Genomic DNA, 288358 nt, shown 5'->3' on the forward strand with positions numbered 1-288358 from the left:
AAAGTAGAAAGGTCTAATAGGCACAGATCAAGACCATATAAGATGATGGCCTCTACCTTTTTTGAATAAAATTCAAACAGAGGCACTAACGAGCAATTGCTTTTTGCCAAAAGGTGGCAGATGAATTGTTTGCTAAGTTATACCCAAGATAGGTCGTCTGTGTGACGATTTGAAGGTAGTTGGAATCTATATGCCAGCGAAATTTGCGCACCTTTTTTTTAGAGGAGAGTACAAGAATGTTTGATTTGGAAGAGTTTATGGTCAAGTTATTTTCTCTACAAAACAAATAGAATACTTCTAATTTGTTCTGAAGCCCAGAATGAGTGCTATCAAATAAAAGCACGTCGTCGGCATATGCCAGCCAGGATAATTGAAGCTTACCAAGCCGAACCACATTGGATTTTGAAGAGTCCCAAATACCTTCAATGTCTGATAAGTATAAATTAAATAGAACTGCTGCAAGATTGCAGCACTGCTTTACACCAGTTGCTGTAGGAATAGACTGGGTCAAAAGGCCTTTGCTGGAAATGCGTACTCTAAAAGAAGTGTTATGATGTAAAAGCGCAATAAGCGCCACCAAACCAGGCGAAAAATTAAGTTTTAACATTTTGTTCCAAAGTCTACTGCGAATTACACAATCAAATCCAGAAGATAAATCCAGTGAGGCAATGAAGATAGGACCATGTGCAGGACCATGAGCTTCAGCAATTAAATGCGCCAGAATAGTGGCATTCAATTGAGTCCCCATGTTTTTTCCAAAACCTGTCTGGACTTTATTAAGTATATTCATTTCTGTGATGTGTTTCTCAACATCTTTGAGTAGAAGTAAAGCAAAGATCTTGGCAGCAACATCAATAAGAGCAATTGTTCTAAAATTGCGAGGATCATTTAAAGGTCCTTTAAAGGAATTTAAAGGAATGATAATGGAGCTAACCCACGATGAGATTTAGTGCTGAAGATTGATTGAAAAATCCTCAAGAGCACATTAGCCCAAAATAAAGGGTAATCTTTTATAACGCACGGGGGCAGACCATCAGGGCCTGCACACTTTGAAGAATTAAACTTTGCAATTGCGAGCAGGATGTCATCTACGTCCCAAGGGCAAATCGCTGGAATATGTACAACTAAATCAAGGATGTTCACTTGATTAAATCTCCCCAGTAATAGATACTTTTGTTAAAAAAAAATAAACCATGAGGTACCATCTATTGCAGATTCCAAGTGAGGCTGAGGAGAGTTGTTCGAAGCCCTAAGAATTTTCCAGACATCCCGAATGTTGTGATTGCAAATTAAGCGTACCATGTTCTGATTGCCAATTAAATGAAACGCAGCACGAGCTGCTTTTATCTTGTTTTTATGTTATCTTTGAAGAATGTTTTTGGCTGTCACGAAGCTGGTACAGTCCATGGTGTAGAATTTCCTCCTCAAAATTCGTAATTCGGATTTTTTTTCCTTTTTTAGTTTAGCGAGCAAAGTTGTTAAGATAATAGATGGTTGTGAGGTATTATGCTGCCTGAGCGAAGATTCTGCTATGGCCATAAGATGACGTTGTATCATTTGGATATTCCAAGATAGGATGACCTGGGGAGAGTTATCATCAATGTAGGAATCAGGCCACCAATCCCGATTGACTAAAAAAGTCAGTCGTCGACATGTTGACATATTCCAACAAATTGAAAGAAACGGTCTGTCAGTCTGAGCTAAGGCCAGCACTTGTACCCTATCAAATGATTCTGTTCTTGCTGTCAGAGTACCCACTAGAATGGCATAATCTCTATACACAGGAAAGAAAGGAATAATCGAAGATAGAAAACCTGACAGTTATTTTGAGGCAACTATGTAATCGATGGTAGAATATGCGTTCCCCCTATGCCATGTAAAAGAGGACTTAGAACACTGGGTTTTAATTACATAGAGATCCCAACTGGCAAAAAAATGAGCCCATCTTACGCCATTTGCATAAGCATTTTTGAAATGGTGCGATGATTCATTTGGGGGGAAACATTAGAGGATGCATATAAGTATGCATTAAAATCGCCGCCAATCAATATCTCTGCAGGGGGTTGTTTGTAGAGGGTATCCATAATAGTGTCATTTAGCATATTCATGGCCTCAACAATTGGAAGGGTCGCAGGATTCCAATAAATTGATATGAGCACCACTCTCTTCGTCCCAAAAATGTTAATGTTAACATCAATCAATAACAACAATTGAGTAGAAACTCTGTAATTTATTACAAAGCTAAGGTCATTATTAAGTAATATGGTAATGCCACCAACTGGGCGACCAGCTAGTGGTTGTGATGCTACATTATGAATGGCTGTAAAGCCATCGAGTTGAAAGTCATGGGAACACATAGTTTCTTATAAAAAGAAAATAGATGGCGGGCTTACTATAACCTTATTTGAGAACCAAGTTAAAAGGTTATTAAATCCACAAGAATTCCAGGATTGAAAATTAAGATTTTTACATTATGAATTTGAGCAGGGATAGGGATTGTGGGAGCCAATTGGGCAGGAGGATTTGCTATATGCAAAATCCCCAAAAGACCATTTAGTGCAGAAGTCAGGGAAGCAAGTTGTGCTAGAATTTTTGCATTCTCTGATGGATCGGTCAATGAGTCCTTCATGGCATTATTGCTTTTTGTCAACAAAGGAGGTATGAATTCCAAAAATTGCATCGGCTTTTCAAGGGATGAGAAGGCCTGCAGTTCCAATTACAATTTCCTTGTCTCTCATTTCAGACTGAATCTCCAGTTTTCTAAATTCAAGCTGAATTTTCATTTTCTCTATCTCTAAAACCAGCTCAGCTGACATGTTAGACATAGGTGTGGGTGAGTTCAGTGGATTGGAAGGGGTCAAGAATCACATTAACATCCATATCATCATTTGCCTCACTTTCTGGAAGTTGAGGGCTAAGGGTTGAACTTTGGCCATCATTATTTTCCAGATCAATTCTGGGAGTAGGGGTTAAAGGCCTACTCACAGTTTGGTAATCTAACAATTTTTGGATTAACTCAGCTTTCTTTTGTTTTGTACTAAGACATTTATCCTTACACATTTCTTTCAGTTTTTCAACAGTAAGAGATGTAAGAGCTTCTGCCTTATAGTTTTCAATAATGGACATGGTTTAGTACTTTACAGTATAGTATCCTTGAGGATGGATTCTTTGAAATACAATACAACCAGCAGTCAATGTGCACAGAGTGCTGACGAGTGTGGTTTTCGTGGTGGAGTTCTGGACTGTCTGAGGAGGCGGAGACCTGATCTGCAGTCTGTATTTACAGACACTGTAGCGCGATAGTGCTGTGCGGAGTGCTGACGAGTGTGGTTTTCGTGGTGGAGTTCTGGACCTAAAGTCTTTCCTTTCTAGCTGTCTGAGGAGTCAGAGACCTGATCTGAAGTCTGTTTTATAGATACTGTAGCGCGATAGCGCTGCGCAGATTGCTGATGAGTGTGGTTTTCGTGGTTCACGATGGTGCATGTTGGACCCCCACTATGCTGCTCTGAAACCGTGGAACTTGACTTCAGCCCTTGCACAACGGTAAGTATCTGTTCTTATATTGCCTCACTGAAGCCAAAGCTACGGAGATAACACATGGTTCTTGATTCGCAGCCATTTGCATAATTGTCGGTGACTTTCGCCAGTCTGGCCTTTGAGCTGCCTATTAGTGCACTGTGTGCCGTGCAACGTAGTACTTTCTAACTCCACCTTGCTTGACCATTGATTTTCTCTGAGCCCTCTTACTGTAAGCGGTGACTGCTGACGGTTTTTCTTTGAGCTGCTTACAGTTCTCTTCCAAATCTCTCTGGCGTGGTTATAGCACTGCCTAAAGCCAGCTACCTCCGTTAACTATACCCGCCAAGATGAATTTGCGTAACAGACAAAAGGCAAATGTTATGAAAAAAGAGAGTGTAAAGATGTTGCCAGTACCTGCACTGAGACCTTGTCGCTACCGAAAACTGAAATTTCTATGAATAAAATTACTGACTTTTACAGAGGCCTGAGCGCTGAAATTGAAATCGATTCTGCACCTGAGTCTAATGAAATCCCAACAAGTGAAGTAGCATGTACAACTGCAGAGTTGACAGTAATAACTCCCAGTTGAACCTATGCTATAGCCTTGAGGGACAAATCACCAATTTGGAACGGGATGCTGTAACTAAGGAGTTGTTATCTAATAACAACGAGCCTGAAATCTTGGGAAGTGATCCAAATGATACCTTAGCAGCTCCCATTACTGTTCCCCGGCACAATTATCTTACTCATCACGGCTTGCATGGCTCTTGAACAAACCACCAAAATTACTGATGACAGACAAGACCCCAGTATAACATCAGACCACCATGACAGCTCTGAAAGCATTTATAGTGAGAAATTCAAAGAACTTGATGCACGCTATATGGCTACAAGATTTGCTCTAAAAATACGGTTGAAATTATCACATCATTTCTCCTGTCAGGTACAAATAAAAGTGAGATTATTGACAGATTTCTTGAGTCTGAAGCAAGTAGATACTAAAGAGTACTGCAGCACCGATAAATGACTTACAAAGGGTCACTAATCCCGAAAATCTCGAGTCCACAAAAGTTGAGATCTTGATTGGGAGTAATTATGAAGATGAGGACTGCCATCTATCTAAAAGAGAAAGAAGAAGGAAGAAGACATTGAAGGCTAATAATGGAAAAAAACTACTGACAGAAGAAGAGGTAAAGGAGCAAGGGGAAAGCGAACAATCTGATAATGTGCAACGTTCATCCAACGTTCATCCAAACGAGCAAGAAAAAAAGCGGTACGAAGAGCAAAGAGAATTGCCCAAACGTCTGGCAACCTAACTTACTGGTTGATTGGCTCTATGGAGCACAAAGCTAAAGCTAAATTGGTACCCCAAGCTACGGAAGAAGAATCGGATGTGAGTTATTTGGACTGCTCTAACTCTACACTTGACATTAGTGTATAATCTACTGAGTCAAATGTAAATGCGAAAGTCCTGGAAAGCAAACGGGCATCTGATGTGCCTAACCCAATGAAGAAAACTGCTAAGCTAAATGAGAAGAAAAAACCTCTTGTTTAAAAGGAATGCACAATACAATTTCGAGTGTAGCGAGGGGGAAAACAGCCCATAAACAGAAGCACACTCCTTGAAATCTTCAATCATCTTCTCCCGATACGGATAATTAAATGTAGTGACTTCAAATTTGTGGAGCAATGCTACAATTGTGTAGCCAATGTCCACTGTATGTCAAATGATGCTGTCTGCTTAATTAGGGCTAATGCTTCCGATCTGGGCAGAAGGGGCTATGAATTGGACTGTGATTGGGCCAACAATGATTTGAATAAAGTGAGATCGACTGTAGACAAGGGAGACAGCAAGAAGCCTTCAAATAGGGGGCAAAAAGTAAAAATAAATTCTGATGCCATAAGAGATACTAATATAAAATCCCACTGGGAGTGGCTCTGTTCATTCTTATCCCCAATTACAACAAGAACCTGATATAATATTGAACTTATGGCTTGTAATACTAGAGGACATAAACATCCTTTTAGCCATGAATCTCTAGTAAACTATTCAACACAGCAGAAGTAATATTTCTGCAAGAAACCTTGCTCTTAGGTACGGCCCGATTTGATGGCTATACTACATATTTCCAACATGCGGCCAGAGGTTTAAAGGGCGGCCATATCTTGGCTTGGCTATCCTTGTCGCTAATGGTGTTAAATTTAAAGAATTTTAGGAAGTTGAGAGCGACCATAATGTATTATAGGTTGAAATCCAACTAGATCCCAAGCAGAAATGTTTACTAGTAAATGTATATGACCCTCTGGGTGAGTATTTCACATTGGGAATACAGCAGAAGATATTCAAACAGGTTGGAATTAAATATGCTGATGACCCAAATGTGAACCTTATAGATGGGGATCTAAATGCTAGCCGTCTCTCTGATGTTGAAATAACTATTACAAACACTCAGGAATTTATGAAAAACCGTGAACAATATGAGAAATCTATGAGATGGAAAACCTTCTTTGAAGAGTTAGATCTAAAGATCATTAATGGCAATGTAAATAGTGATACACCTCCTGGGCCCACATGGCATAATAGTATGCCTTCTTCTACGCTGGATTATATCTATGTTAGTGAACAAAAATACCCCTTGATGTTAGACATAAAAGCGTGTTTTAATGAATTTAGTGACCATGCCATACTCTCGCTCAGATATCGCCTCCCTACTAACAAGCTTTCCTATTGGGATAAAACCGGTGCTTGCAGGTAAATCAAAGTGGGCACAGATTGGGATAGAAGCTTGGAAAAAGCTAAAGAATGGTCTAAGGAAGTAAGAGATGAATATAAGTATTTGGAAACTGCTGACAAGATTGTGTCATGGCTTTCTGCTTGCATGTACAGCTTTATGCCAATGGGTAGATTTATGTCCGTGAAACAGGGATCCAAACATGAGAGACCATACGATAAAGCCCTATGTATCATTAAAAAAGAATGTGCCATGAACTTAGAGCTATTGATCATATGAATGTTTTGAGTGTTGAACTGGCGCTAGAAAGCGTAAAATAAAAAATGAATACATGAATTGGCTAAAAAGATGTAGGATATCTGAGAACAATGTAGCGTGACAAAGTATGGTTAGGATAATGCTGGATGGGGACACAAAAAAACTTTCGTCAACATAGAAATTGATGACTAGTAAGGGTGAAGAAGAGTTACTAATATTGATGAGGTAAGCTGGGAAGAGTACCTCTTGAATACATTCTCTGGTAATAAAATAATCATGGACCTAAAAATTGATCGTGATGACCTGACATTAATAATTAAGACGCTTAAATCCTCCAGAGCCCCTGGGTCTGACGGGTTATGCAACTTAATCATTAAGGATAACCCCATCCTCTGGATAGACATCCTCATGACCCTTTTAAAAAAAACAATAAGTATGGGTTTGATCCCAGAATCTTGGAAGATTTCCCATATCATACCCGCTTTCAAAAAAGGGTCAAGACTGTTACCTGAAAATTACAGTCTCTTAGCCTTGACTGATGTTCCCAGTAAAACTTTCTGCACTTTAATCTTGAAAGAAATCAATCATTGGCTAGGAAAGGATAACATCCTTAGTATGTTCCAGACAGGCTTCATAAAAGTTTCTTCTACTAATATGAACATCTTTGTTATAAATACTCTTCTTGAAGAGGCAAAACTTAAGGACTCTTTTCCTCTGTATCTTCTGTTTGTAGAGTTTTTGTCTGCATTTGATACCGTAGACCGAGTTAAATTATGGGACAAACTTGAAATAATGGGCATGCTGGAGCACCTTTTATATGCTTGCAAGTTGATCTATGAAAATAACACTGCTAGAGTTAGATTTAATAACAAAGGTGAGTTATCTAAAAAGATACCTATAAGAAGGGGAGTGAGACAGGGCTGTGCGCTTGCGCCTGTCCTGTTTAACCTGTTCTTGGGCGTCTTTGTTAGTGCATTTCTTGAAAAGCTTAATCCATTCCCTAACGTAGGTAGACATAAAGTGGGTTGGATCGGCTATGCTGATAATCATGGATAAAACCTTCATGGGAATCTACCACAGTGTCAGGCTGTCCTGAAGTATGCAGAATTAAAATGGATTAAAAGTAAATCGGAAAAAGACGCAATTTATGGCTGTAGGTAGAAAACGATCAGGCAGGTTTAGTATTGCGAGTTCACCGGGAGTCATGAAAAGGGTAACTTGCTATGTATATCTGGGATATGATTTACCTCTGAAATAAAGAAAAATGAAATACTTCTACAGAATAAGAGAGCTAAAGCCCTATCTACCATGTCTGCATTATCAATCTTTTTTTTTTAAAAAAATAGCTGGTTATAGCTTAATGGGAATTCTCAATGTATATAAGCAGAAATTATTTGTAGCATTTCTAGATGCTCTGGAAACGTCCTTTGATGAATGGGGTAACTAGGCAGACCGTCTAGGGGGATGCATATGGAGAAGGATTATGGACCTTACAAATTATACCCCCATTGAAGCTATCAGACTCAAATTGGGCTTGATATCACTGGCAACTCTTATTGAAATAAACAGAAGTAAACTATATATAAAGATCAATTTTGCTAAACCTAATTCCTTACTGGGCATTGTAAAGTCTGCATTGGATGAAAACAAATGTGTGGCATTGCAGAAATTTAAACTGAAAAACAAGATGCTCTTTAATAAGATAGGATGGAAACCTCATTGGGAGTATGGAGAAGGTTCTGTCTTAAAAGAACTAAAGAATAGTGCAGCGAAATGGGACTGGGTTGCCAGCCATGACAAACGTGCCTGCTGTGAGATCTCAAAGTACATATGCTAGGATGTATTTTGCATATAAACAGCCACAAATGAATCTAAAGCTCCTCCCTTCTCCTATAACACAGACAATGTTTATGAACCTACGATTTAATAGAATGGAGGTGGTGGAATTAAGGGATGCATGACTTGGCCTACCTAAGGACAAACAGATATGTAGAATCTGTAATGATACTCAACAGATAGAATCAGCCAGGCATGTCCTTACCTCCTGCCCTAAAATGAAAGAGCACTACTTGCGATATCTGAGTAAATAAGTTGAGAACCTGAATGATACTACTCAAGAGGTATTTCGGCTAAGATGTGTATTGGGATACGTTCGTGGCCTCACAATTGCAATAACGCAGGTCTGGAAATGTGTCAGAATACATCTATTGTGTGAAACTGTTGGTTAATTTGTAGACCTAGCCAGTGTGATATGTGAATTTGATTGTGTTCCTAACCTATATCCCTTTCCTATGTTAATTCATATTGTTGTCTAGCCTTTATTTTGATGCTGATAATGATATTTATTTATTTTGTATTTTTTCTGAACTGTAAAGAAATTAATTGAATTATTTTTATTTGTACTTTTATGTCTTTTGTGTAAAGGTTTGATTGAAATATTGTATCTGTGTTATCCCGATGATGGGGATCATTTACTCTTTGCAAACCTAGTACCGCCCTGATTTGAAAAAGGCAGTGTGGGCCATCAAAACACGCGCCATCATAAAGGGCATTTTTTCGTACAATACAATACTTATCAACACAAAAAATCGAGTTGAGTTTTTCTTCTTTTTTTTGTTTTTTGGCGCATGAACACAACAAGTGTAACAAAACCCGATACAATGTTCTTCAGAACACAGTTGAGGAACCATTGAATACTCCGGTGTTACCAGTTTCATGCGACACAATTACCAGTTTACATTTACCTACAAAAGGACTCTGAGGTCCTATTGTTCTAGTGTCCACTGTGAAAAGGTCCTCACCATTTATTACTGTTTTGATTGAAATATATACAAAATAAAAAATAAAAGAATATAATCCAACCTACACAAATCCCACCAGCCGTAACACCAGTGTTATGGGAGTTTTGGCGGTAAGACTTTAGTAAGCTATCCCAGTGGTTTGTAGATCCCCAACTCTTAGTATCAGTCTGTACTACTCAAGGACCTTGGTAAAGTGGCAGAGCAGTTAGGCTTCTTTTAAGAGGAATATGTGAGTTGTAGGTAAGTAAACTGAACCTAGTTAGTAATGCACATCAAAGAAACACTTACACATGTCACTGTGCTCAGAGAGGCAAAGCTTCACCTCACTGATGAGGCCCAACAAGGCTGAAACACGTGTATGGGGTTGCTTTTGGTACTCTTGTTCAGAGAGGAATTGCCATAGCATTTTGGTGCTGGACTGCCAATGTGGGCGGGACAAAGACTGATATTTAAATGGATATTTCCCATCTGTGAAAGGCACAGTGAGCAAAAAGCGTGTGCTGCAAACTCTCACCTCAGAACAGGTTATCATGCCATGTTCTTTCTGGAGAGGAGCGCCAGCTACCTTTTTTGAAAAACTTACACATAAATGTATATTAAAATAGATGTAGTATATTAATACAAGTGTTGCTGTTAAATAATTAGCACAATAAACCAACACACATAGGTATACTTTACAATACTTTCAAAAGGCCACTTCTTAGTTGGTAGTTACTGAACGCGCACAATTGTTACAGGAGTTTGACATTTCTACCGTACTATCGGTAATAACGTGCACCTACAAAGTAATATGGTAATTGCATTTAGTCAGCATACACACATAAGATAGTGATTTTTGGGAAGGAAAACAGTTGGTTAGTATTGTCCTAGCAGAGCTTCAGGTTCTAGAGGCAGTTTCCCTGCACTGCAAGTCTTTTAAAGTCCAAAATGCAACTCTAGCTAAAAGGCAGTTCAAAGAGGTTTAAAGTCTTGAAAAGCAGCAGAAGCCAAATATTCTTGTGGATACTTTCTAGTCTCTAGGAAGAAAAATACAAGAAGACTTAACCAACTTTGGAGACCCTGTTCAAAGGACTCACATAAGGGACGCAAGCAGCGGCTTGAGTCAGAGGTAAGAGGGGGTTGCCCTGGACACCTCTATGCGCACGTCAATGCTCTGGATTGACTTTCTGAAATATGGTTAGCAATACCCTTTTCCCCACATAATAATAAATGTTCATGGTTGATGCTCTGCAATATTGCAGCTCTGGACCCAACCTCTGGATTCCTTCATCTGATGACGAAAGGCAGGAAAATGGACGGGATCTTTCTGCAGCAGTCTCGAGGGAGGACCACTGGCACGGCTTTCAGCAACTTCTCTAGTTATTCTGTGTTTTTTTGTGCCTTTTCGGCAGCACCAACAAAGGGCACGATTTGCCTGGTCAATCTTCTTCGGTTCCTGCAGCTCCACACTCGATGAGGAGGTCAGGTTGAGTTGGAGTGTGTCTCTGGAGTGTCCTTGAGGGTTCAGCAAATACTTAGATGGATTCAGCCTTTCCACGACGCTGCACTCGAAATGGGTAACAGAGCAAGTCTCCTGGTATTGGGGTTCCGGAGCTCTGAAAACTCAAAGGACCTCGGGAGATGGCTCCAAACAAAGTTCGCCTTGGGACTGATTGTTATCACCAGTCAAAGGCCTGTCTCTGGTCGTCCTCTTCGGAGTTCCTCTGTTGCACAGAAAATGGGGTCAGGACAACAGTGGTTGCTTCGTGGTCTGCAGGCGTCTCTGGCCGTCTCCTTCTTCAGTTACTTCAGCTTCCAGTGGCCAACTTGCTTTTCACTCCAGGAGCCTCAGCGTTTATACAGTTCCAGCACTCACTCCTCTGTAATCTTCCTCAGCAGTTTACAGAAAGGGGCTTTTGGCTGTCCAATCAGTACAGCCAGACCCCCAGTGGGAGCTGGTCCCATTCAGGAACTCTGGCAGACAAAGGACAGGAAGGGTAGAATACTCTTCCCCCACTTCCTGCCTGCCAAGACACTCTGGAGCCTAGGCAGAGACTCCCAAGGGTTCCTGCCAAAGGCAAAACACACACACACAGGCCTCCCCCTCCCAAAATGGTAGAAGAAGGGCTGCCAAAGAACAACCACGCTAGTGAGCATATGGCCCTTTGGATATCGTGCATGCAATGGATGAGGATGCAGAATAACTCTGACACCAAATAATCAAACCGACTCAGGAAAATGGCAAAAGTTGCTGTTTTAATATCAATTATCTAAAACAGGGAGCTACAACGGACATCAAAGGATGTTCTCTCAAGCTCTCAATGCATTTCACATAAAAACAACCTTTTCTACAAAAAATACATCAGACGTGACATCATACTACGTGGCAAATGAGAAAAACCTATGAGGGGTTGTGATAGGCTCAAGGGGAACATCTAAGTATACTTTCTATAAGGTGTGGGATTGTGAGTGGACATCTACTGTCAGGCGGACGACTTATGCCTACCTCTAAAACATATCATCTTCAACACTATTAAGTACACGGTATATCATTGGTCTTCAAACTATAAGGCCCTCCGTTATACGGCCCTCTACAATTGGTTGGCACGCTTGTGTCATGTCTGGAACATCCGGTCACTTAGCAGCAAGTAAGCTCAAACCCAGGTGGCAGGAGGTGGACTTGACTTTACTCCCCACCCAATTAGCCCAATGTCTCTCATCACCCATGCCTTCTGCCATGAAGATTGTCTTTGAACTTGACCTTGCAGAGTATTCTTGTCTCTAGGAATATAAGGGAGTGCGAGCACGCACTGTCGTTGTTCTAGGACTCTAAGCTCAACTCTATTTCCATCCTTGGCTCACTTGACAGGAGACCACGATTTGGTCAATTTTGCAGCATTTAAATGTCTTAAATTTATAAACCCTGGCACGCTTTGTGTTCTTTCTTCACACCTTAACAAGGGATGATTCAGCTTCTCACATTCATTGCATTTGAGAATAGATAACCAGCCTTGGCTGCTTTGACTTTGATACCAGGCCAAACAGCTTTGCCATTCATTTCCAGGATCTCAGCTTATTCGTGCTGTGACACAGTTCTCAGCCTTTCCTCTCCACGAGTCCGGGCTTTCTAAAATTCATGACACCGACGTCCAGCTTCTATACAATGGCGGCTTCGCCTGCAGTCTATTCACTACATATAGCCAGTTTATAAGATTACTTAATCTACTTGCGTTGCTGCATCTGTACAGTTATTGAACGGATTGCATTTTATACAGTGTTTCGCACATGTGCTATCTTCTCTTTGCATATGCAATATTACTCGATTCTTAACTTCCTCATCAGTTTCTATAAGGTCCATGCATTCTCTTCAGTCAGTATTCTCAGTGAATCACGCTTGTCTCTTGTGACATCACCAGCTCCTCTTTCACTCGTTTTCATATTCCTTCAGGGAGTTCCTCCCTCAGATTATCGTCTCTTCAGGAATACATTTGATAGGGTTTTAGCAGTGTGTATCTTCGCCGTGGTATGGTCACAACTGCTGGTGTCAAGCATGGCACAATCTCAGGTTTCCAACATACAGGAGGTACGGGGGCGGGTTTTCCTACAGAGGCATATAACTGCTCCTCTTCATTCCCACCTCTGTTCGAGTCATCAACCACCTCTCCAATGGTCTCCACATCTTGGTATTTTCTCTTGAAGAAGTGCTTCTTTGAAGTCCAGATCTTCATCACCCCCTTCAGGGTGCAAGCTGATTTGACATGTTCATCTAGACTCCAGGTGACGTAGCTGTACTGTCCATTCGGATTACAATAGACCCATCGTCCCACATACTTCTTATGATTCTTCGGATACAGGAACTTTGTTCTGTCAGATGCTACAATGCTGGCCTCTATATATTTTCTTCTTCATCAGTCAATTTTTTGGGTCCAAACCCTGATTCGACATGAATCATGATCTTCACTCCTACTGATTTCTTTGCTGTCTTCTTACACTGTGTAATTATTTTCTTGATCACACAGAATCCAAACATCACCTTCACCAATTTGCCATCCATTGCGGAATCCATGAGAATATGGAAGCAAACCAACTGTCATCTATGATGGCTTGTGTCTCGTCTTCCATCTGGTTATGCAGGCTTGTTAGCAACGTTATGGCCTCTGTAAAGGTCCCATTCTCGTCATCGTGAGAAGGTATGAATGTGCAACATGATGGCCTGATTTTGGCGCAAACTCCTTCCATTGCTCTCATCATGTCAAGGACATATCTATTCTGTAGGGTCATTAGTCGTAATGCCCTCAGCTCTTCCTTGATAGCATTGAATCCCTTTATGATGGTGTTGATTGTCTGCAGAAGCTCCCATCTAGTAATTTTCAACCCGTTGGCATTGGCCATCGTCTGGATCCTAGGAATGAATATAGTCGTAAATATTGAAGCAGTCTTGCTGAACAACCTATGCTCATAAGGAATGGAATGATATGCTTCTATTGATTTAGCTGAGAAGTAATTCTCTCTTCTAGTTCAATTGAGAAATTCAAGCGGTCTTCTAAAATGGGCATCTACTTTTGGAAATTCTCCAATGTTCAGGTCACTCTCATGAATCACTAATGTTGGAACATGGATGAGCGCCAAGGAGCATGTCACTCCCCAATCCTTGGGTAGCTTCATGTAGGCCCTAGGCCCACAATCCCAATATCGATCCATCAGGACGGCTGTCCCTGCTCCCATTCTGGAAATATCAACTGTAGTTTTGAAGCCTATTTTTTCTCGCACATGCTTCCTTCCTTCTCTTAGGAAACACAATGTTGCATTCGCCAATGGGATCACAACCATTGGACCCGATTCATCTTCTACCCATGTCAGTAGCTTGGCATGCGTAGCCCATGACTTCAAACGCCAATTGTTTACTCTCTGTACCTTTTGCACATATTCTGACTTTAGTAGATGAGATGCACAGGACATCAGTCCTCCTTGCCATTCTTTCTTGGACTTCACTCGCCCATACACTAAGACTTGAGTTTGTTTCCAACATCCAGGTGATCCAGCTATCTCTGTTTTTGCAGGACATTACATTATCTTCATATATTTCATAACTACCTCTTCCTCTCCTTCTGCAGGATACACAAGCACCTTGCTCTCCCATCCAGGTTCCTTTTCCATTTGTGAAGTCTTGATATAATCATGCTGGAATGGAAACAACCATTTTGATCTCCATCGTAAAGTGGCCCAACTTCCCTGGAATTTTCCTCTGGTCATACATGCTGCAAGATGAACGAGGAACCTGGCATTGTGTTCTGGGACTTCTCTGGAGATGAAAGTTTGCACTGTATTCAAGACATAGGGTATGAGAGCGTAGACGTAGCAACTCTCCTTAGATGTCTTTTCCCCTACTTCCCTCATGTGTTGATACCACATGTTATTACCCAAGTGTGCTGCATTGTCTAGATAGCTATTTATCCCCTCATTATCTTCCTCTGCACTTCTCTTCTGTTTTCCAAATGTAAAGGTTGTGTAATACTCATGAAGCAAGTCAAAAACAGTTCTCTCAGTGGAGGGGGAAGGGGGGACCATAGGAGCCTCTACCTCAGTGGAAGTAAGCAGATCAAAATCAGTTTTCGTAGTGGGGAGAACCATAGAGGCCTCTGCCTCAGTGGGAGCACTAGTATGATAGACACCGTGAAAAATAAGGAATAGAAAGACAAAGGGCCTCATCACGAGTTGGGCGGTAGCCCTTAAATGCAGTGGTAATGCTATTACCGCCACATTTAAGGGTCTGCCCAAACATAACTCTAAGCTGGGGGTAAATGCACTGGGAAAATGCCAATTTTTGTCGCAATTACTGCACAGTAATATCACCGGCAGTAATTGCGCTGAACATTCCCCATTGGGTCCAATGGGGAATGGGGATTTATAGTTACCACCCAACCTATGATCCAGCGGTAATACCACCGGACGGTTGTGCGGTAGCGCAAATACAGTTGGGCCGCCCAATTAGTGATGAGGCCCACAGAGTCTAATCATGCAGGCATATAGTATGCACCAAAGCATTGGCATTCCCCTTTTACGCCATCTTGGTACTCGTTACACTTATTCAGTCTCTAGAACTGTGCCAGCTTCCAAATTTCTATTTTTTCTTTTTTTTTTAAACTTCTTTTTATTTAGCTTGGCAGCACAGGTACAGGCAGGTAACAAACAGGGCATGTATAATCAAAGCAAAACAGGCATTACAGATACATAGAGCAAGTACAAAGGTCAGTTTATACACACGGGGGACACATACAAGGTGAGAGCTGGGTTGAAGGGGAGGCTATTCAGGAAGTAGAAGGGGAGAGGTGAGAGGAGAGGGCTGGAGATGCAGGGTCTGAGTCTGCATCAGCGGGAGACTTGAACGAGCAGAACTTTAACCAGATATCTCTAGATCTGGAGTGGGCGGGCTGTTGTATCGCCCAGGATTCCTCGTTGTCCGAAGCCCATGTGACCGCCCTGAGCCACTGTGCATGAGTAGGTGCGGTAGGCCGGAGCCAACAAAGTAGGATAGAGCATGCTGCTAGTAGCATACAGAGGCTAGCCAGCTTACTGGAGTCTCGGTGGAGTTCTGGGAAGTCATGAAAAAGACACTTCATCAGGGATGGGGTGATAGGGTGATCAAGGATATCTGACATCGTAGAGGATACTGCACCCCAGAATTGAGTAAGGCGGGGACAGGACCAGAGCATTTGGATATAGCCAGCATCGTCGCAGCCACACCTGGGGCAACTCAGAGAGAGGTCATTCGAAATACGGTGCAGTCTGGTCGGGGTGTAGTGGTACCTGTGGAGCAACTTAAATTGGATCAGTTTGAAGCGGGAGTTGAAGAAGAACCCATGAATGCATGCGCACATATGGGCCCACCGTTCGTCGCTCATTTCCAGTCCGAGGTCAGCTTCCCAAGTATGTCTTAGTTTGGAAAGTGTGGGGGGCGAACTGGTCTGCACCAAGGTGTAAAGTCTGGAGACTTTGCCTCTCATGGGGGAGGGTGAGGAGAGTTCCGTGATTGCAGACTCATCAGGTGGTATTGCCAGGAAGCTCGGGTATTTGTGTTTAAGGATTTTCCGGAGGGATGAATATTGAAGCCAAACGGAAGGTCTCCGCCTAAGGGACAGCGGGAGGTCAGGCCACTCTATGAAATTGCCCTGTTCGAAAATGTCCCGGAGCAGTTCATATCCCGCCTCAGCCCATCGGCGAACAATAAAGGGAGGTACTTGTGGAACCTCTGGAAGGGAATTCCAAAGTGGTAGATTACCATGAAAGGGATCGGTGATTCCCAATAGTTGCCACGTTTTGGATTGGGCCAGTGACGTGCAGGTCGCCGGGTCAAGTGAGTCAAATACCATCGGCATAGGTGTAATCACCAGGGAACAGATGTCACGGTCGTTTACTGATAGCTTCTCGAGCCTGTAATGGGGTGGGGGGTCTGATGTATTGAACCAATATGCGGTGTATTGGAGTTGCGCCACCAGCCAGTACTTAAGGAAGTCGGGAGCCCCGAAGCCACCAACCTCCATCGGGGCAGCTAGGGTCTTGAGTTTAAGCCGGACTGCGCCCGAGTGCCAGAGGAAGGTGTTGAGGGTATGGGTCAACGCCTGAAAGAACCCGCTACTCGGCCACTGTGGAATGTTGGCGAACCTGTACAGAAGCTGGGGTAGTACTACCATCTTCAGTATCCCTATCCTGCCCACTAGTGAGAGCGGATGTTTGCTCCAGCCCAGTGACTTTACTGTAAGATTTGTGAGATATGTTTGGTAATTTTCTTCAAAGATCCGTTCAGTTTGACGTGACACTACAATGTCTAGGTAGGTAAAGACTGATTGGGCCCATGTGAATCCTAGGGTATCAGCAGGGGGGGGGTGCTGGCAGTGAGGGGAAACAGAGTGGATTTAGAACAATTCACTTTGAGACCGGAGATCTGACCAAAGAGGTTGACATCTTCCAAAATCAGGGCCAGATTAGTATCGGGGGAACGGATGAAGAGAAGGGCGTCATCGACATATAGGGAAACTATATCCGAGGAACCGGCGGTGCGCAGGCCCATGTGTGCATGGCATTGGTGAAGCATGTCCGCAAATGGCTCCATCGCTACAGCAGAGATTAGGGGGGAAAAGGGACAGCCCTGTCTCGTGCCCCTAGCTATTTGAAAGAGGGGGGAGCATCGGTCTTCAGTGCGAACTCTGGCTACAGTGTTGGAGTAGAGCAACCTGACCCAGGAGAGGAAGGTGGGGCCGAATTTACATTTGTCAAGCACCCGCCAAAGATACTTCCATGAGACGGAGTCGAAAGCTTTTTGCATGTCGAGTGTCGCTGCTACCGCGTGGACATGTGGGCTCACCCTGCTTATAATGTTGAAGCGGCACCTCAGATTCAAGGAGGTGGAGCATCCCGGAATAAATCCCGCTTGATCAGGGTGAATGATGTGAGGCATGTAGGGCGCGAGACGTAAGGCAAGTAATTTGACATAGATCTTGACATCGCAGTTGATGAGTGAAAGTGGACGGTAGGAGCCACATTGAGTGGGGGGTTTACCGCGTTTTAGTAACACGGTTATTATGGCTTTACGAAGCGAGGTGGCAATTGGCCCACTTCCGCTGACTTTTCGCAAAGGGCCATCAGGCGAGGGAGAAGGAGTGATTTAAAATGTTTGTAAAATTCAACAGGAATTACGTCTGATCCTGGGGATTTACCCGGAGAGAGCGAATCCACAGCCTCCGAGAACTCCTCTGGGGTGAATGGATTCTCGCGAGAGCCGATGGTCTCAGGGGGAAAGGATCGAGAGGGGGACGTTATCTAAGTAAGCATCAATTTCCGATGTCGTAGCGCTGTCCGCTTGGGCATATAGGGATTCGTAGAAGGAGAGAAATTCAGAATTAATATCTTGGGGTGAAGTGGCCAGGGTTCCATCAGGTCTTTCTATTCCGGGGATGGGTGGGGTGCCAAACTCTCGGCGGAGAAGTCTAGCCAGGAGGCAGCTTGGGCGTTCGCCCTCGCTGTATTTCCTTGCAAGGCCCGGGCTGTCCAAAAATCTCAGTTCGCGGTCCGCAAGGGAGCGGAAGGTATCTAGTTCTGTACCGATTGACGCCAGGATTTCAGGGGTTTGGTGTAACGTGCATTGGGCTTCCAGTGCAGCCAGCGTAGCCTCGCTTATGGCAATTTCCCTTCAAATAGTTTTAAGGATGCTGTTTTCCTTAGAAAGGGCAATACCTCTGATATAGGCTTTGAAGGACTCCCAAAGGGTGGCCTGCGAGGACAACGTGTCGGTGTTGATCTCAAAGAACTCCTCAATCGCTGACTCCAACTCGGAGCTGAAAACAGGGTCGAGGAGAGAGTGTGGCTTCATTCTCCAGTGCCTGGTTCGATCATGGTCTGGGCCCCAACACAGGGTGATAGTCACTGGTGAATGGTCAGAGAGAGTTGTAGGTAGGATCACTAGGCCAGATACACTGCCTATGAGTATATCAGATACCAGCCATCTGTCGATTCGGGAGTAGGAATCGTGTACCGAGGAGTAGAAGGAGTAAGCACGAGAGTGAGGATAGAGAAGCCTCCATGCATCAACAAGGGCCAGGCGGGGGAGAGACGAGAGTGTAGTGTAAGCAGCTTTGGAAAGCTGACGGGGTCTGGAGCCCGATCTGTCCAGGTCTACATCGAATATTGTGTTGAAATCACCTCCCCAGAGGATTGGTAACAGCGGGAAACTATCAACGAGAGACGTGAGGTGTGAGTAGAATTCGGGATCGTCGATGTTGGGACCGTAAAAGTTTAACAAGACCACCTCCTTATTTTGCAGGATACCATGGAGTAGACATATCTACCCTGGGGGTCGATCTGTGCAGCTATGGGTTTAAACTTAAGGCTCCTGTGAATTAGGGTCAACACCCCACAGCTTTGGGTAGAATAGTCGGTATAATGCCTTTGAGAACCCCATGTTTTGGCAAACTTTTCACAATACTCAGTTCGAGCATGTGTCTCTTGTAGTAGCAGGACTTTAACCCCGTGGCGCTCGGCTTGGAGTTGTAGTAGCCTCATTTTCTTATAGTTTCCCAGCGCCCGCACATTCCAACTCATGAATGTCAAGGTGTCCTCACTCACCGGACATGGCGTAGTCATTGGAAGTTGCGAATAAATGGAGCGGTGCCCCCCATGGTCGGTGCACAGCATAGTTAGGTCTGCAATACCGTCTGCTCCATGATGCCTCATACTCTACCTAGTCCGTGGATACCCAGCCTTTTTTAACATAGAACCCAATTCCTCCCAATCCCTCCCCCAACCAGAGGGATGATAACCCCATAACCAAACAACCAAATCCAAACCAATGGCATCAACACCTGGGGGGCCTGTGAACTGGCCTGGCGGCGATGCTCCGATCCAGGAGGCAATGTGAGGGTAAATATGGTGCCTAGTGGAGTTATCAGGTGCCACCCAGGAGGGAAGCTTTCCGGGTAGGCAAGGCACGGTCGCATAATAGAGAAACAGTTTGCACAAACTCGGGATGAATGGTTTCTCAATGGGATCATACCAGTGTGTGGGTTCAACAACACATATTAAAGGGATATTATAGTAGTGGATGAGCACTAGGAGGGTCCCCAGCAACATCCACTCGACAGTCGGTCTATGTTGTAATAAATCAATGTCTCAATTTGTGAACAAAAATAACAGGGAACAAAACATTAGCAATGTATGTTGTGAATGTGATTCAGCCAGGGAAGTGTTCATCCATGAACCTGGAGCCCTCCTCAGGAATAGCGAAAAAGTACACCCGGTTTGCATGTTCAATTCTCAATTTGGATGGATATAGCATGACATATTTAACCTGCAGATCTCACAGCCTCCTCTTCACCGCCAGTAAGGTTTTGCGCTCCCGCTGGACCGCCACCAAGAAGTCCGGGTATAGGTGGATCCTGGCCGCGCCCAACAGAAGTCTCCATTGGCTCTCGCCGCCCTAAGGAGGGTATCACGGTTGCGGAAATTTAGGACTCTGGCTATAATAGGTCGTGGTGGTGCACCCGGTCTGGGCTTTGGCGTGAGCGCACGGTGGGCTCTCTCAATTGCAAATTGTGGGGAGAGTTTTGGGGAATCCAGCAATTGTAGTAGCATGCCCTCTACATAATCCTCCATGGGTTCCCGTATGCCATCCTCCGGTACCCCGATAATGCGGAGGTTGTTGCGCCTCGAGCGAGATTCGAGGTCCTCATTTTTCTTTTTGACTTCGGTGACTCGGGCAGAGAGTGTAGAGACCTCTGCTCGGAGGGACCCCAAGTCATCCTCGGTGGTGCTCACTCGTGTCTCGATTTCGGCAACCAGACCGTCGGTCCTTTCCATATGCGCCTTGATGGAGGATATCGTGCCATTCATGTCGTCCAGTTTGCTATGGAGTGTGGTGAACCCCTCCCGGATGTATTCCATAATTTTTTGGGAACTGGGCGGTTCTGACGTTGATGGATTGGATGGTTCCTGTCCTGATGTCTCCACCGCCGGTCCAACAGGGGTCTTTGTAAACATGTTGATCGAGGATTGTTTCTTTCTCGTTCCCTTTGTCATGATGCCAATGTAGGGTGGGCTTAAGGCCCAGGAGGCGGCCGGGGCCGGCAGGGGAGAGGCCAGACCACAGCGGAAGGTCGATCAGGGCTGTCCGGGGTGCTGTGCACGCACAGGAGGCCTCGATATCAGGTAGAATGCAGTGTCGCAGGTTAGAGGGGGTCCGGACGCTGACGACCAACAGATCAAGGACCGGGGGGGACACCTCGGCCAGCCAGAGCATGTGGGAGCAAGTGGTCAGTGAATGAGCCTGCCAGTGCAGCCGGCGCCAATAATCCTGGGCGGAGGCCCCAGGGATCAGTGTTCCGCAGCCGAGATGGAAGAAGTAGAGGCTACAGGCACTAATGCAGTTAAATGGGTTGAAGGTACACTCCCTGTGTCGAGCAATGCAGGATCCGCTGGTGGATGAAGGTACTGGGGACAGTGGGCGCAACGCTGCAGTGGAGGCCTCCCGCTAGTATTGTATAGAAGGTAGCAAGATCCGTGGCTGGGGGCAAGCACTGGGTATGGCACACCGGCACCCAGGGGGTGCGAGAAAGGAGGGGGCCCAACACCCAAAAAGATCCGGTCGACCCAGCAGTGTCTGTAGACCACGTTGGGGACAGGGGCCCAGTATAACTGGCAGAGTCTGAAGGCCTCCGCTGTGAACTCTGGTGTGAGGGGGCCCAGAGTCGCTTGAGTCCTCCGGGAGAGAGGCGGTGCAAGCCCAGAGCAATGTCACTGCAAGGCGGGTGGGGAAGTGCCCGGGGGGCCCTGACTGACTCACCACGGCAGCCCAAAGCGGAGACGTCCAAGGGGCAGGTCTCCAGGCGAAGTCCTCGGAGGTTGCAAGAGACAGCACACCACCCAGAGGGGGCGGCGGAGCAGGCAGCTCTCGACTCCGGTGATGGCTCCTGGGTCCCAATCAGGGGGCTGAGGTTGCAGCGCGAGTCGCTGCGGTCCCGCGTCAGGCAGGGGAGGGCAGCACAGCGCGGCACAGCGCCCCTCCCCCACAGCAGGCCCCAAAGCCATTGGTCTCAGGCACGCTCCCCTGGAACTGAGAGACGGGCCGGAGCAGCGCCAGCTCCCGGCCCGATTTCAGTGGGTTGTAGCTCCGCAGCGGGGGCGATCCGAAGGACAGCACTCAGACAGCACACGCCCGAGACCCCCAGCATCAGAACGGGCGTTCGGGCTCAGGTTTAAGCAGGCACCAAGGTAGGATTATGGAAGGAAGGTGCCTCATGGAGCAGAGCACGACATCAGGCGGCCATCTTCTTCGAGCACAACAGCGCATGTTTCAAATTTCTGATTAAGGACTGACGTTTAGGCATAACATTGATCTGCAATATGTTTCTAAAGTAAATTTTTGGCATAGTAAAATTCTCAGCAAGTCTTTGCACTCCTGCTAAAGTATCTATAAGGAGTTTCCTCCGAATTTTAGTCCAAGCTAAATCTGTCTCATCCACTGGTTGTTGCATTATCATCCTTCTTCTTCGTCATCAATCGAGTCTGCAAATGCTGAAATTCTTCTTCTTGCCTTGCTTCTGGATCGGTAATGGTGGGATGCAGGGTCTCACCTTTATAGGCCTCTACATCGCCCAAGTGAAGCCAAGCTTGTCTTCCTCAGACCTTTACAGGTGAAGGGGTTATATTTTCAACGCAAAAGGGGCCATTAAAATGTGGCTCATGCCACTCTCTAGTAAAATTCTTGTTCAGGGTTAAGTTGCCAACATATAGCTTGGGTGCTGATAGTATTGTCGGTTGTTGAATTGTCTTCATCTGTGTTCTGAGACCGACCCCCCCTGATGCCTGATTTGGTCTGAAATGAGAGAAATGCTAGAGGTCATACATGTCAAATAGTCATGCAATTCATCACCTAAAGTTTTAGCTGCACTCTGGGTATCACTTCTACTCCTAGATGGAGGTTTAAGAGGCATTCTCATTCGCCGCCCTGTCACTAGTTCGAGAGGGGTGACGTGATTGTCTGATTCTGGCTGATTCTGAAGGGCATATAACGCTAGCGGTAGGCAATATAGTTATCCCTTGTTCAAAGTCAATTTAATCTTGGCAATCCTTTCTTTAAGAAGGCCGTTGAGTCTCTCACATATTCTGTTAGCTTGCAGTGATAAGCAGAAGAAAACGTGTGTTTAATGTTCAACAGAAGCCCTATTTGTTCAAATAGCTCATTAACAAAATATGTCCCATTGTCGGATCTCCACACTTTAAACACTCCCATCTCGGGAAGACTTTGCGTACTAAAAACGCAGCTGTGCAAGTGGCATCAGGGTGTGCCCACAGACCTTCCTCAATCAACATGGAGAAGGGACACACCACCACTAATAGATACCTATATCCATTACATACTTGCAGCATAGTCGATATGTAAATGCTAAATGCTAAAACGGACCATTCGGTCAAGGTATTACCCCTCTAATTGTTCTCAGTGTATGCTCAGAAGTAAACTTTTGACATACAATGCAGTTTACCATAAATAGTGCAACATGCTGCAACACATTTAGAATGAACCAGTCTTCTGCAATTGTAGCAGCAAGACTCTCCCTAGTTACATGCGTGGGATAATACAGCTGTTCAAGCGGGACCTTTAATAATCCTACCGGCATCACCGGCTTTCCAGTGCTATTCCAGTGCTATCTTGTCACCATAATGCTTCTGTGGGGGATAAAGAACACCCCCTTTATTTCCATAATTCCTGCTCTTCCTGTGGTGCACTCCCTTGACTCTCCATTAGTTGTGTTATCGATAATTTATTAAACCCTTCTTATATTAACATAGTTGTGACTACATTTTCTTTAACATTCTCAATATCAAAACTCGAAATATCTGGGGAATTTGCTACTCTTTTGGCTTCTTCGACTGCAGCTTTGTTCCCGCAAGAAATAAAATCTGTTTGCTTAGTGTGTGCTGTGCATTTAACTACCGCTATGGCTACTGGGAGTTGTAGTACCTTAATAAGCATGTCCAATAAGGATGCGTGCTGCACTGGATTGCCGTCCACATGAAGGTAGCCCCTCCTTTTCCAATGTGCTAGCCCTGCGTCTATGTTTGATGTCGCATAGGCGGAGTCACTGTACTCGTCACTTCCTGCCCTTCGTGTTTCTCGAGCATGACAATAAGCGTATCTAATTCTGCTTCTTGCGCTCAAAAGTGAGACGGTAATCTTGCACTTGCTACAATGTCAAATTCGCCATTTAATCTTTGTCTCACTACTGCTTTGACTGAATGCCTTTCCCCACTAGTCTAATCAATTTTCGAAGAACCAACAATAAAGAGTATTTCCCCTCCCGCCGAAGAATTCTCCTTTACTCTGGGTATATCATCAGAAAATTCAACATAATTAGCACAGTCATGCACATGATCACCTTCTTCTACTGGCTCAGCTACAAACATGGCAGAATTTACTATTTTACATTTTACAATCTTAATCGTCAGATTAGAAATCATTACCCAATAAGCTGAAGCTCTTTGGGATGTCAATGTGCCTTTGGGTTTCTCTAAAATGGCAAACAGAGCATGCTCCGCAAAGAGAGTCATAGAGCAGCCCATGACAATACTTGTAGACTTCTCAATTGCGAATGCAGCGGCTGCCAATGATTGTTCGTAAGGAAAGTGTCCTCTCATAACTGGGTCTAAAATCCCACTGTAATACGCTAAAGGCTTGTAACCCAGTGTGGTTCTCTGTGTAAGCATTGCTGTCATGACTGTCCCAATTGTGTGTGAAAATAAATACAATTCCTCAGCATAATTGGAAATTCCCAAAACAAGGGCTGTACATATTGTATTGTATTGTATTGTATTTTGTCATTTATATAGTGCTCTTTCCCCACTTGTGTGGCCTCAATGTGCTTTTTCCTTGGTTGAACGCCCTTGGTAACCGTAGTCGATGTGGTTGGAACATTCTAGGGAGTTTAGAATAGGAGATGCATGTGTGCATGTTTGCCCTTGTAGGATTTAGGTGGCTGGCAAAGCTCGACTAAGCAGCCCAAGAGAGGTCAGACATGTGGGTGGGTGCTGTTGGGGTTTAGAGATAGATTTCTATTGTTGAGAGAGTCTATGTGAGGCCAGCTATACCGGTTCCTTTCGGGCAGTGGTCGCTGAATGCTAGTGGCAGAGGTGTTGAGTTACATCAGGTGTTTCAGTTTGGACGGCTATGTGTGTACTAGGCCAGATGTGCTTAGGAATTGCTGTGTTCTATCGTGTATGGATGCTTGGCCGTGCCTGCAGCCTGTGTCCTCACTAGTGATGTGAAGACATACGTACCATAGGCAGCGAGATTGCTCGGCTGGGGCCAAAGGTGTCCATGTCTTGAATTCAGAGTACTATAGCAATGGGCCTAGCTTTTCATATTGTAGCGGGTGTCCGCATATATTAAGCTGAGATGGAGGCTAAACCCAGTCTTGAGGATCCTGTATAGTGTGCAGCAAGCCCAGGTCTCAAATGCAGTAGGTCTCATCATCAAATTGCTTTTTTCAACTCCTCAAACCCTTCCTCCATTTCTTCAGTCCATTCTATTTTTACTTAAGCCACTTGGGCCTTGTTTAAAGCTTGCAAAAAGGGGTCTTGTGTATGTACTGTAATCAAACACCCAGGCTCTAACATAGTTGCATAACCCCAAAAATGGTTGTATCTGTTTCACTGAATTTGGCTTTGAGGTTTTCATAATCGCCTCAGCTCTTTCAGGTATCACCTTCTTTCCTTCAATCAACTGCCCTAAGTATAACACCTTTTCTTGATAGTATTGTAACTTCCCCTTGTCTACCTTATATACCTTGTCTACTAGAACAGTCATTAACTGAATAGAATCTTGCCTGCACTCCTCTTCCGTGGTGCTGCAAGGTAAAATGTCATCAATGTATTGTATCACCACACTCTTAAGATCAATATTGCCTAAATCCATCTGTAGAACTCTGTTAAAGATCGATGGGGACTCACAGTACCCCTGAGGAAAACAAGTGTGTTTCAGTCGAGTTTGGCAGAACGTAAAGGAAGTCAAGCCTTGTGAGTCTTCGTGCAACGGGATCGAGATTTTTTTTTTTTCAAATCGATGAACATGAAATATGAAGCTTCAACTGGGATACTACATAGTATCATTGCCTGGTTAGGAACTAAAGGAAACTCTGCTTCTACAATCTGTTTAATCGGTCTCATATCTTGTATAAATTGCCACAACCCTACTTTAGAATTTTTGATTGGATACACTGTGGTATTACACGACTATTCCGATGGCACCAGAATCCCTTGTTTCATCAGTGCTGAAATAGTCTGGAATATACCCCGATCAGCTTCTCGATGGGGTACTGTCTTGCTTGAGGTAAAATCGCTCCTGGCTTCAGCTTTATTTTAACTTCCCCTATTCCCTTTAATAAACCTACGTCATAAGGGCCTGTGGTCCAAAGGACGCTCAGCACCTTCTTCAAGTCTTCCTGAAAATATGCTGGATGCAGCTGCATTATCGCCATTCGCCGTGGGACTTCCCTCTTTTCTATACTTATCCAGTATGTGATGCTCATAAAGAACACCACTTCATCATCTGTTTGGTCTTCCCTAAACATGTCGTCATCAGTGATGTCAGTCAATCTGTACCCTTACTGGAGCGCTATTACTGTTCTCCATGGTCTACCCTCCTCATTTACTCCTTTGAGCATTGCCATTTCCGTCATACTATGGCTGCTTCTAATTCTTTAGGGATAGTCTGTCCCCCCCTCTTCGTCCATAGGTATTCGCGGTTTAAACAAAAACTCATCAGGTATCCTCACAATTTTTCCCACTAAGCCAGGTAGCCATGTCAATAGAATGCTCATTGCATACAGAAAAATCTCTACTGGAACGCCTCGCAGAGCCACTTGCCCTGTGAACGCCAGTATAAATTAACCCACGTTTAAACGTGTATTCCTGGAGTGGAGCACTCTATTCCCTGATCAGTGAATGAAATCATCATGTTTAGTTTTGTCATCAAATCTCTTCCCAAAATATTAACCAGTGTCTGTCATAAATATGACAAAGGGACAGACATGTCACACTCTCCTATAGAGACTGGTAATTTGTCAGTAAAAGGAACTCGACTCGTAGCTCCAGAGAACCCTTGAGCATTCATGGCAATTCCCGACATTGGATATTTTCCCTCTTGTATACATGAACGAGTCGCCCCAGTCAGTATCTACTGGAAAAGCAAAGGATTTGCCTCCTATTGTCACATCGACCCTTGGTTTCTCTTGGGGGTCTGGTGTCACAGATATTACTGAACACATCAAGTCACACTGTGAGCTGTCCTATTGTGGTTACAGGCTCATCCCCGTCTCTGTGAAAGGAGTTCCTCCTACCACAGCGACACCTCCTATTCTGGGTGTCAGCACTTGTCCTGTGTTTGCATACTGCTGTGTCTGCATGGGGGCTTGTTGCGACTGCCCTTGTGGTGGATTCATTTGCACTCGCTCTGGTTGCTGTACCTGCTGTACTTGTGTGATCTTGGGCAATCTTGGGCGAACCCTTCCCTAGTTTGTGTGCTATATGATGGAGGATAAGCTGTCCCCCTATTGTAAATTGACCATTCTGTACATTCCCTAGGCTCCCACATATGCGTGCAATGTGCCCTGTCATCCCACACGTCCAACATACTGGGGGCGCCCATCTGACAAGTCGCCCTTGGTTAAATCCTCCCTGGAAACCCTGATTCTCATTCTGTGAATTCTGAAACCCACCTTGATTATTTTGGAATCCTACTCCTCTTCCTATATAGTCCATGCCTCTGCCTCGTGGGACAAACCCGTATCCACCTTGGTCTATCGGCCGCTGATTACTCGCCTGCGATACACCCATTGCTTCCTGCATTCCCAATCCTTCACCACTTGTCAATACCGCCCCTTCTATGGCAAATGTAGACCCTTTTTTCTGAACTAACTTGATTTCCACACTTTTCCTAGTCTCATCTTTCTAAGATTACTTAATCTACTTGCGTTGCTGGATCTGTACAGTTTTTTAACGGCTTGCATTTTTTACATTGCTTCATACACGTGCTATCGTCTCTTCACATATGAAAGTTTCCTTGATTCTTACCTTCGTCATCAGTTTCTATAAGGTACATGCATTCTCTTCAACCAGTATTCTCAGTGCATCACTCTCGTCTCTCGTGACGTCACCAGCTCCTCTTTCACTCATTTCCACACTAGTAATGGCAAAAAAAGAAGAGAGACCCCAAATTGGCACTTGGGTGCCCCTGGTGTGCATTACCGAGACTATGGGCATGGCCTGCATTTTAAAAATCACACAATAGTTGGTAGAACACATCCACTGCCACCAGCCATAACTAGGAGATCGTCTAAAAAGTCACAGGAGCAGAGAGAAGGGGCGATACTAAGTATCCCCTTGGCACTACACATAGGGTGGTGTGTGCCAGGCTCTCAGAATATAATGTTTTAGGAGAGATACTAAGTATCTAGCCTGAAGAAATGTAGTTGCTCAAGGATAAAGACAAGAATCTCAAAGGAGGACCCTAAGGACCCCCAGCAACATTGCCCGTAAGCAGTTGTGTGCTGCAATAGTAAATTACAGATGCCTTTAAGTGTTATGGAGTAAAATAGACTCCATTGGAAGGGTAAAAATGCAAAGAATAGAGTTCCAAAAGACAAAGCCCATAGAATGAATTAGTTGAAAAAGGCTCTACCCATTCAGGATTTTAGAAAAAAGGTCCAGAAGTCCAGCAAAAAGTGCTCAGGGTCTCACTAGGAGAGGGGACGAAGCAAACAAATGATAATTCTCCCTAACAGGGATGACCTAAAAAGAACTTCCACTTCAGAAGGGTGTGCTGCTCTCATCCTCCCGGATCTATCAGCAGCCTTTGATACCATCGACCACTCAATAATCAGGAACAGGCTCCTCACCCTCGGCATCAAAGACACCCCCCTTAATTGGATCACCTATTTTATTTCCAAATGCTCGTAAATCATTCTCCTCCGCCCCTTGCCCGGTCACAAAAGGGGTGCCACAAGAAGCCTCCCTTTCTCCTTTCCTCTTCAACCTCTACCCAAGTCTGCTGTCAACTCTCATCCACTCCCACAACCTTAGCTGCTACAAGTATGCAGATGACACCCAGATCATTTCAAAATCACCAAGATTCCAGCCTCCCCACTTCCCGGCCTCGCCACTTGCCTCTCGGATATCGACCTCTGGATGACAACCAACCACCTAATCCTTAACCGGGGCAAATCCAAAATCATGATATGCGGCAAAACATGCGCTAATCCCCCAAACTTTACCATGGCCAATTGCCATGGGAACCCCAACTGGGGCCTCCACCTCACTTAAAAATCTTGGATGCACCAGGAACGCAGACCTATCTCTCTTCAAACGCATCAACTATGTACCCAGAGCCTACCACTTCCACCTTTGCATCCTAAAACTAATCTTTCCCTACCTCTCCTATCGCCAAAGATCACCATCTGCTGCCTAGGCTAGGAAATTTCAACGAATCCAAAACACAGCAGCCAGACTGCTCCTTGCCTCTTTCCCATGCAACACATCACCCCGCACTTAGAAATTTGCACTGGCACCCTGGTAGCCTAAGAACTATCTCCAAAGCCATGCGCATCACAAACTGAGGCCTCCATAATACAGGACCTGATTTCCTTCAGAACAAAATCATCCACTACCAACCCCACAGAGCCCTCTGATTGGGCTCAGATCTCTTCCTCGTTATTCCCCCTTACCATTCCACCAGAATTGGTGGCTTGGCTTTCTCTATCCTAGCTCCCACCATCTGGAACACTCTTCCTCTGCACAACCCCTGCACCGCCGTACCGAAAACTACCTTTCCTTCAAAAAAGTCCTAAAAACCTAGCTATTTGCTGCATTATCCTGAAACCCCTCCCTTCAAACGTTCAATTCCCAATTCAAACTTAGAAACACTCAGCACCTGGTGGAGCCGGCCGCTTTCAAAGCAGACCGGACCACACACACCATCTTACACCAACCTTGACCCTGGCTTCCCCCAAGCACCACGAGCTGAATCATAGCCCTTCATATATGAAATGTCACAGGATTGATGAATCACTGCACCTGGCATGTACGGTAAAACAGGCAAATTTCACTTACAGTGGTTGTAATAGAATCACTGCCATCGCAATCGGGCAGATTGGGATGCACTGCAGGGAATTGTCAGGGGAGGACGTGTGACATGGGCATGTCCCGCACAAGTAGGCCAGGCAGGGCTCCCGCGTGCAATACTTCCAGGGTGGCAATCAAGAACCAGCCCCGTAATCACTGGGTTTGGGCAGGTTTTGAGCATGTTTGAACTATAGGCTGACCACTCATGGTAAAGGTAACAACTGAAAAGGTTCAGTAAGTGCTCGATATCTGGGTAGACTCGCCACATTATCCTCCTAGAAGAACCTGTATGTACAAACTGTGCTCCTCTTGTTGCAAATAGTTGGAGCAAAGACTGGCGCTAGCCATTTTACCGCAGCCGCAAGAATCGACAGAAGAAGCCATTTACCTGAGCTGGTGCACAAACAACAAATCACCGAATTCTGACAAGTACATATAACGTACCACTCTGGTGGACACTAAACGCAGTAATGGCCACCCGCACACATCAGAATACAGCAAGGATTATGACAAAATGTGGTTGTGCTGTTCACATAACTCTGCCTACTCACACCAGACTACGCCTCAACACATCTGACATCAGAATGCAGCACAGAACTATGACACATTCGGGCACGTTTGACACATGGCGAGTCCATAGCACTCACGCCATCTTCTGACTCCTCTGAGCACCCACTCAAATGCCTGTTCCAAATGGGTTGCTCTGTACCGGAGCCTGGCCAGCCCTGCTAAGCCTTACTTGGAAAAAGTGCACATGCATCCTAATTTTACCCATTGAGCTCCAACACTCCGGACTTCGGTCTTCCGAGGGCATTCCCACTAACAGCGCATTGAGACTGTAATAATGGTAAAAGGCGCTGTATAAATGACAAGTACAATACAATAAATCAGGCAGACTCCACAGGGATCATTTGGACACGTGTGTAAAGAACAAGTTACTTCTTACCTTGTAACGTTCTTTCGATGGGATGTTCCTCCGACGTATTCCTTATCTTAGATATCTCTTTCCAGCTTTGCTGGCCTCGGAAACTTTTTTCTCTAGAGGGCGCTGCGCGTCGACGTCCGCCGAGTCGATGTCCCTCGACAGCCGCCGTATCGACGTCGACGTCATCCTGCCTATAAAGGCCGCGCGCAGCGTCCGTTGCTCAGTTCCGTTTTGTAGCCCACAATAATTCTTTCTGGACTAGACTAATCACCCTGAAGGAGCGTAAGCTGTAACAACAAGGGAAGTAGTACTGCGGGGATGGATGGGAGGGTCGATAAGGAATACGTCAGAGGAACATCCCATCGAAAGAACGTTACAAGGTAAGAAGTAACTTGTTCTTCGAAGGGATTGTGTCCTCCGACGTATTCCTTATCTTAGATAGGCTCCCATAACAGTATTCTGTTATTGGAGGTGGGAGTACCGACTTCATGCTTCCTCTTATTGATGAATAGAGTGCAATAGTGCCCTTCCAAACCTAGTCTCTTGACTGGAGGAGGAATCCAAGTTGTAAAACCGAGTAAAGGTATGGACGGACGACCATGTGGCAGCCGCACATATGTCATCTCTAACCGGCACTTCTCTTTTGAGGGCCGATGAAGCTGTAATACCTCTGGTCGAATGAGCCCTAAGATTTTGAGGGGGCTCTTTTCCAGCCAGTTTATAACATTCCAAAATGGCTAAAATGATCCATCTGGAAATGGTCTGCTTAGTTATCGGTAACCCCAGCTTGTGACCTGCGTAGCCTACAAACAGCTGGTCTGCTTGTTCCTATCCTAGCCAGTCTACTAATGTAAAAACTTAAAGCCCTTCTTGGGTCCAGCCTGTGTAACCTCTTTTCCTCTTTCCCCGGATGAGGAGGAGGATAGAAAGATGGAAGGGTAATCTTCTGAGTGATATGAAATTCAGAAACCACCTTTGGGAGGAAATTAGGCTTCACTTGCAGAACAACTTTGTCTTTGTGAAAGATTGTATGAGGGGGTTTACAAGAAAGAGCTTGTAACTCGCTTACCCTTCTAGCAGATGTAAGTGCTATTAATAAAACAGTCTTAAGGGTAAGAAATCTTAACGAACAAGAGTGGAGTGGTTCGAAAGGTGTGCCCATCAGGAAAGTTAGGACTAAGTTTAAATCCCATGGGGGAACCTGGAATGGTCTTGGGGGATAAACGTTAGTTAACCCCTTTAGAAACTGTATTACCAAGGGTAACTTGAAATAGGATGGTTCTTCCGCAGTGCGCTTAAAGATGGATAGCGCTGCGAGATAGCCCTTGATGGTGCCAACTTGAAGGCCTGAATTTGCTAAATAAAGTAGGAAGGACAAAACCATTGGTGTACCACATGAAAAGGGATCGATATTCTTTTCTCTACACCAGCTGCAAAATCTGTTCCAACGGCAGCGGTATAAAGATTTTGTCGCTGGCCTTCTTGCCGAAAGCAACACCTCCATAACATCATCAGAGAGGTCCCAATCCTTGTACCTCAGCCTTTCAGAAGCCAAGCATGAAGGTTGAGGGTTTTGATGTCTGGATGGAGAACCTGACCTCCCTTCTGTGAGAGCAGATTCTCTCTGAGTGGAAGTTGAATTGGAGGGCAGATGGACAAGTCTAGAAGGTCCGGGTACCACGTTCTCCTGGCCCAATCCGGGGCAATTATGATCATGGTTTTCCAGAATCTGCTCAACCTCCTGATCATTTGAGGAATGACAGGGACCGGTGGAAACGCGTACAGAAGCGGAAACTCCCAGTCCACTATGAACGCGTCTCCCAGAGCTCCTCTCGGGGGAAATTCCCTTGAACAGAACAGATCGCACTTCCTGTTGACACTGGTGGCGAACAGATCCACCTGAGGGGTTCCCCAAAGGGCGAAGATCTCTTGAAGGACTTCCTGAGCTAGTTCCCACTCGTGGGAGACTGTGCTCTGCCTGCTCAGAGCGTCCGCTGTCAAGTTCTTCTCTCCGGCTAGGTGAACTGCCGATAGAGAGATTCCTTCTTGGATTACCCAAAACCAGAGCTGCATCGCCTCTCTGCACAGAGGTAGTGATCCTACGCCTCCTCTTTTGTTGAGGTAATGCATGGCCACTGTGTTGTCCGTCATTATCAGGACAGTCTTTCCTTGTACAGATGGCAGAAAAGCCTTCAGCGCAAGTCTGATGGCCCTCAGCTCTAACAGGTTGATATGTAGTCTGGACTCCGTTGGAGACCAACGACCGCTGATGGTCAAGTCGTTGGCGTGGGCTCCCCAACCCGTGAGTGAGGCATCCGTGACTACTGTTATCTCCGGCCAGGGTTGCCAAAACTGCTCTCCTTTCAGAATGTTCTCCTGACAGGCCCACCACTGAAGGTCTCGAGCCACCCTGTCGGGAACCTGAAGAAGATCTGTCATTCTCCCTGAGAATTGTAACCACTGAGTTCTCAGTGCCCACTGGAGGGTTCTCATTCTCAGGCGTGCCTCTGGCACTAGGAAAATGCAGGATGCCATGAGGCCTAGCAACCTCAAAAAGTCGAAGGCTGGGAGACGTTGGGCATTTTGAAACTTGGTAACCATCTGTAGAATATCTTGAGCCCTCACCTCTGGTGGCGAGGCTTTTCCCAGGGAAGTGTCCAGGATCGCTCCGATGAACTGGAGTCTCTGCGATGGTATCATTTGTGACTTCTTTAAATTGAGGGAGAAGCCCAGTCTGTGAAGGGAGTGGCAAACATGATCTAGCTGGATCTGAGCTTGTACAGCTCTGATCAACCAATCGTCCAGGTAGGGGTAGACGTGAATCCCTTCCCTCCTTAGACTTGCAGCCACTACCGACATTAACTTGGTGAAGACCCTCAGGGCGGAGGTCAGCCCAAATGGCAGCACTCGAAATTGATAATGAGAGTTGCCAATTGCGAACCTCTGGTACTTCCTGTGTTTGAGATGGATTGGCACATGGAAATAAGCGTCCTGAAGGTCCAGAGATACCAACCAGTCCTGGAACTGAAGGGCCTGAAGGATCTGAGAAAGAGTTACCATCTTGAATTTGTCTTTCCTGAGGAATTTGTTCAATTCTCGCAAATCCAAGATGGGTCTCAGTCCTCCGTCTTTCTTTGGAATGAGAAAGTAAGGGGAGTACCAGCCCCTGTTCCTCTCCACTACAGGTACCGGTTCTATGGCACCTTTCTCTAGCAGGTCTAAAATTTCCTGCAAGAGGAGCGGATCTGGAGCTTTTTGAGAGCTGATCCCCGGTGGATGACTCTGAGGTATGCGTAGGAGAGGCAGGCAGTAACCTTGTGCAACTGTCTCCAATGCCCAAGCATCTGACGTGATAGCCTGCCATTCCGCCAGATGTTGAGTTAACCTGCCTCCTACCGGTGTCTTGTGAGGGAAGTCCTCAGAGTGGTTTTGGGGCGGCTGATGCAGATGCCGATGGTAAAGAGGCACCTGCTGTTGCTGCGGCTTTTGAATATCTACCCCGTCCACCTCGGGTAGTTTTTCTTTGTCCCCTTTGAGCCGGTCGTCCTCTACCTCTTCCGAATGCAGAGTAGAAGCGAAAGGACTTGCCTCTCGCAGAGGTTCCTGTGGGACGAAAAGGTGTCTGACGGATTGCAGCGCCTAGGGATTTTGCTGCTGCCTTTGATGTTTGCAGTTTTTCTAAACTGTCATCCGCCTTTTTCCCAAACAAAGAAGAGCCATCAAATGGCATGTTCAAGAGCCTGGCTTGCACATCTGGGGCAAAACCAGACTTTCTCAACCAAGCAAATCTCCTGGTTGTTGTACTTGCCGCCATTGCTCTGCTGATACTGTCAGCCGAATCAATGCCCGTCTGGAGGGATTTGCACATAGCGTCTTTACCGTCCTGTATGATATTTAGGAACGCCTCCCTTTCTTCTCCCTCCGGGATGCAGTCAGCCGCTGTAGAAGCACACTCCCAAAGTGTATGGCTAAATCTAGCAAGGGTGCAAGTAGCATTAATAGATTTTAACGCCATGCTACATGCCGAAAAGACTTTCTTAGCCATAGCATCGTATTTTTTATCGTCCCTGTCCTGTGGGACGGTAGGGTAAGCAGTCTTGATGTCAGTAGAAGATGCTGCCTGTACCACCAGAGTTTCTGGGGATGGGTGTTTGGACAAAAACTCCGGGTCTGCAGAAGATACCCTGTATTTAGTAGACAGTTTTTTATTTACTGCCGGGACGACATCTGGGGTTTCCCAGTTCGTCATGATTTTTCTTTGAAGAGCTTTATGAAAAGGTACTACAGGATCCTCCTGTGGACCTTTATCAAGAATATCCGTGAGGTCATCTTGTTGGAAAGCCTGTGAAGGTGTTGACCACCCCATAAATTCTGTGATCCTGGCCATTAAGGCTCTATAGGGGGTTTCAGCATGCTCCCCCGGGTCTGGCCTAGCGAACTCCACCTCAGGGGAAGTGTCTAAACCACTTGCCTCATGTAAGGAATCATGGAGTTCCTTTAATCTGCGTTCCTCTGAGGATAACTCCTCTTGAACTGGGGTTGCAGATCCCTGCAACTCAAATGTCTCTTCTTGGTCAGATAGTTCTCCCTCTTCCATAATTGAGGACATTGTTCTCAATTGGTCTGAACTCACAAAGGGTGTGAAACCCATCTCCAAGGCAGAGGGTGCCAAAATTGTTGTAATAGGCCTCGAAAACGTCGATGTCGTCGACGCCGGCGTCGAAGGCTTCGAACGTGGCGTCGAAAACAAAGGTGGAGGCCTCGAGGTCCTCGATAGAATTGGAATTCTGCTCGAGGATGTCGACAATATCGACGACATCGTTATCGAAGACCTGGGAATAGCCACTGGGTGCGCCGCAACCGTGACTTTCCTTGGCGTCGACACCGGTGTCGAGGATGGCGTTGAGTCGACAGACCCGTGTGTCGAAGGTCCCTTCGACAACGGCGTCGAAGACACCGACCTCGATGTCGACGGAACCTTCGTCGACGGCCTTGACGGAACCTTCGAAGAAGGATTCGAGGTCTTTGCTTTACTTGAGGGTTCGTGACGCGCTCGAGAAGCTTCCTTTGCCGGGTACTGCGACTCGCAGCGTTTTATACCTTCGGGTCCTTCGACCAGAGCATCGCTCTCGGCAGTCTTCGAGGGGGTCGAGGCCGCTTTTCTCGAAGACGCTCATCATATTTTTCGGAATTCCTCCCATTCAGCCCGGGAACTATGTTTCGTGGGGCAAGGGATTCTCTTAGGTGAAACAGAGGAAGAGGAGGACGAAGAAGGGGATCTTCGGCGTCTCCTTTTCGAGTGCTTCGATCTCGAGGAGTGATGGGACCGCTTCGAGACCTGGAGCGCGAATGGTGACGAGGAGACGAATGTCTCGACTTCGTCGAGGAAGAAGAAGCTTTAGAAGTCTTAGCTTTTTCCAGCTTCCCCCTACGCTCCTTCAGGGCCTTAGCTGTCATGGACATACAGTCCTCGCACTCCGAACAATGGTGTTCAGCTCCCAAACACCACAGACAAACCCTGTGAGGGTCAGTCAGCGACATCTTTTTTCCACAGTCTCTGCATTTTTTAAAGCCGGACCGAGGGGTCGTCGGTTCCGACAAGGAAGCCATCGAGTATGGATCGAATATCTTGAGGAAATTGGATTAATTCTCTACGAAAACTGAGCAACGATATTCCGAGGCACTGAGTAAGCGCGGAAAAACGGAACTGAGCAACGGACGCTGCGTGCGGCCTTTATAGGCAGGATGACGTCGACGTCGATACGGCGGCTGTCGAGGGACATCAACTCGGCGGACGTCGACACGCAGCGCCCTATAGAGAAAAAAATTTCCGAGGCCAGCAAAGCTGGAAAGAGATATCTAAGATAAGGAATACGTCGGAGGACACAATCCCTTCGAAATTACAATTAAACCCTGCCTGACATGCTAACAAGCAGTGTAAACAATTTAAATCAAAATGTGCCTGACATGCACGCATGGCAAGCGGTGCTCACAATGAAAAGTAAAGGCTTCCTGGCATGCGAGCATGGCAGACAGTGTTTACTCACTTTGCACTGCGCGTGCAAATGTGAAGGGCACAAGGCAGCATATGCCCCGACTTCTGCATGGATAGTGTACTTAAGCCAAATTCTTGTAGACCTCTATCACGCAGAACAGCTAGGTCACAGTGCCACACAGTAGTTAAGATTCCTTTCAGTAAACTGTGCATGTATACTGCATATTATTGATAACTGTACATTATTTGATTAGTATCACCAGCCTTGATGATTTTACCTCATACCCACACCATGGGTAGTGCACAAGCCAAATGTTGGGCTCAGGCTGAGGAAATAAAACAGAAATCTGTTTCGTCATTTGTGGGTACCAGGGAACATGACAACAGATGGTATCTCATGGTAGACAGGATCTTTGGAACCTGTCACTGGCAGGATTAGGAGCTTGGAAAAGACACCCTGTAATGATGAAGGTTTCCTATGTTATGGTTTGGTCAGAGAGAATTCCAAGGACTGTACCACCGGAGGGGGAACATCTACAGTGAGTTACCATGTTTGTGCTATCCTTGACCAATGTTACACCCCTATCAGCTCCCACCAAAGTCCAAGCCAAAGTTACCCTGAACCTCCAGTCCGACTGGCGCAGGGATAGGGATATCAGGCTGATGATTGCCACAGTAGTTGCTGATGCCTTTACAGTGGTGAAATGAGAAGCTATATTCATGCCATCAGAATATGGCCCATATCTCCACCAGTGACCATTCTCTGGGGAAAAACCTACCCCAAAGGTGAGGATGAATTCCGATATCGTTCTTTCTCGATCTTAGATCAAGAAAATTGATGCTAAGTAATTGAGAGCCGCAGAGAGCTGGTGTTTAAGGTGATTCAATGCCTCGCCAAAGATAAAGGCACATTCAGAACCGCAATGAGCAGTGCCAAATTGATGTTGACGTTTTATGCAACACACGTTGGGCCTGTGGAAAACAGTGCAGGATACCTGACCAAGAATGAGAATCTGTTACAACTCCCCTGCCAGTAGAAGGTGATTGAAACGCTCAATCTAACCACACCAGCATCCAACGAGTTCTGCATCGTGCAAGGTTTGCACAACTAACGCTGCTCCATCTGTGATTGAAAGAACTCTGGCTGTTGGCATCCGCGTCTCAAGAGCTAATGCGTGAAGTGCATAGCATGGAAAGTGAATTTAAAGCGGCTATCCCGGACTATCAGTCCTCACAGATGTCAAAGCCAACTGCCGAGCCATCAACAGGATTGCAAAAGAAGGCGAAGGAGCAGCGAGAGGTGATTCCCGGTGTGGCGCTGCCCGATGACGGGGCGCGCACGCGGCGGCGTGATGTTGCACGCCGCCGCGTGCAGCATAAATAAACGGGGCGTTTCCCGGCCACGTCAGAGCGACCGGGAAGCCCGAACCGAGAGGACGTGTGTGAGTGAGTCCTTTGGGGTCCGGGGCTTACGGACATCGCCGGGGGTCACAAGGAACCCCCAACAGTGGCGACGAGTGGGGGAGACGATGCCTGGGCCCGGCGGTGAACATTTCTGCAATTTCTTTCACTGAAAGTCCTGCTAAGACTTTGTTTCAGGCTGCAGGCCGTACGTCACCCACGCGGCTGGCGGCCATTTTACCTATCAGGCCATGGAACTTCTCGGAGCTCCGGTTCAGGCTCTGAAGTGCATCCAGACCTAATTTTTGGAAATCCTGTCAGCAGGCAGCTATACCTGCATACACATGTGCCCAATTTGTGATTTTTTTCATTTTCTTGGGTCTCCTACGTCGAGTGAAAGCAAGGAGGAGGGCTACAATGGCTGGGCCTGCATAGCCCATTATTCTTTCTTGTCTCAATTTTTGGAACAGTGGAAGGCTGGGGCCTTCTTCATCCTCTTCATCATCAGACTGGTGGACCTACTGTTCTTCATCGTCTTCATCATCACAGAGGTGTGTTGCAGTGTTCTTCTTCAGTTTGCAGGCTGGTGGCCCTACTGTTTTTCATCCTCTTCATCATCAAAGAGGTGTGTTGCAGTGACTGTTCTTCTGCCTGGAGGTGGCTCAGAGTTTGAGTTGCGGCCCCCATTTTCCACACTGGGGGTGCCTGTGCGCTCGAGCTCATGAGTGATACTGAGGATGAAGACGGTGCTCAACCAGCAGCGGTGCAGCAGCCTCCACGTGCTGAAGTGGTGCTTCCAGGCCCATTGCCTCCAGTGCAGCCCGTGCAGCAGCCTCCAGCTGTTCAAGCAGGTCCTCCAGGTACTCTGCCTCCCGTGCAGCCGGCGGTAGTACCGGCTGTCCAGTCAATTCCTCCTGCGATGGCCCAGGCACGTGCACTTGCGGCCCCAGAGCCCGTCCCGGAGTTTGATATCTCAGGCCCATCTTCCAGCTTGGGGCCCAGATGGAAGAGGTGGGTCGACCGCGTGGACATGTACTTTCGTGCCGCCCAGGTGGTTGATGATGACACCAGGCTGGCAACCATGTTATACTCGGCAGGGTCCTCTGTTCAGGAGATTTTTGAATCACTTCCGCCGGGGGATGGATCCTACGGTCAGGCGAAGGCCGCCATTCAAGCTCATTTCCTGCCTCTTGCCAACGCGGACTATGAACGCTTCGTGATGCTGTCCGCCAAACAGAAAGAGGATGAGACTTTGGACACTTTCTATGGGCGCTTGGGGCGCTTGAGGCGCCTGTCGCTGGCCTGTGCTTGGGGTGATGCAGAAGATATGATCAGGACTGTGCTCATCCAGGCGTGTTTCTCAGGCAAGCTTAGGCGCCAAGTATTAAGGGAGCCCGGAATCACACTCCCACTCCCACGCATCCTTGAACTGGGGAGGTTCCATTGAGGTGTCCGAGGCGAGGGCAGCTAGAATGGAGGCTGGGTCGTGCTCCATCAAGACCGAGAAGGTATGTGCGATGTGGCGCGGTGGCAGGGGCACCAGAAGACCTGGCGGCGGTCCCCGGGATAGAGCTGGGAGGGCAGGGGAGGCATGCCAAAAGTGTGGGTATGACCTGCCCCACCCAACGGAATGCCCCGCGGCCGGAACGACTTGTGGACGGTGTGAGCTGCCAGACCACTTCTCGAGAGTGTGCAAGGCGGCGATGCATGTGTTGGTGCCACGAGGCCCAGCCCGGCCGGTTTTCATTCACCAGGGTCGACCGCCCAACATCGCTCAACTGAGGAGGATGCCCAGGTGGAAGAAGTAGAGGAAGAGGAGGAGGAGAACATTTTCTTTGTCTCGAGTGTGGAGGTCCTGAGAGGAAAGAACAGGAGACAGCCAAGGTGTGTGGTGGAGATAAACCAATCTCCAGTCCCGGTCCTGGTGGACACGGGGACGTCCATCAATGTAATGGCCCGTGGACACTATGATCCTATGGACCGGCCTCCCAAGCTGGTCGCACGCAAAGCCCGCATTTTCGCATTTGGTAGTCTGGACCCTATCCCATTGGACGGTGTTTTTGTGGCAAAGGTGGAGCATGATAGATCCCAAATCACTGCACGTTTCTATGTGACACCGGTGAGCACCAATACATTGCTGAGCTGTGCAGCGGCGGAGGCCCTCGGCATCGTCAGTTTTGCATACTCTGTCTATCTTGAAGACATCAATGATTTGCTTGAGAAGTATGCCGCACTATTCAAGGGGATCGGACAGATGGCTGGTGACCCAGTGAGGTTACATATTGACAAATCTATGCAGCCCATCACCCTGAAGCATCGCAGGGTACCTTTTCACCTTCGTGAACATGTTGACAAGGAGCTGGACAACTTGGTCGATCTCGACATCATAGAGAAGGTGGAAGGTCCGACCCCCTGGGTGTCCCCAATTGTGGTGGCACGGAAGCCTAAACAACCGGATGCTGTCAGAATCTGTGTTGACATGAGGTTGCCGAACAAAGCAATTAAAAGAGAGAGACACCTCACCCCGACGATAGACGATATCATTGCCGAGGTACAGGGCGCTCGCTTCTATTGAAAGCTGGACCTCCGAGCGGGATATCACCAAGTTGTCCTCCACCCCGAGACGAGGTATATCACCACCTTTACTACCACCGAGGGCTGTACCGTTACAAGAGACTGAGTTTCGGTGTGTCCTCGGCGGCAGAGGTGTTCCAAAACATCATCCTGGGCGCCCTACCAGATCTGGAGGGCATCCTAAACATCAGTGATGATATCCTGGTGTTTGCCAGAACGAAGGTAGACCACCTGAGACGGCTGGCGAAAACGTTTCAGAGGCTGCAGTCCATGGGCCTCACCCTCCACAAGGAGAAATGCAAATTTCTGCGACCATCGATAGAGTTCTTTGGCTTTGTATTCAAAGAAGGGGGGTGTCAACTGACCCCAAGAAGGTCCAGGACATTAAAAGGGCGCGGCCTCCAGAATCTGTGTCTGATGTGCAGAGCTTTCTGGGTATGGTTACGTACTGTGGACGGTTCATCCAGAATCTTGCCTCCAGGTCGGAACCGCTCAGAGCACTGACCAGGAAAGATACCACCTGGAAATGGGGCCCGCTTGAACAAGCGGCTTTTGACGACATCAGGGGCGCCCTGGTAGCAGAGGACACCATGGCATTTTTTGATCCTGCCTTACCATCAGAGATCATTGTCGACGCCAGCCCGTTTGGCCTGGGCGCCGTGCTGACACAGATTGGCCGTGATGGCGGTGTCCGCCCGGTGGCCGATGCCAGCAAGGCGCTGTCGGAGGCGGAGCAACGGTACTCGCAGATTGAGCGCGAGGCGTTGGTCATGCTCTGGGGCTGCACGCACTTCCGGCTCTACGTCCTTGGATGCCCGGTGACGGTGGTGACGGACCACAAGCTGCTGCTTCCCATCCTGGCGGGGTCGTCATCCAAGCCGCCAGCAAGAATCGAGAGGTGGATGCTCGCCCTCCTGGAATACGGAGTCACCTTGGTGTACCGGCCGGGGACGAATAACGCGGCAGACTATCTCTCCGGACACCCTGGAGCGCCAGGAGTGGAAGACCATGATACCTGTGCGGAGGAGGCCGAAGAGCATGTCCGGGTGGCGGTGGAGGCGGCCACGCCGAATGCCATGCCCTTAGGGGAGCTTGAGATAGCTGCAGCGGACAATGAGTGCTTCGAAATCTTAAGGCACTCCAAGCAACAGGGATCCTGGAAGTCGGTGCTGGAGGCCCTGGCGAGGCGTACTCAGGAGGCCAGAACTGGACTTGAGCAGCTATGGAAGGTCTGGGAGGAACTATCATTTTCAACATCCGGCCTTCTGCTCTGGGGAGATCGAATTGTTGTGCCCCAGTCGAAGGTAGGGGACGTGATTGCCCTTGCCCACCGTGGTCACCAGGGCGCCGCCAAGACCAAGGCCCGCTTAAGGCTGAAAGTGTGGTTCCCGGAACTGGAGCGGAAGGTGGACGACTTCGTGGCGGCCTGTGTTTGGTGTCAGGCGGCGTCTCCCCTGCAGCGTGAGCCCGTCATAGAAGCGATGCCTCGGGGGACGCGTCCGTGGGAAGTCGTTCATGGGGACTTTGGATGGGCACCCAATTCCTTGTGCTGGTTGACGAATACTCAAGGTACCCCGAAGTGGAGTTTGTGGAGTCAGTGGCGTTTGAGCATGTCGTGGTGGCCGTGGAAAAGGTGTTTCCGGCCCATGGTTTCCCATACACGCTGTGCTCGGACAACGGAGTGCCGTTCCAGAGTGAACGGTTCTCGGAACTGATGGAGAGCTACGGGGTGGTGCACAGGAAGATCACGCCTCTCTGGCCAAGGGCAAACGGCGAAGCTGAAAGACTGATGAGGACTCTAAATAAGACCTTTAGGATCGCCAAGGGCCAGTGGCAGTCCCTCCAGAGAGCCCTTTATCAGTTCCTGAGGGTGTACCGTACCACGCCGCATGCATTCACCGGAGTGGCCCCGGCAGAAGCGTTATTCAAACGGTGCCCTCGAGGGCTGTTACCGGAGGTGGGAGAGAAAGAACCAGGGGTGATCGACAACCAACAAGTTGAGATAGACCGGCGAACAAGGATTGAGCAGGAGAACATCCAGAGGGGGCTTTGCCCGCAGCGGCTGGAGCTGGGTGATGAGGTCCTCATTCGGAATAGACACCCCCATGGAAAGCTCTCCCTACCATACGAGCCGGAGCCGCTGGACGTCGTTGCAGTCAAGGGATCCATGGTGACTGCATCGGACGGCCGCTCTGCGGTAACTCGCAACGTGAGCTTCTTTAAGAAGCTATGGGATCCAAGGACTGATCCGCCCCCTGATCCGGACTTAGAGGTGGTCCCTGAGGACGAAGGAGAAACACTATGTCTGCATGAGTCCCCGGGCCGGGGAATGCCTATGGACAGATCACCCATGCCGGAGGTGAGTAGGAGGTACCCCCAGAGGGCTGGGCAAGGGAAACCTGCTCACCTCAGCGACTACGTCTTGGGACATTTGTCTGATCATCCTGACGATGAGAACTGTTAAATAAGGGGACCCGGGTGGATGTTATTAAAGGGGTATTTCAGAACGGGGCATTTGAAATTTTATAGGTGTAGTATGTTTTGGTTTGCAGTGTGTAGCTTTTGAGTGTTTGTTGTTTGTCCTCCCGAAAAAGGAGGAGTATGGCGCTGCCCGATGACGGGGCGCGCACGCAGCTGCGTGACGTTGCACGCCGTCGCATGCAGCCTAAATAAACGGGGCTTTTCCCGGCCGCGTCAGAGCGACCGGGAAGCCCGAACTGAAAGGACGTGTGTGAGTGAGTCCTTTGGGGTCCGGGGCTTACGGACAGCGCTGGGGGTCGCAAGGAACCCCCAACACCCGGCATGCAACTGCAGATGTCTTGAGCCATAGCATCTTCAAATGCACGTGATTGGACTGCTCAAGAACCGCGAGAGTTTCAGCGAAGTGCAGGCCCTTGAAGAGCATGGGGATTCTGCTACCATTGTCGACAGGTAGGGTGACCAGGTTTCCAAAATGAAAAACCGGGACGACCAACAACATAAAAGAGGGACTATCCCATCGCAGGCCACCAATTATCGCCCCACCCCAACACGCCCCAACCATATTTCTAGCACTTCTCCTTTATATAAACTGTACACATCTCAGTTGTGCAGTTTTGTCTGTTAATCTTGGCATGTTAATTCAAAACAAGCGTTAGCCAGTGCTTTAAGTGGGGTAAGAAATTGAGGGGGGCCCCGTTTGGGGGCGTGGCTTTCATTGTGGGCGTGGCATAAAAGTGCACAAATCTTAGTAAGGTGCGCAAACAAATATATAAATGTATGTGAGCATTTATATGATTGTATGCTTACTACTATGGCTTGTGTACTTTTCAAGCCATCTTTTATAAACGTAGCAATGTTACATATTTCTATGTTTATAAAAGATGGCTTGACACGTAAACAATTCAAGGCATCTTTTATAAAGCGTTGATGACCGACAATCCGTTAAAGCGTTGATGACCGACAATCCGTCGACAAAGCTTTATAAAAGATGCCTTGAAATGTGCACGTTTCAAGCCGTCTTTTATAAACATAGAAAGTTTTCTACGTTTATAAAAGATGGCTTGAAACGTACACAATTCAAGGCATCTTTTATAAAGCTTTGCCAACGTAGATAGACGCCTCGGGCTCTGTGATCTCTACTCAGAGCACATAGATCACAGAGCCCGAGGCGTCTTTCACCCTCTGCAAACCTGCGGGCTCCGTGATTTAATCTGCATATTAGATCATGGAGCCTGTGGGTTCGAGAGAGTCAGTGACCTGGGGAGGGCAAACAAAGGGACAGTAACTTCCTCTGATGACCCTGATGACGGGTCATCAGAGGAAGTTACACTGACTGACAGAAGTGCCACCAGCCTCAGCCGCTGTGGCTGGCTGGCACTTCTGTCAGCTTGCCCGACATAATGACGGGCGCATCTCCCGTCGCGGCTGCAGCGGGATAATGCGTCCCGCCAATGTTGTGTGGGACTGGGGGCACCGGCTCAGCCCCACTTTCTGGAGACTGCCGGGGGCAGGCCCTGGCCCACTTAAAGCACTGCCGTTAGCTCTGATTGATATTTTTCTTTCAGGTATAAGTCACATCACTTACACCTGAAAGGTTGGGGGTTCGAGCCAAACCTCCAACTTCAAATAAGCGCTGCGAAATATAATTACGATTTTAATTACAATAGCCACCCAACCATGCAAACACCGGGCGGGGTTTCTAAAATGAAAAAACTCCCGGGACCCCGGGACGGAGACGTCTGGTCACCCTATCAACAGGGGTGGTCAGATATTCAGAACATGAGTTAAGCCAGAGTGGCTTCAAGTTTTTATGCCCTCAAACAGCAGGCCTGAGCAATGCTGAGAAATGCCAGCAAGGTTCTGCCAGATTCTCACCAAACGTGAGCTCCCCCACGCTGAAAAAGGTCAATAATAACAAAAACCCAGAGACCGAGGTGCTAGCAAAAATGGATTACACCTACTAAATTGTCCCATCTGTAAGACCCCAGTCACAGGCCAACCCTCAGTCAGTTACAGTAAAACACTGCTATGCCCAAAATGCGCAACATACAAATAACCTGGGGTATCGCTGAAGGAATTTTCGTAGAAGGAAAACAAAGGCATGACTTGACAGCCGCTCTCAGGTTACCATAATGTATGAGCCATTTTACCTGCAGCTTTTACACCACCTGAAGATGGAACCGTTGTCAAGACTTGACTTGCCTGGAGTGACACCCCATGTAAATACCCAGTGCAGAATCGGGCAGAGGGGGGGAGCCAGGAGGTACGCAGGGAGTGGCCGCACGTCCTGGCTCTCCCCTGGGGCCCGGTACATCCCCTTCATGTGGCCTGCAGGGCTGGCGCTCATTCAGGACTAGCACTAACTGAGCGCCAGTCCTGATTGAAAAGAAATTGTGTACAGCGCAGCACACCGCACCACACACAGGGTTGTCTTGGTAACCACATTGCTGTACGCGTGGTGCCGGTTTGTCCTGGGGATTCCAGTCCTTCCAGGGTGCGCTGGCGCCGCACGCCTGCTTTTGCCTCACCGTGCCCCAGGCCCCCTGAATAGAAGACTCAAGGTAAGTGTGTAAGTGTGTGTTTGTGTGTGTGTTTGTATGTATGCATGCTATGTATTCATGTAATGTGACAAATCAAGGAAACTAGGGATTAGGAGGTGAACCTGCTAAGTTTAACACACCCTAGGGGACAGGGCAAGCAGGCTCCCACTGGGGGAGACTCCCCTTAGAGGACAGGCAATCCCTACATAGGAATTTATATGATCCCCGTTGTCCCAAGAAACAAACAGCTTTATTGGTTATATGGGAGTTAACCTTTATGATAACTGGCAACTGTATACACGAATGGCTGGTGTGATTTCCGACCCCTTTCTGGCACCATCTACATATTTATTTATTTAAGCATTTGTTAAGCACACTAAACCGAAGGGCATCAAGGCGTTGGTTACAGACAATAGTTTCAAGTGGCACATGACAGGAATTGTAAAGTTCAAACAGTGTGAGGCTTGGGAGTGCAGAGTAAGGTCTTAAAGTGTTTCCTGAAGGACCGGTAGTTTTGTTCAGATCTTAATGAAACAGGCAAGAAGTTCCAGTTCTTAACGGCAATGACTGAGAAGCAGATACTTCCCAATCTCTTTCTCCTGAATCTTGGGATGGACAGGTGGTGGAAGTTGAGGGAGCGGGTGGGTCTGGATGCATGCGCTTCAGTGAATTTTTGCAAGAGATATCTAGGTGCAGAGTTATGGATGCATTTGTGTGAGATGGCTTGAAGAGGATGTGCCCATGGATGGGTTGCCAGTGCGCACTTCTTCCGGCTACAGATATGTGCTCCTGCTTAGGTATGTTCAAAGCAGCTCTGAGGGAGTTTTGGATAATTTGAAGTTTCTTGATTTTGCTTGCGGATGTTCCTGCAAATAAGGTGTTACATGTTGGTGGGTATGAGGGAGAATTCTCTCTTTAGGCTGAATTTCCTAACCTAGTGAGTCCCCCAGCAGCTTTGCTGGATTTCTGGAGTTTGTTTTTTTCTCCCGCCAAGAGTGAGACTCTTTTTCTCCCACTCTTGGACATGATTTATGGTGTTCCTTTCACTGTTTATGTGTTTTATGGGCTATGGGGTCCTTTACTCCATAGGGTCTCATGTGTTTTTACTATGTGTGTTACACAGCACCCTCCGTGCAGTAACACAGGGGTGTCATAGTGACACCCCACCATAGACTCCATACCCTGGGACTGACTACTGTCTCCCAGGGCATGTAAAGTCACCATTGGCTTTACTAGTCCCAAATTATGAACAGAAACCAGTACAAACCATCATATTGTGGACGTACTGGTCGGGGCAATTCGATTCCCCCGGGGTCTGTTAGTCGAGGGGGCACGTCTCCGTCCCCCTGATCGAGTTTTGGCTGGTGGCATTGGAAACTACTTTTTATATTCGACCGCGAATATATCCCTATGGAATTTTCCCATTGTTCGAGGCTAACAACTTTAATTATTTAATTCTCATAACCTCGAACATACCGCCGGTTTATTTATTTAATATTAATTCGCTGGTTGGTATGTCTTGCCAGGACTCGATTCTAAAATGACGTTTGTGTTCTCTTCTGTGACTCCAACCCAAGTCGAGCCCTTTGTTCCACTTTTTGGCGGGCTTCTCCACAGAAGCCTCCAAAAGTGGTGCCACTCTGTCTGGGAACCACAGGGGGTGTGGGAGGGGGTTTAGGCACCCTGGACTGAGTTACCTTGGTAACTCAAGTCGCACTCTTGTGTGATTGGCCCAAGTGGTGAGCGGGCCAGCTCACCACTTAGCATGTTTGATTGACAGCTAGGCTGAGTGAATGGGGGTGGGCTGCATAAAAGCAGGGCTTTGGGGACTGGAACTTCAGAAGTCGCCACAGGACCTGAGAATCCAAGGAGGGAGAAGCTGAGCCGACCTACCATGACGACACCACCGGTGGAGCCCTGCGGAACCGACTCACCACTTCCCGACGACAGAGTAGATCTCCCGGCTGGAGAGGCTTCTTCCCCTGACTGGTGGGCACAACCAGTTTACCTTCTTCCCTTCGCATCCCAGGCCGTCTTGTGGTCGAATTGCTCGTGCCAAGCACCCCGGCAACCGGATAGCCACTTACCACTGGACCGCAAATAAACAGACCGCTCCTTTTACCTGAGAACTCCGCGGCTGGTTTCTTCCATGGCAGTGCAACGGACTCCTGTCTTCCTCCCCGACGAGATCCTCTCTTACCCCGGACAAAGCACCGATTTGCATCCGATACGAGGAACAACTGCCCCCGCTGGAGTATTCTCACCACTTTAAGGTAGCGTGTCCGCCAGGCCTCCCTTTCCAAAGATTGCTACAAGGTAATAATAACCCCTTAACCTTCTGGACTGGGCTGGCCGCCTTGACCTTCTAACTGGTCCCTTTCTTTTTGAACCTTTGCAAGACTCTTGTGCACTGCAACCGTGTGACCTTGGACACATTTCGTTTTGATCCTCTTAAAGTGGATCCGGCCTTCTGAACTCTAACTTCACGGTTTTACTTTGCCTTCCTCTCTTGTTGTGTTCTTAAAAAAGTGTTGGGACCTGTTTCAATTTATACTCTGCTTTTCTCTCCCTTTTAAAACAAATTATTAGAGTGCCATCTGCGTCAAGTGCTCACCGCTGTCTGAAAATAAGTGGGGCTTTACTAAAGAATTGTCTAATATTCTTTTAAGGGAGTGTATATCTTTTAGTGACCGTGTTTTTGAATTGCTTACTATTAGTGCCTGTGTGTTTTTCTAGATGTGGTTTTAAATAAATAATTATATCTCTTTTACACCAAGCTCTGGTCAGTGTTTACTTGTTCTACTGTGTCCTTTTGACCTATTGTGAATACTCTGTATACTGCCTAACTCTTCTTGAGGGAAGTCTGACTGCTCAGCCACAGCTACCAAGTGAATCTGTGTGGTACAGACTGCTATCAAGTGGGTTTACTGCCAAACACCTGTAGTCTTAAATCTTTTTCAGTGGTCCCAGAGGGCACTGCACAGGTTTCTGCCTAACAAACACTTGTGTACAGCGGTTGGACTAGTATTGAGTATACACTTTAGAGTGCTTTTTGAACACTTTAGGACAATTAACCACAGAGCTTAGCACTAAAAAAGCTGATTTTCTAACTATGGGCCTCATTACGACCCTGGCGGAAATCGTGGTGCAAAATGCACCATGGAGCACGGCGGAAAGCTGCCGATAGCGCCATGGGGGTTGGCGGATTTACCGCCCCATTCCGACCTTGGCGGGGCGGTAAATCCCCATTCCCCATTTTACCCTTCCCCATTCCCATTTTTGCCCCATAGGGTATAATGGGAGTGGGGAAGGCGTTAATTACGCCACCGTAAAATACGGTGGCGTAATTAACAACAAGGTCCCGTAGCGCCATGGATTTCTCCGCCCGGAAAAACCAGGCGGAAAGCGCTCCATGGCGCTACGGGAACTCGTAGTAGGGCGGACGGGTCCGCCGCGAATACCGCTGGCGTAAACCCACTCCGCCAGGGTCGTAATGAGGCCCTATGTCTGCTATGGAGAGTTATACCCTAGAATCATTGCCTGCCAAAACTGCTGATTGCTTAAAAGTATTGTGTAGACATAAGAATCTCTCTGAGAAAGGCAAGAAAATGAAACTTATAGAAAGGTTGTTAGAAAACCAAAGTCTGGGTGGTACAGAGGAATCTACCCCCCCAGCAAATGTAGAAAACAGTGATGGTATTGATCTGAATCGAAGTCTTGATAATGAGTCAGAAGAGGAAAGTGAACCTAATGAAGTTAGCCACTCTGAGCCTCTGTCTGCCTTACCTACTGTACCTACTGGGCCTATACCAGGTCCTACATGTAACCCTGTTTATTTTGAACTTGAAAAAATGAAGCTTGAATTAGAGTACAAACGTTTTATTGCTCAATCTGAAAGAAACCAAGAGCTAGAGTTCAGAAGAATGAATGCCCAGGCTGAGCAGAAGCAAGCTGAGTTAAGACTCAGAGAAATAGAGCTTAATCATGCACTAGAAATGAAGAAGTTGTATGTGGAAAATGCTTCTCTCTCCTCTGGTTCCTCTAGGAGTTCCAGTCCCAAAAGACCCCAGATGCCTAAGGAATTAGTGGATATGTATGAACCTAAGTTGGATGTGTTGGATTAGTTAAAAATGTTTGAGTATAATCATGGGCTCCAGGACATCACAGGGAATGAGTTACTTCCCTGGTTGTTCTCTAGGATTCCCCCTGTTGCAACTGATGTGGTAATGGAGTTGGGGGAGGTGGATAAGAAGGATTATGAATGTGTGAAACTAGCTTTGATAGCTAGATTTGGGAAGACCCCTTCCCAGTACCTTAAGAAGTTTAGGACCCTCAAAAAGCATGATGGTACCCCTTGGGCTACCTGGGTGAGTGAACGTTTGAAAAACTTAGAGAGATGGATTAAGGGTTACAGAGTTAACACTTATGAAGGAATGAAGAATCTTGTAATGTTGGAGTCAATTTATGATGCCTGCTCTCCTGAGCTCAGACAGCACTTGGCTGATTCAAAGGAATTAGATTCCAGGAAGTTAGCTAAGGCTGCTGACTTGTGGGTTGCCAACAGGGCCACTCACAAGGATTCTGGGGCTACTCAGAAAAAGGATGAGGGAAAACAGCCAAAAAAGGACTCCAAAGAGAATTCTAATAATTCCAATTCCAAAGAGGGCCCCAAACAAAACCAAAAGGGTAAGCCACAAGGGAAACCAAATCAGGCTAGTGTACCTCCTGGTGCCAAACCAGAAGGAGGTCAGGCCAAGCCACCCTTCCAGAGAGCATTTGGAACATGCTATCTCTGTGGGGCAACTTACCACATCAAAGGAGATCCCAGATGTAAGGGTAAACCTACAGGGATCAACACAGTCTCCTTAGCCTTCACTCCTGAGGAGGACGTCCAAATGGCTAGTGCTCACTTTGAAGTCTTTGCTGAAGAACCTTTGGGTCTTCAAGCAAGTGTAACGGTAGAGTCCATGGGTCTGGTTAGTGATCAGAATAGGAGTGTGTACAACTCCATACCAGAAAACTCTAAAGTTTATTATATGGACAGTGTTCTTGTCAATGGCCAGGATACTCCTGCCAGGCGAGACTCTGGGGCCAGCAGAACAGTAGTGGATGAAAGCCTTTTCAGGCCTGAGGATGTTGCTAAGGCACCCAAAGGTCCCACTAAGATGTCTGGAGGCCCTGTCCAAATGGTTCCAATTCTACCAGCCCTCATTCAGTGTAATGACATGACAGTGTTGATTCCTGTCAGTGTTCAGACTGAGGTGCCTGGGAGAGTCCTGTTGGGGAATTATCTAAGAACTCTAGGAGTAGTATCCAGTACCCCCAGGCCTCCCAGTATGGAGACCCAGAACCAAACCAAATTGGCTAGAGAGGCCACCTTAAGGAGCCACTCTAGGCCCGTGGGAACCTCTACTGAGAACCCCACTACAAGCCCTGGTGTTGGTAAGTTGACCTCTGACCCAGGCAAATTTCAGGCTAAAATGTCAGGGAAATAGGAGCCCCAACCAAGCTCCATCATTGTTCCCCCAGTCATAGAGTCTGTGACTCCCCCTGCTTCTGAGGAAGAGGTGGATAGACCTACTGGAACCCTAACTAGGCCAAAGAGAACTGGTAATTCTCAGTGCTGGTGGAAAACCAGAAAAGGAAAATCTAAGGCCAAAAACCTTCAGACTGTTGGACCTTCCACAGAAGACTCCAACCCAATTCCTAGACTTAAGGGGGAAACTCCTAAAGTAGGTAAAGGTAGATCTAAGAGGAAGGAGAAGTATGTACCTTGCTTATCTCCATCCCCTCCAACCAAGTGGCCTAAAACCCAACCTTCTCCCAACAGAGAGGTGGTGAGGACCTCTGGAGGCCCCTCTAGATCTAAGGGAATCCTTTATAAGGACCCCTTGAAAAAGCCTAACACAGGTTCAGAAGTTGTAACAACTTCTGAGGGACTGGTCAACCAGATCCCCTATAACTTTAAAAAGACTGATGTTCCTCAAAGGGTTTGTAGGTCATATAGCTTACAAAGGAAAACCTTTGATTTAACCATAGAACATAGGTCAGGGTATCACCACCAAAATGCTGATGGTCTCTCTAGGATGGATGTCATCGACTAGAGGTATGAGATTCATCCAGGAGTGGATTAAATCCTCCTGTCCCTTAGTCTGGAGGGGGCGAGTGTTAGGGAGAATTCTCTCTTTAGGCTGAATTTCCTAACCTAGTGAGTCCCCCAGCAGCTTTGCTGGATTTCTGGAGTTTGTTTTTTTCTCCCGCCAAGAGTGAGACTCTTTTTCTCCCACTCTTGGACATGATTTATGGTGTTCCTTTCACTGTTTATGTGTTTTATGGGCTATGGGGTCCTTTACTCCATAGGGTCTCATGTGTTTTTACTATGTGTGTTACACAGCACCCTCCCTGCAGTAACACAGGGGTGTCATAGTGACACCCCACCATAGACTCCATACCCTGGGACTGACTACTGTCTCCCAGGGCATGTAAAGTCACCATTGGCTTTACTAGTCCCAAATTATGAACAGAAACCAGTACAAACCATCATATTGTGGACGTACTGGTCGGGGGTTTCGATTCCCCCGGGGTCTGTTAGTCGAGGGGGCACGTCTCCGTCCCCCTGATCGAGTTTTGGCTGGTGGCATTGGAAACTACTTTTTATATTCGACCGCGAATATATCCCTATGGGATTTTCCCATTGTTCGAGGCTACCAACTTTAATTATTTAATTCTCATAGCCTCGAACATACCGCCGGTTTATTTATTTAATATTAATTCGCTGGTTGGTATTTCTTGCCAGGACTCAATTCTAAAATGGCGTTTGTGTTCTCTTCTGTGACTCCAACCCAAGTCCAGCCCTTTGTTCCACCTTTTGGCGGGCTTCTCCACAGAAGCCTCCAAAAGTGGTGCCACTCTGTCTGGGTACCACAGGGGGTGTGGGAGGGGGTTTAGGCACCCTGGACTGAATTACCTTGGTAACTCAAGTCGCACTCTTGTGTGATTGGCCCAAGTGGTGTGCCGGCCGGCTCACCACTTAGCATGTTTGATTGACAGCTAGGCTGAGTGAATGGGGGTGGGCTGCATAAAAGCAGGGCTTTGGGGACTGGAACTTCAGAAGTCGCCACAGGACCTGAGAATCTGACGAAGGAGAAGCTGAGCCGACCTACCACAATGACACCACCGGTGGAGCCCTGCGGAACCGACTCACCACTTCCCGACGACAGAGAAGATCTCCCGGCTGGAGAGGCTTCTTCCCCTGACTTGTGGGCACAACCAGTTTACCTTCTTCTCTTCGCATCCCAGGCCGTCTTGTGGTCGAATTGCCCGTGCCAAGCACCCCGGCAACCGGATAGCCACTTACCACTGGACCGCGAATAAAAGGACCGCTCCTTTTACCTGAGAACTCCGCGGCTGGTTTCTTCCCTGGCAGTGCAATGGATTCCTGTCTTCCTCCCCGACGAGATCCTCTCTTCCCCCGGACGAAGCACCGACTTGCATCCGCTGCCAGGACCAACTGCCCCCGCTGGAGTATTCTCACCACTTTAAGGTACCGTGTCCGCCAGGCCTCCCTTTCTAAAGATTGCTACAAGGTAATAATAACCCCTTAACCTTCTGGACTGGGCTGGCCGCCTCGACCTTCTAACTGGTCCCTTTCTTTTTGAACCTTTGCAAGACTCTTGTGCACTGCAACCGTGTGACCTTGGACACATTTCGTTTTGATTCTCTTACAGTGGATCCGGCCTTCTGAACTCTAACTTCACGGTTTTACTTTGCCTTCCTCTCTTGTTGTGTTCTTAAAAAAGTGTTGGGATCTGTTTCAATTTATACTCTGCTTTTCTCTCCCTTTTATAACGAATTATTAGAGTGCCATCTGCGTCAAGCGCTCACTGCTGTCTGAAAATAAGTGGGGCTTTACTAAAGAATTGTCTAATATTCTTTGAAGGGAGTGTATATCTTTTAGTTACTGTGTTTTTGAATTGCTTACTATTAGTGCCTGTGTGTTTTTCTAGATGTGGTTTTAAATAAATAATGATATCTCTTTTACACCAAGCTCTGGTCAGTGTTTGCTTGTTCTACTGTGTCCTTTTGACCTATTGTGAATACTCTGTATACTGCCTAACTCTTCTTGAGGGAAGTCTGACTGCTCAGCCACAGCTACCAAGTGAATCTGTGTGGCACAGACTGCTACCAAGTGGGTTTACTGCCAAACACATGTAGTCTTAATTCTTTTGCAGTGGTCCCAGAGGGAACTGCACAGGTTTCTGCCTAACAGTGGGGGGGGGACGGCACAGCACCAGCACTGCCCTGAAGTGCCAACTGCCTGTCCTGGTGTTGGTGCCTGGGCAGGAACAGTGACCACCTCATGTGGCATTACTTGGGACTTCCACCAGAGGCAGGGACGTAGGCACCACCAGACCGGGCGATGTGGGTGTGATTGATGCACAGGGGGCAATGATGGAATGCAGCGCAGAAGACTCCCTGGAGGACAACTGGGGCACAGAGGAAAAAGTGGTGTGGGGGGCAATTTAAAATGCCAGCGGACAAAGACGACCGGAGAGCTGTGCTCTTGCCAATTGGCCCAGGTATTGGCACATTGACTCATGAAGCTGAGCCAAGTCCTCACGAGGAGCTGACAAAGCAATCGCTCCCATCCACCTCACCAGACCAACTAGCAGGGTCTGTGCCACTTCTGGGGAGACTTTCTTGGGCACAAAGTGGGGGCTCGGTCTTGGTGGAGGCATCCACAGAGGCGGTCACTGCTGCAGCAGATGGCCCAGCTGCAGGAGGTTGTGCAGCAACCTCCATAGTACACTGCAAATCCTCATGTCCGTGGGCCAGGGGTGCAGCCTGAACACCCTCCTGAATGACCCCACCAGACCATGTGCACTGGCCTTCAGTTGCCTTCTCCTCCACCTCCACCTCCATCTCCATCACCCTGGATGACTCCAGAGAGTCTTCCACCCTCGATTGGCCCCTCTCACCCCACACCCTGGCCCACAGCCGCTCAGGAGTCCCCCACCACAACCACCTCCTGCGACTTATTCCCAGCAGCTCCGCCTAATGGAATTGGCTCTCCCTAGCCAACTCTCCCTCAGAAGAGGTGGTGTCAATGGCGGCTCGCTGGGGTGTACCCTTAGGTCTTGAGGCATGGTCTCTGACCTTCTGCTCCACAGCAGGGCCTCTGCCCTCTTCACAAACTGCAGCAACTGTGGAAAATGGGACAAAGGACATTGACATCAGTTATCAGTGTCAATGCATGTGCGGCATACACAACATTAACAGTAGTAATCATGTATCACGTATCAACCAGCAACTGACACACACACACTATGCACAAACACACAGGCACACCCATGCAATCTGCATGACTACTGCCACAAAAGTACAGTGACAACGATGAATTACAGTCGTGATGTATGCAGATGTCAACGCAGCACATTGTCGTGTGGCCAGAAACACATTACCAAAACATGCAATGCCACCATACCAATGCTAAATTGCCACAAGAATGACTTGCAGCCTGGGACATAGGAACTGCACCTGGGCACCAGTACACCCAATTACAGTCAGCAACATGCATCTGTGACAGCTTGACCTATAAGCAAGCAACATCAATCGCTTATGTTGTGTGGCCCAGCACATACATATTGCATGAACACATGTTAACGTTCTTCAAATGCAGTGGGATGACACATCACATCGCCGTCCCTGAGACGTCAATGCACCAACCTGACATTCACAGACATCCATGCACATGTGTCACTCTCAGCGGATGTGTGTGGATGGACTCACTTGCAGTTGTGCCACACATAGAGGTATCCTTAATGCATGTCCGTCACATGGCCACAACATAGCATGCAGGCATATACACTGTCCCTGCACTTGGTGCATGATCTCACATAGCATGTGCCAAAGTTCAACAAGTCACTGTTCTTATATTGTTTTGTAATGTTTGGGACCATTTCGCTTTCCTACAGACTAGATACAGCACAGCATGGAGACATCTAATGTGCTGCGCGCACTAGTGAATTGTCTGGTTTGGGAACTTTAGGTGCGGTTTGCATGATGCCATTCTCTTAGCAAACCGAGAGTGACAGGGCAAGCTGAGACATGTGAGCCTCTTGCTGCACTATTGCAGGTTTATTGTTATTATTTTCGACATAGGTCATGTAGGACACTGCGCCCCCCGGTTGGTGGCTGGTGGGTCTCACAAACTTCGAATTTAGGGGCGCTTTACCCCAGTTCTAATTTTTGCCCTTCTTTAGTCTCTACAGACAAATTGATGTGGGTCTGGTCATGTGGGTTTAAATTGTTACTGCATGTCACTGCATGCTATACTCCATGTTTAGGTTGAGAACATGGTATATATTGTTCTCCCCACCAGAGAGCATTATATTGAACTTCTTCTGTGAACGTGCTTGGAGGCAAGCTGATTTTTCTTGCGGTTTTTAATTGTACTGCTGTTTTTTCTTTACCTTTCGTTTTCTTTTTTTTCCACAGAAATTTATAAATATGTATTTCTTAATGTGCTCAATATAAAGAAGCAAGTTTGCTATAATCTTGGAGTCACAAATGAGTAAAAATGGCCACCTTTCCATTAAGTGATGGGCCTTGACGATATTGGAGTGCGTCGTCCTGACGAAGACGGGCATCAGCTATAGTCCAGCTAGATGCATTATGCCGTTGAAACTACTTATTGCCTAACAAGCTTTTTCTGGGTTGACACTGTATATTCATGTCTAAATGTCCCTGGTAATTTGTAGTTGTCTATTTGAACCCTACTGTTTGACAGAATGGTTGTTTGCCACGTGTTCTTTCTTTGGTTCTTTTTTCTCTTGCAACATTGGAGCACCATTGATGCTATTTTTTGATAGCCAAAAGGGCATGCACCATACACATTCTATGTGTGAAATTATGAACATTATACTGCACACTTTTCATGTTTATTTATGAAGTCTAGTGTTGGGTGGGACTAGGAGTGCCAGCCTTTCGCCACGTGATCCCCTTCACCTGGTGCAAGTTCTGTTCTCTTGGTTCCCACATTCTGGTGTTGACCATATTTTGGGTCTATACGCAGTATCTAATAGCACTTTATTCAGCACTTTAGCCATTAGTGCTCTATCATGAAAGTTCAAGATGTTTTTATGAAATGAATTTATATATTAAATGTTTTTTTTATCTATTTGATATCAATAAAAAGTTTTATATTGTAAACATGTGTTTTCAACTATGCCTCTATTATAATTGTGTATAGCCGTTCATTTGAAGCTTAGTTCAATTTATGCACTGAGGAGTTCCGTTTGACATAACTCCCTTTTGGCATTTCAAATTCAACAAGTCACCTAGGACAAATAGTGCAAATACCAACAGAAACAAATGTCTGCCACCACACATGCCCAGCATTGGCATGAGGGTGCTTGTTGCTGTGTCTCATACCTACACACATGCTATATACAGAATAGGGCACCTGCAATCACGCATGCCACACATACACTGTAGAGCAGTTCTCCACATGGGTACCCACCAGCAGCTTCCAGATGTGGTAGGGAGAGGTGGATGTCCCAAATCACAGATGAGGTGGTCCCAGGCCCAACAAAGCAGTACAGGCAATTGCAGGACGGCTGGCACTCCAAGACAGTGCTGATAGCAAGCAGGCACTCACACTCAATCAGGTAGCAGCAGATATTGAGTGTTTGAGGCAATGCAGGGACTGAGGAGGCAAAAGCAATGGCACGCAGGCCGGAGGAAAACTGGTGCCCGTCTCTCATCTGAGGCAGCCAACAAAAGAGTAAAGGCCCTTAGCGCATAAGTGACATTCCACGCGCTGCATGCAGCGCACCTACGTGGCTAACAAGAATGATGGTGATATTTAAGGGGTGTGACACGCACCACTGGTTGTGCATGTGAAGGTACGAAGATGTACAAGTTTCAAAATACACGTATTTGGGGGTGCTATGCAAGCCGTTTCCTTCAAGTAACGCGTACCGTATTTTCCAGTTTGGGGCTTACCTCTGCGCATACGCACATGTATTTGTGTCCTTTATGAGGCATACTGTGTATCGCATAAGCAATATCTTTGTCTCGGGTTGCCACTTTGTATCATGTACTGCTTTTTCACCTTCCGGAAGCTTTCTGGGTATCACATACGCAATGTTTGTCTCTTGGGGTGCCACTGCGTATCACGTACCTCTTTATTACACCTTTCAGACGCTTTCTGGGTATCGCATATGTATTTTTTGATTTTGGGGTACCTCTGCGTATCGCGTACTGCTTTTTTTATGTCTTGGGGTGCCTTTGGGCTTGCTGGACCACGCATCTATGTAGTACATCACATAGACCCTTCCCTTTCTCATTTTTCTTTGATGCAAGTGCAAGACCCCATGATGTGCCCCCCTAACAGACACATATCACCCTGAAGCCACACCTCTGTGTCACGCAAAAACATACCTCCTCAACATCAATGTACCATTGCCACACTAAAGGGCCTGGGTAATTTCCATTGTACATCAGGAACATGCGATACATGATATTGATACACAGCATTTGCTGCTGAGGAGCATGTTTGTTCTGTCACCTGCTCCTACGGAACGCCTTGTTGGGATGAATTTCCAAGGTGCCTGTACTGAAACACTGTCTTACAACCAGGTATCCGGTGTCGGAGTGCCCACAAACCACTGCTCTGTGTTGTAGGCGTTATGTTGAAGGCACTTAACTTTTATATTGCATGGGGCGACACTAGTCAAAACATAGGTTGAATGATCTGATGGTGTGTCATCATTCGAAAGTGGACAGTCATGTACTCTCCTGTTGAACTATCTGAAGACAACTCATGAGAAAGGTTTGGGAATAAATGACAATAATGTGTGTACCTGTCTGCTTTGCATGTCATGAATGTGCATGTTGCAATGGACACTTTGTGCTCTACATTCAAATCATCAGTCTGACATGAAAGGCACGTTTGTGGGGATCAGTGAAGACATGACTGCACATGTCCGCTAATACCATTAATCTGTGATGCATGGTTCAGTGTGCAAATTCACGATGTGTGATGCATGTGTGTCCAGCCATTTTGTGTTTTTTGCATCGTAATGCGCATGTGAATGTTTGTCAAGGTACTCATGACTGATTATGTTGCTGTCTGTCCATGTGCAGGTGATGATGTGTTGGATGCAGTAGAGGAGGAGAGGAGGAGGTTGTACATCAGTCCACCAGTAGAGGATGAGGTGTCCTATGCCATGAACATCAACAGGCGCTACTGACAATCATCAGGTGTGCTCCTGACTCTTCTGACTCTGCAAGTAACATTGCAGAACCAGCTGTGGATGACTCATTGAGGGACCAGGAGGCTGCCCCAATGCGCAGGTCGGATGGGGCCGTTGAGTTTGCGGCAGTACATCAGGCTTCACAAGGCCAGTCAGTGGTGAGCTCGACGTCTGCGGTAGTAATGGCTGCCAGATCTCTCTCCCATGAGTTGGTGTCAGAATCTGAGGCTGATGTCCAACGGTGGGTTGCAGACCTGCAGCCAACAACAGGAGCCCTGCAGCAATGGGCTTAGTCCCTTGCATCACACCGCTGTGGGCCCTGCCCATGTGGTGGACGTGTGCATGCTGGAGAGACAGTGTTGGAGCAGCATATGTTGTGTGCCGCCATCCGGCATGGCGATATGTTACGTCATATTGCAGAGGGCATGGATCAGCTGGCTGAGAACATGTCCACACCAGTAGCCCGGGATGCACAACAGCAGTGAAACATGCAGTCCTCCGGCTCTCCCACAGACTGGGCGTGGAAGCCAACATCAAAGGCAGACGGGCTGATCTGAAGTGTCTGCAGGACTCCCTGTATGCAGATGATAAGGCACATAGAGACGCTATGAAGCAGGAGATGTTGGTATCTCGTAACTCCAATCGCTTTGAGATGGAGAGCTTGAGGGCTTCACTGCACGATTAACTCTCAACCATAAAGACCCAGCTCCACAAAGAGATGGACGCCTTGAGGCAGATGCTGTCACAGCAACTTGAGTTGTCACGAGTGAGCACACACATGGCTCAGTGGCTATCCAGGAAGAAGCATATCATGACCTCACCACCTTTGGGGTGCCGGTGCATGCATCCGTGTCACGGCTGGCTTTAGCCAATGAAAACCAGGCTTTGGCACTGTGTGGATAGGATCCACCGCCACTCCCACCGCCACTCCCACATCCACATCCACCTGATGATCCACCGCAGGATGGCTGTCCCAGCACACCCACACCACCTCAACCACCTCTGCTGTGATGTCCATGAGCCCATGGAGGGTATTATTTTGTTTTGGTGTTGATTTTTGTGGTCCACTCATGTTGATATGGACATGCACCCTCCGCTTCCCCACTCCAAGATGGACTTTTTTTTGTCTGAATTGTTGTTGTTGTAACTTGTTGTTTGGGATGGACACATGGTTCTGATTTTGTATAACCCTGTCCAGGATGGAGGCATATGTTTTTTTTCCTCTGTCCGGGATAGACTATTCTGATATTTCTTTTGACCTTGAGAGATGTACTGTTGCCCTCTCAAGAGATTAATGAGTGAAGTACTGGACACGCAGCCATGCATAGTAGTGTGAACTGCCATGGTTGACTTGATTACAATAGGATCACATGTGCATGTTTCAATAGGTTAATAGGCTTTTTGAACATATGTGCAGTATGTATAATTTTCTACTATGGCTGGTGACATACAATGCCCTATGTTGTTGCAGTGATCCTGATTCATCCAGTGACTGCACTCCATGAGCGGTCCACCCTGCACCCCATGCCCTCTTCCAGGCACTGGCCTTCCATTCACAAATGTGGAGGTACAGTTTCTGGTGGAGGTGAGGAGGGAATCACATCAGGGCCGCTCTGTCAGCAAGTGAGGTTGAACACCGTCAATCGTGTAATGTCTATATTAGTGGTGACCGCATTCTTTGCATGCATACTCACACATTTGATTTTCTGCAGATGTAATCATTTTGTCACGGTGAATGTCAGTGCAGATGTGGGTTTGTCCACATGCATGTGTGTATATGTACCCTTGGTCATCCATCCGTGTGCATTGTTTTTCAGGTCGCACTTCCCCAATGGACAGCCAAATAATGAGAATGTGCAGCACTTATCACACTTGAGCCATTGGCAGTATTTGTCACATTCTACACCCACATCCTCATTCACGTCCTGAAATCTCTACATCTGGACTCTGCTTTTTGATTGTTCACCTCTTGCCTCACTGACCTTTATGATGTCTTCTTACTGCCACCCTTTTCCTCCCCCACCCCATGTGTCCTATGGGGCCCTACAGGTGCACTCCCAGTCCACACTACTCTTTGAGAGTGCCAGAGCCCTCTCCACACCCTTATCCGCTCACATGGCCGCCCCGCTACAAGTCCACATCTTACACACACGTCGATTCACAGGTCTACAGGTCCTCGGCTGCTCCCCTTCATGGCCTTGCCCTGGAAACACAGATCTGGTCATTTGTCTCCATTGACTCCACAGGACAGGTTTGGAACACTTGGTGCATCTAGGTTTGTACTGGTTTTCATATGTGGGCCCCCTGCTGGACTTTAACTGTGTTCCCCATTCAAGTCACTTATTGTTCATTGATGTTTTCAGTATGTTCTCTCCTCCTGAATGAATTGCATGGCTTTTTTTCCATCACTTGTTCTAATCTAGCACTGAGAGTGACTGCATGGTATGTGTTTGTACATTGTGGGCACATGCATGTGGTACGTCATTCCCTCCCCCCAGCTTCTTTTAATCTGTTGTCCCTGTAGGTGTTTCCAGTGCAGGCTATGATCCTTGCCCCCTTCCTGGGAATATCTCGTCCAGGGTGTGTGATCTGCTGGAGGGTGAGACAGCAGCTGGGGATTGTTGTCATGTCCAGTTATTGTTGTGTCCAACGGGGGTTGGTGGTTGGTGCATAGTCTGGAGTTGTGGTTGAAGGGGCTTATTTGCGTGTATGTTGCAGGCACGGGTCTCTTTCTGGTTCACATGCCATGGCGGGTTGAGCATATTGTTTTTGTGATGAGAAGCTGACGATTGCCCTTTCCCAAGAGGCCTTTGTTTCCCACTGTGCCCTTCTCCCTTACCCCCCCATTGTCCTTCTTTGGCCCCACCATGTGATAGTTTTCCATCAATATGCCTTCCAGTCTCTCAGACCATGCAGCTTGTTTCCCCTGTCTTTCTGTCTTGAACTTCCTCTCTTCACCCGCTTCACTTTGCGCTCAGCCACTGAACGGCCACCATCTATCTCCTCATCTCCCCACCAGCTAGAATCCTCCTTGCAACACAATTCCCCTATCCCTCTGTCTTTCCACTCAAGCAGCTACACATTCATGACTCTGTGTCCTGTCTGCCTCTTTCCCTCTGTCATCCTTCACATGAGCTCCCACACTTGTACTTCCACTCCCCAGACATTCACCTCCTCACTTGGTGTACTTTTTCTCCCCTGCATCCATGGGTGACCCAAAGGCACATGTGACACCTGACAATGGTTGTGCAGAACATGTATGCCTGCAATCAATGGCCCGACTTGTGCCCGTCTCCCGGGGCTGACTGACACCTGTTTCCAGAGTGCCTGTCCTGATGTGCTTGAAATCTGTTTGATTCACTGCCAGTGACTTCTCTGTCAATGGGTTTTAATGTTGTAAGATTGATAGTTGCTCATGGCCTGTTATTTGGACTTCCGGGTGCTGAAACTGGGTGGTCCATGGTGGTCATGTTACCTCGTTCCATGAAGGAGTTGTCAATGTTGTCCAGTTTCTTTACTTCAATGCAATGCATGTCTTCACAAGATTAGAATGTTGTTTCAGGTGGAATGCTGGGCATGCGAGACAGGTGGGTACTTTGTGCAGGTAAGCTCAAGGCACTCAGGGGGGCACATGTTGTGGTGTCGTTGGTGGCATGGAGCCTGGCCATGTGTTGTTTTTTTTTATTGCCTTGTACTGAGGTCAGCAGGTCTAGCTTCATGGGTGCGGGGACACATGGTGATGGTAGGCTGGTGAGTCTATGCTTGCTGTTTTTGCATGGCAATCAGTGGGTGTAAAGCTTACCTGGACTCTGCGGGAGTGCCTGGACCCTCCAACTAAATGCCCACACCACTTACCACCCCAGGCGCCAGTGAGAAGGAGTAGGAACACCTCACCGAGCGTAGGGAGGAAGAGATGGGGTTGAGACTGCTTTGTACCCTCAAGGTTGCGTGCACAGTCTTGGCTGACGTGACGTGTGCAGGGTTGGGGTCGACTGGGTTCTGCACCTAAAAGAGATACCAAGTGTCAATTAAACCATCCCCTCTGCCCCTTCAATCCCTGATAATCCCGTCCCAGGGACGGCTGAACTTACCAGAGGGTGTAAATGGTGGGGAGCAGTGAGGAAGTGACTGGAGCCGATAGCACCTTGTTGCCAGTTGCCACACTGGTAGTTGCAAGTCCAGGCCAGCTGTGACTGTCGGGTGCAGTTGATTCGAAAAGTCTACACCAAGAGGTGCATTAAGCGCCCATGACATTTTAAAACTGTTCTCTGTTCTTTTACATGCTCTGTGGCTGCTTTCCTTTTTCCTTGCTTGCTGCTGTAGCTTGCCTTGCAGATAGATGTTCCTTGGCTTCTTTGGCGTTTCTGCTTTGCTAATGCTTCTGTCCCTTTCCCTTGCCACTACGGGTTGCTCTGCAGAAGTTTATTCAGCCTTGTTTGTAACACCCAATGTCGTGCTGCAGGAGCAGCTTGCGTGCGGTTGCTAATGTCTTTCCTCTGCCGGCTCGCTAAGCCGCAAGCTGGTTTGCCTGCGTGGATTCATGACGCTCTCTTTTCTCTCTCCTTTTGCAGTGAAGAACTCACGTAGCCAAAAACCCGAGGATCCGGAGTCTGGATCGGTCCAGATACTGCAGGTAAGGTATGTGTCTGTGTGCACTTGGTGCTGGGCGATGGCTTCGGGGTGAATGATCAAGGGAACGTAGCTTGCGGTAAGCGTTCCTTCTGTGAATACAGTCAAACGCGAAGCGGAAAAAGCTCCCGGGGTGTGGTTTAATAGGAAGGCTTCCCGGGAGACTAGCGCAAGACACCTGTTCAAGGACAATGGTGCTTTCTGTGGCCATTTTAGGGAAGCAGGCGGTTGCGAATAGCGCTGCCATCTTGGAAGGGCTTGTTGATAGTAAGCATGCCTTAAGTCACCGGATGCATGTTAGGTGACAGTGCCAATGGCGCATTAGTGTAGTCCAGCTTCCCCTTTCCTGCAGGGTAAATGAGGTCCTCATCCTAGCATGGCCTGCAGTCATGACGGCATCCCCCCTCAAAGACCCCCCCCCATGGTGTTGTTGCCGGGCCCCAGTTTCATTGGGTTGTTTTTGTGGTACCCGGCTACTAGTGTGTGTGCATGCACGTTCGTTGCTGGTTCCCAAGATCTGTCTAATACCCTGTATCCTTTCCAATCGATAAGGTAGTGGCGCTTTTGCCATACATACTTTGAATCCAGAATGGCTCGGACCTCGTTTTAAAGGGCATGGTCTTCTATCTGTATTGGAGGTGTTAGTGTTGTGGAGTTAAGAGTATCTGGTTTCACAGGCTTTAATAGTGAAACATGAAATACAGGATGGATGTGTAAGGATGATGGGAGCGCCAATCTCATGGCCACAGGATTGATTAGGGCAGTGATGGCATGATATGACATGGCATTTATAACGTGCCTATACACAAGTGTTTCAAGGAGAGACGAGGCAAGGGAGGGGAACAGAGGGAAGACAAGAGATATCAATCTCACTAGGCCAGATGACATTGAGATCGCGCAAGTGAAGGGGAGGTGGGAAAGGGGAAAAGTGCAAGGCGGAAGGGGGAAAGTGCAGTACGTAGGATAAACAGTAAATAAAAAGAAATGATAAATAGGAACAATAAATAAGAAGGGCGGCCAGCTGGTGGCAGATGCAGAGTTAAGTGCAGACATCAGGTGTCAAGTGCTGGTAGGGGGCTGTAGGGATAGAGAACAGCCCCAGAGTGCAAGGGTTGCCAGGAGGGCAGTGCGGGTGTGCCCAGAGTGCAAGGGTTGCCAGGAGGACAGTGCGGGTGTGCAACTGGCGGGAAGAGGACCTGGGCTCGACAACAGAGGGTAGCCAGGTGACCAGTACAGTTTCAGTTTCAGCCAGGAGTTCAGCAGAGGAGGAGAGAAAGCAGAAGCAAAGAGGAAGGTCTTGAGGTGCTTCTGGAACCAGTGATGGTTTCCTCAATTTTCAGAGAGGCAGGGAGGCTGTTCCAGAGGGAGCTCCCAGCCAAAGAAAGAGATCTACCACCAACTCGTTGCTTGGAGAAGCGACTGACCCTTAGGGAGTGGAGGCGGATGAGCGAAGAGCTCGAGAAGGAAGATATTTAGGAAGAGAGAGTTGAAGGTATTGAGGCCCCAGGCCTCAGAAGGTCTTGTGGACAATGCAGAGGGTTTTGAACTTAATCCTCGCAGCCACAGAGAGCCAGTGCAGAGATGTCAGTCCTGGAGGGATACGATCCCTGGTCTTGAGGCCAAGGACAAGTCTCGCAGTGCTGTTCTGGATGAGTTGCAGAGGGCAGAGAGTAGAGGCAGGAAGATTTAGAAAGAGGCTGTTGCAGTAGTCCAACCTAGAGAGACCCAGAGCTCTGGAGACAGTGAGCTTCTGGGGGAAGGAGAGGAAAGGAAGAATAGGAGGTGCAGCTGGTAGTGTGACTTCTTAGAGACGTCAGAGATGTGAGAAGAGAAGGAGAGTGTGGGGTCGAAGATGACCCTGAGGTTTTTAGCCTCTACGGTGGGAGCAGGAAGAGGGCCAAGAGTGGCCGGCCTGAGAGAGACAGGAAAGGAGGGAGCGGGTGTGCCAATGAGGAGAATCTCAGTCTTACTGGCGTTAAGGCAGAGCTCATTGGCAGCACACCACTCCTGGATAGCAGACAGACAGTCGGAGATGAGAGAAGAAGAGGTGGCTGAAGGGAGACTGAAAATTAGCTGAGTGTCATCCGCATAGCACTGAAATTTGGGGAAGAGAGTGGCAATGCAGTGGGCCAGAAGTGCCAGATATTGGTTGAACAGCCAGGGAGAGAGGTTAGACCCCTGGGGAACAACATATGTAGAGATAGAGATGGAGGAGAGGAAGGACCCAAGTTGGACCTGGGAGGGTCAATCAGAGAGGAAAGAAGTCAGCCAAGCCAGGGCCTGATCGGCGATACCCAGGTTATCACGGAGATGGTTGAGTAGGATGGCATTGTTGACCGTGTCAAAGGCAGAAGAGAGAGTAAGATGAGAACACAGGGGGTGTTGGAATCAAGGTTGGAGAGCAGGTCTTCACGGGTGTTCAGGAGAGCAGTTTCTGTGCTTCTGGAAGCTCTGAAGCCAGACTGATGGTCATGGAGACAACCAACAGATTGAGTGTGAAGATTAAGCTGGGAGATGGCCAGCTTTCCAGGAGTTTGCCAGGAAAGAAGGGATGGAGATTGGGCGGTAGTTAGCCGGGCAGGAAGGGTTGGCAGAGGGTTTCTTAAGAAGAGGGTGCACAAGGGAGTGCTTCAGGGGGGGGGGAAGACTCCAGTTGTGAAGGAGTGGTTGCAGAAGTCAGCCAGAGCAGGAGCCAGGGTGTCAATGTGGTCCTTGATGGTTTTGGAGTAACAGGGTGAACCTGTTTTGACGAGACATTCATAGATCAGACTTGTCTAGAAACCTTGTCTGGGGAGAACAAGGGAAAAGCAGAGAAGGAGGGAGGAGTGGTGGCTGAGGAAAGGCCAGAGGAAGAGCAAGGAGTAGAGGGAGGAGGGGGAGAGGAAGAGGGAGAGGACAGGATGTCCTGAGTTTTAGAGATGAAATGAGAAGCCAGAGCCGTGCAGAGGGCCTGGGAGGAGACAGGAGTGGTAGAGACTGCAGCAGGACTGGCCAGTTCCTTGCAGATTTGAAAGAGTTCGGCCGAGTTGTTAGATGCCGCGGAGATATAGGCTTGGATGCGAGCTCTCTTCTTCGTGCGGACAGAGAGTCGGTATCACCTTTGGAGCAGGCTGCAGGCCAGGTTGTCGGAGGATGTACCGGAAGCATGCCATTTCCTCTCAGCCACTCTGCACTCGCGTTTGAGGGTGACGAGGTCTGAATCGTACCAGGAGTTGCACTTGGCTTTGGGCTTCAAGCGAATCCTCATGACAGGGGCAAGAACATCAAGAGTATCAGATATAGCAGAGTGTAGCATAGAAAGGCCGGTGTCAGGGTGTGAGTCAGCCAAAGGGGGAGGAGGGATGAGAAAGTGGCCGCAAAAGCCTCAACTGACACACGCTTCATGGGTCGGATAACTGAGAAGGTGGGTGGCATGCTGAAGGTGGCTTGGCCTGAGGGGTAGAGAGGGTGAGCTGGGAGGAAAGGAGGAAGTGATCGCTTCAAAAGAGAGGAGTGGTGAGAGGGATAGAAAGGGGAATGTCTGAAGGGATCAGAACATCCAGAGTGTGCCCTGCAGAGTGAGTCGGTCAGAGGGGAGAATAGAGTGAGAGAGAGTCACAGAGGTTGTGAAAGAGTACAGAGGAAGGACAAGAAGCATCCAGGTGGATTTTAAAGTTTCCAAGAAGGAGGAATTGAGTGGTCGAGACCAGAAGGGAAGAGGAGAGGTCCGCCCACTCAGAGAGGAAGGAGGAGATCTGACTAGGTGGGCGATAGATGTTAGCCACAGTAAATGAATGGCTATGAGAGAGAGAGAGAGCCTGCAAACGAGGCATTCAAAAGAGGAGTAGGCCTGTGTAGGAATGACAGAGACAGGAATCCACTCGGGGAAGATCAGCGCTATGCCCCCTCCAGAACGGTTGGACCTGGGCGTGGAGAGGATCTTTTAGCCATCAGGGAGGAGAGTGACAAAGCTCGTGACAGAGCTGGCTATGAACCATATCTCGGTGAGACTGAGGACACTGAGGTCAAGTTCCTCCAGGAGGTGGCAGATGTCAGAGGAGTGTTTGACAGCTGAGAGAGTGTTAAGAGTGGCAATATGGAAAAGGTTGCCGTCCTTGAAAGACTTCCGTGGAGTAGTACAAATCAGAGGTATGCCCTGCAGAGGTGTAGAAGAAGCCAAAGGGGGGGCAGAAGAGGAAGGAGAAGAGGGCAAGGTAGCCAAGGAGGAGACAGCAGGGTGAGCCAAGGAAACCGTGGAGGGAAGAGAGGGCACAGCAGGAGAAGGAAGGAAGTTGATGCGGCGCGGGATGCGTCTATCAAAGAGGAGAAGATTGGCCTGAGGGCCTTGGATCAAGACGGTACCATTCAGGAAAACATTTATGATGACCTTAGAGGAGTCAAAGGAGGGCAAGAGGACCTCCCACCGGGTGCCACCATTAATGGGAGAAGAAGAGAGAGGAGAAAGCACAGCAACCATATGAAGAGTTCATAGGTCTGGCGATGGAACGACAAAGAGTATGTTAGTGAGGGTTTGCTTAGAGAAGGCACTGGTATAGGTGTCAGCGATAGGGAGGCCTGGGTTGGAGACCAGGATGTCCTTTTTAAACTTCTTCCTTCCAGATTTAGTGAGGAGAGCAGGATAGTCGATTGAGAAGCAGTTGGAAAAGATAGGAGAGACAGAGAGCACCATAGAGTAGGTGGGGAGAGGAGAGAGAGGAAGGGGGCTGGGAGAACCATAGGGAAGGACGAAGGGATGGGCACAAGCAGACTAGACAGAGAGAGACGAGACAATAGTAGAAAATTGGACAGGTTTGCTAGATGAATGCTTTGCTAAGAGGTCAGAACCGCTGAATGGCACTACTTTCACAATGTAGTTTAGAAACTGGAGAAAAAACACCTAAGTCAGAGAATCCTGTATAAGGGGGAACAGGCCTAGGTTTCACAGTGCAATTTAAAATACTTTCACAATGCAATTTTTAAATACTGGAGAATAAAACACCTAAGTCTGAGAATCCTGTATAAGGGGAAAAAGACCTGGGTTTCACAGTGCAATTTTAAATACTTTCACAATGCAATTTTTAAATCATGGAGAAAAACCCACCTACGTCTGGGAGTATGCTATGTGGCAGAGTTGTCAGGGTAGAGTACAGGCTCAATTCCAAATCTGGACCATTCCTACCTTGCTTAGATGCTGCTGGTTGATGGCTGGCCACTGGCTTCCCCTGCTGACACCTGCGGACACTAACTGGAGCCGCCTCTGTGGGAGCCGCCCTTTGCTTTGGGTGACCTTTGCTGCAGGGGCTGCCGGGCAGTGGGCTGCCCTGGAAGGGTCTGTAAGACCAGCAATAGGACCAATGTCGGGAAGGTGGGCGCATTGTGGGGCGGGAGGTAGAGGGGAATAAGGAAACGGAAGCAAGGGAGGGAAGACAATCGGCACTGAGAGAGCATGGAATCACAGAAAATTACAAAATAACGAGGCCCAGGAGGGTCTGAAGCCACACTCCCCTCGCCTGCAGCTAGAACCAATTGGCAAGCGAGGAACACTGCGGGCGGTTAGGCCTGAGAGACACAGTACAACAACCAATCACAGGGAGGTGGGAGGGAAAGGGGAATAAGGAAATGTAAGTGAGGGAGGGTGGCAGGGCAATCGGTGCTGAGAGCGCAGGGAATCACAGAAAATGACAAAATAACGAGGAGATGTACAGGTAAGAACAGCTTCCCTCTGTTGGTAAGTATGCTGGCAGGAAGCAGGATGTCCAGGAAGCAAGATCTTCAAAGGTAAGTCTGAGCTCAGCCGACGGTGAGTGTTACACTGCTTGCAAGTGCAGAATAATGTGAAGAGTCTGTCTTGAAGATTGGGGTAACTTATTTAGCTGAGATCGTGGGCACGGCCATTAGGGCCGGCATACCAGCCACACCCTGCCACTCCTAGAGAGTGAGCACGTGCAAAGGCAATCCATTATCAGCCACACCGAAGAATACACTTGAGGCTGCTTAAAGGATGGAATGTTAATGCATCCTGCTTAATTGATGGAATGTTCAATGTTAATGCATTTGAATTGCTATGTCCATAATAAAAGCTTTTTGATGTTAAATGGATGTTCTTGTTTACTTTTGTTCATGAGCCTGGTGACAAGAGGAGCCAGTACATTGTCCACCCAGGTCTCCTGTGCATGCAACCCCTGCATGCCTGTGCCCCTGACTTCATGACCATGACAGCACTCTCCCTCTCAAGGGTGGTTCTCCTCCCGGTCCTGGTTTGGTGGAATTATTGTGATGGAACTGTCTGATTAAACGCGGAGCATGGATGTGTTCACTAGGTTCCCAAGTTCGGTCTTGAGGTCCGTAACCTTTCCAGTCAATTAGGTAATACAATTTTGATCGAACCACCTTGGAGTCCAGGATGGATTTGACATCATATTCTGGTTCTCCATCTATCACTTCGGGCTCTGGCGGAGAACTAAGCCGTGTATTGGACTTCATTGGTTTCAGGAGAGAGACATGACATGCAGGGTGAATTTTCATGTGAGATGGTGACTCCAATTTCATGGCAACAGGACTGATTATGGACTTTATAGTATAGGGGCCAAGGTATCTTGGGCGGAAAGCTCTTGGCCCCTATAGGGGAATATATTTGGATGCTAACCACACCTTTTCTCCAATCCGGTAGGCGGGAGCTTCCTTCCGATGTCTATCAGCAAACAGTTTTTGTCTTTCCTTAGCCTTGGTCAGATGCTCTGTCACCTCCTTAAGAACCTGAGTGATGGTTTTACACAAGATTTTTATGGCTGGCATTTCCAGGGTATCGGGTGGATCAAATACTGATGTCTTCAGATGTCTTCCATGCACAGTGTAGAATGGAGTGTGCCCTGTGCTTGTGTGAACTGAGTTGTTGTATGCATACTCAGCCATCCATAGTATATTTTCCCATGAATCCTCAGACTGTTGCAACATACACCTGAGATATTGCTCTAAAGTTTGGTTGGTTCATTCAGTTTGTCCATTAGTTTGAGGGTGATGGCTTGTGGACAACGGGAGATCGATTTTGGCAATCGTACACTTTCTCCAAAAGGCAGAAACAAATTGCGTTCCGCGATCAGATACTAATATTGATGGAAATCCATGCAATCGAACAATTTGCTCTAGGAACAGAAAAGCTAGAGTTGACGCAGTTGGGAGTCCCTTCAGAGGGATGAAATGGGCCATTTTGGAGAATAAATCCACGACGACTATAATGGTGTTGTATCCATTGCAGGGTGGAAGATCCGTGATGAAGTCCATCGACAGGGTATGCCAAGGTGCTGGCAGTACTGTTAGGGGATGTAGTAAGCCAGCTGGGTTCTGTTTCTGAGACTTGTGTTGTGCAGACACCACAGGTTTCAATAAATTGGGCAATGTCTTTTCGCCAGGTTGGCCACCAGTAGTTTTGTTTTACCTTAGCCTGAGTTTTGGCTATTCCTCGGTGTCCTTCCACTAATGAATCGTGGTAATTTGTGAAGATTTGCTTTTGCAGTTCTTGGTCTTGGACATATAATCGTCCTTGGAAATACGGTAGATTGTCTTCTATGGTGTACTGGTCACCTTTTAACAGCCATTCCTGTTGTGTTGATTGATCCATCGGGGATTGCAAACTGGTTCTTTGGTCATCCTCACACCTGGTGGCAGCTATTCTGGTTAGAATCCTTTCCTCAGGAATTATGGCCACGGGGTCGGATGCTGTAAAAGCCTCTTTTTCTTCACTCATGCGTGATAGAGTGTCTGCTTTCCCATTGCGTACTTCAGGTCTATAAGTAATAATAAAATCGTATTCTGTGAAAAAGTGAGCCCAACGAAATTGACGCGAGGATTGTGCTTTGGCGGTTTTCAAGTATTGCAAGTTACGGTGGTCCATGATGACAATGACTGTATGTCTCGCCCCCAGAAGGTAATGTCTCCAGGCCTTGAATGCTGCTTTAATCGCCAGTAATTCCTTATCTGTGTTTGCGTAGTACAACTCGGGGGCTGAAAATTTGCGGCACCAGAATGCAACGGGCTGTAGTTGTCCTGTTTCAGAGTCTTGTTGTGACAATACTGCTCCCATGGCTATTTTTGAAGCATCTGTCTCAACTATGTAAGGTAGGTCTGGTCGTGGGTGTCGAAGGACTGGTGCTGTAGTGAATTCTAATTTCAACTTCTGGAAGACTTCTTCAGCTTCTGTCGACCAATGGAACTTTTGATTTTTCTTTTACAAGGAGGTAATTGGATGTACAATTTGTGAAAACACAGGTATAAACCTACAGTAAAAGTTGGCAAATCCGAGCATGGTTTGCACTCCTTTCGTGTATCCATATGTACGCCTTGTGGTGTGAGCATGAAACCAAGAAACTCGACCTCAGTTACATGGAAACATTTTTTTTCCAACTTGGCATACAATTGGTGTTGTCGAAGCTTCTCTAAGACTGCCCGGACATGGCCTACATGTTGTTCCATGGAATTTGAGTAGGTAAGAATGTCGTCAATGTAAACAAGAGCACCAACGTCCAGTAGTTCACAGAGTACATAATTCATAAAGAATTGGAACACCGCAGGGGCATTGCATAGCCCGAAGGGCATGACCTGGTATTCAAAGAGGCCGTACTTCGTGCGGAAGGCCATTTACCACTTGTCTCCCTCTTTTACTCTTACAAGATGGTATGCTCCTCTTAAATCCAGTTTTGTGTAGATTTGAGCATGTTTCACTTGGTCCACAGGCTCTGGTATAAGTGGTAAAGGATATTGATTTTTTACTGTGATCTGATTGATGGCTGTATAGTCGATGCAAGTTCTTAAGTCCCCCTCCTTTTTAAGCACGAAGAATAAGGGCGAGGAGGCAGGTGACTTGGACGGGCGAATGAAACCGTTCGCCAGGTACTGATCCAGGTAAGTTCTAAGATGCTGATTTTCCTTTTCTGTCAGAGCGTAAATTCGGCTGCAAGGGATCTGGGCTCCGGGTACAAGATCTATTTGACAATCGTAGGGTCTGTGCGGGGGCAGAACGTTGGCTTGCTCTTTTTTGAAGACATCCCGGTAATCTTGGTATTCAAGCCGTAAGGAGCTGAGGAGGGCCAAAACGATTCCTTTCTTCGGTTTCAGATTGGTGTCCTCTTTTTTGTAACATGGGTCGGCACAATCATGAGGAAATGTCAGAACTCGTTTTGTCAGTCGATCCTAGGATTGTGGGTCTCCAGCCAGGGCAATCCCAATATCATCTGGAACTGAGGAGCACCAATGAGATCGAAAGTAATGTCCTCTTGATGCCCGTCCTGACACAGAAGCTTGACTTTCTCGGTGTATTGTGTCACCGGGCCGGATGATAGCTGAGAACCATCCACAGCAGTGACGTTTTCTGATTTCTGCTTCTGTCAGAGAGGAAGGCCTATTCGGAGAGCCAAATCTTGGTCAATGTAGTTACCCACAGCTCCAAGGCATGTATTTTTGATGGTTGCTTGTGATTCACCAAAAGTACTGGAAGGACTAGATATGAGGTCTGCACGGATTCCTTTTTCATGCTCGTCAAGCGGACCCCTACACTTGCGTGGCATTGGCGTTTCCCAAGTTCTGTTCTTCTTCTTCATCAGTTTTGTCTGTTGCCCCAACCGTTTTCTTGGGTTGTTTTACCGGGCAGTCACGGAGGAAGTGACCTGCTTGTCCACAATATAAGCAAAGCTGTTGTTGTCTTCTTTTTTCCCTTTCTGCCTTGGTAAGGAGACTTTGTAATCCACCGATTTGCATTGACTCAGGCTCTTCATGTGGTTTAGTCTGATTCTCACAAGGTCGTACGTAAACTGACCATCCCTCTGATCTAGCTCGATTCATTTTCCGATTCTACAACCTATGATCGAGTTCCACCGTCAGGTCTATGTAGTCTGCACACCTCTCAGGGGGATTCACCACTTGCGCCAACACATCCTTAAGTTCTCCACGTAACCCTCGGTAAAAGAGTGTAGTCCTCTTCTCTTCTGGCCAGTTGGTCTGGGCTATGAGACGATTGAAGGTTGCAATATAGGTTAATAGATCTTGACTCCCTTGTCTGAGTGACAATAACTCGTTGTCCAGAGCTTCTCCTTGAGTATGACGGGAAAACAATTTCTCCATCTCATGTTGGAAATTCCCAAAGTTCTGGAGTAAAGGGTCATCTTGATTTACGTAAGGTGTAGACCAGTCCGCTGTACTACAAGAGCACAAACACAACTTTGGCTTGGTCATTAGGAAAGGCTCCTGGTCTGCACAAGAAATGAAGGCGACAGTGGTTCATAAATACAGCAAACTTGTTTGGGTCGCTGATGAAGCCACTGCTCCTGAAAGAACCATCTGAACCGGTGTTGATTGTTGTGGTGTGGAAGAATGAGATGAATGGGTCACTCCAGGCAGTGGAACCTGTCCTGCTTGTGCTTGTAGCATTTGTCTTGTCAATTTGTCAGTTCTTTCTCGAGTTACAATAAGATCCCTCTGTAATGCATTGGTTTCCTGTCTTGAAGCATGGACTTCAGCCCGTAATTCCCCTAGTAAGAGGGCTAACTGATCTGTTTCTGAAGTTTCCATAACGCCCAGGCAGAGAGTATTAGAGGCTTTGCGTTCTGTTACGCTCACTTGGTCTCTGCTGAGGCGTTGGGGCACGGTTGCAGCCCTCCCTGAACTTGAATCACCCCCTTTAGGCCTCTCCCTCAGTAGAAAAGCTGTGAACGGTGGTACATGCGCCCAGATGCCGCAGGGTAAGGCGCTCTCTACAAATAAACAAATACAAATACGTGGTGATACTGCTCCGGCGTTGGGATAAGAGTGTGTGAGTGCGCCAATCTGTGATTGTTGTACCTCTCGAACCCTTCACCCTAAAGTACGGCTTCTGTGAGCATACGCCGGCCCATAAAGCTCACCTGTGAATTATGGAAGATAAGCTCATTGTCCTGCTACTTCTGGCAGGGGCGCGTCGAGTGGGGTCTGGTTCCTTCACTGATCCCTGATAAGGATTAGTCTAGTGAAGCTGTGACTATGCTTCTCCTTATGATTGGTAAGTCTTTCTTGAGCTCTTGTGATGCTGTTTGTTCTGTTTAATGTCTTTATATGTTGCTCTTAATTATGCCCGCAATAATGTCTCTCTTCTGTTTTCTTCCCTTAGATGGAAATGCAGCCTCAATGCAGCTGTGAGACGCGAGACGCGGCCGGATGGAAGATGGATGCTACCCCAATGTTCGACAGCAGGTAAGTGATGGTTTAAGAAAAGCGCAAAGTATGGCGAAGCGCAACCTTAAACTGACTGTTTTTTCAATGTCTAACCTTGTCTTCTGTTTTTCCTTGTAGGCGCTGCTGTCGACGATGGAGTGTGTCATGCTGCGGTGCCAAGATGAAGATCTCGGCGTTCTGGAAAGTGTAAAGATGAATACTTGGTTCGCTAAAGAGATGTACAGGTAAGCACAGCTTCCCCAGTGGGTAAGTATGCTGGCAGGAAGCAGGATGTCCAGGAAGCAGGGTCTTCAAAGGTAAGCCTGACAAGCCTCAGGCAACTGCTTGCAAGTGCAGAATAACGCGAAGCGACTGTCTTGAGGATCGGGGCAGCTTATATAGCTGAGATCGTGGGCACACCCATTAGGGCCGGCTTACCAGCCCCACCCTGCCACTCCTAGAGAGTGAGCAAGGGCGAAGGCAATCCATTAGCAGCCACACCCAAGACTTGGGGCTGCTTAATGGATGTAATGTTCAAGGTTAATGCATCCTGCTTAATGGATGGAATGTTCAAGGTTAATGCATCTGAAGTGCTATGTCCATAATAAAAGCTTTTTGGTGTTAAATGGATTTTCTTGTTTACTTTTGTTCATGCGCCTGGTGCCAAAGGCTCCAGGTCAGTGTCCACCCAGGTCTCCTGTGCATTCGACCCCTGCATGCCTGTGCCCCTCACTTCATGACCATGACAGTGTGCCAAGGGGCTGGAGGCACTGAAAGTGGATATAGAAGCCCCTGGGGTCTTTTTCTTTTGGGTCTTGTGTTGGGCACATACATCACAAGTCTGGACATAGCGAATAGTGTCTTTGCGCCATGTGAGCCACCAGTAGTGTTGTTGCACCTTTGCTAGTGTCTTCGTGATACCTGGATGCCCCTCCAACAGAGTATTGTGGTAATTGTTAAGACTAACTTTTGTTGGTTCTTGTTAGGCAGGTACAGACAGTTCTGGTGGTAAGGGAGTCCATTGAGTTTTCCACATTGTGGGTCTTGGGCAATCCATGCTCCCAATTCCGCAGGTGTGAGTGTTTGACCGCTTTCTGCAGCTGTTCCAGTGCTGGGGTTGTGTTGTTAAAGACACCCAGTATCTTATCCTCGGGGAAGATTGCTACAGGCTCAGGAGGCACATATGCTCCATCTCCTTCTCCACTGCACTCAATTTCGGATAACTCGTCCGCCTTTCCGTTTCACACTCCGAGTCGAAAGGTGATAACGAAGTTGAATTCAGCAAAGAACAAGGCCCACACGAGTTGTCTTGATGATTGGCCCTTCGCATTTCAAAGGTATTGTAGGTTCCGATGATCCGTAATCACTGTGATGGGATGCTTGGCTCCAGAGAGATGGTGTCTCCACTCCTTAAAAGCGGTTTTTATCGCCAGTAGTTCTTTGTCCATGATGGCATAATTTTGTCCTGCAAAGGAAGGTTTTCGTGACCGGAATGCCACTGGATGGAGTTGTTCTGGATCAGGGTTACGTTGAGACAGCACCGCCCCCATTGCCATGTACGAGGCGTCCGTCTCCACTACATAAGGGTGGGCCAGGTTTGGATGTTGTAGGGTGGGCGCGGTTGTAAAACGTTGCTCCAAATTGAGGAATGCTGCTCTGCTTCTGGAGACCATATGATTTGCTCTTTCTTGCAGAGCAGTGATGTAATGGGGTGCATCACACGGGAAAATTCTGGTAAAAACCCCAATAGAAATTGGCAAAGCCTAGGAAACACCGGATGGTCTTAACAGATGTGGGGAAGGCCACTGGGGGATAGCTTCGACCTTACAGCTGTCTATGCAAACCCCCTAGGGTGTCAAGATGAACCCTATGAATTGTACCTCTGTAACGTGGAAGGCACATTTTTCCAGTTTTGCACATTAGTGGTTCTGGCTGAGCTTTTCCAGGACTGCACATACATGGTTGACATGCTCGGTAGGCGTGGTGGAGTAGATCAGGATGTCATCAATCTAAACAATTGCACAGACATCTAGGAGTTCACGTAGTACATCATTCATAAAGAATCGGAATGCTGCCTGTGCGTTGCATAAACAAAAGGGCATTACTTGATACTTGTATAATCCAATTTTTGTGGGAAAAGCAGTTTTCCATTCATCACCACTTTTGGCTCGCACCAAGTGGTAGGCCCCCCGGAGATCCAGTTTAGTCTAGATGTTTGCGTTGCACACTTGGTCTAGGAGCACTGGAATCAAGGGCAGCGTGTACCTGTTCTTAATAGTGATTTGGTTCAGGGCCCTGGCGTAAATGCAGGTCTGCAGGTCCCTTTCTTTCTTTGGGATGAAGAAGAGAGACAAGGCCACAGGTGACTTGGAGTGGTGTATAAAGCCGTTGGCGAGGTATTGATCGAGGTAGGTGCGTAGATGGATATTTTCCGCCTCAGTAAGGGCATAGATATGGCTACATGGTGTTTAAGACCTGGGATAAGGTCAATCTGCCAATCATAGGGCCGGTGTGGAGGTAGTGTGTTTGCTTCTTCTTTCTGAAAGACGAATTGGTAATCACTGTACTCAGCGGGTAAGCTTCCCATGATTCCCAGAAGCAGACTAGAATTGGTGGACATGGAAGAAGACAGTGGGGTTTGGTAATAACATGTGCTGCTACAAGTTTTCGAAAAGGTTATGGTTCTTGCTCGCCAGTCAATACTTGGGTTATGAAACTCCAACCAGGGGATTCCTAGGATGACAAGGAACTGCGGAGCACAGATGAGGTCAAATGCAATGTTTTGCTGGTATAACACCATTTCCTCTGTGCACTGGGTAACAGGACCTGACGATAATGGCTTCCCATCCACAGCAACCACGTTGTCAGTTGTTGGTCTTTGCCGGAGCGGAATCCCAATTCGCCAAAGCCATTGCATAGTCCATGTAATTGCCTACCGCACCACAGTCTATGTACGGGTCAAAGGCGTGCATTCTCTGGGGTTGCTGAGGGCAAGTGAGTACAACTGGGATAGCTAGATTCAAATCTGACATAACCTTTCCTTTGCTCGACAAGTGAGCCTCTATTCTTGCCAGGCCGAGTAGTTTTCCAGAGACTGGTCATTGGGGCTTCTTGAGTCTACAAATTCCACCATTTTCTTCACAGATTTTACTAGGCAATCCCGAAGGAAGTGGCTTGGTTTGCCACAATAAAGGCATAACTGCTGTTGTCTGTGTCTCTCTCGCTCCTCTTTGGTTAACGGTCTCGGACACTCCCCAACTTCATGCGCTCTGGGATCCCTCAGCGTGACGAGTCGGCCTTCCTTCGGGCGGATATACAGCGGTCGTATCTCAGTGTGGGAATGGTCAGCCTTTCGATCCTGCAGCCGGTGGTCCAGCTGGAGAACCAGGTCTATGAACTCCAAACACCCATCAGGCGGGTTTACAACTTGCAGCAGAACATCCTTCATCTCTCCCCCGAGTCCCTTGTAGAAGAGCGTGGTCCACTTTTCTTTGGGCCAGTTAGTCTCTGCTACCAGTCTATTGAAAGTGGCGATATAGGCGAGGAGGTCTTGTGACCCTTGTCGTAGCGATAACAACTAATTGTCGAGTGACTGCCCTTGGGTTTTGCCCGCAAACAGTCTTTATAGTTCCCATTGGAACCCAGGGTAGTTACGTAAGATGGGATCGTCCCGGTTCGCTAACGGAATTGACCAGTTGGCCATGTGGCCCCCTAGATATAACAGTACAAAGGCCACTTTGGTTTGGTCATCCGGCAAGGCTCCTGGTTTGCAGAGGAAATTAAGCCTACACTGATTCATGAAAGCTGCAAATGTCAGTGGTTCACCTAAGAAACGTTCTGATGGCGCCAAAGGAACCGTGGCTGTGGCATCGACCTCAACTGGGACAGGTGGAGCTGCATGTGGTACTGGCCCTGCTGGTAACGGTACCTGTCCTGCCTGTCCCTGGAGAAATTGCATAGCCAACTCGTCTATGCAATCCCTGTTAACCACTAGTTCTTGCCTTATAGCATTTGCTTCGGAACAGACAGTCTGAACTTCCGCTCTTGGGTCTCCTAAGGTGTGGGCTAACTGATCTACCTCGGAGGTCTCCATGACGCTCAGGCAGAGATTGGTAACGTGAGCTTTGCGTTCTGTAACTGTAACTCACTGGTAGTTGCAAGTCCATGCCAGCTGTGACTGCCAGGTGTGGTCAATTGCAAATGTTTACACCAAGAGGTGCCTTAAGCACCCTTGGCGTTTTAAAACTGTTCTCTGTTCTTTTACTTGCTCTGTGACTGCTTTCCTTTTTCCCTGCTTGCCACTGTAGCTTGTCTTGCAGATGTTCCTTTGCTTCTTTTGCCTTTCTGCTTTGCTACTGCTTCTGTCCCTTTCCCTTGCCACTGCGGGTTGCTTTGCAGGGGTTTCTTCAGCCTTGTTTGTAACTCTCAATGTGTTTCTTTTGCTGGTTCGCTTGGCCACAAGCTGTGTTGCCTGCGTGGATTTGTGTGCTCTTTTTTCTCTCTCTTATTGCAGTGTAGAGCTCACGTGGCCGAAAAATCGAGGATCTAGAGTCTGGAGCGTCCGGATTCTGCAGGTAAGGTATGTGTCTGTGTGCGCTTGGTGCTGGGCATTGGCTTCGGGGTGAATAATAAAGGAAACGGAGCTTGTGGTAAACGTTCTTGCTTTGACTACAGTCAAACGCGAAGCAGAGAAAATCTCCCAGGGCATAGCCATCTTGGAAGAGCTTGTTGATAGTAAGCATGCCTTAAGTCAACGGATGCATGTTAGGTGACAGCGCCAACGGCGCATTAGTGTAGACCAGCCTCCCCTTTCCTGCAGGGTAAATGAGGTCCCCATCCTAGCATGGCCTCTAGTATGGCCTGTAATCATGACAGCAGGATACGGTTTGCATCGTGATTGTTGTGAGGGAGGCTGTCACTATGGGGTGTTTATTGCTGAGTTATCCTTAGGTGAGGAGGTCTGGCTGCATGGGTGCAGGGACACATGGTGATGGGAGTCTGGTGAGTAATTGCTGGCAGTTTTTGCATGTGTCTCGCCTTCACTCAGCTTTTCATGGCATCTCTACCTACACTGGAAGTCCACTCCTGCCACTTCTGCCCCTTGTGGTGGTGCTGTCCCAAGTAAAATCCACACACAGCACAGCATTGCATGCCATTTGGGGGATGCCATGTTCACCCCAGACACCAGGCACATCTGATTTGCCTGGTGTTGTTGTTTGCCATGGGGACATGTACCATGCATGGTAGAGCAGCAGATATTTTGCTACCTGTTGACAGCTGCTCAGATCACAACACTCCCTTCAGTTCCTGGCTCATTGGTCCCTCTCCAGTCTCTCTGAACACTGCCTTCCCTTCCTCTTGCCTGGTCCCTGCTCCCTTTTGTGTGCCAGTCTCCTTGACCTTCGTTTCACATTCCTTTCTCTTTTCTGCTTGTCTCTTTTATGCCAGTTGCCTCTGCGCCCCGACTTCCTCTATGACTGATACTTGTTTGCCCTACTGCCCTCTGCCGGATCCTGTCCTCACTGCAATTGTTGAGAAGTTTGCATTCTGTCATCTTGAACATTTCATTATCTGCTCCCCTTCTAGTGTTTACTGCACTGTTCCGATGCCACGTTAATCAGGGGATGCCATATTGTGGCATTTGGAGTGCTTCTAAGGAGATCCTGGGTTTCCAACCTCTCAGTGATCACTATTTGAGAGTCCTCTCAGTGTCATTCTGACTCCAGCCAGATGTGAGTGTTCACAATGATCCCTCACCAGAACAAGGGGTAAGTGGGACCTGGCCCTTCACTGCATGGCACTCAGGGGGGCAGGCAGTGTAGGTGTTGTGGGTGGGGAAGGTGTTACTCTGTGTGGGGTGTTTTAATTGCATTGGCCTGAGGTGAGCGAGTCTGGCTGCAAGGGTGCAGGGACACATGGTGATGGGTGGCTGGAGAGTTATTGCTTGCATTTGTTGCATGGCACTAAGGGGGACACATGTTGCAGTGTCATTGGGTGCATGGATGAGTTACCTGCTCCTACCTTGTGTTGTTTTTGTATACTGAGTCATTCTGTGTGGGAAGGTGGTTGTTGATATTCTGGAGAACAGAGCTGTTGGATGCCTGCAAGCAACACGTCAGCAGAGTAGGCTGGTTTGTAAGCCTTCGGAGGGGAGGAAGGATACATTGCAGGGTAAAGCTGCAGCAGGCTCACAAGGGGAAAGGTGTGAGGTGAGATGTGCAACTTTCTTGGAATTAACATGTAATTTTCTCATTCTGTATGACTATTTTTATGTACGTTTGTATTGTGGGCATAATTGCTGTGAGGGAATGGGGTCGCCACTCAAGCTGTATATTGTGATGAATCACGCATAGGGTGGCCAGGGCAGTGCACACAAGTGTTGGTTGCTGTTTTCATTTTGTGCTTTGCCTTCACACTTGTGTTCTTCTGTGTGTTGTTGGGGGTCTGCATGCACTACTGTTGGTGGTGGCCATGTGAATGTGTTAGGGGATTTTGTTGCTTGTGTTGTGTGCTTTGGTGTCTGCAATATTGACGCTGTTGTTTACAGTTGCTATGACTGTGTCAGTTTTGGTTGCAGTTAATTTTATGGCTATGGCTATGCAGAGTTTGCCTCTCCCAGACACACATTCTCAGGGTGTTGTTAGGGGCATGCAGGATTGGCCCCAAGTCATCATTGAATGGCACCATGGATGTGGGTACACTATATGTACATTTTCATGAGAAGTATGTTTGCACAGCCTGTGTGCAGCCTCTCCAAGGGTCGTGCATGTGGTTGAGGGTAATGACCCTCCTGCATATCGACTGGTATGCCATGCTGTGTGGCAACATTGTGCAGGACACATTTTGCCACGATGATTTTACATACTACTGGTGGGGCATATAGCAATACCCCACCAGAGTGGTCATGGAAGCGGAAACCTGACTTGAGAACCTCGAATATGCCTCATATGTGCTGCATTATACCTTACCTCGGATGGAGTGGCAAGATTCCTGAATGGCACAAGCAGGAATCGTGAGAGCGGGTAAGGATTGTCCCCTGCAAATGTGTAAATGGTTGTTATTGGCATTTATTGTCATGGTCTGCTGTTCAGTGTAGTATAAATGATAGGGCTCCTGGCGATTCCTAGGTGCATGAAATAAGGTACAAAAATGATCAGGGTGTTCCGAATGGAGGAAAAACTCTTGTGACTCAAAGACATTTAGTCAAATGCTTTACTCATGGTGATTTTTAGAAGAATTTAGAATTAGTTGCCTATTACACAATAATCCTAGTTACACAGGACAAAACATATATATATATATATATATATATATATATATATATATATATATATATATATATATATATGATTTGATCAAAACAGCAAAGAAATCAATGCACGTATGGGAAAAGAACTGCATTTATTTTCACAAAAACATGCAGTGTAGAGCAGGTGGGACCAATTTCATCTATTAGGAGCCAAATTCCTATAACATTTGCTGATTCAAACAGCTTCAAAATGACAGTGTTAACATTTGACACTGTAGAAAGAATTGTCGACACAAGTGTGTTTCGGCCACTTTTAGCAGATCTAAGGTGCTTAAGTTTGGGTGGCCTTCATCAGGACGGAAGAAGAAGAAATGAAGCAGCAATGAATGATGGATCCTCTGTGTATCTGTGAAGTATTAAACAAAGGGTGGTGCTCGAGTCACTTGGTTGCCATTCGGTTTATGCATTGGTTATTTAGTGAGCTATTATTGCTTCTAATTAATGAAGAGACCCCAGTGGGGCTTACCATGAGAACAACTGTTAGACGTGGCACAGAAAGGACTCCACTAGTGGTGGCTGTATATGGTCCAGGTAAGGCTGAGAATAAACTTTCAACAAAGCCTTGTGGATGACAGTCTGTTGGGGCAAAAGGAGAGTCATCTTAGTCTAGACAGGAATTGCGTAAAAAAGTGATTACACGGTGTAAAAAAAAACTGGTAGTGTTATGTCAATGCTGTCATGGGTGAATCACAACTGCGCCTCGTGGGTGAGCTGTGATGTGTGTCGCTCAGTCTATTCATGGTGTCCCGTGGTGGTTAGTGAGAGTAGTCATGGGGACCAAATAAATGATTACCTCCTACATAGTTAGCATGTTCCATGATGCATTGACTAAAGTGCATGCATACGCGTGGTGTTCAGACCCAAAGTAAAGGTTCAGCACTTGGGAAGAAGATAAAGCCTGAAGAAGCAGATAGGGGCGGTGCACAAACGTGGTGGGTGTGTCACTCTAGCATGCAAGATGTGTCTCTGTTCCGCTGGATACATGCTCGGCCCGTTGCACATAGGCAGTATAAGTGTGGTACAGTAGCGGTTTTTCACGTGCATACAGTAATACACTTGCGAGAAAAAACTGGCTTGAAGTATCTCTATTTCGCCAGATATATGCTCGGCAATCAGCTTGTGCACCTTTGATTAACCCAGGAATCATGCGTGCATAACTATATTGATATTGCTTACCGCAATCAGGAAAATTGCTACGAGTGAACCGGGCAGCCGGCGTGGATGCGCTCCCGTCGGTGTCAGTGCGGGAACTGCTGTGTCTGTGCCATAAGGAGAAACGCCTTTGGCGTCCATTGCCATGGCAACATATTTGTTGTCTGTATTACAGGGCTGTCCAAAGTGTTGGCCATTTTGGAATGGTGAACGAGCTGGCATCTGTGCCAGCTCTCACTCATTGTGTACACAGCCCCATTGTCTATGCTGGATGGCACATTTTTATGAAAAAACACCAGCACATGATGTTGAAATGGTGTATATTGTTGAATGGTTTAGACAAATCCCATTATTCAGTGTGCCATGTGAATGCATATATGTGCGCGACAGTTAATACTCACCAATGAGCCAGGTTTTGACAAAGGTTCCCGATGCCAGGACCCCGTAGAATGGTGACTGGCACAGTGTTTTGTGCTTCCAGGAACATTGGCATTGACTTGCATGATGACTCCGTTTGCATCACAGATGACCTGCACATTGATAGAATGCCAATGCTTCTGGTTGCGGTAAATGTGCTCCGTCAATCAGGTGGGGGGCGTAGCGCATCATGTGTACAAATAATGGCTCCAAGTACATGTGGGAAGTGTGCAACCGCATAGAACTCCTGGCACAATCAATGGGTCCAAGTACATGTGGGAAGTGGGCAACCGCATAGAACTCCTGGCACACTCTCTGCCTTGCCTGCAGTGTGCGCAGCATGTATATGTGCCTATGCACAGATGCACTTGATGTTATGCAGGCCAACACCTGGTGGAGACAGCTGGATTGTGTGGCCTGAGATATGCCATCAACATTGACTGTGGTGCACTGAAAGGAGCCTGTGGCTATGAAATGGAGTGCTGCCAGCATGTGAGCTGATGGTGGGGGATGCAAGGTCTTGTTCCCCCTTCATGACCAGGTGTAGTATGACATGGGGTGGGAACCGGTACCTTGCATACACCTGGTCATTTGGCATCGCAAACAGCGTGGTGTGCGTTGTGACAATCTGGGGTCTCTGCATCCTCCTCCTCCTCCTTTTGTTTCCATGTACGAAGGCTCCCAGTATTCATACGTTCATCATCGCTGGCCGACGTTAGAATGGTGTCATGTGGGGTGAGACACGAAGTTTGCACATGACTTTTCCCAACGTGACGTTGCGCTGTGAAATCCATACATTTGATTATGTTTGCGCTTGAATGGGCGTGTGGTTTCTTTGTGTGGCACATTCCTCAACACAACCTTGTTTTTCCTTATTCTTCCTCATTTTCCAGGAGAATGTGGAATATGCATGTTCTGCCCACTATTTATTTCGTTGCATACGCTCGTCTCACACTTTGTGTGGAGTGTCGCGGACAGCACTTGATTGCATGCAAAGACGTGACGGGCTCACGCAAAGTCTGTTCATGAATTGCTGTATTGAGTTTTTCACGCTGATAAGTGCGCAAAGTCACTTTTCAGTGCGCAACCTAAATATCCAATAAAAAACTATTAATCACTCTTTGGAAGGGGCTAGTGTACACAGAACTGGCGTAAACAGGCAACAAGGTAATAAGAACGATACTGGAAACCGTAGAGGCCCAGGAGAGGTGACTCCCTGATGGCGTCAGCAAAGGTAGCCTGTAACATTCATGCTGTAAAGCACTCATTCAACGTCCCGAATGAAAGGAGTATAATGCTGTTTCATAAGACTGCCGACTTCAACATGGGGACAGCTGCTCGGGCCCCCCTGAGGCTCGGGCCCATTTCAACTGAACATGTTCAAAGTCCCCGATGTCGTCCATGGTTCCACTAAATCCCACGTGACTCTGACCCCTTGCAAAACTAAGCACAAGGGTTTTCAAGCACAAGTCGAACCAAAGCTATGTGGCTGGGGTTTTAATGCTGGGGCACAGAGCTAACTAAAAACCACATCATTCTGCTCAGGGCGAGCTACTGTCTGTGTCGACGGATTCAGGCATTCGCATATGTCCCGTGAGTAGGGTAGGCCTCCAGTGAGTAAGGAGGCCGCGGGCTTAACTAGAGTCCATGTCACTGAGACAAGGCTAACTACTAACCAAGGCCTCGTGAGAGGAACTAGTCGAGCTCAAAGCCCTGCCTTTTCCTTGAGCTTTGGGGTCAATCCACAAAAGAGAGATGATTTGACTGGGTGGGGTTTAAATATTAATATCTGCTCAGCTGAGCAAGCTGCTTTTAATCAGGCTGCCAACAATGGCCATGAATCAGTCATGAGACCTGGGTGGGAGGGGCTCCTTCCGGGGCAGGCAGCCATTGTCCTCCTACCCCTGCCCATCATTTATTCAGGACAGCAGCTGGGGTGCAGCACAGGCGAGCCTTTTCTGCAGGACAGAGGGGAGGAATGGTCGCCCTTATTTGAGTGCTGGGTCGGTCTTCTTGGGGTCACTCACATTTCTTCACAATACGGGTAATGTTATTGTATTTTCAAATGTAGATGCACCTTTCTTTGCTGGGTGTAAATGGCTGAGCAGTGGCATTGTGAGCCAGACTTTTCCAGTAGGGTGCATTATTACAGGTGGCATCAGGTGGCATATCTGTCATTGTATTATTTGAGGTTATTTCTCAGTGCCAAAAAGGCCAGTGCAATACCCGTCAATGTACAGGGCAAAGTACCCCATCGGTCACCGAGCGGTGCCTTTGCAAAGTCTAGGAACTCAGGGGCGACTTGGACATATTCTGGTTCTCTACAACTTGGCCACCAGAGGGTCTCTTTACGAGTTTGGTGGTATGTCAGTGGTAAATCTGCAGAGATACCAACAAACTGTATTACCGTTGCTGCCACTTGGTCCAGCAATATTACCGCCAGGTTACAAGGGGCGGTAGGTGGTCTTAGTCCCCATGGGGTATTTCAGCAGGGTTACCACTCGAGGTGATTCTGCCAGTGGTAATACTGCTGAATTGGCTGATTTTGGGCAGTAAGGTAGCGGGAATACCTCCAGCATCTTGCCGGAGGGTTTTCCTCCACCTTACTCCCAAACTCGTCGTTGGATGGAGCAGTAAATAGTATTACCACCACATTTTACCGCACATCCCAACTTATAGGGCCTCATTACACGGAAGGCGGTGATCCAGGGTGCTATTAGCACCCTGGACCATGCCGGTAAATTACCAGCACCGCCTTGGCGGTAAGGGGATTTACCACCCCATTCCAAGGTCGTTGGGGCGGTAAATCCCCCTTCCGCCATTGCCGTTCCCCATTCCCATTTCTGCCCCATAGGGCTCTATGGGAATGGGGAAGGCGCTAATTACGGCACCGCAATTTTGCGGTGCCGTAATTAGCTCCGAGGTCCCTTAGCGGGTTGGTTTTTAACGCCTGCAAAAAGCAGGCGTTAAAGCACCAACCCGCTAAGGGACCTCGTAGTACGGCGGTAAGGGTTAACGGTCACCGTTGCCATTAACGGTGACCGTTAACCCTTACCGCCGTCCGTGTAATGAGGCCCATAGTAAGGCATTGGGCCTCATTACACGGTAGGCGGTAACCATGGTGCTATTAGCGCCATGGTTGCCGCCGGTACCGTACCGAGTCCGCCTTGGTGGATGGCGGAATTACCGCCCTACTCCAAGGTGAGCGGGGGCGGTAATTCCCCATTCACCAAGGCCCTTCCCCATTCCCATTTTTGCCCCATAGGGCATAATGGGAATGGGGAAGGTGCTAATTACGGTACCGCAAATTGCGGTACCGTAATTAGCTCTGAGGTCCCTTTGCGGGTCCCGTCCTTAACGCCTGGAAAAACCAGGCGTTAAGGGAGGACCCGCAAAGGGACATCGTAGTAAGGCGGTAAGGGTTTACCAGTACCGGTGCCCTTACCAGTACCGGTAAACCCTTACTGCCTACCGTGTAATGAGGCCCAGTATCTTTTCACTTTGAAGCAGCTCCAGGCCTGGGCACCGTGAGCCAAAGAAAAGCAACCAATATAACGTATGGATGAAAGGAGTCCTTCAAATTGGCACTAACCACTAGCTATTGGCTAGTGATAATTGACCCCATGGCGAGTAAGTCATGGTTTGCTGTGTTTATGCTGAGAACCGAGGGAGCAACTGACCTTTTATGTCTGTCTAGTAGCTTGTAACTTCAAATGTTTACCCCTAGATTAAAAGGATGTCGGTAAACCATCCGACCCACAATAACCTGGGGCCATTTTCGCCAGGATGTGTTTCTTTTGTACAGCTTTCTTTCTCTTTCAATTTGTTTTCCTCTCCTCTGCCTCTTTGTATAACATGCACATGTTTTGTTATGCTTCCTTTCATTCCTTGTATTTGTATTTGTATTTATTAAGTTTATATAGCGCTTTACGCCAAAGCGCTTTACATTACAAATGATCTTTACATTACTTTTATCTCTTAGCACTTCTTTGTTTCTTCCGCCTTGTTTCTGTCGCCACAGTCTTCTGTCTCCATTTAATCCTTTTGCCTTCATGTTCCTCTTTTCACTGCGCCTCTTATGACCCTTTACTATCCTTATATCTTTTACACATTTACATTTCCTTTTTCATTCATTTTCTTTCCTTCTCTTTTCTCTACCCCTGGTCATTGGTATAAGTGTAACGAAATAAGTAGTGGAACTGTGGTCTCGGTCAGGGAGAGGGTAGGCGGTAGCATAGTGCAACATGTGGCAAGGTGTTGCGGCCGGTGCATTGCAATAGTCTAAATAACTACTAACTAAAGCTCCTATTCCAACTTTACACTTGCACAGGGACATGAATGGACACGTTCTCTATATAGAATGGTGAATATGGTCTTAAAACGTAGAGGAACGGTAAACAGAAAAAAATAAAAGTAGTGGAACACCGCTCCCGACTGTTCCCGCACACTTCGATCACTGCCCCTGGTGTACCTCTTTAGTTCTCTTTTTGTGCTCTATTTCTGGCACCTTCTGCCTTCTTTTGTCTAACCGAGCACCTTTGCCCTTGCTGGCCCCAAACAGGGCCACATGAACTCTAAGACCTGCAATGCTACAGCTCTGCATACGGTAGTAAGGTGTGATGTGCCTTGCATGCGGCAAAGACAAGGTGGAGGCACTTGCGGATGCACCTGTGGCGTCTTTGATGTCAAAGGCGTTGGGATAACGGACCAGAATGCCCAGCCGAGATTGGAGCTGAGAACACTGAGGAATGCACATGCTCTGAGGTAACAGGACCCGCAGACAAGCTAGGAAATGGCAAAGCACCAGGCAGCCATGAGATCACCAACCTGGTCGTCAAGAGGCTCCTGTCTGCAGCAATGGAATGCCTTGCAGTAATCTTCAACACATGCATGCGACGTTAGCACGTCTCTAAATCCTGGAAAGAAATTGATGTGTTCCCACAAGGGCTGGAAAGCACTTAGAGACCCTACAAACGAATGCCTCATCGCCCTGCTCTTCCGACTGTGAAAGCTACTGGAAAAAAGTCAATCTCACCGCCTCAGCAACATTGGAGTTGGATTTCTTAACAAGCAGGCAACGAATCATCAGCTACTGAGAGTGGTGGAGAAAATTACCCCTAGATTCAACATCAGCCAATGTAAGGGAACTGTTTTCTTGGAAGTGACCAAAGCCTTTGATCGGGTATGGCATAAATGACTGAAGCACAAGACGATTAAACTTGGATTTCCGAGCTGTTTGGTCATCTTGATTGCAAGCTAATTGGACGATCGCTCCTTCCTCATGGCCATGCAGGCAGAGCTCTGAACAGTGCGCCCTATCAAAGCGGGCGTGCCAAAGCGGAGCAAACCTTGGACCATTCCTGTTCAACATCTTCACAAACGACATTCTGTCAGAAAACAGACCTGCAGTGTATGTAGACGAGGTTGCAGTCATCACACAGTCTTTCAGGGAAAAGGAGTTGGCTAAGAACCTTCAAGCATCTTTGGACAGGCTGTCGACATTGTACAGCGACTGGCAGATTGCACTGAACACCAGCATGACAACACAAAAGCACATCAAGGAGCATCCGCACATCAGCCTCAACGGAGAGAACATCCAGTAGGAGAACAACAGCCTCTACCCAGGCATAACCCTGGACAGCTCGCTGATCCGGAGGAGTCATATTGAAAATGCCAGGACTAAGTGGTGAGATCAACGATGATTGCAGCAAAAAAGGCCGACCGGAGGGCAAAAGAGTGACCAATGTGGCACATATGCTGGAGATGTGTACACACACACACACACTCTCTCTTCTGGTCTAGGGTCTCCGATTTAAATCAGCAAGGTACCCATCCAGGAGTGTGCTTAGTGTGTGCGAGTGTAACTTGATCGAGAGCTGTGTCCATGTGGTGCAGCAACGGTCAGTGACACAAGGTGAAGGGCTCTGTGTGGCTTAGGGAAAATATGATTGAAAAATGCATATGCAGGATCAGATCATCTTGAGCAGACAAAGCAGGCTGCGGCAATGCTTAGCTCCATTTCTTCTCATTACACATATTTGCTGCAGGCAGGGATTGCAACTTCAAAGTTTGCCATTTTAGTTTCATTTGGCAGCATTTGCTATTGCAGTTGCCACGGCAGGACAGTAGGCTTCACGCAAGCCAGTCCGAGCTCATCGGAATGAATAGCGTTCGAGGCTGCACGGAACATTTCCAATGAAAAGACAGAAATTCCCTGTATTTCTCCAGAGCGGATGCAGCTCAGACAGGGGGCCTCATTACGACCCTGGCGTTAAACAATGGCACTGTTAGCGCCATGGTTGACGCCGGTAACTTACTGAATCCGCCATGGTGAAATGGGGAATTACCACCCCATTCCAAGGTTGGCGGGGTGGTAATTCCCCATTTACCAATGGCCCTTCCCCATTCCCATTTTTGCCCCATAGGGCTCAATGGGAATGGGGAAGGCGGTAATTACGGTACCGCAAATTGCGGTACCGTAATTACCTTCAAGGTCCCTTTGCGTGTCCCTACTTTGACGGCTGGTACAGACCAGCCGTTAAGGTCGGGAGCCGCAAAGGGACCTCGTAGTAAGGCGTTAAGGGGTTAACGGCGCCGCAACCTTTTACGGCGCCGTTAACCCCTTAACGCCTGAGTCGTAATGAGGCCCAGGGTGTTTTAAGGGTTTTGGGGACTGGAGCACAGCAAATTTGCACCCCCAAACCAAAGAAATTGAGGGATCCAAGAATGTTTCTATGGCCCCACTACCTTTTTCTAGACAAAACCCCTACCTTGTTAGGCTGCTATGGTAGCGATTGGGGAAAGCCGGGGAACTCCTTGAAGTATTCTGATTTCCGTCATCTGTGACGGATTCAGTGTAATAAACGAGTGTCATTTTGAGGGCGACATTGTCAGTTCACAATGTGGCTACCTGTGTTTTACCATAGGTCCAGGACACAATTTAACAACAGCAGGCAAGAGTAGGGTATACAGTCAGTGGCATAAAATTGTGGTCACAGATCAGTAGCCGTATGAAAAAGGTACTGCTCCACTTTTCCAACATAGATGCAGAACTTAGATTGGAAGCCTCAAGGAATGACTAAGTGCTCGAGCATGGATCAAGGAGACTGATGGGAAGCAAGCAGGAAGGGACACGTAGCACAGCAAAGGTAGGGAACATTTATCAGACACGATCAGAAAGGTGCACACATCCAACCATGGAGTGAGATTAGAAAAGGGCCTTGGTTTTGAAGTAGTGCTGCTTTGACTGAGCCATAAAACAAATACTTTGTGACGAATCAACTTCCAGGGCCCAGTGGTGCAGGGATGAATATTGGATTCTAAACTATCAATCAGCCCCACACCTCTAGTACACCAGAAGGTATCCGAACAGATTGGAAACACAAGCAAATTATAAACCTCCTTGTCCAATTTTGGTAGTGTGGACGGAACAATAGGTTTTTCCCCGCAAGGTCGTGGATTGTTGGTTAGTTGCAACAGAGCGGGAATACAATTATTACCCAATGATAAAAGGAACTGTCAAGTCAAAGTTGTTTAAAAAATATCTACTTTATTATTATAACAAAGACAGTTCTACCCCACTACAAAATACAATCCACCCCCTAAAGGAATGCCGAGGACAGCCAGTTTCAAGACGGAAAAGGGTTGCACTCTGGATACTGACAGGAGGGTAGTCGGTAAAGTGATTAATCGCAGTAGTTCAAGGATACTTGGTTCCAGCACAAAGGGAGAAATGGGTCGTAAAATGTCCCTAGGAGCCTTCGGAGTAGGACCAGGGGGACAGAACCACAATGTACCTTGTGCTTGTAGAAGTTCTTGGTGCTCGACAGGGTCAAGTCGGTTTCAAGGTGCTTTTCAGCATCGGCAACAGAGTTCAAGACGGGAGACAGCTATCAGGTGGCAGGAAATTCGGCAAGCAAGGCTGGATGGATGGCTGCAGACTGGCCTACACGACGGATCGGGGTCAGGAATCGTGGTCTCAGTGCTAGTTGGTGGGTCTGAAGCCCTGGTCAAGGCATCTCCAACGGTGTGAGCGACTGCAGTGTAACATCAGTCAGCGATGCAATCGGTTGCAGCTCAAAGGGCTCAACTGGCTCGAAAATGTCCTTTAAGGCAGATGCTGGTTGATGCTTGTCGATGCACTCCACCTAGCTTCTTCACTGGACTTGTGTCCTCCTTTAAGGCGGATGGCCAAAAGCTGAGGGGAGTGTTGCAGGCAACGTCCTTGGTTTGGTTCAGAGACTCTCTGGCACTTCACACCTAGGAAGCTTGCTGCAGACCCTAGCAGGGCACGCTGTGTGCTGGTTGGGTACCAGCTCTGGAGCTGTAGGGTTTTCTGGATTCAGTATCTCCCTCTGTTCTCTGGGAGATGTTTAAGGGAGGGATGTTGATTCCCTCTTTGGAGTTCCTGGCCTTCCTTCACTGGGGGAAGATGTAAGGCAGACTGGACCTTCAGCCAGGGTCCAATGAGTTCTTCTTGTTACTCCTTGCAAAGTCTTCAGATGATCTTCCTAAAGAGGGGCTCGACCCTCTTTTAAAGCCAAACAGGCCCCAGTGATTGTTGTAGGCTAAGCCTACCTTAATGAACCAATCCTGGGTCCCCACCAACAATCTCCCGTATGCGTGAGGTCATAACCAGAGTGCTTTACAACAGATAAGGTAAAGGGGTAAACATGTAATACTAAGTCCCACCCATCTTCCTGTCTGTTGTGGATCAAAGGGTCTTTCTGGTTAATTGAGCGCTTTGTGTTTCCTGATTAAAGCGGCAGGTCTCCCTTGAAGCTGTGGCGAGATCAGATATTTGGGCACCGTCAAACCACACACTCATACCTTCTGAATGGGGTTCCCTTGCAGGATGACTACTGTAAACAGCTGTCCCAGACATGACTGTTCATTGCCCTTGATGCTGAGAGACCGGAGCTGGCTTCAGGTTGACACAGTGCATATCAAAGGTTGTTAGGGAGTTCCTGTCCTTTGTTAGTCCTGCGACCAGGCCTTCCATGAGCCTATTTGAATTAACTCTGATTAGTATGCAAAGCTATCACCAGCAGCTAACAAAGGAAACAGCAGATCCATAGAGCCTTTGATAGTTAATTAGGCTGGCAATGGCAGGAGCTAGGTTTTGCCTTCCCCCTTCTGAGATGCCTTGATGTACTCTTGGCTATCATATTTCAACTAAATATGACAGGGGCAACGGCGACTCTAGGCTGCGTCCACCCAGAGGACATGGGTCTATGTGTATTTTGTGCGGTGAGCATAGGAAAATGTGTGCGCAGTAGGCCCACACATTTTCCGGAGGTTGATCTACCATCATTCAATTTCATTTACAATTTCAAAAAAACCCAGGCGAGCGCACACCCACTGTGCAGATGGTGGAATTCCTCACAGCTATATAGGGATTGTGTAACAGAGTCAATGTCCCGAACCTAGAGGATACGTCTTGGCAGATCCTAGAGGCTGATAACCATTACCTGCTCTGTGATGCCGGTCCCGGTGGTGTCATACGGGGGTGCCCCCATGGCATCTGTGCTATCCCTAGCCTTGTATAATATTCGACCTGACAGGCCCAGACAACCTGAAGTATTCCAGCAGTTTGAAGAGATGTTATGATATGATAGGTTAGGTTATTTATAACACGCTTAATACCCAGAGGTTTCTAAGCGCGGACCCAGGGATCGAACCTGTGGAGCTGCATGTCGTCTTGCTTCCAAGGCGAGCACGTTACCCATGAGCTATCCTCCCGAGACCGTTGGAAGCACAAAATGTTCTACTTGCAAGCCTGTGGGCACATGACTCTACGAACAGCCTGATAACACTAATAGGTATCTAAGTCAGCCCCATATAGAGACAGGGGGCCTGTGGCACTATGATGAAGTCAGGCAACCATGGAGAACGGACTACCCGACTCTATGATGGCAGACTACCCTTACGTTTCTTTGCTACGTTGAGCTATGACATGCTCCACATGCTCAAACAGCCATACCTCGGGGCATTTTAGTTTGTTCCAGTCCCTTACATTCAGAAAGTCTGATCCCATTAAGTGCACAGCTGCTGTGAGTATCCTGTTCATGAGCCCGACTGACAGTACAAAGGGAAGAACAAACAAGAGGTAAGTTTGGAATGAATAGTTAGTTGGTAAACACAGAGAGAGGAGAAAGGAGGGCGAGGCTGAAGTGGAGTGGGGGATAGAAAAAGACGTGGAGGTGGAGCAGAAGTGACTGAAGAGAGGATGGAAAGAAGTGGAGGAGAAACAGCTAAGGACAAAATTAAGGTGAGAAGGTGGACAAACTCAGAGATCGAGGAAAGAAAGGAGTCTGAAAAGATTAACCTGAGAGGGGAAAAGGAGGGAAGGAGGAGGAGCACATAGAGGAAGGAGAGGAGGCAGAAGAGAAACACAAACATAGAGTGAAAGGAAATAAGTAGGTGGAGGAACATCTAAGAGAGAAAACGGAGGAGAAGAAAAGGAGAGCAGTACAGGGAGGAAGAAGGGCGGTCTGGAACTTATCAAGATCTGGGCCAGGAAGGTGATGCCAAGCTGGTGGAGAAGGGCCAGGCCACAGGCCAGAGATACATTGGACATAAGGGCCTTGAGAGGTGACCTGTTGGCCAGTCCTGTGTCTAGCTAGAGAGCTTTCAAGAACAAACAGGAGGGGAAGCTTACCCTACTGCCCAATTGCCTGAGCAGAGTCTGATGGCTGACCCCCATCAGATTGCCTAAGGTACCAGGTTGTGGTAACAGGTATTAGAGTCCAGTAGGACAGACACATAACTGTGATGACCCCTATACCAGCCCAAAAAGATCCAGAACCCAAAAATAAGTGTTCAGGAGACTAAAACCCAAGAGAGTGAGAGCGACTGTGTCACTTGTCAAGAGATGCAACCTTGAATCAAGGAAGTGAAAGACCTGGTAGGATACCGGACAGTCTACCACGTGTGATCTAACCTTAGCAGTTTGTTCATCCAACCCTGGCCTCTTTGCTAATAAGAATAAAGCGCCAAGAAACTTTTAATGTTTTTTTAGCTGTTTATTGATCCCATCGGCCATTACAGTTATCACTATTTATATGTTATGTTATGTTATTTTGCATTTATATAGCCATTGGTATGGTCTGAAGGCGCTGGTAGGTTGAACGCCCTTGGGAACCGAAGTTCAAGTCAGTAGAGAGAGTAGAGAGAGTCAAAGGTGCGTGTGAGCACCGGATATGTGTGCAGCTGGTATGGCATTCGTGTAATAGCTGCTTCTTAGCGGTAGGTGTGGTAGTTGAGAGATCAAGAGTATGTGTTCGTTCTGGCAGGATTTATCCAGACCGATTGTGGCTGCGTTAGGCCTGAGGAAAACGCCTGGCTTGGGGGGGTGTAACCAGCAGTGATTAGTTAGAGTGATGGGGAGCATGAGGCAGATGTTGATATGAGAACAGCTATACCGAATGGTGTCATAGTATCTCTGTGTTCTAGTTGAGTGGTGGTGTAAAGAAGAGAGTAAGTGTGGTGTTGTCCCAGGAGGATAGCTCAGCGGCAGTGTGCTCGACTTGGAAACAAAATGACACGGAGCAACACAAGTTCGATCCCTGGGTCCGCGCTTAGAAACCTCTGGGTATTAAGCGCGTTATAAATAACCTATCATATCATATCATATCATATCATGTGATATGATGGGTTACATGCTCTTTCAAACGTTCCATGCACTCCAAACCATTCCATGTAAGTCGCGCAATTCTATGCGCTCCAATCTATTCCATGCACTCCGGTCCGCTCCATGCACTCCAGTCCGCTCCATGCACTCCAGTCCACTCCATGCACTCCAGTCCGCTCCATCCACTCCAGTCCACCCCATGCTTGCATTCCAGTCCACTCCATGCTTGCACTCCAGTCCACTCCATGCATGCACTCCAGTCCGCTCCATGCACTCCAGTCCGCTCAATGCACTCAGTCCGCTCCATGCACTCAGTCCGCTCCATGCATTCCATTCTTATACCCATCTCAGGTAACTATGAACAGGACACTGTGACAATTAAGAAAATATATGCCATCATCCAAAACTGGATGCCACTGAATAGTCTCTGTCTTAACGATGAGAAGACAGAAGTTCTCATCGTGGGATCCCCATCTAAAATAGCTTCCCTCCATGCAGACTACTCTTCGATCAATATCGACGGGACTCTGATCCCAGTACTGAAGCAAGTGAAAACATTAGGTATATACCTAGACGCCAATCTCACTATGACCAAACATATTAGCACGCTTTCATCATCCACAGCTTATAAATCCAAACTTAGCGCTCTAAGTCGACAATTTCTGACCCCCACCAATTGCCTCACTTTGGCCAGGGCCCTGGTATTATCTAAGTTGGAGTACTGCAATGTGTTATTGCTAGGGACCTCCAATTCCAACCTCACTAAATTACAGCTCTTGCAAAATATAGTTTTAAGGGCAGCATTAGGGATAAAAAAAGTTTGATCACATCTCTAAGACAAGGAAGGATGCCCACTGGCTACCCATCAAAGCTAGAATTATCTTTAAAACACTCTGCATCGCTCACAAATGTCTTGCCAAAAAAGCCCCAATCTACCTCAACAACGCGCTACAGAAAAAAGAATCCAACACAACACTGAGGTCCAATGACAATCTACTAGTAGTGTCCCCTTGCTACAAAACTACCAGAGCAGGGGGTAGCAGCTTTCTTGTTCTAGCCCCTAAACACTGGAACACCCTCCCCCTCAATATCAAAAAAGAGACTTCTCTCCATGGCTTTAAGAAACAGCTAAAAACATGGTTATTTAACCAATATTAGCATATTGATCTGCTAACCTATGTTAACATTAGCTCACCGGCTGATCTTGTAAATTATGTTCATGAATGTATTGTATGATTTGTTGTCTGTCAATAACCTCTGTACGCTGTATTGATGTTTGACCAATGCCAAAGATATCTGTAACCACGCCATGATACCCCAGGGTCTGGGCGTGCAACAAATAAATAAATAAAATAAAATAAATAAAGTAAGTGAGTTATCTAAGATCACACCCTATCGTTAAATGGTAATGCTGGGATTTGATCGCAGTCTACAATTTTGGCACTTGACCACGTTCTTTTACAGTTCTTGTCATACAGAAAATAACTTTTATATGTGAAAGTTTTAATTTCAAGAAATAAAACTGGTTTGTAGATCTGTACACAAGTCACATGATAAACCAATATGACAATACATTTTAAAAAGTATAAAAACATGCTGTGCAAGAGGAGCATGATTGTAGTTTTATTTTCTCCATCATAAATGGAAGTCTTTAACTACCAGAACCCTAATTGATGTCAACCTAAATAAATCACATATGGGTTTTACTACTGAACTTAAAATATTTAAATACACTGAGGAAAATAAACTGCAAAATAATGTCACCTGCTTCTTTTGAATGTTTGACACTGACTAACCGATTACTATTCATTATGAGAGGAACATTTGACATTTTTTAAAAAAAAGCTAAAACAAGTTTTAGGTAAAAGGAGTATAAGTGAACATAAGCTCACCAGTGGCACTTGATATAGATTTCTGAAACAACGTGACCTCCTTAGTCTTCATGGTAAGTTCTTTCCAGCTTTATTAGCATCTTCTTAAGTTACATTAGCTTAGCTTCTTAGGAACAGATACATAGGACAGATACAACAGACACTGGCACCCATCACCCAGGCAGAGGCTCTCCAACTGCCTGGGCTTGGAACCCTCACCACAAACATTCTCTCATCCACACCATAACATTCCACATTACATCACCAGCTCCTGCGCACACTAACAAGCACATCACAACACATTCATAAAAAGAAGATTAGGTAATAGGCTACACAATGCCACCATAATGTGAGAAGGCAAACATTGTCAGTGAACACAGCGGAGTACTATGCAGTACAGTGAGATAGGTTCATCTGTCCAGGACCCCCATGTCATCTGGCGGCAAAGTCAGGATATGAGCCTGGGTCTCATTACCATTTACCATCACGTTACTGAACCAGCAAAGTCCACGTTTGCTGGTGGTGCTGGTGGTAATTCTACCACCCCAACAGCAAAAATAGCCAGTAATACCGGCAAATCCCAGGGTATGTGGGGGTAAGGGGATTGGGGTTTCTGAAATAATTAAGGGAATGGGAGGGTGGGAAGAAGATGGCGCTGCGGGCGGGGGAATCAGCCGTCAGGTTCCATGGAACGCGGACTGAGATCAGTAGTTTCAGCCCGCGATCCAAGGAACCTGAGTGGCTGTTCCTCCGCCCCTGGTGCTAATAATATATCTTCTATGCAATATAAATAACACGTTATTATTGGTATTGCTTGCACATTGAGGACCTGATTGTCCTGTGCACCAATGGCATGACATCTCCATGTTATGTTATGTTGATGTATATTGTGCACCGCTACCAACAGTTCTAGCCTTAGTGGCGGCAGTGCCCGGGCCTGAAAAAGAACAATTTGGTGCCCTTCCTCCCCACGCCCTGGTCAATTGAGGGGAGTTGGAGGCGCCAAATTATTATTTTCGGTGGTGGGAGAAGGCATCCTTTTGAAATGAAATATGCTCACGGGGGTGGGCGCATTTAACAACAATAGGGTCCTGCAGCACCCTATTAAGATGATTATCTCCCTACTCCCGCACAGGAGCAGGGAGTTAATCACTGGAATATGGCGCTGATGCTTGCATCAGCGCCCTATTCTAATGAAAACCGCCGGTTCCCGCGTCACAGCGGGCAGGTAATTATCTCAATAGGGTGCCAGCACCCTATTGTTGTTAAATGCACCCGCTTCCGCAAGCGCATTTCATTTCAAAAGGATGCTTCACCCACCACGCCAGCTCAGGGTAGCTCTTGAAAGGCTCCCCCGAGCTGTCGCCCTGGGGGGCTAAAGGCACCCCAGGTAGTACCCAGCACCCTGCCCTAAGGCTGGCCCTGGCTACCACCTGAGGGCAGTATCAAGGTGCTTACATGGCTCTGCAAGAGAAGAGGGCAGAGTGTGTTATTGTGGATAGGATGATAGGGTAGGTTCAGAAGCAGGAGGAACTGGCGTGTGTGAGTGTTGTCTTGCGTGTGGGAGTAGTGCCGACCCCAGGTCTGCCAGTGACCTGTGTGAGATTTGTGCACTCCCAGCCTCCACCCCGTCCACCACAAATACCGAACAGCAAGGGGCTCAGTTCTGTTGTTTGGCTGATATCAGTCGAACAACAGAACTGAACCACCTGTTGTTCTTGTAAAGTGTGTTTAAAGGGGCCTTGCCTCCAAGCCCAGTATCATATAAACAGTGATTATTAAAAAATCAAGAATCACGGCGTGATTCTTTAATAGGTGCTGTTTACATGACACTGAACTGGAGGCAATGCGCCCTCTATTTGCAGCACCGTGGGGTGCGCCTTTGTGCAACCACACCCTCTGAGCCCTCCTCAAGCCGGCGCTGTTCAAGAGGCCTGCTTGTTGTAACCGTACGGGTAGGACTCAGTGCCTCGGATGTGTGCTAGTGTTTGTGTTGGGCGTGTGGGCCGTATGATGTTAGGGTGAGGTAGCGGTTGTACGCACTGGTTAGTTGTATCCAGAAGGGGGACCAGAGTCGGGGATGACTGTTAGGTGTTGTGCATTTGTGTAAAAGGATTTATGTATTATGTGCCAGTGTATGTTCCCGCTACGGTTAATTCCAGAATCTCCGAGATTTGGTTGGGTGCAAGCATTAGATTTGTTCTGGGTGTGTCTGTGTGTAGTGTGGCTAGCCCCTAGTCGTGTATAGTGGCGTTGGTTATGTTGGAGGAGCAGGAAAGGGGGGAATTGCTTAGTAAATCGGTTGGTTTGACAGGGCCGCGTCTTCGGTTTGCCCCTTGATTGTACCTTTCAACGTTCTTGTTTGTGGGCGGCCCATGGACCTGCCCGCCTCCTCTCCAAGCATGGCGGCTGACTTCTCCTATGGTTGTAAGATATATATATATACCTGTGTATTGAGCTTCTCGTGGATTAGAGGCCTGCAATAATACGCATGTGTAGATCCATCTTGCCCAGCCACAGACTTTCGGTCCTGTAAACAGCTGATGATGTTGCTTTTCACCGACACAATGCTACTCGAGTGTGGCTCCTGACGGACTGGGAGCGCACGTCGGTTCGACAGGGCCCCGAACCCTGGCCTGCAGGTTGCCCCCAGATCTCCGTCTATTTCTGGAGAGGCGCCCACGTCAGGTGCCGCTGTACCGGTGCTGCGTTACCTGCGGCGGTGTACATGTCACACCAGAGATCAGCTTCCGGCGCACCTGATTGGTCGTGGGGGATGCAGCTCCAGGTTATAGGCTGGCTCACTGCTGCCTGTCACCCGATGCTCTCTGTCGGGTTTTGCTGGAGGCTATAAATGTCTCCAGGGTCGCACCTATCACTGTAGTCGTCTTCCTGTGGTAAGGTGTGCTCTTTGTCCGGTCTGCGCTTCCCCACGGCACCGGTCCATTATTGAAGCAGCGAGCGCGATGGAGTCTCAGGTGCGTCAGAACCTGCACGCGGACTGCGAGGCTGCCATCAACGGCCTCGTGAACATGAAGCTGTACGCCTCGTACACCCTCCTGTCCATGGTGAGTGCACCCCTCCAAGAGCCAGAGCCAATGCACGGCGTGTTGTAGCAGTTCCGTGGTCCACGATGTATGGGGAGGTACACGGGGGCTCTTGCTGCTATGTGACGAGTGGGCGCTTTGCGGGGGTCTTCTGGGAGCTATGCGAGGCTGTGTTGAAATCTGTGTTAGGTTCTGTTGGAACCTGCACTGGTGCTGCCAGAATGACACTACAGGGCGGGCCTGCACTCACACCTATGGGCCTAGAGGAGGTGTTCGCTTCATTGCAATGTTTATTTTTGAGTGCAACAAAGTTTTTCGCTTATCTAGGCTATCTTCATTGCCTTGTAAATAACCGATGTAATATTACCTAACTAAATGGTACTCATTTCTTGGACCTCAAGGGAAAGCCGTGCCTGTGGTGGCTTTTGAGCATTTGCAGGCTGGTTCCCTGGGGCTCGCTGACCTTCTCCACACACAGACACCCCTCAATTGACTTTCAGTCACGGCTGGGCCCAGGTTTACTTGGCGGCTGATCCCATTGAAGCCGATGCAGTTATGAATGGGCAGGTTTTCCTTCGTGACTGCATGCATTCAAGTCTATGGAAGACAAGTGGTGTGATGGGAGGGTATTAATGCGTCCAAGCAGGTGACTTCCTGTAAAAAAAAAAGGGGGGGACGCTGAGAGGTATGTGTGAACCTGCCCCAAGGGAAGCACCCTTGTAATAGGCTCTGCCACTGTCCCCCTTTTTAGTTTGGGCTATTGGGTGGAGCTGAAGCACCACCTACAAGCCGAAACGATTGCACTGGAGTACAGGTAGGAGGGAGAGGCCGTGTGAGGAGGAACACACAGCTCGGGGGGTTGTTTGGTTATTTACCCACCCATTGACTTACCAGTTACCCCATTCCCCCGAGCAAAGGTAATCTCTATGGCCACTCCCAGCCACCCACCATCTGCCCCTCCCCACCCAAAACACACCCTCCTGGGATCTCTCTGAAATCCCTCTATCAAGAGAGAACATCAACATGTAGCCTGTTATTGCTAAACTGTCTGCTGAGAGCTACTGGCTTAATTACAGCTGTAAATGATTGCTGGAGTAATAAAAAGGTCTTAACCAAGTGTGCCATCATCCACTTGATTCATATCTCTTCCATGCACTGCAGTACTGTTAAAAACAAGCAACGACCAAGTCAGCTGTTTTGGCTTGAGGTATTAGAAAGGTATTTTCCAAGTACTGCCATCATATACCCAGGAATCACTATATTGTCCATCTGTTGCGATCTTAAGACCAGGTGGTGCCATTATATCAGTGCCTAAAATGCCCATCCCATACCTGCACAAAAGCCCAAAGTGTTGGCTTTGGCAATGCTTGCTTGCATAGCACTCTGTTGTTTGATGGCTAGGTTTGCACTATATATATCAGATACCAACATACAAAGATACTTGTTTTCTCTGCTGAATAGAAACAGTACTCTGCATGCAAAATTACTGGAGAGTGTGAGAATTCTAAAGATAGTAACGCAGACCACCCACCGACCACCTCTCCCACCAAACTGCGTCATTGACACTCCTGTGTCCTCGCGAGATGCTGACACAGAGCGCTGACATCATGCTATGGGCGCCCTGGCTTTGTTAGCAATGCCCGTTACTCTGCCTGTAAATATAGGACCACAAGTGCCAGAATGCTATATTTTGTGAGCCTAAAGATGAAGACTCAGTGATATTTTCACACCTGGCGTGGGATAACTTGGGATCCTGCCTAATGAGACGCACTACTTACAACACGCAGACCCGCCCCAGAAGAGCCTGTGTGATAAAGTCACAGAACCGTGAGACGGCTGTGGGCATCAATTGGCCCAGTGCAGCAAAAACGGAAATTCAAAAAGCAGAGTCTGCCCGCCGACCCGCACTCACCTGTCAGGTTTAGTTTGGAAACATCTACTTAGAATTCACGCTTCCCTCCTGGGAGTCCATCTTGAGCCCTGAACTGCCTGCTACAAATTGGGGAAGAACAATGCACACCTTTGTAAACAGCGTGGCACCTGAAAAACCGATTAGCAAATTACATCATCCATTGAATTTCAAATAAGGGACCATGCTTGAGCACACACGAGATGGACAATTGCTCTGCCCATGATATGATATGATATGATATGGCATTTATAATGCGCCTAGACACATGTTTCAAGGCACGATGAGGCAAGGGAGGGGGAACAAAAGGGACGACAGACAACGATCTTACTAGGCCAGGTGACATTCAGATCGCGCAAGTGCATGGGAAAGGGGGAAGGGGGGAAGGGAGAAAGGGGAAAAGTGCGAGGGGGAAGGGAGAGTGGAAAGTGCAGTACATGGGATAGTAGAATAAATAAGATAAATAAAAACAGCCAGGTGGTGGCAAGTGCAAGGTAAGTGCAGACATAAGTGCTGGTAGGGGGACTGTAGGGAGACAGAAAACAGTCCCCAGGTGCAGGGGTTGCCAGGGAGGCAGTGCAGGCGTGCAACTGGCGGTGCCTGCACCCGAGATCAGACAGGGTGGCCAGGTAACCAGTGCAGTTTCAGCCAGGAATTCAGCAGTGGAGAGAGGGAGAGAAAGCAGAAGCAAAGAGGAAGGTTTTGAGGTGCTTCCGGAACCGGAGATGGTTCTCCTCAAGTTTAAGGGAGGCAGGACGGCTGTTCCAGAGGGAGGCCCCTGTCGAAGAGACACGACGGCGAGGGTGATGCCCACCCGAGCCATATAGTGGTAGTGTCCTGCTGAAGGTATTTTCCTGTGTACCATACATTGCTGTTTCACTTGCACTGTGCTATAATTGGTTCTTGCAATTTTTGATTATTTTGAAAATTCAGCTTCAATCATTCTTGTGAGGGTAATTGGGGACTACCAGGTCCACAATGCATCGCTTCTTAAAAAAAATATTAATACTTTTAACAGAATTCATTGCCTCATTTGCGCTCCAGTCTTTATGAAAAGAAGTTGGTACTTGAAAAAGATTTTGAAAAAAACGTTTTTATTTTGCACATAGCATCCAAGGATGAGGGTTGTGCCAGGGTCGACTGCCACTGTCGGCGCGGAAAGGAGGCGCTCCACCTCCGGCTGCCCTGAGCACCACGTCATACAGGAACCAGAGAGCTCTTCTTTCTTTCTGGTTCCTGTCTGCATGCAGTGCAGGAGCCAGAGCCCTGAAGTGGCGCTGGGGACTGGCGGACCGAAGCGGCAGCGGAAAATAGGTAAGAAAGTGTAGGATCACTCGCGAGACACAGCAACGTCGAGTTCTCGCGAGATTTCATGCGAGAGGCACAGAAGGCTGCAGGAAGCAGCATCCTCATTTGGAGGGCTAGAGAGCCACGGCAGAAGCAGCTCCCGGAGCTCCTCCTGCACATGGAGCTAGAGACTATAAGAAAGCCCAGGGACTATAAGAAAGCCCAGAGACTATGAGAAAGCCCAGAGACTTGAACATTATAATGCAGTGAAGTTAACTGTGTCCTGTAAATACCTTTACTTATGCTGCCATTGGTTCTCAACAATAAATCAAAGATCACTACACTACTGAAGATCTGATCTGTACACAACATAATTGGTGACGAGGGGCGACGGAAACCCTGCGACCCACCATGCAAGGGGCGATGCCACCCCCGTCTTCCCTGCAACTCCAGGTAGGCCCAACATTCTATGGCCTCAATGGGAACCTTTATTTACAACATATGTGGATGTGCTGTGAGGTGCGGAATACACTGCTGCGAGGCGCAGGGCAATGCTTCCAAATGCATTAGGAGTAGAAGGACAAAGAGTGTTTGCCAGTCTCACAACAGACGCGGTGGCGGGGGAGAATGATGACGTGTACAAGGAAGCTGTAAAGAGGATTGTAAGATGGTTCACCAGCAAAGAAAACACAGTATTGCATAGGATTAGGTTTTATGGTCGTAAACAAGAGGCATCTGAACTCGTGGATGACTACGTCACAAAGCTACGTGAGTTGGCGGCCCTGTGCTACTTTGGGAATACTGCAGAAAGCATGATTTGCAATATGTTGACAATACACAAACATAGCAGGAAGGTGCAGGACAAGTTCATCATGGAGAAAGAACTACAGCTGGACAAAGTTGCTGAAATCGCGAGAGCCATCGAAGAAACAGCGGGCAGACGCAAAGAGTTTGCAGGTAGCTCGGTTACTGCAGAAGTCCAGGCCCTAACGTTTAGTGGGAGGAAAGAGACGTAACCAGCCGAACCCAGTTAAGGAACGAGGGGGAGGAAGGAACCCCTCAAATGTCATAGATGCACCAGCACAAAGCAGTTGGCAAATGACAGGGAATGTCCCGCGAGGGACAAAGAATGCTCTGACTGCAAAAGGATTGGACACTTTGCGATCGCATGCAGGTGGTGCAACAAAAAAGTCAACACTGTACAGGCGGAGGAAGGGGAGGAAGGAGACACGTCATCCGAAGAGGAAGGAAGACTCACTGTCATAATGGTCAACAGCTCGAGGGCCAAGAGAGAAAAGCCCCATTGCATCATCAGAGTGGACTGGATGGAAACAAAAGTGATGGCCAACTCAGGCTCCGATTTAACATTACTGCCCATACACAAGTATAAAGAGATGGTGGGAAGTGATAAAGTAGAAGTACACATCACCAAACACAAGCCCACAGTATTTGGAGGCACCTCAGTAAGATTGTTAGGCTACATCAACAGCTTTGTTGAGTTCCGAGGAAGGGAGACCAGGACCAGAATGTATTTGGCCAGGGAAGGTCCAGCAGTCCTGGGGTGGGACGATGAAGCCAAACTAAAGATTAAGCTGGATTCCAGCACGGAGGATCAAGTATTAGGAGTCAATGCAGGAGGAGGGCTGGTGTTGAAAGAAGACTTCCCCAAGCTGTTTTCTGAAGGGCCGGGAAGAAGTACGTGCATAGGATAATGCTCAAAACCAATGCAGTCCCAGTGAAGCACAAAGTAAGTTCCGTGCCAGCGACGGCTAGAAACATACTAAAGTTGAAACTTGAAAAAAATGGTGAAAAAAGGTACCATCAAAGAAGTGGAAGAATCAGAGTGACTAAGTCGGGCAGTGCTAATGAAAAAAACAGAACTCAGAGGATTTGAGATTATGTATATACCTGTGCAGCCTAAATTTAGAGGTCATCACGGACAGCTATCCCCTCCCCAGTATAAATGAACTCATACTAATATATTGATATAAATAAAATATCAATTCAATTCAATACTAAAGCTGAAGGAGGCCGAGGCATTTTCCAAGCTGGACATGATGGATGCCTATCACCAGATACATTTGCATAAGGAATCAATGCCCCTAACCGCATTCATCACCCCGTTCAGCACCTATTACTTCACCAAGATGTCGTTTGGCCTATCATCAGCATCCTCCACCTTCCAGCGGATGATGGATTTGTTGCTGTGGGATTTGGGATCCGTCTCGTATTTTCAAGATAATATATTAGTCTACGCTGAAGATGAGCACACGCATGACAGAATACTAAGAGACGCCCTCAACAAGTTACAAGAAGCACGGATCAAGCTGAGGTACAACAAGTGAGTGCTGAGAGCCAAGGAAGTCGAATATCTAGGTTACAATATTCCAGTCAGGGGATCAGTCCCAAGCAAAACCTGGTGCAGGCCATCGTCAAAGCCCTGGAACCCACCAATAAGGAAGAGTTAAGATCCTTTTGGGTCTTGCAGAATATTACGCAAAGTTTATTCACAACTTCTCAGAGGTCACCTCACTGTTAAGAGATCTGTTCAAAAAAGGAGATGAGTTTACATGGTGCCAGGCGCAGAAGGAAGCGGTCAGAGCCATAAATGAAAGGATTGTGAAAGTCCCGTGCTTACAGCCATTTAATCCTCAGTGGGACACCATCATCATCACAGATACTGGTGCGTATGGGTTGGGAGCTGTGCTGACTCATAAGAGCGGAGACACAGAACAAGTAGTGGTGTCTGCATCCAAGGCATTCTCCAAAGCCGAAAGAAATTACTCGACAGTGAAAAAGGAGATGTTAGCCTCCGCATGAGCAGTGGAGTACTACAGGACCTACATCTGGGGCACAAAATTGAAGTTGGTCACAGATCATAAACCCTTGATCCACATGTTAAGCCCTGGTGGCACAAAAACATCCATGTCGTGACTAGCGCCCATTGCAGCAAAACTCCGGGAGTACACATTTGTCATAGCGCACATAGCAGGGTGGAAGAATGCCCAAGTGGACTGCCTGTCCAAGCTACCAGGAAACAGTGAGAAGGCAACCACGTTCTTAGAAGATGAATGTGTGGTAGCGTCCATTCAGGATCTGAGAAGTGCAGAATTTCTGGAAATTAGCGTGGGCCATTGGAACGAGGAAGCCTGCAAAGACCTCACAATGGTGAGACTCAGGGAATGGGTCAGGAGAGGGTGGCCCGAGGAAAGAGCCGTCCCAGAAGGCATGAGGCCTTCTGGAAAGCAGCAGAAGAAATATTAGAAGCAGAAGGACTGATCATCAAGGGCGATCAGGTGATTCTGCCAGTGGGCATGAGGAAAGTCATCATGTGTAGCGCCCACTTAGGAAATTTAGGAAACACCATAACATGACGTTGAGTGAGAGAGGCCTACTCGTGCATGGCCATGGACCAAGACATCTGCATGATGATAGACAGATGTCATGAGTGTATAAAGACGAGGCAGGTGCCACTCATACTCACAGAAGTCCTGGAAGGAGTGTGGCAAAAGGTAAAACTAGACTTTATTGGCCCCCTGGAAGCGATGTCTTCCGGGCACCATTACAGAGTTGTCATAGTCGACTATTTGTCAAAGTTGGTGGAAGCCGAATTTGTACCAAATATCACCACATCAACTGTCATAGAACTACTGACAAACGTGTTCCAGAGAGAGGGGCTACCCAAGGACATTGTCACCGACAACAGGGTCCAATTAGTCTCACAAGAAATTGAGACTTTCTTGAAAAAGCACAACATATGACAAATAAAAGCAAAGCTGTACCACCCCCATGCCAGTTGGCTGGTGGAAAGAGAGAATTGGTTCATTAAGGGAGCTATACAGCCGGCCATGGCAGTCGGAATGGATCCCCTGAAAACGGTCAAAGAAGCCGTAGCAGCTCACCGCCTGGCCCTCAACGGCATCACCCAAGTGTCACCCTTCTGCATGCTGAGGGGAAGGAGTGCAGCGTCCACGTTGGTACCACCATGGCTGGCTAGCACGAGGGAAGACGAAGATGTGAATATGGAAGATGTGGTATGGAGGATAAAGAACAACCAGACCCAAATGAAGAAATGGAATGATCAGCAGAGAGCGGCCCAAAGTCGAGAAGTCAGAGAAGGGGACCGGATCAAAATTCGCCTACCGCTTAAAGATCAAGTGGCAGGATTCAAGTTCAGTCGGCCAATTAAGGTAGTACACAGAGGCACCAACCATGTCCGCACCCAAGATGGCCTCATGTGGAACATGGAACAGGTGGCATTCTTTGAGAGGCATCAGTCAGCAGAGAGAGCATGTGAAGAGTCAAGCAGTCAGTCAAGAGCACCATGACCGGGAGGCAGCAGGGGAGACGGAGCTGGAGGCACAGAGGGCACCCCACAGGGAGAGTGAAACCGAGAACGAGCTGACATACGAAGCAATCCACATGCTGGTCGGTGAGGTCGAGAAGGAGGACCGGCCAAGAAGAGAGCACAGAAGACCGGTGAAGTATAATGACTATATTATGAGTTCAAACTTTTTTTGTTTGTGTTATCAAAGGGAGGTATGTAGGACCACTCGCAATACCCGGCAATGACGAGATCATGCCAGATTTCATGCAAGAGGCACGGAAGGCTGTAGGAAGCGGCATAAGCATTCAGAGAGCTAGAGAGCCACTGAGCAGAAGCAGCTCCCGGCGCTCCTCCTGCACGTGGAGCCAGAGACTATAAGAAAGCCCAGAGACTATGAGAAAGCCCAGAGATTTGAACATTATAATGCAGTGAAGTTAAATGTGTCCTGTAAATAACTTTACTTATGCTGCCACTTTTTATCGAAAATAAATCAAAGGTTACAACACTGATGAAGGTCTGATCTTTATACAACAGAACGCTTTTTGTTTGTGTATGTGCAATATGTGTATTATGCATGCGTCTCAGATGCATGTATATGGTGTATGGGTGAGTGACTGGTGGATGAATGGCTATGAATGTGATTGTGTGCGTGAATGTTCTGGGTGGGTGGGTGCCTGTGTGGAGAATGCAGTGTGAGCGAATGTGAGAGAAGGTGTTAGGCAGTGGTCGAAGAGGTGTAAAAAGTAGTGGAGTTGTGGACCTGGAGGGAAAAAAAGGGTGCTGTTGCAGGAGGCGTGCCAAGGAGTGTGGTCAAATCATGTAGTTATAACTTTTGATGTTTTTTGGCGGCCTTTTACTTATAGACAAGTACTATAAGGGTTTGGTAGGTATTCCCTGCCAAAAAATATATAAAGATGGAACTTTCAAGCAATTTAGGGCATGATTCTGGATCAAAAGTGATTTCTTAAGTGTTCACCAAGCTGGGTAGCGATGTAGAGCTGCAGGAAGAAGCAGTGAAAACACTCAGAAAATGTGGAAATGTAGTTGTATCACAGAGTTTTAAAAGCTTATGAAAATCAAAATCATTAATGTAAACAGGGCGGGATCTTTTTTAAAGCATTTAATTTTATGAAAAAAGCAAAACAATGTGATACACACACACGCACACACACACACACACCCGCAACCCCCCCCCCCCACACTCCCGCAGTTGAACGGCATAAAAAAAAAAGAAGCATTGATGTTCCTCCTCCTCTAGTGGCGCTCTTCTTATACACACCAACTGCCAGTACATCACAAGCATTACTTGCAATGTACTTTAATGATACATGTGCGCTCATTACAACGACCACTTTAAAAATCATGTCTTCATAAATTATCATTTTGTCGCTCAAACGGCAGAACCCTTTCCCCTACAGAGGATCTCTGGGGAAAACTTGGTTGTTGGGGACCTCCCTCCCAGAGTCCAGTGACACTTATTCATTCTTTAAACCCTTAAACTGGGCAGGTTGGTTTTTAAAGCTCGGGGGAGCGATGGGTCATAAATAGCTGCTGCGCAGCCCCCCCCCCAACAGCTCTCCTTACTGTACTTCACTGTCACTGCAGCTTCACTCTGTTCCGTCCTTTAGGTTTCATTTTTCTGTATTTCCAGTATCCTCATCGCCAATTGTTGTAAAGCCTCTATGTAGTCACTCAGCTCAGCACTCATACACAGACCTGCTGTGGAGTCTCTGATTGGTCCAGGTAGAGCTTTATTATACAGTGTGTACAGTATGTACACAATCCAGTTACTCTTTGAGTATATACAGTCATGTATGGAACAGGACAGGAAAATTGATGGGTAATAACAGTAAATACAGTGGAGTAGACCCACCGGCCAACTGACACTCATAGAACATTCACTCACAGATCCACACCACATTCCACTGAGCTGCTCAGTCATACATCAACATTCTGCTAGCAAGCACTCCAGGTCAGTGACAAGACAAGACTACAATATAACATTTCTCTAGCACAAGGATGCAGTTCCAAACCTAAACATCAGGGCCTTCAAAGTCTCTTATTTCAGAGGGCCTGATGCAACACAACAAACATTAAAGTTCCTTTCTTCTTAGAAGTTCACATATACAACTTCTCGGTTGATTTTCTACTCTCCCGGGTCGCCCTGCGCCGGGCTCTGACCCACTTTAACACAAAATGTTCAATTGGTCTCCCTCTGCGGGCTCGGACCAAATTTGTCTACTTTCCCAAACTTTCTTTACTTCATCAAAATCGAAGACTTTCAACTTTGCGCAGGATTTTGCTCGACCCGTCGCAGGACCACTTCGATTCCCAATTACTCCTTCTCTACTTGATATAACCTTTTTCTTACCTTCACTTTTGCCACTTCTCAGCTGGATACCTTACAGAGACTTTCGATTGAGCACCCATGTGGTGCCAAACAATTCTGTCAAAGGTATTGTATCTTGCTTTTAAAGTGCAATCACTCATCAGCAGTTCAGCTCTTGCGTCTCTTATCACACATGTTTTAACAATGTTCGTTACAGTGCTCGCCATAAAATGTTGTTGCTTGCAACCTTGGCTTTAACACAGACTGGTCTTGTATCGGTCTCGCCAACTCACCGGCTGTGTTGATTTCACTAATGCTGCTTTGTTCTTGGAGCCAAGCATGGTACCCCTGCTGCTGGTGCTTCCCCCCGCCTTGATTAATGACGCGTGAGGGCCCTGGGTATCTCCGACACACAATGCATGATTCTTCAGCCTGGTTTCCTGATCTAACGCTTTCTATTCCTGAGGTTTCTGAGAAGTAACGGTTCCTTGTCGAAAAGGTCAAGAGAATTTCCCTCCTTGTGATCACCTTCTGTTTTGCCATCTTTCTTCTCTCGTTAAGCTGCCGTCTCGAAATTAATGTTTCCTTGAGTCTTTGCCTCACTCAGTATGTGCTCTCGTGTTCCGACTTTTATACTTGTAGGGAAGTTTAATAAAAGTCAGGTGTGAGTAATTGTCAGTAATTGCCTGACCTCGCCTGACCAATGCATTGGGACATGTCAGGTACACAGCTCGGGTGTTTGTCTGTTTTCTCCCATCTGGGCTGTCCGTGTGAAAGTGTTTATGTTGTAAAGTGTGGGGGTTAGAGTTCCTAAGTATCCTACCTGGTAGGGTGGGGTAAAGATGTTACAGGAAAGGGGATACCGCGTCTCACCATCTGGTGTCCCACTGCTACTCCCCAAAGACCCCTGACCCAGCTGATCCTCCCACACTGGTCTACCCCAGGAACTGGATCCAAAAGCGATGGCCATGTCATGGCCACCTTGATGACCGATCCTCTGGGACTAGAGGGTGAGACACCTTCTGGTTTCTCAAAATACTCACCCATATTTTTGAATTGTCTTCACCATATCACTCCCGGATGATACGGATCCGGGATGCCTCATAGTAAGTCTGAAAAATTGGAAACTCCATACCTCCTTTCCCCTTATGTGCAAGCAGGAGCTTACATGAAATTTGTGGTCTTTTTCCCTTCTACACAAGCTTCGGTAATTTTTTGTAGGTCTACAAAAAAGACCTCGGTATCCACACTGGCAGAGCTTAGAACACTTACAATAATCTGCGAAGGGTTACCATCTTAAGGGCGGCAATATGCCCCATCGAAGAAATTGTTAATGGGTTCCAACTCTGGAGAACTTTTCTGATCGAGGTAAAGCGGGTCAGACATTTTTGGCTGGTACAGTTTTCCAATCATGGGAGTTATGGTCACCCCCAAGTATTTAATTACTTTTTGGGTTCCATAGGAAGGGTGTTGTTTCCTGGGAACTCAGCTTTCTCTGCCCCACAAACCGACAGATTCAGCATTTCTGATTTCCCTACATTATTCTTCAGCCCGGCTACTCTCCTGAATACCCCCAATTCCGCGAGAACTCCTTGAAGAAACCGCCTTGGTTGTGTCAGGGTCATGCGACATGTCATCCTCAAATGCTGCCACCTTGTGATGAGTCAACCCCTAATGGTATGCCCTGTATTTCCGTCGAGGTGCGAATCACCTGTAGCAAGGGTTCTACGTACATAGCGTACACTGACGGAGATAGGGGGCAACCTTGTTTCATCCCCCTTTGCAGTTCTATCCTGTCTGAGAGCAAGCCGTTAATCAACAGCCTGGCTGAGGGATCCTAATAATTCACCTTCACCATTCGGATGAAGTCACCCCACAGACCCATCCTGGTCATGGTATGAAAGAGGAAGGACCATTCCACTCGGTCGAACACCTTCTCAGTATCAAGCTAGAGGAGGATGGTGGGGTTAGCCCTTTTCTGTACTGTCTCCAGCAGATGAGCTACCCGTCTGATATTATCTAAGGTTTGTCGGCCCGAGATAAAACCTGATTGGTTGGAGTAAATTAAGATGGGCAGCCTCGGGTCCAGTCAATTTGCCAATATCTTCATGTATATCCTGGCATTGATGTTTATTAGGGCTATAGGCTGGCAGTGGCGTCGCTAGGGGGAAACCTGGGGGGGCCTGGGCCCCCCCTGTGAAACCCTGTGCCCCCCTTGTGCTCTCCCTATCTAAGACGAGCAGTGACCATGTTCTCCCCCTGCTTTTGTCTGTGCCCCCCTACTTTTGTCTTTGGCCCCCTCTGTGCCCCTCCTAAATTTGATTCCTGGCGACGCCACTGTAGGCTGGTCCTTGGAGGGCTTCGGGAGGAGAAACACCTTTGCCTCCTCCATCGACTGCGTGATCCGCCCTACTGAGCAGAAGTAATTGAAGAGATGTGGAATCAACACTCTGCTAAAAGTTTCATAAAAATCCACTGTGAACCCATCTGGACCTCGAGACTTGTAGACGGGGAGTGCCCAAATTACCTTCTGTATCTCATCCTCTGTGGTTTCGCAGCCCAATTTCTCAACAGCCATCCTCGGGAGGGACACCCTATCCAGGTTTGCCTGCTGCAGTCCTCCTGATGTTCCTGCAATGCATACAGGGCTCTATAAAACTGCACAAACTCAATCTGTATCTCTTCTGTTCACATTGCTCTAATCCCCTACGCATTCTCTATGGTACTGATTGTTTTGGCACCTGATTGTTCGCTTAGATTCTTGGCTAACAGTTTGTCAGCTTTATTGGCGCTCACGTAGTAGCGCTGTCTCACCTTGAGCAATGCCTTCTCAGCTCTTTTGGTGTGGAGCAGATGTAGCTTCCCTGTATGCTTTATGTACCTTCCTTGTCAGGGATTCTATTACCTTCCTCCTCTGTTCCTCCACTTCTTTTTCCAGCTGCTCTTCCAAGTATCTCAGTTGCCCTGCCCTTACCGCTTTTAGTGAAATCAAGTCCCTGCTTATTGTTGCTTTAAATGCATGCATCTCACTCCTCCGGTCTTGGACTCTACATTGTTTTCCTTGAAAAAATTAGCTATCTAGTCCTCAGTTTCACCCCTGAGAACGAGGTCCCGGAATACTTCCACAGGCGCTTTCCATCCACACATTGGTTGCGGCGCTCGTGGCACAAGGAGATCCATGAAACACTGTGTATAGGCACGTTATAAATGCCATATCATATCATATCATGGCCACCGACACGCGGTTGGCTAGTGTCACAGGCCCAACTTTGACAGCCTCTACTCTGTCCCACAGAGATGCAGATACCCAGATATAATCTATTCCATACTGCAATTTGTGAAAAGATGAGAAAAAGTTGAATCTGTGCTCCGGCCCCTTTCTATTCTCTTCACACGTCTTTAAGCCCCAGAGCCACAAATATGCTTTTCAAAGAGCTGAACGCCCATCCCTGCTGGATTCTACCTCCACTTCTGTCCAGTTCCCTGGACAATGCTAAATTCAAATCCCCCATGACTATGATATCCCCTACTGCAAAGCCCTCAAGTACCTAGATTGTCACAGGTTTCCCCCTTTCTCACCTGAGTTCGATGTTTGCTGGAATTCTTGGGAGGAGTCGTCTTGCGTATGGTTCGGGTTTTGTACAACCCCGTACGAGCGTCTTTGGGTTCCAGCATGCGTTCAGAGTTCTACGTCCAGGAACACTTGTAATCTCCGGGAAGTCCAGGAAACGAAGGAGTTGTACTTGGAGGCAGGTACACGGGATCTGGGAATCAAGACATGAAAAGGAGGAAGGGAAGATAAAGGGAGGAAGCGAAGGTCTGGGAACCAGGAATCAAAGAGTTCAGCGAAGGCGAACTACGGAGCACACGTCTAGCCACTGCATGCGGTAGCGTTGAGACGCATGGGGCCGCAGGGCCGTGGCTTCTTTGTAGAACATGCTACGTCTGACGTGGAAGCTGGTAGACAGCCTTCTGTGTTTAACGGCCATGTTGGAAGTACTGCAAAGTGCAAGCCCCGATGTGTCAAGGACCAGGAAGTCCAAAAGGGACGTGCTTGATGGTTCATGACAGCATGCCTCCTCCGAAAACCTGTCCCACCGGGTTTGCCTGGGTGTATGAGATGATACCTTCTGAGTAACCTGGGGGCGTTTAGGTTTGAGATTGGTTCCCAAGTGCGTTCACTAGGAAGTAATCCCTTCCATTCAACCAGGTATTGAAGCTGACCACGTTTGTACCTGGAGTCACATATTCTGGACACTTCATATTCCAATTGGTCATTGACAATTACGGGGTTAGGCCTGAGGGCAGTCTGGGAGGACTGGATATATGGTTTCATTAGGGACGCTTGAAAAACTGGGTGAATCCTCTTCCAGGAGTCTGGTAGTTTGAGTCGGAAGGCCACTAGGTTTATGATTTCTTTTATGGAAAAGGGGCCATAATACCGGGTAGCCAACTTATTCGGTCGTAGATGTCGGGGTAGTAGTTTTGAGGATAGCCAGACCTTATCACCTACTGCGTAGGAGGGTCCTGGTCTTCTTTTGGAGTCCGCATAATGCTTATGAATTCGGGCCCTTTCTAAGTGCTCTTTGGCTTCCTTCTGTACATTGATGAGGGTCTCGATCCAGGAATCAACTGTAGGAACAGGTGTAGGATGTGGAAGGACGGAAGGTAACACCGAAGGGTGAAATCTCTGGTTACAGAAAAAGGGGCTGGTCTTGACAGCCGAGTGATCCGAATTGTTGTAGGCGAACTCAGCCACATGTATTAAGAGTGACCATTCGTCCTGGACCTTGGTAGAGAAGCAACAAAGATATTGTTCTAGGGTTTGATTCACATGTTCAGTAGCCCCATTAGTCTGTGGATGACACCCTGAGGAGAGGGCGCGTTGGATCCCTAGTATCTGACAAAGGTGTTTCCAAAACTGAGAAATGTACTGAGGCCCTCTGTCTGATATGATCTTGGAAGGGAGTCCATGAAGTCGGAACATGTGTTCCAGGAAGATTCCAGCAAGTTCTGAGGAAGATGGTAGTTTATATAAGGGTGTAAAATGAGCCATATGAGTGAATAAATCAATGGTGACCATGATAGTTGTGTACCCCCTGGAAGGTGGCAATTCTACAATGAAGTCCCTAGCGATAATTTCCCAGGGCCTTGTTGGTAGTGTGGGCTGAAGTAGGAGACCCGCCGGTCTTTTGTTATCATGTTTGTTTTGACTGCAGACTGCACAGGCTTGGATGTACAGTTGTACGTCAGTTTTCATTCTTGGCCACCAAAATTCTCTTTGTATTAGACGGAGGGTGTTGGTGATGCCACGATGTCCGGAGTGAAGGGTATCGTGACAGCCGTTTATTATTCTTTGCTGTAGTTTCTGTGTGGGGATGACTAGACCATTATCCTTAAACAGATATCCGTCCTTTGTTCTCAGATTCCAGCGATTCTTCCCTGAAAATTCCTTCCAGAGTTCAGAGGACTGGGTTTGCATCCGAACATCTTCCAGGAGGCTGATTGCTTGAGCTACAAATATCATATGGGGAAACATCTTAAGGAATGATCGGTCTTCAAGAGTATCGTAGTCGGGACGTCGGGATAAGGCGTCAGCAATTATATTCTGTGTTCCAGGGACATGATGGATCTGGAACTGGTACTGGGCAAAGAAGAAGGCCCAACGGCCTTGACGGTTATTTCTACATTCCAGAGCCTGTAAAACCTGAAGATTCTGATGGTCCGTGCGGACCTGGACAGGATATTTTGCTCCTAGAAGTAGATGACGCCACTCTGTGAAGGCTTGACGGATGGCTAACAGTTCCTTTTCCAAAACGGAATAATGGGTTTCGCTGGGAGTTAGTGTCCGTGAAAGATAAGCAATGGGATGTTCCAGATTGTCCTCAAATTCCTGTTTTAGAACTGCTCCAATGGCTTAGTTAGAAGCGTTTGTTTCCACTAGGAAAGGTCGATTGATGTCAGGTTGAGCCAGGATGGGAGCTTGTGTAAACTCTGTCTTTAACCCTTGGAATGCTTCGTCTTGGGCTGTGGTCCAAAGAAAGGGAGTATCTTTTTTCAACAATGCAATGATCGATTGAACTATCTCAGAAAAGGAAGGTATGAATTTCCGGTAAAAGTTAGCAAGTCCCAGGAAATTTTGAATTTGTTTCACGGTAGTCGGAACGGGCCAGGATAGTATGGCTTTTACCTTTGAGTGGTCCATTCCGATTCCTTCTGGGCTAAGGACAAATCCTAGATAGTGAACAGTAGAGACAAGGAAAAGGCACTTCTCGGGTTTAGCCAGGAGCTTGTGTTCACGTAGCTGCTGTAACACTGCCTTAACATGCTCCTCATGCTTAAGAAGGTCCTTAGAGAATATTAAGATATCGTCCAGGTACACTATGACGAAGAGGAACAACATATCTGAAAACACCCGATCCATGAAGCGTTGGAAGACCGCTGGGGCATTTGCAAGTCCGAAGGGCATGACCAAGTACTCAAAGTGACCAAAGGCGGTTTTCCATTCGTCCCCTTCCCTAATACGGATCAGATGGTAGGCTCCTCTGAGATCCTATTTAGTGAAGATTACGGCTCCTCTTAGTGCTTCCAGGATATCTGAGATCAAGGGCAATGGATAACGATCCTTCAGAGTGCACTGATTTAGACCACAATAATCAAGAGAAGGTCTGAGCTCATTAGGATCCTTTTTTGGAAAAAAAACAGTGAGGCTCCAGCTGGAGATTTGGATGGTCGTATGGTGCCATTTTCAAGGTTGGGATCGGACAAGATGAACATCCTTCCAAAGGGAATCACAGCTGAAGGGTCAGTATCAATTGCACAGTCTTCAGGTCTATGAGGAGGTAGGGCTTGAACTATGGCTGAAGAGAACACATCAGCGTATTCCTGATAGGGCCTAGGAACCTGGATGATATTTGAGACTGTGAGCGGGCCTTGCTGGTCTGCAGATGTACCTTCCGAAGGTGTCGGCGCAGAATCCAGGAGTAGGCAATGAGACATGCAATGTTCGGAACCCAGGAACAAGGAACCTGCTGCCCAATTGATGTATGGGTTGTGTCTTTGTAGCCAGGGCATACCCAACACCATTGGGTAATGGGCAGACTTTATGTGTCAAATGTAATCTTCTCTCAATGGTGGTTTATTGAGAGCTCTATTTCCTTGGTTTGAAGAGTTATGGGTCCTGAAGAAAGGGGTCTTCCATCAATTGCTTCTACAGGTTGCATGATATCTCGGGTTTCATATGGAATATGGTGGTTAAATACCCAATCTTGATCTATGAATATCCCCATGGCTCCACAATCCACCAATGCCAAAATGGGGTAGGTTTCCTTCTTGGATGGCGATAGAAAGGCCTGTAAAATCACTAGATTGTTTTGTCCAGGAGAGTTCAAGGATGGAATAGATGTGGAGCAAACATCTCTCTCCCGAAGCCGTGCTCCATCTAGGATCGGGAGCAGGCGTTTCCCGAACGCCGTGGAGGGGCTAAAGGACACTCTCTCACTAGATGTTTGTCTGAGGCACAATACATACATAACCCCGTGTGGATCCTTCGCATCATTTCTTGGGGGGATTTGGGTCCACGGAAAGCCCCTAGTTGCATGGGTTCTGGTTCATTAATAGGGGCAGGAGTATGGTCAGACTTCGAGGAGGTCTCTATAGGAATTTTCTGGAAGGGCATCTTGGTTTTCTTCTTCTCTGCCTTTCTTTCCTGGATACGGAAGCCTATCTGCAGAGCGAGATCCATAAGGGCTTGGAACGAACCTGGGCGAGCCACTCTGGCTAGTTCATCCTTGATGTCTTCATTTAGCCCTCTTCGAAAAAGAGTGAACATACGTTAGCATGTCCTGGGAGCCTTGTTGGAAATCAAGTAGACGTTCCTGGGCACTATAGACCTGCTCTGGGCAGTCAAACATAGTTTTAAGAGCCTGTATGAATCTGTCGTAGTCATCCAGGAGGGCATCTCCGGAATTAACTAAAGGTGTGGTCCAGGTTAATGCATTCCCGGAAAGGTGTGAAATTATAAAGCCCACCTTAGCCCTGGGGGTAGAAAAGTAGTAGGGCTTAAAAGTAAAGTGGACTAAACAGGAGTCAAGGAATCCACAAAGGTTTTTAGCAGACCCATCTTATTTGTCAACAATGCCACCCAACAGTACGCTTTCCTTCGTAGCGGAATCACGGGACAAGACTAATTGTTTTAATGCAGCATTCTCCGCTTTCAAATTTTGTACTTCGGTCGTTAATTCTTGCATGCCGCGCATGAGATCCTGAACAGCCGCCTCCATGTCCGTATTGACTTCAGTTAGTTGGCGTCTCAATCTGTCACAGGTTTACCCCTTTCCCACCTGAGTTCGATGTTTGCTGGAATTCTTGGGAGGAGTCTTCTTGCGTACGGTTCGTGTTTTGTACAACCCCGTACAAGCGTCTTCGGGTTCCAGCGTACATTCAGCGTTCTACGTCCAGGAACACTTGGAATCTCCGGGAAGTCCAGGAAACGAAGGAGGTGTACTCGGAGGCGGGTACACGGGATCCTGAAATCAAGACAGGATAAGGAGGAAGGGAAGATAGAGGGAGGAAGCGAGGGTCCGGGAGCCAGGAATCAAAGAGTTCAGCGAAGGCGAACTACGGAGCACACGTTTAGCCACTGCAAGCGGTAGCGTTGAGACACGCAGGGCCGCGGATGCGTGGCTTCTTTATAGAACGTGCTACGTCTGACGTGGAAGCTGGTAGACAGCGTTCTGTGTTTAACGGCCATGTTGGAAGTACTGCAGAGTGTAAGCCCCGATGTGTCAAGGACCAGGAAGTCCAAAAGGGACGTGCTTGACGGTTCATGACATAGATGTCAGCTTAAGCCTATGGCCCTAGTCCCCCTGGGACCGATGAGATGGGTTACTGCAGCACTGCCAACCAACAAGAGAACCATTTGTCAGTGTTGCCGCCAACAGCAATATGGTGCTGACGCATTGACACGTCATTGAAGGCGTGCCCAGACACCGTCCACAACAAAGGCTGTACTTTCGGGGTAAGCCATGCATCATTACTTTCCTTATTGCTAATTCGCTCTGTTACCTTCTTTCTTGTTGTGCCTTGTTCTCCTTCTGTTGCCTACCTTGAACCTCCTTCATTCGCTCTCCCTGTTTCCACCTTTGCTACCTTGTGCTCCTGCCGGAAATTCCCTGGCTAGCAGCTCCTTTGACCTCCGTCTGCACCGTTCTGAAGGCCTGGAGCCGCCTGTTGCATCTACAAGGTTTTCTACCCCCATTCCCAGGGAGTGTGGGTTCCTTGGATTTGGCCTTTCTGGCAGCCCTCGCAGTCCGTTAAGCTGGAGAGCCCTGGCTGCTAGAGATGGCAGGCCCTTTGTCTTCAGCTCCCGCAAAGCTGTGAAGTCTCAGGTAAGGCAGTCTCCTTAAACCTGAGAAACCAGAGCACATTCACCACCAGCTACCCACCTCTACCACACCATGGAAGCTACTCAGTTTTTCAAAAATGAAGGTGTCATCAAATTATATATACCACCACGGTCAATGTATCAAAATTAACATATTTTAATCATATTTATCTCAAACAATTATACTAAAATTTCATTAAAAAAACATTATGTGCGTTAAACCCGAGGAAATCTTTTATAAAGACCTCCTGTCCTGTATTTGAGCATACACTGAAGCAACTGTGCACTTGCACCCTGGATCGTTTCCGTCACTGGGATATATCTTCCCGCTCTTTTGGTCCTGCTTTCCTCCACCTGGATGTCATTCCCTTCTCTGATGGCCAACAGGATCCCCCTGTTTTTTGTGGATGCCGGTGCGTGGAATGTCAGTGGAAAATGTTTGAGTTTTATCCTGCCTTGGTCTTGTCGCAGCAAGTGAGTTTCCGGTAAGGCTATCACATCAGGCCTTTGGGACTTAAGAGTTCAAGTGTGTTCCTTTTTAGGGGAGAATTCAATCCCCTAACATTTTGTGTCAGCCACTTGAATGTTTGGGATCATACCTGCCTTGCCCAGCTTTCCTTGGGCTACCCTATAACCTCTTTGACCCGTTCGGGGTGCTAAGACCCACCAATCCTTTCCCAATCCCTTTGTAGCTCCCCACCCTCTCGCCCCTCCCCACCCCCTTCTTCAAAGACTCTCTCCTGAACCCCCAAAATATCCTCGTTCCCCCCATCTCCTTCTGTACCCCTCCCTCCCCACTCAACCCTCCCTCTCCATCCCCTCCCCTGGCCAATACCGTCCTCATGGTTAACAAGATAGGATAGGATCGCTCCCTCTGCCATCCCTCCTTCTAGGTTTTCCCTTTGTTTTACCACCACCCTTAAATAGTACAGTCCTCTCTTTCCTGCCGCCCTTTGGTGCCACTTTGAACCCGTGGGCTTCCTTTCTGGTTCTCCACCTCTTCTTCCCGGTGGGGACCCCATAGGACACTATTTTGTCGTTGTCCCTCCAAAGTGGACCACTCCCATGGTCTGTCTCTCCTCTGAGTACCTGGGTGGGGGGCTTTTCCCCTTGACCACCTTGTGGTTCAGTATGCAGCAAGGCACAGCCTTCGACTGCTGATGTTATCCTGTGCTCTGCGCCGTCCCAATTAAGCAGGAGGCCAAAAGGTAAGGTCCATTTGTAGCGGATGTTCTTTCTTGTCAACATCCTCACCACTGGACCATTTGTCAGGGTGGTCCAGGCTAAGACCCAGCAGAGATGGATTTGCGTGCCCATGACAGTCAACGGTTCCTTTGCTCTTGCAGCCTACAGTATCCCCTCTTTCTGTGGGTAACATGAGAGGGCTACCAGTACATCACGCCCCACCTCCATCCGGCCTGTTCTATGCACTCTGTCAATTAAGATGTCTTCTTGTTGGGTATCTCTAGGATCTCTGCCAACAGGGCCTGCACCTGGGCCTTCAGTGTTGTATCCCCTATTTCCTCTGGTAGATTCTTAATCCTAATTTTGGACCTTCTGGATCTGTTTTCAGGTTCCTCAGCTTGCAAATCGAAATTCTTGGATCGCTCAAGTGTTCCTGGAGTTCGCTGTTTCCTTTGATTTTCTCGCTCGACTCCTAAAGGCCCCATTCCAGAGGGTCAGTGTGTTCCCCCAGCTGGTCGACTTCCTTCTTCAAGTCAGATACTGCCGCGTTCAGGTCAGATCTTAAGAGTTGGAACTGTTCTTCAAATCACATCATGAGGGACACTTAGAAGTCCTTGAAACTTTGTGGAAGGTCTTGCCTGGTCAAACCCGCAGTTGCTGGGTACCGGCTCTGTCCCAGCGTCCCTGCAATCTCCCCCACTGGTTTTCCGCTTTGGCTGGTATCAAGGGCGTCTGAGTGGACCCAATCCATACGGCTTGTCTGTCCTTGATGGCTTTATGCATCCTGCCGGCGTCCGCTTCACCCCACAGAAGGATACCCTTCTCATACGACTGGGGGGGGGGATGCTCCCCATAGTGGGACTTGCCTGTTTAGGAGGCTACCAGGGGGCTTCTTGTCTTCTGCCTCCATGGATGAATCCAGTTTTCTGGCTTTGGAGGCACCCATCCCTCATGCGATCTGCTCTGCTCCTGGCCTCTAGGGCGTTCTGTCACCCCTTCTGGTGCCCCATCCTGGGGCCTTCTGTGATCTGTTCTCTTGGGGGCGTGGGCCTGACCTTCCAAATTAGCATGACCTTCTCTGCTGCGTGTTGCTGCTTGGAGGGATGCTCCAGTCACCAGTATTGCTGTTTTGAGGCTGCCTCCCTCCTACATCCTGCTCTGGGAGCCTGCCTTTTGGCCTTCAGGAGTCCTTCGCTTTGTTGAGGCCCCCTTCTGAGCCCTGCCTGGCTGTTAAGGTGCTCAGTGCCAACACCAGTAACTTGGCCCTTCTTCTGCCGGGCCTGCCTACACTTGCTCCTGCTCTGGCCCCCTGATGGATACTGCTCTACTGCTCTGGCACACACCTGCTCCTCACTGGGCCCATGGGTTGCTCTGTCTCTAGCGCTTCTCTCGCACGTTGCACCTTCTCGGCATCCCCCTGTGTCTCTTTGTTCTTCAGGGATCATCTTCTGTAGAGAGCCAGCCTCTGGCCTGGGCTCCCGCCCTCCTGCAATTCTGAGGGCCTTCCCAGATTGGAGCCCTGCTATGCCCTCTCTGCTGCCGCTCAGGCCCCACCTCTCCTCTGGCCAGTCTCTGCAGCCCTCTTCAGCCCACTGGGAGACCGCATGGCTGCCTGGGTGGTCTGGTCCCCCTGCCGCCAAGCCTGCACTCACAGTACAGGCCGTTCTGGGTTCACTCCCGCATTGGGGAGGGGCTTTCTATTGCTGCAGTCACTGCTCCTCTCTGGGCAGTCCCGGGATGTTGCGTCTGATTCCTTGCAACTATGCGCCCTCTGCGCTTTGGGGCCCTGGTCACCGAGCCTCTGCAGTACCCCTCCACAAGGGCGTTGCTCGTTCCGACCTTCACACCACATCCATTGGCCTCTGTCGGGTTGGTGCCTCGTCAGGCCAAGAATGTGTTTGCGTCGTCACCACGCAGGACACTCCGGATCATGGCCCCCGTGTCTCCCAGAAGGTGTACCTGCAGGTATTGGGGAGGGTGGTATATGCACTGGGACCTTACTGCTTTACTTGGGTGGTGGAAAGCTTGTCATTTCATTTGAGGACATGCAGAAATCTTGCAAGCGTGCCTACTAACTGCCAGCGGCCATCTTGTTCTCTTTATTATCAATTATTTATATATATTTTTGTTTTAGTGACCAAACATTAGTCCCATGATATGCCTTTGGAGCTATTTAACTATATGATCTTGCTACGCATCTCTCACTTTTTTTTCCGAATAGCCGTACCAATGAGTTTAGGCTCTGAATTCCCCCATTAGAGCATGATCCTCAGTTTCTTAGTTCTGATATTGTTGGTTAACGTGACCATGTGCTCAGAAATGTTTTTCAGATCCAGCCATGGGACACCACACTCTTCCTTACTGTCCCGCTTTTGTATGTTACTGCACAACGGTCAATGTTTTTGTCTGTCTAGGTCAACGTATGTAAGTTCTTATGTACATTCACTGTCTCCCAGATTTGATACATCCATCTCTTTGGGATCTTGAACTTTTAGAATTAACTTCAGGAAGGCATGGTCACTATTGTCATTGTGTTCGACCAAGAGACCTTCTGCAATCTCAAAAAAGTGCAGCACAAGGCATCAGGAGCCATAACAAAAAGAAACTCTGAAAAGGAAATACAACCACATCAGCAGGGCCATCTTAAACTATTTTGGGGCCCGAGGCACAGACCTCTTTGGGGCCCCCCTCCACCCTGAATAAAGGGATCCAGAATATGTGGTTGCGCCACCCTCATCAAGATCACAACCCATCGTTTTTGATATGCTGCCTTGCAGCGATCAAAATAAGAACTGATATTAGTATTCAGCCCCCTTACCCTCTTCATGAGGAAGGTACACCGACCATGGTATAAATGCAGGGCACAGATCGTATGAAAAAGGTCCACATAATCCAGAATAGACTGATGGCTCAGATTGGCTGCCTCACAGAATGCAAACGTGCCCAGTCATGGATACAGGAGACCAACTGGATGAAAGGAGAACATTACACATGCAATAGCATATATAGTGGGTGAAGATTAGAAGCTAGCCGGAAGGTGTCCATATCAAGATGGGCTGAGAGTAGTGTTGCCATTAGAGAGCAAAGGAACAAGTGTCTGTGGTGTGTAATATATCAATGCACACTATTATTATCGAGGAAGCAACACTGCAGCCAGTGAAAACATGAGTGTGGCTTTTTTGAAGACCATACACTGAGAACGATATCACTCTAAAGGGCCACAATTGTGAAAGGTCTAGGGCTGCCAATTTTGACAAGTTAGGCAATACGAGATTAAATGAAATGCCCAGGACCACACATTGGTTAAGAGGTGCTGTTGGGATTTGGATCATATCAAAATGAAGGAGGTAAACATTTCAAAGGCCAAAATACCGAATTTCGAGAGCCCCATTTACTGTGTGTGTGTGTGTGTGTGTGTGTGTGTGTGTGTGTGTGTGTGTGTGTGTGTGTGTGTGTGTGTATATATATATATATATATATATATATATATATATATATATATATATATATTATATATATAATGTGTGTGGGGGGGTGGGTTAAGTTAATACAAAAGGTGGAGGGGTATAGGAGGGGCTGTGGGGGGTCTCCCCAGTATATATATATATATATGCAGCAAAACAAAACATTTATTTGGTATTTTGAACTTCGAAATTCTATTTTCGAAGTAATCACATAGATGCATTGGGATTTAAACCCACTCTGCAATTTCTGTACTTTACCACTTTATTTTCCAGTTCTTACCATGACCTGAAAGAATCCAATTTTAAAGAAAACAAAGAACAGAACACAACATTACCATTTTAAAAATGTTATAGAAGCTGACTATGCAAAATTGAATGAATCTAGATTCATTGGGCCTCATTACGACCCAGGCGGTAGAGGGTTAACAGCGCTGGTAAAGCTCCCGGCGCCGTTAACCCTCTACCGCCTCATTATGAGGTCTGCTCACGGGTCCCGCTAAAGACGTCTGGTAAAACCAGACGTCCTTAGCGGGACCCACTAGCAGACCAGGATGTTAACAACGGGCCCGTCATTAACGGGCCCGTTGTTAGCATCCTCCCCATTCCTAAGGGGGCTCAAATTGGAATGTGGATGTACCAGGTCCGGGTTCCATAAAAGGGAATTAATGGGCCCTCCAAGGTCGGAATGGCCCGGTAATTCCCCATTCCAGGAACCCGGTACCCGGTACCCGGTATGGGGGTAGCCGTGCCGCTAAAAGCGGCATGGCTAGCTCCATACTCGTAATGAGGCCCATTGTCTACATTCTAGAGAAGAATTTAAGTATCACCATGCTAATTAAAAGAATTTGGACCTCACAAGTTTCTCGGTAAGCTGCTGGCAGTGGTCGAAGTGGGAAGGAGAGGTCGGGAGCGGTGCTCCTCTACTTCTTTTAATTATGTTTTACCATTCCTATACTTTTATTTTAAAAAGAAACCATTCCGTAACGGTTTCGTTTTGAAATAAAGGTGTAGGAAGAAGTTGAAACTTGCACTTTCAGTGCACTGCACTGGATGTTCCCTTAAACATCAGGCGCATGTGTTTTTTTGGGTTTGTATTGTGCATGGGATGGGGTGCATCAATTGGGTTTGTGGGGAGCAGTGCAAGCCAGTAGGGAACATAGTTCCACTACTTCTTTTCATACACTTCGACCACTGGCTGCTGGTATTAAAGCCTGGGGCTCACTGGCAAACTCGCCTTACCGTTTCCGCCGCCCGATATTCCGGTGATTGCGGGATATTATGGGTTGCGGCGGGACGCTAAATTCCCATTCCCACGGAGTACGATAGTCCGATTACTAACAGTGCCGGTGCTTCAGTGAAAAGTCTTCTGATAGGGGCTTGAACTACCGGCAGGCATGACCTGCCGGTAGTACACTGCCCCTACTGGCAGACTCGGAGTAAGCCGGTCTGGGAACAATGCCGGAGCCGGTTGTACCAGCATTTTTCCCAGACCGGCTTACTCGTAATGAGGGCCTTTATCTGAATTTCCCTTTTGCATTTTAAAGCTTTAAATATACCCAAAACACAGGCTTGTGAAATTGTTATTTGTAAATGTGCAGAAAATAATCTGAATTGTACAAAAAAAACTAGTTTTTGTGTCAAATGGGCAGACCTAAAATATGCTTGCCAGAGACCTGCAATATCAGGCCCACTTTCTTCCGTCTTGAACGCCTTTCACTTAAATATCCTAAACAAAAAGAAAGAAATATAAGGTAATGGGCTAAACAATGCCACCGAGATGTGAGAAGGCAAACCATAAGAAAGTCTGAGTCGGCCTTGCTATATTTTGGTATTGTAACCTTGCATATGAACATAGATCTCTGCAATGAGTACTTAACACAATGAGCTATATAAGAAACCAGCACTGAAATTTATCAATATACATTTCAACCTTGACTGTTGCACATGATCAATATAAATCACTACAGAAAGGTGAGAATGCTACAGAAGTTGTACAGTAGTGAACGCACAAACTATGTATTCCACAGTGAACAGAGAAAGCTATACTGGATTAATTGATCAGAGCAGAATGTACTTGCAAACAACAGACGGACAATAGGTTTAGAGCCTCAGCTGGATGTCATTAAAAAAAACGGACGTGTGCTAATTAAATTTGTAAGTTTGGTGAACAATGGGAACTGACATCTTTAGCTCAGGCAAACTTGTGGGGCCCCATTCCAAGGTGGGGCCCGGGGCAAGTGCCCATTTTGCCCTCCCATTAAGACGTCTCTGCACATCAGAGAGGCTTTTGCCAATGCAAACCCCATACAGTCACAAAAACCCTGGCGACCAGAGGCCCCCAAGGCCACAAGACTCTGAGACTGAGATATAACCACCACATACGATATATCCATACCACAAACCCAAAACAGAGGCATAACACAACAATCACAGCGAGGCAGACTCTATGGTATGTCGGGGCACACCGATTTAAACGGAAACCGGGAAAGCGCTGAAACACACTGTTCTAACAGGAAGACCAGGAAATAACAGACACAGGAGGGCATCCGTCGCTGGAATATACTATTAAACTACAATATATCAAAATCCAAAACTGTCCCTGAAATGGAGGGAACAACTTACAGCCACAGCGAGGCATTCACCACGGTACTCTACAGCAGACGGCCCCACCACTAACTCCAACTAAATAAATCCACTGTGCCCATGGAACGAGCCCAGGAGGGCAACTGCCCCTGGAACATACTGCAAACTCAAACCCAGACCACAGAACCTCTACAGAAAACATACAACCGAAAAACAGCACACAAGCCAGGGCCCAAGCAAACCTGGACCCCAACAGGATGCCAAACCTCACATCGCAACACACAGAACACAGCAACTCGAAAGACATTTAAAGAAAGTCCCCAACAAGAATAAAAGCCAAACTTGAATCCCTCACCTTCCACACGCCTTACATAACTAAAGACTGTAAAAAGACCACACACACAAACAATTCACCATTACGATCCAGAACAAAGAAACCCTTCCTTCAATTTTATTGAGCTCCTCAACGAAGAGACATAGGCCCCAACCACAATATCGGTGAACAACAGCCTCATCCAAGAGAAAACCTCAGAAAAACAAAAAGGAAACACCACCCCGACCGAGACACAAGAAAGAATGGGAAACAATAAACAAGGAAAAACACACACAATACACTGCAGCCTACTCAACGTAAGATCCATGGTAAAGCACAAAACAGAAATGTATGACCTCCTAAGCGAGGGCGGCCCCGACGTACACTTTTTTACTGAAAAGTGGCTGTTGGACAATTACAAAACAATCGGCCACAAACAATACCATACAACTTCAAACTAATACATGCCAACAGAGAAAACCAAAGAGGAGGTGAAATCGCAATAGCGCACAAAGACCACATCTGCACCTCACCACTCCCACAACTGATATAGAAGATTGCAAATCCCTCCTAATCAACATCAAGCTCAACAACCAAGCCAAATTACTGTTCCCCCTGATTTACAGACTGCCATCCTACAGCCCATATTTTGCAACAAAGCTCACTGACTCCATTGCCAATCTTTCCACTTATCATGATAAGATAACTGTTATGGGGGATTTCAACAAATGGTTCGAAAGAGAAAACGAAAGCACAGCAAACTCACTCAGCACCCTTCTGGAAACACTCCACTTCAAGCAGATAGAAAAAAGACCCACCCACGGTGCTAGACACACCTTGGATGCAGTTTTCTGCAGAGACAAACTCTCGACCAATGCCCCACCGCTACCAGTCAGATGGAGTGGTCACCAATCACTGCCATTCAATGTCAAACTCCCAAATCGCATATTTCCCAGAAACACAATCCTGCACACTACTAACAAAAGAAACTGGAAGAGTGTTGACCTGGAATCCCAAACAGAACTGAAGGAATCAACCAAACCAAACATCTCCAAGCTAAACAGAATGACTACTGACTCAGTGGGAAAAAAAAGTATTGCCTGGATCACAGAGGCCCCATCACCAGCAAAACCCTTCAAAGCCACTGCGAAAACAATGTCAGCAAGGTGGTTGACAGAAGAGCTAAGGGAACTCAGAAAAACAAACCACAAATTGGAAAAACTATGGAGAAACCATTACAATCGATCGGCCAAAATAAAATACCAACAACAACTCAGAATGTACAAATCAGCAGTTATTAAAGCCAAAAAAGCATACTATGCCACAAGAATCCAATCTGCAACAAACCCACAAAATGAACTATTCAAAATCATCAAACAAAATCAAAAACCCAATGTCCTGCAACAAAGGCGTCATGCCATCACAATCCCTATGTGACATCATCTCTGACCACCTAAGAGCAAAAATAGAAACCATTCAACAGACCATTGAAGCCATACAAGAATAAACACAAATACAGAACCACCAATAACCAGTATACCACCAACTGCAGTAACACTCAACTGATTCGAACCCACAGATGAGGAAGCTTTCACTACACTAATACAAGACGCCAACCTTGCCAGATCACCCAGTGAACTATGCCTACCAGGCACCTTCAAAGAAATCCTCAACCACAGAACACCTGCATCTTACTTCCGGCTACTGATGAACCTGATGAACCTATCCCTAAACACAGGAATAGTACCTAAAACCTTCATATCAAAAGACATCAAATCCTTCCTAAAAAACAAAACAAGCAGTGCATAAGATCCCCCAACTACAGACCTATATCGAATCTACCCTACCTGGCAAAACTATTGGAGAACCACATCTACAAAATCCTACTCAAGCACATAGAAACCAACGGAACACTTGATCACACGCAAGTCAGCTTCAAACCCATGAGAGGAACTGAATCAGCAGTTCTATCCATATGGGATCACCTAAAAATAAATGCAGACAACAGCAGACAATCAGCCCACATACTACTAGACATATCAGCCGCCTTCAACACAATCGGACACACAACACTAATCTAGAGACAGGACGAATGCGGTATAAAAGACTCCACTCTACAATGGCTAAAATTGTTCCTCAATAACTGAACTGAAAGAACTTACCTACTGCCACTTACTTCTAAAACAAAAAACATCTCCTGTGGCATACAACAAGGTTCTAGCCTCTCTCCACTCCTGTTCAACATATATAATGTCCCTCCTAATGAAGCTCATTTGAACCCATGGACTGACCGCCTACAACTATGGAGATGATACCCAAATCATCTTCAAGATATTTTCAACCTTAGACCCAAACAACACCCTCAACGAATGCCTTACGGACATATACACCTGGATAACAATCAACAATCTCAAACTAAACCCAACCAAAACAGAAATAATGACCTCCTCCCAGAGGATAACACAAAAGAGATCCAACTGAACTGGCCACCAGGCATGGGAACCCAAGCTGAATCATCTACCATGATAATAAACGTGCAAATACTCATGGACAATAGACTCTCACTAGAACCACAAGTGAATGTAATAGCAAATAAATGCTGCTACCTCCTGCAACTATTCTCCTTCCCACACAAAATCCTGGAAATCATCTAATTAGTATTATCAAGAATTGAATATGCAAACAGCCTCGACCTTGGAATGCTAGAACGGCTTACTAAACTCTAACACATCTAAAATACTGCAGCAAGGATACTGCTGAGACTAAACAGAAGATACCACATCACACCAGCCCCGAGAAGCCTACAATGGCTCACAGTAAAAAACGCATTGACCTCAAAGCCCTCAGCATCACTCACTAATCACTACACGGACAAGCAGCTGAATTCCTTCAGGCCAAAATCAACCAGTACCAACCAGCAATAAACCTAAGATCAAGCAACTACCTCCAAATTTAAACTAAACACTACAAAAAAAGGAAATCCGGAGAGCTGCATTCTCCCATCTAATAGCCAATCTATGGAACTCAATCCCGGAGGAAATAAAAACAACAGAAGATCACCTTACCTTCAGAAAACAACTGAAAACCTGGCTATGTAACTCAGCAAGATTAGCATAAAGATGGGCACCTCCCACAATATTAGTACGTACCCTAGAACCAACAATAAAACAACAACACTATACTAACTACCCCTGCTACTCGCTCCTCTCCTGCATATCCCACACATACCTCATACGAACTAGCGGGCCAGCCCTAACACACAAAACACCCAGAACTCTCACAACCACCATAAAAAACACTTCTGCAAACAAACAATCCAGACACTGGATGTTGCTCCTCCGTACACGATAACCCCAGAGCGCACAAGCCAAACACACTCAGAAAGTCGACGAGCACAGACGCCAGTTTCTCCTGGTTCGACAAGCACCAACAGAAGAGCACAATATGTATCCCTTCCCTCTTCCCTCACTAACCAACCCCACCCACTTTCTTACAGAGTCACCCGAGCTCCTGTCGATCATGTAAATGGTAGCTGTGCGCGGTATAAATCAACTTCACATAACATCTATCTGTGCATTTTGGATATTGACTGGGCTATGGGACAAATGGTGGACTTAAAAGGGCTACATGAACCAAATCCCTATTGAAGATATGTGTGAAGGGCTACTCCCTTGGGTTATCGTTTACCTGTGCATCTAGTCATCAAAGCGCTTGGGGAGATGACTGATAAAACACCATATTGAGATGGAAAGAAAGGTCAAGAAAAGAAAATCCTTTCTTACAATTCCCATTGCAGATACCCAATTGAATATATTACAATGTCTTAACATTTTCAAATCATTGCTTAGTTCATTATAACTTTCACTAAACTGACTTAAATATGGGGAGCAAAAGTTACAACAGGAAAATCATTTTTGGACAAAAAAATCAAGAAAATACTATAATGCAATGTATCTCTTGACTCAAAGAAAGTCCTCAAGGAAGTAGAAGCTGAATATTCCATTTAGCAAGATAGCCCCTTAAAACGCAAGGCCCCTCATTATGAGTATGCCGGGGCGGGAAAGATGCTGGTAAAACAGCCGGCACTCCCGGCTCCGGCATTTTTTCTGGACCAGTATACTCCGAGTCTGCCGCTAGGGGCAGTGAATTACCGGCAGGCCCGACCTGCTGGGAGTTCAGGCCCCTACCAGCAGAGAAATCACTCAATCACCGGCACCGTTAGCAATGGTTCTGGTGATTCAGTAGTTCCCATCCCATGGAGTCGAAGGACTCCATGGGATGGGAACTTAACGCTGTTGCCGGCACCCCTAATATCCCGGTAACACCAGAATATCAGGAGCTGGTAACGGTAAGGCAAGTCTGCCGGTAACTCGCCGGTAGCACCGGCAGGTTACTATCAGACTTGTAATGAGGCCCCCATTCACACCACTGCTGCCTGATTGCGCCTCAATGAACACCTTTATTCAGGCAGAGGCAAAAGAATAGCCTCAAATTAGACCAGTAGTCACACGACTCTGTAGGAGAAAACCGACAGATGCTAAAAATATGCTATGTTGCAGCCATTTCTCACAAACCGGAGCGACACAGGAAAGCTGAGTGCCAGTTTAAATATGGAAACTGTTAACTTTGCAGCTATGTCCTCAACAAAGCAAAATACATATTCAAATTCAATGCACCAAATACACAATCAACAATCCATTAATTGCAGAAAATAAAAGTAAAATATGTGATCCTTGTCTTTTCTTTTAGGATAGCTCAGCGTGTTGTACGCTTGCTGCTGCGATGTGTGGGTGATCTGCAGGTCACAAGTTTGAATCCCAGCAAGGCCAACTCTGCTTTTCACCCTCCCGTGGTTGATAAACGAATTCCAACTGTGGCTGGCTGAAAATGGTATGCAAATGTTCTATGCACCGGGTTTTGGCGAACGAGCCAAATAAATAACAAATCATTAGGGTGTGTGGATGCACACATATGGGTGCAATATCAGATGTCTGGGAAGCGCAATAGGGCATCTTACAGACTATAGCCAAGCACACATACACAGTATTGGTATTGAAGATAAAAACACACTCTGCACACTCTAGAAAAAGGACCGCCAGCAGGATGACATCAGGAATAGAACAGTTATTGGAATTGAATATCTGGGTGACATCTGGTAGGTTGCAAATGAGACTTGCATGTAAGAAGATAGGAAGAACCTGGGTAAAAACATCTGTAACCAGTCACAACAGGACTTGCTATGGACAAAGGAAAATCTGTATTTTGTAGAATGGCCTTTTGATAACAATGGTCAAAGATCCACATGCCAGCTCAAGCTTGATTGAAATTACACATAATTGTTGTTCTCGATTCCTCATTCAAAACTGGCTTTCCTATAGGTAACGTTTGGTCCCCAAACTTTGACTCCATCCGTAAATTGCAGTTATGAAAACAAAATCCTCAAATGCATCATTTGAGTTATGTCCAACGGACGTGTATTTTTAAAATGTGGGGACATTCTGATACATTACCTTGGAGATCCTTCATGAGATTGTGGGACCCATCAGGCGAGATCTCGGAACAGCGAGATCGTGTGAGAATTTTGAGCGGGAAGCGCGCAACACAGAGATAACCCGGCAGAGTTGGAGTGAGGCACCCGGAAGACAGTTGGGCCTTGACGCCCCTCCTAATTGAGGGAAATCAGCCCTCTCATGGAAGTCTGCTCCACAAGCAGATCCTTGCAGCAGCTGAGCATAATACCATGGTTCAGGGCAGCCTCGTGGGAGCTCCAGCTGGCAAGGCATGTTAATACCCCAGTACTTATTCTATGCAGTGAAGCCAACTGCATTGGGGTCAAGGAACTGAACTTTGAGTACTGCCCCTCCGTCCTGGAGAGATCCACCCTACCCTGTTTGTACAAACACCTTACTCTTACACAAGTGTCCTGTGTTCATTGAGGGCCACAGTAGGGATGCTTTTCCTTACCTTTCGTGCCACCTCATTGTGACATTTTGCAAGCGCCCTCTCAGTACCTGATCTTTCCCCCAGATCTACTGAACCTATTCTCCATGGCACGCATCTTAGTGGCCCATTTGACAGCAGTCTAAAACATCATCAAGTCATCGTATCCATAGCAACAGCCAAGCTCAACCTTCTCAACAGCTGTCAAACCGGTGCACTCCTCAACTTCCACTCATCTAAAACTCTAACCTTTATCTTAGCCCACGGCAAGGTGGACTGCTGCTGCAGCCTAATAGGCTTCACTCGCTGTTCCTTTGAAACGCTCAATGGGCCTCATTACGAGGTTGGAGGTAGTCATGGCGCTATTAGCGCCATGACTACCTCCAATACCGGTACCGAGTCCACCCTCGTTCAATGGGGACTTACCGGTCTATTCCGACCTTTGCGGGACCGGTAAGTCCCCATTGAAAAAGCCATTCCCCATTCCCATTTCAGGCCCCATAGGGCTCAATGGGAAGGGGGAAGGCGCTAATAACGGTACCACAAATTGCGGTACCGTTATTAGCTCTGAAGTCCCTTAACGGGCCGCGTCCATAACGCCTGGTAAAACCAGGCATTAAGGAATCGACCCGCTAAGGGACCTCGAAATAGGGCGCAAAGGGATTACTGGCACTGATGTCCTTAACGGTGCCCGGTATCCCTTTGCGCCCACCTCGTAATGAGGCCCAATAAAGTTCTAATTTGTGCGCATGCGCCCAGTTCAAACTCCCTCTATCCTCATCCACAGCAGCAGCTACTCTATAACCTTCAAAAGTACTTGCCAGAGCCCAGCTGCCTGGAATAAACCCTTTCACTCCGCCCCACCCCCCAGCCCCATGCATTCCCTGCAGCTTTTGCTCCGTTTTCCTCCTGGCACTTGTAGTATTCACAGCACTGGAGAAGCAGGTAAGATGCTGGAAGCTGGTTTATATAAAAGTAGTAAGCTTTATTATAAGTTACAGGGTAAGCTTAGTTGAATGAGACAGTGGCTAGGTAAAACACATCTTGTCAGTAAGCTCTCCCATCCTGAAGCTCCCAACTGTAACAATTGGAACCTTGATGTCTCATCAGGTTCTGGATGACATAACTACATTCTATTATCTGCACTACAGCACCCCAGTGTGGAAAGTTTCCACTCACAGAGACAAAGAACAGCTTCGCAGTAGCGGGCTGCACGCACTCCCTCGTGTAGCATTCCATCGCCCCTGCCCCCATAATGGAATGCCATCAAATGTAAAAAAAGGTATTATTGTAAATATTAGAACATCTCTCATTATAGTTAATGAACTCTTAGGCTGTCAGTCTCTATTGCTCCCTCACTATATTGCTTGCCCCTTCGTCTTGGCATCGTCCATTAGACTATTGCAAAGCACCCTGCAATGGGATTGCTAATGGTGCCAGCATGACCTATTGTGCAGAGTTCCAGCTCAAAGCTGCTCCCCCTCGGTCTATTAAATCCAAATAAATACAAAATATCCTATTTGCAGACTAGTGTAGAGGGATAGGCAATACCACAAGGGAGTAATTCATCACTTATACCTGCAGTTTGGCGTAACCCTCTTAGATGGCGCTTTCGAGGCTGTCCTTTCTTCAGAAACCAGCCAGTGACCAAGATGCACTTATAGATGATTACACTAGGGAGTCATCCCTCACTAGACTCCCAACACGGTGTTCTGGAAGCATGCCTTTTTAGAGCTTAACAGTCATAGTATGAAGAGTATTTCGTCACTTAAAGTTGTAATGACGACTCACAGAAACCTGAGAGGACTCGAGTGTTTTGTTGACGCCTGATGATTTCAACACCTGTTGCAGCTATCATGGGCGTAAAACATGGGAGGGGGCTGGGGGGACAAATCCCCCCCATCATTTTAAGTGGTGGGGATATAATAGCAGATTATTTGTGTCACTGCCGTAAAATACGACTGCAGCCTGCGCAGCAGGCTGCAGTTGTCATGTAACTACTGGTGTAACTGGGATGTGGGGTGTGTGCCCAATCCATGTCCTGGTAGGGGCCCCTCAGACAAAAAAAATATTTTTAAAAAAAAGAAATGTGAAACAAAAAAATAACGTTTCTTTTTAAAGTCACTCTGCCTTCATAAAGATCTTTATTTACCGAAATAATTTCTTTATGAAGGCAGGGTGACTAAAAAAAAGATTCTATTTCTTTATGAAGTCCGAGGGCTCCCCCACCTCATGACGTGGAAGCCTAAAGGCTAGTGGCCTCCAAGGCATGGTGCGGGGAGCCCTAAGACTTCAAAAAGAAATAGGGCCTCATTATGAGGTCGGCGGTAAAACACCAGTGTGACCGGCGGGTTGCCGCTGACCTCGTAATATAAAGTCTGACACCTAGCTTCCCGGTGCTACCGGGACATTACAAGTCCTAGCGGACTGGGAAGGTAGGTGCCAGAAAATGTTAGTCCCCATGGGTTCACGGAAGCACCGGCACTGCCACTAATGGTGCCTGTGCTGTGTGATGAATTTGCTGACCGGGGCCGCTGCGCCCGCCAGGTTCAGACGTGTCGGGTGCAGCGGTCCCAACAGGCATACTCTGAGTGTGGTGGTCCGGAATTAAGGGTGTCAAAAAGCTTAACAGCACCCTTAATTCCGGACTGCCACACTTATAATGAGGTCCATAGTTTATGGTTGTAGTAACTCTGCCTTCATAACAAAATTATTTCTGTTCCGGTTTAGTCCTTTAATGGAAATAATTTCTTCATGAAGTCAGAGTGATTTCAAAAAGAAACCATTTCTTTTTGAAGTAATGGGACTCCCCTCCACGACACGGGGGCCTTCCGATCCTCTGCAGATGACGGGAACAAACATTCCTGGCTACTGCAGGAAGCTGAAGGTCTTGTTCCCTGGACCAACGGGTTAAAGGTAAGAAAATGTATTTTCTTTAAATGTGTGGTAAGTGTGTGTATATGTATGTATATAATGTAATGTGCATTAATGAGTGAGTGCATGATGCGGCCTGGATATGCCTCTGTGAGTGTACGATAAAAAGGTACACACTTAAATATATGGGTGGCTGCCTGGGAGTGCCTGTATGGTGAAAGGGTGCACACTTAAATGTATGGGTGGCTGGGTGTGCTTGTGTGTGTATGTTGAATGGTGTGTGTATTTGTGTTCAGGGGCTCAACAAAACCTACATTTCGAGAGAGCGCTAACCCTTCAAATGTTGGGAGAGGCACTAAAAATCACAAGCGGTGGGGGAGTGGCACATTTATTTGGGTGGGGGCATCTAACTTCTTTGCACATTCTAATGAGACTATTTTAGTGCAGCTTCAATGTTACAAGCAGTTACCTCTCTCCTTTAAGTCTGAAAGCACCCACTTATGGACTGCTGTGAGAATGAGCGGTCGCATGTCCCCTCTCTACCCTTTCAATCACTCCCCTGGCATGCAAGTACTAAACCCATATCATGATTTCAACTGCCTAAAAACGAACAGTGAAATGCTTTACGTTAGTATTTGCTGGGCCTTTAGGAACAAACACTGGTGCCGTTTAACATCTGTGTCCTGTTCTGTCTGGCAACGGATTTGTAGGTCAGCCAGGTCGAGTCAACATAGCCCAAAGTTTCAGGGGCTGGGGGAAGAGGAATAAAGCCCGGTCAGATCAATGGTGTTGTGCCACTGTTTGTGTTTAATGCCATGATTACTTATTGATTACTCGTATCCCCATTCTTCCTCATTCCAGTACTTGTGTATGAGGCAATGTGCCTCATACACAAATACTGGGATGAGGTAGCCGGGCGTGGAGATAATGCCTGGCTTAGTTACCTGTAGTTTCATTACTCCTAGCCCCACTCTTCCTCGTCCTTGTACTTCTCTATGAGGGAAGGTGCCTCATACGTCAGCACTGGGACAAGGAAGAGGGACGCAGAGGGAATTCTGGGCTGATGTGCTGATTATGGGGGTTGGAGCAGGTGGTTGGAGGGAGCAGGGATGTGTGGGGGACAGGGATTGTGGGATAAATCGTAATGGCAATCCATCTCCAGGCTAAGCAGGCATGATATGTGGTATTAGTGGCTAGAGAGGCATTTTGGTGCAGCCAGTCTAGTCATTTCTTAGTTTGGCTTGACTTTCTTTAACTGGGTATTGCTGATTAAGCAGTTCTGCTAAGTGTAATTAGCTGGCTAGACTGGCTTTTGGTTGCTGCCAGTCTAGCTGTTTCTTACTGTGGCATTATATATTTTTCTGGGCATCTGTGATAAAATAACCATGATAAGTGTTATTGCTTTGACTGTCATTTTGGTGCAACCAGTCTAGGTATGTCTAAATGTTCCCTGCCATGCTTTACTGTAATATGTTATTACGTGTCTAGACTGGTCTGCATTGCACAGCCAGTTGGACATGTTTTCATTGTGGCATGTCATTTTTAATAGCAAAGCATTCCATTAATGAAAGCATTAATGTTCCTGTGCACTGTTGGTAACATGCATGTATTGGATTATTGGACTGGTGTTACCCTACAAAACAATTGCAAACGCTCTGGATTTTTAGCCAATTTTTCTCAGAAAGTGTGCTGTTTAATGCATTAAAACACACATGTGTGTATGCTGCTCCAAGCACAGCGTCCCCTTGAAGTATCACGCTTGGGCGTATTGCACAAGTGCAGTAATCTAGGCCAGCCCAGAGTGTGGGACGACCCATGATTTGTTGCCGAACTGGAGGGGGCCCCCTCAGCATGGCTTGTAGGGGCCCCCCAAACGTAGTGTTATGCCACTGCATGTAAGCTTGCAAAAGTTAAAGTAGATTCTACTTTTACTTTTGCAAGCTTTCAGTAGACTGACTGTCTGCAACTTCTACTGCTGCCCCGTGCCTGCACATAATGAACGTGCCCAGGCCGGGGAACAAACAAACTGCACGTTCCCTGCCTGCTCAGTGCACTGCTGCGTAGCCTCAGCCTTCGTTTTTCAGAACGAAGGAGAAGCCAGGCAGCGGCGCGTGCTGCAGTGACTCTGTGCTCATGACAGCGTGTGTGTTATCGAGGGAGACAGAGTGAGAACAGGCTGAGCACACAGCAGCTACCGTAAGGTAAGTCAGTCAAGTGCCCCCCCTCCTCTCCGAGGTGCAGGGCGGCATGGGGAGGATTTATTGGAGGGAATGTGCGGTTGTGCCAATGTCAGATATAGGGCCTCATTACACGGAAGGCGGAGGACCAAGGTGCTATTAGCACCTTGGTCCATGCCGGTAAAATATCGGCACCCCCTTGGTGGAAAGGGGAATTACCGCCCCATTCCAAGGTTGGTGGGGCGGTAATTCCCCCTTCCACCACTGCCCTTCCCCATTCCCATTTTTGCCCCATAGGGCATAATGGGAATGGGGAAGGTGCTAATTACGGCACCGCAATTTTGCGGTGCCGTAATTAGCACCAAGGTCCCTTAGCGGGTTCGTTTTTAACGCCTGCAAAAAGCAGGCGTTAAAGCACCAACCCGCTAAGGGACCTCATAGTAAGGCGTTAATGGTTAACGGTCACCGTTACCATTAATGGTGACCGTTAACCATTACCGCCTTCCGTGTAATGAGGCCCATAGTTTCTCAACACGTGCAGTGCATTGCAAAACTGATAAGGGAATCCTGGCCTCTCAATGATACATTAAGAGGCCAGGATTCTCTGATCAGTTTGTAACGTGCCACGTGTGTTTATAAACTGTATATCTGACGTTGGCAGTGGATTTATTTGGGGTGAATTCAATGTGCCAATGTCAGATATACAGTTTTGAAACACGTGAGGTGCATTGCAAAACTCATCAGGGAATCCTGGCCTCTTAATGTTTCAATGAAACATGTTTCAATGAAACATTAAAAGGCCAGGATTCCCTGATCAGTTTGCAAGGTTACGCGCATGTTTATAAACTGTACATCTAATGTTGGCAGTGGCACACTTTCATGAATTGAAAAACCTGTGGCCCTGCCAGTGCCGCCTTCATGTTTTTCAATTCATGAAAGTGTGCCAAAGCCCCAGCCAAAGAGGAACATCACATTTCAGAACGGCTCTTTGTTCGTTCCGTACTGATGGGCAGCCAGGGCTCACATTTAAGCTCCAAGCATTGGTTGGCCAACACGCTCTTGCAAGTCCTCACAAAAGATACAGAGGCCATTCACCTATACAGCAGAGGACCAAGGGTGCACAATAGGAGCCGGTATATAGTGACATGTACATGCAGTTTCTATAAAATTCCACAACACTGCTTAATATATTATGTATTGCCTTTTTTAAGGAGAAGGACGTGATGATGATTTTTGCTGCTTACACTATACTAGTGCCCCTAAACCGGCAGGTTACTTTGAGATTGTTTCTAGTTTATTTTGTTATAGTTGGATCACGCTACCTGCACCTGATAAGTTTCTCTGCAAAAAAAACATTACAAATTCTATGTATCTATAACTGCTTCCCAAAATGAGACCCGGTCCCCCGCTGGAGGTGTTACCTATTGCTGTGACACTTTGTCCTTCTTCACACTCATTCAACATGCTTAGCATACATGGAACAACAAGTAACTCTGTTAGAACATTTACGACTGAGGCATTTCGTTATAGTGTACACTGCCAACTGAGTCACTTCTAGGTGATCCCATGTAAACATGTATAGAAAATAATGCACAGTGGGGAGGTCACACGATTCGCCCATGATCACACAATCTGGCAAAGACTGAATTTTCTCCCAGATGTCCCTGTACCCCATGCCTGGCTTGCAAAGTGCAGACACTGCCTGAGATATCAGCCTGACATTGTATACGAAATCCTCATGAAACCATATAAAGTAAAATGAGGATGAGCCAATCTCAAGAAGGGCCACTATGTGGGATGTGTGCTCTTTTCCATAGTAATGTCTAAGGTAGGCAAGGGAAAACACTTGATGTATACTCTAATATTAGTAGGCCTCACGTAAGGCACACCCCTCCACATCTTCCCAACAACTCAAACCTGCTTGAAGTTTGGATGTTAACACACCTAAAGCTTGGTCTCTGGCATGAGGGCTACCTGCATTTCGGTAGTTCAAACCCAGCAGCAGGGTCCACTTAACCTTTCATAAATTCAGTGTTGTTCAAAAGAGGGTAATAATACCTGTTATTACATTGCCTAGAAGCTGAAAGCATCTAGCATGAAGCGCTATGACCAAAGTGTTATTATATTCCATAAAGCAAACTATTCCCAGCACAGACCTGAACTCAGTCCCTGCCCAAAATAAACCATTTGTTGGAGCCTATCCTGCACATCTCTTAAAAGAAATCAAGCGCTAATCTTCTCTAGGTCTTGGCTAAGCTTCACCCTGTTTTATTCAGCCTGGCTGTTTCTGTCAGCGTACTTGAATGGTCGCAGTGCGATCAGATTTTGGGGGTAGAGCCTCGGCAGTACATGGATTTAGTGAATTCTGTGTCTGTCCCCCCTTCCAAATATCCATGCTCCTGACTATTTCTTAAGAGTTAATGCTTTCAGGTATGAATGGGCTCTTTTGAGGTCATGGATCTGGCAGGCCTGTTTCAGCTTATTCTGAGAAGCTATTTGGAGTGGTTGGTCATGCAAGGCGTGCAAGAGAAAATCTGTGAAATGTAAGCCAGGATATTGAGGGTGCTCTGAAGACTGAGGAGAAAGTGCTGAGTAAGTGTAGATGAGAGTTGTGGGGTTGTGACCATGGGGAATGGGAAGCGAGGAACTGGGGTGCAGTAGAACGTTGGACTCCAAAGTGAAAAAGGGTAGAAAGGGTGCAGAGAACAGAAAAAGAGAGGAGCAAGGGAGGGGAGAGATGGGAACAAGAACGGGGTGCAGATGAAAGATAGGGATGGTTTGTAGCACAGGGTGACCAGTGTGTGCGGGGGAGAGAGTGGTGCAGGAAAGACCAGAACACAGGTAGAGTGATGTAGGGCAGAAAGAAGTACAGACAAGTGAGAAAGTGCAGAGGGCAGTGTGTCAGAGGAGTGACTTGGTGTCGGGTGCAGGGAAGGGACTTGGGAGAAAAAAATGTACAGAAGACGAGAATGTGGGGTAGAGAAGGGTACAGAGGGGAGATTTACACAAGGAAGAATGGTGCCTTGCCTCATGTTCCCAGATAAAGGGTGCAGTCACGAATACGTCTTCTTCTAACGCTTGATCCATACTCACGAGGCCTGCATGAGGACGATTAGAAGTCGTTTGTTGAAATAATTGCAGATATATACATTGCACCATATCTGTCTGCCTATTGATTGGGCCTGATAATACACAAAGTGGCCCCCTTCTGCCAGGTGCAGGCCTGCATGGGGAGGATTTATTAGAGGGCACATGGGAGCTCGGGCTTGGTGCTCTCCCACTGCCCCAGTGTCATCTGCGCTGCTGTTTGGTTCCTCTCCAGGAAGAGACAGTCACAGCAGGCTGTTCCTCCAGCAACTCCCTTTTCACTCAATCCTACCTCCAGCCTAGGTCTGAAGTCAGGCCTAACCTTAAATGAGGTATATATTCACCTCTGACCTGTCTTGTAGTGGGAGCTGGTGCCAGGGTGCGTGGCATCTTGCTTTGCGACACAGCATCATGTTATTTTGGCTATTTTAGCAACTTTCATGGGGTTTCGGTGGATGGATACCATGTGGGCCGCAGACTCATTTTACGCCATAATCTATTCCTTTAAAAGAACACTACAATGATCTATAAAGGGCACATAAAGTGCCAGTTCTCGTTTAGATAAAGCTACTCACTTAGGGATGTTTACTACAAAGACCTGTGTAGTTAATAACTTATTTGGAGCTGGGAACATACTACTGGTGTAATACAAATGTCTTATCCAGGGATGCCTTCATCCACTCCTTTTCTCCTTAATTGTTCATTGCACTTGCACTATCTGAAATATCGTCAGGCTGATTATGATAGTTAGTCTTCACATTCTTAATTGTTTCAAGGACCTGTAGGAATGTAACTGTATTTCTCACATGCTCCCTCCCCCGTTGCAGCGCTTTGAAACACATTGTGCATTGGCGCTATACAAATAAACAATCAATCAATCAAAAATCAATCAATCACCCTATTAGCACTATGTATTTCCTTCACTGAAGTCCTGCTAAAAACCAGCAATGGCAAGTGTTTGCTTGTCTATACCTATTAGGCATTTGCCAGGCACTGCAATTAAATGTTCAGGTACTTGCGCCATTTTGCAACGGCTACCATCAGTGGGTACCTAATACCACTATGGCAGTGCTTGGTAAGGGCCTTTTCCGTACCTACATTAAAGCTCAAATGGTTGGCGTTGCCAACGCTGGTTTTAAAATAGGGATGCAAATGCATTTTTGGGACCCACCACCAGCTGAATAATGAGTTGTAGACAAGTTTTAATAGAGGCCACCATAAGCCATCTGGGTGACCCAGAAAAAAAATAAAGCAGAGCCTCGAGATTCAAAACAGCACTTGTTCCACTATCCATGTAAATCCAGGGAATACCCTGGTGCCAAGGTATGATTGCAGCCCATACACTGCTGCAAAGGGGCACACATGTTCCATCATTGAGGGTTCAAGTGGACTAGGATAGGAAGGGTTGGCGAAACTCCATAAAGCATCTGCACCTAAAGCGCAGGTGAGAGAATTATAAAAGATCTCTCTAAAAGTCCATCGCTGGGAGGGTTTTATACACTGAACTGCTTTTCTTTTTATTAATTTTCTTCCCTTCTTTACTCTTGTTTTATACAGTGATGATATATGTAATTTAATACGTACTGCTGTTTTACTTTTGTGAAAAGTCGAGTTATTTGACTAAGAACACAACAAATAAATTAAAAAAACAAAGTTCCCAAGGTGTCCACTGCCCCCCACAGTTTTTATGGGTCTCCTACGCCCCTGGCAGCTATTTTGAGTAATGTTACTACATTTCTGTATTTTATGCTTCAAAGCTTCTTTAATTTTCTGGATTTGGAAGTTCATATTGATCTGTTATTACAGATTGTCTGCTTATATGCTCATTTTTGTTCACTAATCTGCATGTTGTTATCACACTGGCAATTGAAATGATCTCAGCATCAATAAGAGCACCAGTAAGTGCAAAACTCATGTTGGCTCCTTGGTTTTGTCGCAAAGTAAGTGTGACACTTGGAGCATGAAGGAGAAATATGGATGCTTCAAAATCAATGTAAGGGATTATTAACCAATTTCGAAGAAATAAGTGATTTGCAACCGAAGGAGTTTTGAATGCAACCAAAAAATCTGAAAATGGGAGAAAGCTGACTCTTGCACACTTACTCATTTGTGTGTGTCCAGTTGCCAGCGAGTTGTGCTTAGAAGGGTAGTGGTGTTCAGCCAAGACCTGTGACAGGTATATGTGAAAAGGAAAAGAAACACACTCACGCTCCTCATTACGAGTGTGGCGGTCTGGAAACAAGGGTGCCAGTAAGCTTAACGGCGCCCTTGTTTCCGGGCTGCCACATTACGAGTCTGCCTGCAGGGGCCGATGCGTCCGGCAAGGTCAGACCCTAGCGGGCGCAACGGCCCTGATAGGCAGACTGGTCACGGAAGCACCGGCACCATTAGCAACAGTGCTGGTGCTTCTGAGTCCCCATCCCCTGGAGTCGTGTGGGACTCCATGGGAATGGGGACTTACTAAATCCCACTTGTGATGTCCCAGTGGCACTGGGAAGTCAGGTGCCGGAAACGGTGTTTCGGGGTTGGCGCCGAACTCGTAATCTTGACCTAAGAATATGCAAAATTACTAAATGCACATTACTGGGTGTGAAGTGAGTTCTTTTAATAATTGACTAGAAAATGCTGACTCATGTTTCGCTCTAGCCATGGCAAGTCTTTGATTACACTGCTTGCGGCACAAGGAAGCCCAAGGTAACTCTATCCCCATTTTAGTGACCAGCATTCTACAGAGCAACTTCTTCCACCCCCACCGGCAGACCAATATATTGACTTTTGTAAATGCGTTGATTAGGCGCTTCGGAAGTATTATTTCCATAACTTATTTTACACTCAAGTTCGTTTTTTACTAATTTTGTACAATCTTCTGCCAAGACTATTATTGTCTCAAGCGTTGTTCGGGGTTTCTGTTGTTTTTCACAACAACAGATCCGTCCTTTTGAAGGACTTGTACCTGAGTCACACACAGAGATGCACACCACAGGTTATGCTTGACTAGTAGGGTTGGAAGGACCACATCACTGCACAATAGAAGTCGATCTATAGGTGTGAGGAGTGTGCAGAACCTGTCTAGCAGAGCTCCAGATGCAAGGAGAGAATGGAATGAGTCCAGCACATCGACTGATGCCTGGAATACATAAACCCACCTGACAGACAATGGCCCTCATTACGACCCTTGCGGAAATTGACTGACCGGACCGCAACAGCGTAAATAGCGTTTCCGCCATTGCACGAAGGAGCAAAGTGCGGCTAATTACGACCCATCGGGCACGAGCATTACGCCATGGCGGAATCCGAAAGGCTGCGATGGCGGAAATGACCCCAAAACGGCCCTTACCGCCGCCGTACGCTGCACCAGGTGCAATACCGCCACCCATCTTAGCGGTCACCGTAATGAGCGGGCACCGTAATGAGCGGGCACCGCAAATTACGGGCACCGTAAATATACGGAAACGGAAGTAAAAGCATGTGGCCGGAACGGGAAACAGCACGCCGCACAACTATAAAATCCGAATCCCAACACAACCATTAAAAATCCGACCCTGACACACATCCCAACCCGTTAGCAACCCCAGTTCAAAAAATAAATATGGGAAAGGTAGCCAAGAAAGCGTGTGATCGCAAGCGGCAGGTCCACTTCTCCCGAGAGGAACTGACCGTGCTGACCGAGACCCTGCAGGAAAATGGCGCCGTCGTCTTCTCCAGTCAAATGACCAGGACGGCCCTTGCCAACAAGAAGGCCATATGGGCCCTTGTGGCACAGCGCGTAAGTGCGGTGGGGACAACACCCCGCACGCCACAGCAATGTCGCAAGCGGTGGGACGACCTGCGGATCCGCGTACGCAGCATACTTTCTGCGAACAGGAACATCGCCACAGCTACCGGGGGGGGATCAGAGTCGCCCATCAAGTTGACCCCCTGGGAGGAGATCTGCGCCTCCACCATAGGAGTGGAGAGCATAGAGGGAGTCGGAGGGATGGAGAAAGGAGTGCCGACATCCGGAGAATCAGGTAGGTTTGCCAAGAGAAACAATGCGAAATCCACAAACCACGAACATGTGCAGTACCATGTGACCCCATAGTGCAATACATACTTTGCCCTGACAGCGCCCTCCAAAAGTCAGAATGAATAAACAAATTAATCAAGATGCCATAAACAACCCCTACATGTGCAGCATGCACCCCCTAACTGCAGGCAGCCAAATGAATGCATCCTCAATCCACACGAAAATGAGACCACCTCCAAGGCCCAGTCCCATATCAGCCTCATGTACCACCCCAATGCATTTGACACGTTGCCATTCCAAATCCGACAGACCCATAACTAACGCTCGCCCCTCTTTACTCCACCACAGGGTCCGATACCAACGACGAGCTGCAGGACACCCCTACCAGCACGCCTGCAAAGAGGGCCAGGACCAACGTCCCAAGAGCCTCCACCTCAGGTGCAAGGATCAAGACACGGCAGCAGCAGGAATCAAGTGCCAGCACACTGGAGGGGACTGCAACAGGCACCCCAGCAGCCAGCAAGTCCACAACCCCAGCACCACAGGTCCCCCCAAAGAACGTATCTGATGGCACTGCCTCTGGTGGTAGCAGCACCATAGGTGACACAGCTGTCATGCCAGCATGCTCCGACACGGAAAACAGTGCTGGCGACGTAGGTACCATCCATGACCTTTCCCAATCCCCCTGCATGTTCCATCCCCTACACCATGACGAAACCACGCAGGGGCACCCTGAAGACGACGACTGGCCAACCCCCACAAGTCCTGTGCCAAGGCAACATGTGTTGAGCAGCCCCCCTGTCACACCACCGCAAATGTCCATGGCCCAGCAGAGGCAACAGTCCCTCGACCTGCTGATCGAGCAACAGCAGGAAGCGTCCACGCTACTCAAGGACCATGCAAATGAATGCGGGGGTTCCAGGGCAGCCATGGAAACATCCACCGAGACACTCAGGGCACAAATAGAGAAAAGTAGTGAGAGCCTCAGGGGAGAAATGGAGAGAAGCACCGAGAGCCTGAGAGCACAAATGGAGAAAAGCACCGAGAGCCTGAGGGGGGAACTGCATGCGACGTCCAAAGACGTTTGTGCTGAACTTGCTGCTGTGCGCCGTGTGCTCTCGGAGCTCTCACAAACCCTCAGAGACATGCATGGACGCGAGCAGGCAGAGACGTCATCCGTGGCAAGTTCCGTCCAGGGCAGCCCCCAACGCAGATCTGGCAGGAACCTGCGCTCCACGGGCAGGGGTGCCCCTGATACCCGTAGAGGGGGCTTGCAATAGCGTCTACCCACGGGCAGCATGCATATCTGGACACTGGTGTTGGGGGGGGAGGAAGTAGGGTGGAGGGGGTGTGTTGGGCTTCACTGGGTGGCGGGTCCATAGGGTGTATGAATCAAATCACATTAACAATACAGCACTTCATTATCATCCAATGACATGTGTGGACATTGATATTTGCGTACGAGGCCTTCATAGGCGTACAGTCCACTATGTGCGTGTACTACACACACACAGTGCCACAGGTCCCCTTTCCGTGTAATAGGCACCATGCGTGGTTGCTAGAAGCATGCATCTATGATGCTCTGTCGGATTGCACGTGCATCCTGTGCCTCATGGACTCCCTGGCGTCCCTCCACATCCCCACCCTCATCATCATCATCTTCAGGTGCATGCAGTACAGCGTCAGGGGGCATGGGCACATTCCTACGTATGCACATGTTGTGCAGCATGACACATGCCATGACCATCTTAGAAACCCTCTCATGGCTGTACATGAGTGCCCCGCCAGACCTGCTGAGGCTGCGGAAACGAGCCTTCAGTAGGCCGAATGCCTGTTCAATGACCACACGGCTACGTGAGTGGGCATGGTTGTAGTCCTCCTCATGCTGGTTCTGTGGGTTCCGGATTGGTGTAAGGAGCCATCTCTTCAGTGGATACCCGGCATCACCTGTATGGGACGAATAAAGGGTGTCAGTGGAATGATAGTGCTAAGTAGCCCCCCCCCCTCCTGCAAGGTCATTGACGCATCAAATGGGCCACGATGTCATGCATGGAATGAGACTCACCGAGTAGCCAGGATCTGTGCCCTGCGTGTCGCTCCATGTAGCGTGGTATTCTTGTGTTCCTCAGGACCATAGAATCATGGGTAGATCCTGGAAATCTGGCACAACAATGCGTAAAGATCTTGTTGGAGTCACACACCATTTGCACATTGATTGAATGAAATTGTTTCCGGTTGCGGTACTGGACCTCCATGGCATGTGGGACAACCAATTCAACATGGGTGCAGTCGATGGCACCAATGCAACCCGGGATGCCGCCAAGTGCATGGAATCCCACCTTTGCGTTGGTAATCTCCTGGTACGTGCGTGGTAGTGTGATGTGGTCGTCGGCGTGCTTCAGGAGGGCATCGTGCACTTGGGAGAGTGTCCGTGAGAACAGTGGCTGTGAAATGCCATGCAACTGTCCCACTGTGTGCTGGTAGGTGCCTGTGGCCAGGAAGTGGAGTACAGACACCACCTTCAGTAGGGGTGGGATGGCGGTTGGGCTATCTATCATGCTCACGAGGTCAGCATGTGTCATGTCCACAATGGCGATTATGGTGTCCCGGTCCAAACGGTAGAGGGTGTGGATCTGCTCAGCAGTGAGGTTGAACGGATCAGCTCGGAGGCGTGGGATTGCGGGCCGCCTGCGTGGTGGTAGTGGCAGTGCTTGTGGGCCTTGCTGACCCTGCCTTGCCCTCCTCCTCCTCCTTCTCCTCCGTCTCCCCTGTGCGCCCGGTTGTTGTACCTGTTGTTGTTCGTCGTCTTCTTGTAGTTGTAGCACTTGCAGTGCTATCTGGTGCCCCAGGCCCAACATCGCTAGTCCTGCCGGTAGCATTTTGGAGTGGGAGTGGTTGTGGGAGGGGTTTGGGTCTGCTATATATGTGCTGTCGGCCTGTATGGCCTCCACCTGTGCTGATTGAATGAATCTGTGGCAGATGCAATCCCTTCTGGCCGAGCACGTCCCGCACGTAAGGCTGCATTTGGCCGCATGGCATCTTGGGGTTGGAATCATGTATCAAATCCCGATGGCAGTGTGATGTACTTTGACTGATTTTCATGCTATGCTCCCATTGTTACACATGCTATGATTGCAGCCGCTTACATACCTGTGAAGAGTCAGTGGTATGTAGGGCTCGATCGATGGCCGACCCTCATGCAGCACAGTATCGTACTTCACCGACGGGCGTGGCGTCCCATTTGTGATTGCAGCCAGTTAGCATTATGACACACAGCCGCACTACATTGATGTAATTGTGAATGCAAGCGTTCACAGAAGCCTTTTCGACGTAATGTTGCAAGTGTGGAATTCGAAGGCCAGGATTTTTGGTTGCGAAGTAGCGGTGAGGAGACGCCCACAGGTCTGCCTGGAAATGTAACGTTCTATTGTTGAATGTCCTTGGGACAGGGCCCATAACGAGCAAGCAATGAATGACATGAATTGAATGGGATGCGCAATAGCGTAGTGGACGATAAGGCAGGACGTTCCCAAGTCCATCTAGCTTCACGACACTACAGATCCGGCCAGGAGCACAGTGGTTTTTGCAGACTGCATTACGCACAGACGCGATGGAAGTTTCACATATTATGTGAGTGAATGTTCATGCGTTTTCATTGCGGGATGAGGGAATGATGAATGGATGCATGGACAGATGATTCCATTTAGGGTCTGCCATGTACATGTGTTTTTTGATTCAATCCCCTTCCCCTGCGCTATGTGATGCAAGGCTGCCATAGTGGGACTTACGTCTATCTGCCCTTGTCGGATCCTCCCTGTCTCGACGCGCCTTCATACACTTGTGTCTAGGCACGTTACTAATCCCATGTCATGGGTTCTATCTTGACGGACGCATGCACAGTAACCGACGTTGCCAATGGTGTATTAACCTCGATTGGTTTCGTTATGTATCGATACTGATTTAGGGGTGTGTATATTCCTTTGGAGTGGCCTAGCATGCATATGGGTGTGGATTTGGTGTGTTGAATGAAGATAGTGATGCATCATGTGTCATGTAGTGCAATCGGTTAATTTGTGTTTCATTTTGGTGACAGGTATCTCCTGCCCTATTGCAGATGCCATCTGTACGCCACTCCTCCAGATGGTTTTTACTCTCGACACCTGCAGCTTCGGGTGAATCAGTGGAGCAGCATTACGATCTTATGGGACGATCGCCAATGGGCCACATGCCCTTACGCTGTTCTGGTGGCTAGGTGCAACATTTCGGCCTTTCAGCTGGACTAGTGCCTGCCTCATGGGACGGACCTGCGGTTCTTGCCGCTTCCATGTTGCCTTTTGGAACGTTGATGTTGGCCCTGTGTGCCATGATGGTACAGGGCGTCACACAAGTGGAAGCTGGTCAATTATTGCAGATGCAGCCCTCGGTGATGATGGATGTTTTGGTGTTATTTTACAAATTGCTGTGAGGCCTTTGTCATTTGGATGTGCATTTAAATTGTATTCCGATATTTGGCGTGTTGCGTTATTCTTTGCAGGTGATGTGGCGATTTTCGATTTGTGGCGGTATGTATTGCGAGATGATCTGCATTGTGTTCCGCCTTCTGAGTTGAGTTGTGTGGTACAGTACTGGCCGCTTTTGCCTACGTAGCACAGTGTGGTCACGGATAGGGGCTGCCATTGTGACTGTTTACATGATGTGCTGTTCAGGGGCGGGGGATTGGCTTTTGGCCGACTGGTGCCTGTCAGCCAGGTCGATTGATGGTATGATGGGATGTTCAGAATGTGGCTGGTCACAGGTGCCTGTGTTTGCGTGCGTTTGTTGGAGGGGGACTGGGGTCATGTCCATTGGAATAGCTTCTGTATTCATGCCATCTGTGCCCTGCAGCTCCCATCGGCCCCTCTTGGGATGTGCCTGGCTGCTCAGTCACTCTGCCAACTTGTGTGGTACATGCTTCTGCTGATGGTTGGTTTGTTTACTGGCAAGAGTACAGGTCTGGTGCAATCCCCCTCAGGATGCTGTTTTGGATGTTGCCTTGCGCTGGTGGCAAGCGATGGGGGACTACTGTTGTTTTGTGTCATGTGTTCTTGATTTCCATTTTGATGTCTTGTACCTTCACATGCCTGTGCTGCATCAGTACGGCTATGGTGAAATGCCGTACATGGATGCCCACTCACGGGGCGCTTCGAACACCTGCATGCATTTCTACGTTGGCATGCATGGGTGAATTGTAGATTTCACTGGTTGCATGGTGTGAGTACATTGCGCCTGCCAGGAGTTGTGCAATGTGGCCAGGGAGTGGAGTACAGGCACTCAGTGGGCCATTTACGGTTGGTTCACGATGCCGTATTTCTAGCCATGGCGGAATGGTCCATTCCGCCATGCCTGATGGCGTTAGGTACATGTCCGCTAGGGTCGGAATTGCCGTACCGTTGCACCATGGTGGTGTTTGCGGTTTGGCATGGTGCGCGCGCGCGTGCTTAGTGCAGTTAGCGTTGGCGTTCACTACGGTGTCGCTAATGGCTTCGTACTTTGCGGTGACGGGTCATAGTCGCACCGAGCGCTTTTCGATGGCGGTATTGCATTTCCGCCATCGTTTTCCCCTTTCCGCCAGGGTCGTAATGAGGGCCAATAAGTTGCAAAAAGGCATAGAACATGTCCTGTACATCTAGAGGGTCCCGTCCGAATGACCTGGAGAGGTACCGAGATGGATAGACTAATAGATCTCGATGAGTCAAGAGTTCATACACCCTATTGTTAGCAATTAGTAGTTGTTCTTTCGGACATTCAGTAGTGAGGTCTTGTGACCCTCCCTGCGTAGGATCTCCATTTCCAACGCCACAGCACGCTGGATCTCAAAGTGAGGCTGCAGCTAGATTGCCACAGCGTTGTCAGGTATTATTGAAAAACTCACCATCTATAAAACATAACTCTCTATGTCTCTGATCCACTGGATCATCTACCACAGAGATCAGGCAGCCTGCCCGTTGGCGGATCTGATCAGGTGACCATGTGACGTGCTCCTCCAAGTCCCTGCTAGGTTCCTTGCAGCCCACATGGAATAAAACTACCAGCAGAACAGTTGAGTTCTCACGGACCACGCTCCTCCTACCCTCGCGATCCGACCTCTGTCACAGGCTCCACAAACCCAACATTCAGAGGCATTCGCCTGTCCTTTGCTCTTACCCAGCCATTGTCAGATCAGGCAGCCACCTCACTGGCTGCTCTGCTCAAAACATGCGTATTTTCTGTCCGCCTTTTGGCCTCCTATGCTTGGCATATGTGCATAGGGTGTAATTGCTATGGGTAAGATCTGTTTGGCCCTCTTAGGGCAGGGAAAGGCATAGGGGTTCCCAGGGACATCATTTCACCAAAATGCCAGGGGTAGCGGAAGTAACATCTAACGACCCTTGACCTCTGATGACACCACCGGAAGTGACATAATTTGACCCCACCCCAAAGTAATATCCCGGGAAGCGACGTAACACAACCTTTCACCCCTTGACAAAGCAGGAAGTGGCATCACATAGGACTGTTCCTAAGTACAGTACGAAAAATATGGTTACAGTATCACTATAATGTGATATACATTTCATACAAGAATGGATCGCCCACCACATGTATCGTTAATGTCAGTGTGTGTCAGCCCATAAACCAAATGACTGTGAATGCAAGCAGACGCCCAAGGCCAAATGATAAGGATGTGTGATTATATAGCACTTGCGATTAAGCACTTTATAACAAATATACATACAATATCACCCAACCTGTGTTGATACTCATTTATCGACCTCAGAAGGATGAAAGGCTGAGTTGAGGTGTTTTAAACAGACTAAATCAATGACTCACCCCCTGAAGTGTGCCTGAAATAAACCTGTAATGAGTCTAACAATTCTTGTATAGAATTCCAGAAAGACACATTATTTGTTATTCCTATTCTTTCTTATTTAGGGCCACTGCTCAAAGTGTCACACTTGTGGAACCCCCTGTTTTTTTAAGAGGCCTGAACAAGAAAGCCAGCCACTCTAGAAACAAAGAACCCCATGGCTCTGGCCACAGCCCAGGAGCTCTTATTGAAATAAAATATTTTATTTTGCATTTATTTTTAGGGGTAACAAGGGAGATCACTGGGTTACCAAGGGAGATATTAGGGGTTGTTGCTGTGATCCCCGGCAACCCCCAAATGACGTGCCTGCATGGGCCCCACTGAGGCTCAGGCCACTTTCAACTGAAAAGGTTGAAAGGACCTGATTGGGCCAAAGTTAACAGCTCAAATGAAACTCCCAAGGATTGGCAATTCCACAAGAGGCTGATATGGCTGTTATTAAGAACCATTAATGACAGAGAATTAAAAAAACACGTGTTGTCAATGTGCATGTTTTGGTCCATTTAGGACAAAATAAGGGAAATCAAAATACCATGCTATGTGAAGGACCTCAACGCGTACAAAACAGGCGGGAAAAGGCCCACGTAATTGGAATGTTTGCGAAATTAAGCCTGGGCCATGAAGCGAGCAAAATGACTGCTGGAATTTTGGGATAGGTGAAGTTCCACGTGGAGAGAGAAATTGCAGATCTAGGCGGGAACAGCATGTGTTTCCGTGAAGCACTTGGAAGGGAAATTACGTGCAAAGTTACATTTCCAATATGCAAAACCAGAAGCAGAATGCAAGGTGCAATGTCTCACCTTTTCGTGAATATACTCAGCTGTTGAAAGATGAACGACACGGACTCTACAATGTGGTCGCCAAACCTTTGCGAAAACCCAACTGCTTGTACAAAGTGATTCTAGCAATCAAGTACGGATAGCTCTTCCATACAGCTTTGCTCACCTCCATAACAGTACTATTGAAATAACAACAAGGAATAGCCCAAACTCCTTTCTTAAAAAGGGGAGAATCCTTAACCCTTTCATGCGCCTGATGCCCCATCTGGCCTACCTCCAGGGGTGTTGCTAGGTCTGGAAAAGATCCGGCTACGCTGATGTCAGAGCTTTCAGGACTGGGGGCTAGCTAGCCTTTTGTTTGTAGCTCCTGAGATTCTATCCAGGGCTACAACCAAAAAAGATCAGGGGCTATAGCCCCTTTAGCCCCCCTGCCCCTCTAGCAACGCCTCTGCCTACCTCACGTAATCATTTTGGCTTTGACTGTCAGCTGCTACACTAGATGAATCTCACCCTCGCTATCCCTCCCGTCTTCTATTTCTCTGCTCTCCTGGTCCCTTTTCTCCCACGCCATTATCCCGTTACTACAATCACCTGCCCAATGCTTCGAGATGGACTGTACTGCTCCGTCTCATTGGCTGTCTTTTGTTGAAGCTGCATCTAGATTGAGTATACTTCCCTGATTGTTTACTGCTTCATGCAGCTCTCTACTACCCCTGCTCTACCCTCTAAGTTATATAGCTGCATCCTTACATTAGCCTCTTTTCATTTTTCCACACATACTCCTCCTGCTCAAGCTGCACGATTCTCTCTCTCTCTCTCTCTCTCGCTCTCTCTCCCCCCCCTCTCTGCGTTCCTGAACTCTTCCTTTTTAACGGCTGCCCTCTGCCGCTCCCACAAAAGGCCTAATTGACAACCTAAGTTCTCAAATCACATCTATTTCCCTTGCATCCCCTCCAACATCCCATCTGCCATCCCACCTCCCCTGCTACTATTACGCTAGGCCGCTGGAATTCCAAATCAATCGGTAATAAAACCTCTTTCATCATGGCGCACGTTGATTCTCACAACTCATCTCTAATATTCATGGTGATCACTGAAACCTGGATCACTGCCCTCTTCACTGTCCTACCTCAGCTGCCCTTCACACTGATTCCTGAACCTTTTCTTACTCCTCCGGGAGAGGGGGTGGAGTCGGACTAGTAGTCATCCCCCTTCCACCGTCCAACTTTTAACCGCTCTCCTTTGAATGAGCGGCCAGCCTACTCTTCCCACCCACCTCTAACAGAATCATCCTGATCCATCGACCCCCAGATCCCTTCACTACTCCTTCTCTGATCTGGACCTTTTCTCCTTCACTCCTTCCGCACTGAGGCCCCACCCATGGGCGACTTCACCCTCTCTACAGTGTCTCCTCCATTGAACTCAAACGTGACTCTCTCCTTTCCAAACACTGATCTCAGTGCATAATCTACCCACCCATTCTCAAGGTAACTCTCTTGACCTTGTCTTCCTCTTCTCTGCTCTTCCCACTTCCAATCTCACCCTTGACCCCCTCCCCTTCTGACCACTCTATCCTCCACTTCGACATCGCTGGGCCCTGTGTGCCTGCACCTCACACTCATTCTGTCTATTTTCGAATGCATATTTAAGGCTGAAACGCTGGCCATGTACCTTGTAGTAGTCAAGTCCTCCTTTCTCTCTTTTGCTCTGTCCTCTGCAGACCTCTTCCATTGAGCAGATCTCCTCTGGCTTTAACATGGCTCTTCATGCGCCCATTGACCTACACCATCCCTCTTGCATCTTTGTCTCTTCTACCTCTTGCCCCCGGCTCTGCATCACAACTCCAACCCCCCTCACCAAAACAGATGTGCTATGCCACCTCTGGAAATGGAGAAATAAATGCGCCCCTCCTCTTATCCTCCCCTCCAAGATGCCCTGCTCTCTTTCACCACAGCCATGGACTCCGCTGACGCTTCCTACGTCAACCTTATTTCTACTCTCCCTTCCTATCCATGCAAACTCTCCTTCACACTTCAGGCCTTGCTGTCTCCTCCCCACCCCAAGGTGATCTCTTCTTACCTTTCTGTGAACTTTGGAAACTACTTCTTCCCCTCACTGCCCATATCTAATTCACTTCTTCCACTCTCTCTCTGCTCATACCCCAAAACCTCTCCTACTGATCAGTTTGCTCTGCAGACGGTCAAGGAACTGGCTCCTCTCACCTTCTCCCATCTCTGCTCCCCATTCAACTTATCTCTTTTTTTCTTGGAGTATTTCCAAGCTGCTTCAAAACTGCCATACTACTACCTATCCTTAAGTAGTCCTCAGCTGACCTTGACAATCTAGTCAACCATCACTATGTATCTATTATCTCACTACTCTAAAATCTTTAACATCTCATCTTCAATTGGATTTCCTCCACTCTGGACTCAAGTGATTCTCACCAATCTGGATTTAATAGCAGCCATCCCACTGAAACTGCCCTTTGCTAGATCTCAAAATTCCTAACCGCTGCTCATCATCAGAAACCATTCTACATACCAATCCTTCTTGATCTCTCCACTGCCTTGAACATGGTGGGCCACTTCTCCCTCCTTCGAACCCTTGCTGACCTTGGAATACATGGAACATGCTCTTGACTGGGTTGCCTTGTACCTCTTGCAGCGATCCTTCTCCATCTGTTGGAATCAGCCCCCCCTCCTCTCCCCAGGTCTCCCTGTTGGTCTTCCCCAAGGCTCCATCCCTAGTCCTCTTTTCTTCACCCTCTACTACTTCTGATTTGTTGCTTCATCTCCTCTTTTGGTTTCTCCTACAGCCTCTTTGCTGTTGAGGTACACATTTTCTTTGCCTTCCCTTCATTTACTCCTGACCTCTCTTCTTGTATATCCAACTGTCAGTCGGCTACTCACCACTGAATCTCTTACGTTGAACACATCCAAGACTGAAGTTCACTATCTACCAGCCTCTAAAGGCTATCAACCCTTCTTACTTCTTCCATCTCATTTGCAACCGACTTACTCTCCCCCTGCCCCAAACCACGCAACCTTGAAGTCCTTCTTATAGCAACCCTAACCATCAACACTTCATTACGTCTTCATCGACTGCAGTCCAGATTAGCCAAATCAACACAGGAAAATCACCCCCTCTTCACTTGTACCTCCACTAAAAGATGAATTATCACCCAGTCAACCAATCACCTTGACTACTGTGTCAGCCTCCTGCTTAGCCTGCCTTTCTACTGATTCTACCCACTTGACAAAGTACTCAACTGTGCCACCTGAAGTCTCTATCATCTTCCTCACTCGGCTTCCACCTTGCTAAATCATCTCCATGCTGTTTGGCAATCCATGGCACACCACTCCGTCTTTAAATTCCTTTTGCCGCCGTTCAAATCCTTGGATGGGCTTGTGCCCACCTATCTGGCTGCTCAACACTGCACATCCTTTGATCTTCAATTCTCCTCTATCTCTCTTTCCGCCGACCACCCTGTGCTACTCCGGTGTCTGCTCATTCTTTGCGCTTCCCATATCACTGGACTTTCTTCCTCCCCACATGAAACATTACAACACTATCCACTCATTTAGATCCTTGCTCGAGAGCCATGTCCTTAATGTATTAAGTTCTGCCTGGACCCAATCCCACATTTTGCCAACCTGCCACCTTACAGCTACTTCCACTGCTCACTCTGCCCAGCACTGAGCCTCTCCTCGAGGCTAGTGTTGACTATGTCTACCTTTTCCCTGGCCTCTCTTCCATGTTCTCCCACCATCATCTTCCGTGCATTTGATGATGATCTTCCCACTAATGTACGGCACCTGTTTCAGGACTGCCCCGTTTCTGGTTGAAAACACTTGTACCCTCAATAAATAAATACAATACCATAATATGTGAAAATTGCCTTCTAGTAATGCCTAGGATGAAAGATTGTGCTTGGAAAAGTATTTTTTTTGAAAAAACAATTTTCGCACAAAACATCTCTTCACAAAGCCATGAGTGAATCTTGAAACAGCGAGAGAACCCTGGGGAAGTGGAGAGGGTTTGCTTTCCATGAAAATGTACTCAGAAATCGTATTTAATTGTATATTATTCTAAAATCGGACAGGTGTCTCGTATCTGAGGTAGGCCTTTTATTAAATCCAAACAGGATTGGATGCACACATTTTCAATGGAGCCAGTCACACGGTCGTAACTAAAGTGACAATTTCATAGCACTGCTGCCACAAAATGAACTGGTGTCTTGTGGCAAATTAGGGCGACCATATTTGTGATGGGGTTGATCTGACACTTCTGCATAGGAAGGTTGGTTGCTTGGTGTCTACTTCAAATGTGTGTAGTGTGTGGCCAGGAATCTTAGGAAATACCCTCTGTTCTTGACATGTGATTGTGTCTTGGATGCCATGTGGGTTATTATTGAAGATGCGCTCCACCAACTCCCTCTGTTTGCTGCTTCCTGTTCTCAAGTGTCTCCTCACTCATCACCGGATTGAGAGATATAGTTGACCTATTGACCCCCCCTCTCTGCTGTTCTTGCCTTTTTCCCTAGTCTTGCCATTTTGATCGGGATGATGTAGCTCTGGCCCGCGTGTGCGACTTCTTCCAGGAGCAGAGCCAAGAGGAGCACGAACACGCCCAGAAGCTGCTGAGATACCAAAACAAGCGCGGGGGCCGTGTGGCCCTGCAGGATATCAGGGTGAGTGCGCCATCCAGACTGTGCATGCAGCCCCTCGAGCCCCAGCGTGCAAGAACCCAATGTAGACCATGCTTGCCCCTCGTCGAATCTCACAGTGCCAGGGGGCCAACCCAGGCTGAATATGCCATCTCTTGCATCCTCTCGGGTCCATTCTAGCTTATACCTGAATTCCCTTCAAATCTACCCATGTAAAGTTCCAACCAAGACTTGACTTCATGGCTTTGACTCCCACTGCTCAATTGTCCAACAAAGGCTATATCTGCTTCCAAAACTGATATGGTCAATGAATGCACTCCCTATAGTCGTGCCTGCAGGGGTCCAGACTAATGACTACTTGACCTCTTCACTGTCTGACCACAAGTGTTCAAGGGCCCAGGTCAGGCATTATCTGCACTGCCTCAGATTCTGCTTTGAAAGGGCCCCAATCCATTCATTGCCTGTAATCTTTGAGTTCCACCGGATAACACCATCTCCATACCGTGTCTGCTTTTGCACAGGTCCTGGTAAGCGATGCCCCAATCTAAGATGGCGTGCAACTCACTTTTCCTTCCCTCACAGCCCATGGGGGAGGCAATCCACCATGCACATGCCCTGCTTGCTGTCCATCCAAAGGATGCCCAATCCAGGATGTGTCTGTTGACCTCTTCTGTGCAAGAGCCCAATTTAGCCTGTGTCTCCCCTCGAGTCTCACTGTGCGCCTAATTTATTTGATGTTTCCATTCTCTAGAGTAATTGTATTTGAAGCCCAATTCAGGTTGTCAATACGGTTGACGCACTGCATCACAGCTGTCTCGCCTAAGTTAGTGATGAGATAGGTGCCACTGAACATGTGTTGTAACTACACGGTCTGTAAATTGAATATTCGTTCCATTAAAGTCCGATTTAATCCACTCTGGCCCGGCAATCATTTATTCAAAAATCTAATTTCATTAATAAGACCCACAGATGCACACTAAAGTTAACAGTTTAAATGAATAAATGCATGTTTCGCTCACGCGTCCCATTTCAGAACTCTAGAATATTAATATAATAATTATGTAGTTAAATTAGAATGCATTTGTTTATTTTAACATTATTAATTTATTTTTATTTATTTCATTTACAGTTGTTACATTGTAGTTATAGGCAATATGATGCTTTATCTCGGCCACATCCCACTCGAAAGTAAAAAGGGCTGTCTATTGAAAAAGGAACGGCGAGAAGATGACAAAAGAACACTGTACACAGTTGTCTGGCTTGACGAGGTCCTAGTGCACGTCGTCTGTGTGTGATGGGAAAGGCTTGGGGGTCATTAGGAGTTGGGTGGAATTTCTGTAAGGAGTACCACCAGCGAAAAATATCACCTTCACCAGAGGTATTTCTGCAAATCTCGCCAATTCAGAGTTTACCATTGAGCATGGTGGTAGTTGTGGACTACCTCCAGCAATCCTGCTAATGCCAATGGTAAACACTGGAAGATTTGTTCAGATTCTTTTTATCCTTGCCCACCATCATACCGATGGTGGAAACGGATAATGTACACAGAAGTAGTTCATGCCCCGGCTGCATATGTTTCAAATGCACTAAGGGGTCATTTCTGACTTGTTTCCGCATAACATGGGAAAGGTGGTGAGAGGATGAGGCTCAGAGATGCCCTCTTTCTATTATCCTTCCAATGTCCCCATGTATCATTGTTCCCGCGGTGTTGAAGGGAAGTGAAAGCACTTCTATTGTATACAGTTAAAAAAACAACAACATGATTTTCTGGCATTTTACAATTTTTACCTTCACCACCTGGGTGGGGGCAAACATAGATGGCCGCCGTTCACCTGAAAATCCATGGGGATACAGCCGATCGTCCTTCCTCCAACTCTGAATTAGGACGACTGTACAGTTAGAGATATTTAGCAAACACCGCTGGATTAACTGTTTCCACCCAACTTATAAAGTCCCCCTTTGTGAGAGGTGGTCTGCATGTCCATCAATCAGGTCTCGGCCTCTGACAGGTTGGGGAGATGGGTGTGTCTGAAGGTGGTTTCATGGAAAGCACGGTAGAGGAGGGTTTTGAAGCGGCTCCTGAACTTAGAGAAATCATGCATGGGCTGTTGGAACATTCCATAAGGTGAAGCCATGATATCTGGATGGGTGGATGAGGAGCAGATTTTAGTTATATGACCTGAATCTTCTTGTGGGTAGAATTCTGCAAGGATGTGTGATTCTCTTCCGTTCCTCTTGTTCCAGCACTAGGGACATGCTTTGAGGGCTTCCGATTTGGATTCACTTAAGATCGGGATACATTTCATATTCATTAAAGTCAATATATATGAACACTGAGCTGGGAGACACTCTGGCAATTCCATTGAGAACCCTAAAGAACTCCTCCATGGTCTCTAGTAGACACGCAGACAGCCTGAAGGCAGTTACAATCATGACTCTATTGCAGATACGGGAGGGGGATACAGCAATTCTCTCCAACCACCGACCCATCTCCTTCCTACGACTGGAAGCCAAGCTCATTCAGGAGATAGTAAGAAAAAACATCAAGAAAAATACAGCAGCTCTTCCATGACACATGGTCAGGTTTCCGTCCATGGAGGAAGACTGAAAATGCTCCCCTGCATACAACAGAAGACATCCCCCATGACCTGGACTCTGGACTCTAACCACTTAGTAGCAGTCAGCCCTCTGGATCTTTCAGTTGTCTATGACATGGTTAATTACCTCACCCTGCTACAAAGGCTGAAACATCAAGGCACCAATGAAATGGGCCTCCTGAAGGACAGCTCTGCCAGGGTGAAATGTGGGAACTTCATATCCAAATCCTTCTCCATCGCTTGAAGCATGCTAAGGTCTTCTTCCCTAATGACACTGGCTTTTCAACACATGCTGCATCAAATTCAAGCTTACTTGTGTCATCAGAAAGGTGCTCTGGGGTGCAGGGCGCAAATATTTTGCCAAGCGAGTCACCTTATATACTCCCTGTGGGCTCCTGTGCTCCCAGACGTCCAACAACCTAGGGGGTGGTATCCTATGAACTGAAGACATTTGGAAAAAGAAGCCTGGACATTGCATGGTCCACTTAATGGGACACGTTCTGCAGGCCACGAACCAAAGATGCTTAAAACAATGTGTCCGATATCGTGTTTGGGTGAAATATTTCCACCTAAATTTATACTACAAAATTCTTATATATTTTCCCCCTTCTTAGCACGCTTTGCTAATCCTTGATCCCAGATATTATTAAATACATAGTGGCCACTCCCTTGCCAAAAAAAAACGCCCTAGCCCAAACGACCGCAGCAACCTGCGCCCCATCACAAACGCTTTTCCTATTGAAAATCATCGATAAAATTGATACAATACAGCTCCAGCACCATCTGGAAAATGCAAATATTCTTTATCCAAATCAATCTGGCTTCCGCGCACTCCACGGTGTAAAGACGGATTTCTGAACTCTGTCCTGGTGGCGCAGAAGTTCAGAAGGCCAACCTAATTACTTGGAACAGGGTAACCTCTGGACAAGCCAGACCAATCAAGGTAGCGATCGCGGCGGTCAAGACTAGGTCTCAAGAGGGGTGAGGGTGACTGAAAGCCCGCAATGAGCACACAAAGCAAGAGCGCTTACAAACTACTCCAAACAGTTGTTATATCAAAAATAGATACACATTTATTTTAAGGCCTTTAAAACAATGACCGTAGCGAGAAAATCACAATATCACAATACTAAACCAACACATACCATATCAACACAATATATATACAAATACACAGTCGCAAGCGTTTAAAGCACGAAATATGTAGTCCACCTGAAAGGAAAGGAACACAGGCGTTGCGATAACGCTTTAGACTCAGTTCGCCTTCAGAGGCACCTAACTAGATGGAAGTCCGAGCCCTGCGAAGAGTGGAGCCTTGTGCTCAAAGTACCTGCCACGCCGGTGCCAACGGGCAAAAGGGGAAGCTCTTCGGAGGAAGTCAGGCAGTTCGGGTTAGTGCACAGCAGAAGGAGAACAGGTTCCGCAACTCAAGCGCAGCCTCCACAGCGGGCAGAAGCAGAGCGCGAGTACAGCCAAAAGGGTGCTGTTTTTACACAGCAGGGAAAAGCAATGGGATACTGCAGGAGGGCGACCAGATCCTAGCTAAACTACTCACCGGTCCCCGAAGCAAGCAGACCCAGGCTTCTCCACGTTAGTTTCAGCAGCTGGCAGGTTCAGAAGAGCAGGGAACGCCTCGTAGTCGTGTAGAGCAAAAAGACGTCCCAATCGACGAAACCAGCACAGTTTGTTGCCGCAGCAGGACAACCGAGCGGCCGTGTGTATTCGAGCCAAATGTACACTCCTCCCTTCAGACTTGGGAACGCCAAGTGTACGAAGCGTGGGAGAGTGACAAGGACTCGGAATACAACACAACCTGGCGGCGGTTACAGAGCAGGACTCCCTTGTAAGCTGGTCAGTCAACTGGATGGCCCAGAGACACTTCCGAAGGCTTACTTGGCAGGAGTTGATGAAGTCGCCGGGAATAGCTGTTCCTGCTATTCCAAAGGTCAAAGCACCAGTACAGGCCTTCTGGTTCGATCAAAGGAGGAAAGGGTTTCACAGGACGACAGCAGTGCAAAGGAGGATTCCTTCAGCGGGTCACCAGCGATTCCTCGGTCCAGCCTCGTGGTTGCAGGATACTTGGCTCCTGTATTCCTTCATTCGTGAGAACTCAGGAGATCGACATGGTAGTGGTGTTTCCAGCTCCCTCTTATCCACGGTTCCCTTCGCGCCAAAACGGAGGGGAGCCAATGGGAGATCCGCTCATCAACACACATACCATACGTGGACCAATCACGGACCACGGTGGTCCCAGGCATTCACACCACCCTAGACTCTCTGGCACCCAGGATGTGTATTGGAACCAGACATCCCAGCCCACACCCTGGAGGCACACAAACGACATGTAGAAGCCCGCGAAAGCAACCACGTTTCGCGGGAAAGTACATGCCCAAATAAGGAAGGCCCCGGGTCGCTCGACCTGGGGAAGGTGAAGGGCGCAAGACGGTCAGTGGACAAGACAAAGGAGCCTCGTGGTCTGGCCATTTTGGGAGCCAGGCCACCATGTTGGGTTCAGTGCGAAAAACGTGCTCAGAACGCCAAAAGGAGCTCAAAATAAACAAAACGATCGCTGCCACCATTCGAGTCCCTGAATGACTTGCACCGATCAAATACCATCCTAAAAGAGTATCTAGGGCCTGTAGAAGGCTAGAGACCCAAGAGAGCTGTAACTTAGCTTACAGTGCCCTCTTGTGTCATGTTGCGCGAAAGCCGCAACACGATGAAAGAAACTACGGGAAACAGCGTTCCCCGGTACTGACTGTCTTAAGGGCATGTCAGTTTCCCCATAAGAAGGAGCGAAAGCCCAGAGGAGTGCAGCAGAAGGCTGCACTTCTCTGGCAAAGTCAAGAACAAGGTGCAAAACAACAGCAAAAAGTTTAGGGGTTGCCACATGGAAGGAAAATTACCTACAATTACGAAATCTTTCCTAACACTCGCCCCTCCCAGACTATGGACAGGGGGAACTAATCCACCCCTGGATGAGTCTCTTGTTCAGGTCGGTTAAACATTCTGGACAACCCATCAGCATTGCTATGTTGGACACCTGGCCTATGCTCAATAGTGAAGTCGAAGCCTTGTAGACTTATGGACCACCTAAGCAACTTTGGATTCTCCCCCTTCATGTTCATTAGCCACTTTAACGGCTTATGGTCAGTCTGCACAGTGAAGTGGGTCCCATAGAGGTAGGGCCTCAGCTTCCTTAGGGCCCACACAACAGAGAAACATTCTTTCTCTACCGTGGACCATCTGAGCTCTCTGTCCTTAAGCTGGCGACTAATAAAACCGATAGGGTGTTCCTTACCCTTCTCATCTACTTGTGATAGTACAGCTCCTATCCCAGTGTCAGAGGCATCCGTCTGCACGATAAAAGGTCTTTGATAATCAGGGGCCCTGAGGACAGGGGCCTGGCACAAGGAGTCTTTTAAGCCATTGAAGGCCTTCTCACACTCGTCGGTCCAAGTTACCTTCTTGGGTTTCTTCGGAGTAGTGAGGGCAGTCAGAGGAGCAGCTATGGTGCCATAGTCTGCCACAAAAGTGCGGTAATACCCCGTGAGTCCTAAAAAGGCTCTCACTTGGGTTTGCGTAGTGGGGGTAGGCCAGTCTTGTACTGCTTGTACCTGACTGAGTAGAGGCTGTCTCCTCCCTCCACCTACTTCATGTCCAAGGTAAACCACTGAGCCTTGTCCATTTTGGTGAGGGGCCACTCGGACACCCTCAAAAGAGCTATCTGAAGGACTGCTTGGGAACAGGTCGGGGAGAAGTTCAGACTCCTCTTCCTCAACGTCTGAAGCCAATAGCAGTGCTGCGATTTCGCCGCTTGGGACGAAAGCCTTCAGCCTATTCACGTGAAACACTTTTGGAGCCTGTCCAGGCCTTCCAAGGTCCACTGAATAGTTAACCTCACCCAGGGGCTCCACCACTGGGTAAGGGCCTGACCATTTGTCCTGTAAAGCTCGAGGCCTTATGGGATTCATGATCAGGACTTGCTGACCAAGTGTAAAGTTGATGAGGGAAGCTTTCTGGTCGTACCAATGTTTCACCCGCGCTTGCCCTGCCTTCAATTTATCACTAGCCAAGCCCATCAGAAGTACCATCCGTTTTCTGAGCCCTAGCACATAATCAACTACGTTGGTAGTAACAGGGGGAGTGGGCATCTCCCATCCCTCCTTGACGATGGCTAAGGGTCCCCGTACGGGATGACCGAACAGAAGTTCGAAGGGGCTGTAGCCAACACCCTCCTGTGGTACCTCTCGGTAGGCAAACAGTAAGCATGAAACAAGAAGATCCCATTTTCTTCTCTGAGGCTCCTCCAGAGCCCCAATCATGCTCTTTAACGTCCTGTTGAAACGCCCCCCCAGACCATTGGTCTGGGGGTGGTATGCAGAAGAGAACCTGTAGGTGACCCCACATTCTTTCCACATAGCCTGCCTATACTTCGACATAAAGTTGCTGCCATGATCCGACACAACTTCTTTAGGGAAGCCAACCCTAGTAAATATGCCGAGTAAAGCTTCTGCAACTGACTTGGCAGTTACAGTTGTCAATGGGATGGCCTCAGGATATCTGGTTGCATGGTCGACCAGCACCAGGATAAACCTATTGCCTGAGGATGTTTGCGGGTCAAGGGGACCAACCATGTCGATCCCTACCCTTTCAAATGGTACCCCCACAACTGGGAGCGGTACCAACGGAGCTTGGATTGTCGCGCCAACCTTACCAGATAACTGGCAGGAGGCACAACTCCTGCAGTGACTTTCTACTTGCACCCCCATCTTGGGCCAGTAGAAGTGCATGGATAACCTTTGCTTGGTCCTCTTCATACCAAGGTGACCAGCAAGGGGAACTTCATGCGCCAACTGCAGGAGGAAGGGCCTAACAGCAAGGGGAACCACCAACCTCCTATGGTCTCCTTCTGTAGACTCTGTGGGCTCACTATACAGGAGTCCACCTTCCCAATAAATCCTATGCTTCCCAGGAGGTTCACCCTCAAGCTGGGAGCAGGCCTGTCTCCTTAGGCCTTCCAGAGATGGGCACTCCCGTTGGCCTTTACTGAATTCGTCCCTATCAGGACCTCCTTCAACTAACAAGTCTTTTAGTTCAGGATGATCGTTGGGGTCGAAGACTTCAGGCATCGCCACCTCCTCGTCAGGCCCGGGCGATTGACCAACTTCCTCCACCGCAGTGGTAGGCGAGCTCGGGGGAATATTCTCTTTCCCTCGTTTTGACTTGTAGACTCCTTTCGCCTTGGGTTTCCCCTTCGGCTGGGGCGGCGTATTGGACTTGGCCAATGCTGCCCGTGCTTGAGACCGTGTGTAGGGTCTTTCGGCAGTGTCTCCTACGAGCCCTAAAGCTCTGAGATCATTACCCAACAAGACCTTTCCCGGGACGTTTCTCTGAATGCTCACTGGAATCCTGACTGCTGTACCATTTAAAGTAAGATTTACAGGGATCACGGGAAACATACGGAGGGGGCCGTCAGCCAACTTAGTGGGCATCAGAGTAGCTCTGGCAACTTCCTCTGAGTCTACCAAGGTAGAATCCACTACAGTGCGACTGCACCCACTATCCCTAAGAGCTGGAGTATCCACTCCATTGATCAGCACACTGTCTTTAAAGTAGTGCTTGGTATTATCCGGAATCCTAGCATAAGCCTCTGCGACTTTAGGCTCCCAGGAACCCAGGGACACTAAAACTACCTCAGCCTCTATTCCGCTGGGAAATGAGTCTGAGGAGAAGGATGCTCCTGTAATCTCTTCTTCCTCGTAGGAGGAGAAGGCCAGATTAGCGGAGTGGACCCCCAAAGGTCTAACCTTACACCGGGGATCCCCCTTCACATGGTCAGTTGCTCCACAAGAAAAACAAGCCCCATTGGGTCTGTTTACGTAGGGAGGCTTATTGTAACCAGAGTTCTGTTTCGGAGGCTGACCTCCACTGCCCTGTGAGTTCTCTTGTGTCTTACCCTTGTTTTTCTTTTTGTGGCCCTTATGGGAAGAAGATTTAGCAGATTCCCCACCCTCCATATCTTTGGACTTTTTCCCTTCCTCCTGCTTACCAGGATGAGTTTTGTCCTTATGGGACACTCGATGTGACACCCATAAGTCTGCTGCAATGGCCAGCTTCTTAGGATCTATCTCCTTCGAATCGGCCAAATGCTGCTTAAGCTCCGGGGAAGAAGAAGCAAAAATATGTTCCAGCATGACAAGATTTATCATGCCTTCGAAGGTAGAAACCTTATAACCTTCGACCCAGCCAGTTAAGTTTTTCAAAGATTCAGCGACATAAGATACCCAAGTACCACCTTCCTTTTTCTTATACTCTCGAAAACGCTTTAAATATTGGGCCGGAGTCTTCCCAAACTTTAAAATGAGAGTTTGCTTTAACATTGCGAAATCAGCCCGCTCAGCCTTCGACATTTCCATAATGGCACTACAGCCAGAATGGGGCAGTCTACTGAGCAACCACGCAATCTTATCAGCATTGTCAACTTCTTGAACCTCGCATGCATACTCAAACGCATTCAGCCAGTCCATAATGTCATTCCTTTCTTCATACACACTGAGCAGATCTTTCGGAAACCGTGGATGAGAGGAAGCCCCAGACCCATGTGTAGGACCCTTGGACCCATTTTCAACCTGAAGCTTGGCCAGTTCCAACTGGTGATCCCTGTCTTTCTGTTTTTCTGCCTGTTCGATTTTTAGTTTGGCTATGCTGAATTCAAGCTCCTGCTGCCTAAACCGCAGCTCTTGCTTCTTGAATTCAAGCATAGCCTCCCCATCAACACTGGCAGAGGAAACAGACATCACATCCTCCCTGTCCTCGTGGTCGCGATGGATCAGTGCAGCGGCAGAACCGTCGGTTCTACCAGTGAGAGCAGCCCCACCACCTTCTGCACTGTCCTCAGAAGTTATAGCGTCAAGCTGCACTTCTTGCCACGCCACGATTCTTTGGATCATTTCCAATTTCGTGCCTTGAGAGGAAACACCTCTCTCCGCACACATCTTCTTCAATGTTTCTGATTTGGAAGCATTTAAAGTTAACAAGGTATTTGTTTCCATACTGTTTGATAGGACTATGTCCTTTTTAAAGTTATACTACAACAATTCACTACGTGTACTGGTTGGAATAACCTGAAATGCCCTAGTTCGAGCGCAACACTGGATACCTTCAGTCGTATCCCACCGCTGTACACCAATTTGTTAAGACGGATTTCTGAACTCTGTCCTGGTGGCGCAGAAGTTCAGAAGGCCAACCTAATTACTTGGAACAGGGTAACCTCTGGACAAGCCAGACCAATCAAGGTAGCGATCGCGGCGGTCAAGACTAGGTCTCAAGAGGGGTGAGGGTGACTGAAAGCCCGCAATGAGCACACAAAGCAAGAGCGCTTACAAACTACTCCAAACAGTTGTTATATCAAAAATAGATACACATTTATTTTAAGGCCTTTAAAACAATGACCGTAGCGAGAAAATCACAATACTAAACCAACACATACCATATCAACACAATTTATATACAAATACACAGTCGCAAGCGTTTAAAGCACGAAATATGTAGTCCACCTGAAAGGAAAGGAACACAGGCAGTGCGATAACGCTTTAGACTCAGTTCGCCTTCAGAGGCACCTAACTAGATGGAAGTCCGAGCCCTGCGAAGAGTGGAGCCTTGTGCTCAAAGTACCTGCCACGCCGGTGCCAACGGGCAAAAGGGGAAGCTCTTCGGAGGAAGTCAGGCAGTTCGGGTTAGTGCACAGCAGAAGGAGAACAGGTTCCGCAACTCAAGCGCAGCCTCCACAGCGGGCAGAAGCAGAGCGCGAGTACAGCCAAAAGGGTGCTGTTTTTACACAGCAGGGAAAAGCAATGGGATACTGCTGGAGGGCGACCAGATCCTAGCTAAACTACTCACCGGTCCCTGAAGCAAGCAGACCCAGGCTTCTCCACGTTAGTTTCAGCAGCTGGCAGGTTCAGAAGAGCAGGGAACGCCTCGTAGTCGTGTAGAGCAAAAAGACGTCCCAATCGACGAAACCAACACAGTTTGTTGCCGCAGCAGGACAACCGAGCGGCCGTGTGTATTCGAGCCAAATGTACACTCCTCCCTTCAGACTTGGGAACGCCAAGTGTACGAAGCGTGGGAGAGTGACAAGGACTCGGAATACAACACAACCTGGCGGCGGTTACAAAGCAGGACTCCCTTGTAAGCTGGTCAGTCAACTGGATGGCCCAGAGACACTTCCGAAGGCTTACTTGGCAGGAGTTGATGAAGTCGCCGGGAATAGCTGTTCCTGCTATTCCAAAGGTCGAAGCACCAGTACAGGCCTTCTGGTTCGATCAAAGGAGGAAAGGGTTTCACAGGACGACAGCAGTGCAAAGGAGGATTCCTTCAGCGGGTCACCAGCGATTCCTCGGTCCAGCCTCGTGGTTGCAGGATACTTGGCTCCTGTATTCCTTCGTTCGTGAGAACTCAGGAGATCGACATGGTAGTGGTGTTTCCAGCTCCCTCTTATCCACGGTTCCCTTCGCGCCAAAACGGAGGGGAGCCAATGGGAGATCCGCTCATCAACACACATACCATACGTGGACCAATCACGGACCACGGTGGTCCCAGGCATTCACACCACCCTAGACTCTCTGGCACCCAGGATGTGTATTGGAACCAGACATCCCAGCCCACACCCTGGAGGCACACAAACGACATGTAGAAGCCCGCGAAAGCAACCACGTTTCGCGGGAAAGTACATGCCCAAATAAGGAAGGCCCCGGGTCGCTCGACCTGGGGAAGGTGAAGGGCGCAAGACGGTCAGTGGACAAGACAAAGGAGCCTCGTGGTCTGGCCATTTTGGGAGCCAGGCCACCATTTTGGGTTCAGTGCGAAAAACGTGCTCAGAACGCCAAAAGGAGCTCAAAATAAACAAAACGATCGCTGCCACCATTCGAGTCCCTGAATGACTTGCACCGATCAAATACCATCCTAAAAGAGTATCTAGGGCCTGTAGAAGGCTAGAGACCCAAGAGAGCTGTAACTTAGCTTACAGTGCCCTCTTGTGTCATGTTGCGCGATAGCCGCAACACGATGAAAGAAACTACGGGAAACAGCGTTCCCCGGTACTGACTGTCTTAAGGGCATGTCAGTTTCCCCGTAAGAAGGAGCGAAAGCCCAGAGGAGTGCAGCAGAAGGCTGCACTACTCTGGCAAAGTCAAGAACAAGGTGCAAAACAACAGCAAAAAGTTTAGGGGTTGCCACATGGAAGGAAAATTACCTACAATTACGAAATCTTTCCTAACACTAAGACGGATTTCTGAACTCTGTCCTGGTGGCGCAGAAGTTCAGAAGGCCAACCTAATTACTTGGAACAGGGTAACCTCTGGAGGAGCCAGACCAATCAAGGTAGCGATCGCGGCGGTCAAGACTAGGTCTCAAGAGGGGTGAGGGTGACTGAAAGCCCGCAGTGAGCACACAAAGCAAGAGCGCTGACAAACTACTCCAAACAGTTGTTATATCAAAAATAGATACACATTTATTTTAAGGCCTTTAAAACAATGACCGTAGCGAGAAAATCACAATATCACCATATTAAACCAACACATACCATATCAACACAATATATATACAAATGCACAGTCGCAAGCGTTTAAAGCACGAAATATGTAGTCCACCTGAAAGGAAAGGAAAACAGGCAGTGCGATAACGCTTTAGACTCAGTTCGCCTTCAGAGGCACCTAACTAGATGGAAGTCCGAGCCCTGCGAAGAGTGGAGCCTTGTGCTCAAAGTACCTGCCACGCCGGTGCCCACGGGCAAAAGGAGAAGCTCTTCGGAGGAAGTCAGGCAGTTCGGGTTAGTGCACAGCAGAAGGAGAACAGGTTCCGCAACTCAAGCGCAGCCTCCACAGCGGGCAGAAGCAGAGCGCGAGTACGGCCAAAAGGGTGCTGTTTTTACACAGCAGGGAAAAGCAATGGGCTACTGCAGGAGGGCGACCAGATCCTAGCTAAACTACTCACCGGTCCCCGAAGCAAGCAGACCCAGGCTTCTCCACGTTAGTTTCAGCAGCTGGCAGGTTCAGAAGAGCAGGGAACGCCTCGTAGTCGTGTAGAGCAAAAAGACGTCCCAATCGACGAAACCAGCACAGTTTGTTGCCGCAGCAGGACAATGGAGCGGCCGTGTGTATTCGAGCCAAATGTACACTCCTCCCTTCAGACTTGGGAACGCCAAGTGTACGAAGCGTGGGAGAGTGACAAGGACTCGGAATACAACACAACCTGGCGGCGGTTACTCTGTGATCTCCTTACCACCTTAGACGTTCACTTTGCTAATTAGGCAGACGACACTGAGCTCCTCATGGAACTGAGTGGAGATTACAAGATTGATTCTGCCAGGCTTAATCACATCTATGGCATTGTGAAAGGTTGGATCTGCCAGAACTGGATGTGCCTGAATCCAGACAAGGCAGAACTTATGATTTTCAGCTCAACACAAGCTGGAGCCAAACTAGGCTCTGAAGACTCCCACGTGACCATCAAAAAAAGTTGTATCCAGATTAAGGAAAAAGTGCAAACATTAGGGGTACATATGAATGCCTCCGTGAGCTCAGATGCACATGTTGACGGCGTAGTGGGTAATGCACATTATCATCTTACGGTGTTGAACACTCTTATCCTTTCATAACCGGATAACTTTGGTAAGGGCAATCATTATGCCCCGCCAAGACTATTGCAATGCCCTCTTGGTTGGGGCAAGTAATAACAACTTTAAGAGATTGCAGGTACTTCAAAATGAAGGAGTGCGCATCATCTACAACATCCCTAAAAGAGAGCATATCTCTCATGCCAGGAAGCAACTTCACTGGTCACCCGTATCAGCAAGAATACGCTTTGCGGCCTTATCCCTGACTCATAGATGTATATATGGCAAGGTTCCAGCCTATTTAAAGGAACAAATGAAACCGTATGTGCCATCTAGGTGTCTTTGCTCAAGCTCAAGTGGTCTGCTGACCATTCCTAGGACCAGAAAAATCAGAGGCCTCGGCTATCTTTCCCTGTCATTGCCACACAAGCCTGGAATACTGGACCATTAGCATTACGCTTGGACGCACACTACTTAGTGTTCTGGAAAAATGTAAAAACATATCTAGTCGACTGATCTTTTCTGGCTACTAGTTGACTAGCTATCGATTCTATATATCCAGTCCCGTTTTGCAAGTCCTCGCTGTGTGTATATGTAGCGCCCAGATGCTTGCGAGCTTTGACACTTTATAAATATGTAAATATACTATCAGAGGTGAAGAAAAGCTCTCCAACATTTTCAGCTTTGGGAATGCCTTCCCTGAACAGTCCCCTGACACAGGAGATGACTCCTCACTGGCTACAGGGCCAATAGGCGCGCAGGTCCCTGATTCTTCCTAAATGCCCATCTTCCCTCTTCTCATCAACCTTCCCCTCTTCTTTCTATTCTTGACTCCTACCTTCTAACTCCTCTCCTGGCCTCTCCTACTCACTCCTCAGGCTCCACTCTTGACCTTATCTTCATCTCTCCCTACTCCTCCTCCCCAGTCTCTACTCTTCCCAACTATCTTTCTGACCATGCTTTACTCTCTTTCTCTATCACTCCCCCCCTCTCCCTTCACTCCATCCTCCTCCCCTGTTTCCTTCTCTCGTCGGGATCTCTGTAACTTTAGCCCCCCTGTTTTCCTCGACACATGCTCTTCCTCCCTACCCCCTCTCTCTGATTTCTCCTCTCTCTCAGCTAATGAAGCATTATCCACTCTGACCTCTTCTATCTCCTCCAGGCTTGACCAGCTTCAACCTCTATCCACCTTCCGTCCTACTGCAAACCCTCTCAACAATGGCTCTCCTCTCAACTACTGTCTATGTGGCGCCTCGAGAGACGCTGGCTCAAGCTACGCTCTCCCTCTAATCAAACCTCCTACTTCTTATATAATTTTCTCTATGACTCTTGCCTTAGCTCCGCTAAGTGCTCCTACTATTCTAACCTCCTCCTCTCTCACTCCTCCCACAAACGTTGTATCTTTTAGACTTTACCTCGTCTTCTCTCCCCACCTACCCAAGATCATTCTTCTACCTCTCATCTCTCTCCTGCCGACTTGCTAAGTTGTTCTCATCCAAGATCCTTACTTTACGCCAAAACATTCTTCACTCCCCTTCTTACTCCCACCCCTTCCTCTTACATGTCTAACTTCTCTCCTGTTACTCCTTCCGAAGTCTCACTCCTACTGTCCAACACTAACCCCACTGTTGCCCCCTCTGATTCCCCTCCCCGCCCCTCTAATTCCTAAAATCTATCCTCTTGTCATCTCTTATGGCACCTCCTTCTTCAACATCTGTCTCTCCTCTGCCACCTTCCCTTCTGATTTCAAACACGCCACAATCATTCCTATACTGAAAAAACCCTCTGCTGACCCTCTCCTTACCTCCAACTTTCAGCCAATCTCTCTTCTCCCATTCCTTTCTAAGCTTCTCAAATGCCTAGCCTACTCTCAACTCTCTGCTTTTGTATCCAATCTCTTTCTTCTACCCCTTCTCAATCTGGATTCCGCCCCAAACACTCCACTGAAACTGCTCTCACATCTGTTCTCAACTCCCTCCTCTCTGCTCGCTACTCTAAGCAATCCTCTATCCTCGTCCTCCTTGATCTCTCTGCTGCCTTTGATACTGTTGACCACCCCTTGCTCCTCAATACTCTTTCTTCCTTTGATTTCAAAGGCCTTGTTCTCAACTGGCTTTCCTCTTACCTCTCCAACCGTTCTTTCACTGTTTCCTGGGGCGGCCATACCTCTCCTTCTCTCCCCTTGGACTTCGGTGTCCCCCAAGGCTCTGTACTTGGCTCTTTTCTCTCTCTACACTTCTCTTCTTGCTCCCATCATCTCTTCTTTTGGTATCTCTCATAATTTCTATGCTGATGACACCCAGCTCTTTCTCACTTTTTCTTCTTTCACCCCTGACATCCACCTTAATCTTTCTTCCTGTCTTACTGCTATCAAAAACTGGAAGTCCTCCCACTTTCTCTCCCTCAACTCTGACAAGACTGAGATCACATTATTTCCCTCTACCTCCCATCCCGCCGTCTCCCCCTCTTTTTATTCGCTTTCCCCCCTCTAATCTCCCCATCTCTAACCATGCTCGCAATCTTGGCCTTCACCTCAACTCCTCCCTCACCTTTAACCACCATATTTCTCTCACCTCCCACGCCTGTCGCTACCACCTTTTCAAACTTCGTAAAATCCGTTCCTCCCTCACCTTTCATGCCACCAAACTCTTAATCTCTTCCGTCATCTTCTCACGCCTTTTCTATTGCTCTTTTCTCCTCTTTGGCTTTCCTGCCTCTCATCTTGCTCCTCTCAAATCCCTCTATCACTCTGCTAACCGCACCCTTTGTCTTCTCTCTCCTCATGATTCCATTTCTTCCCCACTCTCTGTTCTTGGCTAGCTTCCCTTCCACTCACAACTTCAATTTAACTTCCTTTGTCTTGTCTTTATATCTCTTTACGATCTCGCCCCTCCCTACCTTTCCTCTCTCCTCTCATTCTACTCTCCCTCTCGCCCCCTCCGATCTGCTGATCTTTTCCTACTCAGTGTTCCCCCGCCTCTCTGTGCCTCTTCTCGTTTCCGATAATTTCAGCTTCTTGCCCCCCTACACTGGAATTCTCTACCTCTCTCTATCTGCTCCATTTCCTCATACCCCTCCTTCCGTTCTTCCTTGAAATCTCATCGTCTTCATTCCCCATCCTGTTAACCTCATTACTCCCCTCTTACTCTTTTTCTCTGTTCTGCTTCTCTGTTATAGACCTAGGTAAATTGTTCTACTTATTGTTATTTGAAGGTTTTTCTCATGTTTATAATTATGCTTCCAATTTTTCTATGTAATCTTGTTGTTGCTATGTAAAGTGCTTTGGATTAAAGCGCTCTATACATTTAATAAATACAAACAAGGAACCGGTATGCATGTGGCACCAGAAGACCACATTTTTAAAAAAGAACTAGAACATTGTAGCTGCCTACCTTCATTTGCATGCTAAAAACCACATTTCCCAGAATGTTCTGCATACTCTTTAGCCGCCAGCATTTCAAGCCAAGGGTGGGTGGTGGGTGCAGGACACCCGTGGCTAGCAGGTGCTAGCCCTGATCACACCCGAGGCAGGTGGTCATTAGTCTGCGTCAGTGCAGCATTGGCTGTTGATGCGCACTCTCTCTTGTGACTGTTTCTAGTTCCTGATTTTCCTGAATTTCCAGTTTGCTGGACTGCAGGGTTTTCTTGCACATTCACTGTTTTTGAAACCCCTTGCTCTTGAGACAGTGGCAGTTTTGCAGTGTACCCAATGTTTTTCTTTCTTACCTATCAACCCTATGACTTGAGCTTGCTTTGCCTCGAGAGAACCCCAGATTCCACATCTAGTTATTTGGTTTCCTACCATACTGGTGTACCATACTTGCCAAACGATAGACTAAAATAAGCATTGCTTAGAAACCTTACTGTATTTCTCCATGATGGTGCTCAGACTGAAGCAGTGGTTCACTGTACTTAGCCCACCCATAAAACCTGTTTGGGAGGGCTTTAAAATATTGTTACTTGAGTCCCATCCTCCATTCTGAACAATAAACATTTGGAGAATATCTTGCTGTCAATGTTCAGTGAGGAAATAAACTGGCCTATAACTGTGAGGGGTTGGTGGTCCAAGGAATACTTGTCCAAGGAGATGGAATAATGCCTGTCTCAACAACTGCTCCTCTGGCACCAACTCTCTGCGTGTAAAGTGTTTCACTAAACAGAGGGCAGTAGGGCGATCGCTTTCCTCAGCTGGCTCCCTTTCAGGGAACAGTCCCCCCTCCCTCTTGAGCAGGACTTCCTTAAATTCCACAAGCTCCTCAAGACTTTCCTCTTAACCTGCTCCTTCCCCCTTCTCTCCTCTGCTAAACTCACAGTTGCTTTGATTGGGTACCAGGGCCATTATGCATCCTCAGGGCCCTGACCTCCCACACTCAATCGCCCCCAGCTTCTGTCTACCCTCAGCAGTTGCCTCAGCACATCCCCTGTCCTGGAGGCTCGCACTTATCTTACCATGCACTTCATCTGTTGCTCACCCATGAGCGTGGGCACCCCAGCGCATACTCCCACTGCCCCTCCCTTCTGCACGTGCACGTTCTAAATACTCACAAGACATAGTCGGTTATTCATTTCTTTTTCCCCTCCACTGTATTTAATATCTTTATGTTTATTAATATCTCTCATTCCCATGTCCTCTCCCTGTTGTCCTGTGGGCGCTTTGAAACAGAATTTACTTGCTGTTTAAGTGCCTAACAACCAAACAATAAAAAAACATACAATAAACATAAAACCTGGGATGCTGTTTGCCAAGAGCTCCGTCTCAGATAGTTTCAACCGAAGACTGAAACAAACTAACACTTTCCTTCGTGGCCTTTGAACTGTTTAACAGTTTTAAGAGAATATCCTAATTTCTTATGATTTAGTAATTCTTTCCAATGCCCCCTTGTCGAGCATAGGCAATGCCAACCAGCACCTCTGTCTGTCAGACATCTTCTTTGTGGTGCCTACCCTCGCCATTGGAAAATTAACTCAAGAGCATAGTGTGCACTCTTTGTTCAATAAGAAATGCAACACTTCCTAACATTCCTGAAGAAAAAACAATCCACAATACAGTAATCAATGACTGTGGAACAATATTGCTGGTCTTGTATGCTTAGGAGTGCACCATTTGTCACTAAAGAGCACAAAAATTCCCCAGGCAGAATCCTAAAGTACTCCTGAAAATCAGTGCCCCATTTATGACCAATTTTACTGTCCAAGCATTTGAACTACATTTCTTAAAAACATTTTGATCGAGAACCTGAAACCTCTGGTAATGTTTATTTAGTCCTACTATATTTCTGAACAACTTGACTGGTCCAATTTGTCTAAAAATGCACTACTGACCACTCAATTTCCTCAACATTTCCTGTAAACAACCACTTAATGTCAAATGAAGTTAAAGGCCTTGAAAATTTACTTTACTAGAATTGCACGTGGTCAAGATAACTATTAAGTACTGCAAATTAAAATGTATATAAGCAGTCTTAGGTTTATTACATTTCTAATTTGTCCACCAACTGAGCATCAATATATTCTGTTGAATAATGGATGTTGCTCACCAGTTCATTCGATCTGCACATTTTGCTCATTGTGCACAAAACCCTTGAAAGTGTCTTTGTTCTTCTCCTCAACTTCTTCTTGCTTCCGCTCATCCTCCATTGTGCTCCTTCTCACTTTTGATCCTTTCAATGTTTGACCCCTAAATTTTGAAACACTCTTCCTTCAGATATCCTATTATGTCCTACACCGAGTGCGTTTAAAGCAACATCTGCTGGATACTGCCTTTTCCTAATTTTTGCAGCTTGCAGAATTTTGTTTGCATAATTGTTGCTTGCCAGTGTTGTTGTTATGCTTGCTTTTTCTATTCACACATCATTGTATCGCTGTTGACCTTTTTCCGGCGCTTTGGATGAAGGCGCTATATAAATAATTGTAGAAAAAATAAATAAGGGGTTTACTCCAGTTTAAAAAGCCACTAACAGACAAAAACACATACGCAAACCAACCCTACCCCATCAACCCGCCATCTGTACCAACCTTAACTGTCCCATTGAGGACTTCTTCTCCACTAGTTAAACGGATGGCTCTGCAGACAGGTACACTGAGCCCATTGGAATGCAGAGGCAGTGTAATATTGTTGTGGAAGGTGTCCGAGAATATCAATAATAGGTGATATGGTATTTGGTTTGGATGTGACGATATGTCTTATTGTAAAAGGTTTCTGCATGTGTGTAATTTCTAGGAGTTTGCGGGTTCTATTAAAGAAAGTTGTTGGAGTCTAACTGTATTAAATTTCAACGGATATGTGATTGAAGGCGATATCAGGTACATCTGTGGTAAGAGTCCCTGTGCATATGAGTGCAGGAGAAGTAAGGTGGTACCTATAGGAGTTTTCATGGTGTATATGTAGAAGGTGTATTTGAGAAAAGGTTGTTTCCATGCATATTCATTTTCATGTGCATCTCCTCTTCTACAGAAGCCGGAGCGTGAGGATTGGGGCAATTCATTGGAGGCTATGCAAGCGGCTCTCCACCTGGAGAAGACGCTTAACCAGGTGCTACTTGACTTGCACAAGTTGGCAACAGAGAAGAGTGACCCCCATGTGAGTATGTGTCAGGCTCAGATGTCCATCAAGATCCGAGAAGTTCCTGGAGGTGGCACTTACCAACCCTACCCATAAGAGGGCGCTCAATATCCAGTAAGCACATTTGGGCTAGTCACTTACTCCTCCCAGTCACTGTGGAGGGAGTCAGGGAGGCTATGCATTCATCTGCAGCACCAGACACCACATAGCATACACAGACATGGAAATAATTAGACTAATATTATTAAGGTTAGAGAGTCTAATGAACAGGTGGGAAAATCCTTCCTAGAAGAAAGCAGTGAGCTTCAACTTAAGCCAAGATGGTAGCCGCCTAAAGGGATGGCCAGGGGCTTTGGAAATGTCTGGGGACAGTCCCCTGTTCCTGGTCAAGAATGAACCTGGTGTCCTACCCACTGGACTACCTCTGCTTCTGCATTCATTATTTAATCTCTCGGTTTGGATTTCCTCGGCAGCGCACACCAAAGCAGGTTGCCAAATAGGATCTTACTGACATCGGTAGTATTATTTGAGGTTTCTTTTCCAGTTAGCTGAATGTGCCTTTCCCTAGTCGGTAACAAAAAAAGAGTTCATACCACTCTTGAGAATTAGGTCTCAATTCGTACCACCACAGCCGTACATCCTCTCCTGCAAACAGCCTCTTGTCCCCACCACTGGAAAAAGACTCCTCTTTGATGATCACTTACAGGTCCCTTACCACTATGGTCAGTCCTTCATACGGGGATTTTAGAACTCATCTTCTCTGCCTCTCTTCAATAGCCCTCCCATTGAGGCACGCGTCTCCTGTCCACTTCACTCCTTGGCGCTGTTGTCTTTGTTAAATAGTGGCCCTGTTAAAGTCTGATTAGAAGGTGCCAATGATTTTCCTCCCCTGGTGTCCTCCATTTTCTCCACAATGTTATCACATCCAGCCATCATCCTTTACAGCAGCAAACCATTGCGAAGCTGCTTCGGGTCCCAGACATTTGCTATGAAGGTCACTGCTGATGCTCACACTGCCAACCAGCACTTACATGTCCCCTTCTGTCATGCCCACAAGATGAATTCCACTAATGTGCCCACATCTATTAAATGTAATGTCCTGCAGTACCTCGAATTTTACCATTACCTGAAATCCTACATGCCATCTTTGTATTTAGCTTTTGTGGCTTTCAACTGGGCATTAACTCCTAAAATATTCATCTGAGGGATGGGCATTAACTCCTAAAATATTCATCTGAGGGACCCAAAGATTGTGTACGAGCTGTGTCATCACTTATTCGGCCTCTGGTGCAATCCCTGCAACCTTTCCGCCTGGCAATGGGATCAAGTATCAGCAAAAACCATTATTTCATCCTTCAACAAACCTCTTAGACCAGTTCATGTTATTTTTTGGGCAGAGTAAACATAATGCCATAATCAGCCATAGAGTATGCAGGCACCGTGATGAGCGTTTATTTAGAACATGCAGAGTGGACCAGCTGTCGGACCAAGCTACTGCCTTTCTTAGCTAGCTGATCCTCTCACTTCCCCCAAATGGAAACAGCTGCCAGGAGGGGGGACAGCTCTTGAAAATGTTAGTGGCCAACTCACTCCTCCTCCAACCATCCAGTCAACCCATGGACCATCAGCCTTTTGCAAGACTGGACCCAAAGCCAACACTGCCGGATGCATCAGTAAGACGTTCGAGGCGTTCATCGTTTGTTCAGATCCCCCTCCAAAGTGATACCCCATTGAAGTTGACCAAGAACTCGTCCAATGCCCTATGGATGACCTTTACATCTTTCCTCCATCTCAAAAAGAATGCCTATGCTTTAACTCCCTTATGCCCTTTGCCAACCTTCTTGGAAATAGCCTGGCCAGTGGCATCTCTCTGGTGGCAAAGGTGAGCAGCCCAATCAGGGTCTGTTACTGCCATAGCTTTACCTTTTTGGTCTCTAAGCATACTCTCACCAACTTTAAAGGGTTATCTTTGCCACTGTCAGAAATGCATCATGAGTAACTTTGTTCAAGTACAAAGGAAATCACGTAGCAGGATGTTTGCATTTGTAATGTACTAATGGTGCCCCAAGCTTTTTGGCCATCATTTCTGAAAGCATTCACTAGCCTGGCGCATTTATGCTCCCCGAATCGCCCCACAAAATGAAATTATTCCAGATAATTCATGGCCCCTTTAAGTCCACTTTCTTGCTCGTGGAGACTGCAACAGGCTCTAGGCAGTGTGTTGCTGACCTTATAAATACCCATCCGAGCATGGGGTGATGCCATAATTTCACTAAGCCCCATATGTCACCCAACCCTGAGGAGGGACACCGGAAAACGGCTATGAGGGGAGAAGCCGGACATCCAGCCAATTGGGGCCCCATTCCCAACAAGACCCCCTGATCTAAAGACGTGCGTTCAGAGACAGGGCTGAAAAGACATGGCAACACAGTGAGGATATGAGAATTAGGAGCGGCAAAGGACAGACATGAGACTGGTTATCACCTGTAAATCTACCCCTACAAGACTTCTTCACTGAATGATTGCCAGTAGTGTGGTTTGCAGGAAATGACCATGATTCAGTGCCCCTTCAAGTTTCACTGTAAAGCAACAGAAAGGAGGTCGGTCAATTTAGCTATTGAGAACAGCTGAGGTAGCAGGAGGCTTCTTTGAAATTAAAGCAAAACTCCTTCTACCAACAAACAAAAAGAAGTGTGGCCAAGTGGGATACGCGGCATCATATTAAAGGCAATACTCGGTTTACAAGAATCCCTTGAAAGAGCAGCCTAAGGTCCACTCTCTCTGAGGAGCCATGCTCCCAATAACATTCCCTCACTAAGGATTGACATTACATGGCATACTTCCATCATGGAGAAAGACTATTAGTAAGTGGCATGGTCTGAAAGGTGGGAACAGTAGCCCAGCGGTGCTTGAAAATCACGGGAAGATGCTGGTAGTGTCATCTTCGCTCCTGTAGAATTGAAGCAGAGTACACCAGGTGTTACACCAGAACTTACAGTTGGCCTGTTATGTTTCATCAAGTGGATGTGATATTGCCTGTCCTTGGGGACAGCAGCCGCCATCTTGGATTCAGGTGCCAGTTGTCTTTCACAGAGTTTGAGAGGGCCAGCAAGGTCTCCATAGAGGAACCCACTGCAGGTAAGAGGGTCCTGGAGGTGGTACATGCAGGAAGTGCGAGTAGGGATGGAGCTGGTGTTTTGATTGGGTGCATTCATCCCTGTCAACTGATGGTTGATAATAGGTTTCTCATAGAATGCCTTTGCAGTTGTGGAGCATTTCCCTGGGTCGCTGGTTCCTATGTGTGGTCTTCGATTTGTAATCTACTGACTTGAGCAAAAATAGAAACAATGTGTACCCCTCCAACCTGTAAACCAATCCCTCTGACACCTTGCATTCCCCACTGGGTTCCATGTGATGAGTCAGATCAGCAGACAATGAATGAAGCCCAAATCTGTAGCACAAAAAGAATATGTGCTGGATCTTGAGATTCTTGGGTAAAAGAAGCTGGGCTGCTAAAGGGTTGATCATATTTAGAATACTGTATGGGCATTATGGACCTTAATGGTTGGATCCTTCTGTTATATCCTTAATGGATAGCCACACCCAGTCTCCTTCATGTTGGGGAGGTTCCTGCTCCCTAGTCTCATAGGCATAACGGAGTGCTCCTTACATTTCAGATGGTGTTGATGGAAGTCTTTGGGCCTCATTACACGGACGGCGGTGGACCAAGGTGCTATTAGCACCTTGGTCCATGGCGGTAAAATACCGGCACCGCCTTGGTGGAAAGGGGAATTACCGCCCTATTCCAAGGTTGGTGGGGCGGTAATTCCCCCTTCCCCCATTGCCCTTCCCCATTCCCATTTTTGCCCCATAGGGCATAATGGGAATGGGGACGGTGCTAATTACGGCACCGCAAATTGCGGTGCCGTAATTAGCTCCCTGGTCCCTTTGCGGGTTGGTTTTTAACGCCTGCAAAAAGCAGGCATTAAATTCTCCAACCCGCAAAGGGACCTCGTAGTAAGGCGGTAAGGGTCTACCGGTACCGGTAAACCCTTACCGCCGTCCGTGTAATGAGGCTGTTTGTATCACTTTTGGATGGTCTTTATCCACCTATAAGCGGTGGGAACATTGGAGGAGGTCAAAGTAGATAGTGGTCACACCCATGCTTGTTGAGCTTTGGACACATAGAACAGGATGGTGCCTGAGTATGTTATTAGTCATTATAGGAAAACTCCACCTGGGTAAGAGAGAGTGCCCATTGGTCTTCTTGCTTAGTGTACTAAAAGCAGAAGTATTCTTTAATGTTTAGGTACATTCATTCAGTTTGTCCATTGCTGTGGGGGTGGTGTTAAAAATAAAGCAGCATAAATAAGATGAAATACCTAATACAAGCACTAAGTCTGTCCAGAAATGGGTAATGAACTGTCGGCCACTGCTGGAGGCTATACTTTCTGATAAGACATGGAGTTTAAACGCGACAGAAAGGAAAGAATTAAACCATTGTTACTGCCCCTGCTGCTCTTTTTTATGACTTCAGAAGGACCCATCTTGATGAACGAGCCCACCATGCTCCAGATAGTCTCTCATCCTAGTGACACCGGCAGGTTTGTGACAAGATCCATCGTTCCACAACACAAGTGTCGTGGAGGCACAGAAGGCAACTAGGGGAATAGCATATTAATGTGTCTCTCTTGCATATATGTCAATGCATCAGGTAATAATAGATGGGTACTTCCATCAAGCATGGTGGGTGACTAACTCTTGTGTTTTCCTTTGGCCATAGTGTCCAGCAAGTGGACTATCAAGATAACTTTCCATTACCTTTTTTTGGGTATCCATAATTGTGGAACTTTTCTGAGTAAACCACCTGGTTCTTTCTTTTTGTTCGTCTTAGAGAAACAATAGACTTGGTTTTGGGTGTAGTGGGTTCTGACTTAAGACAGAAACTCCTGTGCTTCTGCAGGTAGCACAATAACTATACTTTTGGGAAGGGGGCGTGGCTTGAGCAGCAATGGAGTAGGACGTGCTTCCCGTGGAGCTCCGGTGGATCCGACAGATGATCCGTACAAACTACCTTTAAAAGTGCGCCACTGGTTCCAGAATCGATCACATACGCATGGGAATGGATGCTTCGCTCATTGAATAAAGATCGGGAAAAATCGGAAGCGGGAGTCTGGAGGAATTGCACGACGAACGACGGCGTCGGCTCGGTCCATTGTCACACAAGATGGCCGACAACAAAAGAAATGAAATCAGGGTACCCGAAGAGGACGAATAGAGGCGGCGGCCACGGGGAAAGAACGACAATGGCAAGGTGAAGGCGGAATACAAAAACCCCCGGGGGCCGTAGGTCCTGAGTCGTGAAAGCTTGGGCGCTGGCCCGGACGGCAGGGGCCCGAGGGCAGCAGAGGTGTGAAAATGCAGGCCGCACCACAACCAGCACGAGAAGCATTGAACTAGCAGCGGCGAGAGAAGGTGGAGGTTGCGACTGCCTGGAGACCACCGCGACAGTCGGTAAAGAGCGGAAACTGCGGCTGGGGGGACACTCGGTCGCTGAACCAGAAAATGGCAGCGCGAGGGGCCGTGGGCAAGAATAAGACCAAACAACCCACGATGGACATTTTTGCGAAAGCACAACTGTCTCCTGCGGCCACCTCAACCAAAGGCCCAATGGCACAGGCTGAGGGCACGACAGCGGCTGATAATCGTCAGTTTTTGGAGGCCATTATGGAGCTGAAGGAATCTTGGGGGGTTGCGATGATGGATCTATGCACTTCCCTGGAGGCCAAAATTGAAGCAGTGGGCATCGAAATCTCCCTGCTGAGACAGGATGTCAGAGGACTGGCGGAACGCACAAGCAGCCTGGAGGGCGCGGTGAAATCTAATATGGACACCAGTGCCGACAATACAAAAGAGATCCATGTCCTCAAGCAACAGGTGGCCAACTTGGAGTCTCGAGCAGAAGAAGCAGAAGGGAGAGCGAGGAGAAACAACATTTGTGTGGTCGGTCTGCCGGAAGGCGGCGAGGGCCAGGACCCGACTGATTATATCGAGAACTTACTCCTACAAGGAATCGGGGCCGGTACACTCTCGCAAGGATTTGTGGTCGAGCGTGCACATAGAGCCCTCATGCGGAAGCCAAGACCGGGGGCCCCTCCACGAGCGATAATTGCCAAAATACTGAACTATAAAGACTGGGAGAAAATATTGGAGTATTTTCGGAAAGGCGGTACAATCGAGAGGGCCTCGAGTACTATCACGGCATACCCGGATTACACTATGTTGGTCCAGAGGCAGCGGTACAGCTATGTAACCATCAAAAGGAGGATGCGGGTGGCTGGGATAAAATATATGCTGCTGTACCCTGCGAAATTAAAGGTCGTGTATAAGGGCAAAATGCACTTTTTTGACACTCCGGAAGAAGCGACAACGTGGTTGGGTCTGCAGGGCTGCCCGGATCAAGACACGGAGGAGACACAAAATGGACGTGAAAAGTGACTCAGAGACGATATGCATTTTGCTAGGGCGGCGAGCGAACATCCTAGGCGAAGGCTGAGAACGATGTGCCTGGCTGTAGGAGGCTGATATTCGATAACATATTGCGGATTGTGAGAGACTTGATGGACTTGAATATAGTGGCGGTACATATATTTAAACTGTATAGCAATGTGTAGTTCTTTGATGTACTATTGAAGCGGCAGGGCGGTAGCACCCTACCCCCCCGAATTGTAGTTGTAGTTATAGTAGGTTGGCCACTAGGGGGGCCTCACCCTGCGGAGCTTCGAGTACAGGCGAAAGCCGGAAAGAGCTAGATGCGGGGGAGCCTGAGATCCAGGGATGGAGCTGGGCAACAGTTGGGGGGAGAGTGTTGGGGAAGGGTTGGGAGGCGGGGGGGAGAGGGAGTGGGAAGTTTGGTGTGTTTTTGTTTAACAGGGTTTTAGAAGGGGATGCAAGCCTATATAGATTGGAATGGAACTCAAGGTTACACTGCACCTGGGGTGGGAGGGAATGGGATCATACCAGGCCATGGGGGACCTTAAAATACTCACATGGAATGTGCGGGGGCTTAATAGCTATTTAAAAAGGAACAAGGTTATGCTGTATCTGCGCAGGCAAAAAATAGATATTGCATTGCTACAGGAAACCCACCTTACACGTGAGAAGATGGACACGATTGCGGGAAAGTGGAAGGGGGTGTTCGTGGGCTTCTCATACTCGGCCTACGCAAGAGGAGTACTTATATGGGTGGCGCCACATGTCCCGTTTCAGCGGTTGCAAGTGGTGGCTGAGACAGACGGGAGGATGGTTATGCTGAGGGGATTGGTAGAGAATAGGGAGATAAGTATTGTTAACACGTACGCCCCGAACCAGAACACAGCGGGTGTATATTAGGACATTGAGTGCGAACCTGAGCGTGTGTGTGTGTGTGGGAAGCACGGTGATCTGGGGAGGGGACTTCACCTGTATGTTGAACCCGAGGGTGGATAGATCGGACGGTAAATTGGATAGACCGGCCCCTGCAGCCAGGGCGCTACAGACACTGCTTGATGACTTTGGGTTGGAAGATGCATGGAGAGTGTGGCACCTTGGGGAAAGGCAATATTCGCATTATTCTGCCCCACAGCAGTTATCAACAAGGCTGGACTATGTCTTCGCATCACCAGAAATGATAACGGAGATTGCGCACATAGAGTACAGGGCCAGGGTCCTCTCGCACCACTCGCCCCTGATTCTCGCGTGGCAATATTGCCCCCCGAGTGCGAGGATCCCGACATGGCGCCTACGAGCGGAGGCGTTGAGAGACCCCTTCTTTAGAGAAGATTTACGGGAGGAGATAGTAAATTATTTTTAAACCAATACTGGGAGTATGGACTCGGCGGGGACACTATGGGTGGCCTTTAAAGTTGTTATGAGGGGGCGGCCATGGCAAAATCCAAGGGCCTACAGGGTGGGGTTTCAACAGAACTGAGGGAGACGGAAGCAAAATTGGAAGAGGCCTTAAAAGCCAGCGACGATGGAGCGGAGAAACTAGATTTGATACTTAAGCTGCAGCAAAAATGCGCGGATTACTGGGAGAGGTTGTGCAACCTTAACTATAAAAGGTACATAGAGAGACAGCATGCGGGAGGTGACAAACCGGGGAGACTTTTGGCGTGGTTATATAAGAGCGAGACCCCCAGAGCCACAATCAGAACTATAGAGAGGGAAGATGGTAGCATAGAGGACACCCAGGAGGGGGTTAATCAAGCGTTTGTGGATTGGACTCCCGATTACCATGGTAGAACTGGGGGAGGTGGTGAGGCAGTTGCCTACTAGTAAGACCCCGGGGACAGACGGGCTCCCAAGCAAATTTTACAAGGTATATATAGAAGAGGTCCTCCCCCCGCTGCTAGAGATGATAAATGAGGCGTTCGAGACGGGCCGCCTGCCGGAGTCACTGAGAGAGGCTGTTATAGTACCTCTCCTGAAACCAAATAAACCAGGGCGCAGCTGTGGTTCCTTCAGACCTGTGTCAATGTTGAACCAAGATGGCAAGATATTAACTGCGGTCTTGGCGAATAGACTGAAAAAGGTCATTGGTAAGTTAATACATCCGGATCAAACGGGCTATGTCCCCCATAGAAACATCACCAACAATCATAGGCGACTTCAGAGGATCATTGAGTTTGGCAGCGGAAGTGAGGAGGAAATGGCAATCGTGTCCTTGGATGCGATCAAGGCCTTCGACTCCGTCAGGTGGTTGCGTGGCTGCTGGCGGCCCTGAAACACTATGGGTTAGGGCCTGGCTATGTAAGGTGGGCGGAGATTTTGTATAGGGAACTGCTGGCCAGAGTAAAGACGGGATCTGTGATATCAGAGAGGTGGCAGTTTATTAGGGGTACTCGACAAGGATGCCCGTGGTCCCCTATGCTCTACATTTTGGCCCTGGAGCCTCTCGCGATCTATTTGAGGCAGCAATATGACACCATAGGCATCGAGGTGAACGGGGAGCGGCATTTGGTCTCCCTATATGCGGACATGTTGCTGTATGTGCGGTATCCGGAGGAGAACCTCCAGTACATTTTGGAAGTGCTTGGGAGATACGCTGTGCTATCAGGCATAGCGGTGAACCCCCAGAAGTCTAGTCTGTTCCCTTTGGGGGGGTACACAGGGGTTCCAGCGGAGAGGTTACCGGTCTTACAGGTACCGTGGGCGGTTAGTACTTTTCGGTACCTGGGGATAGATATATATCACACCGTGGGGGACGAGCATAGGTGTAATACAGAGGTGGCAATCCAAAAAATTGAAAAATGCATGCGGTGTTGGGCGAAGCTGCCTTTGGCGATGATGGGGCGGGGAGCGATGCTAAAGATGGGGGTCCTGCCAAGGCTCCTACATTATTTCGTGAATATTCCGTATCTGATTCCTAAAAGGTTTTTTGCCAAATTGAATAGCATGTGCAGGGACTTTCTGTGGCATGGCACGCGAAACAGAGTGGCGTTATGGAAGCTCCAGAACTTCCATGACAAAGGGGGTATAAAGCTGCCCAATTACGAGGCGTACTATGTGGCGAGCCAGTTGCAATATGTGGCCAAATGGCTATCTGATGAAGAGACCTCAGAATTTAGGCTGTTTGGGTGGGATTGTGCACCCTTTTATTTGAAAGAAGTTATGTGGGTACCTAGGGCAGAGATGGTGGGGCACCCTAAAATGATGCTGCTGGGGTGGAAGGTGTGGCGTAGGGCATGCCAATTGATGGGGAACCCGTTCCCATGCTTGCCGCAGATGCCATTGGTGGTATTGACAGGGGCAGACACTCAGCCGCGACTAATACTCCGGACCCACTGGGAGCCGGCTGGGGTTGCAACGATGGGGGATATTTGGCAGGGGGGCTCTTGTGTTACCATTGAGGGGCTGCGGGAGGAGGCCGGGTTGCACGAAGGTCAGTACATTACGTACCACACAATGGTACAGAGGATTAAGAGAATGTGGCCCGAAACTGTGTTGGAGGAAGAACTGGACGCCACCATCGACGTTATATATGATATAGCTGAGGGGGGCCATGAGGTCTCCAGATTGTACGAGATGTTGATGTCTAAACTAGGGAAGGAGGTCACGCAGCTGAGATTGGACTGGGAAACGGAGGTTGGGGCCCAAATGGGTGATGGGATGTGGGAACCGGTGCAAAGGTATCATAAGAAGGTGTCTAGAAACGCGAGACGGAAACAGATAAAGCTTTACATAACACACAGGGCTTATATGACGCCGTGGAGGATATCGAGGTTCGAGAAGGCAGGTCGGCAAGCATGCCCCAAATGCGACAAAGAGAACGCAGGCATGGTGCATATGTTTTGGTAATGCCCGATCATAGATAGGATCTGGAGGGGGGTAAAGGAGAAACTAGAAGGAAGAGGGGTCAAGATAGTAGTGGACACGGTATGGGCCTGCGTGCTGGGGGGGTTCCCCAGACCACAGAAATTCAGGCATGTAAGCAAACTAAGGGACCTGGCTTATGTGCTTGCGAAGAGAATGATTGCCATGGGATGGAAGTCATGCCATGTGCCGAGGATAGAGGTGTGGTGGAAAGACTTGCAAAAATTGGCAGAAGCAGAAACCATAGCATGGCAAGAGGCGTGCAGCAAAGGGGGGGGGGAATGAGTCTCTGATGGCCTGGAAATCACAGATAGCCGGACTGTTTGGGTCATTAGATGACCCGACTGAGCCTGTTGAGGAGGAGACCGAACCACAGGGTGTGGAATCTGATGACTCGAGATGATAGACTCGCAAGGGGGGTGGGGGAGTAGTGGTTAGGAAATTTGAAAAGTGTAATGAAACTGTTGAACATGCACTGTTTGTTTGGTTTTATTGTTTTTGTTCAAAATTTAATAAAAACTTTTCAACAAAAAAAAATATACTTTTGGGAAGTATGAAGGCCAATCGTCTCTCCTGTATACCATATTGGCCTGTATGACTGTGACTGGATCTGTTTTGGTGATTTTTTTACCAGGTTTAAAGATGTTACCAGGTTTAAAGATGTTACAAAGGCAAACCTCCAAAAGAAGTGTGCTCAACGTGCGGGTGGAGTTATTTGTTAGTTCTGCACACAGTTCTGAGGAACCCCAGATTTCGATGATTAGTGAGGACAGTTAGGATATGATGGGCACCCTTCAAGTAAGGGTGGCATTCTATGAAGGCATCTTTTATGACCAGTAGTTTTATTTACTAAACATTCATCAGAGGGTTTGAACGCAAGGTTGGAAATTGAGGGGAGCTTGGAGCTGTTAAGCTTCTGCTTGTAGCCTAGAAGAGCCTGGTTAGCTTGACACCAACAGCTACCAGGGGCTTCGTTTGGCTCCTCTGGCCAGCTGATGGCAGAAAAACCCACCCATTTGAATTTAACTGTGGGTTTGGAACAATCTAGAAATAATCATTAGGACACATCTACATGATATTTAAAGCATGAGGGTAGAGTGAGGTTTGCAGAATGCTATGTACTAGCTCTTCGTTCTCCAGTAGTAGCTCCTAGCCACTTGCTAATGCTGGATACCCAGGAGCTGCTTTTAGGTCCTGCTTATCCAATCTTAATTTCGATCCCTGTTAACATCTGCGAATAAAGGCTACTAAGTATATTTCTTAGTTCCTGTGGTTAAATTGTGACTGTTCTATTTCAAATTTTGAATTAGAGTAGTCTGCCTTCACTACATATGGTTGTGAGATGGGGCAAAACTGAAACCTTCTTTTAGATCACCGAAAGCTTTGCCTGCCAGGGCACTTCATCCACCTGGTTTTCCATTCTACACGCTAAGTTGAAAGCACCCCTTAAATCCTACTTAGTGTAATGCAGACTCCCCTTCCTTGGTCTCTAAGAACTAGTAAAAGGCGTAGCACATTCCTTGATGGTAATATGATTTACTTGGCAGTAATCCATCTCAATTTAGTTTCATTTATTGCAGACATTGGAGCATAGGACCTCTTGTAGGGTTTGATGGCCCAACTTATTAGCTTATCAACAAATCATTTTGATCAAAAAAGCAAATTGAAAAATGTCCAAGGACTATGGAGGCTTGGAAGGAAGAGGTAGGCTTAAGAAGGACTTGCAGGTTTTCCAGCAGTACAAAGAGAATAGAAATAATGAGAAACATTAACTCATGATTGAATATATTAACGACACAAAGCTTCCTTTCTAAATCTTCATTGCAAACAATTTACATTTGTATGCCAAGCAACTTTTAAAATTCTATGTATTGCATCATGTATAATGTTTGATAATTTGTTCACATCTCTAAAACTTCCATAAAGTAATATGGTGACTGAGTATATTTATATTGCTGGGTACAAACCTTCCAAAAACGATTGTTAGGATTGGTTACCTATGGGATCCACAGACATCATCTTGGGAGGGAAGGCTGCGCCAACACCAAAACACTGAGCACAGGACAAGACAAGTAAACGTGATGCTAAGGGCCAAGTGTGCCAGAGGTAAAAATGGCACTTGATAGACTATCCTGCAGTAAGGGGTCAGCAAGCCAGGAGTCTCAAATACATAAAACACACTTTTTAAGGACGGTGTAGTAGGTCTCAGCACATTTAGAAATCCTTATCAGATCACCCTTCATGCGTTTGCTGCACACCAGGGGCACGGTACGTTTGGCTGGAAGGAGGACTTTTCCCCTGCTCACGGAATCCGTAGATACCCAAATAAGGAAGTATGTACAAAATTAGCAAAGTTAAAATAATATTAATAAACAATCCTAAATATATATTTTTTATAGTAATGAGCTAACAAGAATTTCATTTCACAATATTGAAGCGGCGTGGCATAAAAGTTCCCAATATTGTTTTTTTAATTCTTTATTTTTCAGGCTCCCCCCCACCCCTCCTAACCAAGGTACATCACATTTTTACAACCAATATCTTTTTCAAAACACACAAATGTACCCTCCCTTCCCCCACTCATCCCACCTGATTGCAGGCAGAATAATTCACCATGAGGCGGTCAATGGTGCCCAGCATCTTTTATGTGGTGTCTCGGAGCACTTACGGGTCATCCTTGCAGATGCTGCCTGCTTCCTGTGCAGGCATGTTCTGGCTCAACTATGTGATTCTATCTGGTGTTTGGATCCCCCATGTCCTCCACCCCGATCTCACAAACACCAGTTGAGTAGGATCCGTGGCCAATCTGAGGGATTTCTCACAGTATGGACGAGGGGGCGGGGTGGGTTCCGGTCGGGATGGCTTTGCGGGAATGCCTGTTCCTAGCCAGGATAATATGTGGTGTCTACCCCCAATGCGCGCAGGGGGGGTTGCAGGATATGCTGGGAAGCACATTGGTGGTGGTTCGTAATAAGAAGACGCACTCCTAGGATCTAGACACTGGAGCCAAGGTTGTCGAGCCTCTCTCTATGGTATTTCTTCACCAGGCGGTAGCGAGTACCTCTAGAACGGAGATTCATATCCTATGCTCAGGGCCAGATCACATTGGATACTGCTATTAACATTCTTTTTAAATAACGTTTGTGATTTCTTTTTAGATTGTTAGGCAAGAAAGGCATGAACAATATGCAAGATGACTAAATAAATATTGCCCATCTCGGGAAAAGGCACAAAATGGGGTATGGGATGAAAGAAGGGATTGAAAGATCAGAAAAAGAGGCAGGTCAGGGGGCAATTCAAGTTCTTGATAGTGTCAGTAGTGGTTCCAAGATATTTCATACTTTTTTTCATTATCTAGAACGATAAGCGGGATTGCAGTCTTCAATTGACGGTAGCCAAGGTTTCAGAAGGGACACATGAAAGACTTTATTTTATGTTAAAATGGCCTGGAAGATGTAACTGTAGGATGGCTCGGTTGATTTCCTGTATCAGATCCAATGAGTTGGGGCTGGATTTTTCACTTGTTTCTGGGAATACAGATGTCACTTCTCATTCTTTAGGTATTTGGGAGGGGCCTTGTAGTATAGCTGGATTTTTGCCGTGTTAAAATGCATATGAACTGAAGAAATAGGCACTCCTGATTGTGGAGTGCACAGAGCTATTATAAGCAAACTCAGCTAGTGACATTAAGGAAATGTAGTTTTTCTATTGTGCTGCAATATAGAACCAGAGGTACGGTTGCATGGTCTGATTGGCTCCATCTGGACATCACCCAGCGGATAACAGGCTGATAAGTGGTACAGGGCCGATCTGGTGATTTGTCTGAATTCTCCCTAAAAATCTAACTGGACATGGCCCCCTCTATTGGACTTTGGTATCAAGGAGGAAACCCGGTAGACCACTGTTCAACATGAGGTTGGCAGTGTCTACTCTGTCTAGATCCTGGTGGATATATGACAAAATATAAAGTTGAGACAGAGCTAAAGGTACAGGTTATGCCCACAAGAATTTGTGGGATGCAGGGGGACCAGTCATATCTACAAAATACAGTACTTTATTTGAATATTAAATCAATATAGTTAAACAACCTAATTAAATCATATAGTCCACAATAGAAAACACAATACTTCACAGAAAACATAGGAATGCGTATTAAGCAGTTGATGCTAAGTAATACAGGTTCAGAATATACATCGTACACCTTGGGAAACCTACTGTGTACCAAAAACCATTAAGGTCAGTGTAACATATTGTTATAACTCTGTTAATAATCCAGAGAGTTGTCTCGACATGTTTCTGTTCACAAAACACAATTAACCAACATTCATCAGGAGAATTAAATAATAACAACCTAGTTCCTATAGATTCACTGAATGAGTCTGGGCCAGTTTCATGTAACCTTTATTGGTGCTTGTGGGGGATCGCAACTTCTATAAATCAGTTGGAGTAGGTTAAAGAATCATTCCTGCCAATAAAGATAAGATAAGTGGCAGGTCGTCAGCGGTCTAGGATAGAATCCAGTGATGAACCACGGTCCGTCGTTTTAGAGTGGAGATATTAGACTAGCCTGGCATCACTCATCACGAGAGGTCGTTAATCCTTAAAAAGAGGGGGGGTGCCCCTTAGATGAAGAGTAGAACTCGTATTTGAGATGAGCTGTAGCCCAGAAAAATGGGGCTAGAGGAGCTGTAGCCTAAGAGAGTGGCAAACAGGTCTGCTGACAAATGGATACAGCCCAAGATGGCAGTTCTGCAAAGTTTATGACCGCCGCTCCTCAAATGAATGGTATACCGCATCCACAATATGTTACACTGACCTTAATGGTTTTTGGTACACAGTAGGTTTCCCAAGGTGTACAATGTATTTTCTGGATCTGTATTACTTAGCATCAACTGCTTAATACGCATTCCTATGTTTTCTGTGAAGTATTGTGTTTTCTATTGTGGACTATATGATTTAATTACGTTTTTTAACTATATTGATTTAATATTCAAATAAAATACTGTATTTATTTTAGATGTGACTGGTCCCCCTGCTTCCTACAAATTCTAGTGGGCATAACCTGTACCTTTAGCTCTGTCTCAAATTTATATTTTGTCCCCTCTATTAGACACCACGCACCCTGGTAACACTTGCAAATGGAAGACTCAATGCATACCTAGAGAAATGAGTCAAATGGAAATTCATATCACCTGGAGTGGTACAAAGTATGCCACCTTGAACTAGGCGTTGATGATGGACATTGTTGCCATTTGTCAGGCCACCAAAGTTAAACCCTTTACAAAATCAACAGATATCATTTGCTAAAAACAGGGCATGGGAACAGAGGTACTTGGGGTCTTGCGTTGGTTTGGTGCGAACTAATGTGAAGCAGTTGAGGACATAGCTTCAAACATCCATATGTATGGATATTCAGCATTCATATTGAGTCATCAGGTTGTGGGTTTTTAATACCAAAATGTCTGGTCCATGGACTGTTGTGGTGACAAAGCTTCTGCTTGAGGAAGGTATTGGTGATCTCCAGGGATTGGACCTCACATAGCTTGTTTTCCAAACACTTGGATCTCTTTCGTTACTAGGCAGAATATCTTGTGGGTGGTACTTAGGGTATGCCCCAGCATGCTTTGCATTGCTCTGTGTATGCCCTTGAACAAGCATAAGCTTTGCTGTCGAGAGAACGCAGTTCACAAGTGACAAAAAAGTTGAAAACTAAAAAGAAGTGGGGGCTCCACATAGGTCACTGGTTCATCCTGTCGGTGTCACGGAGAAAACTCAGGTTCTGAAGATTCAAAAGAATGGTGCTTTGAGGGAGGGCTCCCTCAAGGCGATTGCTCCATATGTGGAAGGCCTTGAGTATGGCCAATAGCTCTTTATAGAACCATAGAGTTTTGCTCTGCTTGGTTTCGGTTCTGGGGTAGATAGGCTACCATGTACATCTTATGGGTTTCCTCATTTGGTCGTAGCAATTATGCCCCAATAGCATACTTGGAAGCTTCCGCAGCCATTGTGTAGGGTATTTAATGTCAAGCATTTTGAAGTACTCTTGGGAGTCTCAAACGCTACCTGCGTGGGGTCAATGGAAGCATATTGCTTTCCTTTCTTGAGGAGGCTGGTTAAAGAAAGCAGAATACAAAAGTAGTTTGCAATAAAGGTGCCGAAACAAACCAGCGCACACCAGGAATCTCTGTAGCCTCTTTATCTTTCAAGTAGTGGGTCATTTAATGCTTGCATACTTCTTGGCCGGGTATATCTGTACACCCATCTGAGACAAGATGCATCGCAAATCTGTTTTTTGTGAAATTTACGTTTCGTGGCTTTAGTAAACAGAGTTGCCTCACCGGTGAAAGGACTTCCTTGACATATATGAAGAGCCAGAGAATCCGAGTACACTAGAATTACATCTAGATAAATAATGATGAAGAGGTCAGTATTTCCTTGAAGACTGAACTCAAGAAGTGTTGGATTCCTGAAGGTACATTACACAATCTGAACCAAATTCTGCAGCATTCACAGTGGGGGAGTCTGGTCTGAAAGGTAGTTTCCCTGTTATCAAAGAGGTTGATCCGATCCAGATTGTATGTTCCTCTGAGATTGAGCTCAATGTGGATCCATCCCCTCCGTAACTGGTCGTGGAGTGCGGTCATCCAGGTGAATGGGTACTGGTTCTCGACTATGATATGGTTAAGCTTGTGGTAGTCGATACATGGCTGAAGTCCTTCTTCAAACCTATCGGTAGAAAAAAGAGCAGGGCTTGAGGTGGGCATGTGGAAAGCTGTATAACGCCTTTTCAAGATTTGTCTGAGAATCCAATTTTATTTTTCTGGTAAGGGATAGGCTTTCCCATAAGGGACTGTGTCCAATGGAATGAGTTTAATATGGAAGGCATATGGGCGATGTGGGAGCCGCACTTAGGATTCTGGTCTGCAAAACATTTCTGTATACTGGGGGATTCTCAAACCAGCCACTGTTACTGTTGAATGTTGGGGCTCCTGCTTTCTTGAGAAATCTTGGTTTTCAGAAGGAGGTTGTGGTGAAACCTTCTCTGAGGTTGTAGATAATGCTAAAAAGAGCAGTATTTGGGAATACCACATGTTTGTACCCAGAGCACAATATGTTCAGCATAGGCTATTCCTACGAATACCACGTGTTGTAAATTGTGTTTGACTATGAAGTCAACTGCCTCATATAAATAACTAAAATGTGTATCCCCAACTGAGATGCAGAGTTACAAATTGCTAAAAAAAAGCGCAAAAATAATGTTTACATTTTTTTTCCTGAGTGGACTTCACTGAAAATATCCTGACGGGAACCCCCAGAAGGGTAAAGCTCAGTGCTGACCCTTCTGAGCATTATTAAAGATTGTACAGCAGCAGCGTGATATGTTACTGTGCAGAATCCATGTCCACCATCAAAGCATGGGTGCAAGTTGATTTTTAAAAATTCTTGTGGATTTTCAGAAATTTCACATGCCGTATATCTTAAAATCTGCATCCATCCCTACCACAGTGGCGGTACAATTTTCCTAACGAGGCAGAGACTTAATAGTACTGTAGGGTATCTATTACAGGCGGTACTGGCAGTAAAACGTGCATGTTTTATTTATTTATATCTACCGCGCTGGAACCGGCAGGCATAAGGGCGCCAATTATATGTTATTGGGATTTATACAGCACTCTGCTGGCATGTTAATGGTCTCCGGGCACTTTGGCCGATCTGAAAGCGAGGTGGTGAGGGAGGTCAGTGGTGAAAATGCAATATAGCTTTGCTGTTATGATGAGGGTGCGGGCCAGAAATACCCTGAGCTCTGCATGCAGGTCAGTTTCTAGGTGTTTTGTGTCAGGAGATTAGAGACCCTTCCGTGTACCCGGTACTAGGATGCACTGGCTCAGGCTGCAGTATGTATGTTGGTTGTAGTGCTGTAGCCTTCTGATGTTTGATGTCTGTTGGGAGGGTTGTTCAATTGCCATGTGTGGGTGTCTGAGTGGATACGTGCATTGTGTGTTACAACATTGAATTTTAATGTGTTAGTAGAGACGTCGATGGGCAGACAAACCTATAACAATATATAGCAAATCATAACATGGAATAGCAAGGGATGAACATTCATCACAAAGTATATATATAAAGTCATAGCAACACATGAAAAGCCCTTAAACAACAAATCACCCTGGTCTCCTCCACCTTTCCCACCACTGGCTACTTGAAGACAGGTTCCATTTCACTTTCCTATATTCTGTCTCAGGCCAAAATGAGCCCCCCCATCCCTAAACCCCCTACTTCCTACCCCTCATCAGGTTTAGCGGCAGCTCCATAACCTAGGTTTCAGAATGATGCTGAAACCCTGCAGGGGGGGGGGGTCTTCATAATGATATGGGGGATCAGGAGAGATAAAAGGATTGTGCAAAGTGCCCCACAAAGGTGGGTGCACTATCCCCTGGCCTGAAGGGGATTCCATGGCCGCAGGAAGTTGAAAGATAAACACGCAGAGAACGAGAGGGTGCTGTGGTGGGGGCGATAGAATGGGCAATCCAGCTATACCAACAGCTCAAATTTGCAGTCTCTGCAGCCACTACTAGTTACTGCTCCATGCCCGAGCTCCTTCGAAAGCTTTCAGCAAAAAAAACATGAAACCTATAGAGAGGCCCTTAGTTCACAGCCCTCTGTGTATAAAGAGGGCCTTGGTTCACAGCCCTGTGTATACAAAGGGCCTTAGTTCACAGTTCTGTGTATAAAGAGGGCCTTAGTTCACAGTTCTGTGTATAAAGAGGGCCTTAGTTCACAGCCCGCTGTATAAAGAGGACATTGGTTCACACCCCTGTGTATAAAGAGGGCCTTGGTTCACAGCTCTGTGTATAAAGAAGGCCTCAGTTCACAGTTGTGTGTATAAATAGGGCCATAGTTCAAAGATCTGTGTATAAAGAGGGCCTTAGTTCACAGTTGTGTGTATAAATAGGGCATTAGTTCACAGCTCTGTGTAGAAAGAGGGCCTTGGTTCACAGCCCTGTGTATAAAGAGGGCCTTGGTACACAGCTCTGGGTATACAGAGGGTCTTGGTTCACAGCTCTGTGTATAAGGAGGGCCTTAGTTCACAGCCCTGTGTATAAAGAGGGCCTTAGTTCACAGCTCTCTGTATACCGAGGGCCTTTGTTCACAGCCCTGTGTATACAGAGGGCCTTAGTTCACAGCCCTGTGTATACAGAGGGCCTTAGTTCACAGCTCTGTGTATAAAGAGAGCCTTAGTTCACAGCCCTGTGAACAGAGGGCCTTCGTTCACAGATCTGTGTATAAAGAGAGCCTTAGTTCACAGCCCTGTGTATACAGAGGGCCTTAGTTCACAGCCCTGTGTATACAGAGGGCCTTAGTTCACAGCCCTGTGTATACAGAGGGCGTTGGTTCACAGTCCTGTGTACAAAGAGGGCCTTGGTTAACAGCCCTGTGTATAAAGAGGGCCTTGGTACACAGAGGGCCTTAGTTCAAAGCTCTGTGTATAAAGAGAGCCTTAGTTCACAGCCCTATGTATAAAGGGGGCCTTAGTTCACAGCTCTGTGTATACCGAGGGCCTTAGTTCACAGCTCTGTGTATAAAGATAGCCTTAGTTCAGAGCCCTGTGAATAAAGAGAGCCTTCGTTCACAGCTCTGTGTATAAAGAGAGCCTTCATTCACAGCTCTGTGTATAAAGAGAGCCTTCATTCACAGCTCTGTGTATAAAGAGAGCCTTCATTCACAGCTCTGTGTATAAAGAGAGCCTTCATTCACAGCTCTGTGTATAAAGAGAGCCTTCATTCACAGCTCTGTGTATAAAGAGAGCCTTCATTCACAGCTCTGTGTATAAAGAGAGCCTTCATTCACAGCTCTGTGTATATTATCAAACCATAATCACCCGTCCTGCTTTGTAGATCAGGGAGATTGTTGAATTCTTGTAATGATTGCTTCTGCATCACCCGGGCTGCAAGACGACCAATGCATGAACCACTTATCCCACCAAGAACAGCTGTGAGTTACTCCTGAGCATCACTGGACCAATCACCTCTTATGGCCACTTGTTTTAGAACAACTTTTCCACTAGAATATGCCCACCACCTCTGCAATACTCATAACCTAATCCTAACCCTCCGCTGACTACCTGTACCATTACTACTCTCATGGAGATATTTAAATGAAAAAGTGCACTGAGAGAGAGCGTTAAGGTTACCCACCGCCTCCTCTTACCCAATGTCCGAAGAGCTAAAGCTAGAGGCTCAAGCTTCCCCTACATCGCAGTGAAACAGTACAACTCTCACCCTCCCACACTAATAGCGCAACAGTCATACTGGGTGTTCTGCAAAGCCTTCAAAACCCAGCTGTTTGACTGGGCCTGCATGTAATACTAGTGCTATTCTTTTTTATGTCCTCCTCCCCCTGTTCCTTTATCTGCTCACCATGCACAATATGCCACCTTTATGGGTAATTAACAGAGCAATAACTTGTAACCGCTCTCCACGCAGAATATACCACTTGAATGCAAATAACTTGTATCTGTAACAGCGCCTCGATGCACTAGGGTTGTTTGCGCGCTTTATAAATGAAATAAAAAATACGTGTAATTCTGCCTTACCCTTTTTATGGTATGCAGTGATAAAATCATTGCAAAAATATCGCCTGTAAAAAAAATCACGGCAAAAATGCTCTGGTTTGACCAGTTAAAAGTGTACCCCATTACACCATTTAAGGGGAGCAGGGGTTGCGGGGGTGTCCCCCGCTCCCCTTAAATGGTATAATGGGTCCAGGGGTGTCCCCCGCATCCTTTACATGGATTGCGGCGTCAAAACCACAGCATTTCTGCCGCGATATTTTGTGTTCACAGCCATTTTTGCCACGATTTTAACACATGGAACCCTTTTCATCAGGAGTAGGTCACAGTTAATCGTAGTAACTTAACAAGTGGGCCCCAAACTGGTTTACAAAATGGCACTATATGTGTTCATTTGTTTGTGTTAAATGCCAACATTGCCATAGTTCTCCATGCTGCCTGACCAATGGGAGACTGTGAGGTAATCGACTAAAACAATGACAGGATCCAGGAGCACCTCGAACATTCGCAGCAAAAACCCATAACCCGGCAACGCTCATCAATAGGAGTGAGAGGATTTAGTGTTAGAGGAGTCAGGCCCGGCTGAAGATGTGTAAGGGCCGATTTCAGAATGATGGTTGGGAGCCGCCTGCTTAGAGCGAAAACAGTCTGAGGGACCTGTGGGGTGCATACATTACAATGGTGACAAAGCTAAGGTTAATAGCAGCCAATTATCACGAGACGGCCAGCGAGCCAGGAGCTTAAACACTAAATGCCACTGAAGTTCTCTGAACCCTTCTTTAACAGCAAGTGGCTGATGTGGAGGAATGAGTGTTAGAAGGCAATGAGGTGATAACACTTCTGTATATCCCATTGGAAGAGAAAACACAGCTTGTAATGTGAGAGCTGCAAAACGCACATAGAGAAATCAATATATTGCTGTGTTACAAGACTGCTGTCCGGCAACATGGGGGCAGTTTCTGCCCCCCCCCCAAATTCCCGAGACTCGAGGCCCCTTGAATTTGAAAAAGTGGACGGGCCCTGACGTTATCCTTGGCAATAAACCCTATTTCTGTATGAAAGCGTAGACTATCAAACACATGGCTTTGCTCTTGACAACAGTGGGTCTTAGTTTGCCACTTCCCAAACGGTCTTCAAGTGCTCTTAAATCCCTCCTCGTTGCGTCCACTGCCTCCGGGCATGAGCTCTGCCGCAGACGCCGGAATTAGGTAAGCAGTTCTCGCTCGAAGACCATTGAAGCATAGCAAGAAATGAGGGCTGAAACCCATTCGTTTCAGTGTTGCTTATGATTGGGTGCTGGGGAGAGGGCACCACAGTCCATTATCAGCACTACCCACCCAGTGGTGGAAATGGAAATAAGGCTGATCCCAAAGGGCTGAGATGAGAGCAGGGTTTGGAGGCACGGTGAAGTTTTGAGGGGGCAGAGCTTGCAGTCGAACTCTACTCAAAGGACGTTTTCAAAATCATAGTTTAAAAATGATGCAATTTCTTTTATGCTGCTTCTTTCCAAACTCCACACTGTACATCAATTCCACTTTAAGTCACTTCCATGGCAGTGGTGCACCCAAAATACTGTTGGTAATGCAGTGATGTTTAGTACATTAAGGGATCCATAGATACGCTCTAGTGTAGAAGGCTAGCAGGTTCAGAGGTCGTTGATGAGACGTTATATATTTAAAACTCGTTGTTAAACGTATGACTGATTGCAATTCCTTACAAAAAAAAATGTGTTTGGACAGGGGATGGTTGGGCTGGTCGCTTGCTTATATTCAGGGCGGAGGTGGGGGTATTTCTGCCCCTGTAGGGAAAATCAAATGTTGGCACACATGAACCCAGAGTTTAATTTCCCAATAACTGCTGTCAGCGCAACAGAAGAATTTATTTGTGATTAAGCAGTTTGACAATCCTATAACATCTTTATAAATATAAACTGTAATTCAAAACAAAGGAGAGGGCACATCAATTACAGGGTATTCATGTGGTAGTCTGACAAAAAAAAAGAAATACATTTCAAAGAAAACTAGTGAATGCAAGTTTAAGAGCATTTTTTTGTTTGGAAAGGCCTTTTTTTTTTTTGCTCTGAAAGTGTAAGATGCACATTTGAAAAACAAAAGTGTGCCCAGTATGTAGAAAGCCTGCTTTTAACAGTGATGGCCCCTAACTCAGTGATAGCCATGGCCCATTAATTCCTGTGGTGTCCCTTTCAGGCCAGAGGAAATAAAACGGGCTGAGCAAGTCGAACCTGCAAACGCTCGATGAATGTCAGGTGAAAGGGGCACAGAGCAGATTAGATCACTGAGGCCCCAGATTCCCTCGGCGAAGCTGGGAGCTCGGTAAAGCCTGGTCAGGGCTGAGGTAGGCCAGGTCCAACACCTGGGGAGACATCTGATGCTGGATCTCGGACCCAGAAAGAGCCAGTCCATTGACCAGCGCTGGCACTACCACTACACACGTACTGGCCTCAACATGCCCCTTAATAGAAGTAATTCTCAGTCACCCAAACCGCCTATCAAAGAGTCACACCTGCCCACAGTTGTGATTCAAACTACTGCCACATCCACCCCAATTAAGAACAACATCAACCCACTCACCGCTCAGTCCTATATTCGCCTCCCCTCTACTACCCCCACCCCAGTACCTCCTCAAAGGAGCACTCATCAATGTGCGCTCACTAGGTGCCCATGCTATTGAAATACATGATCTTATTTTAGATCACCATCTTGACTTCCTAGTTATTACAGGAATACCTACCTATCACCTCCATCACTAACGCAAGTAAAGCATGGTGCACAACCATACAAAATGCTCTGGCATCAAAAATCGACACGCTACAAAACAAAATCTTAGCAAAAAATACCTCATTGGACAGCAAAACCCCCCACCCCCATTTTGCCAGTCCTAGAACTGATAAATCCAACAGAAGATTTTAAATTCACACAGGTTAGTCAAAAGCAAGCCCTCGAGACCATATCTAAACTCAAAGCCTCCAATTGCAAAGGGGATTGTTTCCCAGCTAATCTCGTGAAACTATGTGGTCCTACCCTAGCACCTATCATCACTACATTTGTTAATGCTTAATTTCCCTCTATGGAGGTCCGTGCCAGATGTAAAGAAGCCTGGGTTACCCTATTACTCCAAAAACCTTCTCTTGATCCGGTAATACCCACAAACTATCGCCCAATAACCACCATCCCATTTCTGCTCAAAATAATCGATAAAATAGCCTACTCCCAAATTCAAAATTACCTAGAAGAGAACCATCTCTTAGGTGCCAGACAATCAGGCTTTGGGCCTAACCATAGCACAGGAAATGCACTCTTAGACTTCCAAATGGACTTTATCAGAGACTGTGGAAACCTTAGTATACTATTACTACTAGATATATCGTCCGCATTCGATCTGGTTGACTATGACAAACTTTGCAAAACCCTGCATACCAACTTCAACTTCTCCCAAGAAGCCATGCTATGGGTTAAATCATTCTTATCAGATCGCACCTCCAGGTATAAGCATAGAAAAATAATCAACTGACCCCATCCCAGTCCCCAATAGGAGTCCCAGAAGGTTCTTGGCTATACCCAAACCTTTATAATGCCTACACCAAGCTACTCTTCGCAGCACTAGATAATATGGGAGTCATCTACACAAATGTCGCTGATTATACGCAGATCCTCATCCCGATCTCAGGCAATCATAAGCAAGACACGATCACCATTAACAAAATCTATGCCATTATCCAAAACTGGATAGCAAATAATAGTCTATGTCTTAATGACGAAAAAACAGAGATCCTCATTGTGGGTTCACCAGCAAAAAATCAAAGCTCTCCACAGCGTTTACAACTCCATAACCATTGACGGAACACCCATCCCCATTCTCCACCATGCCAAAACACTAGGGGTTCACCTTGATACTAATCTAACACTGACCAACCATGTCAATGCTCTTTCCTCTGCCTCCTCTGCCACCTCCTATACCTCAAAGCTCATTGCTCCGAGTCTGAAATGCCTGACTCCCCAAAACTGCATTACTCTAGCTAGGGCTCTTATACTGTTGAAGCTAGACTACTGCAATATATTAATGCTAGGTGCCTCCAGATCCAATATTGCCAAACTCCAGCTCCTACAAAATTAAGCCTTATGAGCAGCCTTATGCATAAATAAATGTGACCATATTTCAAAAATCAGAAGTGAGGCCCATTGGCTCCCTATCAAAGACAGAATATCCTTCAAAACACTCTGGATCACGCATAAGTGCCTCAACAACACAGCCCCCACTTACCTGAATACTGCCATAGTCCACATAAAGACCACCAGAATCCTCAGGTTTAGTAACAATTCACTTCTCCTAGTCCCCCGCTACCAAAGATCTAGGGCAGGGGGAAACAGCTTTGCGGCTTTGGCCACAAAATTATGGAACACCCTTCCACCGTGTATCAGATCTCAACCATCCGATCAGACATTTAAAAAAATGTTAAAAACCTGGCTCTTTAACCTGTATGACTGAAGCATAATTGTTGATTTCTCCCATGCTCTATTACAACATAACTATTGAGAGCAATCTTTAACCATACTCTTATCTAATACATATGTACTGTATCATGTAACTAGATTAGTAAGCATCCTGCAAATAGTGTACTGTTTTGCATCGATTTTGTACTGCAACCAGCTAAGTAAGCATTCCGTAACCTACGCCATGATACCTCCGGGTCTGGGCGTAAAACAAATAAATAAAATAAATAGCAGTTGCTATGTCCAAGTGGACTTCCCATTCTGGAAACACAGATCCTGCATTAGAGAACTTACAGGAGCAGACACCTGAAGAAGAAGAAGTTAATTTGGCATAGGAGTTAACAAAATAAAATACGTGATACAAAAATCAAAAATCAAAAAGATTATTTCTACAGACTTTAGCATCACGTACGACAAGTAGTTTATGTGTTTCTACGACCCAGAATTTAATATTGAGTGGGCAGTGGGATTCCATTACCACTATTGATTTAAGATCGCAGAGTTAAGTTAGCCCGACGCTAATGAAATGATCAGCAATTGCAAGCTTGACCTACCAAAAAAGCTTGCAGTCTCCAGGTCACTTTCCACAGAGTTGGGCTATACGTCTGTCAGGTGTATCTATCGTACGCAGATCACACGTTCCTTACTGACATTACACCCATCATTGTCCAGCAATCACGTTACTTGTTAACAGGTTATTGGGTCGTGAAACAGCTTAAAAGGAATCACAAAAAGTCACAGTTTTGACTCCTGGTAGGGACATCATTTCGAAGCATTCACTTGGGTAATAGCATCACCTACCATGCCAGTGCTTAGAAAATCTATATACAAAAAAGTAATAATATTGCGTGGTTTGGAAATGCACACAAACGATTTTCCAAGACTTTCACAGAGATAAACTAGAACACTTCGAAATAGGTTTCTTTGTGAAGCTTCTTTGAATAAAATTTAAGTGGACACCAATAGGACTTTTTCACGTAGGAAGAGGCTCTGAGATGAAGGAAGCTTTTACAGGATAAAAACTTTAATTGATAGAAGGAACAAGTTACTTACCTGTAACTGTTGTTCTCCAGCATGGGTCTGGCATGGATTCACATGCTCATGAATATTCCCCGTCGTCAGGCTGGGAATCCTCGGTAAAGAAAAAACCAGTATCAGTTTCGTTTCTGATCTGTCTTTCGTAGCAATAACCAATCACTGGTCTCTGCGTCATACTGACCACAGCCAATGACTGCCCTCTACCTAAGCACCGCCTCTGGCAGCCATCTTCAGATTTGGAAGCACGTGAAGTGGCAGTATGACCAAGTGAAGAGCCGCAGAGGGGTAGGCGGGAGGGTTCGCATGTGAATCCATGCCAGACCCATGCTGGAGAACAACAGTTACAGGTAAGTAACTTGTTCCTTCTCCAGCATGGGGTCTGGCATGGATTCACATGCTCATGAATAAAGAATACATAGCAGTACACACATGCACAACCACGGGAGGTGGCAAAGGCTCAACATTAAGCATCACATCAACTCAACATTAAGCATCTTACCTCCTCACCAGGCTCACCTCAGGCGAACAGGTTGCGCAGCACTGCTTGGCCGACCCTGGACTCCTCCCTGGAATCCCGGTCGACGCAGTAGAATTTCGTGAAGGTGTGCGTCGACCTCCACGTAGCAGCCCTGCATATGTCCAGCAGGGGCACACCAGATAGGAACGCCGTGGTAGCTGCGATCGCTCTGGTGGAATGGGCTCTCGGACGGCCAGGCAGCGGTCGGTTTGCCAACCGGTGACAGTACATGATACAGCCGGAGAGCCATCTGGAGATGGAAGCCTTCGAGAGAGCCTTCCCCTGATTGACAGGTCCAAAGTTCACAAAGAGTTGTGACGTCTTCCGAAAACCCTTCGTGCGATCCACGTAGAACTTCAGCGCTCTAGCTACATCCAGCGAGTGCAAAGTCCTCTCAGCCGGCGACGAAGGCGACGGGAAGAACACAGGTAACACCAAGGGTTCGTTGAGATGGAAGTCCGACGGTACCTTGGGCATGAAGGAGGGGTGCGTCCTGAGCACTACCCTCGTGTCGTGGAAAGTCAAGTACGGGGCCTTGCAGGAAAGGGCCTGGATCTCTCCCACTCGTCGTGCGGAGGTGATGGCCACAAGAAAAGCTGTTTTCCACGATAGAAACTTCAACGGGGCCGAGTGCAGAGGCTCGAACGGAGGTCCCATGAGCTTGGTCAGCACCACGTTGAGCTCCCACGCCGGGGCCGGAGCCTTCACCGGCGGGAACGATCTGAATAGTCCCTTCATGAACTCTTTCACCAGACGATGAGACCACAAGGACGTCCGCCCCGTGGTTCTGGTGTATCGGGAGATCGCAGCAAGATGAATCTTGATGGACGCGTGTGCCAGTCCAGCTTTGGCCAGCGTCAGCAGGTACGGCAGTACTTGGGGAGCCGTAATCCGTAGAGGGTTAATCTTCTGTGCGTGGCACCAGACAGAGAACCTCTTCCATTTGTGTCCGTAGCATTTAAGAGTCGAGGACGCCCTGGCCTTTGCAAGAACCTCTCTGCAATCGGCCGGTATGTCGTATCCTCCAAACTCTAGCGCTGCAGGAGCCAGGCCTGCAAGTTCAGCGACTTCGGGTCGTGGTGGAGGATGGCGCCTCCTTCCCTGGAGAGTAGGTCTGCGTCCGCCGGCAGCTTGATCGGCGGGGACGCTGACAAGTCCAGAAGGTCCGGGAACCATATCTGCCTCGGCCACGCAGGTGCGACGAGGATCATCCTGCACCGTGACCTCTTGAGCTGGTTGACGAGCCGGATTAGCAGAGGCAAGGGAGGGAACGCGTAGAGGAACAGGCCCTCCCAGGGGAACGAGAAAGCATCGCCCATGCTCCTCGTCTGGGGAAACCTGCTGGCGAACCTCCGGCACTTGGTGTTCGTCGCCGTCGCGAACAGGTCGATCTGGGGTGTGCCCCACCGTCGGAAGAGGCGATCCACCAGATCCTGCCGTAGTTCCCACTCGTGGCACGAGCGCAGCTCCCTGCTGAGTGAGTCGGCGATGGTGTTTTTTATCCCTGCCAGATGAAACGGCACCAGAAAAATCCCTTGGGCGACGGCCCAATGCCACAGGTCCTGCGCCTCCTTGGACAGCGCTGGGGACCTGGTTCCGCCCTGTTTCCTGATGTAAAACATGGTGGTGGTGTTGTCGGTGAAGATCCTCACCACCTTGCCCTTCAGGGACGGAAGGAAGGACCTGAGGGCCCAAAACACTGCACGGAGCTCCAGGACGTTGATATGCAGGGACTTCTCCGTCGGGAGCCAGAGTCCCCTCGCGTGCAGATTTTCGGTGTGCGCTCCCCACCCTTCCAGGGAGGCATCCGTGGTCACAGTCTCCTGGTGGGCTGGGGTCTGGAAGTCCATGCCCGCCGTCAGATGCGCGCGGGTGCCCCACCACCGTATCGCTCGCCGGAAACTCTCGTCGAGCTTGATCCTTTCTTCGAAGCTGCCCGTCGTCTGGATCCAGCGCGCATCCAGGAATTCTTGCAACGGGCGCATCCGGAGCCTGCACATGGGAATGAGGTAGATGCAGGAAGACATCATCCCGAGGAGGGACTTGATGGATCTCACTTTGGCCGCGTCGGCCACCATCATCCGTTGCACCTTGCCCAAGATGGTCCTGGTCCTCTCCTCCGACGGGGAGGCCAGAAGGGACACTGTGTCGAGCCTCGCTCCCAGAAACAGTGCGACTTGCGCGGGCACCAGGTGGGATTTGGTGTAGTTCACGGAGAATCCCAGGTCCGTGAGGAGTTGGACGGTCCTTGCCGTGTGGACCACGGCGAGCTCCTTCGTCTTGGCGCGGATAAGCCAGTCGTCCAGGTAGGGGTAGACGTGAATCCCCTCGCGGCGCAGCTGCGCCGCCACCGGTGCGAGGCACTTGGTGAATACCCTGGGTGCCGACCGCAGTCCGAAGGGAAGGGCTTTGAACTGGTAATGACGCCCTTGGACCACGAACCTGAGGAATTTTCGGTGCCCCTTTAGGATTGGAATGTGGAAGTAGGCATCCTCCAAATCCAACGACGACAGGAAGTCTCCTTCCTCCAGTTGACCCAGGACGTGCTGTAAGGTGACCATCCGGAACTTCTGCGCCTTGATGAACTTGTTCAGCCGTCGCAGGTCTAGGATGGGGCGCCATCCTCCCGTCTTCTTCTTCACGAGGAAGTATCGCGAGTAGACTCCGGAGCCCCGAAGCTTCTTTGGGACGAGTTCGATGGCGCCCTTTCTGAGCATCGCCTTTACCTCCAGGAGAAGTTGAGGGACGTGAAGTTCTCTCCTGGCCACGGGGGGGACGCGCGGGCACCTTCTTTGAAACTCGAGCGCGTGGCCCCGGGCCAGGGCGTCCAGCACCCAACGGTCGGTGGAGATGGACTCCCACACGCTGACGAAGCTCGCCAGCCGGCCTCCCACCGGGGTGCTTCGGTGGGGGCCCGACCCCACGGCCGGTTCAATCCTGCTTGGACGCGGCCTTGCCGCCTTGACCTCCTTGGCGACGACGGCGGGGTCCGCTAGACTTGCCTCGTCCTCTGTAGGCCTCTTGCGACGACGAGCGGGCCGCTTGACGGTAGGAAGCGAAACCGCCACCGGAACCTTTGGAGGCGCCCTTGCCTCCGCCGCTCCGAAAGGGCGTCCGTCGTTGCTGCAGGACTCCCAGGGCCCGGGCCGTCTCAGTATCCGCCTTGATGGCCTGGAGGGAATCGTCCACCGTCTTCCCAAACAGGTTGTTCCCGTCGAAGGGCATGTCCAGGACTCTGGTCTGGACGTCCTGCCGAAAATCCGTAGCTTTGAGCCATCCACGACGTCGAAGGCAAACGCCGTTGCCTAGCTGGCGGAACCCAGCGTCGGCGATGTCCGTCGCCACGGTGATGGCGTGGTCCGAAGCCACTTCACCTTCCTGGAGGATCTCAAGGGCCTCAGCCCTCTTGTCGTCCGGCAGAAAATCCAGCAGGGGAGCCATCTTGTACCAGAGCTCCCTGTCGTAGCGGGCCACGATAGCCAAGGCGTTGGCCGCTTTAATCGTCGTCGCTGCCGACGAGATGACTCTACGTCCCATAGCATCCAATTTCTTTCCCTCGCCGTCCGGCGGGGAAGTCGATGTGGAGGCCGCACCCCCCCCCGCTTTCTTCCTGGCCGCCGCGGAGACGACGGAGTCCGGGGTAGGCTGCGCCCGGAGGCATAGGGGGGCCGTGTCCGGGACCCGGTACTTCTTCTCGTACCGGTCTCTTCTAGCTGGCGTCGTGGAAGGGTTCTTGAGGAGGGAAAGGCCCTCATCCCAAATGTCGTCCAACAGAGGCACTGCGAGGACCGTCTTCCTCTTGGCCTCGCGCCGCTGATAAAGGAAGCCTTCCTTTTTCTTCTCCTCGGGGCAGAGTTGAAAAAGCTCGGAAGCCCTGGAGATCATGGAATGGAAAGATCCGATCTCGTCGGGCGGAGAAGCCCTGGTGGGGGGCGACGACGGAAAATCCTCGTCGTATGCCTCGTCGTCCGTACCCGTCGCTGCCGTGTCAGTCCCCGTATCATCCCCTCGGGTGGACGGGGAGGAGGGCTGGACGGGGCGCGACGGTTGAAAAGGAGGTGGAGGATGGATCCTTCTTTTCTTGGCAGGGGGAACACCAGAAGGTCCCGGTTCTGGATCCCCCGACGGGAGAGGTTCCTCCGTCGGTAACGGTAGCCTCGTCCTTATCTCAGTGCATAAGGACTGTATGGCCAACAAAATGGCCGCCGAGTTGTCTCGCGGCGCTGGCAGAGGGGAATCCGACGGGCGAGCAGGGGCCCCGTCGGCATCCTCGACGATGTCGTCGTCGTCGCCTGCGTCGGGACCCATTCCGACGGGCTGGTCTTGTTCCACGCCTAGGCCGTGGCTTAAGACCTCGACCAGCTCTTCTTCTGAGGTTGAGGCCGAATCTACGACGACGCCCTGCCCCCCCTTCTTCTCCACGGAGGGTTTCACGGGGGTCCTATCGATGGGCATAAAAGAAGACTCCCTCCGAGGAGGCAGGGAGATTCTGGGCCCTGAGGTCGCCACCACTGGAGTAGCCTCCACAGGCTGGGCCAGGGCTGCCGCGACCGTTTCGATAGAGGGCTTGGTCGGATGGATCAAGGCCTTCACCACCCTAGGTGCGCTCACCGCCTTGTCCTTGAGGGAGGGGGCACTGCCACGCTCCTCCTCTGCCTTCGAGCTCGACCGGGGCCTCTCCAGGAGCTTCGCCGGGTGCTCGGCCTTCCTCTTACCCGACCCAGAGCGTTGGCTCGTGGTTGATGGTGCCGGGGAGGGTGCGCCCTGCCTGGCGCCCGTAGAGCCCGACCGTTCGGCGCTCCCGGTGCCAGCGGACTCGCGGTGCTTGGCCTTATGTTGGGCCCCCGTCGCCGGGGCGCCCTCAAAGGTCTTAGAAGACCGCTCGGATTTCTTCTTCTTCTCGCCAGACGGGCTCTTACCCTGCAGCCAGTTGGCGAGACGTTGATGACGGTCCTTCATGGTCCGTTCCGACATGTTGCCGCAAAACGCACAGTCCTTCTCCACGTGCGTTTTGTCCTCATGAAGGCAGTAAAGGCAGAAAGAGTGTTCGTCCTCCTTAAAGACGTTCTGCAGCTGGCATCCAGGGCAGACCCTGAACAGCTTTCCGGGCGTCGAGCTTCCCTTCTCCTGGGCCATCTCCGAGACCGGGCCTGAGAAGCTTCTGGAGTCCTCCGAAGCGTAGCTCGACGAAATCTTCACCCTTGAGGGGCACAGACGAATCCGACACGGGTCCCCGTAGATCGGATGTAGGATCGGTGGAGCTTGAGGCTCTTTTGACCGAAGAATCGAAGTTTTTGTGAAAAAAGCGCGAAAAAATAGCACTAACGCTCGAGAGCAATAGCACGAGGATCCCAACACATGAACGTGCGGTAAAAATCTGAAGATGGCTGCCAGAGGCGGTGCTTAGGTAGAGGGCAGTCATTGGCTGTGGTCAGTATGACGCAGAGACCAGTGATTGGTTATTGCTACGAAAGACAGATCAGAAACGAAACTGATACTGGTTTTTTCTTTACCGAGGATTCCCAGCCTGACGACGGGGAATATTCATGAGCATGTGAATCCATGCCAGACCCCATGCTGGAGAACTTTAAATGCTACCCATATGTATAGCACATAAAGCAACATTGTTATCATCAGAAACATGGCTACTGATGAGTACACCAACCTTGATAAGATTCATAGGAAGATGAGCAATCGGGCCCAGGGATCGTGCCAAGGAACATCATTGAAAATGATCAGAAGCGAAATGAGCAACTATGTGTTTCAGGACCCCCCAATCTTCTTTTTGGTATGAAAGGAATAATAGTCATAGCATTTTCTGAATTTTAGAAGAATTCATGTTTGTTCAGAGCTCGGGAGGCTATGCTGCAAAACTCAAGCAATTGTTAGTCGTATGGACACAGAGGGAGCTCTGCATTAGGAACGTGGTTGCTGTGCGACAGCCATCTTGTCAGGATGCGGCATGATAGGCGGTGACAAAGAAGACCTTGAGGGAGAAAAGGATGCAGGATGGTGTGGAATGTGAATGCTGTAGCATGTACTACAGAAGGGTTGGGGGGGCACCAAATTCTTCCTACTGCTTATGAAACCACATTGGCTCAGGGTCAATTGAAGAACCAAATTCAGAATGGTATCCTCTGCAAATCAAACTGCTTATAAAACCGCAATCACCATACAAAAAAGTCTCCACAATCATATACGATCTGTTAGCCAATGTAACATAACGCACCCACCCCAAATCCTTGCTCATCTACTCTGTCAATGATGACAACACAGCATCCCAACAAACACACCACAGGGGGCTGGCGATTTCCAGTCACTGTTCAGAACTAGGGAACCTGAAGGCAATTACGCTTCCATTTCTAAATCTATGATTTGTACATTAAGCAAGCCACCCGCCCATAGCACATCCCCCTCCTGACCCGACAATGCACCCTGAAGTAGAATACTGGCACACGCTGCCATTTGGGCGCGATTCATACCCATGAAAAAAATAACCCTCCTTTCTGTTTTGCAGCTGTGTGATTTTCTGGAGACGGTATATCTGCAGGAACAGGTGAAGACCATTAAGAAGCTGGGAGACTATGTGACCAACCTGAAGCGCGTGGGCGTGCCGCAGATGGGCCTGGGAGAATACCTGTTTGACAAGCACACACTAGGTTAGCATTGCAGGGGTGAGGCTCCTGCGCCCAAGGAGAATGGATGTTGGCCTGTATCATTAAATTATTTTTACAACTGGAGTTGTGTCGACTTTCATTCCCTATCACAAAGTGTTATGAAATGAATGACCCCCCCCCCCTCCTCCCATAAGTCATTAGAGTACACGTGACAAAGTGGATGAATGGCAATCACATTTAGGAAGTGCTCAAAGGAAAGTAGCAAAAGCAAAAACACATGAATTATTGGTCACTGGGTAATGGTTGCTGCTTTATCGCCATTAAGAAAAAGTGGCCAACTATGTTCATCCGCTCCACCTCAAATCGCAATCTCACTCCAGGCAAGGGGGAAACCTTCAGTTTAGCTTCCTAAATTACTAGTTGCTTGGACAGTGAGGTAGGTCCTGAGGAATTTCTCCACTATTTCGACATCAGATGCTAGTCAAAGAGGAGGAACTGCTTCACTGTGTCGTTAGTTAGCCGGATAAGTGCACTATGTATGCAAAAGGCGGATCGGGGGAAAACGTGGAATAACTAGTCGTCACCCAGATCATTGGCATGGATGTACAGGGGCACAGTAAACTTTAAAGAACACAGGATAGTCCCCCTTATGCTGGTCCAGGACCTGATTACACAGACTCTACAAAGTAGCCCGGTCAGACTATGCCTGCCTCTTTGCCTGGATCTATGCAGCTAACAGTGAAGAGTTGTGTGGAGTGGTCAGGAGGTAACAATATCATACTGTTGAGTTACTGCATCAATGAAACAATCATAACCATTTACTTACTACTGCAATCAAATATATAATCAAAATACAATAAACTGAAAAGGAAGATGACTAAACACCAGAGTTTACCCTCTGTACCTATTAAATGGAAACAAAGTATTTTCGAGTGTGCACATCTTCTAGTATGGAACCATCCAATTCAGCAGCAGAGGCTCTGTAGGTTTCAGACCATAAGAGAGCGTGACCAAGCTTATTGTGTGATCTTATTTAGGTCAGGAAGTGCAGTGTAAGAGGATGAATTGACCAGTGATCTAGATAATGTTATTTTGCAATAGCTGTTCTGCATTCAACATTTTAACAAGGCATATACAGAAAAGAGAGGGCAGAATTTTGAGTATATTGTGTGCTTGGAGCAGCCAGAGGTCTAGCATGGGGTGTTTATCAAGAAATCTGAGGAGCCTTGTAAAACGTAAGCTGAGACATACAGTGTGTTATAGTGCAGCAGGCCCAGACTACCAACTGGAATAGCTAGCATCTACAGACTAAAGGTAGCAACAGCAATGAAAGCAATTGAGTTTCCCCCACTTTCAGGGAAGTCTGTGATTCTGCCCATGCACGTAAGAAGGGGGTCTAATTGACCAAGAATTAGGACAAGGATGCCATAAAGGCAAGGACATATAGAACTACTCACACCTGGCAGGGCGAACTCCTCAGTAGTCCTGCGTGCATTCTGTAGCTGTATTGGGAAGACACTGTCAGAAGCCAATGGCCAAGAGCTCTGAGGGAGTGCTAGCAATCCAGAAGATGTTCTGTTGCCCAGACAAATAGCCAATAGATAGGTGGGGTATTGATGGCGGCTATCACAGAAACACAGGAAAAAACACACAGGCAGCTGATTGGATTTGTGAATTACAGATCTTGTGGAACTATGAGAAGATTTCATTAACAAGAAAATGTATGATTGAGGATTATTGTGGGAAATGGACGTCCTTCAATGATTTAAATGGATAATCCGAATCTTCAGATTTGTGGATTCATGATTTGGGAAGTGATGTTATGTGTTTAGCTGATAGCGATTGTGTGGATGTGTGTTGGTGTTTGTCTGTATTGTGTATTGTATTTGGGGGCAGGGGGACCTGGATTCTAATGTGGTTTGTTTAGTTTATATATTTTTTCTTTTTGCATTTATATTTGATCTTTATGTAATTGCTTGTATTCATATGCAAATGGAAAATACACATATTAAAAAAGGATATATAAAGGCAACCACAGGCATCTTCTAAAGGGCACTTACAGGTTATTTGATCCATCACTGATCCAAATGGGTCTTTGGCACCTGAAATAGCCCAAGACTGAGTTGTCAGCAGCTATGCCATTCCATTCTAGGGAAAACTTCTAAGCTAGACCCTCACTCTGCCTCTAAACCAATCCCATAAAAATGTATTAATTCAAACTTGTAAATGTTCCAGCACTCCAGATTAAGAGAAATGGTCCTAGTTCTCGGGTCAGTGATGTCCACCTCAAGAAAAGAAGTCTTCACAGAAAGCTGGGAAGAACCGGATCTGGGATGAAGAGCAAGGTCCAAAATTAGAAGACCTTTCACGCTTGGCTCTATAATTGCAGGTTGAGCTCCTTGCTTTGTATCTACAGGTTGCCCTACAGGCCCCTTGCATTTGCAAATTGTTTGGATTGGCATGAGTTGAAGACACAGCAGAATCAGGTCAAAGATGCTGTGGTTGGGTCATTCTCACCAATACTTGTAATGTGGTAATAATCAAGCATATTTACAGCGTATCAATATTCCTCCTCAACTACGAAAACATTGTCCAGGAGCCCCACAGTAGACAATAGTGCCCTTTTCTCATAGTGATGAACTCAATTATCTGTAGTGCTCTCTTACCAAGAGGATGATGACAATGCATGCAATTTCTACTGTGTGTTTTGTATGAAGATTCTCGTGATCTCGCCACTTCTCTTCAGAGGGGAGCCCTTCCTTGGGGGGCTAGGGAGGTGAGCCCACTATGCAACAATCCCCCTGGGGAGAGACTCCCCTCTTAGGGACAGGGACTCCTGTTCCGTCCAGGAACTGCCTATAACCTCGCCTGGGGAGGTAACCATAACATCAAAAGAATCAAAACCTTCCCTCCAAATCAGTCACTATTTGCTAGTGTAATGTTATCAGTAATCAACCTTCACCAATAACTCATATTGGGAAGAAGAATGGGAGCAACAGTTAGAAAAACAGAGTGGAGACCACCCCGTAGTACCCAGTGCTCACTATTGCTTCCTGCCAGGAAGCTAAATTCATTCCTTTAGATCCGTTATTGATTGGTTTGTTTAGCTTAATTATCCGTTCAGAAAAGCAGTTTCAAAAAAGCAGCTCAAAAAAGCAATTGTAGTCACTTGTTTTTCAAATCTTTACTGCTGTGTTTGTGTTTAGATCACACAATTAATCAGTGGATTCACAATTCCTCTACAAATCAATACGGCTCTTGCCAATGCATTTCGGTGCCTAGCACCATCTTCAGGGCTACATTTTAACACAATTCATATCACAAAAATGTAAGTTTACATGCCCACAGGTAATTCAGTCCCATTGTGTAGTTGGGTGAAATGAAAAAAGGAAGGGCAAATTCCAATGTATTCATTAGTGACTATGGTAACGTAAGCAATGCTTCATTGCAATGTACATAATGTGCTGGTAATCCTGCATTTTTACCTGAGCCGCTCTTTCGCAATCCTAAACGCCTCCTGTATAAGTACACGTAAGTAGAGTGTCCCTGTCGGGAGAGAGGGATAATCAGCTTTCTACAATTCCCTTCTAATCTTCCTCTGTTCGAACAGAATGCCCTGTCATTGTAGCACGTCTTACCTCCATTCTGCTTCTTTACGATCTGCTCGCAAAATGGGTTGCGTGCGCGCGTCCCAGTGCGAGGCTTCCCATCAGCGTTACCATGGAGTTCGTGGCACCGCCCGTCATCCAGGATTGGACGAAGTGGACGTGCCTCCTGTCCCACCCCTACGTGTGAGCGGAGGGGCGGGCCAAGGGACCTCCATGGCAACCGCCTGTGTTGGCATGATTGTAAGATTCCATAAATATGCATTACAGTATATTTTTCATTGGTGTCTTCAATCCTCATGGGTATGAAGTTATATAGGGCAGCCTCCATGGTTACAGCGACTAATCCGCCGTCCTCAACTGGACGGACAAAGCGTGTCTCAAGTCTCACCCTTTTACATGAGAGGGGCGGAGACCTACTGTGTGCTTACTATACGTCACAGCTTGCTGTGAGAGAATGTCACACGGCATGTAAGCCTGTCTGTGTTTATCGTACATCGCAAAAGGGTCACATTGTAATACATATTAATCACAGATTGTGTTTAACCCATACTGTTAGGGCCTTACATTTGTCATTATCACATTATATTGGAATAGCCGTATACGTAAATGCTTGCTAATGTGTAGCCTCTAAGTTCACAAAGCGTATCATCCCTAAGTGATAAAGTAACCACAATTCCCAGAAAAGCATTCTTATTTTCAAAAAATTAATTAACACTGTATATTCATTAAAGGAAACAGGCAAAGTTGATCTCTTCGTTCAGCCCCTTTGGGGTTAGAGTTCCCAATTTATCAATCCAAAACGATTCTCTCTGATCAAGTCTTTGTTGGAGATTCATGTGTGGCTCTCTTTTTTGCACCACTTCCAAGATTTGGAATTTTATCTGGGACAAATTGTGTTTCTTGGCGTCCCAGTGTCGTGCCACTGCCGAGGTTTTGTTGTGTGTTGGTATACACGAACGGTGTCATTCCATCTTGTTTTAGCTGCTTGTGTCGACTGACCCACATAATAAAGCCTACATGGGCATATTTTGGAGTAAATTATATTCACTGAGTCACATGTCCCAAACTGTCTTAGTTTTATTTTTTCTCCAGTATGTGGATGATTCACTATGTTCCCTTTCAGAATATATCCACAATTAGAACAGTTCAAACACGGGAATGTTCCGGTTTTGTTTGTGTCCTTTTTCTTCCTCAGATTCCTTGTTTTAAACAACTTGTCTTTCAAATTCTGACTCCTCTTGTAGGCAAAGGTGGGAAGTTCTTTAAACAAAGGTTCTAATCGTTCATCCAATGCAAGTATGTTCCAGTTTTTTTAAATTATATTTTTGATCCGTTGACTCCGTTTTGAATATTTGTACACAAACACAATCGAGGGTGCTTCGTCGGCCTTCTGTTTGGGTTTCAGCAGTTCTTCCCTTCCTTTGTCCTTGAGTCTCCCTTCTGCTTCTGCAATTTCGGATCTGCCATAACCTCGATTGAGGAATTTGGTTCCCATCTTGTTGATTGCTTCTTCATAGTCCTCTGGATCACTGACTATTCTTTTAACTCTCAGCAATTGACTGTATGGGAGATTCTTTATTAAACTTGGCTGGTGGAAACTCAGCTTGTGTAAGATGTTATTCCTGTCAGTTGGTTTTTGGTATATGTTGGTTTTGTAGCCTGTGATTTCTTTTGTAATCTTGACATCCAGGAAATGTATGGTTTTGGTGGAGCATTCGGATGTAAACTGTATGCGTTGATCAATATTGTTGAGATACTCGAAGAATTTCCTCAGTTCGTCTTCAGTGCTATGCCAAATCCCAAAAATGTCATCTATGTATCGGATCCATAGACCGATCTTACTTTTCCATCTTTCAATTTCCAACACATAGTCTACTTCAAATGTGTGCATAAATGCATTGGCATATGACGGTGCCATGGTGGCACCCATGGAAGTGCCTGCTGTCTGTAAGAAAAAATGTTCCTTGAATTGAAAATATGAGTTTCACTGATAAATTCTAATAGACTCATGATAAATTATTTCTGGGCAGGGATATCCCCTTCTAGTAGTAATAGCCATTCAACCGCTGCTCTTCCCTGGTCATGTGGAATTGAAGTGTAAAAGCTTTTTACATCTATTGTAAACAATATATCTGATCCAGTATGAGTTGTCTCCTTCAAATATTTAAAAAAATGTGTGGTGTCTAAAGTACGTGCTGGTTTTCTGTATTACCGGTTGTAAAAAATAGTCAATGTAAACTCCCAAGGGCTGCAAGATGCTGTTTGTGCCTGCGACGATGGGTCTGCCTGGAGGGTTCGTAAGGTCTTTATGAACTTTGGGTAGTGTGTAAAAATGGGGAATTTTTGGAAAATTATTTGTCAAAAACTTTTTGGTATGATGGTTGATCCAACCAAGTTCTTCTGCCTTAGTAAGTAATTCTTCTAGATTCTGTTTTGAAGAATGGGAGCACCATGAAAATAATCAGTGGTTGACAGCCAACCACACTGAGAAAAAGAAGATACGGCAATGCATGATGAATGCACCATGAAAAGAGACAAAGGACTGTGGGCCTTTGCTGGGGAGGGCCCAACACTTCCTCATAAAAACAGGGAAGGACCAATGGAAGATAATCTCACTCCCGGAGCCCAGGAGATTTGAATCCAAGCTGAGGAAGCAGTCAGAAAAGGCAAAACTGCCTGTTGTGGAGTGGCCAGCCCAGACCAAGAGAAGAGAAGAGAGAAGCATTCGGTAAGCACAAGCCAGCATCCGAGGAAGGCCTAGAGGTGTGGCATGAACCAGTCAGGGTGGACGTGCAGTCCGTGAACAACACAGAGACCATACCAGGAGCGACTCTGCAGAGCCACGTAAAGAAGAAGAGGAAGTCCATGCGGGTTGTGTCAGACAGGCAAACCTGACCATGCGGGAACAACCTGCAATGCCTATCCTGCATAACACAGGTAGCGGGAGCAGCAGGAGACCCCCAGGGGGGGGGGGGGGCTTGAACTGAGTGAAGATTACCAGGGGACCAATCATACTCATCCCAGTGTCAGTGAAAGGTATGAACTGAACCGGGATTACCAAGGCACCACTCATACTCGCCCCAGTACAAATGAATGGTGTAAAGATAACAAAGGCTACCAAGGGAGTAACCAAACTCATCCCAGTGCCAGTCAATGTTGAGAAGAGAAAGGAAACTATCAAGAGGACAGTGTTGCAAGACACAAAAGACATGTAACACAGAGAGCAAGAAGTGGACGGGGAGCAATTATCCACAGATACTGGAAGAATTGTCTGTGAAACTTAAAACCATCAGTTCAGGGGAAGATCCCCAGTATTTCATAAGTTGACAAGGAACAGAGAGATGCTTGCTGGTTTGGAGGATAGTGAAGAACAGGAGCAGTGGTCACGAGAGCTTGAACCTGAACAAGGAACTGTGCCAGTAGAAGGAAAGGGGAAGCCCGGAAGGATAATAGCCCCTTTTGACTAACTAAAGGAACTTGTTCGCAGACTCACCAAAAGGCATCCCAAGACTTGCTGGGGCTATAAAAGCCCGTCGACGAAAAGGGAGTCATTTTCCTCGATCACTCTTTTTCTTTGAGTCTTTTTGAGTAGTAATAGGGACAGAATAGGGTAGTTTGGGATGCAACTAGAGAAACTAAAAGTTGTAAACCGGATGCCAGCCTCAAAAACAAAAAGGGACCCTCAAGCCTTCTTAAACCTAACTGGGTATCAAAATGCTGAGCCACAAAATCTGAAGTGGGGGAAGCGAGACCAAGATAGTTTTGACACCTTGAAGCATAGTCTATGCAGCAAATCCGTCTTCAAAGTCCCAAACTTCATCAAGGAGTTTATCCTCCAAACAGATGCGTCCAAAGTTGCTATTGGGGTCATGCTTTCACAGGAATATGAGGGATTGAAACATCCTGTCCTGTACATTAGCAGGAAATTCTTCCCTCGAGAATAAAACTATTATACCATTGACCTAGAGGTTCTTGCTATCAAGTGGGCACTGATGTATCTAAAATATTATTTGACAGGACAAAGGATCGTATTAGTGATTGATAATTTTCCTTCTGATGTGGCTAAGCTTCAAAAAGGACACCAACCCCTAGGATAATATGATGGTTCTTTGACCTTCAGCCCTATTGCTTTACTGTAGCACACAGGAAAGGAACAAGGGAATGTTGATTTCCTTACTAGGTTTCCCATCGATGAACAAGTGAAAGGCAGGTAGAGGGGAGCCCTTCCCTGTGAGGCTAGGGGGGTGAGCCCGCTACCCAAAATCCCCAAAAGAGCAGTCAGTGGGACCTCACAGGGAGAGACTCCTTTCTTGGGCACAGGGACTCCCGTTCTGTCCAGTAACTCCCTATAACCTCTCCTTGGGAGTGAACTATAACATCAAAGAATCAAAACCTTCCCTCCAAACCAGTCACTATTTGTGTATTTCTTCCACCTGAATCATCTTGGTTTGGACTCCATAGATCGTCTGTCCGGTCGTATTTGTCCTCTTTTTAGGCATGCTTTGCAGCAAGTTCCTGGGACGTTCACTGCATAGGCCACTTAGTCCATTCAACGATATGGGAGTTTTCACAGGAGTTTGTCCACTGTCAAAACTGCACAGCAGACGCATTTGTGTATGGGCATCTGGTTGGGTCCCTTGACCCTTCTCTCTGCTCATAGGTTCAAGTGCCGCAATTTCTCCGGGTATAAATAGGGTTCTCTTTCCCCCCGCCTGTAATATAAAACTGAATGAGTTTCCTTTGAAAAATAAGTGTCTCTATCGTCAATATTTTTCCTTTCAACCCAACCCTTTAAGACCCATTTATGTGTTACCTTTAAACATTCCATTCATTCTACTCCTCAAACTATCCAGAAGAGACCACATCACTCCAGCCCTAAAAACACTACACTGGCTCCCAGTAAAACATTGCATCACCTTCAAAACAATGTGCATAACGCACAGGGCAATCAGCGGACAAGGAGCAGAATTCCTACAAAATAAAATAACAGTCTACAAACCAACAAGACCCCTCCGATCAAGCAACGAATTCCGCCTGGAACTCAAACCATACCTTAAGAAAAAACTTGGAGGCACCTCCTTCTACCACTTAGCCGCAAAAACCTGGAACAACATCCCAACAGAAATAAACACTGAAGATCACCTAAAATTCAGGAAATCACTAAAAACCTGGCTCTTCAACACCACATACTAAATCTGGAAACCGAAACTGGAAAAAGGATGACTAATCCGGAAAGGACACAGACATCCCCGACCCGAGAGGGTAGCTACCACGGCGCCTGGACGGGTGACACCGGATAGACTGGAACACAGGCGGCACGCACGAAGACTGAGCCAACTCCCCCAGACAATCCCACCAACACTTTTGCCCGTCTCTTAGTTACCGCCAGGTACCACAGTGGTGTGAAATTGTCGAGATATTGGCAATCACCACTCTACCTGAGAGGTTGACATTGCCAGGTGCACTGGCCACAGGAGTTTGAAGGGAGGATAAGGGGAGATATGAGAGAGCATGTTAGAGGTGGGGGCCAGAGGAGTAAGGAACCTTGTATGCCAGTCGGACCCAGATCGGCCGCACCAGGGGAGACTGCGCAAGCCGAGCGCCTGAATTCAGGATAGAGACGCAAACTAACCAACCCTACTAACAATTTCCCTTTCTGCACACACCTCTCAAACTCCAAACACAACCAAAATCTACAGCACAACAAACTGCACAAACTTCACTACATTGCAACAACAAAACAAAAACACACAGTGTCTTGCACAACATTACACGACAACTACTGGCCGCAAACACTCGAGGCCCAGCCAGCGGACCCACCGGGCTGAGGCCGCCAACAGCACATCACTGCTCTCTTGCACTTTCCTGCCTCCTCCCACTAACTCAACCTCCCTCCTCCTCTTTCAGAGCCACCAGAGTGCCAGGGGACCACTCCGGTGGTGATAATGTTAAAAGACATTTGTACCGCGCACTAACATTGTAATGTTATCAGTAATCAACCTTCATCAATCACTCAAGAACGGGAGAACCATGAAGAATAATCCTAGGCTGGTAGCCGACTACACAGACAAAGATGACAGGGCAAAGCATAATGAATGCACCATGGAAAGAGACAAAGGACTGAGGGGTTATGCTGGGGAGGGACCAACACTTCCTCATAAAAACCAAGGGAGGACAGATGGAAGTTAATCTCAGTCTTGGTCTTGGAGCCCGGGAGATTCAAATCCAAGCTGACCAATCGGCAAACGCAAAGCTGCATGTTGTGGAGCAGGCACCCAGGACGAGAGAAGAGAGAAGCATTCAGTAACATCCAAGGAAGGCCAGGAGCCAGGGGCATGACCCAGTTAGGGTGGACCGAGCAGTCCGTGAACAATGCTGTGACCGTACAAGGAACAACTCTGTGCAGCCGCGTAAGGAAGAAGAGGAAGTCCATGCAGGTTGTTCCAGACAGGCAAGCCTGATCCAGTGGGAAGAACCAGTGACGCCTATCCGATATGACAGGTAACAGGAATGGCAGGAGGTCTGGGTGGGGGAAGTGGCATGACTTCAATGAAGATTACCAAGGGACCAATCTTACTCGTCCCAGTACCAGTGAATGTTGGAAGATTAATGAAGATTACCAGGGGACCAATCGTACTCCACCCAGTGCCAGTGAATGGTGTGAACCTAGCCGAGATTACCAAGGGACCACTCAGTAACCATACTCATCCCAGTGCCAGTCAATGTTGGGAAGAGAAAGGAAACTACCAAGAGGACTGTGTTGCAAGGCATAAAATACATGACACACTGATAAAGAAAGAGAAGTGGACGGGAGCAATTATCCACAGAGACTGGAAGAATTGTGTGTGAAACTAAACCCACAGTACAGGGGAAGATCCCCAGTATTTCATAAGTTAACAAGGAACAGATAGATACTTGCTGGCTTGGAGGATAGCGAAGACCAGGATCAGCGGTTGCAAGAGCTTGGACTTGAACAAGGAACTGCACCAATAGTATGAAAGAGGAAACCCTGGAGGGATAAGAGCCCCTTTGAAGAATTCAAGGAACTTATTTGCAGAATCACCAAAAGCCATCCCAAGATAGACTTCATGAGGCTATAAGAGCCTGCCCAGGAAAAGTCGATTTTCTGAACCCCTCTTTTTCTTTGAGTCTTTTTCGGTAGGGACAGAATAGGGTAGTTTGGGACATAGGACAGTTTATTACTTTGGACGCTCTCACTGACGACAAGCACCCTAGTTAGATTTGCGTTAGCTAGGGCAAACACTTTATTAGTGGGGACAGACAGGCATTTGTCTTAATAATTAAATAAAACTAATCTCTAAAATCCCACCAGGGACTCCGTCTTCTGACCTACCGCACATGGCAGTTAATAACCCACTAATAAATTAAGAAAAGTGAAGCATGGTAGGATATTACATGAAATCTCCGGATTTGAATATGGGTGTGCAACCTGAGCCTCTTCAGCTGTTTTGGACTACAACTCCCATGACCCATCACCATCAACTATGCTGCATAGGGGTTATGGGAGTTGAAGTTCAAAACATCTGGAGAGCCAAATGTTGCAGACTCCTGGCTATGCCATTTTATGTTATGTTTATACTAAGCTCCACCACCATTTGATTGGTCTCTTGGCACTATTGAATAATATGCAAGAGGAAGGTTTTGGTTAGTATGGACAGATGGAAAATGCTAACTTTGCTGTTTTTATGCGTGCAAATTTATCCTGTGAATATTAATTAATATTAATGAGCGAAATCCTGAAAACCTGCCAGGATTCCAGGCCTGGAGTTGGAAAACCCACTTTAGCCAATCTGTTTTTACTCCTTAAAATGTGTGCATGTGACTTGAAATTAGCTCTACAGAATAGGACCATATTGTTTCTATTGGGATTTGAACGTTTGAAATGAATATCTAACAAGTTTACTCTCCAATGTATCACATTTTGGAATTGTTGTTAATTCATATATGCAACCTTGACTCTTGCCACCAGGTCAAAGGAGGACCACTATGCACCAATCCCTGCCAGACCAGCAATGGAGAAAAAGGCATAGTAAGAATCCTGCACTTAACACGGTCACAGTATTTTTGCCCCAATGGGGATCCGTGTGGCTTGTAATGACATACACATTAAGCATAGAATATTCACCAACTACCAGACACAATAGCCCATTGCCACTGCATTTCTTGTGATTACAAGAGAGAGACTGTCACCCCCACAGACACTCATCACACTCGCGGATTGGATACCAGGACCCTTCATGAACTTTCCATTACGGTCATCTAGGCCCTCCCTGAACCCCCAACTCGTGAGCGTATGGGGAAACGCTGCAGGGTGCGAGCTACAGCGCGCTTATGTAACAACCATGGTTTACTACCAAATACAACACATCAACCCACTTTGCCCTGGTGTGCTGGGTGTGGTGTTGCAGAGGGAGATAGAGCATGCCATGACGTGGGCGTAATGTCGCAAATGTATGGAGGCAGAGCAGGAATAAAGATAAGGCATGAGCCCCGGAAACTGGGCAGTGTGAGTACCACAGTGAATGAGTGTGGCAGTTTTTGTTAAAGTTAGGGGACCTAGCAGAGCCACACCCTGATTGTACGGTCCACCAGCTAATCTCAGGAGCTGTACAGCGCATTCATCCATGGGCACTAGAGTAGATGGGCACCGGGAATGACAACACGCCTGATCAGCCGCTGCCGAGCCGTGCCATTACTAGCAGGCGCTGGTGCGGCAGAGAATAACGAGAAGTGTCGCATCCTGGATAAGAACAACATTGTTAATTAGTACAGCATCACTATAATAACGATGAACAGTGCAGCTATACAAAGTGACTGTAGCAAGAAAGCCCAGCTACCAGCAGCCACAATACATCACCAGGCGACGGAGCGTAAACCATTGAACAGATGAAACAAGCTCAGTGCAGTTAATGAATTAACATGGCGGTAACACTGCACAGGAAAGAAGGACTTGCTTAACCTACATAGATAGCCAATTAAGAAGAACCATTACACTGGAACAAGCAGGCCCATCAGAAAAATGACAGATGAATAGCGGGCGTCACCAGCAAGGGCAAGAGCCAAATGAACAGCAGGAGGAACACTAATGGGTCAGAAACCACCCCTGAAAGCAGCCACGTGGCAAGACTCAGCACAAGGTATGTTTATGAGGTCGTCTGAAACCTATGCTGCAGGTGCAGCCATCCAGAGGGAACTGTGGCTACAGCAGTTCGAGCTACACATCACAGCTGAGGAGGAGAAACGAATATCCCTCATGCTGAATCTAGGCACGATGGCGTTGCAGCTATTTAATGCTTTACCGAACCGAGGTCAAGACAACGATTACAAGGTAGCAAAGACAGCACTCAACAACTTAATCCAGATTACGAATTATTTCAAATGAGTCTAGCACAGAAAAGGCCAAATGAAAAAATAGATCATTTTCACGCCAGGATCCGAGAAGTGGCAGTGGAATGTGATTTTCTGGAGGAAGACTTCACGATAAGGCAACAAGTCCTACATGGGTTATCGTCTGAGAAGCTCTGCAGGGCCATCTTGTCAGAAAGGAACTTGGCATTAGACTGAATCCTAGTGATGGGGCGACAAAGAACAGATAGATTCCCAAGTGGCAGCCATGGAAGCAGCAATGAGCCATCTACTGGTGGACGCAGAGAATCGCAAGGCAACCATAGATGCCATGGACAAGGTACAAGAGCTGGGGGATAGACCCTCCAGCATGCCAAGGTGACAAGAAAAATGGCAAGAATCGTGCAAATGCTGCAGAGGAACATGGTGCACAGGAGAACCCTTCCCAGCGCTAGGCGTGATATGCCAAAAGTGCGGCCGGTTTACTCATTTTGTCTCAGTCTTTCTTGGGCATGGAGCTTAAACAGGCGAAGACAAGAAGGGCATGTAAATCTACAAGAAGAAAGACTAGAGAAAAGTGAGGGCTGTAGCCCCTGAATGAAAACAAATCGACATCGAGTGAGGACAAGTCATAGCCAGAAAGAGTGCGGGAACGTCATCGCAAAAAAAAAGGAGCGAAAGAGTGGTACATGACCTCAGCGATCAAACCCGCAAATGGGAAGAAAACCACAAAACGCAGATCACAACCAACATGCATGATCTTGGCGGATGGAATACCGACACGCATGGTAATAGATACTGGGACCATGGTACATGTTATGCCCATATCAAAATTTTAGAAGCTTTCCACTTGCCCCCATCTACAAAGCAAGGCCGTACAGATTTTCATGTATGGATGCAAGAAACAATTACCACTGAAAGGATCAATCAAGTCAAACCTAATGCACAATCGAGAAATGTGCCGAACTCACATCTATGTAATTTGATGCACGTATAGAGATGCTACTCAGCTGTAAGGCAGTCGAGCAACTGAAATGTATCCATTTTGCATTCAGCATCCAGACCCCAGAAATAACAAACTGCTAGAGAAACATGGCAAATTATTTCAAAGTATTGGGTGCCTGAAAAAAGACAGAAAAAAACGATGATCCTACATATAGACCCCACAGTGGAACCAAACAGTGCACTGTTGGAGAGTACTATTGCATACAAGAGAAGCCATGGAAGCTGAACTGAAGAAACTGGAGGACCTCAAAATCATTGAGAAATTGTCTGTTCCTACTCCCCTGGTATCCCCAATGGCAGTTACGAGAAAAACCTAAACAGCCCAATACAGTACAAATATACATAGACATGAGGCTGTCGAATGTGGCGATAGGTTGAAAACGGCACATTGCCCCTACAATCGACAAGCTGATTGTGGATCTGACAGTAGCAAATACGTCCAGATAACCGGATCTACAATCAGGATATCACCAGATTAAGCTAGCAAAAGAGTCCTGTTATATCACCATGTTCTCTTCACATCTAAGGCTCAGAAGATATTGTTGATTGCACTTCGGAATATGCTCAGCGGCAGAAGGGTTCCAGATTGAAATAAGAAAAGTGCTCCAAGACCTGCTGGGAGCCACCAATGTCAGTGATGACATCCTGGTCTACGGAAAATCCTCGAAAGAACATATGTCACGTCTAGCCGCAGTACTCCAATGTTTGGAAAAATCATAGCGTGGAGGATAGCACAGGGGTAACATGCTGGTTTTGGAAGCAAGACCAAACAGAGGCAAAAACAGAAGTTTGAATCCCGGGTCCACGCTTAGAAAACAAACTCAGTTATTAAGTGCATTATAAAAAAACAATAAAATAAGTAAATAAATACTTAACTCACCATTTGGAGTCATACGAGTTTGGGAAAAGCGAACTAGAATGTTTTGGATACGCCTTTAACACCAACAGGGTGTCACCAGACCCAGCAAAAGAGATGGACATGAAAGGTGCATTACCCCCTCACCCCAGCAACTGCCTCTAATAAGGAGCTTCCTAGGGATAGCCACATACTGTGGCTGCTACATCCCAGACCATGCAAAGGTAGCAGTGCCCCTAAGATACCGGACATGGAAGGATGCACCGTAGAAACGGGGAAGCGAACATGAAGGAGAGTTTTCAAAAAATCAAAGACTCCCTCACGACCATGGCGTTCTTTAACACAGCGAGACACACCGAACTGCTCGTCAGCGCTAGCCCTGTAGGTCTAGGGGCAGTCCTCATGCAGGTAGACCAAGAAGGAGTAACACATCCCATAGCGCTTGCCAGCAGAGCTCTGACAAAAACTGAACAAAACCATGCCCATATCGAAAAAGATGCATTAACCATCCTATGGCGTTGCAGACACTTTCACATATACCTCACTGGACAGCCTGTTAAAGCCTATACAGACCATAAACCACTAGCACCAATATTCAAATGATTGATTCCCCACCACCCACCCCCTCACCCCCTGCCTGACTGGAAAGGTGGATGCTACAGCTGCAGCCATTCAACATAGAGATCATATACAGGGCGGGAAGTGACAACTCGGCAGCCTATATGTTCACCATCCCCGGCAAGCAACGCTGTCAGATTGCAAGGCCGCTCACGAGACTGATGAACATGTGTGTTATGTAGTGGCATGTGCTCATCCTAAAGCAATGAAGGTACAGGAAATAGTAGACAAGACCGAAAAGTACATCGGTTTACAGCTCACGAATGATCCATAGCATCGGGAGACTCGAGAAACTTCTGACGGCTATAACCCGTCCCAAAACGGCAGTCCAAGAGATGCTACTAGGCTTTTTCAGCATACGACACGAAATGTCGACATCCCCAGAGGGGATAATACTGAAAGGACTGGCGAGCCTAGAAGAGTGGGCACTCTGTTTAGCTCATGAAGGACACCAAAGAATAGTACAAACACAAGCCTTTCTAAAATCCAGGGTGTCGGTACCAAACATACAGTCAGTGATAACACTAGTGGGGTCCTGTGTGGTGTGTCAGGCCTCCCAACGCCAAGGACTACACAAACCAATCACCAATCCACCCCGCAGCCAGCCGAGATGGGATGCAATCAGCATAGACTTTTGTACCATTGCCAATGAATTTAGTCGATACCCAGAAGTTCGGTCATAACAGCACTCGAGGAAATGTTCACGGTTCATGAGTACCAAACAAAACAAAGAGCAACAATGGACAGCCTTTCAAAGGAAGAAAACTAGAAGGCTTTTTTGATCATCGGAATGTACGTTCCACCGGATCACGCTGTACTCGCCACAGGCAAATGCTGACGCAGAACAATTTATGGCATCACTAAACAAGGTTGTTAGGATCGCCAAAGATCAACAGATCACTGGCTACCAGAGGTTTACCGGTTTCTCTGGTCATAACGGCAGACCCCACATTCCTCGAGCCCAGCTGCCCTGGTGTTTGGGGTACCAATACAAGTGAGACTCCCCCCCCCCTACACCAAAACTGTTCCTGAAGTTAACCAGGATCATGTAGAAAGAAAACAGCAACCGCACAATGAGAAAGAAAGCATTGCACGAAAAAGCTCATTGTAGTGACCTCACAACATTGTTGACACTGTAGTCAAGAAGGCTCGCCTGGGAAGATGATGTCCCAATCCTATGAATCTCAACCATGGACAATAGTGGAGAATGCACATGGAACGATTAAATGATTATGGCAACGCGAGACGGAAAACGGTGAAATGAAACGCATCCTACTTCCGGAACGTACCACCAATGATTTGGAAAGGAACCACAAGAGTGACCCCAGAAGAGCCCCTCGAAGGAAGCTGAACAAAGAGGGTGAAGCAGCCGCTGCAGCCAGGAGTCTGAGGCAAGAATCCCACCAGATAAGTCCCAGCGAGACAGAAGTTCCATCCTCAAAAGAAGTCCCATCAGCCAACACAGAGAGTAAGTCTAACTACTCTTTACGAGAACATCCTCAAACCTCCACAAAGCCAAGAGGGTTCATCCTGCATGGAGTGTACCAATGAACTCTGTGTGGAGTACAATACTGAACTTTTTGTATTTTGTGTGTAATCCAATTTTGGGGAGGGATGTGGTGTTGCAGAGGGAGACAGCGCGTGTCATGACATGGGCATCATGACGCACATGTATGGAGGAGCAGCAGGAATAAAGATAAAGGCAAAAGCCCAATAAACGGGGGGCAGTGTGAGTACCACAGTGAATGTCTGTGGCAGTGTTGATTAATATAACAGGACCTAGTGGAGCCCCAATGGCACCTACCTCACACTTGGGATGCAGCCTTTCACCGATCCTAGAAAAGCACGCGCACACAATGTACTGTGGCTGCTCCAGTGGGCAGTTAATGTCTTTGCCCCTCTGTTGTTGCCACCAGAGCTTCGCTGGAGATGTTGTGACGAACCATGCATAAAGGTGAATAAAAGGAGACCATGGCCAGGGAATCTCACTTACACACACTTGGGTGTCCAATCATTATTGCGAGCTCCCAGGCACAGGCCCGGGAGACACAACAGGCACCACGCTGCGGTGCTACACCCCACAGCTGCAATCCCACAAATAGACCGACCGACCAATGCAGCCTGCATTGCTTTGCGCTGCTGCACCCAGGGTCAGGCACACCGCTCGTCACAATAATATGCCTAGCGGGCACCGTCATGGATCAAGCGTGCCCACCTGCACCCCTCAGGAATTGCGAGACATCCCGGGAGGATAGCTCAGCGGCAGCGTGCGCGTCTTGGAAGCAAGACGACACGAAGTAACAACAGGTTCGATCCCCGGGTCCGCCTCTGGGTGTTTAAGCGCGTTATACATATGTAACTAAGACTAAGAAAAACAAACAATTCCTGTAACAGCGCCTCGATGCCTGCGTGCTGTGTGAGCACTTTATAAAAGTTAAATAAATAAATAGTCCCCCTCAGTGCTGGGTTGGAGTAGCGATGCGCGCACAGCATATACATATGTTGCCACAGAGGAAGGAACACAAAGGGAGGTGCCTAGGCTGAGCCCATGCAGACAGGGGAAGGTTCGAGAGAGCGAGAGAGAAGCATAGGTAGATCGCATCTATGTGGCTGTGCATGTAAATAAGAATTTGTAAAAGAAATAACCAACTGTCAAGATAACACTCGGTGTTTGATACTGTTAATTTAAAGAAGCATCACTCTCACAATGACGACGAAAGAAGGGATCCAGGAAGACTAAACCAGAAAATGAAGACAACAAAGCGAAAGAAGGGAAAAAAAGAAAATCTAGCAACAAGATAATGGCGCAGATGTTAGCAGCACAACCAAACTTCCTACAGGGCCGTGGTAGACCCAATATACAGTGGCAGCAAAGCTTTCAAGCATCAGGCCCCCAAGAGACCAGGAACAAAAGAAAGACAGCCGTGCCCAAATAGTGGGTCAGTGCATATTTCAAATTTTGCCAGTTGTAAAAGACAGGGATGGCTTGGACACAGAAGGCCCTTGCGAAGAAGAATTTAAATAGGTTAACTAAAAGATGTGGCAAGGTATTGAGCCAGACTGCACCGCTACGAAAGAAAACAGACAAATGAACTGATGGATATGACTATTTCACAGCACTGAGAGAACTCGAAAAAGACAGCCACTGCGAAACCACAAGGTACTGTTGAAAGACTCCCGAGTAGTAGGGTGCAGAAATGTGAAAATGCAAGAATAATGTGGCAAGGCGTTAGACAAAGTGCCAACGATAGCACACAGTGTGGATGAAAACACATTAGACCGGCAAAAGGAACAAAGACAAAGTACAGCAAGAGAAACCATGGCAGAGGAAAGTGAACCCGAGTGCCAGAGACAGTGCTTCACATGAGGATTGGCAAATGACGGGAGTGCCCAGATAGAGGAAGAAAATGCGCCAAATGTTAAAAGATAGGACATATTGCTAAAGCATGTAGAAATGCGATAGTGAAACGAGTGGACAATGAAGTCTGTCAATGATACTGCTCCACGCTGGCATCCAAATGGATTGCCTCCTTGGGACCATGCATGGTAAGGGTCTGTGTTGGCAACAACCACTCCCCTCCTATCTCTCAAACTTGTGGTGTGCCGCAAGGCTCTTGCCTGTCGCCATTACTATTTAATTTGTATATTCGACCACTACTAGATCTTCTGAACAGCCTGGGTGTCCAGTATACGAACTACGCAGATGATACTCAGGTTGTCAATCAGCTCTGTGGCCAATACAAGAATGACGCCAAAACCCTCAATAACATTTACAGAGCCATCCAGAATTGGATGGCATGTAACTCTCTCGCTCTGAACAACAATAAAACTGAGATGATCATTGTCTCCACCAATAACACTCGGAGCAAGCTAACTTCAGACTACTCCCATTTCCTGATTGCAGACAATGTCATAACGGTCCTAAGGAAAGTGAAAACACTGGGTGTTATGGATGATGAACTTTCCATGAAGCCTCATGTTTCCAATACTCTGTTCATGCTGTGGACTCATCAATAAATGAATACCATATATCCGACATTTCATAACAACTGATAACTGCGCTCTTCTGTCAGCAGCACTGATAAATTCCAGGCCGGACTATTGTAGCAGCCTGTGTTGAACGGCACCACCTCCACAAAAATACAAGCTCTCCAAGTCACACAAAATAATGCTGTGCACACTATCTTCAAACAATAGCGTCGCACCCACATATCCTCCTTTAGGAGGATTTGTGCTCACATTAGCGCACAAATGTGTGTCTCTATCAAGTCCCACATACCAATCAGAGCGCATTAAGATCAAGCAGAATAATAGAAACCTTCGCTCTACTTTAGCTACGGTACTTGTCCAGCCAAGATCCAAACTTGCCAGGTTTGGAGGCACCAGTTTTGACTCTCAGGCCCCTATGCTTTAGAACTAACTTCTGGCGGCCATATGCCAAATTCAGAATTACTCTTTTTAAAAAGGCTGTAAAAATCCATCTCTTCAACCTCGACTAAGAACTTCTATCTTCACCTCTTTCAGCTTGGTTCATGTTTAGTATGTCTTGTCCCTTGTTCTGTGTGCACCGAGGCCTGCGGGCATGTTGACGCGTTACAAAAATTAAAATAAATACAAATAAATAGTGATGAGTCCGAAACAGAACAGACCAGTAGGTATACTAAGCGTAAGGAACCGGAGAGGAAAACAGAAGAGAGAAAAGAAAATGGACTATGAACTGCTAATAGACAAAAGACAGATGAGAACTATCGCTGCCTCGTGGTCAGAACTCACACCGATTTTGGAGGAACAGCACAAAAGAACACAAGGAGAAGAAAGAAACCTGAATAAGACCAAAAATCTAATCAGGTGCCTATGGAGGAAACAGAATAATGCTAAAGGGGTACTAGAAAGCAGACCTACACTTCAAGGATCAGAAAATGAGGGAGGAGTGTACAGCACCGACGTAGGAGACCCACTGTTTTAATGGCAACACCAAGCAAACCTAGAAATAAAACTTGATCCAAAACGTGAAAGAACAAGACATGGCAGTGAGCAAGAGTAGAGCCACACATATGCTGGGGGAAAATGCAGAAATATTTAAAAGCTCCATAGGGAACACTAAAAAACGACATGCGTGAAATGAAATTGCGAGACGGAGCAATACCCATAAAACAGAGGGAAGACTTGTCCAGGTGATGCCGAGGGAAGAACTTCAAAAGCTGATCAAAAACCTATTCAAGGAAAAAGTAATAGAAAAAGTTGAAGAGACAGAATGGCTAAGCTGGGTGGCGATCACAAGGACTGGGTCAGATAAGCTAAGGATGTGTACTGATCTCAGAGCACTTACCAAGAGGTAATAAGTGATAACATTCCACTACCGAAAATAACAGAAATAGTGCAGTCCCTCCAAGGCGCAAAATGATTCTCCAAACTTGACATCATAAGTGCATATCAAGTGAAATTACACTCCAAATCAAAGAAATTGACACCAATTTTGCGGCCTTTTGGCACCTACCAATACACGCAAATGCTATTCGGATTGTGCTCAGCAGCCTCTGTGTGAATAACCCCTGGGAGAGAGACTACCAAGTCTTTAGCTCCCTGCATATCAGTCTTTGTCCTGCCCAAGGGCAGTCCAGCACTGTAATACTAGGCAATTCTCCTCTGAACAAGAGTACCGACAGCAACCCCATACACATGTTTCAGCCTTGTTGGGCATCATCAGTGAGGTGAAGCTGTGCCTCTCTAAGAACAGTGAGCAAGGGGTCCACGTCTGGATTGCCCTGGTAACTTAGGGTGAGACCCAAAGTTAATTTATGCAAAGCAAGGGGCGGTGGGGGTCTCGGAATCTCTCTACCAGCACGAACACAGCCCAATGACCTGCTCTTGGGTGAATAACCCCTGGGAGAGACTCTACCAAGTCTTTAGCTCACTGTCCCTTTCACAGAGAAGAGATTTCCCTGCATATCAGTCTTTGTCCTGCCGAAGGGCAGCCCAATACCTTCAAATAGACATGTTTCACGTATTAGATAACTAATGTAAATTATTGATTTCCCAAAAATATTGCAGAAATGCCTATTATATTGGAAAGAAATGTAATATGGATATGCATAACGGGAAGATATTTAACTAGTCAATGACTGAGCCAGTGGCCCTCATTACAAGGTGGGCGCAAAGGGATACCGGGCACAGATAATGACACCGGTGCTGGTAATCCCTTTGTGCCCTATTCCGAGATCCCTTTGCGGGTCCTTCCTTAACGCCTGGTTTTAGCAGGCGTTAAGGACGGGACCCACAAAGGGATACCGGGGTCAATAACGGTACCGTAATTTACGGTACCGTTATTGCCGCCTTCCCATTGAGCGCTATGGGGGCTCGAATGGGGAATGGCTTTTCAAATGGGGACTTACCGGTCCCGCAATGGTCGGAATAGACCGGTAAGTCCCCATACCACCAAGTCGGTGGCGGTACTGGTATTGGTGCTAGTCATGGCGCTAACAGCGCCATGCTTAGCACCAACCTCGGAATGAGGGCCAGTGTGTTGTGTTGTAATGTTTAGAAATATTTTCTTCTAGACTCACAGAATTGTTTCGATGTAGATCCAATCCCATCAAAATCGCCATTTGCGACTCTTAAGGGTGTCAGTTAAGCTTCCATACTTCTAATTCACAAAAGGTCTAAGTTAGGGGATTTCGTTTTAAAGCTGTGTAGCTGTGTGATTGAGGACAGCTCAGATAGCAGACTTACTTCAATTTAGTTGATGGCAGTGCATCCGGCCGCGATGATCGTCAACATCAAATGTACCACGTGAGTCTTGCAGCACAATTTTTGAAATTTTTATGAATATATGGTACCATCATATTCGGTGTGTGACGTCATATGTCAATAATACATTGTTAATATCAAGACACCTTTGATTTTGAAGTTGTAGAAGTGTTCTCTAGTGGTTTATCTTTAGAGTTTGTGCATCTATGTTAGAGGTTATCTTATACCAGTGTCCATATTCCAACATCAATGATTCAAAATATTGACTATAGCATGTATAATTCAATTGTACAAGCCGCAATCCAATGTTAAATGTCACACTTAGTCCTAAATATGTAAGTCCCCGGTATGTCCCTAGTATATAACAATCAATTGTAATATCCTCTATGTACATATTTGAGAGCCAAAAAGTTACACATTGATAAACATGTAATTGGGAACAGTAATTCGATTATCTGGGCTCTGGGTGTTATTATAATACGATTGTCATCATAGTTATTATGCATGCTTATATATACACTTGATATCAAACACTACATGAATTGTAGAATAAAATACACTATGTAATTATTTGTGTCTGTAAGAAAATATATAGCCAGCACAATTTAAGAGCTTTGCATCCGAATATGACTGAGCATAGAGAAGGAGTGCAACGAAATTAAAGGGGGGGTTGTGCCCCCCCCCTTGCAAGGGAAACATGAAAACTGTCCGGTGAATGTCATGATTCATAGGCAGTCATGTGTAAGGTGTGTCTCAGACCTGTGCTTGCAATGGCTGATAGCGGTATCGCTGGCTAAGCGATTGAAAAGCAACTTGTTGGTGCACAGAAGAATGAGCACGCGCCTTTCCACAAGGCTGCAAATCAATCATCTCCATAAGGGAATGGATTCCACTGCTGCCCAATTGGTATGAAAGGAAATGCCTCCACTGAGATGGCTGTAAAATAGGTCCACCTGGAAAGAAAAAGGTCCAGTAAACTAATATCATTCAGAGAGCAGCAGTAATGTTGTTTAAAACACCCCCTAACAAGGGGGAAAATATATACATATATATATATATATACACTGTGGCATAGAGGTATGCCTACAGACGTGGTACCACAGATATTAACATATGAATATGCTGTGCAAAGTTGCCTCATTTATTTGAATGTTTCAAGTTTGGTATTGCACATGTTTTGTACGTAATATATGTGCTAATATCTGTGAACACTTGGATCTATAAAAATTAAAAAAATAAATGACGTTTATATGCTTAAGGATACCTCATGTCAGTAAGGGTAATAAATATGACTCACAATCATTGAACGTATGCAACATGAAGTCCATGCTAACAATGTCCATGGAATGAGCTCAAGCCTACTTGATTGGAAACATAACTGCCTATTGGGCATGAATTGTGCCCACTTCCTCCACTTTACGCAATAAGTCACTCTGTTGAGGAGAACTAGAACTCCTGCTGCTCCATAACGTGCTATTCCTACCTAAACCTGCATGCTCTGGTTGATAGTCCCTCCACGCTCCACTAAACGTCCCTTAGTCCAAGGAGAAGTGTGGGGCTGGCTTAATCCACTTCCTTTATAGCTAGCGCATTCATTGTTGTGATTGACACTGCCGAGTTGAAATCTCCTACTGTGGGGGTCCTAAACATTCAGGTGACTGTGTAAAAAAATGTGTGTTCTCTTTCTTTTACCGTATTCCCACTTCTTGGGAATATCTTTTACTCCAATCCGCGAACAGGTGAGGGGATACAAATACGCGGTCAGTAATAGACCTAAGACAGGCCCAGATTGGAAGGCTTTATCCGTTCTCCCGTTCTTCTAGCTTTCTCTCCTTTCCAAGCCAAAATCATGTGCTTCCCATCCTTAAAGTACCCCACCATTATTCTTTTCCTTAGAGGGGGAAACCGTCGTAATTACGTTCCAATTCTCCACATGCCCACTAACTTTACCCCTGCTTTAGGCTACGCCAATACACTCTACCTAAGACCCATGAAGCAATGGGAGTGTGTTACAATAATCAAAATGGAGGATTACATTTTATATATATATATATATATATATATATATATATATATATATACACACATATATATATATATATATATATATATAGAGAGAGAGAGAAAGGTTTGCATTTGGGCTAATTTGCATACCCACAATGCCTTGCTGTTTTGGCACAGAACTGGAGGTGAACTTTCAGCAATGGCTACTAGGTGGCGTTGTGGAATGTGTGCCTTATTTATTTATTTAAAATGTATAAAGCGCAAACTAAGGCCCTAAAGCTCTTTACCAAAAACTACACACTGAGAAGGTTAGAACAAATGGGTTTTGAGCGCCCTGTGGAAGGGAAGGTACTCCTCCATGACTCTCAGTGACAAAGGAAACAAATTCCATAGCGTAGGAGCCATAACTGAAAAGAAGCGCCCTCCCAACCGTGCCTGCTGGTACCTCAGTATTTTAAGAAGTGACCGAGAAGCAGAGCACAGCTGCTTAGTTGGATAATAGCGCTCAAACTTATTTTTCAAGCTCTCTGGGCCTGTATTGTGTAACGCCCGATGAGTGACACAGCGCACCTTAAACTCAATACGTGTCACCCCCGGGAGCCAATGGAGGCGGTGCAGAAGAGCTGCAGAGGGGGTCAAATGGGGCGCATTAAGTACCATTCTTGCTCCTGAATTGTGCAGTACCTGCATACGCTGTGTCTGATATTGAAGTTGTCCCAGATATATCCCGTTGCAGTTGTTCAGTGACCCCATTATAGTAGACGTGACCATCGTGGTTCAACTGTCTGGGGGAAGCAAAGGCAGTAGCTTTCTCAAGGTTTTAAGTTTCCCAAATCCAGCATTGCAGACTGCCGATATCTGAGTTTCTCGCGACCCACTGGCAAGGAGCCTCACCCACAGGTTTTTCACAGACACACATACTGTTGGGCAAGGACCCAGCGAGTCGGGCCAGAATTGATACTACCATAGACTGCAGGCCGTTTGGGGACCAAGCACCAAAACATCTGTTTTATTTCCATTAGGTTTAAGCCAATTGGCAGAAATCCACTTGCCCAAGTTGTCCAGGCAGTCCTGATGTTTGCTTAAGGGTTTAGTTTGTGTGGCGTCCAGCCGAAACCCCAACTGTGTGTCGCTGGCCTAGGTATAGAATAGGACTCCAGACTTGGTGATCAAGTCTGCCAATAAGCATACAAACAAATTGAAAAGAGGGGACAAGGCTGACCCTTGAATAACCCCGCAGGTCAGACCCGACATCAGTGATTGTCAGGCCTGAAAAGAGTCAGTCCCTTTATAAATGACTCAAACCATGCCAGTAGGAGCCCTGCAACACCCCCTTGCTCAAGACGGGTCAGTAAAACGCTGTGATCTACATTATAGAATTCTGCGGAGAGGTCCAGGAGAATTAACACTCCGACTTCGCTGCGTTCCTGGAGAAGAGCCAAGTCATCCAGCAATGCAATAATAACGGATTCCGTACCCGTTGCTGGACGAAATTCAGATTGGTATGGGTGTAAGCAGTTATTTGCCAAGAATTGGGAGAACTGCGTTATAATCACTGCCTCCATAAGTTTCATTATGGCTGTAAGAAGAGAGATGGGCCTGTAATTTGCCACTGCCCGAGGGTCCAAATTTGTTTTTATTAAGAAGAGGAGTCACCACTGCATGTTTCAGAGCAGCTAGAATATCCCCAGCAGTAAATGAGTATTGTAGGGCTGCTGTAAACATGCCAATAGTCCTCCAAGGAAGGACTTTTGGAATATGTAAAAGGTACTGCATCAAATGGTGAAGCTGACTTCAGACCATTCAGAACCCTCAATTTGACCTCATCATTTATGGGCTCTAGGCGAAAAAGTGTCCACCGGAGCAGGTACGATGGATCTCTTTAAAGGAGGACTCTGTCTCCTCAGCTGCTGTCTGATCATTCAAAATAGCTTAGCGGATATCCCTTATCAGAGAAGAAAGTGCTAATCGCATTTCATTGCAATTGCGCATCTGGAAAATTGGCCTGCCTCTTAGGACGAGCCGCCAGCTCTTTAGCCAATATAAACAGTTCCCTAGAGGAACAAGATGCTGCCGATATGCGGTTTGCATAGCATTTTGATTTTTCCTGTACACTCATCTTGTGGTAACGTAATACAGCTTGTTTATAGGCATTACGAGCTTGCAGGCCATAACTAAGTCGCTATTTCCACTCAGAACATCGGCAAGCCTGCTTTTGGGACCCAAGATCAGGAGTAAGCCAGGCCACCATAGGCTCTGTTGTCCCAAAATGAGACTTAATGGGGGCCAAAGCATCTGCCACCAGGAAAGAGATTTAAGGAGAGAGGTACATGGATAGTCTCCTTCACCCATAAAGTCCATGTTAGCCTCTAACAGCTGATCGGCCAAGAGGGGGAGGTCTACTTTGTGCCATATCCTGCGAGTTTGCAGGCCATGTGAGACCTCAAGAGCACAATATGGCACTTTAACGATACAGGGTACCAGAAAATGATCAGACCAAGTGACTGGGACAGGAATAAAACTATCTGTCAAACTCTCTTACGAGAAAATGAGGTCAAGCTAATTTCCATTCATATGAGTGGAAAGATGGTTACGCAGGCCTAAAGAAAAGTCTAGCAGACTAGTCACCAAATTATTGGCACACTGGTCAGTAGAGTAATTCCGATGAAATTTAAAATCCCCCAGCACAACTAAGTTTAGATGAATCAGAACTAAATTATCAACCAACTGCGCAGCGCAAAATTAACAGCAACACTCACCCTTGCGAAGGTGGTCAATATACCAGTAATAAATGCACAGTCATACTGCAATTCACCTGCACTCTGATCAAAAGAGCAGCAAGGGTTCTATTGCAATAAGATGGCATTTAAAGGAAGCAAGATTAATTATTGCTAGGCCACCACCCTGGGCTGGGTGGGGCCTATGTAGGCGCAGCACCACATAGACTTCTAACAGCATCTGACAGAGATTAGTATCAGAGCTAGGCGAAAACCAAGTCTCTGGGACACACAGAAAATCTGTGGCCATGTCTACCAAAATGTTATATAGGTCATACTGATGAGCCCCTGCGGATCTTGCATTGATCAGCAGGCATCTAAGAGGGCCCATGAGAGGTCGGGTCCTCTCTCCATCCCTTGGGTCTTCCAACGGGGTGTGCTCACATTTTGAGCACCCGTATACGACTACTATAGTAGGTTCTCTTGTAGATCTTTGTCCCCCTTGGAGCCAAATCAATAAATTCGCTATGCATGTACCTTACCTTATTAGTCACCACAGTATTAGTTAATTTTATGGCATCACCATGATTTTTACATAATGTAGGGGTCCATGGCCCATCCAGCACCTGGACGTGCCCAGACACACTTGCCTTTCGTGTGCTCCAGGCTGATGTTTATCTAATGACTTGGAAGCAGGAACGTGACGCGGTAATGGAAAGGGAGTGAAGACTCGTGGTCCCAGACTCCACTTAGACAACAGAAAGAAATACAGCAAACCAACAGTCCCTCACAAAAAATTTGAATATGCCTAGATAGTGTAAATTCAACAGTCTAAAACTAAATAGTTTCCTTTCCTTTTAAAAGTTAATTTAAAACACATTTAATATAGCAGCAATACTAGTAGCTGAAATCAGGGCAGATTAAAAATAAGAACGATCTAACTCACGACCACCCCACGTCCGCTCCAGGCTGATGTTTAACTAATGGCTTGAAAGCTGGAACGCAACTTGGTAATGGAAAAGGAAAGAAGACTCACAGTCCTGACTCCACTTACACAACAGAAAGAAATACGGCAAGGCAACAGTCCCTCACACAATATTGTAATATGCCTAAATAGCGTAAAAGTCAACAGTCTAAAACCTAATAGTTTCCTTTCCTTTTAAAAGTTCATTTAAAACACATTTAATATAGCAGCAATACTAGCAGCTGAAATCAGGGCAGATTTAAAATAAGAGCGATCTAACTTATGACTTGGCTTGCATGGACTTTCCGATTTTCACATTTCAGGTAAAAGGTTTTTTTCCACACTTTTTTGAACCAACCATAACTTTCTTCGTGCTGTGTATATATCAATCGAAAAACATTGTTACAGGGACATTATGGTTACAGGTAAAACAAAAACAAAAACGAAATTCGGCAGTTATGGTAAGATACGCAACCATAACTCGTGCCACCAGTGTGCACTGCAAGGACTAACACCCATGACATCAAAGATGCCATCACAAATCTCATTCATGATATCACTGATGACATCACATGTGCATTTACTTTTAATAGGAATCCTCCACAGGGGATTGTTATTGTAATGGTGGCAGAAAACTATCAAAGAGTATTGGAAGAACTATCGTGAGATAAGTAGATAATGGAGGAATGCATTGCTACACACACCATTGTATTACACACTTCTTCACTGTACATGAAGGAACTCATGTGCAAATGTCGCCATTGTCTGCACCATACCTCATGGAAGTGTAACCTTCAAAATCTTTACATGTTCCATAGTGAAATCATGAATGCATTCGTTTTAGAGTGTCGGGTACTGTGAAACATGTAAGAAGTAGTTACCATTGCCTTTATAACTACATAATTGCACTACTGCACAGAAACCATAAAGACACCACAATACATACAAACATGACTATATACAAGGGAATTAAAGTAAGCTAAAAAAGGAAGAGTATTAACAGAAACTGTTCATAACATAACTCATTTTCTTTATGCACAGAAACCAGTGATGTGTTTTATGATTTCCTCTTCCCCTATATGTATATGTATCACATGATGTGAGTGAACCGTAAGGAAAGTAGTTTAAGAACATATGAGAAGGGTGCCGTACACAAATATAGAACCTTTTGAATTTTTGTTCCTGACTGTTAGTGAAGAAAAGTACCTGCCCTACTTATGGTAGTGAACAAAACAGAGGCAGCCACACATGTGATGTCATCAATGATGTCATGAATGAGATTTGTGATGGCATCTTTGATGTCATGGGTGTTAGTCCTTGCAGTGAACACTGGTGGCACGAGTTATGGTTGCTTAGCTTACCATAACTGTCAAATTTCAGGGGGGTTCCGGTTTTACCTGTAACCATAATTTCATAGGTTTTTGCTAGTGCAACTTAACCAGAACGTCCTTTTAACAAGGTTTTGGGTTAGTGAATTTCATAGGTTTTAAGCAGGGCACTTTAAGCATAATGTTGCTTTACGGTAGTTTGCTCAGTAAAGAGAAAGGATTTTTAGTAACATGCAACAGGTTGGCGTATGTGCAGTTACACGGCAAGTATCCGTAGGACTCCATTAGTGTCCGCATGTCTGCATCTTGAAATGCACTTTTAAGTAGTTTTGGAAGCACACGGGTTTACTTTCCATACCTAGACCCATGCATAGGTCATGCAGTGTATGCTAATAACACCGCCCCTGTCGCCAGCCCTACGTATTCATGCAGTAGGCTACCGCATTTAAAGTATTGAGTCCACTTTGTGGGAGGCCCTGCAAACTTAGCAATGTGTGACTTAAGTACTCCTAACTGTATGATGGCCACTGCTAAACAAAGAACAGCAACCTGCACTGTGACGTGGGCGTGTTAAATGTGGAATTACTTCGAATTTATCTGCTGCTTACCTTTCCATGACCCGTGAAACTGATGCATTGTGTGTGCACTGAGCAGTGAGACGGAAAGTACGAACAGGTCACCTGGCGGTTAGACAGTTGAAGAAAAGATGCAAGTGGTACAGTTTGTAATAAGGCTGCAAAATTGCAAAGCTGGTGCACCTTCCGCACGCACGTACCAGTGCATGTAAAGGCAAGTAAGGAAATATGCAGAACTCAAACAAGCTTACTGGTGGTTGGAAAAGCGCTATATGTGCATGGGTTGCACAGAATAAATGGCTTCATGGCATAGGTAAAAAGGCTGTGGTTGGAGTTGTTGTAAACATTCTTGTATTCCACAATGTGTGTATGTCAGTGAATGGTATCGCTAACAGTAATGGCATAGCATAAAGTGTTTGTACTGCATGTGATGACAACTCAAATTGAAGGACAAAGAAGCAGTGTGCTGGCTACCGCCTTTCAAAGTATGACGTTGGGTACTTTCATGTACAGCATTTGCCACATCTGCTGCGGGCAAGAAGAGGCGCACTCCTGTACAGCAGCGGAGCTTTAAAACAACCTTTCCAAAACAAATGCTGCGCTACAGACCCTTACCTGGCAAAGGGCATTGTATTGTACATGTAGTGCAATGCGCTACTGTGCACAGGGAAGGTACTTGGAAGTGCATTGCAACAGTCATTACAGGAGCATTACAACGAGTACCGCCTATGTAGGTGATGGCCACCCAATAATTCAGTCTCCTGGCACGCCCCCTATAATATCTAGGCAGGTGCTGCCCCTTCTGTACCTGACTTTTCCTGGCTTTCCTTCTGTGGCGTGTATGAGAACACAAACCTTTCACAGATGAACCACGGAATTGCCAATGCAAGTATGCAGGGTGGGAGGCGTGGCATTGTGAAGAGCACTGTAGTGCAGTCGGTTGGAAAGGAGTTTGTTGTACAAAGAGGTTTCTTTACATGTTGCAGAGCGTTTTAAAGACAGTTGCAACACAACACTTACTGCAAGAAAATATCACTACTTTCAAGCAAGGCACCAAGCCAATTTAGATGGGGTGCGCAGAAATCGAGATAGCTGGCACAGCAAGTTGAATGTTGTAGGTAGGGAAAAGTACTTGTGCTGTGAAACGTCATAATTGCATGGGTGAAGTATGCCATTGGCACATGACAAAGAACTGCACAAATACACTTCCTTGCAATGTACCACGCTGTTTCCATTGATGGACCAAATAGAAAATGACGCTGCCACATCGGTAGCTGCATACTCCGATAGAAATGTATGCAAGAAATCGGAAGTAAAGCATGAACTGGGCAGTGCCTCCTTCATCGCAAATGGCACTGGAACTCCTGTAACATGCTGTGCAATGTCCCCTGCAAAATGAACAACAATAAAGGCGCATGTTTGCAAAAAAAACAGGAACTTCATTGTACCTAGTCCATAGCAGTGCACATGTACATCATACATTGGTAAATGAGTACCCCAAGTGCACAGTGTTTTGCATTCACTTTCACTGAATGTATGTCGGCATACCCTGAAATCCGCACGCTGTGCCTTGTAAAACACACACCCATAATGGCACCCTCTGAATTTCTGTGAACAAATACACAGCGTAGCTCCGTCGGGCCATACACACCACTCCCACAAAATTCATTGCCCAATCCTGTAACCTCTGCAGGCCCATTTCTATGGGCGGCATCTGAAAAAGGGGTGTATGTACCTTGTGCCACCCTGCAACTATCGCAATATTTGCAGACGTTTGGTGCTGCACATGGCGGGAGCGGGGGAATAACTTTGTACCAGGAGAGCGCACGTCAATGGGTGTGGTGGCTCTTAAAAGAACCTTTGTATTTTTGTGGTTGTTTTTAAAGGTGCTTCCCTAGAAACACTTTCTTTGCGGTTTTCATACGTGAATGTGTGTTTTGAACTGCAGCTCACAATCTTACAGTAGGGTCTTCAGTGCAGTCTGCAGATTGTGCATGAACATTTCATTGCCACAAACAAACAAACTGGCCTGACAAAGACATGCCATTTCCCTTGAAAATGTGTATGCATCGGGAAGCAATGTTTTCATTCTCACAGGGGAACAACCCAGCAGCACTCAAGAAGCCACACATGCTTCTGTTGATGAGTCCCCGTCCGACCTCTGGCTGCGGACAGGAAGCATTGGAATAATGGCAGGCGATTCTCGGCAGTATACATGAGAAAAGTACCTTGGCAGAAGGAAAAATGCGCTGCACTGCTTTCATCAAAATCTTCAGTTGACTGAACACACGAGAACAAGGCATGGAACCCAAAAAGAAGCCTCCAAAATGCACGATCACAACGTGTACATTTGCCGAAGAGGCCACGCGCCGACATTCTAGAAGCAGTCTGCCAACACAGTACGAGTCAATACCACTCCACAAAACGTCCACTCCCACCAAACCTAAATTACTGGAAAAGTCTTCTTGGAGGGCATAAACGCACAGATCTTCCACAAAGTAATCACCCACGACGAAAACTGTGCACCTTGCCATGTTTCCCAGCCGCAGTACACAAAGTTCTGGAAAAGTGAATGCCTCCCTTTCCTGTGACGCACACCCGGAGCACCTGATTGGCCAAAGGCCATAGTGCCATTTCCAATGGGCAACATGGTGAGAAGGGCAAAATGTGGCATGTGCCTTTCCCCAAACACCGTGAGGGAGGTGCGCCGGTGAAGCAGGAGGACTTATTCGCCCTATTGGTGCTTTTTTCTGTAACATACACCCTGAGCACCTCATTGACCAAAGGGCATAGTCCCATTTCTATTGGCTAGCATGCTCACAAACGCAGAATGTGGCACATACCTTTCTCCAAGTACCGCCAGGGCCACACCCCAGTAAAGCTGGAGGAGTCCTTCTTCCTAGTAGTGCGCGTTCCTCTGACACACCATGAGCAGCACAGATAGGGCAATCGCTACAGTCCCATTTCCATAGTCCAACATGGTGAGGAGCATCAAATGTAGCACGTGCGAGCCCCCAAGTACATCGAGGGCCAGTCCCTAGCGCAGCAGGAGTCCCTCTTCCTACTGCTGCACATCCTAAGCAACTCTTTGGACAATCCCCATAGTTGCATTTTCGTGGCCGCCACCCGCAAAATCCCCACATGTGACATTCATGTGGCCGTGGGGGAATAACTTGCATCCAGGGCAGGGGGAGTTCGTAGTAAGGGGTGACTTTTAAAAGTCTTGTTTTTTTGTTTTAGATCCTTCCACAAAAACACCTATTTTGCCCGTTTTCAGTAGCTTTTAAGTTTTCCTCTACGCACATTAGTTCAGTAAACTCCTCACCGCATCCTGTAGATGAGCAAACTAAACTGCTTTGCCAATGGAGGACAACAAAATGCCATTTTCTTGGAAACACTCTGCATGTCCATAAGTACAAAGGTCACTGTTGCCGAAGAACACTGCATGAGCGGACAAAAAAGTGTACATGCTTCTGTTGATGTGACACCTTCCTTCGTCTGGCTCGGCACAACATCCATGAGCAATAGGCCATGCTCTTTGCGGTACTGTAGATGAGAGAAGCACCTTGGCGGTGGGAAAAAGTGTCCTCACGACACCCAGCAACCTCCTGAGTCTACGGGACAAACCCATATGCATGCCGGCGTAAGAAATTACGGTAATATCTACTACTGGAAACGTGGCGAGGTCTTTGCAAAGTGCATGCATGTCAACGAAATGGCACTCATACATACCGTTCCACAATGCGTCCACTCCTTCCAAACCAAAATTGCAGTCAAAGTTTCTTTGCAGAGCACTAGTGTGCACATTTACTACGAAGGGAGCACCTACAGGCAACACAATGCGTTTCGCCATGTCAGCCACCCTCAGTACGCAGAGTATAATGTGCAAGCGTTTCACCTCCACTTGCTGTTAACCACACCCACTCTACTTGATTGGCTAATCCCCACACTGTCATGGCAATTGGGCAAGGTGGTGTAAAGGGCAGATCTTGCCATGTGGACCTCCCAAAGTAGCGTGTGGGCCGCACCCCTGTAAAACTGGTATAGTCCGACTTCCCTTTGCACTATCTTCTCTGCAGCTGTACCTCATTAGGTTACTGGTAAACAGGCACACACGCATCCACCAATTGCATTAAAGGCGCCATCATCGAACACTTGGCACTGCTGTGCAACACTTGAAATGTACCGTTATATATCACAGTACAAATGACGTGCCATTCCAAAGCCGGTCCACTACAAAGTTCAATGAAAGTATGCATGATTTCTCCATCCGCATACATCCACATGGCCACCCAGGATGTGGCACTTGCCATCCTCAAAAGTACAGTGAAATCCACTACCTTTTCGTGTTATTGAAGATGGGGGAGAGGTGAGTGGTAAACAATATTATGAAACTAGGCAGGGGATTTAGTCTTCCAGTGTATGTGTGTATGAATGATTTTTTTTTACGTGCATGCAAGCAAATTACTTCTGTATTTTCTCTTTGTATGCGTTTCTGTTTGCCTGCCCTCACATTTATACAACATTCTGGTCAATGCTTCTTGCACAGTGCGGAATAAAATGGCATTGCCAATGGCGCTCAAATAAATGCCATTTCTACGGAACCACTGCATATTTTGCGACCACCTGATCTCATAGTGGGTGGAGAACATGCCAGCAGTCTGCATAAACCGACGCATAAATCTGTTTATAACACACCTTCCAACCGCTGGCTGGGGACAAATTGCACCCTCATGGACCCACACTTCGCTTGGTGTGATGCATGAGAAAACCATCTTGGCAGTAGGGAAAATATGCATCACTGCGGTCAGCAACCTCATCAGTAGACGGATTAATCGTCCACACGACATGTAACCCAAATGTGCACTTCCATAGTGCACCACGTCACGGTCAACGTTCGTGACGGACGCCACATATCTGCAAAGGCAAACCATCCCGCCGAAAACTGGTGTCACCCTGACAGACCCAGAAAGCGTCCACTCCTTCCAATCCAAAATTAGCAGCAACACCTCTTTGCACACAACATCTGTGCACATGGTGCACAAAGATATCACTGACGATAAGCACGGTCCGTCTCTTCATGTCGACCACCCTAGCGACACAGTATTGTGACGAAATGGTAACGCCCCTTCCTATGAATCACACCCTAAACTCCTAATTGTCTATTTCCCACAATTCCATTTCCGTTTCCACCCTGCTCATAATGGGAGGATGTGCATGTGCACTTTCCCATCTACAGTGAGGGCCACGGCCCAATAAAGCTGTGCCAATACTTCTTCCCTTTGCACTGTCACTTTTTGCAGTACTCCCCAAATTGGGTGCCGTCACATTTCATAACATGCATGCACCAGTCGCATACAAAACCTTTGCATTGCATACTGTCATTTCTGTACTCTCCTTTTTTACTGTTCCACACTCTCAGTACACGTTCCGTTTGTTTGCAAAGCCCCTCCACCAGAAAGGTCTGCTAAAGAAGCCACTATTGCAGCATCCACAATCATCCTAACATGCCCCCAGCACACCTTTAGGTATGCAGGCAACATTGCAACCCTTTCCACACCCTCCGCAACACTGCACATCCAAGCAAGCGACCATGTGGGCACCCAACATTATGCACAAACGTTACATACGTAGCACCAGTTCCACCCATCTCCCTCAAGCCATAAAACACCCATGCACAAAAACGTGTCACACTTAGCAGAAGCCACAACCGTAGTATAGCCTGCACCACTCCTACGCACTACTGATCACAAGCTATTGTGTCACTGCCAACCTATGCACACCACCTTCACAACATTGGGCCTACTTCAATAAATGTGCACACAGCAGAGTAACCAACCACATAAGCTGCCCTTCAACCATACCCACTTCCATAGTCACAGTACGTATGCACTGCACCATGTGGCCACACTACCCAACTTCTCACTGCACCATCTCCTGCCACACACCAAATACTGTGGCATGTTCCAACTATCACCACATCCATAGAATGCACAATTCATGCTTTGCAACTCACTGTGTCTGCTGTAGCATGTCCACAATGTGCTTCACACGCATTTCCCAAACATCACAACACTGTGCTGCATGCACTGCCAAACCTGTATTGCTCCAGTGGGTCTGCTCCTTGCACACATTCCCCCCACCATAATTGAATACATGTCAGCATATCGCCAACTACCACTATGCACATATGCACCACTGGCACAAGCATTGTAACCAGTGCCCACACAGCGTGACTTTTCTCTGCAGCAACTCCAACCACAGAGCACCGCCATGGATGTATGCAGTAACAAATTGCAACAGTTACCATCATGTACAAACAAGACACTCTATTGCATCCCTGTACGCTTTCAATCACATACCATGGGCGTACCCACTACCATTCACAAACTATTGTGCCACTGCCAACCTACCCACAATCTATTTGCAACAGGGGCCTATAACGGCTGAAATGGGCTCCACACCCATTCCTTACATGGCACCACCCTCTAACTCATGCACATTGAAAAATGCATTACTGGCGTGCGTGTCCTCAGGGCCTAGGCTCTCGAATGCATGGCCTACGGCCTTCGGCCATGCATCCGATAGTCTAGGCCTTGAACACACTCACGCCAACATAGTGCCACCATGCATGTCTCCATGTTAGCTTCTGCACAATGCACATAGACACCACTGCCACTAACACTCCTACCCAACCTGTACACCGCCATGGGGCTACGCAGCAGCAAATGCCAACAGTTAACATGATGGCCACATGGGCAGCTACCATTTTGCACAAACGTACCACACGTAGGTAGCAGCACTTCACCCCAACTCCCCCACACTATAAACACACAATCACAAACATAGGTCGCACTTACCAGAATGGACAAACATACCACATCCACATCCTCCACCACACCTCTACCCACAGCCATGCACAAAGTACTGTTTAACTGCCAACCTACCCACAATCAGTTTGCAGCACTAACGCTACTGCAAACAATTGGCACACACCACCCTTTGCAAGCACCACCCTGTACCAGATGCAGACTAAAACATGCCACCCTACGCTCTTCAGTGTATGCCCTACAGCCTACGGGCTGTGGCCTTCGACCATGCACCCAATAGTGCAATCCTTCTACAGACCCACTGCACCTTCATTCACCCATGCATGCCTCCATGTGCCCAACTACGGCTTTCCATCCGCAGCGCACCGCCACCCGCGCTCCCACCCAACCTATCTCATGTGCAATTCACTCCTCATCTGCAAATGAGCTTCCACCAATCACCACAAAAGCAGTTTCCCACCAACAGGTCATAGCAGAAACTAAAGGACTGTTAATACAGCTGCCTCCAATCAACACAGAAAATAGTAGCCGACGTATGTCACATGAACCACTTGTCACTCCCCCAGCCATTCCTTCCTTTGTGGCTGCCAACACAATGCGTACGGTACATTTTGCAGACCCTTCCACCGCCACCGCACTGTCCTCCGGTACACCATGGCGGCATTGCAAAAATGTTGACGCACAGCACGCTTCCCTCCAGACAACCACCGGCCGCGTCCAAACTTCTTCGACACCATGCCGTACCGCGATCCAATGCCACTTCCGTCAGTTGAGCGAACAGGGAAATCGGTCCGCGGAGCAGAACCTGATATCACTAATTTTTTGGGATGTACATTTCAGTGTTTTTTAACAAATGTACTGGTCCGATTTCCACTGAACACACAAAAGCATGCTTTCTGGCCCAAGCCCCCGCTCCTGGCGTCAATTTGGTGAGAATCTGTCCAGCCGTTCAACCTGTAGCCGTGCGCAAAGTTTTTCCCCCATTCAGTCTATGGGGGAAAAAAATAAATGTGGGGACCCTCCCTATAACTCCCGCCCCCCGCATGAAACCTCGCCCAACTTGGTGGAAAAATTCAAAGCCGCCCATGTACTTTTTTTTGCAAAGTTTGGTGAGGATTTTTCCAGGGGGAGCGAAGTTATAAGCTGCCAAAAAAGTGTTCTTCCTATGAGTTTAGCAACTTAACCATAACTACATGGACACTACCACAGGCCCGGTTTACACACACACTATAATATATATATATATATATATATGCAAATCGAAAGGCGGTAAAACCTCCATTTCTCTTGAGCTGCACTCCCTTCAATTCGGATTCCCAGTTGTTCACAGCATAATGCAGCAAAGTAGAAGATAGAGAAAACCAACTCATAAACTGCCAATCAATCGTAGAAAATATCAGCTTTATTGTGCTATATGCAGTTTAAAAGAGCTTCCCAAAAAATGATCATGGGTGCCAGAGAGGCTGACTATATGTAAATACTGTATTGTACTATATGGTTTCACATTTTGGTAGAGCCTCATTTTAATTGCTTATATTTGGTAAGTTTTTAGCTGTGTTGTTTTTCATTAATTAAAATAAAGACTGTCTTCTTTTGCAACTAAGACACGGCATCCGGATGTTTTTCCGTCCTTTAACTATGGAGAGTGCTGCTCACCCTGCCTGATGATTTTCAGAGTTCAACATTATATATATATATTTCGGAGTAAGGGAACAATCTCTGTTAAACATACCTAAAAAAAACCCACAGGAAATAAACTGCTCACGTAACATATCACTTCTGTGCCTTGGCATGGCGGCATGATAATCTCCCCTGAGTACTTACATGTACGTTACTAGAATCCTTGTTACACTGCCGGTAACGGGCATTTTTTTCATGTATCCATGCGACACGGTGATAATTTTCATTCGCTCATCCACTCGCCAAATGTCCCTTGGTCATGTACTTATGAAAAAAACGGGGTCTGTGATGGGTCACACACGCCTGGTGAATATTTTGATTGGAGGGGCCTATTTCCTCAAATTACATCGAGTGTTGCGAGGGGGGCCAGAATAGGTAAGTGGGGACATTTTTTTTGCTAAAATAATATGCTGAAATTATGCATTTTGCATCATAATTTCAGCCAAAAAGCAATACAATTCATAGTTAGTTCTTTAGGGTAACATGAAAAAATCCAGTATATGACATGCCACCAACAGTACACTGCGCAGGAGCACTTCCTACGAGCCACGTCCCAATCTATGCCAGTAATGGTCAGGGTAAATTGCTAGCATAATGCTGATGGCACAATATGCCAATAATCGTCACTTTAATTAACACGCATGAAGCTGCTGACACAGCCTATCTATGCCAGCAGTCTCTGCAGGGGATTTAAAGGGACCCACCATAGGAAACATACAGATTGTATGGTAGGTCACTGTAAATCTTTTGCAGAGATGATACAAACGCATAAAGAGACACACGCGCACACACAATGCATTACATTAAAACGCACCTCAGGGTCAAGCATGAATACATACAGTCACAAAACACACACACTTAACTTAAGGACTTCTCTTGAGAAGGCAGGGGCACTGTCAGTCAGCACACTCAGTGGACAAATAAAGGTGCGCAGCACCAGCGCACGCCGGACAAGACTTCAAGCCGCAAGGTGCCCCAGCAGCAATGCCAAAGTCTTTACCAAGCATCCCTGTGAGAACTCACAAGAGTTTTAGGGCCTGATTTAAGGAATTATTTGCGTGTAAAAAGTGGATTTGCGTGCCATTCTGCCCGCAAATCCCTGTTTGATGAATGGGGGTTTGCCGGCAGACTGGCACGCAAATCCACTTTTTACACGCAAATAATTTCATGAAGCAGGGACTCTTTTTGTATTTATTTTTTTTAAATATCAGGGCTGGCGCTCAGTCAGTGCCAGCCCTGAATGAGTGCCAAGCGTGCGGGATGCATGGGGGAGGGTCAGGGGTGGACTGGCCTATAGGGAACTCTGGAGATTTCCCGGTAGGCCTTTGCACCCTGGGCCACGTGGGATAACCCATTTTATTTCCAAATGTGCTCAAAGGAAAAGGGTTGGGCTTGCTGAAAATGTGTATTATGGGGCCACTTTGAAAATGATTTCCAGGGTTTTTTTTGGTTCCCAATCCACTCCTGGGGAGGATGCACTGAGGGGCGCCGGAAGGGGGCAGAGTAGGTATGCCCCCCCCACACCATTAAAAAAAAAGACCTACAAGAGTCAACTAAAACGTGGTCGAAGTAAGTGTGGTCGGCCGCTGTAATCACATATAACCACATAAATATGTCTATATATGTTAATTTCCAGTCTGTGAATTGATTTACATGGTTGCTTGTGGCATTCCTTTGCAGGGGCCAGCAAAGCCAACACAAAGTTGATTGCCAATTCAGCACTCCTTTGAGCAGGAGACGCAGCGGCCGAGTGCTTACTTCTGTTCAAGACAATGGAACTGTGCCAGCAGCCCAGAGGGCTCACTCCAGAAAATAGATCTTCTGAGAGCCGTAATGCAATGAGATTACCTTCAAGAAAAAGAAATGGCTAACTCCCAAAGCCACCTTTCCGTTCAAGAAAGCAGGGTGCACACAAATGGTATGCAGCATAAGGAACATGGCTTGATGTTGAAATATCTTACCAGACAGGAATGCATATAGCAGTCAGAATGCCATAACTGAAGACGAAACCAGAGGTGGCCTCAAAGGAAAGGCCTTCTGTGGCCCTACAAGTAAAATGGACAATTCCTAAGATCCATAAACACGCGAGAGCCTCTGGGTCACCATCACTGTGGTGGGTCCAGCTTCTTTTTGACCTATCCCGCGACAGACAGACTTCTTGCTAAAACCATGTGAGTCACATTTGCAGCTATTAGAAAGATTGCGCAGATTTGATCAATAAATACGAACAGCTGCAAATCGTAAAAGATGAGCATTTCATATCGCTGCCCTAGACACAACCAAGTGTACCAAGAATTCCTACGGGCACACAGAACAACCCTGTAGAGAATTGTTTTCAATTTCAGAGATACATTCTGCAATCAAAAGGGATGGACAATTCATACAAAAGGCATCTTGCCAAACTGAAGCTCCCATCAACACAAGATGAGAACATTCACCAATCACAAATGGCCACCCTGAAGGCCCAGAGCACACACAAATCACATGGCATGCAACTGCAAGATCACAAAGCCATGTAGCCATGGCAAGAAGCAACATCTGAAGGCCATGATGGGCAGAGGAGACGAAACAATGCCCAGATGCAGGCAATCGCATGCAAACAGGCATGAAACGGAGCCCAAGCAGCTCTCCATGGAGTAACGCGTGCGGGCTGGTCTCATCAGCCACTGTGTGCCAGAGATGGGGACATCTGGTCCCTTTGAATTTTAAAATCTAGCTGGTAGAAAGTGGAATTTGGGTCTGTCCTGTATTGGCCTCTGTAGCTTGAACGGGGGAAAAGATAGCGGACATATTAATTAAACCAACTTGGTATAGAGAAGATTATAAACCAACACTAGACTACATTTTTGTGGACAGCCATTTGTACGATTGCTGTTTGGGTCTTGAAATAGTTGGAGCAACCATTGTATTCTAAAAGCAGATTTTAATATAATAATGAACACTAGATTGCGAGGAAGGGCTGTTAACTTACTCCACTCCCAATCCTCTGACCCCCGCCGAATTTTCCAAACCTTAACTCTTCTCTCTCCCCCTACCACTGATCATTCCATTGCCTCTCCTCTCTCTGCCACCGATTTTGCCACCTTCTTTTCTAACCAAGTCCTCAATCTTCGCCAAGACATTCTCGGCTCCCCTTCTTACTCTTCCCCCTCCATCTCCTCCCTCTCCCCCACCCTCTACCATGTCCTCCTTCACTCCTGTCACTCAATCAGAAGTGTCCCTCCTCTTATCTAAAACTCACCCTACTGCCTCTCCCTCTGACCCCATTCCCACCTCCCTCATTCCTAAAATCTACCCCCTCCTCATTCCCTACCTTACCTCCTTTTTCAACACTCGCCTAGCCACATCTACCTTTCCTTCTTCCTTCAAGCATGCTACTATCATCCCTATCCTGAAAAAGCCACCTGCCAACCCCCACCTTGTCTCCAACTTCCCCCATTTCGCTCTTGCCCTTCCTATCTAAACTCCTTGAACCGATTGTCTATTCTCAACACTCCTCCTTTGTTTCTACCCACTCTTCTCCTCCTACTCAATCTGGCTTCCGCCATCACCACTCTACATAAACTGCTCTCACCTCTGTCCTCAACTCTCTCCTCTGAAACACTCCTCCATTCTCATTCTTCTCGACCTCTTAGCTGCCTTTGATACTGTCGATCATCCTCTACTCCTTAACAATCTCTCATCGTTTGGCCTCAAAGACTCTGTCCTCAATTGGCTCTCCTCCCATCTTTCCAACCGCACCTTTGCAGTCTCCTGCGGTGGTAGCACCACCCCTACCCATCCTCTTAACCACAGCATCCCCCAAGCATCTGCCCTCTGCCCCTTTCTCTTCTCACTCTACACTTCTTTCCTAGCTCCCATCATCTCCTCCTTTGGTATATCTTACCATTTCTACGCAGTAGATACCCAACTCTTCCTTTCCTTCACCCATCTCAAGCTTTCTTCCTGCCTTTCCACCGTCAAATCTTGGATGTTCTCCCACTTTCTTACCCTAAATGCCGACAAAACGGAAGTCCTTTTCCTCCTAGCTAACACTCCCCGCCCCCTCCCCTCCTCCTTACATTCTCTTTTCCTCTTCCCAACTCCCCATTTCTCCCCACGTCCGAAATCTTGGCCTTCAGACTCCAACCTCTCCCTCTCCCACCAGATCTCACTGCCCACTCTTGCTGCTTCCACCTCTATAACATCTGTAAAGTCGGTCTCTTCCTAACCTTCGATGCTACTAAACTCCTTATTTCCTCCCTCATTTTCTCTAGACTCTTCTACTGCTCCACTCTATTCTTCAGTCTCCCCTCCACTCATCTAACCCCTCTTAAATCCATCTACCACTCTGCTATCCGCTCGCTCTGCTTCTCTCTCCCCACGATCACATCTCCTCTTCTCGCGCCTCTCTAAGCTATCTCTCCTTTCACTCCCATCTCAAATTCAACTTCCTCTGCCTCGTCTTTAAATCCCTCTATGGTCTTACCCCACCTTACCTTTCCTCTCTCCTCACTTTCTATACTCCCCCTCGCCCACTTCGCTCTGCTGATCTCTTCCTTCTCACTCCTCCTCCCCTGCGCCCCATCCCGCTTCCGATCTTTTCAACTTCTTGCCCCTTTCAACTGCAACCGTCTACCTCTCCCTATCTGTTCCATCTCCTCCTTCCGCACTTCTCTCAAATGTTACCTCCTCTAATTACCATCCTAATGCCTGTGCTGTCTCTTTCACGACGGTCCTACATCACATCTTATATCTTTACTATCTCTCCCACCACGATCCAATACCACTCATGTAATGCCATATTGTTCATGTAAATTGTCCCATATACTGATACTTGATTCACATGTTGTTAATGCTTTGTAGGTATTCTTTTTGTTCTTATGTAAAGCGCTTTGATGTAAAGCGTTATATAAAACCTAATAAAATACAAACTACAAATTTGAGAACGAACGCAGGTAGAAAGGCTATTCACTTGTGTGCATATAGTAATGGGTTGCTGAATTCAGAATTTGACATTTATCTATTGTGTATTTATAATGCGCCTATACACAATGCGTTTCAAGGCGCAAGAAGACAAGAGGGGGGCCACAGGGATGACAAAACAAACGGTCCTACTAGGCCTTGTGACATTCGGATTGTGCAAGTGTAGTAACAAGAAGTGCGTAGGAGGAGAGTCGGGGGGGCGCTGGGGGCGAGTGTCAGTCAGGGCGAAAGGGCCAATGGTTTAAGCAAGGGCTAGGGGTAAGGGTAGGGGTAGGCAGGTGGACAGTGCCAGGGGATGCAGAAAGTGCAGGCAAAAGAATGTCCACGTGCTAAGTGCGAGAAATGATGAAACCTAGTAATCTTGAATGGAAGTGTTGAATGCTCAACTCTGATTCGTTTATGGGAAATTTGAAGGAAAAAGTGCAATGGAACTCTAGGTTAAGAGTTACTAAGGAGACAAAGAACCATCAACATGTTTACAATGAACAACTTGTAACTGTAAAGCGTTTGATGCATAGAAATATTAGAAGACTCAAATTAGCATCTCTGGAACAAAGTACCAAAACGAATCAAACGAAGAATAAAACAAAAATACACATTTTTTGTACGTTACGGCAGGCGCTACTGCTACAAAATGATGCAGAGTATATGCTGTGTATTTTACTTAAAAGGGACATTGGGGCTTTGGCAAATGCTCAAGAGGCACCATTTACAACATCTCAACTGAACGCAGTCTCGGAACCACAATGGGTAATGTTCTTTCCAGACGTATATGGCTCAGATTCTATTAACTGGCCGAGGCGGGAGGGGGTGGGTTTAATGATGCAGTGAGAGGTCGTTTTGATACTGAGTGATCCATAAATATTGGAAACGAAAGTGTTCGAAATGATAACAAAATTTAAAAATTCAGGAGCGGCCCGGACCCAACAGATAAACGAATAACACTTTAAAAGCAGACCCGATTAATTGGTCTAATGCCTTGTCAACGCGGTTTAAAATTATAGTCCATCTTGGAGTATTTCCAGCATCGTGACAAACTGCCTACGTTGTACCTATTTAAGAGGGGCGGGAAATCAGCCAAAAAATTACATTTCAATCTCACTGATCGATGCAGATTGTCCAATTTTTGCATCCCACTTACTTATCCATCTGGACCAGTAGGTTGAAACAACACAAAGACTGAAGAAATTTCAAACTGGTTTCCGCAGAGGTTATTCAGCAAACATTAATGGCCTAGTCCTGAGCGCTACTCAGGAATCAGCGTGGGGAGATTTCTCAGCCCGCACATGTGGCTTCAATAGGGTTAACCGCAATATACTATGGTCTAAATTTGCTAATTGGGGGTTGCCAGGGGTCTGGACGCCAATTATGGGTCTTTATGAGAATTCAAGAGTCCGAATAAGATTAAATTAGGAAGGGGTTATGTCCCAGAGAATTGTCACCCAGGTAGGTTTGAGGAAGGGGTGCGTTTTGGCCCCCTGCCTCTTTAACTTATATGTCTCCGATACTGAAGAGTACATATCAGTTAAAGTATTGGTTATTTGGGCTTTCACTTTATGGCCCAACCAGCTTTAAGGAGTATTCTTGCAGCCCTGACACAAAAGGCTAGTCTTATCAAATCAACTGAGAAAGATGGATCCGAAATTTGGGTGGTTTTCCAACAAATCGGCTCTTAATTATTATGAGGGCAAGGTTGTCCCAAAACGTATTTATGAACTAGAAGGTACTTACCTGTACCTGTACCTGTTCTCCAACATGAGTCTAGCATGGATTCACATGCTCATGAATATTCCCCGTCGTCAGGCCAGGAATTCGCAGTAAGAAAAGAAAAGCAATATTGTTTTAAAAGCTTGAATGCTGCCTTTCACCTATTATCCAGTCACTGAAGACCAGGTCATAATGCACCCATCCAATGACGATCATCTCCCTGAGTCCAGGCCCAGGCGGCCATCTTCGGATTAGAAGCATGTGAGGTGCCAGTATGAACCCAGAAGAGTCACAGCAGGGACAGAGGTAGGGTTGGCATGTGAATCCATGTCAGACCCATGCTGGAGAACAACAGTTACAGATAAGTAACTTGTTCCTTCTCCGGCATGGGGTCTGGCATGGATTCACATGCTCATTAATACGATTGTACAGCAATAACATATACACAACCACAGGAGGTGGCAAGGCTGAACAGAAGTACAACACTTACCCCTGGAATCGACTCACCCCAAGCAAACAGGTTGCGCAGTACTACTTGGCGGACTCTGGACGACTCCTTGAAATCCCTGTCGAGACAGTAGAATTTTCATGAAGGTGTGTGCCGACCTCCATGTAGCAGCCCTGCAAATGTCCAGTAGGGGAACCCCAGAGAGAACCGCTGTTGAAGCAGCGATGGCTCTGGTGGAGTGGGCTCTCGGCAGGCCTGAAAGGGGTCTGACGGCCAGACGATGACAGTGCATGATGCAGCCGCAGAGACACCTGGATAGGGAGGCATTGGATGGGGCCTTCCCCCAGTTCACAAGACCAAAGTTCACAAAGAGCTGAGAGGTCTTTTGGAAATCTTTCAAAACGGGTCACATAGAACTTCAAGAAACGAGCAACATCCAGCATATGCAGTGACCATCCAGAAGTCGAAATAGATTCGGGAAGAAGACTGGATGCACCAAAGGTTCGTTGAGTAGTAACGCAGTGGGACTTTGGCATGAAGGAGGGGCGGGTGCGGAGCACCACCTTAGTAGGTTGTAACGATAAGTAGGTAGTTTTGCAGAAAAGAGCCTGAACTTCCCCAATCCGCCTGGCCGAAGTGATCGCTACCAGTACCACAGCCTTCCATGAAAGAAACTTGAGAGGAGCACGATGTAAACGCTCAAATGGAGGTCCCATGAGCTTCGTGAGGACAACAGTGAGCTACCACGCTGGGGCCGGGTTCTTTCACTGGAGGGAAAGAACTAAAGAGACCTTTCATGAATTCCTTGACCAGTCTGTGAGACCATAACGATGGCTGGGTGTATCGTGAAATGGCACCAGATGTACCTTGACAGAGCCGTGGGCCAAACCAGACGACCAGCAGAGCAGATACGGCAAGAGCGGAGGAGCAGAGACACGCAGCGGTGTGATGCCCTGCATCCTGCACCACAGTGAAGCGTTTCCATTTGTGACCGTAGCACAATAGAGTAAAGGGCACTCTGGCCTTGTCACGAACAGCTTTACATTCCACCGGAAGGTCGTAGTGGCCAGAAGGCTGCAGCAGCCAGGTTGTGAGGTTCATGGACGCTGGATTGTGATGTAGGATGGTTCCGTTTTCTCTGGAGAGCAGGTCAGTAAGAGGAGGAAACCTGCTGTCCCACGTCGCTGATTGGAGAAGTAGGTCCGGGTACCATATCTGGCAGGGCCACGCTGGGGCGATGAGTATCGGTATCTCTTCAAAGTGTTGATGCGTAGCAGGAGGGGGAAATTGGAGGAAAAGCGTATGGGAATTAACCCTCCCATCTGAGTGAGAAGGCGTCCCCGATATCCGCGGTGAGGGAACCTGCTGGTGACTGCTTGCATTTGGAGTTTGCTGCAATGGCAAATAGATCGATCTCCAGACAACCTCATTGGCGGATCCGACAGCTTACTTGGCCCTGCTGCAACGCCCATTCGTGATCGGCCCAAAGTTCCCTGCTGAGGACATCTGATATGGAACAAGTTACTTACTTGTAACTGTTGTTCTCCAGCATGGGTCTGGCATGGATTCACATGCTCATGAATATTCCCCCGTCGTCAGGCCGGGAATCCTCGGTATAGAAAAAAATCAGTATCAGTTTGGTTACTACTAAGAAAGACAGATCAAACAAATCAATGGTCTCTGGGTCATACTGCCCCCAGCCAATGACTGCCCTCTCCCTAAGCCCCGCCTCTGGCAGCCATCCTCAGATTTGGTAGCACGTAAAGTGGCAGTATGACCAAGTGAAGAGCTGCAGAGGGGTAGGCGGAAGGGTTCGCATGTGAATCCATGCCAGACCCATGCTGGAGAACAACAGTTACAAGTAACTTGTTCCTTCTCCAGCATGGGGTCTGGCATGGATTCACATGCTCATGAATAAGAGAATACATAGCAGTACACACATGCACAACCACGGGAGGTGGCAACAGGCTCAACATTAAGCAATACAACAACTCAACATTAAGCATCTCTTACCTCCTCACCAGGCTCACCTTAAGCAAAAAGGTTGCGTAGCACTGCTTGGCCCACCTTGGACTCCTCCCTGGAGTCCCGATCGATGCAGTAGAATCTAGTGAAGGTGTGCGTCGACCTCCACGTCGCAGCCCTGCAGATGTCCAGCAGGGGCACACCAGACAGGAACGCCGTGGTAGCAGTGATCGCTCTGGTCGAATGGGCTCTCGGACAGCCAGGCAGCGGTCGGTTTGCCAACCGGTGACAGTGCATGATGCAGCCAGAGAGCCATCTGGCAATGGAAGTCTTCGAGAGAGCCTTCCCTTGATTCACAGTCCCAAAGTTCACAAACAGCTGTGATGTCTTCCAAAAACTCTTTGTGCGGTCCACGTAGAACTTCAGCGCTCTAGCTACGTCCAGCGAGTGCAGAGTCCTTTCAGCCGGCGACGAAGGAGACGGGAAGAAAACTGGCAACACCAAGGGTTCGTTGAGGTGGAAGTCCGACGGCACCTTGGGCATGAAGGAGGTGTGCGTCCTCAGCACCACCCTCGTGTTGTGAAACGTCAAGTATGGCGGCTTGCAAGATAGGGCCTGGATCTCTCCCACTCGTCGTGCGGAGGTGATGGCCACGAGAAACGCTGTCTTCCACGACAGAATCTTCAACGGTGCCAAATGCATAGGCTCAAATGGGGGCCCCATGAGCCTGGTCAGCACCACGTCGAGCTCCCACGCCGGGGCAGGAGCCTTCACCGGCGGGAATGATCAGAACAATCCTTTCATAAATTCCTTCACCAGTCGATGAGACCACAAGGACGCCCATCCCGTAGTTCTGGTGTATCGTGAGATGGCCGCCAGATGTATCTTGATGGAAGCGTGAGCTAGTCCAGCCTTGGCCAATGACAGTAGGTATGGCAATACTTGAGGGGCCGTAATGCGCAGATGGTTAATCTTCTGTGCACGGCACCAGACAGAGAACCTCTTCCATTTATGTCCGTAGCACGAGAGTTGAGGACGCCCTGGCCTTTGCAAGAACCTCTCTGCAGTCGGCCGGGATGTCGCACCCTCCAAACTCTAGTGCTGCAGGAGCCAGGCCTGCTAGTTCAGCGACTCCGGGTTGTGGTGAAGAATGGCGCCTCCTTCTCTGGAGAGAAGATCTGCGTCCGTCGGCAGTTTGACTGGTGTGGACGTTGACAAGTCCAGAAGGTCCAGGAACCAGATCTGTCTCGGCCATGCTGGTGCGACGAGGATCATCCTGCACCGGGACCTCTTGAGCCGGAGCAGCAACGGCAGCGGAGGGAACGCATAAAGAAATAGGGCGTCCCAGGGGAACGAGAAAGCATCACCCTGCTCCTCGGCTGGGGGAACCTGCTGGCAAACCTCTGGCACTTGAAATTCGTCGCCGTCGCGAAGAGATCGATTTGGGGTTCGCCCCATCGTCAGAAGAGTCGATCCACTTGATCCTGGCGTAGTTCCCACTCGTGGCACGAGCGCAGCTCTCTGCTGAGTGAGTCGGCGATCGTGTTTTTTATTCCTGCCAGATGAAGAGGCACCAGAAAAATCACTTGGGCGGCGGCCCTATGCCACAGATCCTGGGCTTCCTTGGATAGGGCAGGGGATCTGGTTCCGCCCTGCTTCTGGATGTAGAACATCGTGGTGGTGTTGTCGGTGAAGATCCTCACCACCTTGCCCTTGAGGGACGGAAGAAAAGACCGGAGGGCCCAGAACACTGCGCGGTGCTCCGAGATGTTGATGTGGAGTGACTTCTCCTCCGGGTGCCAAAGGCCTCTCGCGTGAAGATCTCTGGAGTGCGCTCCCCAACCTTCCATGGAGGCGTCCGTTGTCACCGTCGCCTGGTGAGCTGGGGTCTGAAAGTCTGTGCCCGCCGACAGATGAGAGCGGGTACCCCACCACCGGATCGCCTGACGGAACGTCTCTTTGAGAGGGATCCTGTCCTCGAAGCTGCCCGTCGACTGGACCCAGCGGGCGTCGAGGAACTCTTGTAGGGGGCGCATCCAAAGCCTGCAAAGGCGCACCAGATAAATGCAGGAGGACATCATCCCGAGGAGGGACTTGATAGATCTTACCCTGGCCATGTCCGTGGCCAGCAGACGCTGCACCTTGCCCAGAATGGTCCTGGTCCTTTCCTCCGACGGCGAGGCCAGCTGCGCCACTGTGTCGAGCTTGGCTCCCAGAAACAGGGCGACTTGCGACGGAACCAGGTGGGATTTTGGAAAGTTGATGGAGAATCCCAGGTCTGTGAGCAGCTGGACGGTCTTCGCAATGTGCTCCACGGCGAGCTCCCTTGTCCTTGCCCGGATGAGCCAGTCGTCCAGGTAAGGGTAGACGTGGATCCCCTGTAGGCGCAGCCGCGCCACCACCCGTGTAAGGCACTTGGTGAACACACTGGGTGCCGACTTCAATCCGAACGGGAGGGCCTTGAACTGGTAGTGCCGCCCTTGGACCACGAACCTTAGGAACTTTCGGTGTCTTTTTAGAATGGGGATGTGGAAGTACGCATCCTCCAAGTCCAACGACGACAGGAAATCGCCCTCCTCCAGCTGTCCCAGCACATGCTGGAGGGTGACCATCCGGAACTTCTGTGCCTTGATGTACTTGTCCAGGATGGGGCGCCATCCTCCTGTCTTCTTTTTTACGAGGAAGTACCTTGAGTAAACTCCGGAGCCCCGAAGCCTCTTTGGGACGAGCTCGATGGCACCCTTCTTGAGCATCGCCCTTACTTCCAACAGTAGTTGAGAGACGTGATTTTCTTTCCTGGCCACGGGTGGCACACGAGGGCACTTCTTCTGAAACTCGAGGGCGTGCCCTTGGGCCAGGACGTCCAGCACCCAACGGTCGGTGGAGATGGACTCCCACACGCTGACGAACCTCGCCAGCCGGCCTCCCACTGGGGTGCTTCGGTGGGGGCCCGACCCCACGGTCGGTTCAATCTGGTTTGGAGGCCGCCTTGCCTCCTTGACCTCCCTGTCGACGACGACGGGCACCACCTGACTTGCCGCGTCCCCTGTAGGCTTCCTGGGACGAAGATCTTGCCGCTTGGCGGTACGTGGAGGAGCCACTGCCAGATCCCTTGGAGGCACCTTGTCTGCCTCCGGAGCTCCGAAAGGACAGCCGTCGTTGTTGGAGCACTCCCAGTGTCCGGGCAGTCTCCGTGTCTGTCTTGATGGCCTGAAGGGACTCATCAACCGCCTTCCCAAACAGGTTTTTCCCGTCGAAGGGCATGTCCAAAACCTTGGTTTGTATGTCCTGGCGGAAATCCGTAGCCTTGAGCCATCCTCGTCATCTCAGGCAAACGCTGTTGCCCAAATGACAGAAACCGATGTCGGCGATGTCCGTTGCCACCGTGATGGCGTGGTCCAAAGCAATCTCACCTCACTGTAGGATTTCAAGGGCCTCAGCCCTTTTGGCGTCCGGAAGGAAGTCCAACAGAGGGGCGATTTTGAACCATAACTCCCTGTCGTAGCAGGCTACGATAGCCAGGGCGTTGGCCGCCTTGATAGTCGTCGCTGCGGATGAGATGACCCGTCGTCCCATCGTGTCCAGCTTCCTGCCCTCGCCGTCCGGCGGGGAAGTTGATGTCGAGGCCGATGCCCCCCCAGCTTTCTTCTTTGCCGCCGCCGAGACGACCGATTCCGGGGTAGGTTGCGCCCGAAGGCACAAGGGGGCGGCGTTGGGGACCCGGTACTTCTTCTCGTACCGGTCCCTCTTTGCCAGCGCCGTGGCAGGGTTCTTGAGGAGGGCGAGCCCCTCATCCCAGATGTCATCAAGAAGTGATACGGCGAGGACCGTCTTCCTTTTAGCCTTGCGCCGTTGGTAAAGGAACCCTTCCTTCTTCTCTTCTGGGCAGGGCTGGAAGAGCTCAGATGCCCTGGAAATCATGGCATGAAAGGATCCAATCTCGTCGGGCGGGAACGCCCGAGCAGGGGGCGACGGGGGACACGTCCCGTCGTCGCCTCTGTCATCATTTGTACCTGTCGTAGCCGTGTCCGTGCCTGTATCATCCCCGTGGGTAGTAGACCGGGGGGAAGGCAGAGCAGGCCACAGAGGTGGGAGAGGTGGTGTAGGATGTGTCGTCCTCCTCTTATGCGGTGGACTTTCCAAAGTTCCTGGCGCCGGTTCCCCCGTCGGGTCTGGCTCAGGTCCCTCCGTCAGGGGGAGGGGCAACCTTGTCCTTATCTCCGAGCATAAGGACTGAATCGCTGACAAAATGGCCCCTGAAGTGTCCTGCGGCGCCGGAAACGACGGGCGCGAGGGCTCTTGAGGAACCTCGTCGGCGACACCGTCGCTCTCGTCGTCGCCCTTGTCGGGATCCCTCCCGATGGGCTGGGCCTCTTCCACAACTTCGAAGAGCTCTTCTTCAGAGGTCGTGTCCGTATCCACGATGGGCACCTGCCCCTCCCCCACCTTTTCCAACGAGGACTTTGTGGGGGTCTTCTCAATGGGCCTGAAAGACGACTCCCTCCGCGGTGGCAGGGAGACTCTGGGTCCTGAGTTCGCCTCCACTGGCGTAGCCTCCACAGTCTGAGCCAGGGCCGCTGCGATATCCTCAATCGAGGTCTTAGCAGGGTGAATTAAGGCCATCGTCACCTTCTGTACGCCTGGGGCCTTCACCTTGGGGGGGGGGGGTCCGAGCCTCGCTCCCCCTCTGCCGGAATCTTCGAGATCGACCAGGGTCTCTCCTTACGCTTCGCCGGGTTCTCGGACTTCCTCTTACCCAAGCCAGAGCGTTGGCTCGTGGTTGATGGCGCCGGGGAGGATGCGCCCTGCCTGGCAGCCAAAGAGCCCGACTGTTCGGGGCTCCCGGTGCCCACGGACTCGCGGTGCTTGGCCTTTTGTTGGGCCCCTGTCGCCGGGGCGCCCTCACAGGATTTAGAAGACCGCTCGGACTTCTTTTTCTTCTTCTCGTCTGTCGGGCTCTTCCCTTCCAGCCAGTTGGCGAGACGGAGGTGACGATCCTTCATGGTCTGCTCCGACATGTTCCCACAAAACGCACAGTCCTGCTCCGTGTGCGTCTTGTCCTCATGGAGACAGTAGAGGCATAACAAATGCTCGTCCTCCTTGAAAACATTCTGAAGCTGGCATCCAGGGCAGGTCCGGAACAGCTTCCCGGGCGTTGAGCTTCCTTTCTGCAGGGCCATGTCCGGGGTAGGCCTCGGAACTTCTGGAATCCTCCAAAAGCGTAACTCGTCAAAATCTTCACCCTTGAGGGGCGTAGAAAACTCCGAAACGGATCCCCGTTGATTGGATGTAGAAACGGTGGAGCTTGAGGCTCTATTTAACCGAAAAATGAGAAAAATCTCCTGAAAAAGCGCGTAAACACAGCAAAAGCTCGAGAGCTACAGCACGAGGACTCCCAACACTTGAACGTGCAGTAAAAATCTGAGGATGGCTGCCAGAGGTGGGGCTTAGGGAGAGGGCAGTCATTGGCTGGGGGCAGTATGACCCAGAGACCAGTGATTGGTTACTACTAAGAAAGACAGATCAGAAACGAAACTGATACTGATTTTTTTTCTATACTGATGATTCCCGGCCTGATGACGGGGAATATTCATGAGCATGTGAATCCATGCCAGACCCCATGCTGGAGAAGGTGTTCTTTATACCTACTAGGTGAAAGATACGAGGAACATTCTGAAGGATCGCCCAGTGCCATAGGGTTTGCGCCTCCATCGACTGAGCAGGGGATCAGGTCCCGCCCTGCTTCCTGATGTAGAACATCGTGGTGGTGTTGTCTGTGAAAATCCTCACCAATTGACCGTTCAGAAACAGCAAGAAAGATTTGAGGGCCCAGAACATGGCCTGAAGCTGCAGCACATTGATGTGCAGATCCTTTTCCTCCACCAACCAAAGACTTCTGGCGTGGGACTGCCCGGTGTGGGCCCCCCATCCCTCCAGCGAAGCATACGTGGAGAAAGTTGCCTGAAATGGAGGGGTCCAGAATGGGGTACCCTGCGTAAGGTGAGAGCGCACCCCTCACTATTGGATGGCTTGCCCAAATTACAGGTTGAGCTCCAACTTGTCTGCCTGTGCCACCTGCAGTCCAGAAACTCCTGGAGTGGCCTCATCTGCAGCCTGCAGAATGGATCAGATGAATGCATGAGGACATCATGCCGAGTAGCGACTTGATGAGCAGGATGGTTGCGGATTTGATGGTGGACAGAAGATGCACCTTCCCAAGGATGGCCACCACCCGCTCTTCCAAGGGGGAAAGCTAGAGACGCCACTGTGTTGAGACATGCCCCCAGAAACGGAACATCCTCCGGTGGCGTTATGCAGGATTTTGGATAATTGATAGAGAATCTGAGCTCTGCTAGCAGGTGTATGGTCTCCTGTGTGTGTTGCACTGCCTGGCTCCGAGAACGTGACTGGATGTGGATGAGCCAGTCATCTAGGTACAGGTAGACTTGTATGCCCTTGAGACGTAGATGTGCTGCCACTGGGGCAAAACACTTTGTGAACACCCTTGGTGCTGACTTCAGGATGAAGGGCAGCACCTTGACCTGGTAGTGGTTCCCCAGAACCATGAAGCGAAGGAACTTTCGATGTTTTGGATGAATGGGGCATGAAAGTAGGCATCTTCCAGACCGAGAGTTGTCATGTAGTCCCCTTCCTTCAGTTGGCCGAGCACTTGTTGCAACGTGACCATCCTGAACTTTTGGGAGCTTAGGTATTTGTTGAGGCGTCGAATGTCCAGGATTGGACAGGTTCTATTGCACCCTTTGCTATCATGGATCGTATTTCCCGCAGCAGCTTGGCAGTGTTTTGTTCCTTGCTCGTTACAGGTGGAATACGAAGGCATTTGCGTTTGAATTCCAGCATGTGACCGTTCTACAGAATGCCCAGCACCCATTCATCTGTGGTGATGTTTCTCCAGGCATTGATGAAATTTGACAGACATCCTCACACTGGGGTGTGGAAGTGGGGCCCAGGCCCTCGGCCAAGTCAGCCTGCTTGGTTGCTAGCTGCTTTCCCTGGGGGCGCCGACAAAGCTGCAAGCCTCTGCCGAAAGCCTGGAACCGACCTGTGTACGATTCCAGCACTGTGGAGCGGGGAGGCTGACAGTAGGAAGTGGAGGCATATCCCTTTGAGGATCTTCCAAACATACTCCTGGAGGAACGGCGCTGCTGCAGTGTTTCTAGGGACCTTGCTGTCTCTGTGTCCGTTTTGATGGCCTGCAATGTTTCATTTACTGCCTTTCCGACGTGATTATCAGTCGAAAGGCATATCCACTACCTTGCCCTAAACCTCCGGCCTAAATTTGGTAGCGTTCAGCCAACCTTGACGCCTGATTGCTACGCCATTTCCCGTTTGGCGGAAGCCGGACTTCAAGACATCCATGACCAGTGATGGCATGATCCGAGGCCACCTCCCCCCTGAAATAGTGCCAACACTTCCGTCCTCTTGTCGTCCGGCAAGAATTCCAGAAGTGGGCCTAGTTTAAACCACAACTCCCCATAATACTGGGCCAGAATGGCTTGAGCGTTGGCAGCCTTGATGGTCAATGCTGCAGTATATATGATGCACTTTCCTGATGCATCCAGCTTCTTCCTCTCTTGGTCCGGCGGAACCATGGATTTGGAGGATGGATTTGCTGACAGTTTTGAATCCGGGGATGGCTAAGAGTGGAGACATTTGGGGTCCGAGTACGGCACCTTGTATTTTTTTCTCTAGCCATTCCCGCTTCCCTGATGCAGAGCTCAGGGACTTCTTTAAGGCCAGGCCCTCTTCCCATACCTCGTCCAGCAATGTGACTGATAAGTCTTCCTGGTTGAGGTACGTCTCTGGTAGAGGAAACCTTCCTTCCTCTTCTCCTCTGGTACCAGATTAAATAGGGCAGATGCTCTTGCCATCATGGAATGACCCGACTTCATCTGGAGGTGACGCTCTGGGGGTATCATCTGCACCTGCTGGCTCCCCATCAGCTGAGACAAAGTCATCAAATTCATCAGTGTCTGTTGTGCCAGCGTCCGTGTTTGCTGCTTTATCAGGGTGTGGTTCATTGCATGGTGGTGTTGGTTGCAGGCAGTGGTGATGGTGGTAGCTTTGGGGTAGCCGAGTAATGCCTGTGCGGAGGCCTTGTAGGGCTGTACTTAGGGTTGTTCCCTGAAGGGCCCGCTATTGGTGGTAGCTGCTGCTGCATCTCTGCGACTAGAGAACTGAGCACTGTGAGGATGTCCTGGGACACATCTCTTGGAACTAGCGATGGGGCCCCTGGGCCTGCTGGAGGAATGCTGGTGTGCCTCAACGGGCTTGTATGCCTTGGTGAATCCACGCCTACAGGGCTGTAGCTACCTGCATCCAAGCACTCATGCCGTGTGTCGTCAGAGCTACTATTAATGGCCAAAGGACCAACTGCGCTCTCTGCGTAGTGGTCTCCTGGCTTAGCCACTTCCCTCGGGACTATAGACCTAAACGGCACCTTTACTGACTGGGTAGAGGCACTCAATGAAGCAGTAGTCGTGGGTCTTGGCAGCAGCAAAACCCTTGCTGCAGATTTTGCCAGCATCTTTTCCTTACTCGTCGATGAGGTGGCCATCGACAAAGCAGCGGCCAACGAGGTGGCCGTTGATGCTTTTGATGAAGATGAGCCCACTCCAGCAGATTACGAAATAACCAGCAAAAATGGTCTGGTCAACTTAGTCATGGCCGTAGACGGTCTTGTAGTCGTTGACGAAACAGTAGGCGTGGGCATCGCCAAGGGCTTAGAAGAGGGTTCCTTTTGGGAGCGCTTCTTCGGTTTCTCCCATGATGAACCACTATGCTTCAATGATTTTGTGTCGGCCATCGGCAAGCTCATTGCAGACTGGCAAGCTCATTGCAGACAGGCAAGGCAACGGAGAGCACATGTGCCCTGTACTAGAACCGCATTAGTAGCATCTCTAGCCGGACCAACTGCCAGGCGCTTGGCTTTACTGGAGCCCTCCTCGGCCAATCTGGATATCTTACCAGGTGGAGAGCGCTCTGTAGAGCGGCCCAATCTGGGCTTTGCCTGAGCGTGCCAATAGGCCATTCCAGGGCTCCATCCTCTTTCAAACACGCCACCAACCATCAGTGGCAGTCCCTATTCGTTTTTGGTCTAAAAACGTAGGCAGATGTTGCATCGTTCCTCTTCATGGTTAGGATGCACACAGTAGAGACAGCTAGTGTGCTTGTCCTCCACATAGATATTTCGCAAGCCACACTAGGAGCCGAGCCTGAAGAGACTTCTCCTGCCTTCCTCCGACATGGCGAGGTGCGAAGTAGGCCTTTCCACTTGACAAGTCATGTAGACTTCGAAACTTAACCAGCAATGGCGCTCCATTACCAGAGCCGACTAGTCAGCAGTCTTTGAAATTTCACCAAACAAAAACTGAATTTTCCATTGTAAAAACAGAATTCTATCAAAAACAGTTCAGAGAGCAAAACCCGAGGACTCCCTGCTGCACCGAAACATGCGGTAAAAATCTGAAGATGGCCACCGGGAAAGGGAGTCAGGTAGAAGACCGTCATTAGACGGGTACAGTATGACACAGTCTTCAGTGATTGGATAATAGGTGAATGACAGTATTCAAGCTTTTAAAGCAATACTGCTTTTCTTAGAGAGGATTCCCGGCCTGACGGGACTATTTACGAGCATGTGAATCCATGCCAAACCCCATGCTGGAGAACTGTACTTTGATGTAGTGCCTAAACGGTTAGAGTCCATTGAAGCTGTGCTTTAGAGGTGCATATTGAAAGTGCCTAATGCGATTCCAGTCTCAGCTATAAGATGATAGCTGCAAATTCTCTCTTTGGGCACCCGAATACGTTGGAGATTACGAGCCTTGTTTCGGAAGACGATCGGTCCAATTACAAATTCATTGTATGAAGAAATGGGCAAACCTTTGAACTGTGATGGAGTGCTGGGTAGGACACTGTTCATGTAAAACATCTGCTACAAAAGTGTCTCCTTCTTGACTGTAAGTTAGTGCCTGGATGCCTTTGGCGCTATGTAAGTATTATAACATAACGTTATTACAGGACCAATTCTTTCTTGGTGGCAATGTGAGGGAAATGTGAAGATATTGTCTGGTCTATCCTTGGATAAAGACATTAATCGAGAATCTAGATAAAGAGAAAAAGGTCCCATTTGACAGGGATTGGATCGACACTATGGATAGATTTCACGCCTAGTCCTCCATGAACCATTTATCTCGTGTACACAACAAAAAAACAAGGTGTTATCTGAAGTATTTTGCTGCAGTTTCCAAACCGATGGTATCGGTCTGTATTATTGAAACTGTGTTTGAATCTATTACCGACGAAGGCAGTTCTATTGAGGAGAAGGGTAATAAATGTGGCAGATGCTAGGTGTAGATTCTGTCAGGAGCAGGACAAAATTGAAACATTGAAACATTTAATATTGTACTGTGAGGCATTGGATGCCCAGAGAATGCTTTTTTAAGGAGAAGTTACTATGTTCGATAAACTGGCTAAATGAACAATACCAATGAAGGCGATGTTTAAATTTTCAGAATACCACTGATGGATTAGCAGTAGCTGCATTTGTGAAAATTATGAATTCAGTATCTTGATGAGAAGTGATCATGTATATGAAAAACTTTTAGATGTTTTTTTAAAGATATGATCCTGATGGAGTGCTATGTGTAACTATTTGAAATATGTAAACATTGCTTTTATGGATTTTATAGGCAAGTGCATTATTCTTGCATAAAGTTTTAATCGTATGTTTTAAGGATGAAAGTTTGATCAATTCTGAGGTCTTTGTATTTTTCGCTGTGGATTGATTTTTTATTCATTGTGTTTTAAAAACCATATACATTAATAGAAAAACACTGGAACAAAGGCTATGATTTTCCAGGCAAAAGAAGGTGATGGGTGGAAGTTCTAGAATGAATCTTAACCTCTGGCATTGCTCTGGGCAACCCTCCAGACCATCGTTTCTTTGCCTGCCAAGCCATTACAAAAGGGGAAAGATAATATGCAAATCAGGCTTGGTCCCACTCCAGAAGGGGCAGTGCAGCCCGAACTGCTTGGTCACATCCCTTCTGCATGAGACCACAAGCATCCCCAAACACGTTTCAGCCTTGTTGGGCCACATCGGTGAGGAGTAGTTTGGGTCTTTAGGTCCAGCAGGCAGAGGGACCCACCACGTCTAGGCATACCCGTCCCACTCAGGGTGACTTACGCAAAACAAAAGAGGTGATGGCTGGAAGGTTTAGAATGAATCTTAACCTCCGGCATTGCACTGGGCAACCCTCCAGACCATCGTTCTTTGTCTGCCAAGCCATTACAAAAGGGGAAAAACCATATGCATTCTTTGGGCAACAATTCCAAATCATAGTTAATGGGAGATAAGGAACACGTGGGTTACAGCTATCCATGGGATTTTGATGTGTATGGCCATGGGCCATTTGCTGAAAACCTTGCATTCACCCTCCGAGCTGAAGAACATTTCAGCTAAATTAAACCAATGAACCTAGAATAAACAGGTAACTAGCTCAACCAGATAGCAGCCCCCTTAACACAAGATTAAAAGCAGCTTGATGTTTCCAACTGTAGACAGGGGGTCCTTTTTCTGACATAGACAATCCCTATTGGTCAATGTGTAGCACCTATCTTGAAAGTATCCCACCATTTGTATGTGGTAGCCAGAATATGCTGTTGTTGCAAGAACGATTGGTGCCAGGTTTCCTACGCTACGTTGTAACATTTCTGTATAAAGTTCCTTTGATAGTACGGTCAATAGTGACAGAGTCAGCAATAAGTGATACTGTTACTCCAGACCAGAGATTCATACACTTGGACAGGTGTAGGAGGTTCTTGTTCGTCTTCCATCCATCATTCACAAGTACTGTATTTGACAGATGGTTCGAGATTTCATCTTCATCCAATGGTTCTTGATCCAACTCTCCAATAGTGGCGATGTTGGTCCCATGAGTTCCCGTCTCCCCAGCTGTTTGTGGACCCTGTGTTGTAAACATGCCTGAGCAGATGCCATACATTTCTTTCCCCCATGCTGGGCAATTTCGACTTCCAGAGTTGTGATTTGCACTGCTGCATCTCAAGCAACGATTCCCCAATCCTCTGCTGATACCAGTCTTCTTTCCTGCACTCAGCCTTTTTGGTCTTCTTGCTGTGTTGAGTGTACAGATGGGGTGAGCATCCAAGATGAGATGGCAGCTTGCACCTGCATTTCTTCTTTGCCTAAGGTGTCACTCCAAAGCATGGATTGTTCGACTCTCTTGGCCAAAACAAAGCTTCATCTAGTGCAGGTTCAACAGCAAGACATAGACTATCTCACACGTGTTGGTGTGAACCATGAGCTGGTCTTCACTTCTTTTTGAAAGGCCCCAAACATACAGGTTGACGGTAATGTTCTCAATGTCGCTATGTATTGTTCTATAGTTTCACCTAGCTGCTGTTCCCTCGTGTAAAATTGATGTCTTTCCCTCGCTGTATTTAATCTGGGTAAATAATGCAACACTAATTTCCAAAGGAGTTCTTGAAAAGGACACATGGGAGAGTCACTGTCTATTATTGCTATTACAGGTAGGTGTCTGCTAAATTCCAGCACTTCTGAGCCTAAGCAGATCATGAGTATCACTTTCTTCTTTGCAGCAGAAAACAGTTGGCAATTAGATGCCTCTAGGTAGATTATGAAGTCTTGTTTCCACCTTACCCAGGGAATGAGAGGCGTTCCGGGGAATGGCAGAAATGTAGGCAGGGCTCAATTTGCCAGAAGGGCATCATCTGACCAGGCATTATTCACAGTGCAGGCGTCTGCTGCTACCCCTCCTTGAGTTGATGTGTCCCTTTGCTCTGTTCGTGGTGTGGTCATGGTGGTGCGTGGTCCATTATGCTGTTAGGGGAGCATGTTGTGATGAATCCCATGTAGTCAACACTGATAACCCAGCAGTGATTTCTTCCCATGTGTTCAGGGGACAGCAGCCGCTACCTGATCCTGACCCTGGAGGCCACTAGATGAGGGAGGATCACATCTATGGAAACAGCCTCTGGGGTGATTTCATGACTTTATTGGATGCGATATGGTATCCCCATTTTACCCTTGAAGATAATCCTCTCATACCCAATACCCCCATGTCCTATTGCCATCCCACCACACTTCCCCCTTGAAAGAATAGAAAAGATTCTTCATCAAATCAAACTCACAACTTTGGTTTACCATGTGGAAGTAACAAGAGCACCTTCTTTAGCCGCATGCATTCATTATCCAGCACTGCTTTACCATCCAGGCATGTTGAAAGTGATTATCCAAACTCATCAAACATCAAAAATGGACGACTCCTCCCAGAATCCCAGAATACTGGGACGAGGAAGAGGAGAACAACAGTGCAGAGCGGAAGAAGCTTCAAGCTCAGCAAGCACTGTAGCTCTTGGCCGAAAACACATGTGCTTGGGAAATTTAAAGACCGGCAGTCCAATGTTAAGGGCTAATGTTGATGGCGAGAGAACGGCCTGCCTGTCCGCAAGGTTCAAGGTCCTGAACAGGTGTAGCAGGGCCACACGACTCAGAGCAGAAGAACAAGGCAAACACTGCGACAAAGGGATGCACTGCCGGGAGACATGAAGAAACTCCTGGGTGTGCAGCGACCACAGAAATCAGACCCTTACCTGCGAGAGCCCAAACCAAAACCAGAGTGCTGAAGGAAAGCCACAAGAGACAAAAAGATGCAGAGAAAGCAGTCATGAAGGGAAAACAGGAAGAGTACCTTCAGAGAGTGATGGGGAAGGAGCATGAGAATGCCAACAAGAGCCGTTGAGTTAACCCAAGGATAGTAGGGAGCCTGGGGCGTATCAGCAGGTGTGCAAAATGCAAATAGTAAAGCAGACTGAACAACAAGAGCAAACAAAGACTAATTGTGAAAGAGGGAATTGAAACCAAAGCCCTTACCAATATGTGAACGGATAGCATGCAAATATATGGAAACACAGAAGTGAATAATATATCAAGAGGATATATTACCCAACCAAGTGAATGTACAATAGTGGAAGTTGGTGAAAGTAAAGTATACTAGGCATTTACTACAGTGTGAATTACAAGAAGCCCTGGCAGGAAAGAACACCAGGTAAACACAAGGGCGAACATGTAATGTCAGGAGAGTATACCGGGACATTTGCAAATGTGTGGCACCAGGAGGTCCTAAGCAAGGAAGGATATTAGGACTGTGTTGGCCAGACAAGCAGGAGCAAAGTCCTGGCTACAGAACTCTGAAATGAACAGAACCATAGACAGTGCCACTGTGGGCCCAACAAGACACAAGGAACTGTTGTATAAAGAACTGGTTGTGGTAAAGAGGAATTCAGGGGAAGGAAGTCACCCGCTGGAACAAGGACTCTTTATCCATGAAGAACGTTTGAGTTGTAATTACTTATCCATTCTTTATGAACACTTTTTCAAAATGCATCAAAGGTTAAAGACATTTCCCTTTTCACTATTTTGTTTATAGCGAGAGGGTCACAATTGAACTTTTGAACACAAGGATGGTTTTGATTTGACATCTTGACACGGACAGATCCTTAGTTTTGGTTGGGAAGCTCCTCTTTGATTCAGGTCAGCCACGTTTACCCTGCTCTGAGTTTTATTCCCGACTCCTCAGTGTGCAGAATATATAAATACGTATGTCTTTGTTACTTGGTCAGCATGAGTTGATAATTTTCCTTCACTCAATCGCCTGTGATTTCAGCAACTGAGATGCAGACATTCGGCGGTGGAGTGCTTTGCCAGGCAACACTTTTTTGGTTGATGTGCGCTGCACGTGAGGCGGTGCTTTCCTCTAGCGTGCGCTCAGCAGTGCTCACACTCCCGTTGCGGTCGTGTTACCCGTCTTTCTCCCCAATAATTCAATTCGGGCAGGAGGGATGGCCAGCACTCTACTCACAGGTAGCCACTGGGGTTTCAAGCAGATGGATTTCACAGCGCTTACATGCGGATGTCTGCCGACGATCCTGGAATGAATGAAGAGGAGCGGCTCATCGCCAATGTGGTATACGATCAGGAGCTTTCAGGGATATTTAAAAACGTCTCTTATTCTGGGACTGCACACATTCGCCTTCCTTCTCCTTTCCTCAACAGTACTGTGCTCTCGTTCTAACCATGGGTTCTATCTGAGAACTCTAGCACGAGAGCACGGGATGCTACACACCCTTGTCTCACATAAATTGCACTAAAGCACCTGCAAATGAAACTACTTTGAAAAGGAACACACAAGAGTGTGCTCCAGAACAGCCTCACTGCAGAAGACCAAGTAACCACAAATGCACAGATGGTTGCAGGCAGTCCACATCTTTTGTTTAAACAAGGCAAAGCCCCTGCAAGTAACATTTTCAGAATGGGAAACCCCTCAGACAAAGTAGTCACCTGGAGAATTCATGCTCCCACTGTAAAACTAGATCAGGAAAATGTCTTGGCATTAGCAAACTAGGGCTACAGCTGCTGGCCTTCCAACCCTCATTAGCAGGCAACAATTAACATCGGCCACCTTTCATATGTGGGCTTGTTATAATACAATTCAACTATTAAGCGTGAGCTTGTTAAGATAGAATTACTAAACTGACACTGCGAGTCGCCGGTCATTCTTGCATTTGCCCTCAGGGCTCAAACTTTCTCAGTGTCCCTCTACTCAGGACAATGTAACAATAGTTCATATGATTCCTGGACAGGGAACCACCTATAGCAGGTCATCCTGCTCAGCTCTTTACGTTCGCTCACTGGCTGGTGACAGCTCCTTTTTGTTTTTAGAAGGCTGCATGCCAGTTGCAACTTTGCGATCAGGTAACAAAGGCTTGTCAGCTGGTGTGTCCCTGAGTGCAGCAAGTGGAGGCTGCGTTCCTCTGGTAAGCATGGAAACAAGCCTGTGCCATATAGGACTAAGGCGTTCAAGACAGGCCATATGAAATAGTGTGTGGCTGGGGTTCACTGAATCCACCTACTGACTGGTTGGCCCGAGAAGATCTGAATGTTGTGACTATCCCCATTTGGGTGTCAGCCAAATATTTGAATGGTGCAGTGTGGCCAGTTGTAGGCTGGATGAGCATCTTCCCCCTTCCCCCTGCAAATTAAGAACGCGCTGGAGGGGAGCGGGGGTCTGCACTATACTTTTGAAAAACACCAGGCTTCATCCCAAAACAGCTGTAGGACTCCGAAAAGGAAACATAAGGCCTTGAACCTGCACTCTACAATCCATTGGTAAAGTACTGCAGAAACTGTGAGCTGCAGGCTTCTCTCCAGCACCATAAAGTAATCACACCCCTCCTTAGAAAAGACCAGAAGAAGAGTAACGCGCGCCTCGCGACTTTGGGTCTTATTTGAAAAGCACTTGCTAGCCACTTAAGTGGCTTACTTCGTGTCTGGGAGCCTTACTCACCTGCAAATGACCACCATTTAATAGGATCCATAGCTGTGACTGCCCCCAATATCACCTTGTCTACTTTTGGGCTGGGCCTCCCACTTGTAGTGCACTGTTCACCAATGCTACAATTTCTGCTACGGTAGTAGTTGCAGGTCTACCTTTACTTCTTCATTCAAACAGGTCTTTGTTCCTCCTAACCTTAGTTAAAAAAATGTTTTAAAAAAAACCTTTGGACCCTTCTCTCCCATCGAGTTAGCTACTCATTTCTCTTCTACATTTAATATCCAAACTTCGAGCAGATCTATTCCCAAGCCTCTACTCATTTTAACACTGCCTCCCTCCTTCCCATACATCAATCTGGTTTCCGTCCTCTCAACTCCCCTGAGCCTCCCTTCTTTCTGTTTGTGATGCACTTCTTTCTGCTTGCCACCCTAAGCAATCTTCTCTCCTTGTTCTACTTGATGGTCAGCTGCGTTTGACACCATTGATCACTCCCTTCTTCAATCTCTTTCCACTCTTGGTCTCCGTGGTTGCATTCTGAATTTGTTTTCATGTGTTTCTCTCCAATTGCACTTAGTATTCTGGCCTTATCTCTCCTACCCCTACTCTTCAGTATGGTGTACACCAGGGCTCTGTCCTGGGTCCGTTATTCTTCCTCTAAACTATTCCTCTCATCTCCTCTTCCCCATCAGCTTTACACTGACAACCAGCTCTCTCTTTTCCTTCATTTTCTCAGTATATCCATTCTACTCTCACCTCTTGCTAGTGAGTCTTGGATGTCAGCCCACTTCCTCCACCTAAATCCCTGCAAGAATAAAGTTCACTTCTTCCCTACCATCACTGTACCCCTTCCTCTGACTCCCCACCTCCATAATTTCATTATCCCTCTTCCTGTCCCTATTGCTCTCTGCCCAGAATCTTGGTTTTGTTCTCGAGTCTTCCCTTTCTTTCTCCTGTCATATTTACCCTCTTTCCCACTTGTTTTGGTTTCACTTTAATAACCGAAAGGCTAGACCATTTCTCTTTCCCTGCTACCAAAATTGTCGTCTTGTTTCTTCTTTTCTCCTGCCTTTTCTCCTTGGCCTCCCTGCTTCGCTGCGTCTAATTTTTTCTCTATCCTCTCACGACTATTGTCCCTCTTGCCCCACTCCATTCGCTCCCTTTTGAATCACGTTTGCTCTTAAACTTCCTTTCGCTGGTCTTCAAATGTCTCCATAATCTTACCCCTTCCCATCTTTCTTCACTTCTTTCTTTCTAACATTTTGCTGCTCTAAATACCTCTTACTGTTCTGCGTCCCCCTTGTACCAACTCCAATTTCCATTCTCTTTTTCCTGACCCTCAAACATTGGCGTGTGCTTCCTCTCCCTCTTCAATCTCCATTTACCTGCTTTGCGCTCATGCCTTAAAAACACACTTGCCTGTTAATTTGTGTTTCTCAGATTTTTCTCATGAACTGTGCCATTTATTTTACACCTGTAAAGCGCACTTGCATATAGTGCAATCAAAATCAGGTTCATCTTGGTTGAGTCCACAGTCCCTGTGGAGGGCCCTGAGCTGGGATCCTCTGCCTTAACGTCCTATACCTTTTCAGTTATGCCACGGCAGAACTCTCAAGAAAACTGAAAGCTTTTGCATGGTCCTTCACATTAAATAACATTACACTCTTAGGAACAATGGGTGCAAGTTAAGCATACAACAAAAAAGCCCAGCGTCCCTCTGAGCCTACCAAAGTGCTCTCTGTTATGTCCCCTAGCAAAGGGTTACAGATCTAGTTCAGTCAGTAAATGTTATAAAATTTAAAATCATTAGTCCATCGTGACTCAGGATTTCTGACATATCTCAACATAGACCCACGCATACAATTCATGAGTGAAGATTCAGAACATTGTATACACTATTTAGATGTGAGTATTACACCACATGAGGGCACATTTGCAACTAACATCTTCAGAAAAGAAACTGGCCATAACAACCTACTGCATAGGCTTAGTTTACACCAACACAACCCTGAGCAGGAATTTACATTTTAGTCAGACGTTGCGGGAGAGAAGAGTCATTAGTGACCCTAAAGACTAGAAGGAGATTACAAGAATGGGAAATAAGTTTGTTGCCCTTGGCTACAGACCCGAGGAGGTCAGTGCAGCGAGAGAGAGGCTGTCACTAGTTAAACAGATTTATTAAGCGAAACATAAGTTGAAAAAGAAACTCCCACATTGGTTTATGCGTCTAAATACTCGATTCAGATGGGCCATATCAAATCCATGATTAAGAGGAACTGGAGGACCCTTACATGTGACACTAGGGTAGACCACTTATTTCACAAACTGCATGTATTTATGTATAAAAGGAGTACCAATTTAAGGGATCAATTGGTGAAGACAAGATCAGCTCGCAAACAAACATTAACAAAATGAGCGGGCACCTTTCCCTGTCTGCACTGTACCAACTGCGGGTTCATGATTAAAAGCAATGTGATTATTCATCAAAGATGTGGGGAAGAAAATCAAAATAAATAGTTTTGCTACATGCAACATAATAATGTAATTTATGCAATTAAATATCCTTCCGGATTGTACTATGTTGGGTAGCCCAAGCAAACAGAGATGGAATGAGCATCAGTCCTACATTAGGACCAGGAACATCAATTCAGCAGTGGCAAGACACTGGCTAGAAAAGAGACATTTCGCAGATAAGATTCCAGATTGTGGAGGTGATTATCAAAAGGGACCCACATGAAAATGTGGCAAAAAAACTTGATCAGCGAGAAACTTATTGGATCGAAAGACTGGATGCACTTGCCCCTGGAGGGATGAACAAAGAAGTTAATAATGCACATTGTATATAACACGTTGCTCGTAAAGAGTTTCTACTACTATGAATAGTGTATCCAAAAATATTTTTTCAGTGGTTTTTGAGAACAGTATGGCACGTCAAATCTTCACACACATCTTTGTATTTTGCATCATATCTCTTTACCATTAGGCCTTATGTCATTTTTTTGACTGTATGATTGAATGAGAACCATCAAGTTTCCTCTTGTTTAAACACAGTCAACGCATGCATTATAGGTATTAGCATTTGTCATTTCTACATACCTCTTGTAATTATGGAGGCTTAGACTATTTATACATTGTATTGCCAAGTTACTATGCATACAAGTACAGTGTGTGTAGCCATTATGGTGTATTTATACTGAGGATCCTTGTACAACTCTGTAGAATTTGCGTTATACTACAAATAGGTAGATTATACCCATATAATAATTCAGCATTTAAATAGCGCTACTAACCCTCAGGTATCAGAGCACTGCTCATTATTACCCACGGTGTGTGGTGCTCATTTATCGATCTCGGAAGGATGAAAGGCTGAGTTTGGCCCTTCCGGGATTCGAACCGGCATCATCCTGCACGCATCCTTTTGCGCAAGACACACGCATCATGATGTTATCGTGCACGTGACATAATTTCCCTGGAAAAAAAAAGCTTGTGTAGCATGTTGTAGGGTACTCGACCTTACTATAACAAGTAGCTATCCTATATATTTTGATAACTGGGCTATGGGGAAACATAGGAAGACCCTGATTCTAATGCTAGAAAATATGTTTTTGACGTGCGTTTTCTCCTGTCGGATTAAACCGGCTATTGGATACTGATACTTCCACTCTAAAGTTCAACTCAATCTGTAACCAGTGTTGGGTCATTTTGAAGACTTGGGTATTGTCCAATATACATTCTACTATACAGGAAATGCTGGGTTATTATATGCACATGTGCCACTATTCCCCTTCAATCATTTTCTTCCAGCTGCTATAACAAATACGGGACTACTAAAGTAAACCGATGATGTATTTAGAAGAGATTGCATTAACACTGACTAAATTCATTACATAACTAGCTAATTTGTAATGTTTTCTGTTTGTCTATATGTTAATAATTTGTCCTGTGCCACTATGGGTGGTAGAATATTGTGCAATTCTTATTGAAATGTATTTGATGTAATGGCCTTGTGGTTGTTCTAAAGATAGTGTTTGAGCCGAGGACTGATTTCCATCCGAAATGTATTGGCTAGAAAACACAAGGCCTATTTGTTCATTGCCTTTTATGGAGCAATAAGAGACTCATGGACTAATGACTTTAAATATCATTTAATACAATTATTTACGGACAGAACTACATCTGTAACACGTTGATAGGGGACATAACGGAGAGCACTATGGTAGGCTCAGAGGGAACTCGGGACCTTTTTGTTGTATACGATTGATACCCTTGTGTCATAGGGCTCTTGACCAAGGTTCTCCTTGAATTTGATCACCATATTATTGTTATACGAGAATTGTAACACGTGGTGCCCATCCTCACCCCACTTTCACAATTGCAAGCTAAGCATAACCACGACTTGATACGACTCTGTTCCTAGTTTGACACTGCACTCTGCAGGACTTTACTATAGACTTCACCCCATTCACTAACAGTTTCTCCTCATGTCAAAAAACCCTATCCAAAACACAAACTTTTCAACAGTTTCCTGAATATTGAACAACTCCTGCAGAAGCCACTGCGCTAAAATAGGGTCCTAAAAAACGAATTTCCATTTCTGCTAATGCTATACAAAAAGTATATTTTTACATATATACACATTGCAGAAATTCCATTGTGAGTTGCAAACTACCCTGACCTTTCTGACACTCCTGCCCTACTTTATATAGCCTTGACTTTCTACAAGGTCAATCCTTGGAGAGTTAGACAAAGAGAAAAGCCAGTACCCAAGTGCTCCCACCACAGTGCTCACAGGGGCATATTGCAGCCAAACGTTCAAATCCTTTTAACACTGCAGTAAGATTACTAGAGACAGGTTAATCGTTTCTTTTCCACCTCAATAGTATAGAAGAAAATAATTCATAATTTTTTTTGTGCAAATTTAGTTTATTACAAAACTTTTATCAAACTCAACACCAGTCCTAGATAATTTGGGGAAAGTTTATTTTGTAACCCTGTTGGTGGTGCTAGATGAAGTCACCAGAGGAAGGGGTGTGGGGAGTTTTAAGAGAACTCTTAGGTCTAGTGCAAAAAGCATAAAACCAAGCTCTGGACCGATCTTCCTGAAGCCTGCACACAGTATAGCAAATTCCTAACAGTGCTGGAAAGATTCAATTATAACAGACTGAGAACCAACATAACAAACCGAGTTAAGGACACATTGAAGCAGCAAGGTAACATGTCCTAAAGGTGAAGAACAGTTAAACCTCCTACCGATTCAGCGTTGAAAGTAGATTCACATGGGACCTTTGCCACTTCAGAGGGGGCAGCTATCACCCGACAGCATAGAAGAGAACAAGTACCGTTTTGAAGAATAGTTCCCTAAAATAATCAATCACAGCATTACAGAAAAATAATACTAGGAAAGATTTAGGAGTGTTTGAGGACCAACACTCCTGAATAAAAGTAAAATACATAAGGCAATATCTCCAAGACTAGTAGTACAATTACAAACAGCAGTGCCTTCTTTCCTATAGACTCAGCTTGATTTAGGGAGTGCCTATTGCGCAAACTTGCAGAAGCGTATCTCATCACTTATTACCCAGGGCATTGGTCTGCCATTGGACCACAAATGTATACCAAGGAAAGAGTCAAATTCTACATCGTCTAGCTTCTCTGCTTTGCCTACCCACAATTAGTAATTTTGGGGGCAACCCTACCCTCCTGCCAATGAAGGAGCCCAACATAATTTGTGTCCGCAGCATAATAAAGGGGCAGTGTACACATCTCATGGGCAGAGAGGTTCGTTGGGAGGCTAGTATCAATTAACCCAGTCAAAGGTATAGGATAACTGCAACTTGACTGTACGTTGACTGCTCTGATGCCAGGTGAAAGCTATAATAGACAGTTTGACAGATGTTAGAGTGTCCAGGTTATTTGTCGCGGTGCAACTGCTGTTTGTAGGTACTTGGAAACCTTTTAGATCTTCTATAGCAACTCGCTTCACATAATCCACCTGGTCCCACTTTGAGGCAACTATTCTAACAGGCCCTTATTGAACAAAACCTTAAAACCAGACAATTGTGGCACACAGATGACTTACGTATTTTCTACAATAGGTTATATGTCTACACACATTACATTATTAGATTCCTCCTAGCTAGGCCCTTAAACAAAAAAGCCCCATCTTTATATAATTAATGAAGCACCTTTGGTGGGAGGTAGGAAGAAGTGCATTAGGAGAACTGATACTGTAAACTGAAGTATCAGAAACCAGTCTCTTCCAACTATAATTTGGCAACACGAGCTCAGGAGAGCTATATGCATACATACCAGGCATAAGTGACCTCCCTTTTCAGCAGACTACTATCTATGCTGCAGGTTTTTTCCTACCACCTCCCCTTGGCCTTTCTCCAAGAATGACTGTGGTACCTCCCGCTAAACAAATGTATTGGCACCAGCTTTATATTGAGCTTTCCATTCTGTTGGTTTCTAGGCCGATGTCTGCATCATTGCGGTTAGGATTCATAACACAGGAAGCACTAGGATTCCTTGCCCCTTACATCTTTTTATTGGCTGCCACTTTCACAATGACATTGGTTGTCCGTTTTCTATCAGCCATCTATTGTTGTCCCAGTTGTTTATTCTGAAAGGAAAGGCTTCTTCAATCCTCACTGGAGATCCTTCTATATCATGGTGAGTGTGCATCAAGAACTCCTTCATAGTCTTTAGATTAGTCCACTCCGCTACATCCACCAGGAACATTGTATCTTCTAGTCTCATCTCACAACATTGTGTAGCCTTATCCTTCTATTCCAGCCCAACAGTGATTGTTTGTGCAGATACCCATTTTTGGGGGTGCTACTGTCCCTTTTAGAGGACCACTACACTTTTTGCCCCTCTCCTCCCCTTCGTTCTTAGGAAGTCCCCCTTCCACTGTAACAATTATTTTATTTATTTGTTCACTTGTATTGCGCCCAAAGGCAACTATGCGCAGTTACATACTTAAGAAGGTGGTTGCATATTGGATAAAAGTCTTCATGGTTAAAAAAAAGGTACAAAAATTCATATTTACACACAATACAATGATGCAGTTATGTACACTTTAGATTGAGGATGGTAGCGGGGTCGAGAAGGAACTAGACTACCCCGTTCTGAAGAATAGTGTATTTTTTTTTCTCTAAATGACCAGAAGGAAGTGTCGCTTCGGAGATGAGTCGTGAGGGCATTCCACAATTTGGGAGTTAGGGCAGGGAAGCTGGCTCCTCCTGCTTTCTGTCTATTGAATTTAGGTGTGATGAGAAGATTGGTGTACTGTGATCTGGTTGGCCTGATGGATTGAGCTTTGCAGATGAGGTTGCTAAGGAAGTGCTTTGTTTTTGTTGGTGATACATTTGTGACTGTCAATATTATGAAATTACTTCTGCCCTGGACAGGAAGCCAGTGGATTTGTCTCCTGATGGGAGATGTGATCATGTTTGGGGATGTTTTAGGCGGCTCGGATGGCGTTGTTCTGAACAACGTGGAGTTTTTTGATATTTCGTGAGCTCATGCCTGAAAATAGCAAGTTGCAGTAATCTATCCTGGATAATATTGGAGCTCTGGCCAGTGTGATGGAGGTGTCAGCAGAGAGGAATGGTCTACTGGCTCCCATCAGTTTAGAAGTTTAAGGGGTTGATGTGACAACCGCATTAACCTGATAGTTTATGGTCAACGAGGAGTCGATATACACTCCCAGAGTTTTGATTTCTTTGGCGACTGACTGTGTTGCCGTCGATGTTGAAGGATTTCTAGGTCTGAGGGAGGTTACAGAGTTTGGTTTTATTGCCAATGATTATTAACTCAGTCTTATTATTAAGACATAATTGATTGCGGGCCATCTATGCTTGGATATCCTGATAGATCTTAAGGTTTTTGGAGTCAGTATCGTGGCATCCAGTAAAGGGTATTAATATTTGTATATCGTCCACATAATTTGTATAGGTTATACCCATATTGTCTAATTTATCGAACAATAGCTTGATGAAGGCATTATAAAGTGTCAGTGATACACAAGAGCCTTGCGGTACACCGCACATTACGGGAACTGGAGGGGCAGCCGATTTGTCTGAGAAAACCCTCATGGTCCAGTTGGTAAGGAAAGATTTGATCGAGTCGGTTGAAAATTGGGAGGCGTTCTCTAGATGTTGGCAGAGAATATCGTGATTGACTAAATCGAAAGCTGCAGAGAGATCTAGGAGAAGGAGGATGCACAGTTCTTTATCCTTGTATTTGTCCATTTGAGTTTTCAAGTCTAATAAGGCAGTCTCAGTAACATGACCTGGCCTAAAGCCCGATTGTCTAAGGCCCAAAAGGTTATCATCTTCTAGATGTTTTTGGATTTGCAGATAGGCTGCGCGATCGTTTATTTTAAGTAAGATCGGTACTGTGGTGATGGGACGGAAATTAGTGGGAACATTGGGGTCTAAAGTGGGTTTCTTGAGCAAGGGTAGAACCCAAGATGTTTTTAAGTCACTGGGTATTGAGTGCAAGGCAAGACTATAAATGATGCAAATTGAGGCGCATTCTTTTATCAATGTGGCCGGACAGATATCACCTTTGCACTTAAATGGTTTTAGACTATTGATGGTGTCAGGGATGGCGAGAGCAGAAAATTAAAATTTGTCGGTCTCCGCTGGAGGTGGCAAGGAAGGCCGAGATTGGGCAAGGCAGAGTTTGGCATTTTTTTTTCTCCATTTTCGGTTGAAGTTAAGAGATTTTATTTGCTAGAGCGTTTTGAATGTTGGAGCACAATTGCTCATCTTTCACTGTATGGTCTTGGGGAGGTGCTGGAGATTCTAATTCCTGGAGGATTGTAAAGAGTACTCTGGTATTGGATTGAGCGTTAGTAATTCTTTGGTTATAGACTTCACTTTTAGCTAGGAGAATTTATTTTTTGTATTTATTGTCAGCAACCTTGAAAAGGTTTCGGTTTGCTAAGGTAGGTAATTTGCGCAAGTTATATTCAGCACATCTTTTGGAAGCACGCAATGTTCTACGTTCTTGGGTGAACTAAGGGTTAATGTGTGCTAGGAGTTTGGCTTTTTTTATTTTTCAGAGGGTCTACTTTGTTGACGACTTCTAGCATGATTTTTATGTACTGACTTACTAGAGTCGATGGGTCATTGTCTAGATGTTTGGAGTCTAGGAAAGGCGTAAGGAGGGGTAGCATATTATCTCTATTCATGTTTTTGCAACTTCTGGACGGAGCGGTGAGCGCCAGGATGGAAAGATTTTGATTCTTGGTAGTGATGGTAGTGGTAAATATTATAGTGTTGTGGTCCGACCATAGCATAGGTGTATTAGCAAGTATATTAGTACTGCAGTTAGTGTCCGCTAGCCAGTCTAAGGTACAACCTTTTTCGTGGGTAGGGGCAAGGATCCTTTGGGTGAAACCGAGGGCTGCTATAGATTTAGCTATAAGGTCTGCGTGGATGTCCGAAGGATCATTCAGTCCTAGATTAAAGTCGCCCACAATGACTACTTTGGAATGAAGCTTCAAATTGTGTCAGAAGAGTAGTAATATCTTCAAAGACAGAGGTGGCTCCAGGGGGTCTGTAGATGTGTAGGGTGAGGGTGAATGACGGTGTAATGGACATTTTTTATGTGATGATTTCCTCTTCATAAAAAGGGAGATCAGAAGATATTCTGATGTTTAATGCGTCTTTGGCTAGAAGGGCAATGCCGCCTTCTCTTGAGGTAACTGTCTTTTCTGAAGATGGTATATCCCTCTGGGATAGCTAAGGATAGCTGTGGACCTGAAGCTGCATGTAGCCAGGTTTCTGTCACTGTTAGAAAGTCAAGGTCATTTGTTGTGATTACATCTGCAATATCCAGCGCGTGCGCAGTGATAGATCTGGCATCGATAAGTGCTCCTTTTAGAGTGATGTCATTGGCAAAGATAGAGGTCTTGCTCTGCGTGATTTTGTGGTGTTTGGAGGTATTTGGTGTGATGAGGCCTGGCGGGGTGGTGTGGGTGGCAGCATGCGTGTGTAGTTTGCTTAGTTGTGAGCAAGAGGATAATCTATGCGCTCTCATAGATCCTAAGATTGGGCGAGAAGATATAGTAAGATTTTAGTATATGGTCCTCAGGTAGCCCATATGGCATTTTGGCACTAGGCTGGTGGCAGTTGTAATTAAGTTTTGGCTTCACTAGGAGTACAATTACTAGTACATTTTAACTCATTGGTAGCCATTGGGGAACTAAGGTATTATTTTTAAGTCCTGCTTGCTGCCATATGGTTTTGGCCAATCTCTGGTCTTGGGAAACCACAAGGCAGCCCCAACAGCTGTTGTGCAAACAGTCTCACTTCTGGCCCAGCTCTGTACCTTCCAGCCCCTAAACTGTCCATCCATACAGGATGTGGAATAGTCTGAGTGTTTGAGGCTTTGGTGGCCAGCCAATCAGATTGGTCCCAAAATCTGCTTGTGTGTGATTGAGGGGGCTGCCTAGGACACCTCAGTCCATTGATGTATGGTTTTATATTAGGGAGATCCTGAAACGTTAACTCAGTTCTGCAGGATTTTACCTGGAAGGCTGAAGGTTTACCCATCTGCTGGAGGATTTTGTTTCAAAACAGATGCTGGATATTTAGCCGAATTTGTCTATACTGGTTGGGCTTGTGTGACTTGTTGGCTCCTGGATGAACTTTTAGGGCTGGCTTTTTCTTCCCCTGTGCCTTAAGTGAAAGAACCATCAAAGCCAGTTTACAGCCGACTTCCCAATTTACTGTTGTGGTGTAGGAGGCTACACCACTGCCTCTGAAGGTATTGGGACACCTATACTCCACAACTCTCCACCATAATATGTGACAGTGTGCTGTTGGCTAGCTTTCAAACTGTTGCAATCTGCTTGGCTGTGCGCCTCCGTCTTCTAGGAGCGACCCCTGCCTTTACTTTCACTTCTGACTGGTGGGATCCACTCCTGAGAAGAGAGGCTATTCTTTTAGGTCATGTGGGTCGTTGTTAGTCTTGGAAATCATGTCACTTGGTAACCAGCTCCTGTAAACTGCAACTTGGAAAGAAAAGCTGTACTCACCAGGTTGTTTCTGCTTTTCTGATCAGTCTTTCAGGTTGGGTAATTCGAGATACTTATCTTCAGGGGGTCCTCATCGGCCAAGGTCCCCTTCTGCTGAGTTTTTCCATTTATTTGCATTGACACAAATCTTGCTTCAACTGCATCTCTTACTAGGGCTGCCAAGTCTTACACCAGACAGTCTTCATGAGGGTCCCCTCTGGCATCCCCTGTGGTGGTTTACTGTCTTCTCTGCACCGGTCAGGCCCGTGTCCTCTGCGGTTCAGTGAGTTTTAGATCAAATGCTGCAATTTTAGCATGTATCCCCGATTATATGCATTTTTAAAGTCTCTTATTTTCCTCCCATCCATGAAAAATGCCTTGTGACAACATATAGCGTTACTGTGATTATTTTTCTAGGAGTTCAATGAATATGGTCCTATAGTGTATTTTAACTTTTGGTGGCCTCTGGTTGGGTGTTCAAGCAGGTTTCCTTTTCCCTCCCTCTAGGTCCTACATTTACTGTACGTTTGCATTTGTAAAACGAGGTCCTCAAGATTTAGGAGAAATGCAACAGTGTTTAGTGTTGGCACATAGATCTCTGAATGTGAATGTACTTTTCTACCATGCCTAGGACTCCATTTCTTCCCACATCTTGACCTCAACGTAGTGTATCATCAGATAGCAGACTGACAATTTAGTGTGAGGACTGGGGTACCGTCTGGTTTTTTACATGCACCGTTTGTTCCATTTAACCTATTAAACTTGTTTTTACCTCAGAGATGTTACGTTTAATTTTATAATAAAGTGTACATTTTTCATGTGGCCATTTGCTTCGGTTAACTGGGCAGACTAACTGTACTCCTCTTGAGCTAAGTCGTAATGCTCCGCCAAGGCAACAGAGGTTTGAGGTCACTTCCGTCTCACCTTTAGGTTGCATGGTTACAAAGCCCTCACCAGAAAGTTGTGCAAAAATGTCCCGAAATATGACAAAAATTGCTGGAATCTTGGTTCAAAGAACAGGCTTACTATGACACGAATAGCTACAAGGTTGTTGGCCCGGGTCTACTGGTGACACACAAAACATACCTACTAGTTTGGGAATGTGAATACTTGGTACCTTAGGAAGCCACAGAAAGACAGTTAAAGAATATTAGCCGTATCTATGGACATAAGTTACAGTTTGCAGCATACTAACTGATAGGGTGACGTCTGTAACAGGATGTGCTTTTAGCTCCTAACCACCAAATCTATGCTTCGTTCCTCAACACTAATAGCATTGCAGTGCTGAAACTCCAATACTGTAGGCTGACCATTGATCCCTGTGTAGCTCATCAACCATCCGACCACCACCTTCCACAACCCCACCAAGAGGAGAACATTGCTCTGGAAAATGGCGATTTTTAAATGCATCCTCTCCACACTAATAAGCTCAAGAGGCTAAGCAAAATGCTAATCTGACTTCCTATGCCAAGCGTAAAGAGCAAATGGGAACTCTTTCGCTTTTTCTGAGGTGTGATGCAATTTACAGCCGATTCTTTGTTCCAGTCTGTAGTATCCTTCTTCCGTGAAGCGTGCGTCTGCACGCGACTATGCTCGTGGAAGAAGAATGGAAGGGAGAGAGAGAACGTGGAAAAAGGACAGTTGGAAGAGAAGCGAAGCTGAGGAGACGCATACGACGTTGTCCCTTGTTTATTTATGTAATAACTTAAATAAGTATAAAAATAAAGATATATATATATATATTAAATTGCCCCTCCTTACTTCAATGGCGACGAGGATAAAAGAAGACGCATTTGTGGCCGTTGAGAAGGATCTCCGGCCGCACAGCAGGTAGGAACGCGGCTCCCACCCAGGCTGTGCAAGGACCGTGGAGCCTCCGGCGAGTTAATTTATTCACTGCTCCTGGGCCCCGCCTGGCGCACACCGCACTGCGTGCTTTCAGGAAGGGGCGGGCCCCGGCAGTTAAATTCAAGTCTATTCATTGGCGTGTTAATAATTTCACCGCCCATAGACAGTGCGTGCCTCTGGAGGAGGCGGGCTTGGCCCCAGCTGTCAATCTCAGGCCCATCCATCCACGGCGTGTGTTTATATTTTCACCGCCAATAGACTTTACGTGATCTCAGAGGAGGCGGGCCCATCCTTTTCACTGTTCACTGTCGTACATCTATGCCTGCTTAAATCCATTACGCAATACTCCGTGCCGAGCAATCGGTAATCCTCATCACTCTCTGTGATCTTCCTCTTCACAGTGGATGTAATGCCTGCTTAAATTCATTACGCAATACTCCGTGCCGAGTAATCGGTAATCTTCATCACTCTCCGTGATCTTCCTCTTCACAGTGGATGTAAAATAAAATAAAAAAAAAAATATATATATATATATATCAAGACTCACAGATTCCAACGCCATAGGTTTCAATACTCACATCAAATCCTCATTACTTCTCACACTCTTCCTTTTTCACAGTGAGAAGGGAGAACATAAAGGACTTCGATTTTTCTTACAAAATACAGTTTTAAGCTCCATCCTCGGACTATCACATACAATTAAAATGGCCATGCAAGGAGTGCAACCACCACACATGTTTTTACCAGAAATTGGCGAACCTATACTTTCCTGGAAGCGATGGCTTAAA

General features: G+C 47.1%; 1 protein-coding gene across 1 annotated transcript; it reads left to right on the forward strand.

Moving 5' to 3' along the window:
- Positions 1 to 100092: 100092 nt before the first annotated feature.
- Positions 100093 to 211036, forward strand: LOC138574266 (ferritin, higher subunit-like). The gene is made up of 4 exons (XM_069649401.1): positions 100093 to 100360; positions 157411 to 157557; positions 177200 to 177325; positions 210814 to 211036. Exons 1-4 carry the CDS (start codon positions 100259 to 100261, stop codon positions 210958 to 210960), a joined length of 522 nt encoding a protein of 173 aa, XP_069505502.1. The 5' UTR covers positions 100093 to 100258; the 3' UTR covers positions 210961 to 211036.
- Positions 211037 to 288358: the final 77322 nt, after the last annotated feature.

The sequence above is a fragment of the Ambystoma mexicanum genome, chromosome 1p (genome assembly GCF_040938575.1).
Source record: "Ambystoma mexicanum isolate Mex_15411 chromosome 1p, UKY_AmexF1_1, whole genome shotgun sequence".
Taxonomy (NCBI): Eukaryota; Metazoa; Chordata; class Amphibia; order Caudata; family Ambystomatidae; genus Ambystoma; species Ambystoma mexicanum.

Excerpts from the sequence above, each read along its gene's own strand:
- LOC138574266 (XM_069649401.1), top strand. The coding sequence starts at position 100,259 with ATGGAGTCTCAGGTGCGTCAGAACCTGCACGCGGACTGCGAGGCTGCC. Across the intron at positions 100,361-157,410 it reads CGTACACCCTCCTGTCCATG|TCTTGCCATTTTGATCGGGA; the intron begins GTGAGTGCACCC and ends CTTTTTCCCTAG. Across the intron at positions 157,558-177,199 it reads TGGCCCTGCAGGATATCAGG|AAGCCGGAGCGTGAGGATTG; the intron begins GTGAGTGCGCCA and ends CCTCTTCTACAG.